The sequence below is a fragment of the Vipera ursinii genome (assembly GCF_947247035.1).
Source record: "Vipera ursinii genome assembly, chromosome: 1".
NCBI lineage: Eukaryota > Metazoa > Chordata > Lepidosauria > Squamata > Viperidae > Vipera > Vipera ursinii.
Window position 1 is genome coordinate 17,253,482 of NC_139512.1, and position 272,592 is coordinate 17,526,073.

General features: G+C 57.1%; 15 protein-coding genes, 1 long non-coding RNA gene and 1 pseudogene across 31 annotated transcripts in view; 7 read left to right on the forward strand and 10 right to left on the reverse strand.

Moving 5' to 3' along the window:
* Positions 1–16,422: 16,422 nt before the first annotated feature.
* GADD45B (growth arrest and DNA damage inducible beta) lies at positions 16,423–18,092 on the forward strand. Its single transcript, XM_083350835.1, has 4 exons — positions 16,423–16,640; positions 16,743–16,844; positions 16,971–17,190; positions 17,306–18,092. The coding sequence occupies exons 1-4, from the start codon at positions 16,597–16,599 to the stop codon at positions 17,417–17,419; spliced, it is 480 nt and encodes a 159-aa protein (XP_083206961.1). The 5' UTR covers positions 16,423–16,596; the 3' UTR covers positions 17,420–18,092.
* A 17,239-nt stretch (positions 18,093–35,331) lies between these two features.
* Positions 35,332–62,931, reverse strand: GNG7 (G protein subunit gamma 7). Its single transcript, XM_083348831.1, has 4 exons — positions 62,919–62,931; positions 55,346–55,398; positions 38,044–38,154; positions 35,332–37,182 (listed from the first exon to the last, which is right to left on the reverse strand). Exons 3-4 carry the CDS (start codon positions 38,122–38,124, stop codon positions 37,057–37,059), a joined length of 207 nt encoding a protein of 68 aa, XP_083204957.1. The 5' UTR covers positions 38,125–38,154; positions 55,346–55,398; positions 62,919–62,931; the 3' UTR covers positions 35,332–37,056.
* LOC310634181 lies at positions 39,276–41,174 on the forward strand (annotated as a pseudogene). Its single transcript has 4 exons — positions 39,276–39,667; positions 40,040–40,178; positions 40,389–40,447; positions 40,812–41,174. The product of its transcript is annotated as an uncharacterized misc_RNA (transcript).
* A 7,502-nt stretch (positions 62,932–70,433) lies between the features above and the next one.
* Positions 70,434–71,030, reverse strand: DIRAS1 (DIRAS family GTPase 1; the record flags this gene model as incomplete). Its single annotated transcript, XM_083354054.1, has 1 exon — positions 70,434–71,030. One exon carries the CDS (start codon positions 71,028–71,030, stop codon positions 70,434–70,436), a length of 597 nt encoding a protein of 198 aa, XP_083210180.1.
* A 33,524-nt stretch (positions 71,031–104,554) lies between these two features.
* Positions 104,555–108,040, reverse strand: SLC39A3 (solute carrier family 39 member 3). The gene is made up of 2 exons (XM_083348945.1): positions 107,759–108,040; positions 104,555–106,861 (listed from the first exon to the last, which is right to left on the reverse strand). The coding sequence occupies exons 1-2, from the start codon at positions 107,963–107,965 to the stop codon at positions 106,124–106,126; spliced, it is 945 nt and encodes a 314-aa protein (XP_083205071.1). The 5' UTR covers positions 107,966–108,040; the 3' UTR covers positions 104,555–106,123.
* An 897-nt stretch (positions 108,041–108,937) lies between these two features.
* On the reverse strand, positions 108,938–117,122 carry SGTA (small glutamine rich tetratricopeptide repeat co-chaperone alpha). Its single transcript, XM_083357754.1, has 12 exons — positions 117,063–117,122; positions 116,776–116,909; positions 116,485–116,588; positions 115,113–115,197; positions 114,277–114,376; positions 113,983–114,087; positions 112,881–113,019; positions 112,713–112,775; positions 112,310–112,347; positions 112,083–112,172; positions 110,387–110,512; positions 108,938–110,094 (listed from the first exon to the last, which is right to left on the reverse strand). The coding sequence occupies exons 2-11, from the start codon at positions 116,876–116,878 to the stop codon at positions 110,398–110,400; spliced, it is 942 nt and encodes a 313-aa protein (XP_083213880.1). The 5' UTR covers positions 116,879–116,909; positions 117,063–117,122; the 3' UTR covers positions 108,938–110,094; positions 110,387–110,397.
* A 40-nt stretch (positions 117,123–117,162) lies between these two features.
* Positions 117,163–125,979, forward strand: THOP1 (thimet oligopeptidase 1). Of its 3 annotated transcripts, none has more exons than XM_083357728.1 (13): positions 117,163–117,321; positions 117,635–117,832; positions 117,914–118,062; positions 118,411–118,518; positions 118,608–118,710; positions 119,554–119,714; positions 119,819–119,954; positions 120,374–120,740; positions 123,745–123,946; positions 124,048–124,234; positions 124,698–124,826; positions 125,445–125,581; positions 125,671–125,979. In XM_083357728.1, the coding sequence occupies exons 1-13, from the start codon at positions 117,303–117,305 to the stop codon at positions 125,827–125,829; spliced, it is 2,055 nt and encodes a 684-aa protein (XP_083213854.1). In that variant the 5' UTR covers positions 117,163–117,302; the 3' UTR covers positions 125,830–125,979. The 3 variants fall into 3 exon arrangements, with proteins under 3 accessions (XP_083213854.1, XP_083213856.1, XP_083213855.1); XM_083357729.1 differs by lacking the exon at positions 117,163–117,321 and adding an exon at positions 117,481–117,543; XM_083357730.1 differs by lacking the exon at positions 124,698–124,826.
* A 5,856-nt stretch (positions 125,980–131,835) lies between these two features.
* Positions 131,836–143,004, reverse strand: LOC310632018 (inactive serine/threonine-protein kinase PLK5-like). Of its 3 annotated transcripts, none has more exons than XM_083348863.1 (15): positions 142,863–143,004; positions 142,089–142,196; positions 141,147–141,263; positions 138,757–138,886; positions 138,116–138,203; positions 137,579–137,674; positions 137,069–137,267; positions 136,101–136,239; positions 135,833–135,906; positions 135,295–135,394; positions 135,131–135,208; positions 134,382–134,547; positions 134,018–134,147; positions 133,799–133,909; positions 131,836–133,051 (listed from the first exon to the last, which is right to left on the reverse strand). In XM_083348863.1, the coding sequence occupies exons 1-15, from the start codon at positions 142,971–142,973 to the stop codon at positions 132,863–132,865; spliced, it is 1,836 nt and encodes a 611-aa protein (XP_083204989.1). In that variant the 5' UTR covers positions 142,974–143,004; the 3' UTR covers positions 131,836–132,862. The 3 variants fall into 3 exon arrangements, with proteins under 3 accessions (XP_083204989.1, XP_083204990.1, XP_083204991.1); XM_083348864.1 differs by having other exon boundaries at positions 142,089–142,149; positions 142,863–143,003; XM_083348865.1 differs by lacking the exon at positions 134,018–134,147 and having other exon boundaries at positions 132,913–133,051.
* A 1,078-nt stretch (positions 143,005–144,082) lies between these two features.
* LMNB2 (lamin B2) lies at positions 144,083–153,621 on the reverse strand. Its single transcript, XM_083348905.1, has 12 exons — positions 153,381–153,621; positions 153,144–153,280; positions 152,104–152,260; positions 150,464–150,589; positions 150,177–150,347; positions 149,944–150,069; positions 149,459–149,679; positions 149,043–149,313; positions 148,824–148,931; positions 147,965–148,084; positions 147,246–147,365; positions 144,083–146,958 (listed from the first exon to the last, which is right to left on the reverse strand). The coding sequence occupies exons 1-12, from the start codon at positions 153,600–153,602 to the stop codon at positions 146,917–146,919; spliced, it is 1,821 nt and encodes a 606-aa protein (XP_083205031.1). The 5' UTR covers positions 153,603–153,621; the 3' UTR covers positions 144,083–146,916.
* Positions 153,622–155,927: 2,306 nt separating this feature from the next.
* Positions 155,928–176,486, reverse strand: LINGO3 (leucine rich repeat and Ig domain containing 3). The gene is made up of 2 exons (XM_083350418.1): positions 176,257–176,486; positions 155,928–158,221 (listed from the first exon to the last, which is right to left on the reverse strand). Exon 2 carries the CDS (start codon positions 158,185–158,187, stop codon positions 156,367–156,369), a length of 1,821 nt encoding a protein of 606 aa, XP_083206544.1. The 5' UTR covers positions 158,188–158,221; positions 176,257–176,486; the 3' UTR covers positions 155,928–156,366.
* An 11,747-nt stretch (positions 176,487–188,233) lies between these two features.
* On the forward strand, positions 188,234–189,011 carry TIMM13 (translocase of inner mitochondrial membrane 13). Its single transcript, XM_083350428.1, has 3 exons — positions 188,234–188,413; positions 188,667–188,735; positions 188,820–189,011. Exons 1-3 carry the CDS (start codon positions 188,300–188,302, stop codon positions 188,916–188,918), a joined length of 282 nt encoding a protein of 93 aa, XP_083206554.1. The 5' UTR covers positions 188,234–188,299; the 3' UTR covers positions 188,919–189,011.
* Positions 189,012–189,957: 946 nt separating this feature from the next.
* On the reverse strand, positions 189,958–199,724 carry TMPRSS9 (transmembrane serine protease 9; the record flags this gene model as incomplete). The annotated part of the gene is made up of 19 exons (XM_083350406.1): positions 189,958–190,184; positions 190,394–190,530; positions 190,662–190,927; positions 191,115–191,286; positions 191,763–191,879; positions 192,126–192,444; positions 193,477–193,613; positions 193,823–194,094; positions 194,420–194,591; positions 194,683–195,004; positions 195,087–195,226; positions 195,721–195,995; positions 196,468–196,639; positions 197,203–197,316; positions 197,660–197,701; positions 197,821–197,987; positions 198,082–198,149; positions 198,644–198,771; positions 199,580–199,724. 19 exons carry the CDS (start codon positions 199,722–199,724, stop codon positions 190,023–190,025), a joined length of 3,327 nt encoding a protein of 1,108 aa, XP_083206532.1. The 3' UTR covers positions 189,958–190,022.
* Positions 198,172–199,921, forward strand: LOC310632962. The gene is made up of 3 exons (XR_014490950.1): positions 198,172–198,284; positions 198,767–199,016; positions 199,802–199,921. It is a non-coding gene; the product is annotated as an uncharacterized lncRNA (long non-coding RNA).
* A 14,751-nt stretch (positions 199,922–214,672) lies between these two features.
* Positions 214,673–240,801, reverse strand: SPPL2B (signal peptide peptidase like 2B). Of its 11 annotated transcripts, XM_083350407.1 has the most exons (16): positions 240,583–240,801; positions 240,360–240,482; positions 240,065–240,247; positions 238,781–238,870; positions 225,024–225,163; positions 224,248–224,390; positions 222,983–223,079; positions 222,453–222,569; positions 221,915–221,996; positions 221,276–221,350; positions 220,722–220,784; positions 219,448–219,547; positions 219,132–219,209; positions 218,772–218,932; positions 216,165–216,489; positions 214,673–214,963 (listed from the first exon to the last, which is right to left on the reverse strand). In XM_083350407.1, the coding sequence occupies exons 1-16, from the start codon at positions 240,634–240,636 to the stop codon at positions 214,755–214,757; spliced, it is 2,040 nt and encodes a 679-aa protein (XP_083206533.1). In that variant the 5' UTR covers positions 240,637–240,801; the 3' UTR covers positions 214,673–214,754. The 11 variants fall into 11 exon arrangements, with proteins under 11 accessions (XP_083206533.1, XP_083206536.1, XP_083206541.1 ...); XM_083350410.1 differs by lacking the exon at positions 220,722–220,784; XM_083350409.1 differs by lacking the exon at positions 214,673–214,963 and having other exon boundaries at positions 216,287–217,094.
* An 80-nt stretch (positions 240,802–240,881) lies between these two features.
* LSM7 (LSM7 homolog, U6 small nuclear RNA and mRNA degradation associated) lies at positions 240,882–242,337 on the forward strand. The gene is made up of 4 exons (XM_083350427.1): positions 240,882–241,098; positions 241,188–241,278; positions 241,376–241,447; positions 241,664–242,337. Exons 1-4 carry the CDS (start codon positions 241,075–241,077, stop codon positions 241,804–241,806), a joined length of 330 nt encoding a protein of 109 aa, XP_083206553.1. The 5' UTR covers positions 240,882–241,074; the 3' UTR covers positions 241,807–242,337.
* Positions 242,338–243,282: 945 nt separating this feature from the next.
* Positions 243,283–250,495, forward strand: LOC310632957 (kelch-like protein 21). The gene is made up of 3 exons (XM_083350419.1): positions 243,283–244,424; positions 247,952–248,363; positions 248,769–250,495. Exons 1-3 carry the CDS (start codon positions 243,515–243,517, stop codon positions 249,088–249,090), a joined length of 1,644 nt encoding a protein of 547 aa, XP_083206545.1. The 5' UTR covers positions 243,283–243,514; the 3' UTR covers positions 249,091–250,495.
* A 680-nt stretch (positions 250,496–251,175) lies between these two features.
* ADAMTSL5 (ADAMTS like 5) overlaps positions 251,176–272,592 on the reverse strand; it is a gene marked incomplete at both ends in the record, with an annotated part of 28,594 nt that continues 7,177 nt past the window's right edge. Inside the window, 9 exons of the mRNA XM_083352438.1 lie at positions 251,176–251,489; positions 251,899–251,970; positions 255,383–255,644; positions 256,049–256,212; positions 257,389–257,472; positions 266,020–266,143; positions 266,867–266,994; positions 268,075–268,183; positions 269,880–269,940. Of these exons, the coding sequence (XP_083208564.1) occupies positions 251,176–251,489; positions 251,899–251,970; positions 255,383–255,644; positions 256,049–256,212; positions 257,389–257,472; positions 266,020–266,143; positions 266,867–266,994; positions 268,075–268,183; positions 269,880–269,940 (1,318 nt within the window). The remainder of the gene's footprint in view (positions 251,490–251,898; positions 251,971–255,382; positions 255,645–256,048; positions 256,213–257,388; positions 257,473–266,019; positions 266,144–266,866; positions 266,995–268,074; positions 268,184–269,879; positions 269,941–272,592) is intronic.

Sequence of the window (272,592 nt, forward strand, 5' to 3'; positions counted from 1 at the left end):
CCCACTTGTAAGCAAAGGGGGGGAGGGGTTGGCCAGGACAGCAACAGCAGCAAAAGAAAACCTGCCCATCTGGGTCAGGGGTCTTGAAACTTGGCCCTTTGACGACGTGTGGACTTCCACTCCCAGAATTCCTCAGCCGGCGATGCTGGGAGTTCAAGTCCACACATCATAACGGGGGGGCCAACGCTCCCCACCCCTGACCCAGATGAGCAGGTTTTCTCCGGACGCCGTTTTTTTTTAATCCCATTTATATCCCGCCCTTCTCCGAAGACTCAGGGCGGCTTACAATCTAAGAAGCACAAATCAATGTGCTTAGCAATAGCCTTCATTCTATGCATATGCCTGCTTATTAGGACATTTGGGGGGGGGGCAAGCGGCATTATTACAAAGTCAGCTTATTGCCCCCAACAATCTGGGTCCTCATTTCATTTATTTATTTAATTAATTAAATTTTTATACCGCCCTATTCCCGAAGGACTCAGGGCGGTTTACAGGGCAGCATAAAATACAATATAAAAATAGTATAAAATTAAAATAGATTAAATTAATTAAGCCCAACAATTAAAACAATATTAAAAGCTAAAAACCCCTTCAATCCAGGCCTCATAGATCAAAAAAACAGGTTTTCAGGTCCCGGCGAAATGAACGCAGATCGGGGGTGGTCCGAAGTTCCACCGGTAAATCATTCCAAAGGGCAGGCGCGCCCACAGAGAATGCCCTCCCCCTGGGGATCACCCGCCGGCACTCCTTAACCACCGGCACCCTGAGAAGGCCCTCCCTGTGGGAGCGCACAGGACGATGGGAAGTTCGGGGGCCCTGAGACTGGGGGCTGCGGCTGCCTAAACGCAACTGGAGGGGAAGAGACGCCAGCAAGACGCTTCAAGGGGCGCCCCGAACCTTTCAAGCTGGGGTTCCCCAGTTGCTCTTCAGAAAGCCTTATCGAGGGCCGGGTGCAAGTCCCTCCCTTCAGCACGGTCGTAACTTGGGTCACCAAACAAGCAGTTGTAACTGGAGGACTATACCTGTATTGTAGAAACAATCTCACTGAATGATCTTTATGTCATCTCAACAAATTACCATTATTAATTTTTGTTACTAATAGTAATAGACAATGCAAGTCCACGTATGATATGCCGTATGCTCAATAAATAAATAAACCGTGAGTAATTTCCAGGAATTTTCGATTTCCCTGGGAATACTTTGGGAGAGCAGTATTCATACTCTTGGTGGGGAGAATATATTGTAGGACACCTGGCCAGCCCGCTTAAGCATGCCAGTTGTGATGCGTAACGGAGCCATGTGTCATTACCCAAAGAAAATCCACTTTTACCCAATTTTGGATAATATTCCCAGGGTTGGGAAGAGCACTTTAAGAGGCTGGCAGAGAAAACGGATCGGGCTTTCCAGCCCCTGCCCCTGTTGCCTGGGGCCCCGAGAGTGTCTCTGTTCCCGACCTGGCCCGCCTTGCAGGGCTGATGGGAGGGGCCCAGGCTCCCAATTCTGCCACTCCACCTCCAGATCCCGCCGGGACCCCCCGTCTGCTGAGGAATGACTCCGCCTGTGGGACATTGGTGACCTCTCAGCCAGACGGCTCCGTGGCAGTAGAGACGGCCTTTGACGGATGCTACACCCAGGCGCAGGTAAGAGTTGGGCTCATGGCACGGGGGGAGGGGGGAGTAGGCTCCGCTGGCCCCCTCTTCCCACCCGGCTACACCCTGCGCTGTCCAGGGCGGGCAGAAGCCTTGGCAGGGCTGTCGTGCCCAAGTCTTCCGGCCTGCCGTGACGGCTCTTGCCCATTTGCCCAAGAAGCCCCGATGGCCCTCGCCTTCCCCACAGCCCAGAATCCCAGACAGTCCATCCAGGCAGCCCTGGCCCCTGCCCATTGGAGCTGCTGGCCAGGGGAGATTGAAGTGGCACCTTGGGCACTGGGGAGCTGTGGGCTGCATCAATTGCAAGAGGGATCTCAGAATCCCAGCAGACGATCCCTTGAATAGGAGCCAGCCGTGTGCGGCAGTCGCCAAAACAGCCAAGACAGTCCTGGGCTGGATGAACAGAGGGACATGTTCTGTTCCAGCCTACGACCGGCCCTGTTTGTGTGTCAGAGACAACCCCTTTTTCCTTTTTACAGTCAATAGGCTGGGAAAACCCAACCCAAATTTATTTACAGTTCAAACAAAAAAGGCAACAGAATATTTTCTTCAATAAATAAACCAAAATAGCAAACAAGAGTCAACAAACAAGAGTTAAAACAGAAGTAGCAAGAACAGACCAGGATTCTCTTAGAATGTCTCCAAACAGTTGCCTTCAGCAACCAGCCCCGCCCACACCTTCCCCTTTTATTATCAGTCCCAAGGTGTGGTTTCTCACTGACTCCTCCTCCTCTCACTGAGTTGCCTCGTTGATTTTCTCTGCTCTGCTCTGCTGGATTGCCTTCTGCTTCTAGCGTCTCTGAACAGATTCAGCTGTGACTCTTCTGAGTCCCACACCTCTTACTCACAAAGCTGAGCCTCATGAGGAACATGACTGGAGGGGCCAGGCTGAGAGTCCTGCAGTGCATCAGAACTCCCTCTCACACCAAAGGCTCTCCAAACCCCTCCTCCTCAGATTCATCAGACTCAGCTGCTGGGAGCACAGGCTGACACTGAATCACAACAGGACAGAATCAAGATCACGTGAAGTATTAATACCACTTTACAATGCCTTAGTAAGGCTAGATTGGAATACGGCATCCAGTTTTGGTCACCACGATATGAAAAAGATGTTGAAACACTAGAAAGAGTGCAGAGAAGAGCAACAAAGATGATCAGGGGACTGGAGGCTAAAACATATAAGGAATGGCTGCTGGAATTGGGTCTGTCTAGTTTAACAAAGTGAAGGACCAGGGGGGAACATGATAGCAGTCTTCCAATATCTCAGGGGCTGCCCCAAAGAAGAGGGAGTCATGCTATTCTCCAAAGCACCAGAGGGCAGGACAAGAAGCAACAGATGGAAACTAATCAAGGAGAGAAGATTCAAGGATAATTTTCCTGACAGTGAGGACAATTAACCAGTGGAACTACTTGCTGGGCTGCCCTTTGTCGCAACCTCTGCCTGGGGTGTGCAGGATGCATTGTGGACCCCCCCCCCGGAAAGGAGGTTTCAGGATCTGAAAGAACTCCGGGACATCCTTGGTGGGCAGAGTGAGGCACCCCATTGGCCCCAGGAAGCAGCCGTGGCTCCCCCAAGCCAGCACTTTGACCCCAAAGGCAGGGGGCCCAGGAGGGGCTTGCAGGTAGGCTGGGATGACTGCAGGCTCCTCCTCCCCCAGCAGGACGGGAGCTATCGGACCACCGTGCAGATCGAAGGCGTCAGGCCGGATGGACGGAAGACCACTTACCAGGAGGAGCTGAGGTGCCCAGAGCCACGTTTAGGTAGTTGGGGGGCTTTTCTCTGGGGACTGTGGGGTGGGGGTCCCCGTGGCTCCCCATCTTCAGGGCCACGTGCTGCTCCAGTGTATCAGCCACCAGCTGAAATGACAGCATTTGGGGTGGGGGCTGCTCCTGGGGTCTTCCTCCGCCTGAGGGGGCTGTGGGGTTTCTAACCCTGGCTGAGGAATTCTGGGAGTTGAAGTCCACAAGTCACAAAAGGGCCGTGTCTGAAGAGCCTTGCTCTAAGTGGAATCCTCTTATAATGCTTCAGAAATGGGGTTGCGTTCCCTTAAAGCCCAGACCGAAGCGGGAAGACCCCACATCTGCCCAGGTCACCCTCGGGGGGAGAGGAGGGGAAGGCTGCCTTCCTCACAGGCCAGGGCTGCTGACCACCACCCCCCTTGCCTTGTGGGGCGAGGCCAGGCTCCGGTGGGTGCAAGCCAGGGACGGCCCGCCTGCAGCCAGTGAGGGGAAGGGGACAGGAGCCCCCTCCGCCAGGTCCCCAGAGACTTCCTGCCCCGCTGCCCTTGAGCCCAAAGCTGCTGCAGGCCCGGAGGGGGAGATGAGGTCACAAAGAGGGGCTGTTGATGTGGGAGAAGCCCGCCCTGGCCCTGGCAACTGGAGGAGGCGCAGACCCCTCCCTGCCTCCTGCCAGGCAGATGCCGGCTGGCATGGCTTCCCTCGCACTCCTGGCGCTTCTGGTGGCTTCTGTGGCCAAGACGGCCCCCGCTGAGATGGGGTGGGAGCCTCAGGCTGCAGTGGGGCTGCCTGGAGGTGGGGGCTGAGGCAGCCGAGGGGGTGGGGTTGGGAGGATCAGCCGCCTCCAAGGAACCCCAAATTCACACCCACCATGGGAAGCGAGGTGCTGGACACAAACGGGGCAGCTCCCGAGAGGCTCAGCCTGGTTGCTCCTGGCCCAGCCGGTCTCCGCTGTGGGGTCTCCCTGCCGTGTCCCGCGGGCCGTGGGGCTGGGCTCTGGGGCCTCACTGGCCTAGCCTCTGTGTTCCCTTCAGCCAGGGGCCCTTTTTGGCTTTGAGCAAGGAAGCCCCTCGCAGGAAGGTTGGGGGCCCTGGGGGAGCCCCCGGCAGGGTCCCAGGGAAGCTGGGAGGGGCCCCCAGCAGCACAGCCTCCCCAAGGGGTGCAGCCATTGGGGCAGGCTCAGGAGTCTGCTGGGGAAGGCTACAAAAGGCCCACCGGCAACCGTCAGACGTGGGGTGCCAAGCGGGGGGGAGCCAGACTGCTTGGGGGTCCACAGGGGCCCGTTCTGAACTTGGGCCGGCCTTTGCAGAGAGGGCCCCGGGGCCTCCAGGCGAGAGCTTCCTGACGCCACTGCAGGAGAAGCGGCCAGGGCCTGAGCAGTTCTGGGTTTGCTGTGGGTGCTCCACGGCTGCCTTCTCTCCCCCCACCCAGTCCTGGACGCCCCCAGCCTCAGCCAGTGCTCAGCGGTGCAGCTGGCAGACCGCCTTCCCTGCAGCTCCCATCGGCTCAGCCACGGCCGCTGCTCCCACTTGGGCTGCTGCTTCGACCCCCAGGACAGGGTGACCCCCTGCTACTACGGCAAGGCGGGTGAGCTGGCAGATCCCCGGAGGGAAGGGGGCGGGGGGCTCGCCTGGCCAGAGAGGGGATCCTGGGAGTCTCTTCCTTTCTGTGCCCCCAAGTCCCTATGCGTACCCCCACCTCTATTTGGGAGGGGGCTTGGGGCGAGTCACGGCCGCCTGGTCTGAGTCACGTGGGAGCCGTTGCCGTTGGCGTTTCCATCTGGTACCTTTGGACCCGGCCGGCCGGCTCGGCTGCCCCACACGGCTGCTCCAAGGAGGGCGTGTTGGCAGCCCCAGTTTTTCTCCTCTACTGGGGTGGCACATCGAGGGTGTCACATGAGCCCCTGAGCCGCTCTGAGGCCCCCCAAAGGGTGGCTGGTGAACGGAAAGCAGAGCTGAATGGGCCCCCCTTGTGAAGGCGGGGGAGGGGCCGGGGGCTTCTTTCCTATTCCCTCCGCATCGTGGGGGGGGTGCTACCCCCCTGGGAGGGTGTCCTCTGCTGGCCCCCTGCCGCGCCCAGGACGAGGAGAGGGCTCCCAGGAGGCAAAGCCGCCCCGAGAGAAGCAGAGTGGGCGAGGGGGGGCTGACCCACCCAGGGGACTGGGGAGGGGGGGGAACCTGTGGCTGGCCTCCTGCTGGCTGGGCTGGTGGCCCTTCTGTCTTTCGGGGGGGCACCCCTGTCCTGCCCATGGCCTTCTAGGAGGAAAAGGGGCACCCTGAACTTTGACCCAGTGGACCCCTCCCTCCCTGCACAGTGACGGCTCGCTGCACCCCGGAGGGCTCCTTCTGCCTGGCTGTCTCCAGAGACGCCGTTGTGCCCCCCCTGCGCTTGGACTCTCTGCACCTGCTGGGCCCTCGGGGTGGGCCCTGTGGCCCCCTGCTCAGGAACGAAGCCTTTGCCGTGTTCCACTTTCCACTTTCTGCGTGTGGGACGACCTTCGAGGTCAGTGGGGAGGGTGTGACCCAACAACAACCCTGCGAGGTAGGGGGGCCTGGGAGAGGCTGCTCCCGGGGCTGAAAGAGGCCGGACCCCGGGGGTCTCGCAGCTTTTCCACGACAGGCTGGGCCTCGGTTTCTCTTTGAGCATTAAAATGGATGGGGTCAAAGAGAGAAGAATTACTGTAGTTTAAAATAGTCAGTCTGCGTCCCTCACAGGCCAGGGGAAACCCCCCCCCCTTAACGTTGCTCCAAAATGTTTAACCCTTTTCCACACCTCCAAATGTCTGCCTGAAAAGCCCCCCCCCCCCGCGTAAGAAACAGGCCGCATTGAGAGACGAAAGCAGAGGGTCCCTAGAGCAGACTCAGGCCAAGAAAGGCCCTGGGAAGGGAGGGAGGGAGGGAGGGGAGGGGGAGGGAGGGAAAGATGAGGGAGGGGAAGCATCCCCTCAGCCAGCCCTTTCTCTGCCAGGAGGCCGGAGGCCACCGGATTTACCAGAACGAGCTCTCGGCAGAGAGACGGACCCTCCACGCCCCTTCAGGCTCCGTCACCCGGGACGGCGGCGTCTTCAGGTGAAGGTCCCTGGGCAGCGGGCAGCTGGGAGGGGGGAAGGAAGGGGGGGCGAGGGCCGGGGCCGAGACCCCCCCACCCCTGAGATGGAAGGGGGAGTCCCGGTCTTTCACTTACGGAAGGTCTCCAGAGAGAGAGAGGGGTGGGGGGGAGGGAAACAAGCCCTCTGCAGCCCCACTGCAGCATCCTGCCTGCCTGGCCCTCGGAGTCCTCAGGGCCCTGCACTGGCACTCAGCCCCCTCCCAGGAGGGCAGGGGGGGGGGCCTCAGGCCAGCAGGCTGGGCAGCCCTGGGCCGCCTCTGCTTGCTGCCTCCTCCCAGGCAGAGAAGGCAGCTGCTCCTCCTTGCACGGAGCAGGGGTGGGCCTTGATGACCTCACTGGTGTCCCCCAGGGGACCTGGCAGCAGCAGCCACACAAGCCCCAGCCAAGGGAGGAGCTGAGAACAGCCCCCCCACACTCTCTTGCAGGCTGACCATCCGCTGCAGCTACTCTGCCCAGCAGCCCCTCCCTGTGAGTGTCCTGGTGGCGACCCCTCCCCCTCCGGCTGCCGTCGCCCGGTGGGGACCTCTCGCCGTGGACATGCGGGTCGCTCGAGGTGGGTCCCTTGGGGGACGGGGCGCCCAGGAGGAGAGCCTGCCTGCTTTGTCCCTCGGGGCAGCCCCACTTCAGAGGCCTCCTCCCTCCTCCACAGACGAGACCTACTCCTCCTTCTACGGCGCTCCGGACTTCCCCCTGGCGAAGCTCCTGCGTGACCCCATTCACCTTGAGGTCCGGCTCCTCGGAAGGAGGGACCCGGCGCTGGTTCTGCTCCTCCATGACTGTTGGGCCACCCCGAGCACCAGCCCCCTCCGCGCACCTCAGTGGCCCCTTCTGCAGAATGGGTCTGTGACTTGGGTCTGGGGGGGGAATGTGCCTCGGCCAAAAGGTTTACCTGCTGCCCATGGAGGCCTTGGCTGCCTCATCCGGTCTCCGGCCAGCGCTTGGCCAGGGAGAACTGCTGTGCCGCCCAGCCCCCTTGACTCTGTGGGGCCAGCACTTCTTTAGATTTATATGCCTCCCCCATCTCTCTCTCAAAGCGGGGCAGAAGCAGAGCTTCTAATTTCCTACCTTGCTGGGACGAGAATCGACCCAGTCTGGGAGTGGCAGCCTGCCCCCCCCCCCCATCTGCAGGTGGAGGAGTGGCCGTTTTACCCTGGTTCAGAAATCAAGGGTCCCACAGAGCCAGAACTGGCTGGTTGCCAGGCACTTCATGGCGGGGAGCAGCCCAAACCCCTCCCTGGCCTGCAAGCGGGAATTCCCGGTGGGGGAGGGGAGGGGCCGGCCCCGTGCCCGGTTCTCTCCCCAAGGCAGGGGCTGCCAGTGACGCCGGGCTCCCCGCTGTGTACTCCAGGTGCCCCACCCGAGGAGACAACTACCAGGCCCGGCTGGTGCCGCCCCAGGGGGATGCGGGGCTGCCCTTCCCCTCCCACCATCAGCGCTTCGTGGTCACGACCTTCGCCTTTGTGGGCGCGGACTCTCGGCGGATGCTCAGCGGCCCGGTAGGGTTGGGGGTCTGGCCTGGGCGGGGGCTGCCCGGCAGGGCTCCGATCCTGTTTCTCACACCAGAGCAGAGCGTGACGCGGTCTCCTCCTGTCCTGAGTTCTAATTCTGAACAGCCCATGCTGGACTCGGTGCCGCTGAGCCAAGGGAAGAGGTTTTCTGTACATTCTCAGAGGCACCGTCTCCCTCCCAGAGCCGTAATCCCCTCCGCCTGAAGGGAGATAGTTCATGCTTTGGGGGGACCATTTGCGTGTGGGGTGAGGCTCCCCAGGAGAGCGGAAGGCCCTCCCGCTGCTCCTGACCGCTGCGCCCTTCCCCACAGGTCTACTTCCACTGCAGTGCTTCCGCCTGCGCGCCCTCCGCCCAGGAGCCCTGCGGCACCCGCTGTGAGGCTGGCCTGCAGGGCAGACGTGAGTCAGTTGCTGTGGAGAGTCCCTCTGAGGGGGGGGAGCTGTGGGGACCCCACTGTGGTACTCGTGCCCCTTCTTCTCCACCAGGCCGGAGAGACGCCCGGGAAGGAGCTCCGTCGGAGGCGGGGCAGGCTCTGATGCTCGCTTCCGCTGGGCCGGTGGACTTCTTCAGCCTTCCCGTGCAGGCCTCCCGCCCGGAAGGTATTGAGGGGAGAGGCCTTGAGGGTGTGTGTGTGTGTGTGTGTGTGTGTGTGTGTCACCTCATGTGTTTGGCTGCATTGCGTGGTCTCGCGTCCCGGACATCTCTGCCACACGTGTCCCCACATGGAGCTCCATGAGGGGGGACCCCGTGGGCCCCAGGCCACGTGTTCTTCCACCCTCCACCGTGTGGGCTGCTGGCTAATGACCTTCAGCAGCGGCAGCACCACGTTCCTCCTATCCGGGACCCCTTTTGGAGGACAGATTGTGAAGATTGTGCCCCAAGGGTGAAGCTGCCCAGAGTGAAGACCCCCCCAACGCAACTTGGGCTAGCTGAAACCCCCTGCCGGCATGCTTTCCCCCCCCCCCAGGGTCCGGAGCGCTTGCCTCGGAGGGCTCCCTGCGCTGGGAGGACGGGCTGTGCCTGGCGGCAGGGCTGGTTGCGGCGCTGAGCCTGGGATCGCTGCTGCTGCTGCTGCTGCTCCGAAGGCACCGGGAACAGATGCCGCGGGGCCAAGAGCCCCCCTACGCCTGAAAGAGGAATAAACGCGCTCTTGTGAGCCCAGTGGCAAGGCTGGTTCTCTGGCTGGGAGAAGGGCAAGGGGCTTGGTCTCTGGCTGGGGTCTCCGCGGCTCTTCCCTTCAGGGGATGGGAGGGTGCCAGCCGCCTCCCGCTGGGTGCCTCCGCAGGGGAGACTTTTCCCCCCGTGGAAAGGCTGCTTAATTCCTCCCTTTCCCAACCAGCCACTTCCCCTGAAGGGGCTGTGCCCAAGTAAGGCCGGCCTCCCCTTGAAAGAGAAGCCGGAGGGGGCAGAAGCTGCGCCCTCCGTCTGCAAAGGTGGCAATCCAGGGTCGGGGGAAGAGCAGAGGTGCCCTCGCAGAGACCGTGGCTTGCCTCCAACTGAGAACAGAGACCTTCCTGGCATGCCAGGCCAAGGGCAGATGGCAGCTCAAGACACCCTGAAGCCTGAAACCGCCCCCCCCCCCACGTCCCCGGGGAGCTTCCCTTTGGCTGCCTCCTGCATTTTGTGCCCAGACTCCTTGTGGTCTCCTTTTCTCCCGCCTCCTGTAAACGGCACCTTAGGTGTTGGCAGGAGGCGTAGAGGGCCTTGCAAAGGCAAGAGGGGGGGTACTGCTTCCCGGGGGGCCAAGGGGGCTTCTCTGTGTTGGCAGCCTGAAAGGCTTGCTTTTGCTGTTTTCCAGAGCACAGATAACCCAGTTGGCTGTGTTCACACCACGCATGCACAAACACACACCAAAAAACCCATGTTACAAGCATGCAGTGACTTTTCTGCCTGGCCTCCTTGCAGGCAGCTGAGAGCAGCGGCCGCAAGCGTCCGCTGCTCTCGCACGTGGCTCTTACTGCAGCCTTGGGAAATTGCTGGGTTGTGTAACGGGCCCTGGTGCGGCACAGCTGGCACTTTGTTTGCAGAAATGCTGCTGGAAGAGGGTCCCGGCCCGGGAGGAGCCCCCTCGGCACTCTATACTGTAGATTCTATACAGGAATAGAATCGAGATATCACGCGAAGCATTTGTGCCGCTCTATAAGGCCCCACTTGGAATTCTGCGTCCAGCTTTGGTCTCCTTGATAGGAAAAGACGCTGAGACTCTGGAAAGGGTGCAGAGAAGAGCAACAAGGACAGTCGGGTCTGCAGGCTAAAAGATGCAAAGAGCAGGTGCAAGAATTTGGTATGTCTAGTTGTTTAATGGAAAGCAGGGCCAGGGGAGGCATGATAGCAGTCTTCCAGTATCTGAGGGGTTGCCCATAAAGAAGAGGGAGTCAAGCCCTTCTCCAAAGCTCCGGAAGGCAGGACGAGGAGCAACGGATGGAAACTAACCGAGGAGAGAAGCAACCTGGAACTCAGGAGGAACTTCCTGACGGTGAGAACAGTGCAAGGGCTTGCCTGCCTTCAGAAGTTGTGGGTGCTCCAACACTGCAGTTTGCAAAAAGAACCACTCGTCTGAAATGGTAGAGGGTTTACCTCTGAAGGAGGAGGTTGGACTGGAAGACCTCCAAGGCCCCTTCCAAATCTGTTATTCTGGCAGTGAAGCCAATAGCTCGGTGAGGGGAGGCCCTCCCCCGGGCTTTCTTGAGGGTGATAGAGGTCTGTGAGGCTGGCCAGTCTCTTATTGCAAGCCCTGGGTTCCAAAGTGGATCCCCAGCCCAGGCTCCTTTTGGGAGACAGCGGTGGCTGATGATGAGCTTTGCCGAGATCCCCCTGACTGCGTGCGGAGAACAACCAGCTGGGGCAGCTGAAGACCCCGAAGGAGGGATTCTTGGAGGGGCTGAATGTACCTCTCCTCCGTACGGCTGAACGGAGTTCCAGGAGCCAGACAAGAAGCAGCGGAAATCGGGAAGCGTTTTGCCGAAGGCTGTCAGGGAGACGGGCTCCGTGGAAAGAACAGGCTTCCTTCCAGGGCAGGGAAGTCCCTCGCCGGACGGAGTCGAAGGGAGGCTGGCTGCTTTGATTCCGGCATTAAGTGCCCAACTGAAGCAGTGGGATAGGAACCAACAGCGGGTGGAGAACAAAAGGGGGAACGAGGCGCGCTGCGAACAGCAACTAAACCAATCGAGTGGCCGTCCTCTTGGGGCCCTCTCCGGCCACCCCCGCCCACCAGGGAAGACCAGGGGAGGGAGCCGGGCCTCGACTGCCTTCCGGGAGGCCTGCGGAGCGGAGCCTTCCCTGCGCCAGCGAAGCGCGAGGGGCGGCGGTGCTGGGGGAGCGACTGCGCCCCGCTCCCACCCGCGAGAGCAGAACTGCGCCGATTCGCTCGGTTCCTCGTAGGCTGCCCGAGAAGGGCTCGCCCTTAAAGGCGGCTGGAAAACCCTTTCCGTCTTCGGAGGGGCGGGCGTGGCGCGGCCAGTCGCTCCGTGGGCGCCCTCCGGCCCTTCCTCGCGCGCCCTGCAGTCGCGCCGCCCCTCCGGAGCCCGGCGGCGGCGGAGGAGGAGAGGCGCGGGAGGAGGGCGGGCGCTGGCCGTGGTGCTGAAGCCGCTGCTCCCCCTCCCTCGGGCTCCGTGGAAAACGCGTGACTCGGGAGGGCCGCGGAGCTCGTCCTTGCCGGGAAACGAGACCCCCGTTTTCCCAGGGAGGGGGATCGCCGCCCCTCGGAAGCTACTAGACTGACTGCGAGGAGGAAGCTGGATAGCGGGAGGGGAGGCGCCACGGGACCCACGCGCAGCCAGGCTGCCCTCGACGGCCCTTCCGCCCCCATGAGTTGTAGGGCACCGCCATTGCAGCTTTAGCTTTGCAAAATCTCGCACCCGCGTGGATGAAGAAAGGGAGACGGGTGTGGGGGGGTCTGGAATCGGCCAGCTAAGCGAAAAGCAGCCCCCCCCGCGTCCCACCCGTACTGGAGTGCTGCGACTCCCAACTTTCAGAAAGGGCCAAGGGGGCTTTGGTGCCAAGCGGACTCGCCCCCCCCCTTTCGCAGGCGGCCTTGAGGCCGAGCTCCGGCGAGAGAGGGGGGAGGGGGAAGGTATGTGGGAGGGGGAGACACGAGAAGGAGCCGGGGCGGCACGCGCAAGCCGCTCCCCAGAGCCTGCACGCGCACGCGCACGCGCACACGCTCCCGACTTCAGCCAGGCTGGGCAAGGAAAGCAAGCGAGGTGGGGCGGGGAGGAAGCGCCCTTGTGAGTGTCCCGTGGAACCCTGGGAAACGTAGTTTGCCTTCTCTCGCCCCTCAAGCCTAGGAAAGCCAACAACCCCGAACCCAGAATGATAGAGTAGCGGGCAGAAGATCTACAGCCGGCTTTGGCACCGCCGCCCAGAGGCAGGGTCTGGCATTATAGCAGTGGGAAAACCGAAACAGAGCTGGGCATTGCGAAGCCGCCCCGGACTCCGAAGATCTCGCAGTTGGCAGACTTTGCTCCCGGCGCTGGAGAGGCTTTTTGGGGGAGGGGGGGGGGGCTGTGCCGTGACAACTGCCCCTCTGGCGCCCCCTTGTGGCGGACACCTGGGAGGGAGCGAAAGAATCGCCTGTTTGCCTGGAAGGGACGCCCAGAGGCTGCAGGGGGCGGTCAGTCGCTGCGGCCAAAGGGGGGCGTTGAAAGAGGGGGTGCAGCCCCGAGAACGAAGGAAGCCCAACCGCACCCCCTTCCAAAGACTGCCAATGGGTGCGTCCCCCCCCCTTGACCGAGCTTCACTTACTCCTGAGGAATTCTCTTCAAATGAGGAACAGCCGTTTTTATAGTTTTTAGTATGTTTATAATTGTATTCATGATCTTGATTTTACACATTTATTATTTTAGTTTTGTTCCCCAAAGTCATCTGCTTGTGAGATGGGCAGCTATAAATTAATTAGATAGATGGATAGATCAGACAGACAGATAGATGGATGCCCGTTTGTCCCCAATGAGCCTGGGCTGAGGTTTGGCTGTGGCCTTTGGGCCCTGGTGCCCATCTCCCCCTGGGGAAATGCTGCAGCCAACAGCCAGGATGCCGCCCTCCTGGGCTGGCTCCAGACACAGCCTGGCACCGTGACACCCTCGCTCTCCCCTGGGACGGCTCTCCTGCCAGCAGAGGCCCAAGGGGAGGGGGCTTCAGGCCACTGGAAACGCCACATGAATCAGCCAGAGGCACAAGAGGCCCATCTAGAAAGCGTCCTTGTTCCCTGGACGGTCCTGCCCAAACGGAGGACCACGGAGAGGAAGGGCCCCGCTTGAAAGGCTGCCGTCTAGCGACCCCCTGGCCAAACGAAGGAGCTCCGAGGGGCCCCGGGGCCAATTCAGAGCAAGGGGCACTCAGGGTGTCTGGCCGGGCTCTCCTGCCTTCTGCCACCCTGCTGGGCTCCTCAGCCGTGGAGGAGAAGTGCCACCAAACCTGGAAGGCCAGCGTGGTTGATGCCACGGCTCCTCCTCCTCCTCCTCCTCCTCCTCTTAGTAGACTTTAAAGTCCTCCCACAGGACCAGAAATAAAGATAAAGTGATCCTTCCACATAACACCATGACATCTGTGTATGTCAAAGACATTTCAGCAGAAAAACCATTGATAGACCTGGAGGATGGCCTGTTTTCAGTCAGGATCTGGAGGGGGAGCGTCTGAGGCAGAAAGAGCTGCCTCTCGCCCTTCCTCCACAGCCACCCCCTTCAGGAGCTGCTATGAGGGGCAGCTCAAAGGACAAAGCGGGGTAAGGAACTGCCCCCTGGTGGCTCACCACTCCCCCCCAAGTGTCCTTCAGCCGGGTGTCCGGGTGGAGAGCAAGAGCGAAGCCAGGTGCCCAGAGCAGAGGCCATTTTCTCCTTTGCTGCTCAGGCCACAGCTGGTGCCCCCCTCGGGTGTCTTGCTCTCCAGAGGAAGGGGCTACAGCGCAGTTAGGAGAGCTAGTGGCTTGGTTTGCTTGAGAGGACACTCCCACACACACACACAAACTCTTTGGACAGTGGTGGAGAAATCCTGCTCTGCTTCTTTTGCATTTCTTTCTCTGAGGGCAGCTGTGGTCACACGCACTAGAGGGCTGGAAGTGAGGAGGGCCCCCTTGGGAAGGGATAGGCTGGAGGGGTTACGACACTGGGGGGGGGGGAGAAATTAGCAGCAGGCAGGGTAGAACCCTGTATTCCTAGGAGTAGGGCAAGTATCCAGGAGGGTTGCGTCATTTAGTTTTCCAACAGAATACTAGAGTCTCTGTTCTGCGTTATTGTGGCAGACCTGTGTAGGTCTCCGCCTCAAGCACGGGGGGGGGGGGAGCGGGGCATCAGATGGGCTTGGGGGAAGTTCCAGAGGTAGCACAAGAGCCTCACGTGAGCAGTTTCCTTTGACATTTTGCAGGGGTGACCCTCGGAAATCCCCTGCTCTCTGGTGCCATCCAGATCTGGGCTGCAGGCGGCAGCAGCCAGCTGCTCTTTGCGTTGCTCTCCAGCTGTGAACGTAAACAACCTTTCAGAATCTGGCTGGCCTGCTTTCTCCCCAGCCAGCTCCGCCTCCCTCCTCCCATTTCTGTGGAATTGGGGCAGCTGCCTCCAAAACACTCGCAGACACAAACAAGGGCCCAAAGCGAATACTGCAGCAGGTTCAACAGAGAGGTGGCAGTGAGCTGTGCCAAGGAATGGCCGGAAGACAATGGCAACGCCTCCCCCCCCCCCCGCCAATTCCTCTCAGCTGATAGGAAGGGAGGAGCAGAGCAAAGGGCTCCCCCAGACTCAGGAGCAAGAGCCACTGCAAAAGGGGGGTGCTGAGCTCCAGGACGAGGCCTCGGTGGGCGCTGCCACCTGATTGACCCAGTCTGTGTGAAAGGAAAGGTGTTGGGGGGCACTGAAATGCCAGGGTTGTGGGCTCACTGATCACCCAGGACAGCGATGGGGGCAAAAGCTGCCCTGGGTGGATTTGCTCTCCTGAGAGAGGGGTCCCCGAGGAAAGGGAGCCAACTCGGGGGCAGAGAATTTTGCAGCGGGGGGGGGGAGCTGGGTCTTGCCTGCCCAGAGGCTGGGAAAGGCACAAGAGTCACAACAACAGCAGGCACCACCCATGTCTGGTTTTGGTAACCTTGTGACTTTTTCTCAGCACTCCAGGAGCCCTGAGCGGTTTCAGGCCTGGCCTTCGAAGGTATTTCTGGGACTGGAGCCCCAGAAGAGATGCTGGTTGCGGCCCCCTCACTTGTCCTCTCACTCCCCGTGAGAGCCTGTAATAGTCAAACGTCCGGATTCCTCCTCTCTGCCCTGGGATCACTTCGCCTCGGGGGGGGGGGGGGGGCTGAAGGAAGCGCTGGTGCTCGTCCAGTTCAAGGGTCGCTTTCCCGGTAGAGCTGAGAGGGTCTCCTGGCGCTGTGGCTACAGCATCGGCCTCTCTGCGCCCGGTTTTCCAGGACAAGCTGCGTGCGATCCCTCTGCAGAAGCCCGAATGGGTGTTATGGGCTTCCCCTCCTCCGGAGCGCCAGACCCCCCTGGGAAAAGGCCGGGCTGTCCACGCGCAGCACGGTGACTCAGTGGACGTCCTCGCCCACGGCGCGCGAGCCGGAGTCTCCCGGCGTGGCTCAGCCGGGAAGCCGGGACGTCTAGACCCGGAGGCGATGCGCCTCGGGAGCCCAGCGCTGGGAAGAAACGGCTCTCCTTCCTGTCCGGCGGCGCGTGAGTCGCAAGACCAAAGAAAGCGATGGTGCAACGCGCGTCGTGTGACCGGCCGCCCTGCAACAGGGTCGCTCGGCCGCCGCGACCTCTCGCCCACTGCGGGCGGGAGGCGGGTTCGCCGAGCTGGACATTTCTGCGCGGGAGGGGGGGCGGTGTGCCTGGGCAAAAGTGGAGAAAGGCCGAAGAAAGAGGGTGCCTGCAAGCAGAAGTCTCCCCCCCCAGCCTGTTGCGTTTCCCCCGTTTGCCCGAGTCTGCATGTGCATCTCCTCCCCCCCCACACACACACACACACGCGCGCTCCGCGCAGGCTTTTCACTCCTGCCAAGAACGTGGCCATCGGGGATTTCTAGCGGTTTATCATCCAGTGTAAAATCCCCTCCGGCTGCCTCGCCGCCCCGCCAAGAGCCGCCCAGCGACCTGATCGCCCGGGGACCGCGGGGAGGGGAGGGGGAACTGCGCTCCGTCCTCGCCCTCGCTTCCGAGGAACTCCTCCAGTTCTACAAAAACAGCCGCCCCCGCCGCGCGCTCCCCGGGCAGGAAATGCCGCTGCTGGGAAACCTCAGCCGAAACTCAGCCGCTTCTCCGCCCCGAAGGCAAACGCTCGCCTTTCCCCGTGGGAGTCCTTAGCGGACCAATGGCAAAGCTCGCGGGCCGGCCTGGTTTGCCGGCGGGCCAATGGCAGGCGGGAACGGAGGGACTAAGCCCGCCCCTCGGGTCAGGTATATGAGGCGCTGTCGACCGCGAGACCCCGCAGAGTTTCGGTCGCCGCCGCGGGGAAAGATCCGTGTCAGGAGCCCCGCTTCGAGCCGCGATTGCTTTCGCTTCCCCGCCTTTGGATTACCTGCCCGGTTCCGCTTCGCTCCGTCGGCCTGCCTTGCGCGAAGGCCGGAGCCGCGTCCCCGCTCTGCCCCGCGGGTGGACCGCAGCTCGCCCTCGACATGACGCTGGAGGAGCTGGTGCCTTGTGACAGCGCGGCCCACGGGTGAGCCCGGGCCCCTGGCCGCGTGGGGGGGGAGGACGGGGAGGGGCGCGCGGGCGCGGCAGCGGGGCCGCCTCTGACCCCCAGCTCGGCCTTTCCTTCCAGGATGGGGTCGGTGGGCGAGGCGCTGGAACGGCTCTTGGCGGCGGCGCAGCGGCAGGGCTGCCTGACTGTGGGCGTCTTCGAGGCTGCCAAGCTCATGAACGCGTGAGTGGAGGAGCCCCGCCGGGCCCCGGGAGCGCGGGGGAGAGGGAGGCGCCGGGCCCCGGCTGCCTGGAAGCCGAGCGAGCGAAGGCGGGCCACCGCCGTTGACCCCGCCGCCCTTCCCCGCAGCGACCCGGACAGCGTGGTGCTTTGCCTGCTGGCGGCGGACGAGGCGGACGGGGAGGACATCGCACTGCAGATCCACTTCACGCTCATCCAGGCCTTCTGCTGCGCCAACGACATCCACATCCTGCGCGCCTCCGGCCTGGAGCGCCTGGCGGCTGTGCTGGGCGAGGGGCCCCCGGGCGGCGGCGCGGAGCCGCGGGACCTCCACTGCTTGCTGGTGACGGTGAGCCGGCGGCGTGGGCGCGGGCGGTTCTTGCAGCGGGCTCTTGCAGGGGGGCACCGGGCGGGCGCGGAGGCCGGCCTGGAACTCAAGGGCGCCGCTGTCTGTCTTCCAGCAGAGTCCACACACGGACGCCTGGGGCAGCCAGGGCTTGGCAGAGGTGGCCAGATTCTGCCAGGAGAGCCGGTGCAACGACCAGTGGGTGCCCTACGTGGCTCTGCAGGCGCGCTGAGGCCCCTGCCGGTGTCTGGTGCGGAGCGTCATGTGTGCAGCAGTTGCGTCCGAAGGGAAGAACGTTGTTTCTGTAAAAATCACAATAGCGCCTGACTGTCGGCAGGCGATTGCGAGCGGTGGTTGAGTCATGCGAGAGAGAGCGAGCAGCGCCAGCAGAAGGTCTGGCTTGGCCCGGAGGAGGAGGAGGAGGAAGGCTGCGCTGCTGTTCCATCAGCTGACTGCTTCGAAGGAGGAGGAGGCTGGATGGTGGCTGGGGGACCGTGTGGGCGCCAGGCTCCTCGAGGGCGGAGACACTGCCCTGCCACAGTGCCAAGGGGGCTGCCTGCCCAGGAGAGGCGTGATCAGCTGGAAAGCCAAGCTGCTGGGAGGAGGTTAGGCCTTTGGGGGGGGGGCGAAGGGGGCGTGCGTGCTCCTCTCCAGAACTCTTCCCCAGGAAGAGCAGCAGTCAGGAGCCCAAAGTCACCTCCAGCTGGGGAGCTTGTGGGAAGAGCTCTCCAACCATCAGCTGAGGAGGATTTCTCTAGTTTTAAAAAAACTTCCTGGTTCTGATCTTTATCTACCTTGGAAGATTTGCATGTTTGCTTTCGACTTTTCTCTGAAAATGAAATTCTGAAGTTGCAGGAGCGAAATGCAAATTTATTCTTCAATTAAAAGGATAATAAACATATGTTCTGAAAGTAACACATCGGCAAATCTTGAGTCTGTCTTAGGGGCCGCTTTCATCATCAAGGGCCTGCCTCTTTGTGTTCCCTGCATGTCCCTGAAAGGGGGGGAGGGTCAAGCATGCCTTTTGCACAGGATCAGGCCCAGCTGTTGTACCAATTCTAGCAGCTGGAGTTGCCTTGTGGCATTTCCAAAGGGTTGGGGGTGGATGGATTTCCCTGCTCTACTTGGGATGCCTCCCTTAATTCTGCTCTCCTTTGGAGGATCTTGGTCCCAAAAGGCATCCGTACTCTCCCGTTTTACTGCTTGGTCCAGGGCCTCATTCGTGGAAAGCGTGTCTGAGTGTGAGCAGATGTTGCATAGTTGGAGCAGGTTCCAGATTGCAACAGACCTCTTGTAAAAAAAAAAAAAGTGTGTTCCAAAATGTTCCTAAACCTGTTCCTTCAGTTGGATGTGACGCGGAGGAGCCAACAGGAAGCCCAGCCAAGCAGAGCAGCGTGGCAGCTCCCATTTCCCGGAACAGCCAGGGGGCCTCTGAGTGTGCCGTTTCCCTGCTGGGATCCTGGGCTGGCTTGCTCAGGAATGCCATTCCACCACAAAGCTGTTTCTTAACTCTGCAGAGTTTTCCCAGAAAACGGGCTGCGTGCTGGGCAGATTCCCAGATGCTGGGCCGGGCCTCTCCGGAAAGATCCCCAGGAGGCAAGGGGATTACCCAAAACGGAGGGAATGTTCTCCCCAGATGCAGTGGGACCACATGGCACGTGGGCTCCTCACAGCTGAGGATCTGCCAGAGCTGCCCCCCTCCCCCAGATTTTCAGGGAGCAAAAAGTTCAATGACACGGAAATGGGCTGGCCTGGAGTCTGCCTGGTTCTCGCTGAAGGCCAGGCTGACCTTCCTTTCTCCAGCTGAGCCCTGCCTAGCTGGGACTTTGGCCAAGCCGCAGCGTCACAGGAGAGCGTGTCTTGTTCATACTGGCCTGTAAAACCTCCAACTGTCTTGCCCCCCCCCTCTGTGGCCAACTCCCCCCAGCGGTGGTCTGGGGGAGGGGCTGCTTGCAAGCAGAGGACGCCCCAGTGAAAAGCCCCATCAGACTTTGGGGGAAGGGGGGAGCCTGCCAGCAAAGAGGGAAAGCTGAGGGTCCCTTTTGTGGGGGAGAGGGCAAGACAGGGGCACCGCCTCTCCTTGCATCAGGAAATGGCCAAAGAGGGTTCAACAGGAGACCAGGCGGCCAGCTCTTCCTTTGGAGGCTTCTTTCAAAGTGGAATCTACATGCAACACACACACACGCACACACACGCACACACACACACACAACTGTCTCGAAGTGGACTCCATACCCTGGTAAGGCCACACTTCTAATAGTGCATCCGGTTTTGGTCGCCACAATATGAAAAAGACGTTGAGACTTTGGAAAGAGTGCAGAGAAGAACAGCAAAGATGATCAGGGGACAGGAGGCTAAAACGTATAAGGAACAGTTGCTGGATTTGGGTATGTGTAGTTTAACGAAGAGAAGGACGAGGGAGGACAGGATAGCGGTCTTCCAGTATCTCAGGGGCTGCCCCAAAGAAGCGGGAGTCAAGCTATTCTCCAAAGTGCCTGAAGGCAGGACAAGAAGCAACGGATGGAAACTCATCAAGCAGAGAAGCAACCTGGAACTAAGGAGAAATTTGGTGAGAACAATTAACCAGTGGAACAACCTGCCTCCAGAAGCGGTGAATGCTCCAACACTGGAGGCTTTTAAGAAGAGACTGGACAGCCATTTGTCTGAAATGGTACAGGGTTTCCTGCCCGAGCAGGGGGTTGGACTATAAGGCCTCTGAGGTCCCCTCCAACTCTTTGATTCTTTTATTCCAACACCCAGAGTCCTGGAGAGCCGGGCTCTGTTGCCCCTCCCCCTCCTGCCTGCAGGGACTTCCCTGGAAAGGCTCAGCATCTGCCCTGCCCCCCAACCCCCCCCTCCCAGCCTGATACACTCTGGGCAGACGCAGGCCTGCCTCCTCTGCCATCCCCAAGGTTGCTCCTGTCTGAGACTTCTCCAGATGTGGGGAACAACAGCCCGGCTTTCCCTGAGAGAAGTGAGGGAGGGGAGGGGATGCTAGAGGATCTGAGTGCGAAAGCCAAGAAGGAGCTGAGGAAGCCACAGTGGCCGCTTTTTGGCAGGCTATCCCAAACTTCTTAAACCAGAGGGCAAAATGGTACCTCCACAACCAGGTCCAGTCTATCCTGATCTCCGCTTACTGGAAGGGGGATCCTGATTCCAGCCCAGAATCCACTCACAGGATCTTCCACCAGAAGACGTTTCTCAGTGGCTGGGGGGAGGGGTGGAATCTTTAAACAAAGTTTTTTCTCCTAAATGGCCAACTTGGAGCAGTGGGATACAACAAATCCTTTCTCTTTAATCGTGTCTCAGCTGCACAATTGAACACCTGGAGCCCCTCCTCTTGCAGAGCAGCCACAGGCTGTTCCCCCCCTTCCCAAATTCTAGGGCCCTGCTGCCAACTCTCCCACCCCCACCTGCAGGATTGCAGTGTTGGGACTGGCTGTGCCCCTTTGGTCTCCTGGTCCCTTCCCGTCATCCTCCCGGCCGGCCCCTCGCTTCTCCTGAGACTCACCTCAGCCGGAAGCCACTTTGCCAAGAGCGGCACTGGCCCTGTGGCCTCAGAGGAAGCTCCCCCCCCCCCGCTGGGCACGGGCCTGGGTGGCCTCTCTGGCTTGTCTTGCTGAAGGAAGCTGGTGATTGGCGGCTGGCTCCTTGGCTGAGGGAGTGACCGGCATCCTGTGGGCCTGCTCAGCAGTGTAAGTGTGATTGTTGCCCTGAGTTGTTCCGATGGACATGAAGGTGTTTGTTGCCTTTCCTGGAACTGTAAAGAGGGCCTTTCCCCCCACCGACCCCGCCCTGCATTCCCCCCCCCCAAGTTGGCACTGCATTGACGGAGGTGCCAGGCCAGCGAGGCTCCTGGGGATTAGCCAGGAATTTGGGGACTCGCACAGCCCTCCCTCTTGCCCAAATTGAGGCTTCCTGGCTGTTCCTGCTCTCTGCTGGAGTGAAAAGACCCTCTCCGGAAAAGACCCCACACACACTTTTGCAAGGAGTGGTTGCCTAGGAACGACTGATTCCTAAACCGGCCTCTTTGGGTCTCCCGGCCTGCTGCTCCCGGCCAGGTTTTCCAGAAGCAGTTTGCCATTGACTCCTTCCCCGGGCTGAGCGGGAGGCTGGCCCAAGTCTCTCCGCTGGGTTCCTGCCTCAGGCAGGCCAGAATCCACCGTCCCTGGTTTCTAGCCCGGAGCCTTCACCACTACGCCACTTCGGTTCTCGGCCTCCGCCTTCGGCACCGCGGCAAAGCTTGACTCACACATAACCTCCTTTGCAACGCGAGAACAGTTGCCCGCTCGTCTGAATTCCTTCGGAAACCAGGAACAACCGGAGGCGCAAGAGCGGGCAGAAGCAGCCCGCCAGCTTTGCTTCGCTCGAACGGGGCCAATTCCAGGGCTGTGAAGATGGAATGGGCCTCCCCCTCCTCCTCCCCCCCCCCCGGCCCAGCCTCTAGGAAAAGGCCGCCGTCCAGCCGAGGGAAGGCGAGGGGCGCAGGACGCAATCGCGTCGCGTCGCCCCGGCCCGGCCGGTGGAAAGCCCCGACCTGGGCCGCGGAGGCTCTGCCGGGGGAGCCCCTTTGCGCCCTCCCCTGCAGGGGTGAAGCTCGGGACTCGAACTCAGCTCGCACAACCGGATCAGCAAAACGTCCGGCGCTCCTCGCAACAGTCGGCCCAAAGGGGCGTCTGCAGCGCTTGGTGGAGGGCAACTGTCCCACGTCCCGGGGCTGCCCCTTGCGGAGGCGGCGCCGCTCCCCTGGGCCGCCGGGGCGCTCGGCCAGGACAGGCCCTGCTCTTCTGCGCTCGGCCGCCCGCCGGCGTGGAGCGGAGCCACGCAGACGAGACTGGGCTTGGCCGGCGCCGAGAAACTCGCCGAGATCCCTCAGACCAAGCGAAGGGGAGCGGAAAAGAGCCGCCCCTCCCCTCCCTCCCCCCGAACTACGGCGGGAGCCTCCGTGCAGCGCAAGACCCCGACGCGCTTCTGCAGAAAGGCCCCCGTCCGGCCGACGCAGGGAACCCCGAAGCCCAGAAAGCGGGGGGGGGGGGGAGTTACGACTGGTTCAGCTGCCAGAACTCTTTGCCTCTCTTCAGCCACCCGAGGCAAACATCTGCAGGGCTCCCCCGCCTCCCTCGGGGTCTGACGGCCAGCTGAACCCCCCAACGCCGCCCCTGCAGGCACAGCTGACTCGCCAAGGGACTGCTGGCCGGAAGGCTGCCCAGCCCCAGGGAGGGAGAGGCCCTGGGGAGGCGCCAGAGGGGACCCCCCCACTCACCACAACCCTGGCCCCCTTCACTGCCAGACCACGGCGGGGGAGGCGCTTCCTGGGGCCCAGAAACTCCCAGGAGGCCACATTTGGAAGGAGAGACACCGGCAGGTGGGGTGGAATAATTCCGGGGGCCTCAAGCAGCCCCCCTCCCCTCCCCAGCCCCCCAGTTCTTCCTTCTCTGCCTTCTTCTGAAGCTCTCCCTCTTTGCCGGAAGCCCTTCCTAGCTGACGGGGCGATTGGGAACTTCCTAAATTTTAAGGGGGCCCCCGGGACCCAGAGAAGGGGAGCTCCCTGCATTAGAGGTGCCTTTTGGGGGTTCAGGGCATCTCCCCAGCTCCAGGACGACACTGGTTTCCACTGGGAGTCTGGAATTTGCACCCGGATCTAGACAGGAGGGCAAATCAGGACCTGGGAAGCTGGGAAGAGAGCCACGCGTGGACCAACCACTCCAGTAATGGAGGAAGCCTCCTCCAGGGCAGCTCAGCCTGGCTGGCATTTCCTTTCCCAGCCTTGCTTCCCCACTTCCGGTGTGTGGAGAGGAGCCGCAGCAGTTTTCCCAAGGGAGTTTTTCTCTCTCCCGGACAGGCCAGGGAGGAGGCGAGCCTGGGAAGCAGGGTTGATCACTTCCCAGGAAGCCCCAAGGATGACTTTGCCACCCCAAAGTGTGTGTGTGTGTGTGTGTGTGTGCCAGAGAAGGAGACACACAAAGCTCCAGAAGCCAGGAGGGTGGCTGAATAAGCCATGACTTTGTTCCTTGTCGCGAGGCAGGGCAAACTATCCGGAAAGGACGGGGCCTGTTTCAACCTGCATGCTGGGCACGGCTTGCCAAATGATTTTACATTTTCACATGCCTGATTTTCATTAACCAAATGAAAGAAGCCGTGCCCAGGCGGCACCATTGTGTTTGTTGCATGGGAAGGGGGGGGGAAATAAACTGGGTTAGTGCGATCAGATGCCAAGGCCAGCAGCCGGCTATAAATAACCTCTATTTTGCAACCAATTTCTTTGGGTGTGACTTTGTTCCGGCTTGCCTGTGACTCCCTCACTAGGATGAGAGAGGCTGGATGCAAATGTGTTTACTCCTTTGAGCCCTCCTGACTCAGCCCCTCCCCTCCTCTTCAGCCGCTCATTAATAAGCAAGCAATGGGATCTTCCTCATCGCCTGGGAGCAAGCCTCGCCTCAGCGGGCCCCCCCCCCGCGTGGCGAGAGGGGATGCGGCCCTTTGGGGCTCTGCCAGGTTGCCACAGAGGCGGCCACAGGTGGCACTGAGGCTGGTCCTGGGGGGGGGGCGAGCAGAAGATGCACAAGCCCTCCGGCCAGCCAGCTGGAAACCTGGGCTGGGGCCAAGGCCGGTCCCTCCGGGTTTGGGGCAGTCAGCCACTGGCTTCTCTGGGGCAAAAGCTGACGGCAAAAGCAACCGTGCCAGCGGCTGTGGCAACTTACCGGATTTCCTGCTGGGTGGGGTAAACGAGGGCTCCAGAAAAACAACACAGGGAAGGCCCCGAGGGTGGGGTATTCTCTGGCAGGTGCCACTCCCACACCTGCACAGTGCCGGGAACTGGATCTGCCTCTCTGGGCTGCAGAGGCCCCGCAGGCATCGCCTGGACCCCTGGGCACGCCTCTGCTGTGGCCCCTGCTCAGAGCAAGGACAAGAGGGGCCCCAAACAAGGGGCCGGATGCCAAAGAGGCTGGGGACAGACCCCCCACCAAGCTGGAAAGACCTCTCCCCCTCCCCTCCCCCTCTTGGCAAGCAGGCCGGGAGAAGACCCCCGCCTGGCCCCTCTTCCCACCTGCTGAGGAGTCCCCGAGGGTCCCAGCACCCGGGAGAGGATTTCTTCAGTGTGTCCCTTGCCCCTCCCTGCCAACCGGGGAAGAGGCTTTTGGAGCACCGCAGAGCCCCAGGATGGCCTGCCAGGCAGAGGTGTGTGCCAGGCAATCCTTAGCACACACCCACACACCCACACACACCGCTTTCTACTTGCAGGGGGTTCAAAGGGAGCAGCGAGGCCCCTCCAGGCAGCCAGTGAGGATCTCAGCCTGCAGAAAAGCTGCCCCCTCTCTCAATCTTGGTGGAGCCTTGGTGGAGCAGTGGGCTGATGCCTCCTTAAGTAACACCAGCTGCCTGCAATTAGTGCAGGTTCGCATCCCACCAGGCTCAAGGTTGACTCAGCCTTCCATCCTTCCCAGGTAGGTAAAATGAGGACCGAGATTGTTGGGGGCAATTAAGCCGACTTTGTAATAATGCCGCTTGGGGGGTGTGTGTGTGAAAGCCCTAACAAGCAGGCATATACATAGAATGAAGGCTATTGCTAAGCACATTGATTATTGTGCTTTAAATTGTAAGCCACCCTGAGTCTTCGGAGAAGGGCGGATATAAATGGGATTTTAAAAAAAATCTCCCCCCCCCCGTTTTCCTTGTGGTGTGTTTTTCTCTCTCCAGGGGGGGGGGAAGAGGGAAGGGGTTGGCAACTCAACTCACAACTCCTTCCTGGGAACCTTCCCAGCCAGCGCAAACTTCGTCAGCAACAACGCCGACCGGTCGGTTCCCACCGGGACCAAAAGGCCAAGCCCGCCCCTCCCCCAGAGAACCTTTTCCCCAGCAGCAGCAGCGGAGTCCCAGCGGGGAGGAGGGGTCCCTCCTGGGCAACCTCTTATCCTGGCTGCCCTGCCCCCCCCCTTTCAGTCTGCCCGCTCTCCGCTCTCACGGCCCCACTGTTGCTGGGGGGCTGCAAGCAGCGTGAGGGGCTTTGCTCACGGCCAGGAGGGTTCCGGCAGTGCCCCCTCCCCAAAAGACAGCCCCCCCACCCCAACCAGCAGGAGCCAATTGGCTAAGCGGGGGCGGGAGCACATTTGGAAGACGGGCCAGTTTGCACAAACAGGCTAACCCCCCCCGCCCGGAAAATCCATCCCGACCGCAGAGAGGCTTCCCCGGGGCCGCAGCCCAGAAGCTGCCCCACCCCCACGGCCGACCCGCGTATCCGCCGAGGCCGACCGTCTCCCCGGGACCCCTCAAACGCCACGGCCAGCCTCCCTCGTCCGTGCGTTGCGGGTCAGGGCCAGGGCCGGAGCGTCCCCCCCGCCGCCCCACCCGTGGCCAGCGGCCTTCCCCATCGGAAGTTCCCCCTGCTCAGCCCAGCTGGGCACCACAGAAGGGCGCTCCGGCAATGGCCCTGGCTTCCCCAGGGGAGGAGGAAGAGAGCCGGAAGGTGACTGCCCCTGATCATGGAGGGTCCATTTATGGCCATCCCTGATGATGGAGGATCCACGAGTTTGCTTGCAACCCAGAAGGGATGCCCAGGTGGGGCACCTCCTCACCAGCCCTGTCCTTCTCGGTGGAGCCCAAGTGGGAGGGGAAGGGGACCCTGCGGTGGGGCAGAAATCCCCGGGGGAGGGGGCCTGTCTGTCCTGGGGTGGAAGAGGGAGGGGCCCGGCTCAGAGACTGGCAGACTGGTGCCCCCTCCTGCTCCAGCCCCAGGGAGGGAGGGCCCAGCACGGGGAGGGGAAGGAGCTTCTGGCTCCAGCCCAGAGTCCATCTGTCCATCCCAGGAAGGCAGCGGCCACTCAGAGAATCATGAACAACCCACCCCCCAAAAAAGGGGGGACTCAGTCCAAGCTTGCTCGAGGAGAGGTCTGGAGGGGGGACTCTGGCCAGTGGCTCTTAAGAGGAGGAGATGTGTAGGGGGGGAAGAGTTCATGGGCTGCACTCACACGCCTGCCCTGCACCCCCCCTCCCCCCAGCCCCTCCCCGGAGACTGTCAGTAGTACCAACTGGGTCATCTAGAAAAGAAAGACTCTCCAATCCACGGTTAGTGAAAGGAGGTTTTTACTCAAGCCAAGCAGCTGCAGAGAAGCAAGGCTGGATCTGCAGTTTCATATCCAAAGCATCTGCTTCTCCCTCCTCCCCCCTCCCCCCTCCCCCCCTTCCTCCTGGTTATCCTGAACTGCCCAATTGCATCCAAAGGAATCGTTTTTGAGTAACAGTCCCTGAATTGGCAGGCTGGATGGTCTCCCATCCCTTCCGGGACCTTGGAACGGCCAGCGGTTCCCTTCTATCCCCCCCATCCCAGCCTCCCCCCCCTTGCCTATGGCAGGCTGGCATCTGGCCCAACCAGGCTGGTGAAGCGGGACGGAAGTCCTGACAGAGACCCGCTGCCAGCACCGTGTTGGGCTTGCCCAGCTCTGAGTGGCAGAACCGGGGAAGGCGGCCCATTGGTGACCTGCCTGCCTGAGCCGGCTGGCGGTCTGTGTCCCAGTTTGGGGGGGGGCTGTCTTTGGGCCTCCAAATCCCTTTCTAAACCTCAAAAGGGGGAGGGTGTCACAGCATGCAGTACTGTGTGTGGGGGGGGGCTATCTTGGGCCTGAATAGCACCGAGCTCCGCTTTTCTCCTGGCTGGGCTTCTCTCCCCCCCTCCCTGCAGCTGTTTGGCCCGGGGTCTCCTTGCGGTCTGCAACTGTCCCGTGACAGAGCTGGGCCTCCTGCTTTGGGCCAGCCAGACGGCTGAGGCTTCTGTCTTGGCTTCGCTTCAAAGCTGTTCCTGGTTTGAAACTTTTCTCCGCAATCCACATTCGGCATCCTGGCATTTGGTCAGATCCAGCCCAGGACTTGAAGAGGCAGGAACAGCTTCCTTGGGTTCAACCGGGGAGATTTTAGCCGCCCCGCCCCCCAGACACAAGATGCCCCAGTCTGACCCCTGAAAGCAGAGCCAAGCTGCCACTGGTGAGGACCTGGGCCGACGGCCCCTTCCCAGGCCTGCCAGGGTCTTCCTGGTGATGCCAGGCGCTGTTCTGCCTGGGCGTGGAGGGTTCCTCCCCAGGGGTCAGCCGAGGCTGCACAGGTCACCCTGTTTATTTAACTGACCTACGGAACAGGAGAGAGGCCGGCTGAAGGAAATGGCAATAAAATGGCTTGGGGGAATGCCAAGGACGAGGCCGCTGCTGGCTGTGGGACTCCAGGCCTGGCTCAGCCGGGCTGCACCTTCCCCCCTCCAGCCGCGTGGGCTCCCTCTGACTCAGCACGGGAAGTCCCAGCGAGGACCAGGACTTTCATCTTGAGCTGGAAAAGGCTGTTCAGCAAGGAGACGCCTGGGCAGCCGAGGAGGGGGGGATGCCCGCCAGCTCCTTTAAACTCATCTTCTCCTTCTCGCCCTCGCCACTGAGTCGTGCTGAACTACAGCCTGGCAGGGATGCCCAAGCTGGGAGCCTTTGAAGTTCCTCTCATTATGCCGGCAGGTTGCCCCCCCCTCACAGCTGCTCCAAACCGTCCCGGGGCAAAGCAGGAGGGCGAGCAGTTTGTACCCTGCCATGCACAGCCTTCAGCTTCTCCTCCTCCTGCTGCCTGTGGGAAGCCGAGCCGCGAGCTGGGCGAACCCTCACTAGCTTTAGGGCAGGGCAGCGTGCTGCCTCGGCCTCTGGACTCCCTTAAGGGCCCTTGCTTTGACCCCGATGCTGGCGGAGCTATCCCAGAGCCCCACCTCTGGCCTTTGGTGCATCTGGGAGTCCCAGCTGCTTAAAGGGACCCTCAGCGTTTTTTCCTTGCTGAAACGCTTCCTTGCGCCAAGTGGATGGTGCATCACGCACGGCTATTGTAGGTAAGGGATCTTACACTGCTGCTCAGTGTTCATCCCAACGTTAAGACCTATAGGCTTCAACTGCCAGCATTCGCCAGCCAGCCAGCCAGGCTTCGTTTTAGCTTTGAAAAGAAATTAATAAATTAATAAATACCTACACCATCAGGAGGTTATGACCCCAATCGGCTTTAATGGCTTCCAGAACTCAACCCACAAGGAAGGGGGGGAGGGGGGGGTTGGGGTAGGAATAATTAGCAAGGGAATTCAATGTATTTACATTCATTGGAGGGAAAGGGATTACAAGAGAGTAAGCAAACACACAGTGGGCTTGGGGAATGCAGGGGAAGGCCTTAGCCCCCGCTCTCAGCTCTTGGGATACAAAAGGAGGACTTTGAGGTGAAATTAATCATGCAGTTTAAGATAGCAGTGCAAGCTGGCCCTGGGTGCTAATTAATTAATCAAGGTTGGAGAGCTGAGCTAACTTGCAATTAGTACCTTTCAGGGAATCACAGTTTAGGAAGAGATAGGTTGTTCCAACACTCTCTCCCCTCTGCAAGGGGGGGGCAATTCTGTGAAGAGGGAAAAGCAGGAAAAACCCCCACAAGGCCCAGCAGTGCCAGGGTAGCCCTATTCAGGTTAGAAGTCACACACACACCCCCCGGAAGCCGGTCAGGGCTCTCTTTCCATGGAAGGAGTGCCAGAAATGCTGCTCTTGGTTGGGGTTAGGTTGACTAGCACAGACGGTGCCATCTAGTTTGGTAACCTCATCAGGGCTTGTGTTTAAATGCTTCATGGAACATCTGCAACAAAGCCAAGCTCAGAGACCACCAAGGACCCCACAGCTGTCATTGTCCCCCTCCTCCTCTGTTGCCCCCCCTTCTCTTCCACCTATGAGAATAGAATAGAAATAATATAGAATAGAATAGAATAGAATAGAATAGGATGGGATAGAATAGAATAGAATAGAATAGAATAGAATAGAATAGAATAGAATAGAATAGAATAGAATAGAATAGAATAGAATAGAATAGAATAGAATAGAATAGAATAGAATAGAATAGAATAGAATAGGAAGGGACCTTAGAGGTCTTCTAGTCCAGCCCCCTGCTAAACCATTTCAGACAAGAGACTGTCTAGCCTCTTCTTAAAAATCTCCAGTGATGGATCAGCCACAACTTCTGGTGCCAGGCTGTTTAATTGTCCTCCCTGTCAGGAAGTTTCTCCTTAATTCCAGGTTGCTTCTCTCTTTGATCAGTTTCCAACCGTTGTTTCTCGTCCTTCCCTCTGGTGCTTTGGTGAATAAGGTGACCCCCCCTCTTCTTTGTGGCAGCCCCTCAAATACTGGAAGATTGCTATCCTGTCTCCCCTATTTCTTCTTTTCTTTAGACTAGCCATGCCCAAGTCCCACAGCCGTTCTTTGTATGTTTTAGTCTCCAGGACATCTTTGTTGACCTTCTCTGAATTTTTTCCAACCTCTCAACATCTTTTTTGTGATGTGGTAACCAAAATTGGCTGCAGTATTCCAGATGTGGTCTCACTAGGGGTTTATAAAGCGGTACTAAGACTTCACGTCATTTTGATTCTATGCCTCTGTTTATACGACCCAGGATTATATTAACTTTTTTGGCGGCTGCTGCACACGGCTGGCTCACGGTCAAGCGATCGTCCACTAGGACTCCGAGGTCCCTCTCACAGGGGCTGTTTTTGAGCCAAGTCTCGCCCAGTCTGTACTTGCACCTTTGGTTTTTCCTGCCTAAATGTAAAACTTTGCTTTTCTCCACACTGAAACTCATTTTGTTGGACAGGGCCCATTGTTCAAGGTCGTTACCTAGTTGGGTCATAAACCATCTGCAATAAAAGAACCAAGATGGGGAAGCCTCCACGCCCCCACCCCGCTCATTTGCACTCCCTCCTCACATTCCCTCCCCCCCCCAGGTCACAGAAGGGCTGGCGGAGCATTTCCCCCCCCCCCCCCCCCCGTGTTTCAGGGGGCCCAGCCTGCGCCCAGCCTCTGGCGATGGCGTGTCTGCTGGTGCTTCCTGGCAGGGTGGCTGCAGCTTCACCCTGGCGCTGGCATCCCGCTCTGCCCACAGATGCTGACTCAGCAGCCTGCCAGGTTTCGGCCAAGCTGGATTGGCAGCATTTTCACCTCCTCCCCGTGATGGGACAGGCTTTGTGCCATTTGTGTCTAGCTAAGTCCACACAGCCTGGCACACACACACACACACACACACACACACTCCTGGGGAAGAAGGAAATGGAGGTGAGCTTTTTCAGTCCCAGAGCAGCAGCATAAAGGTTGGGGAATGTTTCCTTTCTGATGTTGCCAAGGGCATCGCCTGGGGCTGGCCATGCGCTTCCTCATCACCGTGTCCTCCTTGGCCACCCTGGCTGTGGATGATGCTCTCGGAGGCAGTGCCTGGGTCATGCGCAGGCACAACCGGCTCAGCCTTGGGCACCTGCCAACTCAGCCTCACGCGACCGGCGCCTCCCTTGGATTCCTTTGGCCCGGTGCGCGCATCCTGCTCTTGTCCCCGGCTGACCTGATGGGCGAGGCACCTCCTCCCACTGCAGAGGCCTCTGGCTGGCTCAGGTGGGACGGTGCCTGCCATTCTGCCAGCCGCCCAGCTGGCCCAGCAGGTGGAGGCAGGTGAGTTGGTCCCCATGATGTGGGATCCTTGCCAGCTGAACGGAGCACGCCGGCCATCTGCTCACCCCGCCGGCAGGGAAGGAAAACCCTGCAGAGCCAGGGGCCCATCAGTGGAACTTGTTTGCTCCATCAACACACCGCCCTGCTCGCACACAACACAGTTCATAGTTTTGCAATACAAAACCCATCTCCTGTGCTTTAAGATGATGCGTGCCCTGGAGAAGCTTCCTCCCCGATTCACCTGGGCTGCAAGGGGCGCCTTCATGCTAGCAGGAATTCTTGCCTCCCTCTTACGCACAACGCACAGGCCACCTGCGACACACCCTTGGGATGGCATAGGTGAAACCTGCTTTCTGGGTGCCCCACGCCCTGCAGCAGAATCAAGGGTGCAGCCTGGTATCTTGCAGCACAGCCAGCCCCCCCCCCCAGAAGGCCACAGGTGGCAAAAGGGAGTCTCCGCACGAGGCCCACTCGGCCTTGGTCCTGGGGGAGGCTCTCAGCAGTGCCCCTCAGCCTCCCGCCACTGGCCGTGGGCCTCCCCTGGCAGAACCAGCTGAGCCAAGAGGCAGCTGGGTGCCTCACCGCTGATCCCCGGAAATCAGTAGGGCGACGGCGGCCCTTTGCACTGGGAGGGCCCCTGTTCTCCCCCTGCATTGGGCAGCTCGGCCCTCCGCCTCAGTCGGGCTGCCCCTCCTTGGGGGTCCCCGGGGATGGCCCGCCCTGGCGTCCAACCGGCTCTTTCCAGGGACTAGCAAGAAGGCACCCCCTCCCCCCACTTACCGTAAAGTGGCCACTCGCCATCTTGGGGGGAAAGGCAGAGCCGGGGGAGAGGCGGCTGACAGCGGCCAGGGCCGTGGGGCACCCCCAGCCAGCCCACGGGAGCTCGGGGCAGTGGAGGGAGGACGAGTGTAGACCCAGGCCGGCAGGGGGGCTGCGAGGCTGAGCGCTGCTAAGCAGAAACTAGAGATTGTCGTAAGAAACCGGGCAGTTGTTATTTCTGTAAGGGGGCCCTGAAACGCGTCCCCACTTCCAGCTGCCGTGATTGGGCGAGTCAGAAGTTAGTGGCAGGTGAATTCCATCTCCGTTCCTGCAAATCCGGTTTCCCTGCAAAAGGATTCTTATTTTTATCTAGATTTATTTTACTCCAGTAACTTCTGGAACACACGGGGGCTTTTAGTTGCTTCCTCTCTGCTCCCCAGAAGTGAGTTAATTCAAATGGAATAAACGTTTGCTTTCCTCTTGAGCTGGAGGCCAAGCAGTCTCCAGCAGCAGCCTAGAACTGGCTGGGGAATTCTGGAAGTTGAACTCCACAAGTCTTAAAGTTGCCAAGTTTGGAGAGCCCTGTTCTAGACCACGGGTCTTCAAACTTGGCCCTTTTATGACTTGTGGACTTCAACTCCCAGAATTCCTCAGCCAGCATGCTTGGCTGAGGAATTCTAGGAGTTGAAGTCCACAAGACATAAAAAGCACGCTGGCTGAGGAATTCTGGGAGTTCAAGTCCACAAGTCATAAAAGGGCCAAGTTTGGAGAGCCCTGTTCTAGAGAGAGGAGAAATCTGCAGAGCCAAAGCGGTTTCCTCTGCCATATGAAGGGCCAGCTGTGCACATCTGGCCTTGTGGGATCCCAGCTGAGCCCTCTCTGAAAGGGCAGAAACCATCCAGGGTCCTCCAAGCCCTATCGACAAAGAACCTTTGAGCCGAATGGTCTAAAATTGCACACACAGGTATTTTAGACAAAGCCCACGCAGAATCCAGCAGTGGCCTCTTCCGTTCCTGAACAGCCTGCCCTCTGGGAAGGGGGGAGGGGAGGGCAAGCACTTTTCTCAGGTGGGGGAATACTCCCAACAGCCCCAACAGCTCATGCAGTTCTGTACGTACCACCACGCAAAAGCAAAAGGGATTTGTTGGCTTGGGGCTGGACATAAGGCGTGTTTCTCCACCAGGGCCTCCCTGGGGGCACCAGGGGGCGGTGCTTAAAGCTCTGGCCTGGATCCTGTAGCCCGGTCCTGGGTGCCCCTCACCCTGTCCCCTGGCACACCACCCTAGCCCATCCTGCCCACCCTCCGCTGCTGAAAGAGGCAGAGAGAAGAGGCCACAGCAGCTCGGGGAGACACACCCCCCCAAGCCGAGTCTGCCGCCTGCATCCTGGCTCAGTCAGGAATCCGGAGGAGGGAGGGAGCCCGCGGCGTCCCCAGCGGCTGCTTCTGCCTCAGTTGGCTTTGCTTAAGCCAGGACTGGCTGCCTCCCCAGGACCAGGGCTCTCGACCTGCCAGGCTCTTTCAGTGCCGGGTGGCCCAAGGAGGCAAGGCAGGGTCAGCTGGGTCCGAGAGGCGTCCTTCACACCAGGCTGCACGGCTGCCCAGCTCCCGTCCTCTGGGCCTCCCCCGGGCGAGTCCTTTGCTGGTGCCAGCCTCCTCAGGAAGGACCCTGGGCCTCGGGCAGGGAAGCCAGCGGCCGGGCTGATTCTGTGCCCAGCACGCAGGGAGATCCCCAGAGGCGCACAGACACCGCTGTGGCTTTGCACCCCATCCCTGGCCTGGTAGCGATGGGGCTGCAGGCATTGTGCAAGTCCAGCCGGCTGGTTGCTCTCCGGGTGCCGAGTGGCTAGAACAGAACTGTAGGGTGGTTAACCGGGATTAAATCAAAGGCAGAATTATTATTTGGGCTCAGCCTTTTCAGCAAACACCCCCCCCCCCCATTTGTGCCACCTGGCAAGTGCAAAGATCACTGCAGACCAAAGGACTGACACTTGCAAGGGGCACAAATAAGCTTCGGGAAAGCCTTGTCCTTCTGAATAAATTTAAATTTCCAGCGAATTTGTCAGTGGTCAAAACAAAGCCTTATGTCATGTCAGAGCATACAAAATAAATCCTGGAAAATTGGTAAAGGTCGATATGTCTGTGTGTGTGTGTGTGTGTGTGTGTGTGTGTGTGTTTCAAAAGAAGAAAAGATACTCTGATACTCCTATCTAGGAAAACTCCAAAGCAGAGCATGGACACCCTGACTCAGAAGCACCTAGAAAACCAGGCGGATTTGTCAAAATGTTGCCAACTCCTCTTATCTTTTCACAGGCAGCAGGCAAATATCTTCATTTCTGATTTTCTAAATACCAGGAACACTCTGGGAGGAATTACTAAGCAGCTGATTTGTGAGGCATTTGGAAAAGAACACACCTTTGGCCAAAGGCCAGCATCAGGAAGAAACGGTGCCAGCCACTGGCGAGTGATCAGGTGAGGTGAGCAATGGCAAAAGGTGCGTGTGTGTGTGTGTGGGGGGCAGCAGCTGTCTGGAGAGGCAATGCGGGCTCAACTCCGCTCCCTTCCCAACGTGGCCCAGGTGAGTATCGGTGGCCCAGCGCCAGGTCGGAAGGAAAGGGGGAGCAGAGCAGGGGGTGGGGTGTCATTCTTCTACACCCCACCGTGCTGCTCTGCTGGAGCGCAGAGGCCGAAAGCCCGACTATCTCCTGGGTGGAGATACAGGTGTCTGGGCATCTTCCCAGGGCAGACACGTGTCTGTCTCCCCGAGCCTTGAGAAAGGACTGCGAGGGCTTGTCCCTCTGGGCGAGCATCTTCCTCAGCGGCTGAGGCTGCAGAAGAGGCCTCCGTGGCGACGCCACCCTCTGCCCGCCCGCGGTCAGAGGGGGGGGGGACCCTGCCCACCCCCCCTGCCCACCCCAGCCGAGCTGCCCGAGACCGGCGCGGGCAGGAGCGAGGGCATTTGGGCCTCCCCCCCCCGCTCCGGAGGCTGCCAGGGCGGGCGGCGGCCCTTCTCCTGCCTGCTCCGCCCGGGACAAAGCTGCGGGACGCCTCCGGGACAAAGTTCAGAGACGCCGCTATAAATAGCCGCCCTTGTTGCTCCGCCGCTATTTTTAGCTCCCCGAGAGCTATAATTACCTTCTGCTGCCCCGGCTGCCTGGCGCTACCGCCGCTCGCCCAGGGAGGGGCCGGCAACGGCAGCCCGCTGTGTCCAGCCGGGGCGACGAGGGCCGGAGAGCGCAGGCAGGGCGTGGAGGGCACCGCCGGTGGGCAGCGGTGGGCGGCTGCAGAGGCTGCAAGAGCGCCGGGGCCGGCAGCGGGGATTTGGCTCCGGGGCACTTTGGAGGGGGGGGAAGCCTACGCACCCTCTGTCCTTGCTCCCCGTGGCCCTCCCCTGAGTGAGAGCACCCCAACCGCCGCATGCCCGTCCCCGGCCTTGGCACTTCTGCCCCCGCCCCCCCCCCGTTGGCCGATTCCAAGGATTGTAAGCCTTCGCCCCCCCCCGCTTGGCATTCATGTCCCGTTTGCCTTGCCCAGAAGATGCCTGTCCGAGCCTTCCTTTAGCACGCGCGGCCACCGTGGGCTCACCAAATTCTGCCGGAGGATGGGCGTGGTGGTGCAGCGTCTCCTGCCCCGGGTGAGCCCCTGTTGCGAGCAGCCCCCCCCCCCGAGGAATGGCGCCTTGGCGGCCCTTCAGAGGAAGCCAGGAGCCCGACAGGTGGGTGGCGGAAGGAAACACCACCCCACTTTACTCTGCTCTGCAGAAGCAGATTCCCCCCCCCCCCAGGAGGCTGTATCCGAAAGGCCCCAGCAAGGGCCCACCAGTGCCCCCCAAGGAGAGATTATGGAGCGGGGGGGCAAAGGGGAGCTGCCTCCCCCAGCCCAGAGAAAGTAGAGTTTCCAACAAAAGTGAGATTTTATTCATGTGATCAATTCACTTTTTTAAAACAGGAACCCCACAGCATGTTCAGTACTAGCAAGGAAGTCAGTCCAGCCACACTGGAGAGAAACCAATTTTACAAAAGGGAAGTTAGCGATGTCAGACCGGGCCTCTCCCTCCCCCCTTTTATAGACATCCCACCCTCTTTTTGGCAACAGGAAGAGAGTTTGGCAAACAAGAACGAGGCTCAGCAGCCTTTTTTGGAAAAACTAAATCAATGCATTTGTCACTTTGGTGAATTAAAAACCAAACCCTTGTTTGGCACAAGAGGAATACCCCCCCCCCGCGCCTGCGTGTGTGTCTGTGTGTTTGGAGGGGGGGGGGGAGGGAAACTGCCCTGTGCTGGATTTAAGCAGAAGACAAACAAGTTTAGGGCCTCACAAAATTTCACACTCTTTGTTGCCGTCCCCCAGTTTTGCGTGGCTTTCTGTGCGTGTCATCCTTTTTAAAATCTTGTGTAGCAAATTTTTATGTATAATTTTAAAAACACTTTAGGTGTAAGCGACACTTTTAAGGCCAAATGTTCTCAGCTTTACCATTGGACAGCCGATGCCCCACATCCTTTTGCGGTGACCGCGAGGGGGGGGGCTGCTTTGGATGCCCTTCCTTTGTGGGAGCGGGGGGGGGTAACTTTGGCACCAGAGGCCCAATGGTTGAGCCTTCCAGGAGAGCAGGGGGGCTTCTGGAAGCCGATGGAGGCCCTGCTGGGTGGGGGTCCCTGGAGCCGCCCCCTGACCACTTCCGGGCGAGGGAAAAAGGAGCACCAAACTGCTAGCAGCCCTGGAGCTTCACTGGCTTTGCACGGGGAGGGGCCTGGTGGGGGGGGGTTGCCAAACCCATCCTACCCCCAGTCTCAGAACCAAGACCTCTTTCGGCCCAGCCTGTCTTCCCATCTGGAGAGGAGTAGGTCTCAGTCCTCGGAGTGGGGAGCTCATTCCGGACAGCAGATTGTCCACTAAAGAAGCTGGCACAGCCGCCCCCCCACCTATTCCCACATCCAGCCTGCTGGCATCCCCAGGACTCCCCGGGGAACTCCGTCCTCTGCGTTTCTGCTTTTGTGCCACTGGTTCCTCTCTTGGGGAGAGCCAGGGCATAGCCCTCCCCCCCCCGGTCTTTGGCCTTGGCACGAGTAGGGCCCGGGGCACTCGGGGGTCCCTGCCCCTCAGGTGACCTCCTCTTTCTTGAGCAAAGTGGCCTTTGGGTCACTGGCCCTCCAGGAAGAACCCCTCACCCCTCCTGGCCTGGAGGAGGGTCTGCCTGCAAATGCCCCTGGCAAGCCCAAGTGGAGGGGGGGCACTGGGGAGGGGGGGAAGTCAGTTTAATAATGGGGAGGTGGTGGTTGAGAGACGGGTATGATGGAGAGCACCCCAAAGGAGAAGAGAAGGCATTTCTGCTTGGGAAGCCCCCTCCTCAAGAGGGTGGGACGGGCAGCTGCCGGAAGGGCCTCTGGCAGTGGACTTTGCCTGCCTGACCCCCTCCAGGTGTCCACCTGAGGGGCATCCTCAGCACTGGACAGACCAGCTTCCTATGGGGTCCCTGCCAGGATGACCCCTCAAGCCCCGCCTTGCGCCCTCCTTCCCCCCCGCCCGACCAATAATGTGGTCATCTGCTGACCAGACGAGAGGGCAGGGTGAGGCCGGCTCCCCCCTCCTTGGCTTGGCTGGAGATCAGGGCTGGGGGTGCCTGGCCCAGGGGGGGCGCTATAGGAGGGTGCAGGGCTTCTTGTCCTTGAAGGGGTTCTCCGAGGTGGGGAGGCCAACCAGCAAGGGGTCGTCCCTGGCCTGCTGCTCGCAGTAGTTCATCAGCTCCAGGGAGGCTTTGGAGACCTGGGGAGGGAAGCAGCCACGTCAGCCAGGAAATGACCGGGGGCCTTTAAAGCCCTGCCCGCTTGGCCACAACCCAGGAAACGGGAGAGACCCCAAATGAGTGCTGGGAGGCTCAGGCATGGGAGGGGGGGGTAGGCCCTGCTCCTTGGCGGGACCCAAGGGACAAATGTCAGCTGACACCCCCCCCCAGGGAACGGAGGACCCCCCCCAGGGCCAAGGCTCCCACTCATTCATTTCCCAACCTGCAGCTGGACCCCCTCCGGCCCCTGAAAGAGGGACCTAACATTCTTGGGGGGGGCAAGGACCAACCCTCTTCTCTTGCAAGGCTGTCCCTAGTTTCAATCCTGGCTCCCCCCCCCTTGGTGGAACCTCCTCACTCAAGAGAAGTGGGCCAGGACCGGACTCAGCCTTGGGGGGGGTCAGCTGCCACCACCACCACCCCCACACTGAAACTCTTCCCAGGACCAGGCTCTGTGTGGTGATTGCCAGAACTCCCCCTCCCTCGTAACCGAGCCAGAATTCGGCTGGCTTTCCGGAGGCATTAGAGCCCAGAAGCAGCAGCAGCAGCGAATTCATAGCCTCTGATCACGTGCAGAGGCGTTCTTGGGCCAAGGAACAACTGAAGCATGCAGGCCTCTGTGCTGAAAGATGCTCTCCCACTTTGGTGGGGCCAGAGACCCTCCCCCACCGTGGGGCCTTCCCCTCTTCCTTCCCCGCCTGCTCCTACCTCCGAAGCACCAGGACCCCACAGCTCAACCCTGGGCTGGAGGCTGCCTTCTATCTGCCCCCCTCCCCAATGGCCAGAGCACCCGCCACACCTTGTGTGCTGCCCCAGCATTCCCCCCCCTCACCAGGGCCCACCTTGATCCTCTCCATCCCGGCCTCGATCCGCAGCTGCTCCACTAGCTTCCTGGCCTGGGCGATGTTGTTAGTGGTCGACATCGTCTGCCACCCAGGGGGGTCCACCAGCACCTAGATGCGGGGAGAGAAACACCAAAGAGGGGGGACAGTTGCCTCCTGGCCCTGCTCTGCCCCTGTCCGGGGGTGGCACCGGGCAGAGTTGCCCCCTCCGTTCTTTGGAGACAGGCAAGGCTCACAGTGGCAGCACTACAAGGGGCCCCGAGGGGGGGTTTCAGCTGAGCGGGGGAGACGCCTTGCATCTTGAGCTGCCTGCATAACTGGGGGAAAGCCCCAAAGACCCCAGGGCAGCTTTCTAGGAGCTGTGGTGCCCTGTGCCCACTATCTCCTCCCTGGCCCTCCGTGGGTGCAGCTGCATCAGGGCCACAGATCTTCACCAGGTGAAGATGAGGAACCTGCTCAGGCAGAGGCTGTCTATCTCAAGAAACCAAAGGGTGAATGGGACTGAGAGGTATTCCCAGGCACCTGGCTGGCGCTTCCCCTCCCCCACCTCCCCGTGGGGGAGGGGAAGCTGGCTCCTCGCCGGAAAAGCCCTGGAGGGGCTGCTTCGGGGGTCCCACTTGACCTCAGAGTTAAAACACGGGCGAACGATCGGGCTCTCCGGCTGACACCCACTTCCTCCCGGGGCGGCCGAAGCGAGGGTCTTCCGTCCCTTCTGGGCGGGGCTGCGAGGGGAAAGTGGGGGGGGGGTCCAAAGCAAGGCTGGGAAGGCCCTGGCTCCGGCCCGGAGAGGAAGCCCTGGGGAGCGAAGGGCAGAGAAAGGAGGGACCCCCTGAGAAGCCCCCCCTCCAGCCCCCCCCCAAGGACGCAGGGAGCGAGGGGCCGCTGCCGCCGCCCTCCGGGCCTGGGTCCCACCGCAGGCGCGTCCCTGCCTGCGCCACTGCCGGGGGTGGGGTCCTCGGTTGCTTGCTTCCTTGCGCACCCCCCCCCCCACACACACACCCCGCGCGCCGTCCCCGCAAGTATCTGCCCGAAGGCCTCGCCCGTTGGAGGGCAGGTAGGCCGGGCGCTTGTTAGCGGCTCCCGGGCCGCCACCTGCAGCCCTCCGGCCGGCCAATCGCCTGCTGGCCGGCAGGGGAGCCGCGGCCGCCTTCCTCTTCCTCCCCCCCCCAATAAAGCGGGCCCAGGTGCGGCCCCTCCCGCGGAGAGCGTCGGCCGAGCGGGACGGCGCGGAGATGGCGGCTCGGGCAGGTAAGAGTCTGCTGGGCGAGCGCGGCGCGCCCTCCCCCGCTCAGCCCCATGGGAGCTGGAGTCCGCTCCCCGCCTCCCCCCAGCAGGCTCCCTCTCTCTCTCTCTCTGCCCCGCAGAGGCCTCGAGGGCAGCCGTCCCCTCCAAGTACCGCTACCCGCCCACGCTGACCATGGTCACCGAGGCCGTCAGCGCGCTCAACGAGCGGAAGGGCTCCTCCACCGCGGCCATCAAGCGTTACATCTGCCACAACTACCCCGGCGTGGACCCGATCCGGCTCAAGTATTACCTGCGGAAGGCGCTGCTCAAGGGGCTGGAGAAGGGCTACCTGGTGCGGCCCCTCAACTCCTCCGCCCAGGGGGCCACCGGCAGATTCAAGGTGGGGGGGCACCCTGACCTCCGGACCCGTAGCCAAAGGGCTCCGTTCACACGCTGCAGGGGGGCGTCTCTGCCCAAGACCCAGGGGCCTCCGAGCCCTTCTCATAGCCCTCGTGGCCTGTGCCCTGGTGCCCACGTGGCCTCCTGGGGGGACCCTAGAGGGCGCCTTCGCTAATGAGCAGCCAGAAATGCCCGGCCTTGCCAGGCCTAGACCATCCAGTGCCGTCCTGCGGGAGTAGGCCAGCGTCTCCTGCTTGGGTCCGGCAGAGTCCAACTGCAACTGCAAAGGCTTTGGAGAGGCAGGCAGGGGGGGGCAGCATCAGTGCACCTGAGTGCCCCCCTTGAAATTCTCCTTGTTGCTCCGATTCTGCAGTTGGCGGCCGTAAAGCCTGAGAAGGTAAAGCCCAAGAGGGCCCAGCCTGCCCAGGGGGAGGGCCCACCCCCCAAACCAGAGAAGAAGAAGAAGGCGGAGGGCAAGGCGAGGGCCGAGAACGCCAAAGGCAAAGGGAAGGGTAAGGGGTCCCCTTCTCCTGCACCGGCAGCCTCAGAGAGGGGACTGGAGAGGGCCAAGGGGGGGGGTCCCCTGGTGCCACTGCCAGAAGCTGCACCAATGGGCCTGGCAAGGGGGCAGCTGAGGGACTCGGGGGGGGCAGCTCTTCTGCCTCGATGGGGGTCAGCCCAGGGGAGAAGGCCCTCATCCAGCTTCTCTCCCACCCTTCCAGCGGATGCAGAGGGCAAGGAGAAAGCCGCCAGCAAGACGGCCAGGGCTGAATCTGACCCGGTAGGTCTTCCCGGGTCCTTTGGGAGGGCATTCCCCCCCCCCGGCCCCAAGCAGAGTGGGGAGCTCAGCCCTTCCCTCATCGCCCAGGCCTTGGGAGGGGGTCGGCCTCTGGGCAGGAGGGAGCAACGCCCCTGAAGTCCGAGGGTTGCAGCCCCTCCCAGCGGCCCCTTCTGGGGCTCTGCCCCCTGCCCAAAGCCCAGGTGGCATGTCTGACTCGGGGCAGCCTCTCCCTTGCCCATGCAAAGGCCCCAGATCATGACGGGGGGGGGTCATGTCTGCCTTCAGGGAGCTGAGCTGCCCCAGACCAAGAGGGTCAGGGTTGCCCCCAGCCCTGCACGAGGCCGAGCCATCCCTCTCCCCGCAGGCCCTGGCTGCAGAGCTGGTGAGGCGGAAGCCAAAGGAGAAGACGGCAGCCGAGGGAAAGGCCCCCAAGAAGCCGAGGGCCCCCAAGACCCTCCAGGTCAAACTGGCAAAGCCCCCCTCCAAAGCCCCCCCCAAGGGAGAAGCCAAGACGGCCACCAAGGGCAGAGGCCGCCCCAAGGCTGGAGCAGAAGGCGAGGCTGAGCCCCCCGGGGGTGAGGGAGTCAAGGAGGCAAAGGGGGGCCGAGCCAAGAGCCAGGCTGGGGCCCGCAAGGCCAGGGCCCCCAAGGCCGGGAAGAAGGTGGCAGCGGCGGCCAAAGGCAAGGAGAAGGAAGCCGAGGGGGGGGCGAGCCCAGAGGATGCCTGAGGCCCACAGTGGCCATTGCCAGTCTGCAGTGCGATGTGGCCGGGAACCCCAGCAACGCCCCCCCCCGCAAGGCCGGCAGCCCCAGTCACGGAAGGAGGCCGGTGGGGGTCTCGGGTGGAAGGCTGGGCGGTTTTAACAGCATTTTAAAGAATCGGAGATGTTTTTCAATAAAGGTAACACTTGGCAAGGTAGCAAATGAGTGGGGTGTTGGTGATTCTGAAAAGCAGCCCCACAGAAAGAAGCTGAAGGCATTCCGGGCTCCTGACTGGAGGGGGGAGGAAGCTCCCCACCCCCACAGCTCAGCATCAGACCTCGAACCTGCTCGGCCGTGGGTGGGCCATGCACACCAGAGGTTTGTTTTAGGGGCCCAGCTCAACCTTTCAATGCTCAGCTGGCTGTCTTGCTCCAATAGAGGCATTTTTGAGCAATACTTTTGTTTCCAAGTTACCTTCTCTTAAATTATACTTTAGCGTAACTTTTTCGCTAATAGGATTCTTAAATACAATTTTAGTTCCAAGAATGTTCTTAAAAACCTTGAGTCCCGAGAGTCTGCATCCAGTTCTGGTCACCACAATATAAAAAAAGGCATTGACACTTTGGAAAGAGTGCGGAGAAGGGCAGCCGAGACGATTAGGGGACATGAGGCTAAAATGATGAACTGTTGCAGGATCTGGGAATGGCCGGTCTCGAGAAAAGAAGGACTAGGGGGGTCAGGGCAGCAGTCTTCCAGTATTTGAGGGGCTGCCACAAAGAAAAGGGGGCCAACCTATTCTCCAAAGCGCCCAAAGGCAGGACAAGAAGCAACGGATGGAGAGAAACAACCCGGAACTAAGAATATTCCTGACCATGAGAACATTTGATCAGTGGAAGGGAAGTTGCCTCCAGGAGTTGTGGGTGCTCCATCTCTGGAGACTTTCAAAAAGACTGGACAGCCACTTGTCTGGAATGGTATACGGTCTCCTCGTTGAGCAGGGGGTTGGGCTAGATGATCTCAAAGGTCCCAACTCTGTTATTTTAGGCATAGATTCATAAAGTGTAAATGAAACAACCCCCATTTCCCAAAAGTTTCTACAAAGGGTTTGCAACTGAGCGGCAGGGCCACCCAGATTTGGGGGACTCTGAAGCACTGACCCCCCCAAGTGCTCAGGTCCCCTTTGGGAACCCCAGCTGGAGACGGGGGGGGGGGCAGAGGGGCACTCTTCGCTCTGCAGCCTTGTGGCTGGATTGATCTGGGCTTTGTCCACAGTCCTGCTGAGCAGAGATCTGGGGCGGCTTCTAGATCCCCTCACGGTCACAGGATCTGGTTGAGGCTGTCCTTGAAGCATCCCAGCCCCACAGAAGGCGCCCCCTCCCCACCTGCCTCCTGAGCGGGTGGGAGGCGCCTGGAATGATTGGCAGCTGGGAAATGCCAAGCCCATTCAACTTGTGATTGCAAGAAAGGCTGGAATTCCCAAAAGGGCTAAAAAAAAAAGTTGGACGGAACGTGGAAGTTAAACCTGTTGTATGTGTGTGGGGGGGGAAAGCTGGCAACCCTTGAATTACTTGAACGCAGCGATGGCCGTCAAATCCTGCACGGAGGCTTTTCCATCCAGCCTCCGATAGCCTTGCTTGTTCTCCTCCGCCTCCCCGCCCCGCCCCGTTTGCCAGGGTCCTTCCTATCACAGGGGTGAAAGCCCCCCGGGGCCCAATGAAGACCAGAGGGGAGCGCTAACCCTGGACATCCGCAGGTGCCGCCCAGGATGGCATCGGCTTCTTCTGAAGCAGCCTGGCACCACTGGCCGGGGGCAGCTTGTGATTCACCCAGATTCCCCCCCCCCTTTCTGTCCCTTGTTCTCAGCTGCTCCTGAGCCCCCGTGCTGCCCTCCAGGTGATCGCTGCCCCTCCGCCTCTGCCTCGGCTGCAGATCCGGCGCTCCTTCGGCCTGACACGGCGCCGCAGAGGCCGTAAATGGGAGAGCCGCTCCCGGGAGCTCCTCATTCCCCACGCCCGGGAGCCGCAGCCAGGCGGGATCAGCCGCGGGGGAAGAGAAGGCCGGGCGGCCGCTGTCCGCGGCTCCTTGCAACCCCCGGAGCTCCGGACTCCTCCCGGGGCCTTCCGGAAAATGCTGCAACAGCCCCCGACGCCGCTTTCTCACAACCCGGCCGACGCCAGCGAGCACGTCGAGCGGCTGCTCGCACCGGGCCGGCTTCCAACCTGGCCCCCGGGCACCTGCGCGCCTGGCCAGGCCTCCGCGCAAAGACGCAGCGCCGGCAGCTGCTCCCCCCGCGGCGCCTTTCCCACGGCCACGGCGCTGGCAGCCGCTTCAGACGCAGCTCCGACCGGGCCCATCGGCTGGCCTCACGGAGCCCGGTCTGGCCGGCCCTCCCGCCTGCTCAGGGGCGGCCTGGCCAAAGCTCCCGGGGCCAGTCAGATGGGCAGCTCTGCTGCAGAGGCGAGGCTCCTTCCTAAACGCTTCCATTTGGCAAAACAGCCCCCCCCCCCCCGCTAGGGTGCCCTTCCAGGAAAAGACTGGCCTCTGCCAGGACTCACGGCTGCCCCGGAAAGGGGTGGGGGGCGCAAAAGGGCAGAGATTCCAAGCAGCAAACTGGGGACAGCCCCCCCCCGCGCCTCCCAGCAAGCTTCACTCTCCGGCAGAATGGGACTGTGGCTGCCACACACCCGGCAAGCCCCATCCCCGGGGAGGGGGGGAGACAGAGCAGGCTGGGTGCTGCCCCCCCCCCCGCACAGGGCAGCTGCAGGGGGAAGCCTCTTTCCTCCACAAGGCCGGGGTGGGGGGCTGCAAGAAGCAGAGGATGTCAGGTCAGCACCCACAATCCCTCCCCGGGCCTTCTTAGTAACAGAGCCAAGCCTCTCTAGAGTCTGCCCTCAGACAAGGGGGGTGACCAGAGAGGCAGAAGAGGCCTCTTGTGTGGGGGGGAGGGGTACAACGTGCAAAACTGGTGTTGTGAGACATGAATCTGCACATGGCTCCTTCTGCAGGCCAAACACCAGCCCTGCGAGGCAGAACAGCCCAGTGGCTGAGGCCCAGGCCCCAAAACAGCGGCTTCCAATGGAAGCGAGGCATGCACAGATGGGTCTCCTGCCTCATGCCCATTGCCCCCTTGCTTGGCAGCGTCTTCGGGGCCAAAGCTCCCCACCAAAGCAAAGGAGGGTCCCAGCAATCAATGGGGCCAGGCCAGCCATGGGGGGAAAGGCACAGCGAGGGCCCAGAGGCTGCCTCTCAGCCTAAGCCCAGCCCAGAATAGGCCGTGTGACCTGGGTCTCCAACCTTGGCAAGTTTAAGACTTGTGGACTTCAACTCCCAGAATTCCCCAGCCACCTGAGAGAAGCCAGGTGCTGCTTCCTAGGGTGGAGAGAAGGGGGGCTTTGGAGGGGGCTGGGGGGGGACAGATTCCTGCCATGCTCGCTTCATCCAAAGCTGGGCATCACAGGGGCCGAGGAAGCCCCTCTCTCGGGCCAAAGGAGAGGCCCGGAGGGAGCACCCCAGCCCCAAGGACGAAGGGCCTGCCTCCCCTCCCCACATACTTGGTATGTGACCCACACTTGGAAACCAGGCGAGGGGGACTTCTTCAAAGGTGCTTTCTCAAAAGGCAGCTGAACCGAAAGCGCCTTCTGGGAATGTGGCTTTGCCCGTCAACTGGCTGCTCCTTCCAGCCCTCCCTGCTCCAAGCAGCCCGGACCCCCCTTTGCGCATCCCGAAGATTCTTCCTTCTGGCTCGACTTTGGGGGAGCCTCGCCCACGCCAAAGAAAGTCTGCTTCCAGCTCAACCGCGACCGCTTTGGCTGGCTCTGGCCCAGCTAGCGGAGGGCTGGTCCTTCGGCCTGGCGCTGCAGCCCCCTGGCAGAGATTCCCTAGGCGGGGAGCCTCCGGGCCCAGCAGGGTCTTAAGTTCACCTTCCCCGCCAAACAGCAGCCAGCTTTGCTGCCAGGGGGCAATCAAGTCGAAACTTGAAGGCTAAACTCAGCTCCTGGTGCCAACTACTTTAATCCCTAAATTAATCTATTTTTTAACGGCTGTTGGAAGACATCTCCCCGACTGACGCTGAATGGAAGCATAAAAGGAAGCCACCGAGAGAGACAGTCCGGCATCTTCTCACGGGTGTGTGTGTGTGTGTGTGTGTGCACATGGCAGCTTTCCAGGCTAATTACAGCCTCAGTGCAGAATTGCTGAACCAACTGGGCGCCAGAAGCCGGCAGAGGCAGAAACGGGGGTGCCTCGCCAGCTGCTCTTCCCAGAGCGGCCCCCACTTTTGGCCCTGCCCCCCCCACCCCTGGAGAGGCTTCCCCAGCAGCGGGCTGAGGACCAGCCCACCCCCACCTTTGGCTACTGGAGGGAAGCCCCATTACCTGGCTCTCCCCGTGCTGTGGGGGTGGGTTTCAGCAGGGAGGGGCTCCTCCTCCTCCCCCCCGGAAAGACTGAGCAGTCGAAGGCAGGGACCCCTCCCGCTGGACATAGGGCCTGCAAAAAGGGGCCAGCTGCCAGAGGGGGCTTCATTGGGATGTCACTTTCCACGAGAGGAGCCCCCCCATTGCCTCCCAGGGCTGCCTCTCAACCCTCCAGGCATGGGTCTCTGCCTGCCCAGGCCCAATGCGCCCCCTGGCCAGTCTCTTTGCTGAGGAGGGGGCTCCCAAGAGAGGGAGCACAGCCTGCCCAGTTTGTGGCCCAACCAAGGAAGGCTGCGGGCTGCAGCTCTCCTGCACCAGCAGCCTCAGGCCGTGCCCCCCACCTGTGTCAGTGAGCGGGGGGGGGGGAGGCTATTTGCAGCAGCCGCCAGGCTTCCAAGCAGCCCCCTGGGGGAGCCCAGGATAGGAGAATACTAGAAGGGACCTTCCAAGAACTAGGAGGAGGGGGCCAAGCCAGGGGCCCGCAGGCTTTGCACCCAGACCCCTCTGGGGGCTTTTGAAAAGAAATGAGCTTTCGCTGCCACGTTGCTCAGCCCCTCTGCCCCCCCCCCCGTGCAGAGGAAGGCCGGCGTGTGAGGCTGAGCTGCCGGCTTTGTCACGGAAGTGGGCACACGGCGTGCCACCTGGGCACAGGTCTTCGCCTTCCCTGCGGAGCTTCTCCCAGGCGCCTGGGCAGCTCCGTGCCAGCAGCCTCACACAGAGCGAAGGGCGGCCCCTCCCCGGGGCACCAAGGCTGAGCCCCTCGCCCGGCCCGCTCGACTGAATAAAGGCCTTTTAGTTTCCACCGAGACACAGCTGAAGGCCTGCGGAGCCTCAAACCCTCCCAGGCCAAGGAGAAGGGCGGCCAGGCTGAAGGGGAGGGCTGGCCAGGGCATCTCTGGATGACCAGTCCCGTGGCAAAGAGCCCTGTGGTCAAAGGCAGCTTTGCTAGGCAGAGGCCCTGGGTCCAAGAGGGCCCGGGCAAAGGGGGGCTTCCTGTCGCTTGCCCTCCCCCACAAGATCTATTCCACCAGGCGCCTCCCTTTGCCAGAACAAGTTGGCATCCTGGGGGTGCCCGGCGTCTGGCTCAGACAGCCAGGGTGGGGCAAAGGGGCTCTGCCCCCTGACCGGGAAGGACCGGGAGGCATGGACCCCTTAGCCGTCCCCCCTCCCCTCCCCCAGCCAGCAGCCTCTCCAGGGGAAAAGCACTCAGGCACCTCACCCCCCCCATCTCCCCGCCCTAGTCCCTGCCAGCAGCAGCAGCAGCAGCCTTGCTCCAGGCAGAGGAGGGGTAGCAAGGGGGGGCGTTGCAAGGGAGAGACCAGCGGCTGCTTCCCCAGGAACAGGAGACTTGCCTGGAGGACGCCTGGCCCAGGTACTGGGCGGGCGTGAGTAAGCCAGGCTGACTCCCTTCCCAGGAAGAGCAGAAGGCCCATCTGCTGAGCTTCTGCCTGGACACAGGGGTCAATGCGGGGGGGGGGGGAGGCATGAGATGTCCAGTGACTGCCCAGCCTCTGGAAGTCCGGTGGAGGGCCATCCTGGCAACCCACGCAGGGGGGGGCTCCGTCCACTGAGAGGGAGAAACACAGCTGAGCCCAGAAGGGGCTGCCCTCCCACCCCACACCCTGTTCTCTCCAAGGGGCAGCTGAAGGTTGAAATACTCGGAGGGAGGGAGGGAGGGAGGAAGGAAGGAGAAAAGAGAGGAAGGTCGGGAGGGCTTGATCCTGGCTCCGGCCAGTCAAGAGGCTTAGCCACAACAGAGGCCACATGAGCCCGGGCAGGCTGCTGCTGAGACCCAGCTGTGGGGAGACACCCCCCCCGGGAGCCCCAATCCTGCTGGGGGGAGGCCTGGGGGCAGAGAGAGAGATGAGTGGTGGTTATCGCTTGCCCCGTTGTTCCCTTCTCCCTCAGCCTGCACTGTGCAAACAGATGACGGGAAGCCTTTTTACAAGCAAGAAGCTGGGATGGAGGGCTGTCGGCTGGGGGGGGGCTGGGACCGCTCCATAGGCCGGCTGCTGGGAGGCCAGGGACCCTGCTCAGGCAGTGGGGGGCCACGGGCGGAGGAGGGCCCGGCTTCTGTTCAGGAGTTCTCGCGGTGAGTCACGGTGAAGCGGCTCCAATGGGGCTCTTTGGCCCCTGTTCTGCGCTGCCCCAGCTCCAGTACCCCCCCTGACTTCTATGGGGCAGCTCTTGCTCCCCAGAAGGCCAGGACTGGACGGAAGGCAACTTCCACACCACCCACACTGGAGCAGGCGGGGGAGGGGAAGGGGGCCTATTGGGGGGGCAGAGCTCCATCAAACGGGCCCCCACTTTCCCTAGAGCTATGCTGGCTGAGGAATTCTGGGAGCTGAAGTCTTACAAGTGGTCAAGGTTGCAGACCCCTGACCTAGAGGATGCCAAGCTACTGCATGCCAGTAATCCTGTCCATGCCTTGCATTTTCTCCCCCCCCCACACTACACTTGTGCGCCTCCCCCTCCCCAGCCGGACATGCGGGGGTGGGGGGGAAGCAGCTTGCAAGCAGAGTTTATTTTGCAGTCTCTTTAATCTGGGCAGTAAATACACCTAGGAGCTGCTGAACTCTGAGGAATGGGGAGCCTGCCCACTTTTGCATGTGGAGGAAGCAAAACTCCGAAAGCAGCAGAAAAATCCCAGAGGGCCATAAATCCAGAGCGTTAGGCAGATGCCAAAGGCTCCTCTTCAGAGAAGAAGCTGAGTGAGGGGACCAGCCCCTCCCCTCCCCTCCCCTCCCCACGGGCCTCCGTTCCCTGCATCAGAAGCTGCCGGATGCGAGTAAAAGTCTACACAGCCCGTCAGTTTCTTTATTTGGCGTATTTCCAACCCTGACCCTCTTATGTAATAGAAATAAGAGCAACAAAATATTTCCTAGATATTCCACTTATAAAAATAAGATGACGGTCTCTTTGCTGAGGGTTTAGATGACCTCTCTGGTTCCTCAAGGCCACCGTAGCCCTGCGGGAGGGGCAGGACTTGGAGGGGATGCTGAGCAGGCAGAAGCTCAGCCCCCTTGGGCAGGAGCGGCCCCCCAGGCCCACCTCTGCCCGGCCAGGCTGCGGGGGGGGGGAGGCAGGAAGCGGCAGGCTGGGCCAGGCGGTCCAGAGGGTGCCTGCCTGCCATCAGCGCCACCAGTTGGGGGGGCTCAGCGGCCTGGGATTGCTGCCTTTCAGCTCTCTCTCCCTGGGCTGCTGGGGGGGGGGGCTGGAGTTGGGAGTCTCCCCCTTCTGACAAACTCTCTGTGGGGGGGGAGGAAGGAACATCGCTAGTCCACACCTGAGCTTTGGGGCGAAATTCCTTCCTTTCCTTCGGCACAGGTGCAGAGGCCGAGGCCGAAGGAGCACCGGGCAAAGCCAGGCAACTCCAACCAGACAGACCATTAAAACGCTGCCTGGGGCTGCCAGCCTAAGGAGAAATCCTTCTGAGCGCTGGGCAAAGGGCCCGGATCAGGCTGTGCCCAGCCACAAGGGCGAGGGACGAAGCACGAAGCCTCCCGTGCCCGCTGCGTCCAGTAGCAGCTCTGCCCCGTCTCCTAGCCAGGCTGTGTCTTTATTTTACAGGCGGAGCTGGCTCCCCCTCCCCAACTCCGGGCAGCTAGCAATGTCAAAAAACGGCAGCCGGGAATTTCTAAAACAAGGATCAACGGTCATGCATCCCACCCCCAGCCTGCGCCAGTCCCAGGGCTGGAGGCAGCCGGGTCAAGTGGCAGGCGGGGGCCTCGCTGGATCACCAGGCCTGGCACTGTGACCCCCCCTCCTCTCCCACCTCCCCAGAGTCTGCCTGCTGAGAAAAAGGCCCCTCCAGGGATGCAGAAGCCAGCGGGGGGCCTGAAAGCCAGTCTCTGGGGGGGGTCCCGCTCCCTCCTTCCTAGGGGGAATATTACAGGGTGCCTGTTAATTTCACCCAATGCCCAGCCTGGCTCTAATTTAATGAAGAGAAGGACGAGGGGGGACATGAAAGCAGTCTTCCAATATCTGAGGGGTTGCCAATAAAGAAGAGGCAGTCAAGCCGTTCTCCAGAGCCCCCGAAGGCGGGACAAGAAGCAACGGATGGAAACTAATCAAGGGGAGAAGCAACCTCGAACTAAGCAGAAATTTCCCAACAGTGAGAACAATTAACCAGTGGAACAACCTGCCTCCAGAAGTTGTGAATGCTCCAACACTGGAGGTTTTTAAGAAGCGACTGGACATTTGCTTGTCTGAAATGGTGGTAGGGTCTCCTGCCTGAGCAAGGGGTTGGACTAGATGACCTCTAAGGTCATTTCTGTTATTGTTATTATTAAGCCTTGCCCCCCCCCCCCACCTCCTGCAGGACCCAGACTCCTCCCAGGAGGATCTGGGGGATCGGCCCAGGCTGTCTCCAGCCCCTGGCCTTCCCACCAGCAGCAGCGGTGCCCACCGGGGCCTCAGCAACACCAGGCCGGGCTCCCCGATCTCCAGGGGCCACGGTGGGGCCGTCCAAGAGGCAGGCAAGCTGCCCAGGGTGGCGGTTAGGGAGACCCAACCTGAAATAGCTCCACACCCAGCGAAGCTGCGGCTGCTGAACTCGTCTGACCCGGCCGCAGCAGACAGAGGCAGACCAGGCGGGGGGGGGTGAGAGAATGGGAGGAAGGCAGAGGGGGAGAAAGCGGCTCCCCAGAGAAGCAGCAGCAGCTGGGATCTCTCTCTCTCTCTCTCTCTCTCTCTCTCTCTCTCTCTCTCTCTCACACACACACACACACACACACACACACACACGCTGTCCCCGGATGACCGACCGGCTCCTCCGCTGCAGAGGCTGGAGGGGGGCCTTTGGCCAGCCCCAGAGCCACAAGGCTGTCTGAGCCACAGGGAGGCCCTCCATTCCCCCCCCCCCACCCTCCCCACCCCCAGACCTGAAAGCAGAAAGTAAACACCAGCCCTCCAGCCACCAGCCTGAATCAGAGGGTATTTTGGGCTCCAAAGTGAGGCTCCCGCCCAAAAAGGCAGGGCAACCGGCGGGCACAATGGGCCCCTCTCCCCTCTGAGCCAGGAGGAACGAGGCACGGGCAGAGCGGGGGGGAGGGGCTCAGGTCGGATTTCTGAGCTGTTTCCGGAGTTCAAAGCCGGGCGGCCCCCAAGAGCCGCTGCTTCAACCCAGGCTGTCCAGGTCGGTCAGGCAGAGAAGTGAGCTGCCCCCCCCCCCCCCGATCCCGGCTCTGGAGCCTCAAAGCAGGGCAAGGCAGGCCCTCCCTCCCCCCCCGCCTCTCTCCCTCCCTTCCCTCTGGAGCAGGGGGGAGTCCCAGGATAGGCCCCCTCCTAGCGAAGAATTGCCCCATCTCTGCCTGAATGGGCTGCCATTCAAACAGCCCCCCCATAAGGGCGCCACTCCCAGAGGACTGGCCCAAGTGAAGCCGGCCCTCTCTCGGGGCCTCACCCAGCGTGGGACGGTATGGGGGATCCTGCAAGGGCTGAGGAGAAGAGGAAATGGGGGGGGGCTGCTAGCCTGCTCAAGCCTCCCTTCCTGCCCCACTGCCCGAGGGGAGTGAAGCCGTGCCCTGGGCTGGCAAACAGGGAGAGCTCTCCAGGATGGGCCGTGCCAGCAGCAGCCTCTCCAGCCAGGGAGGAGCATTGGCAGTGCCAGCCCTTCCCAGGGATCTGCTGGGGAAGGAACGCCCCCCCCCACACAGACCCCCTCCCCAGAGCGACAGGAGGAATCAACTGCCAAGCAGTCCAGACTGGGGGCCCACCTGAGGCCACCAGGCGCTGCTGCCCCCTAGTGTCCAAAGGCTCTTCTGCAGGCAGCCAGGGGTGGAGGGTGGCGCTCACCCCTCCCTTCTTTTGGACCCCCAGGCGGCCGCTCTGCCCCACGAATGTTTCACTTGAAGGACTCTCCTATTTCCAGAACTGGGGAAATTGGGTGGATGTTCATTCTGCAGGGGGCAGGGAGGAGCGAAGGCTCCCCCCTCCCCAAAAGCGCCAAGAAAATCAGACACCCCCTCCCCCCAGATGGTTTTGCTCAAGAGGGGCTGGGGCCCAATTGCCCATCGGGGACCCTCGGGGCGCCTGCAGCTTCCAGGCTTTGTGGCCTTGGCACCTTCCCGCCATAAGCCTGGGAGCATCCTCCCCCCTCCCCCCTCCCAGAGAAGCAGAACCGAGAGCAGCTCATGGCCTGAGTCACTTTTTCCAGCTTCCTCAAAATCTGGCTGCGCTCATGGAAACATCCCCCCCCCAAAACACACACACACACCCCAATTCAAAGAAAAGAAGGGTTGTCCCGGGTATCCTGTACGAAGGTTGGCGTCACAATGCTGCGCTCTCGACAAGCCCTGGTTGAACGTGGCCCTGGGGGAGGGGGGGCTTAATGCAAGAACCCTGGGGTGCCTCTCCTGCACAGCCAGCCCAAGGAAAGTTGGCCCTAGGGCCGCCCCCTGCCCAGGAGGGGGAAACGGCCTGTGCCCAGACGGGCCCCGGCATCCATCCAACCGGGGTGCCACGAAGGGGCATCTTCCGAGAAAAGGGGGGCATTTAAAGGCCAGCCCAGCCCAGCCCAATCCTCCCCCCCCCAGCTTTATGCCTAGCTTAACACAGACCAAGACCGAAGCGGGTTCAGCAAAAGTTTCTGGCCACGGATCTCAGCAAAGGGCACCGTGGCTGCCCCACAAGACACACTAGGGAGCGGGGGAGGGTCTCTCCCCCCCCAAACTCCCGGCCTGAATCTCCATTTCACGAGAAGGCAGGCAGGGAGACAGGGGCTGCTCCTGCCCCCTCCAAGGCTCACAGTAGGTCAGGAGCCCCTCCTTGCCCAGGGGGAGCCAAGTGAGTCTGCTCTGTAGCTGGCAGAGAGGGGGGGGATCCCAAACACCCTCTGGGGCTCTGAGTAAGGGGGGGTTCCCAGAGCTGCCAAGGAGGGTCCTGCCTAGGGCGGCCATGAGCATCTCCAGCTGCAGGACACCCCCCCCAGGGAGAAGAAGGGGCTCCTTGCTAGGGAGCTCTGCCCCCCAGTCGAAAGGGACGAGGGGAACCGGCTCAGAACTGCTGCCCCCCCAGCCCGTAATGCAAGGAAGGCTCATCCTCTGAGGACCCACCAGGGGGACGAGGAAGTTCCCCTCCAGGCTGCACGTGGGGGGCCAAGAGCAGAGACAGCCCCTGCCTCCCCAGGGCAGGGATCTTCCGGTGAAACCCCTCTGAGCCCCCCCCAAGCACGAGGACCGTGCGGTGTTTCTGAACCAGCGGGCCCAGCCGATGGCCCCAGAGGCCCCGAGACCCCCTCGCGCCTGTGCAGGGCTTGGGGGGGGCTGGAGGTCAGCCGTGGAGCATCAGGGCAGCCTTGATCTTTCCTGCCTGGCAGGAGACAAATACTTGCACCCCCCCCAAACCCTAAAAGCGCAGGGGGCTTCCGTTGCAGGGGCTGCTCACAGCTCCAAAATTCACCTCCGCCTTCCACAGTCACGTCCCTCCAGTCTCCTTGCAGGCACAGAAATCTTCCTCCTGCGCTGCTGCTTCCCACAAACAAATTTAGTTTTCCCCAAATCAGCCAATTATTTCTTTCCCATTTTCTTTTCAAGCTTTGAATGCTGCTCTTCAGAATCCCCTGCAGACGGCCAAGTCCTCGAACGCGGCTGCTCTGAGAAATGCTCCTTTTAGTCTTGTGGGGGGGGGGAACAGGCTTAGAAATGGACGGGGACATTTTCCCCGTGCTCCTGCGCAGGGGTTGCCGCCACTTGGACATGCTTCTGTGGGAGAAGCGGTGAGGTCTGGCGTGGGGCTCAGAGGCGCATGGTGCACAGCCGGCCACGTCGCAGAACCACCGGGAGGGCAGGCACGGCCACCTGGCTGGAGAGGCACGGGAGCGCAGCACCCCCTGCTGGCACAGGTTTTACAGACACGCACAACTCTCTTGCGAGGGCCCCCAGTCTGGAACTGGCTCCTTCTGGGGGCTGAGATGGCCCCTGGAGGAGCCCCCCCCAAGGAAGACAACAGCTCCCAACTTCAAGAAGACAAGAGCCTGCCAGCCCTGCTCTGGTGGGATCCGTCTGAAGGGGCAAAGTGGCTTCTTCACAGCAGGAGAAGAAACGGAGGCAAAAGGGGAGATCGCAGAAGAGAACCTGGCACAAATCAAATAAGCACAAGCGAAGGCCCCAGGTGGGGCAGGCTGCAAAGGCCGGAGAGTGGGAAAGATGAGCCGGGGCCGAATCCCACCCCCCGCCCAGGATGTCACCCAACCCACTCGCCCCGTGGAAAGGCCCAGAGTCTTCTCCGCGGCTGGACACTCTCTGCCTGCCTCCAACCCACAGGCCCCAAAGAGAAGGAGACGCCCAGAGTCGTCCAGAGGGTCTGCTGGTCTCGGCAAAGTTTCTCCCGCCACCCTCCGAAAAGCAGCCCTGAGGTGGCCAAAAACATTTAGCTGTGTTTCAGGGCTCCTCTGTGACACACACACACACACACACACACACACACGTGCAAAAAGATGCTTCTTTAATTTCCAGGGAAGAACATCAGACGGACATGAGGAGACCGGCTGGGATAACAGAGGGCCAAGACGAAGCTGGCGAGGACTTTTACAAGGACGGCCAACACTTTGCAAGCACTGAAGCCCCCACTTGAATGGCTGTTTAAAGGCAGGAGACTGGGGGGGCGGGGGGGAGTGGCACGGAAGGGAAGCAAGACTCAGAATGACCTTGCTAAACAAACCCAGCAACCATTTTTTTTAGAAACACCAAATTGCCAGCCAAGAATGTGAGCCATCGCTGGTCAAGGCAAGCCCCAATGGCAAGCCCCAATTGGCAGCTCACAAAAAAAGTTGATTTTCCGCCATCTGCACTCACTTTCTCTCTCTCTCTCTCTCTCTCTCTCTCTCTCTCTCTCTCTCTCTCTCTCTCTCCCTCCCTCCCTCCCTCCCTCTCTCTCTCTCTCTCCCTCCCTCCCTCTCTCTCTCTCTCTCTCAGGAGCCATCTAGAACTCAGATACAAATTGGGATAAGGTGGAACCAGAGCAATAAAGGAAATAACAAGGGCCCTGGGGGGGTCAAACCCTTGCAAAAACTCTGCCCTCATCGGGATCGATACGGCAGATCAATACGGCTGCAGACTCCACGCCTCAAGGGGCCTCTTTTCTTAGCCCCAACTGTGGGGCAGAAAGTCTGGCCCAGTTTTAGAGGGAGCTTCACTTGCTTGCTTGCCATGAGGCTGGAGGCCAAGAGCAGCCTGTCAGCCCTGCGAGGTAGTCCAGACAGGAATCCAAAACCATGAGCTGCAACGCTGCCTTTATTATGAGGCTACAACAAAAGAATTCAGCAAGTCTGAAAGCGCTCTCCCGCCCCTTACTTTCCAGAGATTGAGGGAGGGTCCCCTCTGAGATGCTTCTTCATGCCCCCTGCCTCTCCTCCTCATCCTGCTAACCCCCAGAGTTATTCTCACGGCCTGTTAGGGCCCTCCAAGAGCCTCCGAGAGAGCAGCATTCCATCTTTTGGGAGTGAAGAGGTCCTTGGACGGTTGTCGTTGCCCCTGAACCAAGACACACACTCCTCTCCTTCCTCCCCATTCCTTATGCAAAGCAGCAGGCACCTGCTCAGACCAGGGGGACCCCCTGACCCTGGGACTGGCCCCACAGCCTCCCGATCGAGGCTCCTCCAGGCTGCTTCTGCTACTCTGGGCTGATCTTCACCTGGATCCATCCGCCGGGGTGGGGCGGGGTGTGAGGGCTGGCTGTCTCCTCTCCTCTCTTTGGCCACCTCCTTCTGCCCAGCCCCCTCGTTGCGCCATCGGGAGGGTGAACAAGGGGGGGGCATGCAATGGGGGGGACTGTCAGAGCCTTACCTGTCAAGGAAGCCCCTCCTTCGGACTCCGAGGGCACCGCAGAGGCTGCCTTCCTAAAGAAACGGAGCAAAACAAAGACACGAATCAATTTTTTTTGAGGGGGGGGGTTGTGCCTCCTGTTCCAAGAATCAACACACCTAGATGAGTGCAGGAGGGGGGTCTGCACTGTTTATACCCAATGCCATAACTTAGTGATTTGGCTCCATCTGTGGCTGAGGGGCTTTTACAGAGAAGCAGCCTCCAAATGTTTGGACTACAACTCCCAGCAAGGAGGCGGCAGCCCAAACACTGGACGATGCCTCCCTGTGCACGGGTCGCATCCTGCTGGCCCACATCCAGCCCAGGAGCTACCCAAGGAAACGGGGGGGGGGGGGGGGACAGAGGCCAGGCAGCCTGGAGGGCTCCTCTTAAGCAGAGGTGGAATCCGGATGGAAGGGGGGGTTCACAGGGGGGTCCCCCAGAAGCAGCCAAGGCTACCTGGGGCCACCTCAAGGGAGAAGCAGGGGGGCCGAAGGGGAACCTTCAAGGGGAATTTAAAGAGGCGAGCCATGAGCCCTTATCCAAGGACGGGGTGGCTGGACGCATAAGGCCGATTTCTAGAGCTGCCACTCACCAACAACTCTGGACAGAATTCAAGGATTAAAATAAACAAAAGTCACATTGGGACTGCAAAAAATGGACTCTTCACATTAAATAGCGGATCTTCCCAGAAGCCCCCAGGCAGGAGCAGACACAACGGGGTCCAGACCCATAAACAACTCAAATGCCTCTGCACGAATGCTCAAAGTTTAGGGAGAACAAGCAGGGTGAACTTGAAGTATATGAAGGCAGAGATGATGAAGTTGCCATTGCAGAAAGTTGGTGGGATGAAACTCATGACCGGAATGCACTGATGGAAGGATGCGAATTATTCAAAAGAAACAGGCCCAACAAAAGAGGAGGTGGAGTTGCATTATATACAAAAGATCACTACAGCTCTACAGAAATACACAAAACCAAGGATGAAAACCTGCCAGAATGCATGTGGTCAAGACATTGCCATAGGCGTATATTACAGGCCACCCAACCAAGCAGAAGAAATAGATGGACTCTTTGCCAACCAGTTAAACAAATGTACGTAGGAAAGATTTCACAGTAGCAATGGGAGACTTCAACTACCCTGATAGCAACTGGGAGACAAACTCAGCAGCGAACGGGAGATCGAACAGATTCCTAACCCACCTAGCCAACAACTTTGCCACCCAAAAGGTGGAGGAGGGAACTAGAGCAAAAGCTATCCTGGACCTAGTTCTTACTCACAGAGAAGAAGTGATAAAAGGGAGTTGGAGTTGCCCCAACCTTGGACCACACTGACCACGTCATGCTGGAATTCATTATAATGAAAACACAAGCAACAGAATATAATCCAACCGGTGTCTTAAACTTTAAAAGAGATGATTTTAACAAACTCAGAGAAAGCCTAAGAAAAAATTCACGGATAAAAATCCTAAAGGGGAAAACAAGAAACGTGGAAAACACTGAAAAATATGATTATAAAAGCCAAGTCCAACACAATACCACTGCAAAAAAAATCAAGAAATCTAACAAGAAACCAGCATGGCTGCACGAAGATCTCTCCGATAAAACTGAAAGACAAAAAGGATAAGTACAAAAAATGGAAAGAGGGACACATAACTAAGGCAGAAGAATATCAGCAGAGAGCCAGAATCTCCAAAGGTGAAGTCAGGAAAGCAAAGACTCAGAATGAACAAAGATTTGCAACAAAATTCAAAAATAATAAAAGAAGTTTCTTTCAACATATAAATAACAAGAAAACAGTCAAGGAAACAGTCGGTCCACTAAGGAGAGAAGATGGCAAGGAAGAGAAAGCAGAACTCCTTAACTCATTCTTTGCCTCTCTCTTCAGGCAAAAAGAAACTATAGCCCAACCTAACAAACTCATAACAGTAAAAGACAGACTAGAAATAAAAATTAAAATAAGCAAGGAAATGGGAAGAGAATGCCTGTCCTTGACGAATATAAATCACCGGGACCCGATGGATTACGTCCCAGACTTCTGAAGGAGCTGGCAGATGCTATCTCAGAACGGTTGCACCATATCTTTCACAGATCCTGGAGCACTGGGGAAGTGCCTGAGGATCGGAAAAGGGCTGACGGGGTTCCCATCTTCGAGAAAGAGGGGGAAACGGACCCAGGAAACTACAGACCAATCAGCCTGACATCAATACCTAGGAAGATTCTGGAAAAGATCATCAAAAAACAGATCTGTGAACATCTAGAAACAGATAAAGTTATAATCGGTAGCCAGCAGGGGTTTTCAGGCTAACCGCCCTGCCCTCTGTGGCCCCTTGAAGCCTCTGCACAGACGTGCTGCAAGGTCCCCCAATGGGCAAACGCTCGCCAGCCCCCCAGGTGTGCCCGGAAAGGTGCCCGGAACCGCTCAAACAGCGCAGGGAAAAAGGAGGGTCCGAAGCACTCCGCAGGAGCTCCGCCTGCCCTGGCAGAGAAACAGCCAGTGCCCGTTCCCATCACAAAGGCCAAAGCCCCCCCAAGAAGGCCCCCCGTGCAGCACAGAAGTGGGGAGGGGGGCACAGAGACGTCTTCCTTGTCTCTGGGAAAAAGGACCGGAGCCCATCAGTCCTCCGTGCAGGGGTCAGGCCCCGTGGCTGCCACCGTCCCCTTGGCTGGGCCCACAGAAGCCCTCGGCCCGTTCCTTTCTTGCCCTGGAGACCACCGGCCAGATTCCCAGGGGGTCCCAGGAGGAGGAGGAGGGGGAGGAGGAAGATGAGGGAGGCCTTTGAGACAAGGCCGGCCCCTGGAGCCCCCCCTCTCCCCACCCCCATCTCCCCCTCTGCCCTTTCCCAACAGGAACCAGTCAGGAGTCCCGCCCTTTCTGCTCCCATGGCAACCAGGTGCTTTGGGGGTTTCAGGAGGTGAGCCCGGATCAACTAATCGGATCGGATCAGAGACCCAAAGTAAGCCACTTCTCCGAAAGGGAACCAGCTGCGGATCTCACCTAATCTCCTTCGCCACCGCAGCAGCCAGCACCACCGTGCCCAGACCGCCAACCGTTTCTCAGGGGTCTTTTAACTGAGACGACGAGGTTCTTCAGCTCTGGCACGGGTCCAAAAGCGAAGCAAGCTTAGAAAGGGAAGGACTCCCCCCCCCATTCTTCCTTGGCAGAAAGGAGGCTGGGTTTTTTCCTGATCTGGATGACAGGTGAGCGATTAAAAAAAACACCCAAGGCTTTTCTGGTCAGGAAGGAAGAGGTTTGGGGAAAAACTGACCGCTAATTGGAAGCCGTCCTGAATGCTTCACAGCCACCCTGAGGCCGAGTCAGCGGCTCCAGAGAAGCCATGGAGCGAAAGGCTGCCAACGCCCCCCCCCCCCCCCAGTTCCTGAGGAGGGATCTGCCCCCAGAGACGGAGGAGAGACTGCGAGATATAGCCGAGGGCCGGCAGAATCAATCCACCCCAGGAAAGTACACTTTGATAAAAATACCCGACACAATAATATTTTACAGTTTGGGAGAGAAGTTGGCATTCTGTCAGGTGATCACGACCGTCTGCCAGAACAGAGCAGGACGGGCATGGAAAGGTGCCAGGCAAAACTCAAGACACAAACCACCGATCTCTGGCACGGCCTGGGTCGGCCCTCCGGGCAAGTGGGGCCAGAGCCTGCAACACATCTGGGCTGCAGTCCAGAGTGGGGGCCCAGGCGCCAGACCTGCCCGTGGCCCGTCCCACCGAGGGGGTGCAAGAGCAGCCTGGGCACCAAGGGGGCTGTCCTTGACCCGCTGGGCCAAATTAACGGAAACAGCCACGCAGCCACGAGAACGGCCCTTTCCGGCCAACCCACGGAAGACTCTCCCACATGCCAAGGTGGGTCCTTGGGCTCCATCTGACTTTGCTGGGGGTCAAGAGGCCGTTTCGGCAGCTCCTCCGCAGGCCTCGGCCATTGTGATGCTTTGATGCAATTAGTCTTCAGCATCTTCCCCTTATTTATAAGACTCCGGCCAGCTTGCGACCTTGACAACAGGAGACGTCAGCACACCAGAGGGCTGGGGAGACTGCCTCTCGGAGACAAGGGGTCCCTCGGGGAACCTGGCCCACGCCAGGAGGGGCTTAAGAGAGGCAAGCAGCACTCAGAGGCCAAGCGGAAGCCAGGGAAGTGCAGCTGCCGAGCAGCGGTGCGTTGGCTTCCAAGGGGCCTTGAAAGCCGGTCCCTGCAGAGGGCGCTGCCCCCGTCCACCTGTTGAGGGGACCATCCGGGGGTCTCCCTGATCCAGGAGCAGGTGCAGCAGGGGAGCCGGATAAAGGCAAAGGCCCTCTTGGCCGCAAGTGCCACCTGGCACTGCCGAGGGAGCCAAGACCACCCGTGGACCCAACCGCGGGCCGTTCCCTGGGCGGGTTTAGAATCAGAATGGAGCTGGAAGTGACCCATGAGGGACCTGGCCGAGTCCCCAGCCTGGAGGACCATCGGGCTCAAACCCATCCCAGACCATCCTCCGGCACGTCCGCTGGACTCGCCCAGCTCCAGGTGGAGCTCAGTGGCTCCTCTGCCAGGAAGCGGCAATATTCTTCGCAGGAGCTCTGCAGATGTTCCTGGGCCTGATCCTGTCCCAGCAAGGAGCAGGCCCCCACGAGGCCAACAGGGGAGAAATCCCCACTTTCTCGCTCTCATTAGGAGCGTAAAAAACAAGACAATGGCGGAAAAAGATCTCCTGGTCCATGGAGACCGCCTGCCTGTCCAGAACTGGGGCTCCGGATCAGATCCGCTCTTTGTCGTCCTCCGGCCGCTTCCACTGGCACTTCAGCTGCCAGGACCCCCGAGGGGAGCCTTGGGACTGGGACTCTGCCGCTGCCACGAAGGCCTCTGCCGGTTGCCCACCGGACCCTCAGGAAGAGCCTCCCCCTCTCTGGGACCCAGCAGGGGCCGTGCGTCCTCCACCCCTTCCGGATGGGGGGGACCCAGCAGGGACCGGTGGCCACGCTCTTCATGCCACCGGATCGCCTCATCGCTGCCCTGAGCCAAACAATCCTCCCTCCCTCCTTCCCCTCCCCTCCCCTCCCCTGGGCTCTTGGCCGATGCCAAACCTGGATCCAAGTGGGGACATTTCCAAGAGGGGAAACCCCCCCCCCCAGCACAGCCACAATACAGCCTCAATCCACAATACTGATATGCAGCTCTGTGTTGCCTCTTGGGAAACGGTGTAACGGAAATTGTTTTTCCGGGAGAAAGAGGAAAAGGGAATTTTGGATTGAAAGTTGAACACGGCGAATCTCCAAGGAGCCGGAATCCTCACCTGGGGCTCCTTTCTTGCACTGACCTGGCCCAGGCGCGCTTGGACTGACCCTCCACCGATGCTAAGTGTCACTTCCTGTGACCTACTGAGCACCCTGGAAACAATTATTTTGCCAAAAGAAGGGGCCGAATTCCACCCACCTGCGTGGGAGTTCTGAAACTGTGGAAAGGTGGCAACGCTGACCCTCTTGCCTACTTGTAATGGCCCAGTGGGGGGGGAGGAGGGGGGTCTCCGTTTGGCCCACCCTCCCCAAAGCACACCCCCCCACACTCATAAGAGCCACCACCTCTCCTCCCAGGGAGCCCCACCCTGGGAAGGAACCCAACGCTGCTCCTCCGGTGGCAGCCCCAGAACCCCCTTGCAAGAGGCCCCCTCCTTCCCACTCAACCGGGACAATCAGTGGCCCCCCATCTCTTGGGGGCAAGGGCGGGGGGGCATATCATCAAACTCTGCCTGGCAGCCTAAGGTCAGGGAGGAAAGCCGCCCCCCCCCCGCGGAAATCTTTCTTGAAAAGCCCTACCGGAATACACCTCCCTGGTATTCGAAGGCAGGGGTTGGCAGCCTGGTGGGAAAAGGAGGGACAGGCACCTTTATGCATGCATGTGCACACAAACGCAAATGTGGCTCTGTGTGTGTGTGTGTGCACGCATGTGAATGGGGCCGTGAGCACCTGCGCTCTGCAAACGGGGCTGCTAGCGCTGGCACACAGTTTTTGCAGCTTGGCTGGTGCCTGCTTGCGAACCAGCTAGTCCCAACTGGGGGAAAGTGCCCATCTTGGTGACAAACTTAATCGTAGGCAGGGATGAGCCCAAAATGAACAGGACTTTGGCCTCAAACTCACAACGACCCATTTCGCATTTCAAAAAAGACAGCTAAAGCCCTCCTTGACTAGATACTTGACCAGACCTGGAGGGGGGAAGCAACCCCCCCTGCCAAGCCAGCCCATTCCCCACCGTGAAAGCCAACTCAACGCACGAGTCCCAAGGGGCCCTTGAGGGCGCCTTGTTTCCCAAACACGGACCGGGAGATCCGGACTCTGAGATCCGATCCTGTGCGAAGGAGCAGCAGCAGCAGCAGCGTTGGGGGGAGAGCGGCCTTCAAGAGTGGGGAGAGAGCTGAGAAAACCTGGGCAGGAGCAGAGATCCAGGAGGGTTCGGCCTGAGTGTGGGTGTCGGGGCACGGGGGCATAAGGCTGGTGATGCAGTCAGACAAGCCTCATGGCCTTGGCACACCTAGCGGAGACCAGGACGGAGGCACCCAATTGTGGGGTTTGTATGAGGATAACATCACGCAGGTGTTGCCATTTTGACTGGCAGCATCAGCATCCCTGCCACTCAGAGCAGCTGAGGAAGGGGGGGGGATGTTGGCCCAGGCGGGAAGGACAGGAAGAGGGAGGGGAGGGAGCCTCTAGGCCCAGACAGGAGACACCAGAGCGCCTGGGAGGAACAGCTGGATGTCCCCAGGGAGCCCTTTTTTGTGAGAAACCAGGCAGGGCAGGCAAAGTCCTAGAGGATGGGAGCAAATAGGGGCACCTCCCCCCCCAGAGGGGGTCTGTTTAACTACCAAAACTACAGGAAGTAGTAGAAGTCACCCCCCCCTCCAGCCCCATCCTTTTGGACCTCCTTTGCGACCAGGGAGGCCCAGTCAAAAGTGGGTTCAGCAAGGCACTGGGGGGGGTCCTGCTAGAAAGGAAGGAAGGTGCCACCCAGAGGGGGATCCAAGCAGGAGCCGAGGACCCCCCCCCCGGGGGTGTGAGAGAAAGGCCAAAGAGGAGGGCAGACTGCTCAACAGGCTAAAGGGGGAGGCAGAAGGTGTCACTGAGCAATTAATTCTGCTTTTCAGGGCGGGGGGGCAGCAAACGCCTTCGGGGTCCCGCCTGGAGACTCAGGAGGATTGCGAGGGGGGGATTTTCACAGGGCAAATGGGAAAGGCGTAAGGGGAAGGGGGGGAGGGGGACGCAGCTCAGAGGGCGCAGAAGGGACCGGGGGTCTCGGGGAGTTCGGGGGGGCTCCGGCGTGGGACCAGGCTGTAGAAAAGGCGACGCCGCCCTGGGCTGCAGCATCGGGGCCGCCCCTCAATCCCGGGGGCCGGGGCAGGGCCAGACGGCCGGGCAAGTCGCAGCCGCTAAGCGGGTCCGCCCGCCTCGGGGATCGCCGCGCTGGGCCGGGAGCTGCCCACCCGCCCGGCCAGGAGGACCCCCACTCCACGGGGCCCGGGGACCCCTCCTCCCGGCCCCGCCGCCCTCCCGCAGCCCGCGGCCCGCCTCACCGGCTCCTCCTCCTCCGCCGCCGCCGCCGCCGCCGCTCGGCCGCCTCCCGCTCTGCCCGCGACGCAGCCCTGCCGAGCACCTGACCGACAGCTCGCCGGACCAATCCGCTCGAGCGCCTCCGAAGAGGGCGGGCTTCGGACAACGCCGCGGACCTGGGCGGTTGGGCAGGAGGGGCGGGGCGAGGATGCGAACGGCCAATTGGGGAGGCGCGGCAGGCTATGGGGGCGGTCCGTGGGAAGGGAGGGGCCTCGGAAAACCGCGCTTGGCCGGAGGGGGAATGGAGGAGCCCCTCCCCTTTCGCTACAACAGCCCTGCGAGGTGGGCCCCTCCCGACGTTCAGCGTCCCGAGGTTGCCTGCCCTCCCCCCATTAGGAAGGGGCGCCAGCAGGTGATGCCTGCCGAGCGCTGTCCGCACCTGCGGCCGCCTGGACCGAACGGGAGCTGAGGCCTCCCGGGGAACCGAACCGGCCTTGCGCTTCGTCGGCCGCCCGGCTCTGCGTTCCCGCAGTCCGTTTTCCCGTGCGAATTCCCAAATCCTTGGATGGCAGCCGAGGTGCTTTTCCCAGCTAGGAAGGAGCCGTGCTAGAGAGTTACCTAAGCGGGGACCCGCTGACGCTCCTCCCGATCTGCCCGTGTTCGTTTGTAGCATCGTAATTTCCACCCTCTTTATATGCCCTTAAAAAGATGTGGCCTTTTATCAAAGTCGTTGCAAATCTGAATATATGGAAATGTGACACCCCCCCTCCGTGCATGGACACCCCCCCCAAGGCTTCCTCCTGATCCGGGCATGCTTCCCCTGGAGCATTCTCACCACCCAGTAAGAGGAATGCAGATGCAGAATGGGGTGGGGTGGGGGTGGAGGTAGACAGCGGTGAGAACACCCATCACTGGGGGTGGGGAAAAGGGGAAGGTCCCAAAGAAGGGAGACCACCAGGAGGCCTTGGGTACCTGTGGAACTCAGGGATGGGTGCCAGGCCATCTCAGTGGAGGATGATTGACAGAATAACCGTGCCCCCGTCTCAGGCACGAAAGGCCAGGTTGACCCTTGAAGGGCCACTGGGAGGATAGATCGCTGGATAAGAGGGGGGGGATCTCATCCAGCAGGGCTGGGAGGTCCCAGGGTGTGCCCCCCAGTTCCCCGAGGGTTTGACACCAGGGCCAGAGTGGGGGACATGATCCGAGGCCTGGAGACTAAACGGCTGCGGGACTTGGGTCTGGCTAGTCTGAAGAAAAGAAGAAATAGGGGAGACACGATAGCAGCGTTCCACAAGCAAGAGGAGGGGGTCACGTTATTCACCAAAGCACAAGGGTTGGAAACTGACCAGAGAGAGAAGCAACCTGGAATTGAGGAGAAACTTCCTGACAGTGAGGACAATTCACCAGTGGAACAGAAGTTGCCTCCAGAAAGCGTGGGCGCTCCATCAGGGGAGGTTTTTAAGAAGAGACCAGACGGTCACTTGTCTGAGACGGTCTAGGTTCTCCTGCCTGAGCCGGGGGCTGGACTAGAAGGCCTCCAAGGTCCCTTCCGGCTCTATTCTATTCAGAGCAGAGCAGCTTAACTTGGGGAGCCCCTGTGGGGCATCTCTGAAGCTGGGCGAGATGCGTGGCTGGCGGAGGGAGGCGGGAGGGGGGGGTTGAGCAGCCACTTGCTGTTAGCGCTTGAAAGAAAGAGGATTCCTAAAGATGGGGGAGGGGCTGAAGTGAAGAAGAGGGAATGCAGTGGAGGAGAGGATCCATGCCTGGATAGTATCTGGGATGGGAGAGAGCTGGTCATTCAACCAGGAGACCACCTGCAGTGACCAAAGGATAGAGAGTAGCCAGCAGGGAGATGCAGTGGCCCAAATGGCCGTGCTCAGCTGGGAGGAAGGAGGAGCTTATGGGATATATGAGCCGTGGAACCGGTTGCCACAGGAACAGATGAGAGCTTAGATGCTGGAAGTCCTGAAGATCACCTTCTCGAGATGTTCTGAGCTGGGGGCTGGCCTGGGTCCCTCTGATTCCCACTCAGGATAATGGAGGGATCCACAGACACCTCAGGCATCCTTGGAGGTCGGTAGCCAGAAAAGGCAGGGAGGGCCAGGGGTGGCCTGCAGATCCTGGGAGGTGGGGGAGGGGAAGAGCAAGCCAAGCAGAGGGTCCTGCCTGCCCTGGGTGGGGGGTCCTGCTAGACCCCTTGGTGCTCCAGCAGGCTGGCTGCAGCACTTCACTTCTGCCTCCGGAGGCCCCGGTTCCTCTTGGAGACCCAGGATCATCACACCCCAGCACTGCACCGGCTCTGGTGCTGAGACTCCGGGGGGAGCACCAGAATGGACGGTCTGCTTTGGACCAGGCAAAGCGGGTTTTCAGGCCTTCCTTCAGCCTCAGGCAGGGCTCACCCTCGCCAAGCCCAGCGGGCTGTGTGGATGCGCAGGGACGCACAAGGACTCAACCTCGGCACAGCCGCCGGCTTGCAAGGGTTGGGGTGAAGGGGACACCAGGCTGGCTACACCTCGACAGGCCAAAGTGGCTGCCAGGCAGGGGAGCCGAGAGAGGCCTCTACGGGGGGAGGGGGGAGCAGTCCTTTGCAGCCCAGGATGAGCAGTGCAGGGCTCCGACTGGCTCTGGGACTGGCGGAGTCCCACTGGTGCTTGAGATTCAGAGCAGCTGTGATTTTATCAGGGGAGGGGGAATCAACCCCCCCTTTCAAGTAGCGGTGTTTGACTTACGGCCAGCCAAGGAGCGGAGCTGCTGCAGCAAATGCCTTGGGAGCCTTTGGGGGGGCCTCTGAGCCAGCCCACCGTAGCCCTGGAGGGTCTGTGAGGGGCTTGGGGGCTCACCCCCCCTTTGTGCAGAAATGAAGGGACCAGACTTGACTCCCTGGAGGAAAATGGGAAGGAGACCTTCAGGTGGAGGAGCCCCAGTGTTGCCCCCCCCCCCGGAGATATCCTGGTGGTGCCCTGTCCGAGGGCTGATCCGGCTAGGTGCCTGGGAGCCGCCCATTCCTCTTGAGTTGGGCTCATCTGGCTGGCAGGAGCCCCCTCTGGAGAGATTGGAGGGATGCTAGCCCCCGCCCCGGGAACCGACGTCACCCGCTCGCGCCATCTGCCGAGGGAGGGGCACACGTGCGTGCGTGATAGGGGGAGAGTTTCTCGCCCAGCGCCGCCGCTCTCCCCCTCCTCCCCCTCCTCCTCCTCGCCATTCATTGCACGTCCCAAGGAGCAGCTCTCAAACGCAGAGGAACGGCCGGTCTCCATGGCGACGGGGGTCGTGACGCACTTTGGGTCCACCAGACGCGTATCAGAGGCTGGATGGGCAGAGAAAACCGCAACTGAAGGGGGGGAGGACCCACCACCCACCCTCGGGAGCTTGGGCAGAATGCAGGTGCGGGAAGCTGCTTGCCAAGATCTCCCGTGCGCGGGAGGAGCGGCCCCCCTGCCGACGCAGCAGCCGAGGACCGAAGTTTGGGGGCAGGGTGGGCAGGGGCAACGATGCCCTTCGAAATGGCCTTATAGGTCAGGCAGAAATCCCAGGGTGCGGCTCAACCCACTGCCGGCGCCCGCCCCGCCCCCCCTCCCTCCCATTTCTCTCCTCGGGAGAGGGGCGGGCTCCCATCACCCCACCTGTCCTTACACCACGAAGAACCGTCCCCAGCCAGGGCTGCTTATGGGGCCGAAGTTCAGCCCCGGGACATCCCCGAGGGGATGGGCCCGAATTTGGGGGTGGCTGTCCCAAGTCTGGCGGGCGGTTCCAGTCCCGGGAAGAGCCTGGCCGAGCCAGATTCCCCACCCGCCACCCACCCGCCGCAAGGCCCGGAAGAATAAGACCAGCAATGGGGAGGCGGATGGGATAAATCCGTTTTTATTCATCCAAGGAAGACTATTTCTAAATAAAGGCTACATTGTACCGTTCGTTTGTTTCCGTTTTATTATTACATTGTCATTATAATATTATCGTTTTGTTTTATGTGTCGGTGTGCGAGTTTCTCGTCCGTTTTTTTTTAAAAAAAAACCCTTTTGCACAGTAGCTCGAATCGCCATGCGGGCCGCTGAGAGGAAAACTAACCGGGCGGGGGTCGTATTTACAAGGAAGGTCGCCCGGCTGGGAATTTCAGGAGCACCGTGGATGAGTCGAGGCCGCCGTCGGGGCTGGAAAAAGACTGCCGGCCCTCTGAACCGCCGGCCGGCCTGCCCAGCGGGAGCGGCGGGGGCGCCTGGCAAGGCGGCAAAGGCTCCGCGCGCGCCCGACCGCCGGGGGGCATTCACACGCACGGGAGGCCGGGAGCGGCGGAGGGAAGCAGGTGGTGGGAGAAGGAACGGCGGCCCCAACGGCCGCTGGAAACGGCTCCCGCGGCGGTCGCGGCGAATTCTGGTGCCCGCAAGCTCAGGAGAAGCTGCGGGAGGAGCGGCCGAGCGGGCCCGGAGGGCGCCCTCGGGGCTCGGATCGCGTTGCAAGTAGCGCGCGTACAGAACAGGGGGAGCCGATCCGTGCGCGGCCGGCCGGAGGGCGCCCCATCGTGGCCTGTCGGGCCCTGGATCCGTCGGGCTCGGGACCTCAGGAGGCGCCGGAGTTGCACCCGGGGCCGCCGCAGCTCGCTCGCTTCTGCCAGTGGCGAAGGGCTGCCAGGCCTGCCCCCGCCCCCGCCCCCGCCCCGCGGCAAACGGCCGGCATAGAGGGGGTGGCGATTCCCCCTGCAAAAGCGGCTCCCCACCGGATCCCACCAGCCGCTTCCCCCCTCCCACTAGAAGCCCCCAACAAGACTGGCCAGACGACTTTGCTAAGGGGACGTGCTGGAGACCGCGGATCCGAAGGACCCGTCCTCCTCTCCCCGACGAAGTTCGGCGCCCGGGCGAGAGGCCGCGGCAGACCTACCCAGGTCCCCATGACGACTCCGGAGGGCTGGGGCGGGAGCGCCGTCCTGCAGGGCAGCTCGGCGGGCGCGACAGAGGCCCCCTCCCTCCCCGAGTACCGCTCGGACTCGCCCGGCCCGGGGATTTCAGGAGACCAGGGGTTTGGGGGGGTGTCAAGCAGCCCCTCCCCCCTATGCCAAGATGCGACTGCTCTGAGTAGCCTGCAGGCGCCCCGTCTCGGTCCCTGCATGGCGGAAGGCTCAGCTTGGACCCGGTGGGGATGGGCGGCCCCAGACCTCCTCCCAGAGACGGGTTGGGGGGGCAGCTGGCAGCCAAAGTGGTCCAGGGCAGAAGTTCTCTGCAGTGTCCCGGGCTGCTTAATCCCTTTGGAAAGCACTAAGATGCACTTGACCCGAAGCCCGGAAGACGGGCAAGGGGCGTCAGGCCTTTCCCCTCCAAACGGAGGCCTCCCTTGCCCTGCCCAGCCAGGCGGAGCCCGGGGGACAGGAGGGCAGCCGCCCGCCAGCCTCCTCTTTCTGCGCCCCCCACAGGGAGGGAGGCAGCCTGTGGGCGGGGGAAGGGAGCATGCAGGGACGCAAAGGCAGAAGAGCCCCTGCGAGGGGTGGAGGGAGGGCGGGCAGCGCCAGAGACCTCCAGGCCCCCTTTCCCGCACAGCCAGGCCTTCTGCCCAGCCCACTTGCCCCCCACCCACTCCCTGGTGCTTTGAGAGCTTCCCTGCGTGGGTGGGGGAACCGCAGCCAGGAGAAAAGTCCTCCTGCCCAGCGCTGGGCTGGGCCTGCGCGGAGGGGCAGGCAGAGGAAGGAGTGCCCCCTGCCCTCCTGCAGTGGGTCTTGTCAGCTGGCATGTGTACAGTTCAGAAAATGCCCAGGGCCTTTCGCAACTGCTCCCCCAAAGGTCTTGCCAAATCCCTGCTGAGATTGCAAACAGAGAACTGACCTCTTGGGAGGAGCCCCCCCCCCCGGAGCTTCTTCCCCCCCCCCACCTGCCTTGCTGGCTGCTCAAAGCCACCAGGTGGAAGAAGGAGCTGGGGAGGAATGCCACACCAGTTAGACTGTCTGGGGAGAAGCAGAGGTCTCTCCCACCTGCCCACAGGCGCACACACCCTGTACACACCCTGTACACACACACTCACCCTTTTCATGGAGGACCTTGCCTGTGCTCCTTGAGTTCTGGTTTTACAACGGTGAAACACAACTGCTTCCGCTGCAATTTTTAAAAATAAAAGTGAAGCGCCGTATTGAAGGGCACCTACAGGGCACGGTTGGAACGGTTGGAACGAGGGGGGTGCCCTTCTCCTCCCTGCCAGGGGCAGCCCAGGGCCCCCCCTTCCTCTGGCTTCAGAGCGAGATGGGTGACAGGGTGCCTCCACCAGCCCAGGGGGGGAGGGGGGGCTCTGCTGATCCCGCAGGTGGTGAGGAGGAGAAGCACTTGCTATGGTGCCAGGGGTGCCCTAACCCCAGTTGGCGACTTCCATCCTTATTGGTAGGTGGGGTGCTGTGTTCAGGAGCCCACTGCTTGGGCAGTGTGTTGGGGGTTTCCAGCAGATGGAGGCTGGGATGCATAAGCCCCCCCCCGTCTCCTTTGCCCGAGAGGACCTGCTTCTGAACGGTCACCCAGCACACTGCCTCCTCCTCCTCCATCCCACGTCTTCAGCCTAGAGAGCGCCACGATGCCCTTCTTTGACAGGCATAGTCGGCTGGCTCTGCCGTGGCTCCCCAGCGCATTCAGGGCCGTCCTTTCCCCACTTTCCTGATTCGGACATGTGCTGCTGTGGCTCTTTTTGTTGCTTTGTTCCAGAAAAAAACACACCCATAAACTAAAAGTAAATAATGAGAGGAGTGTCTCACAATATGTTTGCGTGTTCACAGTCTGGCATGGCAGATGGGGGGGGGGAAGGGTGAGGGAGGGAGGGCCACCCGGGGCCCTGCTGTGGTGGACAGCTGTCGCTTCCATGGGGCGAGGGGTCCTGTAAGGTGCCCCCTTCTGGCCTGCAGGCTCTGGAGCACCAGGGCAGAGAGAGGCCTTTTGTGGAGAGGGGTGGGTGGGCTGTCCCCGTGGTCCCCTCCGTTGGGCCTGGGTGATGAAGCAAAGTTGGGCTGGGCTCTGGCGAGGGGGATGCGGTGGGATGGGGGAGCCAAGCAATCCCCCAGAGGAGTTTGTGCAGGCCTGGCAGGGCCGTTGTTACCCAAGGTCCCCGCTTGAACAAATCCAGAGTCCTCTGTAGCTCCCGGCCAATGGGCAGGCTGGACTGCTGGCTGGACCGCTGGCTCTCCGTCGTCAGGCCGAGGTCAGTCTGGGCACCTTCAGCCCATCCCATCCCAGGAACGTGGGCCTTGAGTGGAGGCAGATCCTCTCTCCTCTGTGCCTCCCGAGGTTGGCTTCAGGGGCGGGAGCCGAGGGGGCTGGCCATGGTCCGGCCGGAATGTCAGTTGGCAGGGAGGCCAGCCCCGGCTGAGCCCCAGAGTCCGAGTGGTTGGCTTCTGCAGGAGGGGGGGAGTCCAGGGCAGGGCCAGAGGGGCAGGCGGGCAGGCGGTAGGATCCGGGGAGCACCAAGAGAGCCAGGCCAGGAGGGGGCGCCAGTGGAGGAGGGGCAAGCGGAGGGCCGGAGGGAGACCAGACGGATGGATGGCGAGCTGTGGGGAGGGGCGGGGGGCGCCTGCTGGCCGCTCACATGAGGCTGCACTTGCCCTTGAGTTTCTCTGTCCGCTTCTGCTTGCTGGCGCGCTTCCCGTCGATGCTCAGGGTCATGTTCCGGCGCTTCTCCAGGTTCAGCAGCTCCTGGAACAGCTCCTTGACGTTGTAGTTCATCTTGGCCGAGGTCTCCATGAAGGCGCACTGCCACTCCTTGGCCACGGCCTCCCCCTCCCGCGTCTCCACCTCCCGCTGGGTCTCGTCGCACTTGTTGCCCACCAGCATGATGGGGAAGGCCTCCCCGCCGCCCTTCAGCTGCACGATCTGCTGGTGGATGGGCCGCAGCTCCTCCAGCGACTGCCGGCTGGTGACCGAGAAGACCAGGATGAAGGCGTGGCCCTTGGAGATGGACAGGCGCTGCATGGCCGGGAACTGGTGGCTGCCGGTGGTGTCGGTGATTTGCAGCGTGCAGACGCTCTTGTCGCAGCTGATGACCTGCCGGTAGGTGTCCTCGATGGTGGGGATGTAGGTGTCGCGGAAGGTGCCCTTGACGAAGCGCAGCACCAGCGAGCTCTTGCCCACGCCCCCGGCCCCGAAGACCACCACCCGGTAGTCGTTGCTCTGCTCCGGCATCTTGGACGGGCGGCTGGCAGGGAGGGGTCAGCGGCTGCCCACCTGGTTGGGGGAGGAGGAGGAGGAGGAGGAGGAGGAGGAGGAGGAGGAGGAGAAAGAAGAAGGACCGTCAACCCAGGCAGGCAGGCAGAGGCCATCCCCGCCCCACTGGCTTCAGGGAAGGATGCAGAGAAGGGCCCGGATCACCAATTTTCAGGCCCCCAAAATGCCCCCCACCCCCCCACCCTGCAGCCATCAGTGAGGTGAGCTTCTTCCCTCCCCCTCCCCCCCACCTGGGCTTGGTCAAGACTTAAGTCAAAGGCTTGATTTAGATCCTGCAGCGACTTTGCTGTGGATGATTGGCCTCCACCCCAGAGGCTATCCTGGGCTTAGCGTCCTCTCAGATGCCCTACAGAGCAGACAGATGCTCTAGGATCGTGTCCTGGGACCAAAGACTCAAGGTTGACTCAGCCTTCCATCCTTCCGAGGTAGGTAAAATGAGGACCCAGATTGTTGGGGGCAATAAGATGACTTTGTAATAATGCCACTTGGGGTGTGTGTGAAAGCCCCTAATAAGCAGGCATAGACATAGAATGAAGGCTACTGCTAAGCCTGTAAGCCGCCCTGAGTCTTCGGAGAAGGGCGGGATATAAATGGGATTAAAATAAAAAAAAGACCCCGAGGGAGAGGGAGGAACCCGGGTGGACAAGGCCCTGAGAAGATTGTACACGTGTGTGTGTGTGTGTGTGTGTGTGTGTGTGTGTGTGAGAGAGAGAGAGAGAGAGAGGGGGGGGGAGGGGAGAAGGGAGGGGAGGGGAGAAGGGAGGGGGAGGACAGGTTCCTCTCTGTCCCTCTGATGTTCCAGAATGCAGGAGACTCAATCACCCCTTGGAAATCTGGGACTCGGATATCTTATTATTTCCCTCTTCTTGACTTAGAGCAAATACAGAAAAAAAGGGGCACAGCCAGGCGTGAAGCCAGAGGGCTCCGGACAGGAGCTTTTCCAGGGCATTGTTGGGGCCGCAAAAGCCCCCCTTCCGGCAGGGTTGGTGAGAAAGGATTTGGGGAGCAAGAACAAGACACGCCCCTTCCCTTCCCCTCCCCCAGGTGGAAAGGCTGATCAAAAACGAGCAAAGCCAGACTGGGCAGCTGGGCTTTGGGGCCCCCTCCAGCCCCCACGTTCCCTGCAGCATCAGGTCTGGGCTTTGGGGGGGCACGGTGCATCCACTGACGGAGCTTCCCTGGGGCAGGAACAGACCCTCCGGTGCAGAAAGATCAGCTCCAAGGGCCCCCGGATCGGGAAGGAGGGGGGCGGAATCGTCCCATCTTTCAGGTGTGCAACATTGCCCCTCCCCCACCCCCGCCCTCTGGACAGGCACCGCCCACCCGCCTGGCGGCACGAAGGGCCCAGACCATCCTGACCGTTTCTCCCTCTCAGCATGTAGAAAAGTCACATGTCTAACATTTTTTGCTTTCTTCCTATTTTTCCTTTTTTTTTGCCAGAGGAGGGAGCAGGGAAAAGCGGGGGTGAGGTGGACCATCACCCAGCCACAGAGTTAATTTGTCTGAAATGTATCCTCTGGGTGGCATCACTGTCCCCTTTTGGGGGGCTCCATTTTGTCAAGTGATGCCCTTGAGGAGAGGCCCCCTCCAGCCACATGGCTGGGCTTTCTCATCACCTGGCCAGGGGCTCCCCCCCCTCAGGATTCTGCCCACACCCTCTTGGACCCCTTCACCCCCTCCCCTTCAGGATCCCTAAAGCACTTGGGAGGCAGAGGAGATTCAAACGGAAGCATGTGAAGGGAGCTTGAGGCCATCTAACCCAACCTTCTGCCCAGTGCAAAAGCCCACCATTACTGCCTCTCAGACAGAAGGTCCTCTGGTTCAAGCCTTGAGCAAGGGGGGAAGTGGGGGGGGCACCTCCCGGGAAAGCCAGTTTCCCTTGGAGCAACTTTTCAGAGATCCAGCTGAAATCCTGGCTTCTCGGAATTTTTTTGAAGATGGCAAGTCAACCGTATCTCTTTCCCAGGCTCAGCCTTCTCAAGCGCCTCCAGCCACTCCCCGGGAGATGGCATTTGCCTTTTTTGCAGCTGAGTCTTGCTGTTGGCTCAAATTTAGCTGGTGACCCACCGGCCACCTCCTGCGATGGTTCAGCCATCCTGGACTCGTGCCTCAGTTTCCCCCCCCATCAATATCAGATGTTGCCGTCTCAGTTTGCTGATTCCTGCCCTGTGGGGGAGATGGAGGCAACTTCTGCAAGGGCATCGTGGCGTCCTGGCAGCCTCGTTCCTGACCCTTTCCTGACGGTCCTGGCATGGCCTGGGCCCTTTTTACAGCTCTGACCTTCACCCCGAGATCTTTGGGCTTCAGGCATCTTGGACCCCATCATATAAGATGTGACGCCGAGAGCTTTTTCCCAACACCCATCAGTTGCTCAGTTAAGCCAGGAGCAAGTCCCAAGCCCCACCCCCACCCAGATCCTCCTGGGGGGCGACACTTACCCCTCCCCCAATTACGAAAGGTCTCTGTCCAAGGCTTTTAGAAATACAGCTGCCTGAGACATGCTAAGGATGCTCGGCCCTCCAGGGAGACCCCAGCATTTCCCTTGGTGAGATGCATCCAGATATTCCTCAAAAGGTTTGACCCTACGGTGGATTCGAGAACTTCAAGAACTTTTGAGAGGACATCCTCAAGATCTGGTGCTTTGTTCTTCTCTGGCTTCTAAACCACCCATCAGAGTTGTCCCACGCAAAATGCCGGCTTTCCAATAACAATTCGTATGCGTACAATAAAAACGTACACGGAAACAGAACTAAAGGATCAGTCTGGCCCAAAGGTCAACAGCGCTTGTAAGAGGTGTGCTTTAAAGCCTCTTTGTGTGTTGGGTGCCGTCGGCATCTGGCCCTGGGAAAGGAGCTCCCCAGGTGGGGCAGCCCCCCCTCCCCCCTGTGGTTGTTTTCAGCTTCTGGCTGCCGGCCAGGCCTGGCTGCTTGCAGGCCCCGCCCCCTGGGCTGTCCCTGTAGCGGGGAGGGGGCGTCTCAGGGGAGGGAGGAGACGGGCCCTGCCCCAGCCCTCTGGAGCGGCCTCTCTGCGCATGCTCTGAGCCAGGCCCTCCGCCTTTCCGAAAGCTGCGATGGGGCAGGCGGCCTTCGAAGCCGGCCGGCGTTATGGGTCTGGCTCTTCGACTGCTTCAGCAGGATGGTTTAGTCTTTTGTTACCGCTTAGGATGGATCCTTTTTTAGCGTTTTGTCGTTTTCATTGTGTGTCACCCCGAGTGGCTTCTGCGTGTTAATTGCGCAGCTCCAGGGCTGAAAAGAGCCAGGGAGAGGCAGAATTAAACTTCAGGGGCAGAAGGAGCTGCTGGAGAGGCAACCAGCTATTTCCGTGGCTTCTTCCTCACAGCCACGGAGGCGACTTAAGCCACGGAGGAAGCTGGGACCTCGGTGAGCTGTGAGTGGCCAGGAAATCCTCCGGGCCCTGTGCCGGCTGTCTGCGCGTCTGACGGGATCTTCCCTTCTGTCTTCGGAGCTGCTGCTGCTGCCTGCAGGTGAAGCGCCTCAGGAGGCTGATCCAAGCGGCAGAAGCATTCCACACCACCACAAGCCTGGCGTTGTCATTTGTTGGAGGGTACAGCTGAATTACTGAGGTTACAACAACCTTGCAGAGCAGTCCAGCCATCTGGTCATTGGCTTTCCTTTAGGGAGAAGTACTGAGGAAGGAGCTGAAGATGGCTGTCATTTATTAAGCCCCAGACGGGCCCATAACACAGGCAGGTGCAATTCTAGCGTAGCTCCAGCGTTCGCCTTCTGCTCTCCCCGGGGGTTCCCTGGTTGCAAAGGCCTCGGGGTCAAGGCACGGCCACTCCCCAGTCCGCCCACAGCCTTGGAGCAGCCCTGAGGTGGCACAAGATGGGGAAGACCATCAACAAACAAAATGGGTCTGGACAAATTAGGAAGCACTTACAATGACACTGAGCAGAAAAATGCAGGGACAGAGAAATCAGGTGGCCGAGTAATTAGAATAGAATAGAGCTGGAAGGGATCTTGGAGGTCTTCTAGTCCAGCCCCCCACTCAAGGAGAAGTACCTAGACCATCTCAGACAAGTGACCGTCTGGCCTCTTCTTAAAAACCTCCCGTGATGGAGCGCCCACGCTTTCTGGAGGCAACTTCTGTTCCCCTGGTTAATTGTCCTCACTGTCAGGAACTTTCTCCTTAATTCCAGGTTGCTTCTCTCTTTGATCCGTTTCCAACCCTTGTTTCTCGTCCTGCCCTCTGGTGGCTCTGGAGAATAACGTGACCCCCTCCTCTTGTTTGTGGCAGCCCCTCAAATACTGGAAGACTGCTATTGTGTCTCCCCTGTTTCTTCTTTGCTCTAGACTGGCCAAGCCCAAGTCCTGCAGCCGTTCTTTGTATGTTTTAGTCTCCAGGCCTTTGATCATGTTAGTTGACCTTCTCTGAATTTTTTCCAAACTCTCAACATCTTTTTTGTGATATGGTGACCAAAATTGACTGCAGTATTCCACGTGTGGCCTCGCTACGGTTTTATGATCTTGATTCTATACCTGTTTATACAACCCAAGATTGTATTAGCTTTTTTGGCTGCTGCTGCACACTACTGACTCATAATCAAGTGACCGTCCACTAGGACTCCGAGGTCCCTCTCACAGGGGCTGTTTTAAAGTCACGTCTTGGCCAATCTGTACTTGCACCTGATTTTTCCTGCCTAAATGTAAAACTTTGCTTTTCTCCACACTGAAACTGATTTTGTTGGAAAGGGCCCATTGTTCAAGTTTGTCAAGATCGTTTTGGATCCTGAGTTTGCCTTCCGGGGTGTTGGCTATTCCTGACAGTTTGGTGTCATCTGCAAATTTGATGAGTTCCCCTCCAATTCCCTCGTCTAAGTCATTGATGAAGATATTGAAGAGTCCTGGGCCAAAGACGGAGCCTTGTGGTACCCCACTGCTTACTTCTCTCCATGTGGATGTGGTGCCGTTGAGGACTACTCGTTTAGTATGGTTTGTCAGCCACCAACAGGTCCATCTGGTGGTGATGTTGTCTATTCCACCTTTTTTTTTTAGCTTACCAAGGAGTAGGTGTGGTCTACTTTATCAAATGCTTACTGAAATCTTAAGTATACTGTGTCCACAGCATTACGCTGGTCTACTATTTTAGTGACTTTATCAAAGAATGAAATAAGATTGGTTTGGCATGATCTGTTTTTGACGAACCGGTGCTGGCTACTAGTTATAACTTTGTTTACTTCTGGTTGTTTGCAGATCTGTGTTTTGATTATCTTTCCTAGGATTTTCCCAGGTATTCATGTTAGGCTGACTGGTCTGTAGTTTCCTGGCTCCATTTTTTCCCCACTTTCTTGAAGATGGGAACCACATCAGCCCTTTTCCAGTCCTCAGGTACTTCCCCGGTGCTCCAGGATTTGTGAAAGATGTGGTGCAACAGTTCTGAGATAACATCTGCCAGCTCCTTCAGAAGTCTGGGATGTAATCTGTCGGGTCCCGGTGATTTGTATTCGTCAGGATCAGATAGGTGTCCTCTTACCATTTTCTTGCTTATTTTAATTTATTTTATTTTAATTTTTGTTTCTAGTTTGTCTTTTGCTGTGGGGGTTTATTTGGTATGTTGGGCTCTAGAGTACCGGATGGGATTCCTGGCTTGGCAATAATAATGGCAAACAGATCTCTGAATAGGAGCTGATTGCAAGCTAAAAGGAGACGGCAGTATGATTTGGCTGCAAAAAACAAACAAACCGCAGAGGCAGTTTTCGCTTACATCAATGGAAGAGTAATTTCCAAACTACGGGCATTTGGTCATCCTGCAAAATCCAGAGGAAAGTGCCAAAGGTGAAGGTGGACTAGAAGCCAATCCTGGGAACAGAACGAGGAGCAGCTCTCTTCAAGCCCCTCAGCCCGGACCAAGACCCTTCCCCCACCCCTGGCTGGAGGGCAGAATCCGGTCTCCGGGCCACCAGAAGGCAGACTGGGAAGGAAGGAAGGACGGAAAAATGTTCCCAGCCATTTGGCAGGAGAACCAGCAACTGGAGATGTGCCAGGCGGCTTTCACCTGAATTCTGTCGCTGAGCAGAGGGTTGATCTGGATGTCCTCAAGCTGCCCTTCCCACTCCTTGGTTTTCCCATTCAGGGCTAAATATCCAACGGTCTCAGGGACTTCTGCAGGAATCCTTCTTGAACACCCCAAACTCCAGCCTGGGAGGGACGAAGTTGTGCGGAAAAGAATTTCCGCCTGGGAGGGTTTCACCTCCTTGTTACATGTTTTGTGCCAGCCATGGCAGTTCCCCAAATAGGTCATCAGATGGAGCAAAGAGGCTTCTTTGCTCCCCTGCAGCAGCCCCATTGGTGAGAGAGTTTTATGGCTAGGGAGGGGCCGAGACCCCCCATAAATACCTCTGCCCAGGGGCTGCTTCTTTTGTTCTAGCTCTGCTTCTCTTTCTATCTATCTTCTATCTTACAAGCATGGATGCTTCCATGCCATATAGCTCTTTTTATATAACCTGTCGATGAATAAAGCTTCATAATGACTGCATCTATGCATTCTGCCTATTTCACTTTGGAAGCACCTTAACGTTCCATCGATCTCTTGTGAAAGCTGCTTCACAAGTTGGTAGCAGAGAGGATGGTTAAAGGGAACGCTTCCAAAGCCTGCAGCTAATGCCTAGATTTGAAACTGAAATGGATGGCCGGAAATCGCAGATTGTGACCAGGAGTCTTCAATCAAGATTAACAGCTCTAGCCCCTGAAGCAAGCTCCGCTCCAGGTGAGAGCACAGATGGCCTCCTTCTGCACGCCACAGAGGGAAGCTTGGAAGTTTTACAGTCCGCCCAAGACTGTCAAGATGCAGCAGAAGCGCTCCGGGCCCAACGCAAGCAACGCGTGGATCAAATGTCTACACCAGAATGCAAGGAACTGCTTCTAAAACTCCTTGAAGTACAGGAGACCCCACAAGCCTCTCCACGGAGGACATCAGTGCAGAAGGACTGTGGATGCCGGGTAAGCCCCCCCTCAGCCACCACGAGGCCCCTCAATATGGCGCCTGCCACCCTGAGTAACCCCAGGACCCCAGGGCTTTCGGCGCGAAATCCCCTGCCTAACTGTGACCTCCAGCTTCCTGGGGCAACAGGAAACAAGATGGCTCCGCCCAGGGAGACCTCATGGCCCGGCACAGGAAGCAAGATGGCAGCCCCCTGTGCGCCCACATTTTCTAACAAAGAAAGGCCTCAACTTAGTCTGGAGGCCCAGCAACCCCTGGCATACGGCCGTAGCAACATGCAAACTCCTGGGCTCTCTCCAGCAGAAACCCTCGTGACCTATGATGGCTATAAGACTGCTCATTACCCCCCAAGGCCCCCGACCCTCTCTCCGGGGCCCCCAGCCTTCCCTTCGCCCCCGCCCAGGCACTCTCCTTACTTGGCCTTCGGGGGGGGGTTGGCCCCCTCCTCCAGCATCGGCTTTAGCCATCCCCAAGGTCTTCAGGAACAGCGATGGGCTTCTCAAGGCAATCCAGGGCCGGGGGGGCTCCAGGAAGGATTTCCAGAGCATTTTAAAAACCAAGTGCCGGCCGGCAATCTTGGGCTCCGCCCACCCCCTGATCACGTGTTTTCCGGACATGCCCAGTACGGGCTTTTTAACCCAGAAGGGGGGCCATCTGAAAATCAGAGAAATATACCACCAACGCCCACTAGAGGGGTACCTTTACCATTTTTTTCAATGTCAACCTCCCAAATGCTCCAAGAATGGGATAATACGTTTCTAATTGCCACCCCGTTGAATCCCAACTTTGAAAAATTGAAAATTGGGGGTGAGAACTATCACAGTTGGAATAGAAACTTGCAAGTATGTCTATTAAAGGATGGGATTCTTGAAATGGTCCTGAACCCACCACCTTTCCCGTGGAGCTCACGAGAAGAGTGGCTTCATAGACAGACTTTTTCCACTCTGATGGAGTCCATCGATGATAATATGTTCCCTAGCATTCCAGATGGACTCACAGCTTGTGCAGCCTTGCGCCTATTATACAATTTATTCAACAGCAAGAGCATGGGTTCTCTCACCAGACTCACAACTGAGTTTTACAACACAAGACTCAGGTTTGGGGCCAGCATGGCAGAACATCTTGGAAAATTAAAATCCCTCAGGGCGCAACTAATGTCCAAAAATTACCGAATACCTGAAGAGAACTTGGTCGCAGTTATTGTGGCTTCCCTGGACAAAAGTTGGAACAATTTTATTATTTCCCTGGAAGGGGGCAGGGATGGACCCATGCCTCTGTCCTACCTCGAGGGTAGACTCATTGACGAAGATAGCAGACGTAGACATACAGGAGAATACAACAGAGTCACCAGCCAGCCAGCCAACACACGACAACGCAACTCAGAGCGGGTTAATGCTCTACTCAAGTGTTTCACCTGTGGCTCTGAGGGGCACCTCAAGAAGGACTGCCCCCATTTTCAACAAGGCCCCAAGCGTGGTCCCAATCAAGGTAGGGGCAAGGGACAAGGAAGGGGCCGTGGCGGGGCCAAAAGTACTAACAATCTTGTGTCTACCTGTGCCCCCACCACAAGAGCTGATAGCTCCACTGACTTATGGTTGCTGGACTCTGGAGCTTCATCTCACATTACTAATGTGAGTCAAGGTTTTAAAAGGTTAAAGAAAATTAACTCATCTGTCAAGGTGGCCAACGGTGATAAAGCTTTGGTTATTGGGGAGGGCACGGTTTCTCTACCCGGGCTTGGAAAAATTGAAGGTGTCTTACACGCGCCCTCTATTGCCAACAACCTGTTGAGCATTATCAAGTTATGTGACGATGACGGGGTGGAAGTTTTATTTCGCAAAGGGGGAGGTCATGTCACCCGGGACCAGAGGGTCATTGGAAATATAGCCATCATAGATGATTTGCCATATTTCTCCCCCTTAGAAGGGGCCTCACAGACAACCCCAAGACTGCTTAACGACCGCAAGGGTGAAGCGGTTGCATCCAAGCCCCCACAGCAAGGCAGTGTGGATAAGAAATCCCAACCTCAGCTGTCACCTGAAGCACCGCTCAAGGCTACCAAAGCCAAGAGGGTGTCAGTCGGGAAGCCACTCCACGATAAGTGTGCCCATATTTTGCACCGAAGATTAGGTCATGCAAGCTTCCCTGTAGTTAAAAAGATGGGAGAGTTTGCTGAGGGAGTCCAGCTCAAAGATTGTGAGGTATTCCTGGACTGTGCAATCTGTAAGAAGTCAAAGAGGAAAGCTGCGCCTATCCCAAAAACATCACTGCGTAAGACCCAATTCCCATATCAACTAGTTCATGTTGATTTGGTCGGGCCTTTCACACCATCTCTAGGGAAAAGTCAGTATTTTCTCACTGCAGTTGATGATTTTTCAAGGTACGGCCATGTGTATATCCTCACAGAAAAATCTGGAGCTTTTGATGCCATAAAATCACTCTACAACCTTGTAGAGACCCAGTATAAAACCAAGATTGCACAACTGCAGAGCGACCGCGGGGCTGAGTTCATGTCCCGAAAATTCCAGGACTGGGTAAAGCGTAAGGGCATCCGCCATTTTCTTACCGCGCCTTTCACCCCCGCTCAGAATGGTGTGGCAGAGAAAAGAAATGGAGTCCTACAAACTATGATGCGTAGTCTGATTGCAGACGCAGGGGTCGCAGAATCATACTGGGCAGAAGCGGTAAAATACACCAATTATACCTTAAACCGCACTTGGAGCAGTGTTGTGAACCAGACCCCATATTTCCTAGTTCATGGTAGGAAACCAAATCTTGGACATTTACGTGTTTTTGGGTCCTATGCATGGGTTCACATCCCCAAGCAGCTGCGGAAGAAGGGGAGATCTGTCTCCCAGAGACTGAGGTTCTTGGGCTACGCTCCTGGCTCCAAGGCCTACCGTTTCCTGGGAGAAGGGGGCAAGATTGTGACTTCCCAATCTGCCTCCTTCGAAGAGGACTCCAATTGGACCCAGATACACTCCAATGATCTAAGCCCATATATCAACCGTCCCAACAAGGGCACACCGACTACAACATCACCTGAGACGTCCACATACCCTGCCACCGACGAAAGTGTGGAACAAGACGAAGATGTCATCCCACCTGGTTCAGATGGGGAGGATGAGCCGTCCAGTTCCCCAGCAACGCCTCAGAAACCCGCGGAAGAAAAAGGCGGTGAGTGGCAGAAGGTAAGGAGGTCAAAGCGGTCCAACAAAGGCATCCCGCCAAAGAGAATTGACATTGGGCACATCGCATCTGTTAACAGCGTTGTGGTCACCCCAAAATCCTTCTCTGACATCCAGGAGCTGCCCATCGAAGAACAGGAGAAATGGCAGCTCGCGATGGAGAAGGAAATGCAGAGCTTAAAACAACTCAAGGTCTTCACCCCCCAGCAACCTCCAAAGGAAAGGAAAGTCATTGGCACAAGGTGGGTTTACAAGGCAAAACCACTTGCCAATGGCCTCTACCTGTATAAGGCCCGTTTGGTAGCTCAGGGATTCGCCCAACGCTATATGGAAGACTATGGCGAGACATACTCTCCAACTGTCCGGGCAGAGAGCGTCAAGACCGCCCTCGTGACTGCAGCTGCTCTGGGGGAGGAAGTCTTCCAATTCGACATCCAGACGGCTTACCTCCACGCCAAATTGGACCGGCAGATCTACGTGAAGGCCCCTCCTGGCTACCAGCAAGAAGGGGAAAATACATGGTTACTCCACAAAGGGTTATATGGTCTCAAACAGTCAGGGAAACTATGGTATGACTGCCTTAGAAAAAGTTTAGAACGATTTGGTTTCACTGCATCCCGTGCAGATAAATGTGTTTTCACACGCAACTCAAAGGGTACCACAGAAAGGGTGTTAGTTTATGTGGATGACCTACTATATGTAGGACCTGACAAGGAAGGGTGTGATGAATTTGCCAAGGCCCTGGAAGAAAAGTTCACTTTGAAATCTTTGGGGCGGGTTGATAAGTACTTGGGTGTGCATATTTTGGCCACTAAGGGGGGGTTCGCTCTATCTCAAAAAGAAAAGATAGAGGAGTTATTGGCCAAATGCAAAATGGCAGAATCTAATCCTACGCACAGCCCAATGCAAAGCGACTTTTACAACCATACTCACAAGGACGGTCCTGAGTTCACAGATAACACGCTTTACAGATCTGTGATTGGCTCCTTGCTATACATCAGCAATTGGAGCAGGCCTGACATAGCTTTAGCTGTAAATCTATTGTCCAGGCATGTGGAACACCCAAAGGAATTCCACTGGACTGCTGTTAAGAGGGTACTTAGGTACCTCAGGGGCACGACCGATGCCCTCCTTGTGCTGGAACCAGAGAAGGGGGAGACGGCCCAGCTCTCTGCTTACTCAGACGCAGACTGGGCTGGCGACACCAAAAGTAGGCGGAGCACTTCTGGTATACTCATATTGCTAAATGGCTGCCCAATACATTGGCATGTTAGGCAGCAAAAATTTGTTTCTTGCTCCACGGCCGAGGCTGAATATGCCAGCCTGTCAGACACGGCCAATGATTTGACTTGGTTCAATGAGCTGATAACGAGCATCTGGGCAGCTCCTCCTCTGCCCATCCAAATTCTAGAGGACAACACAGCCGCCATTGCAATCTCGGAGGCTTATGCAGTAGGCTCTAGATCTCGCCACATAGACATACGCTATAAAAATGTCAGACAGCTTGTCAAAGAGGGTTTTATACGTGTAGAGCACTGTAATACAGCTGACCAGATAGCTGATCTGTTCACCAAACCTCTTCCCATTGACCGGCACAACCTTCTGTGTAAGCGTTTGTGTTTGGCCTTCTGAATGTTTTTATACATGTCTATGACACCCGCTTGCCCCTCACACACATTCACTGGTCCCTGTCATTGGCTGGCAAGAAGGGGAATTGTTACATGTTTTGTGCCAGCCATGGCAGTTCCCCAAATAGGTCATCAGATGGAGCAAAGAGGCTTCTTTGCTCCCCTGCAGCAGCCCCATTGGTGAGAGAGTTTTATGGCTAGGGAGGGGCCGAGACCCCCCATAAATACCTCTGCCCAGGGGCTGCTTCTTTTGTTCTAGCTCTGCTTCTCTTTCTATCTATCTTCTATCTTACAAGCATGGATGCTTCCATGCCATATAGCTCTTTTTATATAACCTGTCGATGAATAAAGCTTCATAATGACTGCATCTATGCATTCTGCCTATTTCACTTTGGAAGCACCTTAACGTTCCATCGATCTCTTGTGAAAGCTGCTTCACACTCCTCCCCCCAAATTACTGCCCAATTGCCCTCCACTTGCAACCCTGGTTCCCAAAGCGTCTGATGGGGCAGCTGGGCAGGGGTCGGGGTCACCTCCCTTCCTGCTGAGCGACCCGCCCCGGATTTGGGCCGTCCGGACAGGGCTGTCCACCACAAACTGACCACTCTTTAACCAGCATAACAGGTTAGTCCCTGCTCAACGACCGTCTCCCTGCTCCCGTCCACGACGATGGAGAACTGGAGGGTACCTACCTTTGATTGGGAGACACCCTGCCTTGACCCTCCAAGTCCCCCCTCCCCCCCTTGAACCTCCTTGTCTCAGAGGCAGCCCCATCTGGGCCCACTGATCACTGGCCTGACCCACCACAGAACGTGGGGGGGGGAGAGAAGGGGGTCTCCCTGGGGGAAGCCCAGAAGGATCTTTGGGATCCTGAAGCAGGATAGGCCCCTCCCTGCTTGCCCACCCAAGGATCCCTGTCAACCCCCAGGGGGCACCAAGGGTGTCGTGCTGGAGTAGTGCGGGGGGGGGGGGGGGAGAGGCAGCGGCCTCTGCCCTTCTGGTGGCCGAGAGCTCCACAGTGGAAGCCCATGAGAGCAGCAGCCCCCAGAGTGCCTGGCAAGGAGAAGCCAGCAGGGCCCCCCCACATGCCCAGGCTGGAACCCATCGGGAGAGCAGGTGGGGGGGGTGGGGCTGCTGCTGGAGGTCAGCAAATGGCTGGCCAGCCAGCCCTTCTCTCCAGTTTATCTGTTGGGTGCTTCCTGCAGGGGCCTTTCCCCTCCCCAGCACCTGAGCCCCCATCCCAGACAGGGTGAGTGCTCCTACATCCTGGGTTAACAGGAGCTCCCCCCCTGCCCCGGGCCTTCAGGGGAGGCCTTCTTCTTCAGGACAAATGGGTGGGGAAATTATTTGTTTGTTTGTTGATTGGTTGATATGTTTGTTTCATCTATCAAACTTCTTAAGTGCCCCTCTTTCCCACAGACGGGGGGGGGGCTCTGTGGGGCGCCAGAGAAGCCCAGGTCACGCTGATGGGCTGCTTGACAGGGATGTTGTGGGGAAACCCAGAAGGACGCCAAGTGTTCACCATCCACAGTTTGTGGAAGAATCTCCACACTGTTGTCAGTCTCCTCACTAGCGAATGGAAGCCCCCACCCCAGAAACCGTGGCAGAATAGGGAGGGGGAAAGTGCGCATTCAGCCGTGGCAACCAGACAGAACAGGATAACACCCCCTTCCCACGATACACACAGAAACGCTGCAGCCAGCCTCTTCCCAGGGAGCCAGTGGGGAACTAGGCTATCCCTTGTTGGAGCAGATGGCTGTGAGGTGTTGGGGGGCTGCTCCTGCCTGGGCAAAAACCCCAGAGGACCACCCCCCCACAAGACCTCTTCAGGCTGGCACTAGGCCACAATGCCCTCACTTCTTGCAAGCTCAACCAAGTCCCCCTTTCCCAGTTAGCCTTGGATGGGACTCGGTCCACTGTGACTGGGTGGGCTGGCCTGCCAGCTAAGGGTGTTTGTAAGAAGGCAGGAGGCACCCCCCGCCGAGTGGAAGCCTATAGTTTCCAGAGAGGTTCTGTTGTGTAACTAAGGGCTCCCTTAGGGATTTCCCTCTGCTCAGCAAAGCTCAGCCTCCTTGGGAGCAGGAGTGGGCCTGGAAGTGGGGAGCACAATCTCTGGAGGCTTCTGTGTGCTGGGGGGAGGGAGAGAAGCACCCTGCAGCCCACGCAAGCATCCGGCTGGCCTCCTGTTCAGCTGTTGCTCCCAAGGGAGAATCCGCTCTCACCGGCCAAGAGCACTGACGCAGAGGGGGGGGGGTTATGGGCACCCTGAAATTCTGTGAGCAAGACGGGGGAACGAAGAGAGCCAGGCATCCACATCCAAGCAAGGCTTTCCCCCCACCATCACAACTTGGTCTGAGGGAGGCCACCTCATCTCCCCACCTCTTGACACCAACCAGGGAGTGGGGTGGGGATTGCAGACTGGCGAAAAAGCAGGCATAGATAAGGTTGCTGACCCAGGGATGTTCCCAGAGGCTGGGGATGGGCGGAACAGGCTGGGTGGGGACCGGAGTGGCAGTTTTCTGGCTGGGGAGAGAAGTCTGGAAGTTGTAGTCCCAGCCCAGCGGAGTGGGGGGGGACACAGTGTGTGAGTGAATAGGCAAAACGGCCTCCCCCTCTTCGGCCGCCCAGCGGGTCACAGAGGGCGATGTCCCCGCAATGGTGGAACTCAACTAGTTCCGTCGCCCCCCCCCCGACTCAGATTGGCAGTAAGAGGACAAGATCGCGCCAGGGGCCGCGCCGCGTCGCTCCGGTCGGACTCTACCACGAAGCCACTGACGCAGGCCGGGCCCTACCTGGTTGCCGGTGAGCAGGCGACGACGGCAGCAACAAGGTGGCGGAAGGGCGCTACTTCCCGGGCTGGCGGAGGAGCGGAGGGTCGCGGCTCGGCCGGCAAAGTGCAGCGCGCAAGGACTGGCGGGGCGCTGGGCGCCGCGGCAAGGCGTCCCGGAGCGCCGCGCCTTGCCCCCCGCTTGCGACCTTCCCCCGGGAAGCCGGGGACGGAGTGCGGAGCAGCGGGAGGCCGAGCAGGGGAGGCGGCGGCTTTCGCGCTTCCCGAGGGGGACCACGGAGCCCGCTCCGCCCCTGCCCTGCTCTTCCTTCCCAGCGCTTCGCTCGTCTAAGTCAGGCCGTGCGGGGCGCGGGGAGGGGAGGGAGCCGACGGGAAGGCAGCGGGCCCGTCCCGGGTCCAGAACTGTCGCCGCAGTTTCCGGCTGGAGCTCCCGGCAGGAGAGGGTCCCGTGCGCTGATTCTCCCCCCGCCGCCGCCGCAGCGGAGGATCTGCGGCCCCTTGGGGGTCACGACGCCCAGCCTCTCCGCATCGCAGCCCCCTCCCCGCCGCGTCCCCCGTCATCTTCTCGGGTCTTACCTGGCGCGGGAAGGGGCTCAGCTTGTCCTGGGACCGCGGAGTCGACCGGGACGACAAGCAGCCATCCGGGGACCGCGCTCCGGGCGGGCGCGGGAAGACGGTCGCGGCGGCGGCAGGGATGCTGCTGCTGTGTCGGGGGGGGGGGCAGGAGGGGTGCGCGTCACGTCTGAATGTCGCTGACACACGGCAGAACGGGGAGGCGCTTGCTGGCGCGGCCGCGGCTTCTGCAGCGCTCCCTCGGCTGGCGAGTCCGCGGCGGTCCCTCTGCCCGCGCCCCGCTTTCTTCTGCCCCCCCCTCCTCGAAGGGGCTCTGGCGGCTCCACGCTGCGGCGGCCGGTTGGGAGCGAGGCGCGGGCGGGACTCCTTCCCGGCTAGGGCGAGATCTGGAGCAGCGGCGGTTGAACCGCGGAGAAACGCCTCCCTTGCCAAAAGCCCCTCCGGGGCCAGAGAGAAGCCGGGCAGAAACGGCTGACCCGCCCAACCGCCGGAGTGGCTGCCTCGATGGCTTGAGCTGTTTTACCCGGCAACTGAAGACTCCAGCCGCGTCTTTCCGGCTCCCCCTCCGTCCGCCCCTCGTCAGCCTCCCCCTCAGTCTGGCCAGAGTGGGGGGGGGTCAGCTGGGCCCTCCGCCCTTGAGAAAGGGAGCCACCCCTGCGGGGATGCTCTGCCCTGCGTGCCCTGAGAAGGCGGGGACTTTCCGATGACAGCAACCAGAGGCCCGCGATGCCCACCGGAAAGGCAGGTGGAAGAGAGCAGATGGTGGCCAGAAGACAGCGACCTCTCCCCGCGAAGCCTGGAGAAGCTGCTTCTCGCCAGACTGCCGGGCCTCCCTTTGCGGGGATTGCGGCGCAGATCCACCAGGCGCCCTTCGGAAGAGGCCGTCTGAGATCCCGTTGCGGGCGTCTGGTGAAAAGGGGGGGCTTCCTATTGACCCACAAGTACCGAACAACCTCTAGAATCTGGGGTGCGCCATAAGATTATCTCCCATTTAAAAGCCTAACAGCCCACGGATAAAAGCTATTTTTCAGCCTGTTGGTACGGCTGGCTATATTCCTATATCTCCTACCGGATGGTAGGAGAGTAAAGAGATACGTCCAGGGTGTGAGTCATCCCTGAGAATCTTCCTCACTCTTCCAAGGCAACGAGCCCTGGCGATGTCATCCAGTGGTGTCAGGGAACAGCCCACAATGTCTTGTGCTGTGCTCACCACCCTCTGTAATACTTTCTTGTCCGCGGCTGTCAGACCAGCATACGAAACCACAATACTGTGTGAGAGGACGCTCTCTATAGTAGACCGGTAAAAGAGGGTCATTAGCCGTTGTTCTACCCTGTTCTTCCGCAAGACCCTGAGAAAGTGAAGCCTCTGTTGGGCCTTTCTAGCCACCTGGGTTGTGTTAACTTTCCAGGTCAGATCTTCACAGAGGTAGACTCCCAGAAATTTAAAGGAGGAAACTCTCTCTACTCTCTATCCATCTTTGTGCAAAAAGAAAAAATAGCCTAACCTACCAAAAACAGAATCGTAAAAGACAGAATGCAAATTAAAATAGGCAGGTAAATGGTAAGAGAACACCTGTCCACCCTAGATGAGTTGAAATCACTGGGACGTGATAGATTACATCCGGAGGTCTGAAGAAGCTGACAGATGTGGAGCACTGGGGAACTACCTGAGGACTGGAAAAGAGCTGATGTGATTCCCATCTTTAAAAAAGGGGGAAAAAATGGATCCAGGAAACTACATACCAATCAGCCTGACCTCAGTACATGGGAAGATCCTGGAAAAGATAATCAAGCAACAGATTGATTGTTGTACAAGCAAACAAAGTTGCAATCAGAAGCCAACACGGGTTTGTCAAAAACAGATCATGCCAAACCAATCTTATTTCTTGACAAACCAATTCTTATTTCTAGAGCCTTGGTGGAGCAGTGGGCTAATGCCTCCTTAAGTAACACCAGCTGCCTGCAATTAGTGCAGGTTCGCATCCCACCAGGCTCAAGGTTGACTCAGCCTTCCATCCTTCCCAGGTAGATAAAATGAGGACCCAGATTGTTGGGGGCAATTAAGCTGACTTTGTAATAATGCCGCTTGGGGTGTGTGTGTGTGAAAGCCCTAATAAGCAGGCATATACATAGAGTGAAGGCTACTGCTAAGCTTGTAAGCCGCCCTGAGTCTTCGGAGAAGGGCAGGATATAAATGGAATTTTTTTATTTTTTTATTTTTATTACAATTTTATTTTATTTTTATTTTTATTACAATTAAAATAAAAAATAAAATAAAATAAAATGACTAAATCAGTGGATCAGCAGAGTGCTGTGGACATACCAGTAGTATACTCCGATTTCAATAAGGCATTTGACATAGACTGCAACCTTCTTCTTGGTAAACTAAAACATGGTATAGACAGCATCACCACTAGATGGATCTGTAGCTGACTGGCCAACCACGCTCAAAGTTTGGTCCTCAAAGGAGGGGAGTAAGCAGTGGGGTGCCGCAGGATTCCATTTTAGGTCCAGACCCTTCAGTATCTCCATAAATGAATTAGATAAGGGAATAGAAGGGGAATTCATCACATCTGCAGACAATGCCAAGCTGGCAGGAATAGCCAACACCCTGGATCAGGGGTAGGCAACCTCGGCTCTTTTATGACTCATGGACTTCAACTCCCAGAATTCCTGAGCTAGCTATGCTGGCTCAGGAATTCTGGGAGTTGAAGTCCATGAGTCATAAAAGAGCCGAGGTTGCCTACCCCTGCCCTGGATGATAGGCTGAAGATCCAGAAGGATCTCAACAGACCTGAACAACGGCCCCTATTTTTTAAAAAATGGAAATCAGTAGTAAGAAAAGTAAGGTTTAACACATAGGCAAGAAAAACCAAACATAGAGGTATAGAGTAGGTAACATCTGGGTCAACAGCAGGAACTGTGGAAGGAATTCTGGAGTCCTACTGGGCAATCACTTAAATACAAGCAACCAGAAAAGCCAATTCAATACTTGGGTACATTAATAGATAGACAGAATCAAGATCACGTGAGCTATTAGTATCACTTTTATCATATCTTGGTAACATCACACTTATTGCATCCAGTTTTGGCTACCGCAACATAAAAAAGACATTGAGTCTCCCCTCTTGGAAGTGGCCAATGCCCAGGCAGCTCTTCCCTGGGGGGAGGCTTCTGGGACAGGCAAACCGAGCAGGATGCCAGGAGAGCTGGAAAGATTTGACGCCAATCTCTCCATGTTTGGTTTCACCCCCAACCCAATGAGCAGGGAGACCCACTTCCTTCACCGGGTGGGCACAGATCTTGACCCTCCTCCTTTTCTCACCCCTGCCCCCCCACCCTGTCTCTTTGACTGATGGCCAGAGCACTCCCCCGGGGTCTCAGTGAAAAGGGCTTCCTTCCATTGCCCACTTTACACCTCCCCCCCTCACTGACTTGTCTGCAGCTCCACCCCCCACCTGGGGATGAGATCCACTGTCTTGTGCCTGGAGGGGATCCTGGCTTCTCCCAGTTGCCCCTGGAGAGCAGAACCTGGAGAATTCCTCCCCCTTCCTCCCCACCCAGGAGCAGAGCCAGGCAGGCAGCTCCATTATGGAGCCCTGAGGAAGTTCCCTGGCAGGATGATGGGTCCAGGGCAGGCAGGCTGCCTGCTGACCAGCCCCAGCACAGGGGGCAGGTGGAGGGACTGGGGAGAGGGCTTGTGCTGCCACCACGTGGCTGTTTTGGAGAAATTACAATGTGGGCAGTCAGACCCTCCTACCTTATGATGTATTGCCTCTTCCCTCCCCTTTCTGGGATGGACTTCCTCCTCTTTTGTCTCTGGAGAGAATCCCATCCTCCATTATTATTCAGCTAACATATGACAACAGCAGATGTGCAGTCGCTGGAAATATTACCATTTTCTGACCTTGGAGATACCTTGGAAATATCTTGGAAATGCTGTACAAACATCATCTTAATCTACATGCAATAAAGGTATTTCTATATGATAAAAGGTGTTTTCCATGAGTTCAACTATCTGAATAGAGCTGTTAATGCTAAGGAAATCTGCTTATCTAGACCATAGAGGTCTTATCAAGAGATTAATTAATACACAATGGCTTGGATTCAGAATAGTCAGAAAATGGTATTAAATTCCTCTTATCTGCATATTTCTGCAATCAAGCTTAGGCAGGAAATGTTATTGGAATTCCTTATATCTGCAATCTAAAGCATGCCTGTTTTTCTACAATCAAGTTTAAAACAGTTAGAAAATGTAATTTGAATTCCTTCTGTCTGTTTCTAAAGTGTGCATGATTCTCTGCAACTAAAGCTCAGTCAAAAAGTGCTTCTATAAACTTGCATGCCTACAATAAAAAGGAAAATGAGTAATTTGTTGTTCTCCAGCTGATTCTGCAAAGAGCAGAGCCCTGTTGTCAGGATTCTGTTCGTGTGGATTGATGTTTCTTCCTGTTTTCCTGAGGAGACCACTCAAAAGGCTTGTTAAAATTTTACTGCCTCCTTGCTTGAAATGCAATGAATGTCTCCTCAGATCTGCCTCCAACGTTTCTAATTACAAAGAGAGACTGTGTTTGTAAGCTTGAGTTTGTGAAATCAAGATGCAACATTAGAATTTCCTGTCTGTTTTCTCCCCAAAAAAATTTGCCTCTCACCTAAATTGTCTGAGAAAGTTCAGAGATTTACTGTTGCAAACAATTTGTTTCAGAGCTGAATCTTTACTCAAAGAGGAAAAAAGTTTTTTTTAGCTTGCTAACTCTTTGTTTTAAAGACTGATGAGAGAAACCATAAGGAGCAATAAAGCAATTAGTTGCCTTAGTAACCAGCTCTTGGTTGCTGCTCAAAGAGACCCCCACCCTTGGAATCCAGGAGACAAAAGGCCAGCTTGGTTTTATGCTAAGGCAGGCAGCAACCCCTGGTGGCCAAACTGAAACGCTTAAATTGTCTGCAAATTTGGAATGCATGTGAAAGAGAGACAGACTTTGATTCACACTTATGGCAAGCTATGCAAGCATTTATATGAATAAACAAGTGATTTATTGTACTCTAGCTATAAACTAGGAACAAAGAGCAAATTAACCTTCGTCAGACACAGTTTGCAGTCTATGGTTGGTACTCTTAATATGGACAGGAAGTCCCTCGAGAGTTTCAGACTGGCTCACGACTAGTGGTCATAAGAAGGAACAATTGCCTCATTTTGTGTCCAAATTCAAGCTAGAGACAATAACAGGCTTGCATCCAAACAGCGACCTCTAGTGGTCAAGGGGTGAACTTCATTGAAGTACTCACCTACACAAGCAGCATTCCAGTGGCTGCTCAGCAAGTAAAAGGCTTGTCCTCAAGCACGTTTAGAGTGCCCCCTAGTGGTCAAATGGCAAACTTTCCTGAAGTCCCTAACCATGCAGAAGGTGCCCCAAGTGGCCAAAAGGCAAACTTCCCCAAAGTCTCTGACCACACAGAAGGCGCCTCCTGGTGGTCAAAGAGCGAAGTTCACCAAATTTAGTCAAAAATACCTAGGAAGTTTTCTGTACATGTCCTAGCCATGGCAGAGTGTCCCATTGATTCAGAAGAGCTGGTTCAACCAGACAATCCTGATTTGCACCAAGAAGTTGTAAGACCCAAGCGTACAATAAAACCAACCCAGAAACTCAGAAAAAATTATGAGGTAACTAAGAATGAACTTTCCAATGAATTGTCAGTTATGGGACAGAACTGCACACGCTATGACAATTTTGCTGAGCCTTAATGATAATCCTGCTGCATTAAGAGACTCTATAGATCACCTATCTGCAGCTTACGAATATTACCTACGGCAGTATGCAAAATACATAGGTTTTTTGTATGACTCTAACATAGATGATTCCTCAGCAGAAATAACCAAAATTGAGGATCTGAACCAGCAAAGAGATCTCCTAGTGCAAGATGCAAAGAATAAGGCAAAAATCCGTATTGCAGACCTGCAAGACACCAGATCTCATAGGTCTACATCAAGTCTACATCGCTCCAGGGCTTCAACGATACATGACAAGCTACTAGAGGCTCGTGCGCTTGTAGAAGAAAAGGACACGCTTGCAACTTTTGCCAAGAAGGAAGCTGAAATAGAAGCCCAGATAAAGGCCTGCCAAGCACAGGAGACCCATCAAGCAGAGAAGGAAGCCCAGAGAAAGACCTGCCAAGCAGAGGAGAAAGCCCGTCAAGCAAAGGAGGAAGCCCAAATGAAAATTCTGCAAATAGATAAGGAACGAGCAGCTGCCCTGGCAAAACTGAAGGTCTATGAACAGGCAGCGAAGGAAAGCATCGAGGTAGATTGTTCCATCCCAATAGAAGTGGACGATCCGATGGAACGCACCAGTCAATACGTCTTAAAGCATAATGTTTGCAACGATGCAGAGCCGTCTTCCACACTGCCTACAAACATCACAGAGACCCCAGAACTGCAAAGGCCTATACTCCTTCAGCACCACAACACAAGTGCATCCTCTGCACTTCCCACTCACCACCCAGAGACCATAGAACTGGAAGGGCCTACACCTCTTCAACAACACAGCACAGGTGCGTCAGCTGTGCTTCCTATGAACAGCATAGAAGTCCCGCGCCTTCCAAAGCCTACACCTCCTCCACGCCTGCCAAGGCCTACACATTCTCCACGCCTGCCAAGGCCTATACCATGGGTCGGCAACCTGAAAAAGGAAAAGAGCCACTGGGAACCGGTTCCATCACACACACACAAAAAGTGGGAGCCGCGTGCATGGGTCCATGCACACGCATGTGCAAAAAATGTTTTCTTGTGCATGTGCGGAGGCGCGTGGTTGCCATTTTTTAATGTATGATGGAACCGTTTGCGTGACGGCAACAGCCCGTTTGCAGAGCTGGTTTGGAGAGGTGCGTGCGCACCTCCGCTCGTTCGGAGAGCTGCGCACGCACCTCTCGGAACGGGCAGCAGCGCCGTTTGTTGGGAAAGCTGCCGCGGCCCGTTTGCAGAGCTGCCACCTTCGGCAGCCTGCAAACGGGCCACCGCAGCTTTCCCAACAAGCGCCGCCGCTGCCCGTTCGAGCGGAGGTGCGCGTGCACCTCTCTGAATGGGCAGTGGCGCCGCTTGTTGGGAAAGCTGCCACGGTGCGTTTGCAGGCTGCCGCCTTCCTCTGAAGGCAGCAGCTGTTGAAAAGGGCCGCGGCAGCTTTCCCAACGAGCGGCGCCACTGCCTGTTCGGGCGGAGGTGCGCGCACACCTCTCCAAAGGTTTGGAGAGGTGCGCGCGCACCTCCACCCATTCGGAGAGGTGTGTGTGCACCTCTCCTAACGGGCGGTGCCACGCTCCATTTGGAGAGGTGCACGCACACCACTGCCCGTTCGAAGAGGTGCGCGCGCACTGGGCGGCTGGGAGCCGCAGGAGATGGCTCAAAGAGCTGCATGCGGCTCCGGAGCCACGGGTTGCCGACCCGTGGCCTATACCTTTTCCACGCCCACACCTGCCAAGGCCAGCACTTCTTCAATGCCCAGAAGCAGGTGTGTTAACACTTCAAACTGCACCACCTCTTGCCAACGACGACGTAACTTACAGCAATGATCAACGATTGAATCGACAACCAGCACAAATTTTAGAGACTACACCACAGCTGAACGCTTGTGCAACATCATTTCATCCTGGTATGCCTCACCCTAATTCACCAGAGAATTCTCCCACCCAAGGAGTCCTACAAGTTCCTTGGGCACCAAAGGAGAGAGAGATCAAACCATTCTGACTACTCCAGACATACGACTCATCGAGAGCTCCTCACCAATAGCCTCTCAAGATCTGACGACACTCCAGAAAACTACAGATCCTGGAAAGCAACCTTCAAAGCTGTTGTTGATGATCTCAACCTTACCGCCAGAGAAGAACTTGATTTACTCATAAAGGATCTGTAGATCGTGTTAAAAGACTGAGATCAGTGCATGCTAACTCACCAGACACAGGTCTCGCTGAAGCATGGGCACGGCTTGAACAAGCTTTCGGAAGCCCAGAAACATTAGTGAAATCTCTATTCAAAAAACTACAAAACTTTCCAAAGTTAGGCAACAATGACAATCACAAGCTCCAAGAACTAAGTGATCTCCTTAGGGAGATAGAATTGGCAAAGGCAAACCCACGCCTATCTGGTCTAAACTACTTGGACACCGCCCATGGTGTCAATCCAGTGGTGGCAAAACTGCCATACGACTTGCAACAGGAATGGAAAGAGCAAGGTGCAGACTACAAAGAATGTTGTTGTTGTTAGTTGCAAAGTCGTGTCCGACCCATCGCGACCCTATGGACAATGTTCCTCCAGGCCTTCCTGTCCTCTACCATCTTCTGGAGTCCATTTAAGCTCACGCCTACTGCTTCAGTGACTCCATCCAGCCACCTCATTCTCTGTCGTCCCCTTCTTCTATTGCCCTCAACCTTTCCCAGCATGAGGCTCTTCTCCAGTGAGTCCTTCCTTCTCATTAGGTGGCCAAAGTATTTGAGTTTTAGCTTCAGGATCTGGCCTTCTAAAGAGCAGTCAGGGTTGATCTCCTCTAGGACTGACCGGTTTGATCGCCTTGCAGTCCAAGGGACTCGCAGGAGTCTTCTCCAGCACCATAGTTCAAAGGCTTCAATTCTTTGGCGCTCAGCCTTTCTTATGGTCCAACTATCACTGCCATACATTGCAACTGGGAAGACCAGAGCCTTGACTATACACAGTTTTGTTGACAGGGTGACGTCTCTGCTTTTTAGTGTGCTGTCTAGATTTGCCATGGCTTTCCTCCCCAGGAGCAAGCGTCTTTTAATTTCTTGGCTACAGTCCCCATCTGCGGTGATCTTGGAGCCCAGGAAAATAAAATCTGTCACTACCTCCATTTCTTCCCCATCTATTTGCCAGGAATTGAGAGGGCCGGATGCCATGATCTTGGTTTTCTTAATGTTTAGTTTCAACCCAAGTTTTGCACTCTCCTTCTTCACTCGCAACAAGAGGCTCTTTAGTTCCTCTTCACTTTCTGCCATTAGAGTGGTATTATCTGCATATCTTAGGTTGTTGATGTTTCTTCTGGCAATCTTAATTCCAACTTTTGATTCATCTAGCCCTGCCTTTCTCATGATGTGCTCTGCATATAAGTTAAATAGGCAAGGCGACAGTATACAGCCTTGCCGGACTCCTTTCCCAATTTTGAACCAATCAGTGGTTCCGTGTCCAGTTCTCACTGTTGCTTCTTGGCCTGCATATAGATTTCTCAAGAGACAAATAAGATGGTCTGGTATGCACATCTCTTTAAGGACTTGCCAGAGTTTGTGATGATCCACACAATCAAAGGCTTTAGCATAGTCAATGAAGCAGAAGTAGATGTTTTTCTGGAACTCTCTAGCTTTCTCCATGATCCAGCGTATGTTAGCAATTTGATCTCTAGTTCCTCTGCCTGTTCGAAATCCTGCCTGTACTTCTGGTAGTTCTCGATCCACATACTGCAACAGATCCCTGGTCAAACCCAAATTCTTTGATATCTTTGGCATAGAAGGACATGCAACACCATACACGCTCAACACCTGTTCTGGTCGGGTGGAGACTTCTGGCAGAAGAGCTGAAGGGTTCATGATCTCTCATATCAAAGCAATTAAGGGCATACCATTACCATCATTGGTTGAGTGTGATCAAATACCAGACAACACGGAAGAGATTCCCACCCCAGAAGCTGCGTATCACCATCCCCACTTAAGGCACCTGGCTACGGAGATTCCACCAATGGACATGAGTGCTGACATCTTACTCCTGCTGGGAAGGGACATTTTCAGAGTTCATAGAATACGCCAGCAGTGCGAAGGACCTGACGATGCCCCATATGCACAAAGACTTGACCTAGGATGGGTAATAGTGGGAGATGTATGCTTAAATAGGATGCGCACACCGTCTGAGATCAACTCCTTTAAAACTAACATTTTAAGCAATGGGCATGCATCTCACTTCAGACAATGTCCTCACCACTATTATTTTATTTATTTTATTTTATTACATTTATATACCGCCCTTTCCCTGAGGACTCAGGGCGGTTTACAGGGAGTTAAAAAACCAGCAATACAAAAGTTAAAACCAATTTAAAAAAGATTAAACTAACCCTGTGCAATTAAAACCCCGATTAAAATAAATTACTCCTCAGCCTGGGCCCGAGAGCTCGAAGAGCCAGGTCTTCAGGCCCCGGCGGAATGACCGGAGGTCGGGGGCAGTCCTCAGCTCCACTGGCAGCTGGTTCCAGAGGGCAGGCGCCCCCACTGAGAAGGCCCTATCCCTGGGTGTCACCCACCGGCAATCTCTTACTGGTGGGACCCTGAGCAGACCCTCCCTGTGGGAGCGCACTGGGCGAAGGGCATTTGATGCCGGCAGCAGGTGTTTCCTCAAATACCCCGGACCCAGGCCATGTAGGGCTTTATAGGTGATAACCAGCACCTTGAATTTCACCCGGAGGGCAACCGGAAGCCAATGCAGCTCGCGGAGTAGAGGTGTTACATGGGAGTATCGGGAGACCCCCATTACAACTCGCGCGGCCGCATTCTGCACCAGTTGAAGCCTCCGAGTGGTCTTCAAGGGCAGCCCCATGTAGAGAGCGTTACAGTAGTCCAAACGGGTCACAAGCGCATGAGTAACTGTGCGTAGGGCGTCTCGGTCCAGATAGGGACGCAACTGGCGCACCAGGCGAACCTGTGCAAAAGCCCCCCTGGTCACGGCTCCTATGTGGTCTTCAAAACTGAGTCGTGAATCCAGGAGGACGCCCAAGTTGCGAGCCCTATCAACGGGGGGTAACACCTCACCCCCCATCGTTAGAGGTGGAATAGTCTGGTTAGCCCGAGATGCCGATATGCACAGCCACTCAGTCTTGGCGGGATTGAGACGAAGCCTGTTTCTCCCCATCCAGACCTGAACCGCCTCCAGGCACCGGGACATCACGGCGAGGGCATCACTGGGTTGGTTCGGGTTGGAAAGAAAAAGTTGGGTATCATCAGCGTACTGATGATACCCAACCACGAAACCATGAATGATCTCGCCCAGCGGCTTCATATAGATGTTGAACAGGAGAGGCGAGAGAACCGACCCTTGAGGGACTCCACAAATGAGAGGCCTCGGGGCGGATCTCTGCCCTCCCGTCAACACCGACTGCGAGCGGCCCTGGAGGTAGGAGGAGAACCACCGTAAAATGGTGCCTCCCACTCCCAACCCCCTCAGACGCCGCAGCAGGATACCATGGTCGATGGTATCGAAAGCCGCTGAGAGATCTAATAGGACCAGGACAGAGGAGCAACCCCTGTCCCTTGCCCTCCAGGGATCATTCACCAGTGCGACCAATGCCGTCTCCGTGCTGTGTCCGGGTCTGAAACCCGATTGGTACGGGTCCAGATAATCAGTTTCCTCCAGGAACAGAGGAAGCTGATGCGCCACCACACTCTCAACAACCTTCGCCAAAAAGCGAAGGTTGGAGACTGGACGATAGTTATTTAAAACAGCCGGGTCCAAAGCAGGCTTCTTGAGGAGGGGTCTCACCACCGCCTCCTTCAAGGCGGCAGGGAAGACACCCTCCTTCAAAGAAGCAGTTATTACTGCATGGAACCAGCCTCGTGTTCCCTCCCGAGCCACATAAGCTAGCCAGGAGGGGCACGGATCCAACAAACAGGTGGTGGTGCTCAGTCTCCCCATGATCCTGTCCACATCATCAGGGGAAACAGGGTCGAACTCAGTCCAGATAACGTGCTCAAGACCGCCCAATTCCTCCACATTAGACTCTGCCCAGTCAGAGTCCAGACCGGTCCGGATCTGAGCGATTTTGTCCGTCAGATGATGACTAAACTCCTCGGCTCGTCCCTGCAAGGGATCCTCTCTCACCTCCTGGTTAAGGAGGGAGCGAGTCACCCTAAACAGGGCGGCCGGGCGATTATCTGCGGACGCGATAAGGGTGGCAAAGTAGTTAGACTTCGCCGTCTTTATCGCCGCAAGATAAGACCTTATAAAGGTTCTTAACTGCAATCGGTCGGATTCGGATCGGCTGGACCTCCAACCGCTCTCTAGACCTCGTCTCCGACGCTTCATCTCCCGGAGCTCCACAGAGAACCATGGGGCCCAACGGGATCTGCGCCGGGTCAGAGGTCGCATGGGTACAACGCAGTCAAGTGCCCTGGCGGCAGCCGTTTCCCAGGCCTCCACCAGAGCATCGACTGGGCTGTGGGTAAGGGTGATAGGTATAGGCCCAAGCGCCCTCTGGAACCGATCCGGGTCCATTAGGCGCCTGGGGCGGAACCACCTGGTCGGTTCCGCCGCCCAGTGGCGGGGGGTGGCATAACGGAAAACCAGCCTCAGGAGGTAGTGATCTGACCATGACAGAGGGGTGATGGACGGGGAACCCCCTCCCAGATCATCCAACCATTGTCCAGATAGGAACACCAGGTCGAGAGTATGATCCCCCACATGAGTCGGGCCCTCAATAACTTGGGTCAGGCCCATGGCCGTCATGGAGGCCATGAACTCCCGAGCTAACTCCGACGACCCTCCCAGTGACAGCAGGTTGAAGTCACCCAGGACTTTAAGCCTGGGGAATTCCACTGCCAACCCTGAGAGTGTCGAGCAGCTCGGGCAGGGCTGTTGCCACACAGCCGGGCGCCAGGTATGTAAGCAACAAGCCCAACTGAGCCCGAGGACCACATCTCAAGAGGAGGGATTCACTCCCGGCCATCTGGACAATGGTGGCCTCCCGGGGACACAAAGTCTCCCGAATAACCACAGCCACCCCGCCACCCCTGCCCTGAGCCCGTGGCTGGTGCAGCACCCGGAAACCTGGAGGGCATAACTCGGTGAGAGGCACCCCTCCCTCCGAACCCAACCAAGTTTCCGTGATGCACGCTAGATCCGCACATTCCTCCTCGATCAGATCGGAGATAGCGGGGACGCGATCCCGGGTGTTGATATGGCACTATCTAGACTCAAATCACTACAACGAACATTAAAGAACAGGTCTGAAATGAAGGACCATTTCATTGCCTTTATGAAAAAGATCTTCGACAACGACCATGCTGAACCAGCCCCACCACTTCAAGAACACGATGAGTGCTGGTACTTGCCTTTCTTTGGCATGTATCACCTACGCAAGCCAAAGCAAATCAGGGTAGTGTTTGATTCCAGCACCAAGCATCAAGGTGTGTCCCTGAATGACGCTCTTCTCACTGGTCCAAACTTAACCAACAACCTTGTAGGTGTACTCATGAGGTTCAGAAAAGAAGCCGTCACCATAACCGCTGACATTGAGCAAATGTTTCACTGCTTTAAAGTAAGAGAAGACCATAGGAACTTCTTGAGGTTTCTGTGCCACCGTGATAACAACATGGACAATGAAGTCACCGAATACCGCATGAAAGTACATGTCTTTGGAAACAGTCCCTCACCTGCTGTTGCAACATATGGTGTGCAAAGGACTGCTCTTGAAGGTGAAAAGGACTATGGTACAGATGCTCAACATTTTGTCGAGAGGGACTTCTATGTGGACGATGGTCTCAAATCCTTACCCAGAGACAAAGAAGCCATAGACCTGCTCCAAAGGACACAAAGTATGCTCTCTGAAGCTAATCTTAGACTCCACAAATTTGCCTCAAACAGTGCAGCAGTTATGAAAGCCCTTCAGCCCAGTGATTATGCCAAAGGATTTAAAGACCTTAATCTGGGAGTGGACATGCCCCCTGAACAGAGAAGTTTGGGCCTACGGTGGAACCTATCTAAAGACACCTTTGGTTTTCATGTCAGCTCTATTGATAAACCATTCACCAAATGTGGTGTTTTGTCAGTAGTGAATAGCCTATATGATCCAATCGGCTTTGTGGCTCCCATTACCATACAAGGTAAATCCTTACTACGACAGCTTTCAGAGTCTACTAAAGACTGGAACGCACCACTACCAAGAGACAAGCTTCCGAAATGGGAGTCCTGGAAACAATCTCTACATGCCTTGGATGGAATTCACATACCACGCTGCTACACTCCAGTCTCCCTTACAGCAAGCCAGACCAGGGAAATTCACATTTTCTCTGACGCATCCACTGAGGCCATAGCAACTGCTGCCTACCTCAAGGTAAAGGATTTTACAAACCTCACCCACGTAGGGTTTTTGTTTGGCAAAGCCAAGTTGGCACCAAAGCCTGAGCATACAATCCCTAGGCTTGAACTTTGCGGGGCTGTACTGGCTGTAGAGATTGTAGACTTTATATTGCGTGAGCTGGACATTCACATACATGACATTAAATTTTACACAGACAGCAAGGTTTGTCTTGGGTTACATATACAATCAGACAAAACGCTTTTATGTCTACATCAGCAATTGCGTAGAAAGGATCAGGAAATCCTCAAAGCGAGAACAATGGCACTACATTCCATCAGAACTCAATCCTGCAGATCATGCTACAAGGCCATTATCGGCACGTGCCTTTGCAAGTTCTTCTTGGTTAACAAGTCCTAAGTTCCTGCTTGATCATACGGAAGGAAACACAGTTGAGGCCTTCGATCTTCAAGATCCTGACAACGATCCAGAGATTCATTCTGAAGTCAATACTCTTCTCACCATATCTGAGCAGAGAACCATCATAGACTGTCAACGCTTTGAACCGTTCTCCAAGTGGACAAGGCTTGTATGCACCATCGCAAGGTTAGTTCACGTTGCACAATGTTACCACACCAAGCCTAAGGACACTGAATGTCAAGGCTGGCACTTGTGTAAAAAAAACCTATCAGCTAAAGACATTGCTAGAAGTGAGCTGATCATTATACGCAGTGTACAACAGAATGTTTTTAGCACAGAAATCAAATGCATTCATGACAACCAGTACATTCCAAAAAACAGTCCAATCGCCAACCTGAACCCATTTATAGACAATCACTGCATGCTAAGGGTTGGTGGACATTTAAATAAGGCCAAATTGGGAGACCGAGAACAGCATCCTCTCATTATACCTGGTCGCCATCATCTCTCCACCTTGCTCATACGCTACCACCATGAAGAGGTTAAGCACCAAGGCAGACATTTCACAGAAGGTGCCATAAGAGCGGCAGGCCTCTGGATTGTGGGAGCAAAAAGACAGATTACAGCTGTACTCCACAGCTGTGTTCAATGCCGAAAATTAAGAGGAAAGCATCAACAACAACAAATGTCAGATTTGCCAGCCGACAAACTAAGCACTGACCCACCATTCACTCATGTTGGTATGGATGTTTTTGGCCCATGGTCGGTAACAGCGCGTAGAACACGTGGTGGCCAAGCACATAACAAACGTTGGGCAGTGCTGTTCACTTGTATGAGTGTGCGTGCAGTACACATTGAGGTTTTAGAATCCATGGATACTTCAGGTTTTATTAATGCTCTAAGGCGATTTCTTGCCATAAGAGGACCTGTAAAGTTATTAAGGTCTGACTGTGGAACTAACTTCATTGGAGCCTGCAGAGAATTAGAAATCAATTCTAAGTCAGTCCAGGACTTTTTAGCTGAAAAGGGCTGTACTTGGATCTTCAATCCTCCACACTCTTCCCACGTGGGCGGCTCATGGGAGAGAATGATAGGAATTACACGTAGGATATTGGACTCTATGTTAATGGACTTGAACTCCTCAAGGCTCACTCATGAGGTCTTAACCACCTTATTAGCAGAAGTGTCTGCTATAATCAACTCAAGGCCACTAGTTCCAGTGTCTATAGATCCAGACTTCCCAACCATCCTCACTCCAGCTACTCTTCTCACTCAAAAGCTCGGATCTGTTCCTGTTCCACCTGGAGATTTCGGAACAGGAACTCTGTATCATGATCAATTGAGGAGAGTACAATACCTCACCAACTGCTTTTGGAATCGATGGAAAATGGAATATCTTTCTCTTTTGCAAAGTCGCAGTAAATGGAAAAATCAGTAACCCAATCTCCAAGTTGGACACCTTGTTCTGCTCAAGGACCAACAAGTTCAAAGAATTGAGTGGCCCATGGGACTTATCGAGAAGGCCATTCTTAGTGATGATGGGAAGGTACGTAAGGTGGAAATAAGGGTTGCAAAGCAAGGCATCATAAAAACCTTCATCAGGCCCATCACAGAACTTGTCCTGCTTTTGCCTCTTGAAGACTGAACTCATTGCTTTCCCTGTTGAATCCTGACTTCAAGAAGAAAAGTGCCTTCAACTTGATCCAGACTATTGAGGCCTGAAAAGGAAATTGTTATTACTGCAATATATATGCACATTCTTTTATATCTTTCAGGTCTTGAACACAAGCAAAACCTCAGCCTGAAATGGCAGTTTTTATTATTGCAATATGTATGCATGTTATTTCTTATATTTCTCAGGTTTATACCTCATATATCTCATGCTGATTTTTATCTTTCAGGTTTTTTGCCTTATATGTATGCATTTTTATTTTATATTTCTCAAGTTTTATGTCTATCTCAGGTTTATTACCTATATCTCTCAGGTGTTTTATGACAACTAGCAAATTACAAACATGTATTTGCATTTGTATAACTACCATTATATCATTTTATATAGTGGTATTATGTAATACCAGACGGGGAGTGTGCTGCCACCACGTGGCTGTTTTGGGGAAATTACAATGTGGGCAGTCAGACCCTCCTACCTTATGATGTATTTCCTCTTCCCTCCCCTTTCTGGGATGGACTTCCTCCTCCTTTGTCTCTGGAGAGAATCCCATCCTTCATTATTATTCAGCTAACATGTGACAACAGCAGATGTGCAGTTGCTGGGAATATTACCATTTTTTGACCTTGAAGATACCTTGGAAATATCTTGGAAATGCTGTACAAACGTCATCTTAATCTACATGCAATAAAGGTATTTCTATATGATAAAAGGTGTTTTCCACAAGTTCAACTATCTGAAGAGAGCTGTTAATGTTAAGGAAATCTGCTTATCTAGACCATAGAGGTCTTATCAAGAGATTAATACACAATGGCTTGGATTCAGAATAGGGCTGCATTGTCAGGAATTGGGGAGCTCCCTTGTGCTACGGTGGTGGTGGTGGTGGTAGCAACAGCCCACCCCACCCCCCAGCTGACTTGTGTCAGCTCTCATCTACTGCTGGAGGAGAGAAACTGGACAACAGAAGCCCAGGGAAAAGGGCTGGTTAATGGGGCCCACAGAATTGAGCTGCCCTTCCCTTCCGTCCCTGACTCCCTGCAGCACCTTAAACTGTGCCCAGAAGCCAAAGGGCAACCGGTGCAGCGCTTGATGCAAAGGTGTTCCTGAGCACTTCACAGCTGGAGCCCATCTCTACCTGCACTGCAGATTCCAGACTGGCTACACCTTCCAAGTGGTCTTCAAGGCAGCCCCAAATACAACACCTGCAGTGGTCAAGTTGCAAGCTGAGTATTTTCTGATTGTGTGGAGGGCCTCCTGAGCCAGAAAGTGGCACAGCTGGCATATATGTTGGAGCTGTGCAAAGACCTTGCTGACCGCAGCTGCCACCAACAACCCCCAAATCAGGGCACAGCCTCGAATGGGGAAGTGCTACCATAGCTGGGACGCCGGTGCTAACCCTGGTCCAGAGGGCGCTTGGCTTTCTCCCTCACAGGGGTCTCCTGGCCCCCCCCCCGGGTTGTCCAAAACCCCTTTTGCTGCAGGCTCAAGGGCGGGTAGGCCTCTGGCAGAGACAGGAAGAGACTCAGATCAGGTCGGGCCAGCTAAGGCAGGGGAAGGGAAGGGAGGCCTCTGCAAGGAAACTCCACCATAGGCCCACACTACTCGGGGCCTCTTCAAGGAGGAGAGGTCAGCCAGGCCCTTGTCTACAGAATGCCCCCTCACTCCAAGCCTCGCCAGTTGCCAAGCGCAGAGGGCTGAATCCTCTCCCAACGCATCACACAGCCCAGGGAGACACTGGAAGAGACCCTGAAGCCTGGACATGGCCATTCAAAAAGGCCAGCAAAAGGCAGAGGGGCAGGAGGTGGGGGGGACACAGGAAGCAGCTCCCCAGAGAGAGCAAAGCTGCAAAGGGTGGCAATGCCAGGCAGGGAATTGAGCCCCCCTAAGTCTGGGCAGGGCTAGCCCACAGCTCCCTCCAGGAAGTGGGGAGGAGCAGGACCTCCACCTTAAGAATGAGGGACGAGGCAGGAAGCCCATCCAGGAGTCAGGAAGTGGAGGGCCAGGAAAGCAAGAGCCGCAGAGCAGCAAACTAGGCTGTTTCTCTCTGCCCGTCCCTCACAATCCATCGTCCACGTCTGGCCACCTCCTGCCCAGGCGAGAGGCTTCTTGTGAGGCTCCAGATGGCCTTTTGTCCACAGAAAAGGAGGGCAGTGGCTCCCCCAAAGTGGCTTGGTTTGCCTACAAATAGACGGAGTCACAAAAGGGGCAATAAAGGAGATTTATTTCAGCCCACAAAGGCTGGCCATCTTAGCACAATGGAGATTAATGTAAGGATAACAAAACAACCCACCGAGATGGTGGGTCTGATCCTGTCCCAGAGCAGAAATGCAATAAATAATGCGTGCACACACACAAGCCCACAGGCAGGACACACACACACACACATACACTGCCAGCTTCGAAGGCCCGAGGAAGACTTGCCAGCAGCCAGGTGATGCCACATGTGGGGAGGAATATCACCACTTGTTCCCAGCCAGCCAGTGGTGCTATTTTGGGTACCAGCTGCCTCCCCCCCCCCCCCGCAACTGCATCCTCTCAGCCAAATGATTGGCAGGAGAGTGGTGGGTGGTCTTCCATCACCCCCTCCCCCCATGCACATACAAGCTCCTGGTGCCAGGACCCTCTGTCTGGTGGGGCAGAAGGTCCAGCTCTGCTTTGCCTCGGTCAGGATGGGACCCGCTCTCTGGAGCCCAAGGGGAAGGGAGGGAGGCCCATCCTTGGGGTGACAATGGCTGGGGTGGGGCGTGAGAGGCAGTCCCTGAGCGGAGCCCCCGCAGGCAGGCGTCAGGAGTGCCTCTTCGCTGCGGAAGCAGGAGGGGCAGGCCAGGCACCCGTTCGGCCTTGCCTTGACAAAGAAGGCAACAGGGCCAACTTTCTGCCAGCAGAAGCTGCCACCCTGCCTGGCCTCGGCTGTCTGCCCGCACAGGAGACGGGCCCATCGAGGCAGGTGGTTCTTGTGGGCTCTGCTGCTGATGGGCCTGGGGCAGGGAGCAGCCACTCTGCCGGCAGGCGTTTCAGCCCTGCCACATCCCGAGGACCCCAAAGCTGCCCGGATGCACCTGGAAGTCTTCGCTCCTCAAGCAGCTTGCTCAGACCCGGCCCAGCGGAGGAGACTCTCTCAATCTCACCTTCACACGCAGCATCAGAGGAGGAGCTTCCGAGTCGCATAAAGGAAAAGTTCCTGGGGTGGATTAGCAGACGCCTGGCCTCTGGGCCGTCCCGGAGCCGAGGGCCTCCTTGGAAGAGCCGAGAGTAACGCTGAAGGGCAGGGCCTCTGCTTGGACACCTGGCCTGGGGGGCGGCAAGACGCACAGCCCCCTTCTGGATTCCCAGGGTTGGTCCAAACCAAAATCTCAAGAAAATCCCCCCACGGGGCGGCCGAAGCCTGGACATCTCCAAGTGCAAAATAACCTCCGGGCGGGAGGAGAGCAACTTTTAGGAAGCAAACCGGCAGCGCCTCCCCAAAGCAGAGCCAAGGCAGAGGCTTCCCCGAGAGGGATGTGGGGTGGGGGCCAGGAGACCTGCCCTATCCTCAGAGCCTCCCCCCAATCCACCGCTTGTGCCTGAGGGCAAGGTGGCTCCGCTCAGTGCGATGCTGGCTTGTCTTCCGTCTCTTGGGGGCTACCGCCTTCGCCCCCTAGACCCCCTCTTCCGCCCAGGAGTGTGGTGAGATGGGCGGGGAAGAGCCCGGCCCTCAGCGCAGTGGGCCTCCGGGTGCCACCGCCGCCTGGCTCTCCTCCTGCCCTGCGTGGGAGGGTCCCGGCCCATCCCTCACCACTTGAAGAAGACCAGCCCTGCCAGGAGCGCATAACCCAGGACCAGGAAGAGCACTTTGAGCAGGCGGTCGCTCTTGTCCTCCAGCTCCTTGGCCAGGATCTCAAAGAAGGTGACGAAGAGGAAGGTGCCCCCAGCCACTCCCTGCAGGATCACCGAGGCCACGCTGCTGGCCACGTTTTGGGCGCTCTCAATGCCCATGCCGATGCCGATGCCCATGGGGATCATCAGGCTGACAGCGGCAGCCAGCTTGGACGCCTCCTTGATCCTCAGCCCAGTTTTGGCCATGTTGACTCCCAGGGCCACGGCCACGAGCGTCTCGTGGATGGCCACCCCCAGGAAGAGGCTCAGGACCCTGTCGCCCTCCTCCTGCAGGCCCAGGGCCAGGCCCTCAAAAATGGAGTGGGCAGACAGCGCAAAGACCAGGCTGAAGAGCCGCAGGGGGCTGGAGCGCGAGAGCTCGCAGATGGGCAGCCCGTGGCTGTGCCGGCCGCGGTGGTCAGGCTGCTGGCCGTGGCCCCAGGAAGGCTCGATGAAGGGGCTCTCGTACTCGGAGTCGCTGCCCATGTCGGAGCCGGCATTGAAGGTCTCCAGGTCAATGAAGGAGGGCTTCTCCTTCCGGAAGGTCAAGACCACCTGCTCCACAAAGACGGTCAGGAAGAAGCCCACCATCATGATGGTCTCGGCCAGAGGGTAATCTGTGGTCACATTCCCAAGTTTCAAAACCTCCTGGAGCTGCAAGACAGAAGGAGCCGAGGATCCGAACTCTGCTCACCTGGCGAGACCTCCACAGCCCTCTTGGGGGGGGAGGGGTACGTGTGCGGGGGTGCCTGCATCCAGAACTGCTCCTGACCCCTCCCTCTCCACGCTTTGGGCTCTGCAGAAACCTTAAGGAGGGCGGGAGCACAGGAGGCCAACGGCCACTAAAAATGGCGTGCTTGGGAAACACAAAGAGTTGAAAGGGGTGGGTATGGGGAGCAGAAGGTGGGTGCTCGTAAAAGTCCCCCCAATTCATTCTCTACAAGGCTGAAGAAGGGGTCTGTTCACCTGGCTCTGATCTTAACCTGCTGGGATGTCCTGGTTGAAGGGGGAAACTCGGGGAGGGGGGGAGCCGGGTTGCAGGCCCCCAAGGGCCGACACAACGGAGGGGAGAAGCGCAGCGGGGGGGGGCACCAAGCGGAGAGGAGGGATCTCCTCGGGATCCCCGGAGCCAGGAACCCTTTGAAGGGAGCCTGGGGGGTTTCCCAGAACCGACGCCGGGGAGTCCCAACTGCGGCGAGGCGAGCGGAGGGGGGGCGTCCCCCGAGTACGAAGGGGGAGCGCGGGGGGGGGAGGAGGAGGAGGGAAGCCCCCAAAGGACGGGGGGGGGACCCGAGGAGCCCAACAGGCCCAGGCTGCCGGTGGGGTCCCGAGCCAGGCCGACCCGGGAGGGGAGACGCCCCCGGGGACGCTATCTGGGGGGCTGCGGGCGATGCCGGGCCACCCGCGGGCCAAGCCCGGCACAGCCGACGGGAGCGGAGCCGAGGCGCCCCCGCCTCCCTCCCTCCCTCCCTCCCCTGCCGGTGGGGGGAGGGGAAAGGCCAAGCGGGGGGGGGCGGAGGACCCCCCTCCCACCCCCTCCCCGGGCCCTACCTTCTCGCGCACGGCGGGGAGCAGCGCGTTGAAGCAGGTGGCCAGGAAGACGCCGCCGCCCAGGGCGTTGCAGAGGCCGAGGGCCCGCCGGGACCGCCGCGCCCGCTCGGGGTCCCCCTCCAGCACCTTCACCGGCAACAGGGCGCCCGCCAGCATCAGCACCAGCGCGCCCACCAGGCACAGCGCCTTCGCCGCCGCCGCCTCCATGGGGAAGGGAGGGAGGGAGGGAGGGAGGGCGGGCGAGGCCCCCCCAGGAGGCTCTGCCAAGGGGGTCGCGGGACGCCCCCCCGCCCGCCGACTCAGACCGGGCCCCGCCCACGGTGCGCGCCGGAAGAGGCTCCCGGGCGGAACTCGGGCCCCGCGCGGAGGTTCCGGGGGCCTCTCCCTCCCTCCCCCCCACCCCCCCCCCCCCGGGGCCGGCCTTCTGCGCGCGTGGGGAGGGGGGAAGGCCGCCCCCCCCCGTCGCTCAGCGGCCGCTTCTCCGCCCCGCCCCCCCCGCGGAAAACGCTCCTCCGGCCCCAGCGGAAGCTCTCCGATCGCCAAGGCCCAAAACAGAACCCCCCCCCCCACCACACACGCACCGCCCGCCGCGGAAGGTCACCCCAGCTGCCTGCCGTGAGCGCAGGTTCGAGTCCCAGCAGGCTCCAGGTTGACTCAGCCTCCCGTCCCTCCCAGGTAGGTCAAATGAGGAGCCAGATTCTTGGGGGCAATTAAGCTGACTTTGTAATAATGCCGCTTGGTGTGTGTGTGTGTGAAAGGCCTAGAAAGCAGGCATAGACATAGAACGAAGGCTACTGCTAAGCCTGTAAGCCGCCCTGAGTCTTCGGAGAAGGGCGGGATATAAATGGGATTAAAATAAAAAAGGGCGCCGAGGGCCGCTCCCATCCCCCCCTCCCCAGCTCTAGGGTAGACTTCCCTGCCCCGCCCCCGCTTTTGGCCTCCCACAGAGCAGAAGCCCCCACCCCCCTCACCGCAGGCAGCCGCTTGGGGGGGTCCCCACCCCACCCCCTTTGCCCTCCAGGCACCAGCCAGCCAGTGTCCAAAGAAGTTTTATTTCCTACATCAAAGAAAAGCCACTGCTGGAGACAAAACGGCGATTCCTCAGCGCCCCCCCCCCTTGCTTACTGGAAGCACCCCAGGTCCCCCCCACCCACCCCAAATTACTAGCCCGGCAGCTCCCCCCTCCTTGTGCCCCGCCATGCCGGAAGGGGCCACCCCACCCTCTACCTGCTTTGCTGCCCTAAAATCTCCATCTGCACCCCCCCCATCATTCCACTAGATGGCTTTTGCCCGGTGGCCCCGTCCAAGGCCAGGGTGAGAAAGGCACCCTGAAAGGTTCAGCCGTGGGGCAGGCGCACCCAGGCTGACCAAGGGGGCACGGGAAGGGCTCCTGGGCCTGTCGCTCCTCTGGCCAGCAAAGGGGCCCCCTGGCTAACACGGCTAACAGCTCCTTGGGCTGCCCTCCTGTCCATCCTACTGGCTGGAGGGGATCCGGGAGTTTCAACAGGTTCAACTAACCCTCGGGGGGGGGCACCTCAAAGGGCGAGAGCCGCCCTCTGGACACCAAAGGCCAAGGGGAGTCCCGGCCACAAGGAGGGCACTTTAAGGAAGGAGCTGCTTGGTGTGGCCCAATCCCAGGCGGGCAGGCAGCCAAGCCCCCCCCCCCCGGCACCCTTCATGCTGGGCACAGTGCCCTGTTAGCCAGCCCAGCCCCCTAGGCCCCAACCCAAAGAAAGCAAGCAAGCCCGCTCCCCCCCCCGAAAAGTCACATCAGACTAGCTACGATCCTTAGAAACGTCCTACTGAAAAGCACAGGAGACGTCTTCTTCCCCGGGCACCGGTGCCAGTCCCAGCAGCTGCCCCTCCCAGCCAGTCAACTGGGCCTCTCCCCAAGAGGGGGGCCATCCAGCCTCGGTCTGCCGGGATCCAGCAGTGGTAATGAGAAGGAAATCCCAGTCTGGAAAAGGTGACTCTCCCTGCTGGAGGAGGGCACAGTCTCAGGGTGTGTGTGTTCTTCTGAGCAACAGGAAAGGCATGGATGGCGTTGACGGCCCCAGCGCTTCCCCACAGCTTGCCTTGGAGGGTCCAGGGTGGGGGGAGATGCTGGTCTGCGGTCAGTAGCTCTCCGCTCCCTGGCAAAGTCCACGCAGGGGCGAGGCGGGGAGGAAGCGGGCGGGGAGGCTACAGTCTCTAACATGCAGATCGGACCAGTCCCCCCCCCCGTTCCTTGTGGGCTTTTCCAAGGCAGGAGTGGCCGGGAGTGGCAGCAGCCGGGAGGCTCTTCAGCTGGTCCTTCCCCTGGGGCAAAGGGGGTCTTCCTGGCCAGGAGCGGGGTCCTGAAAGATGGAGACGAACATAAGCCCTTCCCGGCCAGGAGTGGATGGCTCCCCTGCCCTGGTGTCTCTCCCGAGGAGGGGGGTGGGCTCCCCCACCTTGGAGAGGCTGCCATGCGCCAAGGAGGCTTCCCTTTGCGTTCCTGCCCTGAGGTTGGCCTTTAGCAGCCCATCTAAGCCCACCCCCGCAACCCTCCTGGCCTCCGTTCACTTGGCAGGAGCCATGCAAGGGGGCCCAGGAAGGTCATCCACACGGTCCCTCACAGAGAGACACAGGTGCCCCTCACCCCCTCACCGGTGGCTGCCTCATTCCTGCTGCTCTTCGTTGCTGGCGCTGGGGGTCCGGCTCCGGATCTGGCTGCGCAGCTGTTCTATGAGCTCCGGATTTTGCTGCTGCATCTGCTGAGCAAACTGTTGGCCCCTGGAGAGAAAACAGTCACGTTAACCATTGACTGTGGGTGTGATCCAGGGGACGTTCCTGTTGGACGGCACAGTAGCCAGGTGGGCACAGAGCCGGCTCAAAAGCTACTTAGAAGCTACTTTGCAAACACCCCTCTTTAAGCGGGCGGGAGACAGAGGGTGGGTGGGGGAGGCAGGCGAAGTAACAAAATCCAGTCCTTCCTAGATCTGCGGGTGAGATTCAAGGTGCTGGTGATGACCTATAAAGCCCTTAATGGCTTGGGTCCGGGTTATCCGAGGGAACACCTGCTGCCGCCATCAAGCTCCCTTCGTCCCGTGCGCTCCCACAGGGAGGGCCTTCTCAGGATACCGCCGGTTAAGGAATGCCGGCGGGTTATTCCTAGGGGAAGAGCGTTCTCTGTGGGCGCGCCTGCCCTCTGGAATGATTTACCCGTGGAACTTAGGACCGCTCCCGATCTGCGTTCATTTCGCCGGGACCTGAAAACCTGGTTTTTCGATCTATCAGGCCTGGACTGAAGAGGTTTTAGCTTTTTAAATATTGTTTTAATTGGGCTTAATTAATTTAATGTATTTTAATTCTATATTATTTTTATATTGTACTTTATGCTGCCCTGTAAACCACCCTGAGTCCTTCGGGAATAGGGCGGTATAGAAATTTAAATAAATAAATAAATGCGTGGACAGCTGCAGAAGGCAGGAATGAAATGCAAAGCTACCTCAATAGGCAAGATAAATCTGGCAAAAGGTAGAGAACCAAACGGATCAGGGACACAAGCGCAGCGTCCTCCACCTGAGAGACGGATCGGAGGTCTTGGGGCACATGACAAAGGGAGCTACTCCGATCACAAACGGCACAGGCGCCAGCAGAGTGATGTGGCCGTAAACGGGGCAGGCAGGGTGTCAGGCCACAGCTGCAGTGTAACTGCTAAGCCATCATCGCAGGAAGCCACCATTCCGCTGTACCGGTCCTTGCTCGGACCCCAGCTCAAGAACTGGGCCGCGTTCAGGATTCAAACAAACGAGAGGCCGGCTCAGCAAAGGGCAAGACCCAAGGCCCGGGGAGGGGAAACGAAGTCCTACGAGGAGCAGCGGAAGAGCTGGTTCAGCCTTGGGACCAGAAGACCCAGGGTGGCGGTGGGAGGGGGGGCATAACAGAAGATCTGCTCCTCCCGGAAAGCTGGACTGCAATTATGGGAAGGGTGAGGGGCCCACGAGAGTCCGAACAGAAGGACAGGGGAACCCGTGTCCCACCCGAGGGCTGGGGGGCTTCCCCAGCTTCTTCGGGACTTGCCAGGCAGGAAGGGCTCTGCTGTGCCGCCCCCCCCCCTTTTTAGGACACCAGCTAGGAGAGGAATGGGCTGAGGGGTCATTTGGAAAGGATGACCCGTACTGACCGTCAGGCCAGGAGTGGCCTGTGGGGAAATCTCCCGTGGGGCTTGGCGAGGAGGGGTCACAATGGGAAGGAGGCAAGGGGAGCAAGGAAGGGGGCCAAGCCGGCGGCTGCTTTCCTGCGCCTGAAGGAACGAAGGGGGGGGGTGTTGGGGGGGAAGGAAGCGGCCCCATCTACTCACGCTTGGATGAGGCTGGCCAGATCGTGGGGGGCAGCGCTGGCTCCTGGGGCGGCCATGGGGCTCTGGCTGCTGGAGATCATCCCGGACATCCTGCAAAAGGGAGGGGGAGATCCGTGACCCTCCGTGTGGGTCGCGTGGCCAGGGAGAGGCCGGCTGTTCAACCGCCCCTCCCCAGAGCAGATCCTTCCGGAAGGGCGGGGAGGCCCACCATCCCCCTGCACACTCACAGCTGCTGCACCTGTGGGTTGTTCATCAGGTTAGAGGCCTGTGGAGGGAGGGAAGGGATGTTGCTGACTCAGTGGAGCCGGACCATCCGGTCAGAGAGCAGCCCAGGAGCCTGGCCGGCCTTTCTGGGCTGTCCCCGAGACGAACCACCCTTCCCACAATCCTCTGCCAAGGCAAGAAGCACCTCGGAGAAGTGGCCCTTTGAGGCCACCGGTGCCACGGAGAGGCCGGTTGACTGACCCTCGCAGCCCCCCAAAATGTGGCCCACAGCGAGCACTGCCCCTTCTTCTGGGGCGCACACGGGCAGTTTCCCCGGCCTTCAGCCTCAGCCGAGCCCTCAGTTTGAAGCACCCGCCTCAGGCAGCTGAAGACCACCCAGCAGAGCCCCTCCGGCCCCGCGCTCACCATGCTCATGAAGCCGGGGTTGTTGAGCAACCCAGCCAGGTCAAACCCTCCAGCGCTGCCCGTCTGTGGGGAAACGTGGGAAGGTGGCATCAGCACAGCCCCCTGCCAGGCGTCTGAGGGCAGAGGCTTCCCCCCCACCGGGTCTCAGCCAGCCAGCCGGACACTCACCGGGCTCGGAGCCTCCCTCATCTTCTGCTCGGTGACTTTCAGGTTGGACTTGTAGGTCTCGTTCTCTGGGTCCAGCTCCAGTGCCTTCCGGTAGTAGAAGACGGCCTCCGAGAGCTTATTGAGGCTGGACAGGGCCAACCTGCAGAGGACACGGGCAGCGATGGGGGAGGCGGCCTCCTCCCCCCCCCCCGCTCTCCTGCAGGCAAGAGGCCCCCAGAAAGGGAGGGGCACCACCAGGCCCTGCACGGCCACCCAAGGGCGCTTTTTTCACGAGGCAGCACCTTCGGGAGAACTGCGACCCGGATGACAGGGACACATCCAGGCTGCCACCTCTGCGTGAGCGTTCAACCTGTGCCGTTCCCGAGGAAAGGGGCACGGAGCCAGACAACGCCCCTTCCGGGGAGGCAGAAATGCTTTGTGCCCAATTCATCCGGGTGAGATTCAAGGTGCTGGTGATGACCTATAAAGCCCTAAATGGCTTGGGTCCGGGATATCTGAGGGAACACCTGCTGCCGGCATCAAGTTCCCTTCGTCCAGTGCGCTCCCACAGGGAGGGACTTCTCAGGGTGCCGCCGGTAAGAGATTGCCGGCGGACGACACCCAGGGGGAGGGCCTTCTCAGAGGGCGCGCCTGCCCTCTGGAACCAGTTGCCCGTGGAGCTCAGGACTGCCCCCGACCTCCGTTCATTCCGCCTGGACCTGAAGACCTGGCTCTTCGAGCTCTCTAGCCCAGGCTGAGAATTTTAATTTTAATTTGGGGCTTTTACTTTTTCAGGGACTGTTGTAATTTTTTTTAAAATCATTTTTAACTTTTATATTTCTTGTTTTAATTACCCTGTAAACCGCCCTGAGTCCTTCGGGAAAGGGCGGTATACAAATCTAAATAAATAAATAAATAAATAAATCCTGGGTCGTCTTTGCTCTTTCGCCGGTGGAGCCACAAGCCACCCCCCATGCACGGCCAGCACGAAAGGAGGGGCTCCCCACGGCCTTTGAAGGAAGGGGGGGGTCTCCCGGGAGGGGCAGGCGCCTTTCTTCTTCCTCTGAAGCCCCAGGTTCTCCCCTCCCCCACCAGGCCCGAGGACAGCGCTGGAGCCACGCACCCCATCCGGCCGTAGGCTTTGCTGTACTTGGGGTCGATGTGGATGGCTTCCTCACAGTCCCTCACTGCCCCGGCGTAGTTTCCGAGCTTGCTGTAAGCGGCGGCCCTGAGGGGGGAGAGGGAGCTCCTTGGGAGGGGCTCTCCAGCTGGGCCCTAGGCGGCCCCCACTGCTTCGGCACCCACGAGCCAGGGTGGGGCTTTTTTTCTTTCTTCCCCGGGCGCCCTCCCCCCCTCCCCCTTTCCAGGCAGCCCTTCGCATCCGGCTGCTGGAGAAGGGAGGCAGAAGCCCTCTCACCGGTTGCAGTAATACACGGCGTTGGCCGGGTTGAGCTCGATGGCTCTTCCGTAGAAGGAGACGGCACTTTTGAAGTTCTCCACTTTCATCTGCTCGTTTCCTGGAAAGAAGAAACGGGGGGGGGGGGAGCTGCCTTAAATTTCGCCAGAGGGGAATCCTGACCCCCCACCCCCCACCCCAGCCGCACTCCCAACATCGCTCTGGGGATCCCCAGCCGGGTCTCGCCTGAAGGGTCACTGCTGGCAAGCCTGGGCGCCTCCTCCCGCCTGTGCCAGGGCTGCCAGCCCCTCAGCTTCCTAAGGGCCTTTTCCATTTGCGACCTTGCTTGTCTGGCTCGGCAGTCAGGGGCACCGCAGGAAAGGCCCCCTCCTCATTGCGGGAGGCCGGATGACAAGCCTCCCTCAGCGATGGTGGCTTCTCTTGGGCTACAGCCAATTAGAGGCCCATGGAGGCTCCTCCCCCCCATGCAGTTTTTAATGGGAGCACGACTGGGGCGGAATGCAGCCTGGATTCCCGGGAGGGGCCTTGCACTCCAAAGGGCAAAGCAGCAGCAAGGAGCTCAGAGAGGAAGTGAGGCGGAGGAGGGCCTCCCCCCCAGCCATGCAAACAGTCGCTGGAGTTGGGACAGGATTCTGCCTCTGGGCAAGGAGCAATACAGGGAACGGCTCTGAAGCAACTCGGCGTGTCTCTCCTGTTCTTTGGTGCACGACAACGCCGTCCTCCCAGCCTCCCCCCCCATGTTCCCTGTGCAGGTGCTGGGGATGCTCAGAGGGAGCGCCCTGCCGCCCGCACCACCCTCCCTGGGTGCCAAGGACCCCACCCACCCAAAGGCTCACCTTCAGTTTTCAATCTTTCAGCCTCAGCCGCATCTTCTTCGGAGGGAGGGGCAGGCTCAGCAACGGGGCAGCTCTGCAAGGACTCCTGTTGGGAAGAAGGGAAGGCACCTGTGTGTGTGTGTGTGTGTGTGTGTGACGGACACTCTGAATAGCCCAGGACTTGCAAGGTCAGAGTGGCTGTCCAGAACCTCTGGCCAGTAGGGCCTGGGATGGCCTCCCCTGTTGTCACCCCTGCTGCTGCTTCTCCTCCAAAGGTCTGTACGAGTCTCCTTCAAAGGCAACGCTGGCCGGGGATTATGGGAATGGCCGCCTGTTGCCCTGAAGGGCACCGAGTTAGGAAAGGGTGGGCCTAATCCAGCAGCTGCCGGTTGCCTAGCCCCCTCCAGAGGCCCCAGCCCTGCACCCTTCCCATCCTCTTCCTCCCCCCGGACGGTGGGAACCCAGCCCGCGTCTCGGCTGCCTTTCTAGAAAGAAATGGTCTTCAGTGCCCCGGAAGACGTTGCAAAGAGCAACCTGGCCCAGGTAAACGCTCTCTGAAGCGGCTTCATCTCAGTCCCTGCGAGAGACTTCAGAAGGCCAGCACAAGGAGAGACAGCCAGCGATTACAGCTCTCTAATCAAGAAGGCCGCCCGTGCACGTGATCTTCCAGGCCTTGAGTTTTGACCTGTTCTTCTCGAGTTTGTTTTCCAGATCCCCTCTGGCGCAACTTGAAAGTCAGTATAATTGCCGTTGGATCACGGGGGTGGTTCCAGGTTTACTCAAGAGGCAGCTGCTGTTCCTGCGCTAAAGCCTCAAGATCGATGGGGATCGTGCAGAGAAGGAAACTGGGATTTAATCCCTAGGTCTGTCGGAAAAGGACCCTCACGGCCAGTCTCTGTTTGAGAATTGCCAGTAAACGGTTTTGGGGCAAGCTGACAGGCGATAAAAGGGGAACCGGAGTGCCCTATTTTAGCCAACCAACAGCTTAAGGTTTTAAAGAATCCTAGACGGGCATCTTTTACGATGCGACTGCAGCGGATCCCGCAAAAGGCAGCAACCGTCCACTCCGGCCAGGCCAGGAGTCGACTTACAGGTCTCTGCTTCCTTACAGAACAGTGCTGGGAAGTAAAGCCGCCAGCCCCAAACTCCGAAACTAACAAGGAGCGAAAGGAGAGTTTCCTGCACGGGGAGAAAGGTGCGGATGCCGGCTTCACCCCCCTCCCCCCCCCCCGCTGGTGGTGCGTTTCGCCAAGCGCCCCTTTCCAGGGTCTGGCCCCGGAGTCAGCCCCGCCGCCCCCCGCCCCGCCCGGGCTCTTCCCTCGCTCAGCCGGGAGGGAGGGGCGCGAAGGGGTTTCCCCCTCCCGGACCCCAAGAGCCTCCCCAGGACGCTCACTTTGGCGGCCGCAGCTTCGAAAATATCCGGAAGCTTCTGCGAGATGGCCAGGCCCCGGTCCTCCACCGACACCCCGAAGGCCGTCTCCAGGCACTGGATGGCCACTGCGGGAGGGGGAAGGAGAGAGAGGGAGGGAGGGGAGGGGGCTGCGTCGCTGGCAGCAGCAGCGGCCCCCTCCCCCCCGGGCCCCTGCAGGGGAGGGGGAGGAGGAGGGGAGGGGGAAGGTGTGTGTGCGTGGGGGGGGTCGCCGCCCCCTCCCCTCCCTCCCTCCCTCCCCCCCTCCCCGCCCACCTTCCAGGCTCTCCTGGGCGTCCGGGGAGAGGCCGCCGTGCTGCAGCTGCTCCTGCAGGAACTCGATGATGGCGAAGGCCAGGCGCTTCTGCTGCTCCGCCATGCTGGCCCGGGGTCCCTCGCGGAGGCGCTTCCTGCGGGGGGGGGGGAGGGAGGGAGGGAGCGGGAGGCGTCCAGATGGGGGGGGTGGTCCGCGGGGAGGCCGCCCGGAAGGGCCCGCCCCTCCCCCTCCCCCCTCCCCTCCACCCCCACCCCCGGCGCCCTGCGCGGCTCCCGGCCCGGCTCACCCCCGGCGGCGGCGGCGGCGGCCCCAGCGTCGCAGCGGGCGTGCTCGGCCCCTTGTCCGCCCTCCGGCCGACTGCGCAGGCGCGAGCGGGGCAGGCCGGGTCAGGGCGCCGCGCCTGCGCGCCGGGCGAACTTCCGCCGGCCGCCGCTCTGCCGGTCCCCTTCGCCGGAGCTAGGAAAGCGCAGAGGGGCCGCCCCTGTCGGACGGAGCCCGTTTCCGAGTACCGCGCGCGGGGAGCGCCATGCGCTCGGCCCACCCAGGTCCGCTTCGCTCGTGGAGCGCGAACACGCGGGACCCGCCCGCAGGAGTGGAGGGGGGCTCTGGGACACGGGCGGAGCTCCCCTCCGAGCGCCGGGCCCACGGAACCCCCCCCCGCCACTGCGCTGGGGGCGGGGCGCAGGGGAGCTCCACCCTCCGGGGGGGCGGCCCCGCTCTTCCCCCCCCCCGGCGAGAGCGAGCGGGCGGCATGGCCCCCCCGACGGGTAACTGGGGGGCCGGGGTCTCCGTGGGGGGGGGGGTCGCGGGGCGGGGGGGCGGGGTCTGACGGCGCGGCGCTCTTCCTCCCCCGCCCAGGAAGCGCCCCGGAGAGCCCGGCGCCGCGCGGGAGCCGCCTGCCGTGGGACCTGGGCGCCCAGCAGATCCGCAGCGCCGCCGCCCAGCTGGTGGCCCGCACGCGGCGGGTGTACGACGCGGTGGGCGCCCTCGAGCGCCGGGAGGTCTCCTGCGAGAACACGCTGCGCGCCCTGGCCGCCGCCGAGCGCGAGTACACAGGTGGGCGGCGGGGGGGGCGGCGGGGGGGGCGGCGGGGGATCCCCCGACCCGGACTGAGCGCGCCCCCCCCCCGCCCCGCAGTGCAGCGGAACGCGCTGGATTTCCCGCAACACGTCTCCCCCAGCCGGGAGGTGCGCGCCGCCAGCACCGAGGCGGACAAGCAGCTCTCCGCCTTCGACGTGGAGACCAGCATGCGGCGGGACGTCTACCAGCGGATCACCTGGCTGCAGGTCAGTCGGCCGGCTCCGTTCCGCGCCCCGCCTGGCCCCGCCTGGCCCCTGGCAGAGTCAGGGAGGAGCCGAGGCTCTGGCGGTAGAGCCCGCCTGGCACCCACACCTGCAGGAGCCTCGGAGGGCACCTCTGCTCCGAACTCCGCCCCCCAGCGCCCCCCCCCCCCAAGTCTGGCTCCTGTGACTGGCTTGGCTGCTTCCTACTCGGACTTTTTCACGCCCAGAGCGACAGCGGGCGCTGCGGCCCCGGGCACCTTGGGGCCAGAGTGGCCGCCGCTCAGAAGAGTCCCAGGCAGCCCTGGGCGGGTGAGGCCACCTGCTCTCTCAGAGACCCCTTTCCTTCCCCAGGAGAAGCTGGACGGCGCTTCCCTAAAGCCGGAAGCCAAGCGCTACTTGGAAAGGCTGGTCAAGCTGGGCCAACGGAGCGGCCTCCACTTGGCCCCGGAGGCGCAGGAGGTGAGCGGGCAGACCGAGGCACAGGAGTCCGGGGGGGGATCTCTGCTGGGCGTCCCCGGGCTGCTCACATCGTTTCCTCGCTTTCTCAGGAAATCAAGGAGATTAAGAAGAAGCTGAGCGTGCTCTGCATCGACTTCAACAAAAACCTCAACGAAGACGCCACTTTCCTGGCTTTTAGCAGGGAGGAGCTGGGTGAGGCCTGGCTGCCATGGTGGGGAGGAGTCTGGCCCTCGGCCGTAGCTTCTGGGGTGCCACGTTTTCCCCTCAAAGAGGGCTGGGAGCCACGTCGCGGCCCTGTCGAGGAGAATTAGTCCAAGGAAGGCTTCTCGCAGGCTTAGCATAACGTGTCTTGTCGGTACAGCCGGCAACGTCAGCTGAGCATCTTGTCTCGCACTGCTGATGTTCCCTGGTTTGGTAATGAAACATTGTCAAGAAGCAGCTGAGAGAGCACCAAGGACACCCACCCAGTTGAACCCTGAGCTACAGAGATTCTCTTCTGTCAGAACTTCAGTAATCCTTCCTCTCCCTCCCTTCTCCCTCTGGCTTCCGGTGGAGGTTGGCCCTGCTTCCTGGCCTGCAATCTCTTCTTCCTCTCCCCCCCTCCCTCCCTGCTGCTTTTCCCTGCTCAAGCAGCCAAAGGCGAAGGGCCTCCGTGCCAGGCCTCTGGCTGGCCCTGAGAGAGCGCAGGAGGGCCAGGAGGTTGCCTCATCCCCTCTGCCTGTGAGCCCCTCCGGGGACGCTTAGGGCAGTGCAGCTGGGCTGCCTCTCTGGGTCCTCCAGCCCTGTTCGGTGCGCTTCTCCTGGCCCAGCTGTAACGGGTCGGGACCCAAAGTCACACGGCTGGGGGGCTGGAGGTGGGGGACTTACAGAAGAACTGCGCCCACGGCCTTCAGCGGGCCTGGTGAGAAAAGGCCGGTCCTCGCCATGAATCACGGAGGCGTGCCAGGGCCCGGCTCTGGGCTGTCTCTGGGCCCGGCCTGGAGGCGCTGCGCAGCGCTTAGCCCGCCTAGCAGGGTCCCCTCTTCTCCCCTCCAGGGGGTCTCCCCGAGGATTTCCTGACCTCCCTGGAGAAGGCGGAGGACGGCAAGCTGAAGGTCAGCCTCAAGTACCCCCATTACTTTCCCTTGATGAAGAAGTGCCACGTGCCCGAGACCCGTAGGCGGATGGAGGAGCGCTTCAACTCCCGGTGCAAAGAGGTATGGGGGAGGGGGCGGCGGGTCCCCTTCCCTGCACGCGCACTGGCGGGGCAGAGTTCCACCACCTGGAGGCTGAGCTTGCTCCCCACCCCCGAACGACATAGGAGAACTGCCGCATCCTCCAGCAGCTGGTGGAGCTGCGGGCCCAGAAGTCGGCGCTCCTGGGGTTCGAGACGCACGCGGCCTTCGTGCTGGAGATGAACATGGCCAAGGACTGCAAGACTGTGGCAGCCTTCCTGGGTAAGGCGAGGGTGAGGACGGCGAGGGCTGCAAGGGGCCAGCGAGGAGTGGTCAGCAGAGAGACGGGGGGGCGAGGCAACGAGGCACCATGCCTACCTCGGCATCTTCTGGCTGCTCAGGGATTGAGGACTCCTTTCTCCTGGGATGCGTGGAGCTCTTACAGCAACGCCGGGGGTCGTGTCTGCTGGGCGAGGGAGAATAAAAGGGAAACAGCTTATAGATTGAAATTCGGAAGGGCCCGTCACTGCGGGTCGGAGGGTCCTCTGAGCAGAAAGGAGACTTGGCTGCAGTGGCCAGAAAGGCCCCCCCAGGCCCTGGCAGGGGGTCCCCTATGCCAGGCTGGAGGGTTAGGGAGGGGGCAAGCCTGGGCACCCGCGGGCGATCAGGCAGTCCCTGCTCACTTCCTGGGCACCCTACAGATGACCTGGCAGCCAAGCTGAAGCCGCTGGGCGAGAAGGAGCGGGCGGTGGTCCTGAGCCTGAAGCAGAGGGAGTGCGAGCAGCGGGCGCTGCCCTTTGACGGGCGCATCAACGCCTGGGACATGCGCTACTACATGAACCAGGTGGAGGAGACCCAGTACAGCGTGGACCAGAACCTGCTGAAGGAGTTCTTCCCCATGCAAGTGGTGACGGCCGGCCTGCTGGGCATCTACCAGGAGCTGCTGGGGCTGGCCTTCCACCAGGAGGAGGACGCCCAGGCCTGGCACGAGGACGTCCAGCTCTACAGCGTGCAGGACCTGGCCTCCGGAGAGACCCTCGGCCAGTTCTACCTGGACCTTTACCCGCGGTGAGCCTGGTGGGCAGTAGGACGTGGGCTGTCCCGGGAAGGCCGGGCTGCTGGGCTTCCCTCCATGCAGAGGGGGGTCCCTGCAGAGCTCTGGCTGCCCCTTTCCAAATTCACGGCACTGGCACGGCTGAGGCCCTGCTCTGGGGAGGGAGAAATGCGTAGTGAGGCGATGTCTGAAGCCATTTTCCTGAAATACAGAAGCTGGGAAGCAGGGGTTGGGGGGCATAGTGGCCACATGGAGCAGAGGTTCCCTGATTCTTTCGATTTGTGTCACCCCCAACATCTCAGCCATCGTGTCGTGGCACGTCTAGGCTGGTGGTTTGCGTGGAATTTGGCAGACGGTGAATGTTGTCACGTTTCTCTTGTGAGTTTATAATATCCCGCAGAGCCTCTGTGAGTTTGCTGCAGCGCTCCTGGGTTCAAACGTAAAATGAAAGAGAAAAATAGAGAAATTGACAAAATCGTCAGTCTTGCTCGACCACATGGATTTTTTTTCCGTGAGGGCCAGACCCCGCCTTGATCTTTCAGGTCTCCCGACGGAGCCTCCGTTGCCCCCGTGGCCAAGTCTTCCCTGTGGCTGTTGCTCATCCTCCTCTCCTTCCTCCTTTCCCAGCAGAGCCGGGCCTTGGCCTGAGGCGGCCGCAGGAGGACACTTGGGGTGGGGTCCTTGGTGCCCCCAGGGGGAACTCCGGGCGGCTGGTGCAGGGACCCCCCGGCTTCCTCTGGCCCCAGCGTCCAGGGCCACCGGTCCCCTTCCTCCCCTGCAGGGTCCCACCTTCGCCCCCTTGGAGGGTCAGAGGGGAGCCCCCCGGCTTCCCCCATCAAACCCTCTTCGTAGGGAGAGCGGCCCCCGGGCCTCTCCAAGGCCCCCGTGGCTGCTTTGCCTTCAGCCTTTGGCGTGTGTCTTGACGGTCGATTCCTCCCCGGCTGGCGGTAGAAGTGACCCCGGATAACCTCCTGGTGGGTCATCCTGAGGCTGCTGACCCCGGTTTGGCCTTCACCTGCCCCCCATCTCTCCGGCCCTTCGGCCCCTCTCCTCAGAGCTGGCAGGCTGCCAAGGGTCCGCCCTCCGCCTTTCAGGCCCTGCCCCTCCTCTGCCAGCCCAGGGTCCCTGATACCCATTCCGCGCACAGGTTGAATAAATAAAGGGAGGGGGTGTCTCACCTTGTTCCCCCCCTCCCCCTTGGCCAGCCTGGACCCCTCCTGCTTCGCCGCCTTCCTGGCCTGCCTGTCAGGTTCTCACGACCGCCTGGAATTCCCGTTTTTTTGACAACATCCCACTGCTTCGTCTGATCAGCACAGAGGCCTTTCTAGAATCGGTGGAGCTGATTCTGATTTCTTTCCGATATTCCCTGGCTTTCTCAATTAGCCAGCAGGCATCAGCAGGGATGCCCCCCCACCCCACCCCCGGGCTTTTCTAAAGCCAGCTTGAGCACCTGGCATCACTTTCTTCCGTGTCAGGATCTAATCTGTGCTGCCTGATCCTAAGCGTCATTTTGCCAACGTGGGAAACGTAGGGTCGTTCTCTTGAATTTCCTTTTGTGAGCGTCGGAGTGTAGATTTAAATCGTGCAATGGGTTTTGGCCACTGTGTTGTTCTCCAGGTTTGCTGGCCTAGGAACTTCGTCTGTTGCTTGAGCCACCATCACTTTCTGCAGCCTGGTGAGGGCGGATAATCTTTGCCTTCTAGATCCCCGGCAGGAACCTCATCGAAGTTCTGGCTTCATCTTCCCCTTGCACAAGGGTGGATCGGGCCCCCAGGGGGGAATCACTTCCTGCCTCAACAGACAGAGCAGCACCTGTTCTTACTTAAAAGCAGGAGCCTGAAAACGGTCTGAGCAAAATATGCAGATGCCAAATTTAGAACAGAATAATTTAGAACAGAATATTTATTTATTTATTTATTTAAATTTTTATACCGCCCTTCTCCCGAAGGACTCAGGGCGGTGAATAGAATAGAGCTGGAAGGGATCTTGGAGGTCTTCTAGTCCAGCCCCCCACTCAAGGAGAGGTACCATCTCAGACAGGTGACTGTCTAGCCTCTTCTTGAAAATCTCCAGTGATGGAGCGCCCATGATTTCTGGAGGCAACTTCTGTTCCACTGGTTAATTCTCCTCACTGTCAGGAAGTTTCTCCTTAATTCCAGGTTGCTTCTCTCCTTGGTCAGTTTCCAACCCTTGTTTCTCGTCCTGCCCTCTGGTGCTTTGGAGAATAACGTGACCCCCCTCTTCTTTGGGGCAGCCCCTAAAATACTGGAATGCTGCTTTCATGTCACCCGTTTCTTCTTTTCTTTAGACCAGCCAAACCCCAGTCCTGCAGCCGTTCTTGCAGATTTTTTTATAGCGCCCCTGTAAGTTTCCATGAAGTTTATAAGAAATAACAAAACAATATTATTCAAGGCCTCTGTTTATTTTTCGAAATAACCACTAAGCTTTTCAAAGGTTGTGTATGGGGAATAGCCTGCTTTTTGTGGAGATCAGCACACTGCAATTACTGTATATCCAAACAACAGAATATCAGTAGCATTTAGACTTTGCAGCCCTCTCTAAGCGGTTCACAGAGTCGGCCTGTTTGCCCTCCCCCCAAGAATTGGGGTCCTCATTTTACCGACCTCCGAAGGACGGAAGGCCGAGCCAACCTTGAGCCGGTGAGATTTGAACTGCCGAACTGCAGGTAGCTGGCAGTCAGCAGAAGTAGCCTGCAGCACTGCACTCTTAACCACTGCACCACTAGGCTGATAAGAAACTATCAGAGCTGGAAGGGACCTTGGAGGTCTTCTAGTCCAACCCCCTGCTCAGGCAGGAGGCCCTACTACTCCGTTCCAGACGAGGGGCTGTCCAGCCTCTTGAAAGGTTTCCTGCCTCTGGGCTCTTTGCCGGAGGGCAGCCAGTCGGTCTGGAGCACACGGGGGCCAAAGGGGCCGCCGCTCTGAGCCTTTGGAAATGACCATTGCCCGCTCTGGGCTGCCCTGACCCCCCCCCCTTCGACTCCCGTCTCTGCTCCAGGGAGGGCAAGTACGGGCACGCGGCCTGCTTCGGTCTGCAGCCTGGCTGCCTGTTGCCGGACGGCAGCCGCCAGATGGCCGTGGCTGCCATGGTCGCCAACTTCACCAAGCCGACGCAGGAGGCACCTTCCCTACTGCAGCACGACGAGGTGGAGACCTACTTCCACGAGTTCGGCCACGTCATGCACCAGCTGTGCTCCCAGGTGAGGCGGGGGCCAGAGGGGAGCCCCCCCCGGCCCCAAGGAAGGGGAGGGGGCAGGGAGTGCCCTCCAAGAGGGGCCGTCCTGACCCCCTCCCCCCACAGGCCGACTTCGCCATGTTCAGCGGGACCCACGTGGAGCGAGACTTCGTGGAGGCCCCCTCTCAGATGCTGGAGAACTGGGTGTGGGAGAAGGGGCCGCTGCAGCGCATGTCCAGCCACTACAAGACGGGTGAGCGGATCCCCTCCGAGCTGCTGGAGAAGCTGATCCACTCCCGCCAGGCCAACACAGGTGAGCAGCGCCCTGGCAGCCGGAGGGAGGGGAGACGAGGGGGTCTCCGGGGCAAGGAGCCCACCCTCACGGGGGAGCCGCACTCTGCTTGGGCAGCTCTCCACCTTGGCCGAGGGGCCACGGGCGGTGCTGCTTTGGAGGGAGGGACAGATAGCAGGGGGGCTGAATTTGGCCCCCACCCCTCCCAGGCCCCTGGGCCCTGCTTGAGAGACCCTGATGGTCAGTGTCCCGTCCAGCCAATACACCGCCTGAGAGGGTCCGCGAAGACCCCTCCTCCCCAGCCATCCTGCAGGGATGGTTCTCCCAGGGTCCCCGTGGGGTCTGCCTGTCCCACGGTGCACGGCCTCCTCCCTGGCAGGGACCAAACCCACCCCTGCTGGCCCAGGGCGGTGCAGGGACCGGCTGGGGAGCCTCGGAGGGGAGCCCTGTGGCCCACGCCCGTCTCTTCCCCTGGGCTCCTCAGGGCTCTTCAACCTGCGCCAGATCGTTTTGGCCAAGCTCGACCAGGCGCTGCACACGCAGACGAAAGCGGATCCTGCGCAGGAATACGCCCGGCTCAGCGAGGAGATCCTGGGCATCCCAGCCACCCCAGGTAGCAGGCAGGGAGGCCGCGGGCAGCCTGGCATGCTGAGAGCGTCCCCCCTCCCCTCATCCTCTCGACCCTCGCTTTGGGGGCTTGGGAAGTAGAGCGGCTGGCAGGCAGTTGCCAGCACGGAGCATCGGCCACATCCAAGAGGAGAGTTTGACCTTGGGAAGCAAAGCGCCTGCTTGAAGCCTGGCCAACTTCAGCAGCAGCTCTGCCAGCCAAGGCCTTGCCAGCCTCTAAGAACTGGAGATGGAAGACGGGGCGCTCGTCGGGGTACCCCAAAGTCCACGCCGGGAGCAGCCACCTTCCTTTGTGGACCGGGCCAGTTTTCTGGGGACGGCCCGTCCTCACGGAGGCACAGCAGAAGCTTATCCATGGGGGGGGGGCATTTTCGGCCAGGAGGTCCAGTTTGTGAGGGACCTCACTGGGTGCCCCCCAACACCAAATCCAGCCCCTTGGGTTCCCAGGGGAGAGCCAGGCGGAGGAAGTTGCTCAGAGCCGGCCCTGGAAGGGCTTTAAGAGACCCCCCCAAGTGCGCAGCCTCAGGTGGAGGGGTCGGCCGCCTCCCCCCCAAGCCGCAGCGGGCCCTGATGCTGCCCTCTCCTGATGCCTCCTCTCCCTCAGGCACCAACATGCCAGCCACGTTCGGCCACTTAGCAGGAGGCTACGACGCCCAGTACTACGGCTACCTCTGGAGCGAGGTCTACTCCATGGACATGTTCTACACCCGCTTCAAGCAGGAGGGGGTCATGAGCTCCAAGGTACGGACCCTCCCCCCACAGCAATGGGCCCCATTTGCCGAGGGGCAGGAACCCCCCTCCCCTGAAAGAACCTGTCTGGCTCTTTGCAGGTGGGGCTGGACTACCGGAACTGCATCCTTCGGCCCGGCGGCTCGCTGGACGCTGTGGAGATGCTGCTGCGGTTCCTGGGAAGGGCCCCCAACCAGGACGCCTTCCTGGAGAGCAAGGGGCTGGCCGTGGCCCCCGGCCCCCTGCCCTCGGCATGCTGAGCCGCTGCTGCCCCTCCGCGAGACTGCCGTGGGCGTGGCCCTCTCCCGTGGTGCTGCCGTGGTAGATCTAGTGGTGTTCTTGGATTGAAGCTGGCCCCCACTCGTTTACAGGGTGGGGGGCAACATTATTAAACTGCTTGCTCACCTTCATTCTGTGCTGGCAGTGCTGGGGAGGGCGAGGGGGGGTGAGGCGTGGACGGAAGCACCTTCTGGGGAAAGTATCTGCTCTATCCGGGGGAGACCCCAGGTGGGGGAAGGTTAGGGCAGCATTTGCGGTACCCGGGGATCGTGCCCCTCTGAGCCGGGGGTCTGCCCCCACCCCGACACAGCTGCAGCTTGGCTTCCCGAGGAGGCTCTGTGGGTCCACGGGTTGGAGGGAGCCTCTCCCGAGGGGCAGAGAGCTTCCGGGAGCCGGGGGTGGCCCCCAAAGCCTGTGTTGCTGGCCTGGGAATGGCCAAGGTGGGCAGGGGGAGCCTGCAGGGCTGGCATCTTCCTTCTGCCCAGAGCTCCTCTGGCTGAGTCCAGCAGTTCCCACCTGTCCATTGGCCGCAGGGCAGATTCTGGCCAGGGCGCCCGGCGTGAGGCCGTTGTCCAGCTTCTGGGCTTCCCTTATTAGGACCGAATGGTCCCCGGGGCTTCTGCCTCGTACATGCTGGGTTTCCTCCTGCTGGGCCTGGGGGGGAGGGGGGTCCCTCTTGGGGGACGGACGGTCATCGGTGCCTCAGCGCTGTTGCAGGAGCCAGTCCTGTGTGTTTGTGTGTGTGTGTGTGTGTGTGTGTGTGTGACACTAATATCGAAGAAACAGTGGAATAGAATCATTAAAGAAAGGATGCTAAAGGAGGGACAGAATGAAATGTGAATGACGAAAAATAATGTTTTAGTTACTTAAAATGATTAAATAGGTTGGCTGAATTCTCCCATCCCGGGCAGAGATGCTTGTCTGGTCAGGCCGGAGGCCTAGAGAGGCTCCAGCGCCAGGCCTGTCCTGGGCCTCCCTCCCGGACCCTCTCGCCCGCCCGGGGCAGAGCTGGCCTCTTCCTGTTCAAGCGGCCTGCCACGCAGACACCAAGCTCGGCTGGTCCTGGGCTGTCCGCTCCCCCCCCCTTCGGGCTCAGGACAGGAGGGTCCCCGGCCAGCGGGGGGCTTCCCAAGGGATGGGGCCTGCCTGGGGGCAGCTCAGCTGCCAGGAGAGGGATGGGCCACCTGCCGGGACCCTCGGGGGGGGGGCAGGGCTGCTGGGCTCGTCTGCCCTTCCTCTTCATCCCAAAACGGGTCACATTCCCGGGAGGAGGAGAGAAAAGCCCAGCACGAGTCCTTGTTTCGTGCGGCTGTTTTGGGGAGAGGCAGGGAAGAATGGGAAGCGGAGGCAGCCGGTCCCTGTGAGCGATCCAGACTGGATCCTGCAGAATGGGAAGGGGCTGTCGGCCTGGAGTGCCACGGGGACACGGCGCCTGCTGTGTTAACTGGCACTGCGGGGGGGGGGGCTCTGCCTGGTTTTCCCTGGGTCACGCGAGGGCCTGCGCTCAGTCGGCCCCCACAAGTGCAGGTCAGCTTCCCACCCACCATCATGAGGACTGGATCACCCGATTTCCCACAAGACCCAGTGGCTCCCCAACCACCACTTCCTGCGTCCAGTACAGGATGGTGACCTCACCCAGGGCGGCCATCGGACTCGGATGTGGGGCAGAGGGCTGGATTTGGGGCAGAGGTGCTCAAAGCTTGCCCGAGCTACATCTTGCCTTAGATGGCATCTCAGCGGCTAGGAGGGGGGGGTAAACATCTGGCAAGGGATCCAGTGGGTTCACACAGCCTGCCATTTTGTGAATGGGATTCTGGGTGGCTGACACAATGGAAACATCAATCCCAGAGAATGACAACGTACACAAACTGGCCCTGAGGGTGGACAGATCAGCAAATCCATTCAAACACCAACACACACACACACACACACACACACACACACACACACACACACACACACACAATGCTCGAGGCAACTATCCGGTCTTTAAAGCTTTGCAGAGCTTTCCCCCCACCCTTGCAGGAGGGGCACAGGGCCCTCTGGTTAATCCAGCTGGTGCTCCAGAGGGCCGAAGGGGCTCCTGGGGGCAGCTCCCGCCAGCTGACCCCTGGGGTGTTTGTGTCTGCTAAGGCGCAAAACCAAATAAGATTCTGTGTGGGGAGCGTGCCCCCCCTCATTTCACAGGCAATGCTTGCCAGGTGGCTGTGCCGAGGCCACGTGCAGCTAATAGGATTGTAAGGCAGCCAAATTACTTTCACAAAGTGTCAGATTTCCAACAGCATCAACACTCAGTGTTCTGTCCTGCCAGTTCCAGATGTCCTAAATGGCAACGTGGTTATTTTGAGAAAATCCAGGCTGGCTTCCCTGGGAAGTACACGCAGTTGTTATTGTTCCCACATTAATCCCAGCCAACTGGACTTTTGTGGAGTCCACCCCTGAACTGGTGGGGAATCTGCCAGGAGGTCACCCCCACCCCCAGCCTCTTCCGTGCTGGCTTCACGGGGAACACCTACGAGGCCAGGAAGGAGGGCCGGTCCACTCCGTGACCTCTCTTGGACCCCCGGCTGAGGTGCAGGCTTTGGGGTCCTTGAGTCCCAACGTCTTCCAGGTTGAGCAAGCGATTAACCATTGGAACTGCTTGCCACCAGAAGTTGTGGGTGGTTGTGGGTGCTCCAACCCTGGAGTCTTTTTAAGAAAGAGGCTGGACAGCCACTCGTCTGGGGTGGTACAGGGTCTCCCACTTGAGCAGGGGGTTGGACTAGAAGACCTCCGAGGTCCCTTCCCACTCTTGTCGTTCTGTTAAATGATGCGCCTGCACAGTAGGCTGCCATGTGAAGCAGTGAGCACTTTTGGGGCCAAGGTATTCAAGCGGATGATGTTTGGGCCTCACTCAGAGTTCCTACACTATGCAGAGAGTAGGTCTAGATGTCCTCTAGAGAGCCTTCTGGCTCCATACGTGATCCTTGCATCTGGTTTTGCACTACAAAGGTATTGTAACACACAACGGGTGTAACCTGCCACATTGCAGGGACTGACATAAAATGTTGCCTTCAAGGCTCCCAAGGCCTCCCCCGGGATCCCTCTTTGCAAGCCACATGCGCCCCAGACGTTTGTGGATCTGCACTGTGGAAATCGACACGATTCGGGTAACGCATGTGCGGAATCAGTTGTGCTGCGGCAGATGTGCCTCTAAGGTTGTGAGTGCCCCACAGAGCAGCAAGGAGGAAAATTAAGGTACCAAGATCAGGTGAAGAGTTTATGCTGTTTTATACTGCACTGACAAGTCCACGCTTGGAACTCTGCGTGCAGTTTTGGTCACCACGACACAGAAAAGAGATTGCGGCTTTAGGAAGAGTGCTGAGAAGAGGCTAAAACACATGAGGAACAATTGCAGGAACTGGGTACGTCTAACACAGAGAAGGACCAGGGGAGAAATGACAGCAACGCTCCAGTATTTGAGGAGCTGTCATGGGGGGGAGGGGGGGGGAGACAATCAAGGAAAAAAGCAACCTGGAACTAAGGACAAATTTCCGGCCAGGGAGATCAAGTAATCATTTGGCTTCCCTCCAGAAGTTGCAGGTGCTCCATTATTGGAAGGTTTTAAGAAGAGGCTGGACAACCATTTGTCCCGAATGACACAGGGTTCTCTGCTTGGGCAGGGGGTTGGAATAGAAGACCCCCAAGGTCCCTTCCAACTGTGCTGTACTGTAATAGATCCCATCCAACAGCTGTGTGTTTGGGGGGCATTCATGGGACAACTCACTGGGCATATTTTGGGGGGACCTCACGTAAATGTGGGTCAGAGGAACGAGTCTGCAGCCTGGTGACCCCCAGCAGCCACTTGTGGTCGTGAGAGCAGCAGGGCTGTGATGTGGGTCCCCTGTGAAGGAAGCCAATCGGGAACACTCATGCTGAGATCCCGTTTCACTGCAATACTATTGGTGTTTTCAGAGCGATCCTACATAAAGGGCCCACGGGATCAGGAAGATTTCCAGCACCCGGCGCCTTTTGTGCAAGGCTTGCTTCGAGGGGCGGAGGGGGTCTGCGGGCCTCCGCTGGGACCGGCTCCTCCCCACCGCCGGCCCCTCCGGGGGGATCCGGGAGCCGCCATTGCAGGGCGAGAGGCCGGGCTAATTTTAGCTCGGGCTAAATCCAGGTCGTTTATTTTCGGGGTGCATCGACGCTGATTAAGTTCGGTTTGGGCTGCAGCGTCCCGTCTGGTCTTCGGGGCCCGAAGGACGTCGCATCCTCGGCCGTCGGCAGCCCCGGAGCAGCCAGGCGCGGCTCCGTCGTCGGCGCTTGAAGCGCAACTTGGCGCGGGCCCGGCCTGGAGAGCGACGGCGCCGTCGAGGGGGGAGGGCAGTCTCCGAAACCAGGGCCGGCCACCCCCTCGCCCTGCTGCCCGGGAATCTCTGTAGCCGAAGGAAGGGCTGAGCCTCGGGCTAGCGAGGCGTCTGGGCCGGGGACAGCCCAGCGCCTCCCCGTCCTGCGGGGACCAAGCCTCGCCCCCCGGGTCCGGCGAAGGCAGGCAGGCAGCTACGATCCACAGCCGCGCCCCGGGCTTTCCTCTCCCTGCTGCGACGGTGCGCTGCGCAGTTCTGGGGGAGGATGGATCCTGACCCGCCGGACGCAAGACTACATGTCCCATCTGCGTGCCAGCCCAGGATGAGGACGGCCGGGGCAGGAGGTTGGGCGATCTAGCGGGAACTCCGGCATTCCCTGCCTGGTCTGGAAGAGCGCGGGGAGGGGGCTGCTCTAACCGACTGCGAGCCCCCTCCCCCCACCGCCCGAGCAGCATTTAGCACGCCGGGCCCGCTCCTCCCGTCTCGCTTCGGACTGTCTGCGATTTAAATAGCAGCGTCCAAATTAGCAGCGCTCTGCTGGGGCTCCGACGGGGGCTCGGGCACCTGCTGCCCCCCCGCCGCCCTGGGGAGAGGGGGCAGCAGCTGCTTTGCTCGCGGTCCGCGTAGAAGCCTCGCAGCCGAGGCCCCTCAAAAGCGGCGGGGAAGCCCGAGGCGGCGCTGGGAAGTTCCTGCCCGGGTTGCCCTCCCCACACCCGAAGACGAAGGCGGCGCTGGGCGTCCCTTAATGACCTCCGGAGGGCCTAGGACAGCTGGGGCTGGCGGGGGGGGCTCCGTGGAGTCCTTTGGGCCAGCGGAGGGGGGTCTCCTTCGCCATCATCCGGGGAAGCCACGCAGGAGCCAAGCAGCCAGCACGGCCTTTAGCTGCTCTGGCTGTGGACAGTTATGCTCCTCAAGGAAATGAGGCAGGGGTGGAGGGGGGGCTTGGAAAATATCTGATGGATTTTAAATAAAGCACCAGCCGTTTGTCATCTTTCCCACCAAAGTGCAAAATAGGCCAGTTACTTTATCTGGTGAAGAGAACTAAAATAGGGGTAGGGGGCTCAGAGCGTCCTGGTGGTTCTGTCTCCAGATGAGGGGCGGAAACAGAGCCTGTCCAATGGAGGGGGGGGACCTGCAGTTTGCCTTTTAAATCTTAGCGGCTGAGCTGAGTCCAGGCGAGAGGAGCTGTGCCCCCCCCCGCCTCTGCATCCCGGCTGGCCCGTCTTCCCCGCCAAGGAGGTCTCTCCAGGCATGGCCTCCTCTGCGGGGACCCTCCCAGCGCCCAGGCCGCTTTCTGAGACCCTGCTTGGCCTCTGCCAGTCCCAACCGCTGGCAGTTCGGGTCAGGGTGAGGCCGCTTGCCAGAGGGCGGTGCGGGCTTTTCCCCAGCCCCCAAAGGCTCCCCACAGGGCTCCAGGAGGAGCCACAGCTGGGACACGAGGCCGGAAGCCTGGCCTCTCTGCTGGGTCAGAGACTTGAGGGATGCAGGGAGGGATCACACCCTGCGGACGCTTTGTGTATTTGTGTATTGCTGTTGTTTGGGGTTTGTTTGTTTTGGTTGTGTCATAATGCCACTTGACTTCAGGTTGCTTCTAATCATATTGTGTTGTAAGCTGCCGTGAGACTGAAAAGATGTGGCAGACACGCATTTAATAGATAACAATCATGTTGGCACTGTGGAGAAAAGGGGGGGCCCTGTCCTGGGCCCCCTGGGGTGACAACTTCCAGGGAGGCTTCAAAAGAGGTGCTGCCCAGCTGGTTTTGCTCTGCCCAGCTGCCTCTCTCGCCCCACTAGTGCCAGGTCGGCCGGGGGGGGGAGGGCTTCCATACCTCACGGGACCCCTTAATGGCTGCTCCAAGCCAACCCTGAGAACATAACCCCCGCTTGGCTTGGCCGAGGGGAGCCACCTCGCCTGAAGTATCCCCACCGTGGGGCAAGCAGCAGAGACTGTCTGCACGCAGCCTCACAGCCAGACGGTCCCTGCCACCCCGCCCTGCCCACAAAACCCTCCCTCCCTCCCTCCCTGCGCCTGCCCTGCCCTGCCCTCTCTGCAGGGCTCCCAGGCTCCCCCCACTTGCCTGCAACGCCCCCACTCCTCCTCTCTCCAACACATCCCCCTGCTTTCCTGCCCTTCTGTAGCCCCCCCGTCCTGTAAACCTGCAACTATATAAACCCTCCCCCTTCTGCCGCCCTCTGTGCACCTCAGCCAAGCGCCCACCTCTGACACCCACCCACCCCCCGCTGGGACTCTGCCCTGCAACAGCCACAGAGTCTGACCCGGATGGCCAAGGGCTTCCCCACCCCACTGTGCTTGCAAAGCCTCCCCACAACACCCAAAGAGACCACCGGGTTGCACCTCCCCACACCAGCCTGACCCGGGGTCAAGGCACCGACCCCACCCGGAGAGCCTTGCGGTGAAGATGCTGAGCTAGGAGAGGGAGACCCAGTCTCTGCCCCCCTTTTGCCCACAGACCTTGCCGGGGAATGGGGGGGCTCCTCTGGCTGGCTGCCCCCCAGCAGGGTGGTGGTGGGAGGCCTGCGTGTGCCCTTTGGGTCCCTGGAAGGAAGACGAGCCATGGAGGCCCGGACACCCAGGCCTTCCAGCGGAGGCCGTGGCCAGAAGGGATGGGATCTAGCTGGCACACTGGGCCGAGGGAGGAGGTGGGTGCTAGAGGCAGTGCAGCAACCGCAGGGCATAGTGCACCCGCTCGTGCAGGGGCAGCGTCCAGCCCCGCCGTGCCAGGGTGGCCAGAGGGAAGGTGGTGCTGCCACGCTGGCGGTCCACGAAGGTCAAAAGCTCCTCCCCCTTGTCCGAGCAGCTGAGCACAATCTTGGTGTGGTCATGGTAGAAATTCACCTGGGAGAGACAAGGGGAGGAGGTCTGTCAGCAGAATTGGGCAAGGGGAAGCCGGCACCACCCTTATTAAGGGGGAGACCCCGACTCCGTACGGAGGCTGAAGTTTATCCAGCTTTTGAAGGGGGGGGGGAAGGCTGCCTCCTTTGGCTCTGTTCTGCTGCCATCCCGGCTTCTCACGAAGACTGAATCCCGGGAATTGTGAGCAGGTTGGGATTGACACAAAGCGGCCTCAAGAAGCCGAAACCAACACTGTCCCCCCTCCCACATAACCCAGCAGCCCTTTCCCCTTCTGGGAATCCAGCAGAGCCTCCGAGGAAGAAAGCCGGAGGGGGGGGGCTGGAGACGGTGCAGGCGCCAAGAGGCTGCAAAGATGCAGAGAAGCCAGCTCCCCTCGGCCCTCCATCGCTTCTGCCTTCAGCCGCAGCTGCAAACCCTCCCATGCTCTGATTCTCCTTTGAACAATTGCCGCATTTCTGTTTTTAACCTGTTTTGTGGCTGCTGGCTGTGTCCAGCCACTAGAGTGGCGCCGGCCGCTGCCTGAGGCCCTTCACTCGTTCCAATGTTTGTGCCCGCCTTGTATTGTTCCAGCCAGCTGACCCTCTGGAGGGGCCAGGATGGGCCTCCGGCGTACTTTGCTCGGTCTTTGCAGAGCCCAACCTACCTCTCTTCGGGTGGTTTGACCTCAGGGTTGACCCACGGCCTCCTCCACCCACAGGCGGCCCACTCCGGCTGGGGCCAGGCTCCTACCTGCAGGGTGCCGTCACTGAAGAGCATCAGGAGCGCTTCGTTGGATTTTGCAAAATGCAGGAGGGAGAGGTCCCACGCTGGTCTGCAGGGGTGGGTCTGCCGTGGGGCCCCCTGGCAAAAGAGGCAGGGTCGGCAGGGGCCCAGCCTACAGTGGGGGTGTCCCACAGCCCCCCTCTCTCTGCTGCCCCATACTCTGCCCCTTCCCTCCCGGCTTCTCACCTCCTGCAGCCACCGCTGCATGTACTGGGAAAAGAAGCGAAGGACGCTCCTCTTAGTGGCCAGCCAGGGGGGCACCTCTCGCCACCCAAAGGACACGGCCTTCTCCGCCTCGCTGCGGTAGCAGATGCGCCTGAGGGGGAAGCCAGAGGGGGCGCTGCCGCAATGCAGGCCCTCGCTGGAGCAGCTGCAGTCCCAGGCAGGAGAGGCCAGGCCAGCTGCCTTGAGCACCTGGGGGGTACCCCTCTCTCCAGGACCCCGACCTGGTCCACCCTGCCCCCCCTCACCCAGGGGGCTTGGGCCTCCGTTGCCCTCACCCAAAGCAGGGACCGTGCGATGGTGCCTGACTCACAAGGGGGAAACTCACTGGCGCTGAGGGCAAAAGGCCATGTGGGTCCCATCGGGCAGCAGCACCGCGGTCGACCCGTTGGACAGGAGGTAGCCGAACCCGAACTTATTGGAGTAGTCCACCCACTTGGTGGCCATGTGGGCAGGACTGGCACCGGGTGGCAGGCCTTCGGGCAGCTCTTCCACTGCAGAGGGAGGGAGGGAGGGAGAGAGAGACGCCCTGCTCAGCTTAAACTGGAGGGAGGCCCAGCACCACCTGCTCCCCACCCCCCGGCCCTGTCAAGTTTCCAGTCCTCCAAGATTTGGTGCGGGTCTTTTCTAGAAAATTCCCATGGAGGTTCTGTGCCAAGGAGAGCACCGGAGCTCCTCACCTGGCACGCTGCCCAGTCGCCCCTTCCCAGATGCGCAGGATTTACTTCTTTATCTATGCAATATAAAATGGCTATCGAAAAATAACAGGACAAAAACCGTACAGCCTCCCATGCCACTCAGGTCTTCGGGTCCTGGAAAGGGAGGGGGCTGGGGGCAGCTCCAGAGAGGTCTCTCCCCCCCCCCTTCAGGGCTGCCAGGTGACAACACGGAAGGGAGGGGAGCTGGCACAATACGGCCAGAGGGGTCGAAACCCCCAGGCGGGAGGCTCCCAGCCTTTGGCCGGTCCCTTCGAGTCAGAAGGAGCAGCAGCCGAGGGTCCGGCCGGCCGAAGAGGGGACAAAGCCCCCAGGAGAAGGCAAGACAGACCCCAGGGAGACTGGGGGGCAGCAGCCTCACCGAGTGGGATGGTCTGCAAGCAGCGACACAGCCGTCGGTCTACTCTCTCCAGCACTCCGCCGGGGCCCCAGCTGGCATCTGTCAGGGGGGAAGTAGACGGACGGAGGGAGGGAGGGAGGGAACAGGGGCGGCATGCCCACCGCCCTCCCTGCGCCTCCACTCACCTTCGGGCAGATGGCTGCGCAGGGAGCCTCTTTGCAGCAAGAGGGGTGGCGGAAGGCAGCTGGGCTCCTGCACAGGCTCCGGGCTCCCCCCTGCGGCTTCCTTCAGGACCGGGGCGGGGGGGGCAATGCAAAAGCAACCCATGAATCCCACAAAGCAGCGATGCCAAAGCTAGAAGCCCCCCCACAACTGCCCTGCAGCTGTGACCTTTGGGAGCAGCCTGTCCCCCTCCACCGTGGCCAGGCCAGTGGGGGACCCAGAGAAGACGCTCTCGAGAGACCGCCCGGCAAAGGCAGTTCGGTGGGGCCCCAATTTAAACAGAGGTGGTGGGAGCGAACCACGATCCCAGCAAAGTGGGAAGGACTGGTTTTCACTGGGAAAGGGACTCAGCCACCAGCACCCACCTGCATGGCTCCCGGGCTCTCAGTTAGTCCCCAATCAGAGGGTCGTCTAAATAATCACGGCGATAACGTGATCATGAGCTCCAGAAAGCTGCTGAAGTTTGGCGGGACCCCTAACGCAGCCGGGGGGCTTTCTTACCCACTGGGGAGGGGCAGCAGGTCCCAATCCTTGTAGCCGTGGGGCTTCCTCCTGTTCTTGGGGCGCAGGGCTCACTGGGGGGAGGGCAGCAGTAGAGGGACACAATTAGATAATAAGCCTGCTTTCTGTAGTACACTGAGGACTAGAAACCTAGTTTGTTAGCTGCAAAGGGACTGAGAGGAGAGCAGGAGACTGGTCTCCCCTCTCCACTTCCCTCCCCTCCTTCTGCCAAATTCCCCCCTCCCCCCTTCCTCCCAAGAGCACTCACCCGCCTGGGGGTCCTGGCAAGGGGAGCCCCGGAAAAGGAACATGGCTGCTTTCTGGAAGAATTTTCCAAGCGGGTTTGCGAAAGGGAAAATGGGGGCAGAGTGACAAGCGCGGGAGGAGAGCCTGGCGGGGGTGAAGTGCTGGGGAGAGAGAGAGGCAGAACGGAAGCCGAATTACTACGCTCCTGCCCAGGACCCTCCAGAGGGAGGCTGGGCTCTGCCCCAGTGACAGCTGGGGAGGGGCGGCTCTCCAGACCCCTTTTCAGGGAGGGGGGGCAGACTCCGAGGGGGAGGCTGGGAGGGGATGGCCATGCCCGTCAGGACGGATCCCTGCCACGACCGCAGCAGCAGCTCACCCGCGGGAGGCCCTTGGGGGCTCTGACCCACCCGGCGCCTCCGAGGCCAGCCCCAGAATCCGCTGGCCAGAAAGACACCCCCCCTCCGCTCTGGAAGGGACCCAACGCAGCGCTCCGGCCCGGGACGGCTGCCTTGCGAGGGGAGGGGGCAGCAGACCAGAGGGAGCCCCTCCCTGGCTCAAGCTTCCTCCGGGCTCTAAATTTTAGGAGAGCCGTTTAGGCGCTTCTGTTGCGCATTTGGGCTTTGAATTCTGTGCGGACTTTCGTGTTCGCCCTGCTTTAATCCTGCTGGTTTTGACCGATTGAAAGTTGCTTAATAGGGGTCCAGAGACGGTTTTGTTAAGATGTAGTATTATTGTTGCATATTCCCCTCTCCGGAGTTCCTTGGTTTCCCCTTGAGGGCTCACAGCTTTGCCAACTCAGGGGTGCTTCTAGAGAAGGAGCAAAGGGGTCTCTGTGAAGGAGGAGCCCCCCGTCCCCTGAGGAGAAGCCGGTCTTCAGAGCAGCCCCACATCCTCCCTGGGGGAGCTGGCTGCATTCGGGGGACACACACACACACTGGCCTCCCCCTCCCCCCCGCTTTGGCCTTTAATCCCAAGGACAGCTGCACACACCTGGGTGAAGAAGGGGTGGCGGATCACTTCTTCCGGGCTGGGGCGGGCGGCTGGGGTGGGGGCCAGCAGCCTCCCAATCAGGCTGCGGGCGGCTGGGGAGAGGCGGTCAGGAAGGGTGTAGCGGCCCTCTCGGATCCTCTGGAACAGCTCCTGCTTGTGCGTGATCTCGAAGGGGGGGAAGCCGGCAAGGGTGGTGTACCTGGGGAGAAAAGGGACAGGCAGACCTGCCCTGAGTGCCCCCCCCATGAGCATTGCCCAGTCTTCCCCCAGAGGAGCGAAAGGAACGCGCTTCCTTTACCGTGGGGATCACTTACATCAGGGATCCCCAACCCCCGGTCCGTGGACCAGTAACAGGCCGTGGCATGCCAGCAACAGGGCCGCACAAACAAGCAAAGCCCCATCCGTAGGATGCAGGCAGCACACAAAACCACGCACTCTCCCGTCCACGGGAAAACCTCTCTCCAAGGAACCGGTCCCTGGTGCCCAAAAGGTGGGGGACCTCTGACTTACATGATGCAGCCCAGGGCCCAAATGTCTGACTTGCAGGAGTGCCCCTTCTTAGCGATGACTTCGGGGGCCAGGTAATTGGGGGTCCCACAGACCACTCTGTGGAGAAGAAAGGTGAACTCAGAAACATGCATGTAGCTGCTGGTGGAGGGGGGGTCAGGTTCTCTATGACAGCATCCCTTGCATCGAGCATGTGCGGGTTTTGCAGGAGGAGGAGGAGGAGGAGGGGAGGAAGTTTCAATCTGGGGGGGCAAAATGCAGGTCTGCAGGGCAGGTGGGGCTTGTCTATTCTGGCACGTGGGAACCGCCCTCCCTCTCCTCTCGGGCTCCCAACCGGCACGGCTGTGCAGTGGCTTCCCAGGCAGCTCCTTCATTGGCCAGGGATGAATCCGGGCAGGGACGCCAGGCGGGAGAGGCTGCCCTGCCCACTGAGGCCGGCCTAAGGCTGCCATCCTGCCAGGCCTGATCTGCTTCAGCCAACCACCCCTCCCCCTTCCCCCAGGGGTCCTGGCCTGCCCTCCCCCCCAATCTAGCACTCACCCTCTCCTCCAGCACGGCTGCTCCTCCCGCCTGGCCAGGCCCAGGTCGCCAATCTTCACCTGCATGCGCTTGGTGATGAACACGTTGCCTGGAAAGGGAGGGTGCGGGGCACGCGGCGGTCTGAGGGCGGGTCCCGACTGTGCCTGCACTGACCCTCCTGCCTGCCCTAGGGCTTCCCTGGCCCCCAGCAGCCCCGGGGGCTCCCAGCACCCTCATCCGCCAAGCGGGGTGGGGTCACCCTGGAAGGCACCCGCCCCCTTGCGTCCTGATCTCCTCCTGCCAGCCCAGAGGGAGGGCCCCGGGGAGCGAGCAGAGTGGCCCCACCCTGGGTGACGGGTGGACGAGGCTCTTGGGCCGGTAGCCAGGCTCTTGGGCAGGGCTGGAGGTTCTTGGCCGGATTCCTTTTTATTCTGTCGTGTCCTTCCTTGCCTGTCTTTTCCCCCCATCTTTTTTATGTTTTTGGTTGTTGTCTCTGTGCTGGGCATACAAACGCGACTGATAAATAAAGGAACATTGGCTTCAAGCCACACCAGGAATTTCCCAGGAAGAAGCCCCTTGGTGCCTGGGGCAGACTGTGGGTCACTGCCTAGCACTTGACACACACCCCTCTGCCCCACCGCACCCCGGTCTTTGCCACCTACTCAGTTTGAGGTCACGGTGGATGATCCCTTGCTGATGGAGGTACTGCAGGCCACTCGTAATTTGCTTCAGATAGAATCTCACTTCTGGCTCCGTCAGGGTTCTCCGGACCTTCAGAATGTGGGCCAGGGACTAGGAGGAAGAGACAGGCTGAGGAGGAGGAGATGACGAGGGGGAGGGGGAGGAGGAGGGAGAGGAAGAGGAGGCTCACGCAACAGAAAGAACAGCATGCCTGTGCCTGGAGCTGCCTTTCACAGGCCCGTGCCTTTGGCCCACCCTGTTCTATTAAGCTTCTGACTACATCAAGCTTAACTCATATTTTGCGTCAGAAACTATAGCTAAACATACCAAAAAAACCACTGCAAAAGACAAACTTGAAACAAAAATTAAAATAAGCAAGAAAATGGTAAGAGGACACCTATCTGATCCTGACGAATACAAATCACCGGTACCCGACAGATTACATCCCAGACTTCTGAAGGACCTGGCAGATGTTATCTCAGAACTGTTGCACCACATCTTTCACAAATCCTGGAGCACTGGGGAAGTACCTGAGGACTGGAAAAGGGCTGATGTGGTTCCCATCTTCAAAAAAGGGGAAAAAACGAATCCAGAAAACTACAGACCAATCAGCCTAACATCAATACCTGGCAAAATCCTAGGAGAGATAATCAAAACACAGATCTGCGAACAACTAGAAGTAAACAAAGTTATAACTAGTAGCCAGCACTGGTTTGTCAAAAACAGATCATGCCAAACCAATCTTATTTCATTCTTTGATAAAGTCACTAAAATAGTAGACCAGCGTAATGCTGTGGACACAGTATACTTAAGATTTCAGTAAGCATTTGATAAAGTAGACCACACCTACTCCTTGGTAAGCTAAAAAAAAAGGTGGAATAGACAACATCACCACCAGATGGATCTGTTGGTGGCTGACAAACCATACTAAACGAGTAGTCCTCAACGGCACCACATCCACATGGAGAGAAGTAAGCAGTGGGGTACCACAAGGCTCCGTCTTTGGCCCAGGACTCTTCAATATCTTCATCAATGACTTAGACGAGAGAATTGGAGGGGAACTCATCAAATTTGCAGATGACACCAAACTGTCAGGAATAGCCAACACCCCGGAAGGCAAACTCAGGATCCAAAACGATCTTGACAAACCTGAACAATGGGCCCTTTCCAACAAAATCAGTTTCAGTGTGGAGAAAAGCAAAGTTTTACATTTAGGCAGGAAAAATCAGGTGCAAGTACAGATTGGCCAAGACATGACTTTAAAACAGCCCCTGTGAGAGGGACCTCGGAGTCCTAGTGGACGGTCACTTAACCATGAGCCGGCAATGTGCAGCAGCAGCCAAAAAAGCTAATACAATCCTGGGTTGTATAAACAGAGGCATAGAATCAAGATCATGCGAGGTATTAGTACTGCTTTATAAAACCCTAGTGAGGCCACACCTGGAATAATGAAGCCAATTTTGGTCACTATACCACAAAAAAGATGTTGAGAGTTTGGAAAAAATTTAGAGATGAGCAACTAAGATGATGCTAGGCCTGGAGACCAAAACATACGAAGAATGCCTGCGGGACTTGGGTCTGGCTAGTCTAAAGAAAAGAAGAAATACGGGAGACATGATAGAAGTATTCCAGTCTCTGAGGGGCTGCCAGAAAGATGAGGGGGTCACATTATTCTCCAAAGCAGCAGAGGGCAGGACAAGAAACAACGGTTGGAAACTGATCGAAGAGAGAAGCAACCTGGAATTAAGGAGAAACTTCCTGATAGTAAGGACAATTAACCAGTGGAAAAGCTTGCCACCAGAAATCGTGGGTGCTCTATCACTGGAGGTTTTTCAAAAGAGGCTAGACAGTCACTTGTCTAAGGCGGTATAGGTTCACCTGCTTGATGAGGGGGCTGGACTAGAAGACCTCCAAGGTCCCTTCCGGCTCCATTCCCACTTTTGAACGGGATATAATTTTATAAACTTTATGCATGATTGACTTGCGAGGCCGGTGTGTTGTGCAATTAGCTCACACGGTGTAATAAGATGGAGGGTTTGTGTCACTGTAAGTTGGGGGTGGGGGCACGGAGGGAGGCTCAGCCTATCTCAGTGTACACATGGTTGTACTTTGACAATGAAGGTTCATTCATTCATTCATTCTGCTCTGCTCTGTTCTAAGCTCCCCTGACCCCAGGCCCTGCTCTGCTTCCAAGCTGCCCGAGTGCTTCCTTATGCTGACCTCTCTGCGGGCTTCTTGCAAGGACATAAAACAGAGCGGGCAAACCCTCTAGAAACTGCCCAGGTTGTCAGTCTGCTCCTGACTTCTGATTAGCTTCCCCATTAAATATTCCTCAGAGAGAGAGAGAGAGAGAGAATGGCTCCCCCCCAACCTTCCTACTGCAGTATTCCAGCACCATGTAGATGTTCTCCTGGTCAACGAAATGTCGGTGGAAGCCCACCACGTTCCTGTGCTGAAGCTGGCTGTGCAGCTCGATCTCGCGTTGAACCTGCAAAGAGTTAAGCCGAGTCACAAGGATAAGACGCTTCAGGCACAGGTGCGCATGCAAGAGAGAGCAGAAGTGCTAGAATCAGCTGAAACCCCCGCACACCTGGGGAGGAGACCCAAAGAAGACGTCCAAAGCCGATACTTGGAGGAAGGAAGGAAGGAAGCTGCGGGACGAGGGAGGGGAAGCAGAGACCCACTGAACCGAGATGCTCCCTCTCAACTCAGCAGACATCTTCATCTCCCTCCCACCCCACCCCCTTCCTAAAAGGAAGCTGGCTCTATGGGAGCCCTTCTCTGCATCTTCAGACTCGGCTGTCTGCGGGACCCTGTCCCGTCCCCATCCCTTCGTCCCAGAGGCTTGTCCATCCGGGAAGGCTTGTGGGGCTGCCTCCCACTTCTGATCTGCAACCCCTCCAGAACTTTTACTGCCCTGATCTTCAAGAAAATGGTCAGCCAACAGAAGGCCGCATCATCCCTGGAGTGCAAATGAATTGGCTGGAAAAGGGGGAAGGAGTTGTGTGGACAGGCCTGGCCTGCAGGAGACAGTCCAGGTGGGCAGCTGGCGCCTGACCTCTTGGTCAGTAGGCTTCAGCTCCTGCCTGGGCACCCTAATTCTGCTGGCCCCCAGTCCAGAGACAGGACAGCCCAGGGAGCTTGCAGCCATTCGTTCATCTATTTATTCCATTAAATGTTCATGCCGCCCCTCTCCCCTGTCAGTTGACTCCAATAAGGCAGGCCTGGCGCTCCCTTTGTGGGAGCTGATCTCCCAGGAGAGCAATCTGGCAGAAGAACACAAATCCCCCCCCCCCCCCGCAATCCCACTTACCTTTCCTTGGTTGCCCAGCCTTGCCACTCGCTGTTGAGAGAGCACCTTCACAGCGTAGACTCTGTTGGTGGACGTGTTGGTAAATTTGTAGCATTGTCCGAATGCTCCCTGGTGGTGGGGGGGGAAGGTGTGTGTGGGGGTGTCACTCAGACGCAACCTCCTTCCCAGAACACTTGGCTTGTTCTGGGTCTGAAAAGAAGACCTTTGCTCCGAGGAAGGAAGGGACGGCCAGTCTGTGCCGGCCCCTGCCCGAAGGACGGCGGCCCTTCTGCCACCAGGGCCCCCTCTGAAGGCGGGACTCGCCCTGACATCCCGCCCAGGGTTTCAGTCTTCGCGCTCTGCAGAAGAGCAGCCGATATTTGGGCAGCTTTTCGGGAGGGGGAAAGACGCTCTTTCAAAGCGGGCTGCGAGAGGCGACCCCCCCCCACCGGACCTGCGGCTGCGATAGCAAGCAGGACTTGGCGCTCCGGACTCCCGGGGCGCGCAGGAAAGGCGGGCCGAGCGGAGGAGCCGAGCGGCTCCAGTCTGTCTCCAGGCTGCCGCCCGTGACCTTGGCTCGCTCGGCGCCTCGGGACTTGGAAGAGGAGACCGGCGGCTGCCCCGCCCGCCCCGCCGCCCCTTCCCCGCCGCCGCCGTCGCGGGGCAAAACGTTGAAAACACGCGGTGCGCTTCGCGGCGGCCGCTCCGGTCACCTTGCCGGGAATCCGGCGCAACCCTCGGAAGAGCCGCGACCGCCCTGCGCCCCGCGCAGCCTTCAGGGCGAAGGCGGGTTACCTGTCCCAAAAGCTGCCCCCGCTTGTACAGCGTCCCGGTGCCCGGATCCTCCACGAAGTATTTCAAGGCGTCCCCCTCGGCTCTCCTCCGGGAGGCGGCAGTCAGACCCATTCCGGCCTCGGCCCCGCAGCCTACGGCCAGCTGCCCCGACCCACCCTCCCCCCAGCTGCTCCCCGAGCGTCTGGCCAGCCAGGCGCCCCGGCTGGAGCTCTTATACGGGGCTGGGGGGGCAGAAGGGAGGTGCCGCCGCCGCCCGGGCCTCTGGCCAGTTGGAAAGACCTGCCCGAAGCGCCTGGGGGTCCCCGGGGGGAGGGAGGGGCCCTCGGTCTCCCGCTCCCTTTGTGTCGGGCGGGGTGGCGGAGGCGGCTAGATTTGGAAGAGGACTTTTGCTCCGACGTCCGTCCCGCCGTCCCAAGAATCCCCCTCTCGCTCAGCCCAGGCTTGCAAGGGGGCGCCCCGGGTCCCAGTCCAAAGCTACTTTCGGCTCGGGGGGTGGGGGGGGCTCCTGCTCGATCTCCGCCGGCGCGCGCTGGCCTCTTCCTAAGGCAGACCGTGGCTCTCTGGGAAGGGGGGGAGCGGCAGGGGCAGAGGCCCATCACCCCCCCCCCCCGCCCCGTCCCAGGGGAAAGAGAGCTGCCTTGGCGTCCGGTTTCGGTCCAAGCAGGGCTTAGGCGGGCCAGTTGGATAACGGAGCGCCGCCCAGGGCAGAGGCACGCGGCGGGCTTCAGACTACGTAAGTCTGCCGTTTCTGCGGTATCGGAGCTCCAGAGTTTAAATCCCCCGGGAAGGACTGGGGGAGGGGCAGCTGCAGGGCTCAACCTGCCCGGAGGTGCCATCCACTCGGGGGGGTGGGGAGCATGCGCGGGGAGGGTGTGGGAGAGGATGCACAGGCACCCTTGTCTTCCAAGCCAGAATTTGCCCCAGTCCCATCTGCGGCACTCCTTACCCTGCCCAACCCTCGGGCTTCCCATATGGACCTTGGGCAAGTCTTCCTGTGGCCGTTCGCCACACACAGAGAAAGACACCAGTGGCCGGAGTGGACAGCATAAATGGCTGCCCAAAGGCTTGAAAGCAGCCCAGGAGAAAAATCCTCTTCCCCCTCCCAGCTCAGAGGATTTTGCACCCCCCCAGAACCAACGGGGGGGGGAAAGGGGGGAGCTTCCACCATCCCAGGACAGGCACTCTGAACTGCTGTTCACCAATTGTCACGAGAGTCCAGATAAAAATGCAAAACATTTATTTGAGTTGTACAAAATGCTTCCAGTCCAAAAAAATGTATTACAAATTGCTGAAAGACACTGAGCATGCATATCCATAAGAACACAATAACAACACAAGAGCATCCAGGTCGGCTTCCTCCCGAAGACACTATGAATGCACTGGCCAACATTAGGTGCCCCCCCCACCAACACCTCCAGCGACTCCTTTCAGCTGTTCCCATTTTGGAAAATGAAACTCTCCAGAAAACAAAAAAAAAAACAAAACAGAACACTGCTACAAAAATAGACTTCTAATAACAAAGAAATGGGCTTTGTATCAAGTCAATGCTCACCTCTCCACAGGGGGTGTCAGAAAGGCATTGCTTGCAAAATGTAGTGTACTCCTGCAGGGCTGGCCCAGCGCCCCCAACACTCCCCCTGCAGGGAAGGTGCCCCGGGGTCAGGGCAGCGGAGAGAGGCGGCCGGAGAGTCCAGTCCAGTCGATGGGGTGCCTGCCGGCCGTGGGTTTTGCTGAGGAAAGCTGCGGCTGTCAGCAGTGAAACTCAGGGGGGTCCAGAGAGCCCCCCCATATCCAGTGTTCTGTAATCCTTTTCACAATGATTCACTAAACTTTTAGTATTTCAACAGGGTGTTAAGACTTATTATGTGTAAACATGGGCTTAAAATACACTTAAAGTCACATTTTGTTTAAAGTACAAAGCAAGGCGTATTTCCAGAGCAAACCAACCAGACCGCGTCACAACCAAATGCAGATCAGGGGCTAAATGGATTTCCCAGTTAACCCTGATTGCCCCCCCCCCAGGCCCCCAGCCAGAAAGGCCTTCCGGGGAGCAGAGCGAGAGGAGGGAAATCAAGGCAGGCAAAGGCCTCTGGAGGTTCTCAGTCCCCCCCCCCTCCAGGTCCGGGTTGTCTCCAAAGGAGCTTTTCCCAAGAGGCAACTGGAGTTTCTTTGTTTTTCTCTCTGAAGACATTTCGCTTCTGGCCCGAGAAGCTTCTTCAGCTCTGACTGGATGGTGGGGAACGGAAGGACCGTCTTCAAGGAACAGAAATCCTTCAGAGAGAAAAACGAAGCAACTCCAGTTGCCTCTTGGGAAAAGCACCTTTGGGACAGTCAAGGCAGTCCAAATATTCCCCCACCGCAAGAATCTGCACCTCGATGTGTCCACTATTAGCTTCCATAAACTGTGGGGAAGGGTACGGACGTCTGTGGGTGAAGAAAGGCAGGCAGGACTATCGGAGGGGGGTGCCCTTGAAAGTCCCCCCCCCACTTCCTGTGGACAGATCAATGGGGAAACCTGCCCAGCCTCTTATGTCGGGGGGCCGGCCCCCATTAAGCGTCTGGGCGGGTGAAGGGGGGGGAATCCTGGGTGGCAGCTGATGCGCTGCAAGGCCAGAGGGCCCACAGCCCAGGCATCACAAGGATGGACTCGAGCAGACACCCCCACCCCCCAATTCTGAGCCACACAGGAAGCGTGGCTGTGGCCCATCCTGCCTCCCTCCTGCAAACGGAAGGGGAGGATTATTTGGGGGGAGGGGATCGACAAGAATTGATGCGACCTTAGCCCACCTCAAGTCCCCCTTCCAGCTGCAACACTCGGGGCTCCACAGAAAGCGGGCCAGACCTCCTACTTCTAAAACACACTTACGTTAATTCACACGGATCAGCAGCACATGCTGCAGCATTGAAGCATCCCTGGAGCGCTGCTGCTTAAAGGTTGTTCTTGCGCTGCTGCTGACTTCCTATTCAAATCCTGCTACAAGCCGAGCACTGCCCGAGACGGAGATATCCACTCTTTTCCTTTTTAAAATATCTTCCCTGATACCACTTCTTCCCGCTGCCAAAATGTCCTCACGCTGGAGCTAAAGCCACAAGGACATCACTGAAATTGGGGGCGGGGGGAATTCAGGTCAGAAGCCCCTTTGGGGGATCGTCCCAAAGGCCCTTCCGAGCTTCTTTTCGATTTCAGAGCAAGCGGGTTGCCCGGCGGCCCAAAGGGAAGGTCAGTCCAGTCCCCAGGACGGGTGCCAAGGGTAAGAGCGGGCAGCCCAGCCCGTCCATCTGGCTGCCCTTGGAAATGCAGCCCACTGAAATTTTCAAGACTCTTTTTTCATTAAAATTTTGTTGAATTTTTTAAAAATAAATAAAAAGAAGAACCGAGGCAGCGTGTTTCGAGCCCAGTGTTTGAGGAGGGAGATCGGAGCTGAACACAAACATCACATAATTGTTAGGGTTCCGTGTTTGGGCCACGAGAGCAAGCCAGCATTAGGGCGTGTTTTGTCCGAAGGGCGAGGAATCCCGGCTGAAACGGCCTCAAAACACTAATCTGGAGTCCCATCGCCCCACATAAAAGGTTGGCGAGACCCAATTCCACAGGTATTTCTCTGACCTTCCAGCAAAGAGCTGGTGGCGGGAGGGTCCTTCACAGCACCCAGGGCAGGACAGGCCCAGGTAAGAGGGGGGGGGCGATGCCGGACCTCCTCCTGACTCAACCTTATCCCGAGCGGTGGAGCAGGCGTGTCCCGGCGTCACCAGGGGCTCCTGGGGGGGGGGCTCCGGAGCCCAACCGGTCCTTTGCTGCCCCTCCCAGAGGAGGCTCAGGGAGAGCCCCCGCCTGTGCCCCTGCCACGGCTGGGGGCTAAAAAAGCGGCCGCAGGGGCAGGAGGGGCAACCGGGCCCAGTTCGGACCAACCCACTTCCTGCTTTTTAAAACTCAGTTCGGCTCAAAGTAAAAATAAACCACAGAAGGCTTAGAAAAATAATTTCCCATAAACGTAGGCAAAAGAAAAAAAAGGGGGGGGGGAGTGGGAGGCAAAAGACGACGGTTTCCTTCCTTTCACATGAGGGCGCATCCTCTGGAGGTGGTCCTGGGGTCCCCCTAGGACAAAAGGAAACGCAGCCTGAAGGGGGGGCTCCCTCCGCCCCGCTCTGGGGGAGGAGAGCGCCAGGGCTCCCCCACACGAAGGGGGGGGCTGTGTGTGGTTCTGAGGTCCTCTTGCCAAGGGCCCCTGGGGCCCCTCCAGGCGAGGACGGTCCCCCCTAGGGAGCAGAAGGGGGGCCTGGGGGGGACACCTCCCACCCAGGAGTGGCTCGGCCTCGCTCTTCCCGCTGCCCCCCTCAGCCGAGAGGAAAGAGGGCCGGGGAGAAGCCGCTTTCGGAAGCTACCTGCTGGTGGAAGAGATCTTCCTCCCCAAACTCAGCAGCCTCTTCCTCCTCCTCCTCCTCCTCCTCCCCGTTCTCCTGCAGCCCGGCCGTCATCTGGGTCAGACTCCGCACAGCCACTTCCTAGCAGGGAGAGGAAGGAGAGCAGCCTCAGGAGGGGGACACCTAGGACCAGGGAACGCCCCCCCCCAAACACAGGAAGCAGCATTTTCAGCCAGCCCTCTCCCCCCCCGAGTCTCCCCCCCCCCGGCAGACCTCTCTCTTTCTGCCAGTACAAGCAACCCGAGGAGTCCAGTAGGGCTCCCTTCAGCGGAGGCTCACTACACACACACACCCCACACACCCCACCTCTCCCTCTCCCCCAGCCCAGTTCCTGCACCCCTTTCTGCTGAAGACCAGAGGCGGAAGGCCGGAGTGCAACCGTGGGTGGCAAAAAACGCTAGGACGGCTTCCCACGACCCAGAATCTCCCCTTCTTCTGGATAACACAATGCGAGACACCTCTGGGCACGGAGTTTGGGAGGGCCCGGGTGGGTTACTACTTCTCCCAGCACCTGGTGTGGGGAGGGCGCCTCCCAGTTCAGATCAGACCATCTCCGAGAGCTTTCCTTCCCTGGCGTCGTGGCGACGCTTTTGATGTATTTACTGGCAGTTTTTTGGGCGTCTCCTTCCTTTCGCTGCCCCCCCTTCCTCCACCCCCTCCGTGCCCCTCCCCCAACGTACCTCTCCCTCGGCATTCACCAGGCACGTGTGGATGTGGTCCCCGGTGCCCCAGCTGCCCTGGTTCTTCCAGACCAGCACTGAGGGGGGGCTGTGTGCCACCCCAGCCTCCGTGGCCCAGATCTAGGAAGACAGACAGGTTGGCACTTGCCCAACTCTCCCATCCTGGCCAGCCAGAGCCCACCCGCAGCCTGGCATTGGGCACCTCTCGGCAGTGTGTATGTGTGTGTGCGCTCACGCTCACAAGGGGTGTTTAGGAGCAGAACTCCCATCTAGTGGAGGGGCTGAAGAAACCCTAAGGGCTGACCTGACCGCTAGGAGGCAGGTGTTCTGAACCAGCCTGCTACCGGCCTTGCAATAAGGCAAACCCCTGTTCAAACAGTAGAGACTGGAGAGCGTCTGAGGCTGAAAAGCGTCTGCCAAGATTTATTACACGAACAACAGAACAAGAAACAAAACACTGGAACTTGAATCCTCAAACGGAAGGGTTGCTTTCAGCAACCAGCCCTTCCCCAAACACTCCTTTTATTTAGAGTTCAGGGCGTGGTCTCCCTCTGCCTCCTCCCGAGGAGTCCCACAGCCTTCCTCTGCTTGTTCCTGCTCGACTGCCTCCTGCGTCAGGCATCCTTAAACAGGGCCAGCTGTGGGTCATCATCCTCCGCACTATCGGGCTCACGCAGCTGAGAAGAGGGCCCCGGCTGGGGGCTCTGCAAAGCCTCCAAGCCATCATCAGCCAGTTCGTCTTCCACACCCACCTCCTCCCCCTCATCTGAGTCATCCGAGACATCTGAGCCGGCTGCCGGACCCACAGACTGGCCCTGAGTCACAACAGCAGGGCAGGGCAGGCTGCTCCGGGACTTACCGTCACCGTCTGCCCGGCCCGGAGGACGTACTTCGGAGTAAACTTGTACGCAATCTCCTCTCCCTCCCCAACCTTCCTCTTCAGCCTCCAGTTTCCGAGCGACTGGTCCTGTGGAGGGAGGCGGGGGGGGGGGTTAGCCCTTGCCCAAGCAGCAGAGCCACGGGCGGGAGGCGCAGAAGGCAGCCCGGCGGGAGTTTCTCCGGGTTCAGGGGAGCCTACCTTGTCAGAATGGTTCTTCAGCTGAACAAACTTCCCCTCGGGGTCCACCTCCTCGATGCTGACGCTGCCCTTGGCCGAGGCCTGCTGGCTGACCCGGAGGCTGCTGCCGACGCTGCCCCTCCTGCTTGCGACCCCGGGGGGCGTGCGCCCCAACAGCTCCTCCGCCTCCGCCCGCTTCCGCTTCCCCCGCAAGGAGCGAGCGCCCGCGGCGCTGGAGGAGGTGGCCCGGGAGACAGTGATGCGGGACGGAGGGCTAGGGGACAGCTTGAGCCTGGCGGGGAAGCAAGGGGGAGCCATGTCCTCCTCCTGGCGGGCAGAGCCACGCCTGGGACCCCTGGCCCTTCTCCCCCCTACCCACACGGGGGGCTGCTGCTGCCGGCCGCCTTCCCTGGGCCCATCCAGCCAGGAGCGCCCACCTCTCCTCTTCTCCTTCCAGCAGCTTCCGGTAAGCGCTGATCTCCATGTCTAGAGCCAGCTTGACGTCCAGCAGCTCCTGGTACTCCATCAGCTGCTGCTGCATCTGCTCCCGCAGGTCCGCCATCTCCCGCTCTTTGGTGTCCAGCATCTTCCGCAGCTTCTCCTGCTCCCCAGCCATCAGCTCCTCCAGGTCCCGCATCCGCTCTTCTGCTGTGCTCACCTGAGGGGCGGGGGAGGGGCTGTTAGGGCCCCCCAGTTTCCTTCCCTAGGATGTCCTCAAGGCAGAGGCCCGGCTCTGGAGCTTGCTCCTCTCCAGGGGCCCTGGGGCCCCTCATCAGAGGCGAGGCCGTTCTGGAGGGTCCCTCTGGACTGGCGGGACTGCAGCAGGCGGGCCGGCCCCACCCGAGGCAACTCCCCCAGGCAAACCCGAGCCTGGAACCGGCAAAGGGGAGGGGGGAGAGAGACAGACCCCCGCATGCCTCACCTGCTTCTGCAGCCCGGAGAGCTGGTAGCTGAGAGCCTCGATCCGCAGGCGGGCCTCGTTCAGCTCCTCCCGAGCGGCGCTGGCTGCCCGTTCGTTCTGGTCTGAGCAGAGCTTGGCGTTCTCCAACTGAGGAAAGGGCACAGCACCCGTTGCCTGCTGTGTTTGTGGGCTTCTTGGCGAGAGGCCACGGCCCCCCCTCCTACTGCCTCCCCCTCCCCTGGGAAGGGCCTCACCTTGGCCTGGTAGGTCTGCTCCAATTCCAGCTTGTAGAGCTGCACCTGGTGGTCGTGCTGCCTGCGCAGATCTTCCAGAGCTTGGGCAATTTTGGACTCGTACTCCTTCTGGCAGCTGCTGTCCACCTCCACCAGGTGGCGCTCGTGCCACTTCTGCGTCTCCCTCACTTCCTGGGAGGGGGGGCTGGGTCAGCACCAGGGTTCCCCTCGCAGGGGGAGGTCTCCAAGGAGCAGCCCCCTCCCTGGGGGGGCTGGAGGCCTAGCCCGGAGCCCCTCGCCCAGCCCACCTCTTCGAAGATGCTCTTCCTGAAGTCCAGCTCCTCTTGCAGGCTCTGGCAGCGGTTCTCCAGGTCCACCCGCAGGAGGGTCTCCTTCTCCAGCTGCTGCTTGGCCACGGCGTGGGCGTCCTCCGACTAGGGGGAGGCCAGAGGACAGCGTCAGCCGGGCGTTTCAGACTCTCGCGGAGGAGGAGAGCTGCTCCTTTGCCAGACAGGCTAAGCTCACTTGGGCAGGCAGGAGAGACTGACTCCCCCACCCCAGCCAGGGAACACCTCCAATGCTGGAGAGGCCTTCCTTGGCCCGTCCAAACCTCTCCCCCTCCCCAAGCGCAGAGCTCCCGATGCTCCCTCCAGGCGGCCATTGGAGGCAGCGGGGAACAGGCCCACGGCAGCTGCCCATCGCCCAGAGAAACACCCTCCCCCCCCCGTCCGAGCAGCAGCTCTCCCCTCCCTGCCCCTCTGGCTGTCCTGCAGGGGAGGGCACAAAGTGGGGGGGCAGCCACATCACAAACCCCGGGTTCAGATGAGCCAGTGAGCCTCAGATGAGAAAGGGGAGCCCTCCTCCCGGGTGGCACCACAGGTGCTCCCCGGCCCCCTATGGGGGAAAGAGCTCAGCGCAGCTCTGCTCCACAGACCTCCCCCACGCCAGCTCAGCAAACCGGGGGGGGGGGGGGGGAGCAGGAGGCCGCAGGAAGCTCTGGGGCCGAGGCCTCTGGATAAAGGGTGGTTCCAGGCCAGTGGGGCGAGAGAAAGCCTGTCAATCCCTCCAAAGTCCCTGTAGCTCCACCCAATCACAGGAGAGAAGGGACCTCAGAGGCCATCTAGTCTCAACCTGCTCCGTGCAGGATCCACTATGCATCTGGTCACCCCAGGCAACACTTGAAGACCTATATTCCGAAGGAAAATCCACCCACCGTGGCCCCGTTCTTTCAGCTCCCTTGACAATCCAGACCCCTCTCCAATCTCCCACCCTGTTTGACTTGAGCCCCCCTGAACACCCCCCCCCCGGAGTTTGCCCCAGGGCTCCCAATGGGGCCTGCCACCCGATGAGCCGCTGGGCTGCCCAGGAACCCTGGGTGGCAGCTTGAGCCTTTGGGGGGCACCTGGGGCATTCCCCACAGGGACCAGGCCCCAAGGGGGAGGGGGTCTTGCCATCCTTCGCTCTTGACCGCTCAGAGAACTGCAGCCGGGCCTCGGCAGCAACTCTCCTCATCTCCTTGTCTGCTCCCTGCGTGGTCAGGGACCGCCGGAGGCCAAAGGGCTTGGCAGCTCTGCGCCCCGTTTCTCCTTGTAGGCCGCTGTGCTATCTTTTTCCTCAAGGTCCACGGCACAGAGGTAGCTTTCCACGAGGGAGATTCACTTGCAGAAACCCTTCGCATAGACTCCGATGACATGGCCACAAAAACTCACACCCAACTGTCATCTCATTTGCGGAAGCAACCGATTCACCAAAATCTCTCGCTGCTGCCCGGCCTCACTGGGCACGTGTGTGGTGGTCTGTGATTTCTGAGGCTGCCCAGAGGAAAGGAGCCACCCACAGGGACCATTCTGGCTCCTCTCTAAGCTGCTGGACCGTTAGAAGGAACCCCCCCCCAATCCCCTGCCACTTCCTCACTCGGCAGTTGCCCTGCGGCCTGCCACGCCTGTACCTTCGCCAGCTGGGCCCGGGCGTCAGCCACCTCAGCCTCCAGGCTCTGCTTCTCGCTCAGAGTGGCCGTGAGCTCTGCTTCGCTCCGATGGAAAAGCACCTCCAGCTCCCTGATGCGGCCCTGGGACGTGGAGCACTCGCCCTCCTTCTTTTTGTAGCTAAGGAGAGAAGCAAGAGGGCTGAGCTCAGGGAGGAGGCAGAAGAGAGCCCCGGCGACCCCCCTCCCCCAGTGCTTCCAAGCAGCCAAGACGGGGCAACCCCTGGGTGCTTCTGAGCTCAGGCCGGCCCGTTCCCTGGGCGGAGGGCAGAGCGAGCGGCGGGAGGCCCACGGGAGAGAAGCCTGGGGGGGCAGAAAGAGCGCAGGGATGAGTTCAAGCAGAGGCATTTCCCTCGGGTGTTTAATTTGGAAATACTCCTGGCTCCTCAGGAGTGAAGGGGCTCCAGGCTTTCGGCTGTCTGCAGGGGCCAGGACGCGTGCGTCCCTGGGCTGCCCAGGCTCAGGTGGCACCTCCGCTACGGGCAGCAGCATATGGGCACAGAGGAGGCTGGCAGAGCGCCACGCTCCAACTCAGCTGCTGCCCTTCTGTGGCTCCCCAGGCTGAAGGCGAGCAACCGGCGGCCAACCTCCCTGCAGCTGCTGTGGCAGCCGGAGAGCTCCAGGCGCTTCTTGCAAGCAGGGAGAGGGGCTGAAAGATCTCCCCAGCAGGCGCAGGGCGGACAGGGCAAAGCAGCAGCCTCTCCCACCCCCAAATGGGGACGGGAAGAGGGCAACGGGCTTCCACAGCTGCACCCCGATCAAGTGGGGCGATCCAGGGGTTACGCTGGACTCTGCGGGGGGTGTGAGAGAGAGAGAGACCCCAAGGGAGAGGAAGGGGGTCCGAAGGCAAAGCGCCAAGAGGCAAAACCCCCCTCCCCCTCCCCCAATCCGGCCGCTGAGCGCCAGGCCAAGAGCCGCCGCCGACCCTCTCCCTCCCGAAGGGAAGCCGGGCCCGGGAGCCGCGCGTCCCCCGACGGGCCTTTCCCCGAGGGAGCCGGGCCCACCTCCGCCGCAGCTCCTCGAACTCGGCGCGCAGCTTCCCGGCCTCGATCTGCAGCCTGGCCCGCTCCCGCGCCGTCTCGTCCAGCGCCCGCCGGGTGTCACCCAGCTCGGCCTCGTAGAGCGCCTTCAGGCCGGTCACCTGCCCGGGGGGGGAGAGGAGGGGAGGGGGTGAGAGGGGGGGCGGGGGGAGGGGGAGCCGCCGCCGTGACGCCCCCCCTCCCTCCCTCCCCCCCGCTGACCTCGCGCGTGACCACCTCCTCCTTCTCGGAGACGCGCAGCTGCAGCCGGTCGTTCTCCAGCTCCAGGGCGCGCGCGCGCTCGATGTAGAGGGCCAGCCGGTCGTTCAGCCGCCGCAGCTCCTCCTTCTCCTGCAGCCGCGAGAGCCGCGCGGGGGGGGAGGGGGGCGTCCCCGCGGGGGAGGGGGGCGGCGGGGGGGCGGCGGCGGCGGCCGAGGCGGACATGGCGCGAGCGGACGGCGCCGGTCATTCAATCGCACAAAATGGCGGCGCGCGCCCACGGCCGGCCGAAGGCGACGCCCCTCGGGAAACGGGCCGCGTCCAATCGGAGGGGGGCAGGCCGCGCCCGACGCCTGCTGGGGGATGTAGTGCGGCGCGCGGCCCTCGAAGCCGGCGGCCTCCGCCCGACCCGACGGGGCTTCCCCTCCCTGGGAGGAGGCGGCGCTCGCTCGTCCGCAGAGCCCTCGCCCCTCCCCCCGCTCGCCGCGGTGCCTCGGAGGGGGCCGAGCGGGACTCCGGGGAGCCGAAGCGTCGTTGCTCGGAGCGGGTCAGGCTGGATGGCCTCTGGAGCGCCTGGCCGGAAGGGGGGGGATCCCGGTTCCCCTTTGCTCTGGCAGGAGGGCGGCGCCCCTTCTTCCTAGGAACTGGGGCTTCGGCGCCACGCGTGTCGGGTCCGCGTTCCTACGGGCTCCCCGTAGAACCTTTGCGTGTCGTCCGTGCGCGTGGGAACGGGGCGCAGGAAAGAGTAGAAAGAGGAGGAGGCGCGGAGCTCGTGTGGAAGGGCTTCTTTATTAACTCACAGGGACACGAGAGCGAGGCGCGCTGGGGGGGGGGCTGCGACGGGCTCTGCTTCCCGGGGAGGGGGGCGCTCCGGAAGGAAAGAAGGAAAAGAGACCCCCCCACACGCAGGACTCCCCTTCTCCCAGCTGTGCCCTCCCCCCCCCCGCTCGGGAGAAGGTGATTTTTATGGCGGGGGGGCTGGCAGAGCAGACTCCGAGCCAGAAGGGAGGGCAGGAATCCGCGCCGACCGACCGAGAGCCCGGAGGACCCCTCCTCCTTGGCCGGGGCCTGCCTCGGATTGCTGGTCTGGGGAGGGCGAGGGGATCTTGCCAGAGGTAATGCCAGCGAAGACTTGTGTTCCTTTGGGTCTATACTGGCCCGTTTCGCACAACAGCCCTGCAAGGTAGGCTGGGGGCAAGATCACCCGGGAGGTCCCGCGGCTGAAGGCCGACGTGAACCCGGGCCGTCCCAGTCCCAGCATCCCCGCCCCGTCCCCACGCTCTTGGGCTGGGTTCGCGCTAGACTGGAGAAAGCGCAGGTGGCTGGCTCGGCTCCCGCGGTGCGGCCCGTGTCCCGCCGTTGGGTGGGGGCTGCTTCCCACGATGGAGCCAGGTGGGGAGAGGGCGGGGGGGGGAAGCGGGAAAAGGCCCTTCCCGGCGGGGGCTTGCAGTCTGAAAGCTCTTCCCCAACGGGGGAGGGGGGTTGGCGTATCGTTTCGGTCGGAAGAATCAGATGAAAAAAGGCGTGCCGGCCCCCGCGTCTGTTCTCCGCCCTCCTCCCCGTGGGAGAGGAGCGACAGAAGAAGGCCTCTCCCTCCGCGCCTTCTCCTTCCAGGCCGGGTGCCCCCCTGCCCGGAAGGCCGACCCCCCCCCCCGGGACGCCCTCTCGGTCCGGCCGAGGGAAGCGGCTCAGCGGAGGCCGGCTGCCCACGGCCAAAGGAGGCGCCGGCGCCAGCTTCCCACGGCCCGCTGCGGAAAGGAGGCTCGGCGGCCAGGAGGAGGAGGACGGCTGGGGACGCGGGCAGACGCAGAAACACGCGCAGGCGCACACGTGCATGCAAACTGGGCTCAGCGGCACGCTCAGCAATTCCTATGGCTTGTCGACGAAGCCTTCGTTGGCGTGGTTCAGGCCGCTTGCTCAGCCGAGACCGAAGACAGTATGGCTAATTGCGATGTGTGAAAACTGCCCTTAGCTGCCGGGGGAGAGATGGGGCGCTAGGTCAGCAAGCGGGGGGGCGGGGGGGTTACGGAAGCCCCGTCTAGCCTGGCACGCTCAGCCTTCCCCCGCCCCAGCCATGCAAGCAGGCGGGGGATGGCCGGCCGTGGCTCCGCAGCGGAAGCACCTGTCTCGCTCGCGGCCAGGTTTTGTCCTCTGCCACCCCCGTCTCCTGGGAGGGGAGGGGGGGCTCCCGGTCAGCCCCGCGGACCCCCTGCCGACCTGCGCCTGGAAAGGCTTCAAGGCCGGCCGAGGCTGCCGGTGCTCGGCTCTGCTTGGACGGGCCGAGGGAGGCGGAGCTGTCCCCCCTTGCAGCCCCACCGCCTAGGAAGACGCTGAACGTGCGTATAAAACAGTTTAAAAATGAACCCGTTGACTAAACCAGGGTTTTTTCAAAATTGTTGCTAAAAAAAGAGGGGCCTCCGGGCCCGAACGGAATGTTCTCAGTGGTTGAAAAATGCATAGTTGAGATAGAAAACACTGACTCGGCTGTGGGGGGGGGAATTCTCCTCCCCCCTCGCTTGTGTTCCCCACCTGGCCACAGGAGGAGGGGAGATGGAAGCACAGTGAGGGGGAGTCGGGTGGGGGGGTGCAGGTGATGTCCTGAGGGGGACAAAGGCCGGCCAGCCCAGCAGAAGCTGCTCCTCCGGCCATCTGCCACAGGCAGTGGGAGGGAGGGGACTGGCCACTTGCTTGCCAAACCAGCGTTGGCAGCCCCGCAGGATGAGGGTCTGGAGCAGCCCAACCCCTCTGCCCAGACCCCAGAGGGGGAGGAGTGCAGAAGTGCCGTGGCAGTGGGTCCTCTGGAGCGGGAAACGTGTCCGGTCTCACAGGGGGCCACAAGCCCTTGATCTTGACGCTGCCCTACCCCGCCCCCCGGCCGTGCAGCTGATCTGATGTGGGGCAGGGCAGTGGCGGCTGTTCTGGGTGCCGGCGGGTTGCTGTTCACAGGGGGTGGGCCTTGCCCCACGGAGCCCCCTCCGGCAACGGGCTTTCAGATCATTTTCATATTGAACTTCCTGGCCCCGCCCTGCCCAGAGGCCGAGGTGGGGCCGTCCACCTTGCGGAAGGAGTACTCCCCGGCAAAGTTGTTCTTGTGCTGCCCCCGACCCCGACTCCAGACAAAGAGGAGGAGGAAGCAGAAGAGGACCACGCCCAGGAAGGTGATGCAGCCCATGGCTGTGGACACCAGGATGGTCTTGAGGTCCAGGGTGAACTTGATGAAGACCCGGCTGCCGTTGTGGAAAGTGTCGTTGAACTCGCCCAGCACCGAGGTCCGGTTGGCATCCGGGGTGCCGTCGACAGGGGCCCCTTGGACGGTCAGGGTGGCAAAGTAGGTGTCGTTGCCGGCAGGGTTGGCGGCAAGGCAAATGTAGGTCCCGCTGTCCCTGGCCTGGGCGTAGCGGATCTCCAGCGTCCCGCTGGACGAGACAGTGAGCCGGCCCAAACTCTTGGAGGTGATCATCCGGTGCTGAGGGGAGACCCAGCTGATGGAGGGCACGGGCTCCCCCTCTGCCTGGCACTGGAAGGACACCGTCTGCCCCTCGTGAGCCGCCACGTGCTGCAGGTGGCGGTTCCGGATTTTGGGCTTCTGGCAGGTGAAGTACTCGAAGAGGACGGAGTCCGGGAAGTCGTGCAGGGCGTTGCCCTGGATCTCGAGGGGTGAGGAGCACGTGGGCGGCTGCCCACCGAAGTTCAACGTCTTCCGGCGCTGGAGCATCCAAAGCAGGCGGCAGTCGCAGACCAGCGGGTTCTGGTCCACCCGGAGCGTCTCCAGGGTGTTGACGGAGTGGAAGGTGCTCTCCTCCAGAGTGGACAGGAGATTGTTGGAGAGGTTGAGGAGACGGATCTGCCTCAGCCCAGAGAGCGCCTGGGGCTCCATGGAGACCAGCAGGGTGCCCACCATGTGGAGCTCCCTCAGCCGGGTGAGGTCCCGGAAGGACCCCCTGGGCACGGTGCCGATGGGGTTGTAGGAGAGGTTGAGGTACACGAGGTGCCCCAGGCTCCTCAGGGCCGCGGTGGGCACGGCCGTGATGTTGGTGAAGGTGATGAACAGGGAGGTGAGGTTCAGGCCCTGGAAGGCGTTGGGCGAAACCTCCTCCAGCAACGGCCAATTGTCGACTTCCAGGAGCCGCAGAGAGCCGAGCTTCCGGAAGTTCTCGTCTTCCAGCAGGGCGATGCTGAGGTGCCTGAGCCGGAGGAGCTCCAGGCTTTGCAGGCGGGAGAGGGACTCGGCTGAGAGGTCCGTCAGGTTGCACTTCTCGAGGGTCAGCTCCTGCAGGCTGAGCAGGCCGGAGAAGGCCTTTCGGGAGATGTAGACCAGGTCGTTGTCCCCGACCTCGAGGTGCTTCAGGCTCCTCAGGTCTTGGAACATGAAGTCCAGAAGGACGACAATTTTGTTCTCGCTGATGTCCAGCAGGGTGAGGTTGGCCAGTTTGTGGAAGACGCCCGGAGGGATCAGCTTGAGCTGGTTGTGTCGAAGCCGCAAGACCCGCAGGTAGAAGAGGTTGCCGAAGGCCCCGGGCTCCACGCTGGCGAGGATGTTCTCGCTGAGGTCCAGCTCTTCCAGCCTGGGGAAGGAGGAGAGCTCGCCTGAGTTCAAGCAGCGGATGCGGTTCTTGCTCAGCTCCAGGATCCTGGTCTCGGTGGGGATTCCCTCCGGGAGGGACGTGAGGCGTTTACGATGGCAGCTGACGGACTTGAGCTGAGGGAGGCACTCGCAGCGCGCCGGGCAGGCCCACCCCGGGGCCAGGCTCAGGAGGGAGCAGCAGCAGAAGGCCAGGAGGAGGAAGCCAGGTTGCATTGTGTGGGGCATGGTCCTACAGACCTCTTACCATCGTCCCACGCACCTGGGAGAGGGAGGGAGAGAGAGAAAGAAGAGGTTACTCGGACCCTGGCAGGGTTTGTGGCGTTCCCTTACAGGCCTCCCTTGGAGCCTTGAATTTGCTCTCCGCTTGGCCCAAGAGCCGGTCTGGGCCGCCCTCCAAAGCGTGTAGACAAAAGTGAACCCTGAAAGGACTCTGTGTTTGTGTTTCTGTGTACACACCCTTTTTGAGCACCTCCCTCCCTCCTGCTCCCCCCCATTCCAAAGCCGCGTCCTGATGCAGAGCACCAAGTGGCTTTTCGCGGCTTTGCGGATCACAAGCATCCAAGGCAGCATTCCAGGATCCATCCTTTGTAGATTAGTCCATAAATAGCTACAGTCACAAAATAATCCCAAACCGGCTTTATTGAGTTTTCACTACTGCAGACTGAATCAGAGGTGGCGGTGGGGCTTTGCATCTCAGGGAGAGAGTGCAGAAGCTCAGAAACCCCCCCCCACACACACACACAGCGGGATGGGGGAGGTCCCTTCTTATCTCCCGGGAGGGGGCCTTCACCAAATGGAGCCTGGGAACCCCCCTGGCTGCTGGCGGGTTTCCCTGAAGGTGGGAAGACTCCAGAGTGGCGCTTCCCCCACTCTCTGGCCGATTCCCCAGGCAGAGCGTTGTGTGTGTGGGGGGGTTTCAGCCCTTTCTTTCTGCCTCCTGGCTTGCAGGCGACCCCAAAGGGACCAGCAAGAGCTGCTGCAGGGCGATTTGTCCTGCCTGCCCCCTCCCTTGCTGGCCACTCAGCCCCCCCCCCCGCCCTGTGGATGGGCCCACTGCCTCTCCATTGCCCAGCTGCCGATTCCGGGGCAGGGCATCCACACCCCGCAGAGTTTGCCCTGAAACCCTTTTAGGCCCTTACAGGATCAACAGGGGGCCGGGGGGGTGTGTGGAGTGCATGCCAGAGGCTTTGTGCCGCTGAGGTGAGCAGGAGAGAGAGCTGGCTCCACGGGCCCCTGCGGGCATCAGGGCAGGACAGAAGCCGGCAGGGAAAGGGGGCCACCCGGTCTAAACCGGACTTAGGGCAAGAGAGGCGGAGAGCGGGTGCTTCCTAAGCTTTGAAAGGGCCCCTGGACTCTCCAGAGGCTGGTGGACAGCAAAGCCCGTCTGCGGTAGACGGAGCCAGACCAGACTCCATCCGAAAGCTGCCCAGGCGGCCGCTGGTGCCCAGTTCTGGCCCAGGCAATTGCTTTCCTCCCCACACCGTGCAAGACCTGGACCGTATTTCTCCTTCATCCCGTCTGCGTGATTTGGTGAATTCACTGTGCACGATGCTTTTGGTCTGATGAACATTTGGTCTGAATTGTAGCTGCTACTCTCGGCCTCGCGTGACAGGAAATAAACTCCCACCAGAAGGCTGAAGGTGCTTTTGCTGAAGCTAAAACCGCCCCTGCATTGCTGGCTTCAGCTTTAAGGGCAGAACTTTGCCAATCTGCCTGTGCCCAGCCTCCTCCTCCTCCTCCTCCTGCTGCTGCAGTGAATGAGGGAGGCACCCGTCTGAGCCTCTTCCGAATGCCGCCTCCCTGCTCCGGGCTGAGAGATACTTTCGCCTGGGAACGGCTCCCGAGGACCTCCGTCTGTGTCGCCTTCCTATCTCTGCAGCCACGGACCTTGTGGAATGGGTGGCTGAGGAAAGAAAGAAAGACCGCTCCGGTGGCCTGCTTAGTGTTGCCGTGCCAGTCCGTCAGCCCCGGGGCCTCCCTTCCCACGGAGGGCCAGGCTGGAGCTCCTCAGAAGCCTCGGGAAACGACTGCCGGCCGGGCCCCCGCTTGCTGATGACCTACTTGAGGCAGCTTCAGGGAAAATCCACGGCAGAGCAGGCTCCCCTGGGACTCGGCCCACTGAGCCAGCCACGAACGAGAGCTGGAAGGGGGGGGTGCTTTTGCTCTCGCCTGTGGCTCGCCAGCCGAAGATGGTGCCGGCGGAGGTGCTCGTGGGAGCTGCGAGGGCTGTGCCAAGGGCTGGTCGCTGCCCGTAAAGCCCCACGCGGCACAGAGCCCGATTACTGGCAGGACCACGTCTCTCCCTCGGTATCTATCCAACTGAAGAGACCCTGCAGGGTGAGCGTGCTTCCGCTTCCTTTGATCGAAGAACGGCCTCTCTCGGGACCCTGGGAGAGCAGGGCCCGTTCTCCCGAAGGAGGACCCTCCTGAGCTCTGGATGCCCCCCTCGCTCAGCTGAAGGAGGAAGAGCTGGCCGTTCAGCCACGCCCTTGGTGGGGAGACAGAGACCCTCACTCAAGTGATCAAGCACTTCGAAGTGGAGGCAGGGCCCAGATAAACCAGAAACAGAACCAGTTTATCTAAATCTTCCTTATGGCAAAGCTGCATTAACAGAGTCTTTTGGATCCGGAAGGGCAGAACTTCCCTCCGGCCACTTTGAACTGCTTGACCCATCAGGGCAGGTCCTCCCTCACTTCCTTTCCGTGGTTGATAAGAGACTGGGGGCTCCTGCCCCTCTTGTCAGATTATTTCCTAGGCAGCCTCCCCTCCCCTTGTTCCCCAAACACCCCCTTCCACTTTTGCAGTTGACTGGTGGTGATCTGGCCAACGCTGAGGGTGTTCCAGTGTCCAGATGTTTGCCCCTAAGGCTCCTAGGGCGTTTGGTCTGTGGTTACGGCTTGCCTTTGGCCACAGTGGTTCTGTCTGCAGGTCTTCACATTTGGCGATTTTGTCCAGTTCTTCTAGAAAGGGACCTGGGATAAGCAGCTGTTGTTACTTTGCAATATTAATGGTATCGTTGCAGGATGTAAGCTGTGCCAAGTAAAGCTTATTATTAGTCTAATACGCACGTCTGTGAAATCACAGCTGCCAGTTCCTGAGTTTTGGCCTCCGTGCGCGCTGAGGTTTCCCAAGTGCCAAAGATGTTGTAACGTATCAGCCTTGTATCTGTGCGGCTCCAAGCAGGATGGCCTTTTGCAACTGACAGAGGGGGATTTTGTAAACACACGGATTGTGCAGTCCAAGGCTTTTGGGTTTGGCGCCCATTGTGCTGACAAGCACTGGGACCACCTGAGCTGGTTTATGCCCTCGTCTTTCAGTTCGGATTTTCGTCTCTTGATATCTGTGATCTCCAATTATTTGCCTTCTACCATCCCCCACATCAGTTGCCCACACTTCGTCTTAACCACCGTTAAACCTGGTCTGTTATGAGCCAAGACTATCGGTTTGTATTTGGAAATCCCACAGTGTTTTAGCCTATTATTATTCCTGGAGACCAGAAGCATCAGATGAGCTGTCAGTGCAGGCTGATTGTCCTCTGGGAAAAGAAACAGAAAAGATTTCCTGGACAGCTTCTTGAAGGCCCAGCAAAAGCGCCAGATTTGGGGTGTCTGTGTGTGTGTGGGGCCCAGCCTGCACCACCCGCCTCCTGATGCTTCTGGGCTCCCTGATCTAGAATCTGAAGGATGGTCAGGGGGGAGGAGGAAGAGAAGGAAGGATGGGTGGGCGGGGGGGGGAGGTTGGAGATTCCCCCAAAGACTGCTGGAACCACCCATCAGCCTATGCTGAGAGATGGGCTCCCCCCCAACTCTTAATGACCACTGACCATTCCTTCCTCCTGTTGCTTGTGGGAATGGATGTGGCAGCCCCCCCCCAGGACCCTGCCAAGGAGGAGGTGACCCCTCTACAGGAGTGGACAAATCACAGCCCAGTGCACTGGGCGGAGGAGATGGTGGCCTGCGATGCCCTTTGTCCTGCTGAAAGGACAAAGTACTGGATGATGGTTGTCCCTTTCATCAAAAAAGTGGGGGTCCGGCAAACTACAAAAAAGTCTGTTTCTGGACAGACTGTATTGAGACCAGGCTGTGAGAATTTGGAAAGCACGGTGGGAGGTTACTGGAAGCCGAACTGAGCCTTGCCAAATTAAGCGGCCGATCCCAGCTGGGTCACCCAAGGCGTGACGGTCATCTCACCGGCCCACTAAAGCCAGCAGGCCCCTCTTTGGGCAGCAGCAAGACAGGAGGAGGCTGGAGGTGGGACTCGCTCAGTGGCGATGGGAAAGGGAGGGGAGGCCACGGGAAGCCCAAGACCCCACCCTGCACAGAGAAGGGGAGCTGATGGCGGAGAGGGTGCCGGACGACGAATGGACCCTCGGATCAGAAGGGCTGAGGAGCTTTCTGAGTCCTAGTAGCATTTACAACTCGGGTAGGTTCAGGACATCTGGTGGCCCAGGTCGCCATTTGAGGAAAGAAAGCCAAAGTTGCAAAGGCAGAATTGCAGCAGGAACACGGAAGGCGAGAAGCACGGGCGGGCGGCAGAGAAAGCTCCACGCAGCCAAAGAGAGAACGAAAGCAGGAGCAGGAGAGGGTCGTGGTGTTACGCATCAGCGAGCTGAGATGGGTTTGGGTGCCTTCGGCCAGAGGATCGCAGCGCTAACTGCCCAGGATGTGGAAGGGGGAGGGGAAGGGAACCGCTGCCGTAGGAAGGACATGGATGCGGTTGAAGATCCAGTCCAATGATTCTTAAGTTGCCGATACATTCTTCAAACCACCAAAAGGATGCGTATATACCTGGACATTACTGGATGATGTGCCCTCAATTTTCAAGGAAGGTACCAGGAATTGCTCTGAAGTTCTGAATCTCATTGATAAGGAATGGGGAGCCATGAAATGAAATCCACCAGGGACAGAAGATGCCAGAACAAACCCTTACCCGATGCCAAGAAGAGACGTCAAAGACATAGAACTCAGGATCTTGAAGTATTTCAGAGAGCAGTTAGAGGAGACGTGTAGGAGTGTTACAGCCAAATCTGTCAGCAGCGGAAATGAAAACAGAAACCCAAGGAAAGTCTTCCAAAATGAGGAGGTGCACCTGGGGAAGTGTGTGTGTGTGTGTGTGAGAGAGAGAGAGAGACAGAGAGGGAGGGAGGGAGGGAGGGTTGGGTTAAGCCCAGATTAAGAGATCGGAGGAGACCCCAGCTAAGGGGGGGGAGGAGACAGAGAGGAAGGGGTTCACTCCTCTAGACTCTCTCAGAATGTGCCTATCCAAGGCAGAGGGTTACAGCTTTAGTTGGGGGGGGGGAATTGTCCATTCCAGCCATCCTGTCACAACCCATCCCATCCCATTTCTATCTATCCCCTCTGACCCAGAATCAAATCTCGCCTCTCAAGGGGGAGGGGGGATGTGCCCAAGGGGTTATGGCCTCTGCTTCCTCTATCCGCTACAATGTAACATTTTGCTTTCCCACGTTTCTCTCCCTAAACTGTCAGCTAGAACAAGGGAGGGAATAAGGAATGCAACCTCCGTGCCTGGTTTGTTTCTACGCGCTCAGAGGAAGGTGTGAAGAAGCCGCCCACCAGACCATCGCTGTCTGTGAACCGGAGACGGGCCGATGTTATCTCCCCTTTTCCCACGATGGACCTAACACCTGGGGATTGGCTGTCCCACACTGGCCGGATGGACTATGGGGTGGGGTCTTGCTTGGGGATACCTTCTGGGCAGGAAATGCCTGCTATCAATTACTCTTCATAAAAGTTCCTATTGGAAGAAATCGTTTCCAAGAGTTCTGCTTTCTTAAGATGTGGAACTGAAGTGGGTCCTGACACATCCCTCAACTTAAGACTTGGTCACTTAGTGGCCATTCAAAGTTACAACCGACCCTCCCAAAAGCTACCTATGGCCTGGTTCCAAATTCTGAGAGACAGCTGACCCCACAGTCAACTGACCGCATTTTGGGCCTGGCGCAAAGAGGTCCCAACCTCAGGCGGGTCTGCTAAAGGAGCCCGACAGGCGGAGAGAAAGGGGTGGAAGAAGTGCACGAAGACTCTGCCCTGTGGAGATGTCAGCACATCTGCACAAAAAACCTATGGGACGACGCCGGCAAGAGCGCTTAGGGTCATCAGAGGCAGCTTAGAGTCCAGATATGGAAAAGCCGGTGGGCGGCAGATGCTCCGGCCAGTTTTAGGAAAGGTTGAGGAGCAATGCGGCTAATGCATTCTGGGTAATCGAGGGGGCCAAAGGCTGACCCGGCTCCGTCTCATCGATCACAGAAAGGCCTCCCACTGGGTTGACCGTATCGAACTCTAGCACCGCCAACACTTCGTCCTGCCCCATCTGCACTGTAGCAACAGCACTAAGACTCACATACTGCTTCACAGCCCTTCACAGCCCTCTTTAAGCGGTTCACAGAGTCAGCCTGTTGCCCCCTCCCAGCAATCTGGGTCCTCCTTTTACCGACCTCGGAAGGGTGGAAGGCTGTCAAGCTTGAACCGGTCAGGATTGAACTGCTGGCAGTGGGCAGAGTTAGCCTGCAATACTGCAGTCTAACCACTGTGCCACCACTGCTCCATATAGTTTCGTGTGAGGACAATGAGATGTCTTGGAATTACACACACGCACGCACACACCTTTCTCAGAGGGGGGAATTAAGTCCCTAATTTTTCAAAGCCAAGAACCAAGAAAAGAAGGGGGCTAGCAGGGGGCTGTTGAGCTCTCCAGGGTCAAGTGCTGGGGAGAGGGGTGTCAGAAGGCTTCCAGGCAGCAGGGAAATTGGGGGAGCCAACCTAGACATCTTGAGTCTGCCTCCTTGACACTGGCCAACAGGCATCTGGCAGATAGGGCGTAGGATTTTGGCTGTTCTTCATCCATTATGCAGGTTGCAGAACTCAGTAGTTGCCAGGAGGGGAAGCAGCAGTACAACCCTCACCCCCCCTCCAATTACGCACTCTTTGGCTGGCAGGGTGGCTGTGGGGGGTGGGAGCACTTTCTCGGAGAAGGCTGGGTGGGGGGAAGGTGGCCACGCCATCCAAGCGGCCCAGCTCAGGAGGGCTCCTGGGCGGCCGGCCGATGCCCTCTGGGGAAAGCCCCTCCGATTCCCGGCTTGTGTGTCTAGGAGCCCTTCCGCGCTTCCCCTGGAGACCTCCCGCGGCAGGGTCCCGCGTGGGCCAGCCAGCGCCCCGCTCCCTAGCCTGACGGCTCGTCCCCCGCCCTTCGAAGTACCCGGTGGGGGCTGGAAGGAAGACGCTCCGGCCTTCCCCGCCGCCCGGAAACGAGCAGGGAGCTGCCCCGCTCGTCCTCGGCTGCAGCCGTCGGCCCCTCGGGGAGACAGGGCGGAGAAGCTCCGGGTCACTCGGGGGGGCAAAATGCCGCCGGGGCTGGCGGCCGTCTTCAGTCTCCCGGCCGACGCTCTCCACTCCCGGGCCAAGGACGAGGGCGGGCGCGCAGGGCGGCGGGGACGCGCCGCTAAATGGGTCTCTCTATCCCGGCCGGCCTTCCACAATCGAGGCGAGGCCCCGGGAGCCTCTTGGCCCGGATAGCAGCGCCGAGATCTGGCACACGCTCTCCCCCGGGGCTCTCGCCTCTCCCTGCCGCGAGGAAGGCATTCACGCTCCCTCCGAAGGCGCGCCTTCTCTTGGCCCTCGGCTGGGGAGCAGCCCAGCCTGAAGGGGCTTCACGCGAGGTCGCCCCCCTTTCCCCAACCCGTCCTGGCCGTTCTGAGACTGCCAGCAACTAAGCGCAGCCCCGCCCAAACCGAGAGACCCCCCCCCCTTCAGATGCCTCCAGGTACGACCCAAGGCTCCCTGCCTGCGACTGAGAGGCCCCTCCCCGGGCTGCCACCCCTGCACCGAACTCCCCTGAAACAGCTGGAGCCCCCCCCCGCCGCTCCTTGGTTGGCCGTAATGTTGGCCTCGGCAGCGGCTCCCTGGTGGGGAAGCGGGGGGAGGGGCTGGGCACGTGCTTCAGAGCTTTCTCTCCCCCCCCACCCCAGGGGTCCCCGGATCAACAAAGGGGCCGGAGTGGTTGCAGTGCTGCAGAGGCACATCCCCACCTGCCTTTCAAGGAGGAGGAGAAGAGGAGGCATTAAATTACCTTGGTCATGGTTGCCTAGCAACGGGCCAGCACCTTGCAGGTGAGGGAGCCCCCGGGTGGATTGTCTGCTTGGCAAAAGAAAGGCCGCTGCTGCCGGCTCCGCAGGTGGATCCCATCTCGGTGCTCGGAAGGGCCCCCCCCCTTAGGCCGAGTGCCGCAATTCGGTGCTGTGGCCAGATGTAGAGGCAGCCTTTCGGTCCAGACACAATCCAAACACAGCTTGTGCGGACACCCCCCCTTCCCCACCACAAGGATTGAGCCTTGCTTTGAGTTGGTCAGAGGAGGTCCAGCTCCCTCCCGGTCAGATCAGGAGGAGATCTAGCTCATCCCAGCGTTTCCAAAGCAGAAACCACAAAGCAAGGGATTCCCACTCTTGCTGGCAGTGATCCAAACACACAACTGCGTGCGTGGGGGGGGGGGGGGACACAGGACATGCAACATCTAAAAGGTCACTAAAAACAGCAGGTTTTGGGGGGGAGGGAGAAGCTTGGGAGGAACTGAATGTATTGGTGTAGCAGGTCCTTGCTCGGTTCTCTCTCAACCTGTCATGAGAAGCGGCCAGGATCCTGGCTTGTCGGCTTTCAGATTCACAGGCAGACCCCTGGAGGCTGTCTCTGGGCAGCTGATGGGCCGTGGGGAGAACAGGCAGCTGGACTAGACAGGCCAGGGTCCCCTCCGGCACTGCCCGGCTTCTCTTCCGATGCTCAGGAAAACATGCAGCAAACACACAGCTCTGAGGATGCAAGGCAGAGCCGGGGACCTGATCCTTTCTCCCGCCTGCCTCCTGGGACCCGCCTCCCCTCCGCCTCCCCCCATGAAGGAGGGGTGCCAAAGAGCAAGGCCCATTCCAGAGCCAAGGCCCATTCCAGAGCCGACCTCTGTGCAGCTGCCACCCCCCCCCAGCAGCCGAGAAGCCGGCTCCCCCCCCACTCCTCTGCTCCAGAGAGCCAGGCAGGAGGGGGCCTGTGCGGGCAGAGAGGCTCAGGGCCTGCGTCCTCCTGGGCTGGGGGGGGGGGAAAGGTGCTTCCTGCGGGGGCAGGGAAATCACAGGAAGAGGCCACTCAGGAGAAGAAAGGCCAAGCTGCCCAGCTGGCAGAGGGAGGCTGGTGACCTGCCACCCGAAGCAGCAGGGATTTTCGGCTCCGGTTGCATCCAGGGCGGCAGAGCCCGACTGCCTGGGAAAGGCCGGCAACATTGCAGGGTTGCTGGAGGGGGACGGAGGGTGTGTTTTCCACCCGAGCAGGGACAGCTCTGGGCTGGCAGCCTCATCCTGCCTGGGCAGAAGCCACCCGATCGTTTCACTCAGGCTTGCAAGCGGCTCGCCTGGAAGCTGCCTCTGCGCAGCCTGGTTCTCCTCTCCAGTCTAAAGACCAGCCGGAGGGGCTGCCAGCCTTTAGGCCTTTTGCAAGTTGACTGGGCTGAGCGGTCAAATTAACCTGACACTCCTCTGGGGCTTTCAGAGAGGGCGGGCCCTTGGCCGGAGCCCCTGGAACCTCCAGGCCTCTCTGTGTTTTCAGCAGAGATTTGCCCTCCTGTCTGCCCACCAGGAAGATACGCAGATGATACCACTCTAATGGCAGAAAGTGAAGAGGAACTAAAGAGCCTCTTGCTGCGAGTGAAGAAGGAGAGTGCAAAACTTGGGTTGAAACTAAACATTAAGAAAACCAAGATCGTGGCATCCGGCCCTCTCAATTCCTGGCAAATTTTTATTTTATTTTTATTTTATTTTAATCCCATTTATATCCCGCCCTTCTCCGAAGACTCAGGGTGGCTTACAATCTAAGCACAAATCAATGTGCTTAGCAATAGCCTTCATTCTATGTATATGCCTGCTTATTAGGGCTTTCGGGGGGCCCCAAGCGGCTTTATTACAAAGTCAGCTTATTGCCCCCAACAATCTGGGTCCTCATTTTACCTACCTCGGAAGGATGGAAGGCTGAGTCAACCTTGAGCCTGGTGGGATGCGAACCTGCACTAATTGCAGGCAGCTGGTGTTACTTAAGGAGGCATTAGCCCACTGCTCCACCAAGGCTTCAATTATTCTCCAAATAGGTGGAGAAGAAATGGAGGTAGTGACAGATTTTATTTTCCTGGGCTCCAAGATCACTGCAGATGGGGACTGTAGCCAAGAAATTAAAAGACGCTTGCTCCTGGGAAGGAAAGCCATGGCAAATCTAGACAGCACACTAAAAAGCAGAGACATCACCCTGCCAACAAAAGTGTGTATAGTCAAGGCTGTGGTCTTCCCAGTTGCAATGTATGGCTGTGAAAATTGGACCGCAAGAAAGGCTGAGTGCCAAAGAATCGAGGCCTTTGAACTCTGGTGCTGGAGAAGACTCCTGCGAGTCCCTTGGACTGCAAGGCGATCAAACCGGTCAGTCCTAGAGGAGATCAACCCTAACTGCTCTTTAGAAGGCCAGATCCTGAAGCTGAACCTCAAATACTTTGGCCACCTAATGAGAAGGAAGGACTCACTGGAGAAGAGCCTCATGCTGGGAAAGGTGGATGGCAAGAGAATAAGGGGACGACAGAGAATGAGGTGGCTGGATGGAGTCACTGAAGCAGGAGGTGTGAGCCTAAATGGACTCCAGAAGATGGTAGAGGACAGGAAGGCCTGGAGGAACGTTGTCCATGGGGGTCGCGATGGGTTGGACACGACTTTGCAACTAATAACAACAACTGCCCACTGGGGAAGCTTTAAAGGGTTGCAGCCTAAGAGTTTATTCTAGCAAACAGAAATCCATTGTGGAAAGCAAGATGGGGCCTTCTTCCCTGCTGCCCCCCCCCTCTTCAACAGTAGTTGAAATCAGCCGCTGTCTGTGGCGGGGGTGGGGGGCAGAGGTTAGTCGAAAGGGCCAAGCTCTTCTTGCCAGCTGCTAAGTGGGGGGGTTGCTCTCCACCTTCCATGGGGGGGGAGCCTTTGCAGAGGACTTGTGTGATGCGTAGAAAGTACCATTTGCATCTGGCCTGACATAGCAGGTGGTGCAGAGGGCACCCCTGGAGAATCTATGGGGTGCTTCGGGCTCCCAGAGCTGGGTTGTTTTCTTGCAGACATTTCATTACCCAACTAGATAACATCATTAGTGTTAGAAGGGAGTAGAGTTTGGTCTTAGGTTAGAATAGAATAGAATAGAATAGAATAGAATAGAATAGAATAGAATAGAATAGAATAGAATAGAATAGAATAGAATAGAATAGAATAGAATGGGACCTTGGAGGTCTTCTAGTCCAGCCCCCTGCTCAAGCAGGAGAACCTATACCATCTCAGACAAGTGACTGTCTAGCCTCTTCTTAAAAATTTACAGTGATGGAGCACCCACGATTTCTGAAGGAAAGCTGTTCCACTAGTTAATTGTCCTTACTGTCAGGACGTTTCTCCTTAATTCCAGGTTGCATCTCTCTTTCATGAGTTCCCTACCATTGTTTCTCGTCCTTCCCTCTGGTGCTTTGGAGAATAGTTTGACCCCCTTTTCTTCTTTGGGGCAGCCCCTCAAATACTGGAACGCTGCTATCATGTCTCCCCTATTTCTTCTTTTCTTTAGACTGGCCAAACCCGAGTCCCGCAGCCGTTCTTCCTATGTTTTAGTCTCCAGGCCTTTGATCATCTCAGTTGCTCTTCTCTGAATTTTTTGGTAACTCTCAACATCTTTTTTGTGATATGGTGACCAAAGTTGGCTGCAGTATTCCAGGTGTGGCCTCACTAGGGTTTTATAAAGCGGTACTAATGCCTCGCCTAAGACGGAACCTTGGGGTATCCCACTGCTTACTTCTCTCCATGTGGCTGTAGTGCCATTGAGGACTACTCATTAAGTACAGTTTGCCTGCCAGCTAAAGATCCATCTGGTGGTGATGTTACCTATTCCATCTTTTTCTAGCTTACCAAGGAGTAGGTTGTGGTCTACTTTATCAAATGCTTACTGAAGTCTAAGTATGCTGCGTCCATAGTATTTTGCTGGTCTGTTAGTTTAGTCACTTTATCAAAGAATGAAATAAGATTGTTTTGGCATGATCTGTTTTTAACAAACCTGTGCTGGCTGCTAGTTATAAATTTGTTTGCTTCTAGTTGTTCGCAGATCTGTGTTTTGATTATCTTTTCTAGGATTTTGCCAGGTATTGATGTTAGGCTGATTGGTCTGTAGTTTCCTAAATTCGTTTTTTCCCCTTTTTTGAAGATGGGAACCACATCAGCCCTTTTCCAGTCCTCAAGTACTTCCCCAGTGCTCCAGGATTTGTAAAAGATGTGGTGCAATGGTTCTGAGATAACATCTGCCAGGTCCTTCAGAAGTCTGGGATGTAATCTGTCGGGTCCCGGTGATTTGTATTCCTCAAGGTCGGATAGGTGTCCTCTTACCATTTTCTTGCTTATTTTAATTTTTGTTTCAAGTTTGTCTTTTGCAGTGGTTTTTTTGGTATGTTGGGCTATCGTTTCTTTTTGTGTGAAGACTGATGCGAAGTATGAGTTAAGCAGCTCTGCTTTCTCCCTGTTGCCTGTTATTTCCTTGCCATCTTCTCTCTTTAGGGGACCTACAGTCTCCTTGACTTTTTTCTTGTTGTTAATGTGTTTTATTATCTGTGGTTTCTGTTGCAAGTCTTTGTTCTGAGCCTTTCCTTTCCTGACTTTGCATGTTCTCGCTGTCTGCTGATAATCCGCCTTAGTTATGTGCCCCTCTTTCCAATTTTTGTATTTGTCCTTTTTGTCTTTCAGTTTGTCAGAGAGATCTTTGTGCAGCCAAGCTGGTTTATTCTTGAATTTCTTGTTTTTCTTTTTCAGTGGTATTGTGCTGGTCTGGGCTTACATGATTGCATTTTTCAGAGTTTCCCACGCTTCTTGGGTTGTTTTCCCCTTTAGGATTTTCATCCATGGGATCTTTCCTAGGTTCTCTCTCAGTTTGTTAAAGTCAGTTCTTTTGAAGTTTAGGATGTTGGTTGGATTGTTTTCTATTGCTATTGTTTGCGTTATATTAAATTCCAGTATGACGTGGTCGACGTGGTCACTTTTACCCAAGGTTCTGGCAACTTCAACTCCCTCTATCACTTCTTCTCTGGTGTCTCACCCTGTCAGTGTTGTCGGAGGATGGTCTCAGAGGTTCTCTGGTTGGATTGTTTACTGTTGGCTTGTTTGGCCATTCCTGGATTGGGGCATTGTTTACTTCTTGCTTGTGGGTCTGATGTTAATTTGGAGTTCGTCTAGCAGGGTGTTTAGGCTTGTGTTGGTGGTGCTATATTGGGCTGAGTGGTATACAGCACAACCAACACAAGCCATAAAAAGGATCACACTGCCATACATCAAGAAACCACCAACAGACTATTACAGCCACATGGAATCAACAAGGCTCGCACTCTGACTGATTGGCCATCAAAAGGACACACAAACCAGATCTACATATTGTGCAAAGAAAACACTCAACAAGCCAAAAAGGGAACAACTTCCCCACCAGCAATCAAGGCCCAGATGAGCATAGAGTAACTCCAAGATTTAACATCAGATCAAAAACAGTGAACAGTGAGAAACTGCCAAACCAGCCCAAGGAGAGCAGCTCCGAGACCACCCCCACCGACGCCAGCAGGGCGAGACTCTAGAACATCAGCTGAGAGCAAGACACCCCCCCTCCTTTCTGGCACTGACGTTGCCTAGTTTGGGTAATGAAGGCTCTGCAAGAAGACTGCCCAGCTCAGAGAGCACCAGGGACCCCCGAGCTACGAATATCCTCCTTTATCCCCACCTGGAAAGTCTACCTACGGAGACATCTGGAACACGCAGCTCCTGGAACGCGCAGCTCCCCTTCCTGAAATCCTTCCAGTGGATAAAACAGCTGCCAGCCTTGAGGGGAAGCTGCTCCGTTTGTCTCACTAAGGCCAGAGCTATTTTTAAAAAATCCTAGTTGCGGCCAGCCGGGAGCAGGGAGGGAAGTCCAGGCAGCTTCCAAAAGGGGAGCAGGGCGAGGGAGGGAGCAGCTGGCTGGAATGAGGAATTGCCCTCCTGCCATTCTTGGCCCCATCCAGCCCAGGACCAGGTGTGGGGGAGGGGGGGGTGTCTCTGAGCCCCTGGCTCTTGCTGTCTTGGAGGCTTAACAGCCATCTGCCTGCCTGCTGGGGGTGGGGATGCTCAGCAGACTGGAGGGGGAGCAAGGGGTGGTGGTGGTGGTGAAGGAGCAGAAGGGGCAGCTGGGGATTGCAAGGAAGGACTGGAAAAAGATGGATTACAGTCCGGCCTTTGGTCAGCCGATGCTGAGGGAGGCCTGGGTCCAAAGCAGGGGCTCCCTCCCAGCTCTGGGGCCATCTGCACAGAGGAGTTCTCCTCGCTGCTGGCACCCGTAAATCCCTGGGGGTGGAGGAGGCCTGAGTTTCAGCATCCCTCACCACCTACCTGGCCATCACTTTTGCGGGGTCATCTCAGCATAAGGACTCTCGCCTGAGGTTGCCGAGACTCCTCTGCCAGTTGCAAAGGTTCACAAAGCCTCCCACATTCAAGGAGGGGCGTGGGGGGTGCTGCAACCCTAAGCTCAGTGAAGAAAGGCCTTCGTTGAGGGACCCCTCCCCCGGCCGGAGAGTCTGGATGGGCCGCCCAGAACAGGAGGAAGGAAGAGCTGCAAAGGGGGGAGGATGGCCATCGGAGTCTGGGACGGAGCTGTAAGGAGCACGTCTCCTGCAATACAAATGAGGGCCCCCACATCCACACACATCCAAGGTAGACTGGCTCTGATACTGGAGGTTCAGCATGATATGTTTTCTCCATTTACCCTGAATTTCTTGCCTTAAAAGCTGGTAAGCTCCTTGGGAGCCTCCATCCACTCCTCGGGGCCAAAGGGATTTGAGGGCAGGAACCTGACCTTACCTCGTGCACACCTCAGTGCCCTCTGGCCTTCCAGCAGCCTTTGACCTCTTGCTAAGGCAGGATAAATGCTTGGGAGAGCCGTGGGGGGGAGGGGAGGCCCCTCTGGGAAGGTCACTGGAGAATCTGAGAGGTTGCTGGGTCCTGCTGTGCCCCATGGGCCTTTTGTGTCCATCTGCAGCCCCTCCTCTTACAGGACAACCCTGCCTAGACCAGCCACCACCCAGAAAAGGGGCCAGATTGACAGCCCAAGGGGTTTTGATGGGAAATTCTCTCCCTTAAGGTAACATGGGGGGATGGCAGCCTCTTGCAAAGGTGGGGATGCCCACCCAGGAAATGGGTGCCCTCGGGGCCATCTTTCCTTGGTCCAGCTTTAGGCTGAAAGGTATACACCTAGCCAGGCAGCCCTGCTTATCCCTGCATCCTCCCATTGACCCCTGACCAGGACCGGGCAGGTAGCAAGCCGGATGAATCAAGGTATTCAGATCCATCTGAGAAATGTTCCTTGGCCACGTGGGATCTCCTACCCCGCAGTGGCAATAATAATAATAATAAACATTTATTGTCAAAGTACAACATGTGTACATTGAGATTAGCTGAGCCTCCCCCCCCACCGTGCTCTCTCCCCCCAACACACAGTGACAACAAACCCTCCATCCTACCACACCATGTGAACCAACTACACACACCGGCCTCCCAAGTCAATTCTGCATACGTTCACAGAGATTATGTTCCATTTAAAAGCCTAACAGCCCACGGATAAAAGCTATTTTTCAGCCTGTTGGTACGGCTGGCTATATTCCTATATCTATATGCCGTCAAAGGAGCGCATCGCACAAGGTGCAGGTACAATTTGAGGGCTGCAGTGGGGCTGATTTGGAAAAGCGAAGGGGAGGGGCGCCCAGGGACTGTCTCGTGGGACCACTGCCATCGTTAAGGCTGGCATTCCTTGAAGCCCAAGAGGCCACGGAAAAATGCGGATGTGGCTGTCTCTGCCCTGCCTCTTGCCCCAAGAAATAGTCACCCCCCCCCCACACACACTGCTTGATCGTCTCTGAGGGACCCTTCCTGTTCCGAGATAGGTTGCCTGTCCTCGGCATCCATGGAGGAAGAGCCCCCCCCCCGGAGCCCTGACTGAGGCAGGCAGCTGACTGCAGCCTACTCTCCCCCCTTAGTTCCCCTCCATCGCCAGCTGGCACAGAGGCAGGAATCAGAGGGGCACAAAGTGTGTGTGGACCTGCCTCCATGGGCTGAGGAACACATGGCGACCCTCCCCCACCTTAGACAGGGAGGGGCAGCCTAAAGGATCCTGCATGACACGCCAGAGATAAGACCCCTCCGAGGCGGAAAGAGAGGCAAAGGCTATGGCAGGACTGGGGGACGCCGAGAAGCTCCACAGCACCCTAAGAATGGCAGCCCAGATGTTCTCTTAAGAAATGTAAACCAGATGTGCACAGACCAGTCCCTGATCTTAATTTCCCCTCACTTGAACACCACTTACTTTGCTCTGCCCGCCCCTGTCAGTTTCCCCATTAAAAAGGTCTATCACGTCATGGTGTGTGTGGGGGGGGGAGCCCAGGAGAGGAAAAGGCCCCAGCAGGAGCAGGGAGACCAGGAGGGATCCACAAGGAGTCCAGGGGCTCCACCCTCTGCAGGCTAAGCAGAAGGGGGTCCCCTGGGACAGGCCCGGTTCTCTCAGGGCCAGAGAGAGGCAGGCAGTCTGACTGCTCCGCCTTCGGATCGCCTTGGCCCAGTCGCTGTCCCCTCTGGAGCAGTTTTAGGCAATTTCCACTTGGAGGCATGTAAAGCCCCCCCCCCACTCGGAGGAGTGCTGGGCCTTTTCCATCTCCTGGGGAGGCCAAGCTTTGACCCAGGATCAGGCATCCCTCTAGGCAGGGAAAGTGGGGAGGAGGGGCCAAGCGCCCCCTCTGTCCCGGCCAGCCCGGTCTGCAGGGTGCCTGGAGGAGCCGCAGGAGGGTCCCATGCAAATGTGCAGCCGGATCAGCCCTTCCCGGGACTGGACAGCTCTGGGCAATTGGACATGACTGGCCGGTCAACAGGAGCACCAGAAGACAGATTTGGGCCACAACTGGCTCAAAGCGGGCGGAGACAATTGGGTGTCAAACCTCACGGGCCAGATGAACCTGCAAAGATGGCAGCTTGCCAGAAAACAGAGACTGCACCAGGGAAGCGCCCCGGAATGATTTGCAGCCCGGACGGGAGAAAACCACACGGGAACCCTCAGCCAGGGCAGCCCCAGGTTGGCCTGGGATTCTGCTCTGTGCCCGGCTTTCCATTGGGGTGGGATCTGTCCCTTGCAGAGGCTCCCCTCCTCCGTCCTTCAGATCCACGCCACCCTCAAACCCCCCCCCTTGTGCAGTGAGCGATCTGAAAGGGGGGGGGCCTGGTGGTTCAGGGGAGGCAGAAGAGCCTTGGAGGCCTCAGATCCGCTCTGCCTGGCGTTGCCTCCCTCTCTGGGGTCGGTGGGCACTGGAAGGCAGAGGTGCCACACCCGGAAGGGGCTCAGAGAGGAAATGGGGGGGGGCAGAAGTTTAAAGAGGAGGGGAGAATGGGAGGCAGCGTGCACAGCTAGAAGTCCCCGGTGGTTTGCAGGGAAAGAAGCCTCAGGGACTGGGCGCATTTTGGGAGAGAAAAGAGGGAGGGGGGACCAACGCCGCCGCAGAGCAGCTAGAGAGGCACCCAGGAGGGAACAAGAGCCGAGATTTCTGAATTTCTCGCGCGCTTCACCGGCCCGCAGCCTCTTCTGGGGGGGGAATAAGCGGGGCTCTCGGCAAAGAACTCCCCCTCCCACGCGCTGCCCCTTGCCTGGGGGGCGGGGAAGGAGAGGCTTGGGATCGGAAGCAGCCCCTGGGCCGCCCAGCCGGGGGACTTGGCAGCGCTGGGCCCTCAGCCCTGCAGGATCACCCCCGACCAGCAGCCCGCTTTTCTAGAGGCCCGGCCGGGACCCGACGCCGACCAGCTCTGCCCTCGCCGCCTCCACAGCCACCTCCTCCCGCTCCGGGGCCCTTTGCTCCGCGGAGGGGGTCTGGTTCGCCCGCGCCGAAAGCCCCTTTCCGGGGGGCAGCCGCTGGCCTCTTCGTCGCTGGCGCAGCAGGAGGCCGGGCAGAAACGCCCCCCCCCTCCGAGCCGAAAGTTCCGGGCAGCCGCGGCAGGAAAGAAGCTTGCTAAGGGTCGGCGGCGGACAATCGCAACTGCCGCCGCCCGCCCGCCTGCTGACCCAGCCCCGGCCGGCTGCGGTCCTCGGCGAGTCTGTTCATCGGCGCCGAGCGCCGCGGTTCCTGCCCCCGCCCGCCCGTCCCTCTTCCCCGCAGGGACTCCGCCGCTCCGAAGCCGAGCGGGAGCCGGCGGACACCTACCGGGCAGGGCGAGGAGCTGGGCTTCGGCGGGCAAAGGAAGGGAGCCGAGGCGAGCAGCTTAGGGCCGCGGGGGGCGAGCGGGACGGCGGCCGCGCAGCAGCGGCGCTGCGCACCGGGAGGAAGAGCGGCGGCGGCGGCTCTCGGCTGGATGAGCGGCAGGGTGACCCGCGCCAGCCGCCCTCTTCCCCGGCTGGGCTCCGTGGCGCATCGGGGGCGGCGATCTCTGCCCGCTCGCCCCGCTGGCTCTCTCCTCCCCGCCGGCCGGCTACCGTGTGGCTCGGGCGGGGCGTGCGGCGCGCCTGGGATGCTGCTCTGCCCCGCGAGCGCCTCTGGGGCTGGAGCCCCCCCCCCCGCCGGCGCCCGCCTGCTCGCTCCCGCGGCCGCCGCGCCGTGCGTGGGCCCGCGCCGCGTCCGACAGGGCGCCCTCCTGGACGGACGGGGCTGCGGGGAGACGTTTCGCGCGGCGCGCTCCGTTCCGGGCTCGGTGTGGGGCTTCGGGCGCCGCCTCCGGTAAGCGAGCCTCGGTGGGCAGGGGCGCCCCGACGTGGAGCCAGACGGGCGGCGAACGGCCTGGTGTCCTGTCAGACTGGTAGCGCCGGTCTTGGAGCCGCGCCGGCGGAGGCAAACTAATGGGGCACCCGGCTCCCTGTCGCTGGCCTTGAGCCGAAGGCGCCCAGCCCAGCCCCCGGCTCCTCGAAGAAGCGAAGGGCCGCTGCCAAGGCCAAAGCGCCACCCGCGCGTCCAAGGGGGCTGCGGTCCGGTGTGGCCGGGGCCCGCGAGAGCCCTGCGTGGCTGGGAAAGGAGCAGACTCGTCCGCCGCCCGCCTCAGCCTAGCCCGCCATTCGCAACGCCCAAACCCGAGCAAAAGGAGGGCACGGGGCTGGAGCTTGGGGGGGGGGAGGTGCTGATCGCTCCGGGTGGCGAAAGAGGCGTCCCCGTTTGGAGACGGTAGCCCTCACCTTCGCCCTCCGGGACTGCCCTGGGGTAGCCACCTAGTGCGGCCATCTTCCGCCTCCTGGCTATCGCGAGCGCCCCTTCCCTGCCGAAGGGGAGCCCAGAAGCGGGCCGGGCCGGGTTTCCTGGGCCAGACCCGTGAAGAAGTGCGCGAAGTACCTCGGCCGGACTCGGGAACTTCGAGCGGCCGCGTGCTGTGGAGGGGGAAGGGAAGGGGGCGGACGGCAGACCCTGGCTTGAGGCTTCTCCGGCGCCTTCCCCCTCTTCCAGCCTCTGATGGACCCTTCCCTGGGCCCATTTCCCAGGAGGTGGGCAGCGGGGCATGGGGCTCCCCTTCCCCGATTGGAGTGATCCGAAAGGGTCGCTTTGTGGATGTCGCCTTGGCCCTTCCTGTAGCCCCCCCCCCCAACTGACTGGGCAGGGAAGGGTCCTTCCAAGCTGACCTGGCAGGCGGCTCCCCTCCCCTCCGCCCCCTCCAGATTGCTTTGGCCTTCCTTTTGGTCTTCTGGGATATCGGGCAGCCCCTCCTCCGTTTTATGTCATCTGCATTAACTGTATTTTAGGGATATTTTGGGATTCATCGTTTCCCCCCCTTTCGAGTTTTAGTTTCCTCCTTTCAAAGGCAAAATGACAAAACAGTGGAATCTGTTTGTCAAATACACACAGTGGGTGCCAAACAGCTCCCAGAACAGGATATTTGCTTGTCATTGTGAACGTGCTCTTCCCTTCTGCTCAGCCTGCGCTTCGCTCGACAGGCTGCCGTCAAGGGCCTCCCCAGGACTGATTCTCTTGGGGAGGGGGTTCCCTTCAGATGCTGCACCTCAGGAATGGAATGTCTGGGACCCCTGTTGGGACCCTCGTGCAGCCTGCCCAGCCTCCTCTATTCAAAGTTTACCTCCTAGCCCAGAGGTCACCCACCTTTTGGGCACCAGGGACCGGTTCCGTGGAGAGAGGTTTTTCCCTGGACTGGAGAGTGCGTGGTTTTGAGTGCTGCCTGCATCTGAGGATGGGGTGTTGCTTGTTTGTGCGGACCGGTTGCTGGCATGCCGGGGCCCGATACTGGTCCAGGGATCGGGGGTCGGGAACCCGTCCTAGCCAATTCTTCTGCTCTGCAGAGGTGCAAAGGGCCGACAATTTCCATGCTGACCTAACCCTAATCGATGCCCGGCAGGGAGAGCCAGGAGCTGCGGAGGGGCTATTGTTGGGCCGTAGGGTTGTCTTCCCAGTAGCAGCAGCAGCCCTCACCAAGCTCTCAGCTGTGGAGCAGGGCATCCGGTAAGGGCTGGGATCGCTTGAGGGCGGCCTGCTTGTCTGCTGTGCTTGGAAGCCAAATCTGGGCTGCAGAGTGACAGATGGATAAGCCTAAGACGGCCACCGTGGCAGTTTCAGGAAACGGTTCCTGCTCAGTGCACAGGGCCAGCTGGAGGCCTGTTGTATCAAGTCACATCAATTCCAACCTGACCCTCTTTTGCAACAGAGGGACCAGCTCAGTTGAAAACACAGTAGTGTGAAAATAGTGTGGCTGGATGTCAGCAATGTACACAAACAAAATGTGGGGTGGTCCTAGATCAAAATGTGAGGCGATCCTTAGACAGCATCATCACCAGATGGATTCGTAGCCGGCTGACCGGCTGTACTCAGCGTGTAGTCCTCAGTGGAACTGCATCTAAATTCAAAGCTTTTCTGAAGGAATATTTAAACTAAACAACGGGGACAGTGAGTTAATTGATACAGAACATCACTGTCCCCGGCAATCTAAGAAAATAGGGGAACTTAGGCACCACACAAGTTATTATTATTTTTATTATTTATCAAACTTATATACCGCCCTTCTCCTGCAGGACCCAGGGCGGTTCACAAGGCAATTAAAACAACATCACAATACAAAAATTAATAACAATTAAAATAGATTAAATTATCCTTAATTAAAATCTAAAACCCCTATAACTCTGATTAAAAACCCAATTACAATAAGTTAAAAAGTTAAAAAATCCTCAGTCCTGGCCGGAAAGCTCAAAGAGCCAGGTCTTCAGGTCCCGGCGGAACGAACGAAAATCAGGGGCAGTCCTAAGCTCTACGGGTAACTGGTTCCAGAGGGCAGGTGCGCCCACAGAGAAGGCCCTCCCCCTGGGCGTTGCCCGCTGGCAATCCTTTGCCGGCAGCACCCTGAGAAGGCCCTCCCTGTGGGAGCGCACAGGACGAAGGGAACTTGATGCCGGCAGCAGGTGTTCCCTCAGATATCCCGGACCCAAGCCATTTAGGTCTTTATAGGTCATCACTAGCAAGTAAAGTTATGTAGCAAGTAAACACAGGGTCAGTCATAAAGGACTCAAATGTCTGTACACCAATGCACAGAGTATGAACAGTAAGCAGGGTGAACTAGAAATTCAGGTAAATGAGGGCGGATATGATATTGTTGCCATTACAGAAACATGGAGGGACAAAACCCACAAATGGAACACACAGCTAGAGGGATTTAAATTATTTAAAAGAAATAGACTAAACAAAAGAGGAGGTGGAGTTGCTCTATATATAAGAAATAACTTTATCTCTACAGAAATAGAGCACAACAATGATGAAAACTGTAAACCTGAATGTATTTGGGTCAACATAAAAGGGGAAAAATGACATTGCCATACGTGTATACTATAGGCCGCCCAACCAAACAGAGGAAATAGATGAACTTTTTGCTAGTCAGTTAACTAAGGTATGTAGGAAGCGCATCACAATAGTAATGGGGGACTTTAATTACCCTGACATCAACTGGGAGACAAATTCTGCACCAAGTGGAAGATCTAACAGATTCCTGACAAACCTAGCAGACACCTTTCTCTCCCAAAAAGTAGAGAAGGGAATTAGGGGATTAGCCATATTGGATTTAATTTTCACTAACAGAGATGAAATGATAGAAAGTGTCAAAGCCACAGGAACCTTGGGGGGAAGTGATCATGCAATATTGGAATTCAACATTATGGAAGCACAAGCAATAGAACACAGCCAAACTAGAGTCTTGGACTTTAAAAGAGCTAATTTCAATAAACTTAGAGAGACCTTGGGAAGAATTCCATGGATGAGAATCCTAAAGGGGAAAACAACTCAAGAAGCTTGGGAAATTTTGAAAAGTGAGATAATAAAGGCCCAGTCTAGCACAATACCAACAAAGAAGAAAAATAACAGCTCTCAAAAGAAACCAGCATGGCTGCATAAAGAACTCTCTGATAAACTGAAAGATAAAAAGGACAAGTATAAGAATTGGAAAGAGGGGCACATAACTAAGGCAGAATATCAGCAAACAGCCCGTGCCTGCAAAGATGGAGTGAGGGAAGCTAAGGCTCCAAATGAACTAAGGCTTGCGACCAAAGTCAAAAATAACAAAAAAAGCTTCTTTCAACATATAAGAAACAAAAAAAGTTAAGGAAATGATTGGTCCATTAGTGGGGGAAAGTGGCAAGAAGGTGACAAGCAACAGGGAGAAAGCAGAACTATTTAACTCGTTTTTTGCATCTGTCTTTACACAAAGGGAAATAACAGACCAACCTACCAAAACCAGTGCCATAAAAAACAGAATAGAAACGCAAGTAAGATAGGCAAGAAAATGGTAAGTGAGCACCTGTCCAGCCTAGACGAGTTCAAATCACCAGGACCAGATGGATTACACCCCAAGGTTCTCAAGGAACTGGCAAACGTGATCTCAGAACCACTGAACTATATTTTTCAAAGATCCTGGAGCACTGGGGAACTACCAGAGGACTGGAAGAGAGCTGATGTAGTTCCCATCTTCAAAAAAGGGAAAAAAAATAGATCCAGGAAACTACAGACCTATCAGCCTGACCTCAATACATGGGAAGATTCTGGAAAAGATAATCAAACTATTGTGTAGTGGGTCCGACGCAAGAGAGACGCCAGCCGGTGTGTGAGTTCAGCTCTTTATTGGAAGGGGAAGTGAACTGGGGAATGAGGGCTACCTGGCCTCCTTATATACCTGGCCAGGTAAGCTAACAGCCAATGGGGTTGGCCCTAGGTTTCCCGCCGAAACTGTCCAGGCCAACGCCCCCTGAGGGCTGTTGCTATGCAGATGCCTGCATACATAACACCCCTCCCCCCTTAGAGAAGACCCACATAACAACAACAACATGCAACTACTATAACTATGAGTATATATATTTAAAAAAACAGTGGTGTCCTTGTGTGAGGGTCACTTGTACACATAGTCCGACAGGTAGGCTGGTGTCCTGTGTGGACGGGTGGATCATCTGGGTGTGCTTGGCCCCTGGGCTTGGACAGTGGGTTCCTGAGGCCTTTGTGCAGGGCTGCAAGGAGCCGGCATCAGGAAGTCCTCCTCCTCTGGTCCCTGCCCTGTGACGTCCTCAGCTGTGTTGACCCCTCCTGGAGTGTGGTCCTCCTGTTGATCGTGTGCGTTGAGTTCAGGGACGTGTGTGATGCGCTCAGGGGCGTGTGTGACGTGCTCAGGGACTCTTCCTCTGAGCTGATCGATGTGTCGCCTTATGCGTCTGTCCCCCTCCACCCCTACAATGTACGAAAGGGGTCCTGTTTTCCCGACCACTGTCCCCGGAACCCAAGGATGTCCAGCCCCATAGTTCCTTGCCCAGACCAGGTCCCCCAGGTTGAGGACCCTGTGTGTGGATGATGATGGCAATGGTGATGGTAGTGATGATGGTGATGATGGTGATGATGGTGATGTTGCCCTACCGGTTTCGGCTGCTACCCGGTCTGGGTGTAGGCGGTCCAGCTTGGTGATGAGGTGCCATCCCCATCGCAGTTCTGCTGGGCTCTTGCCGGTAGCCACGCATGGTGTTGTGTGTTGGGCTAGTAAAAATTTGGCCAGTCTGTGGTGCCAGTCCCCGCTGATGATGCGCCGGAGTGCGTCTTTGGTCGTCCTTACCATCCGTTCGGTCTGCCCGTTGGTAGATGGATGGAAAGGCGCGGAGGTGGCGTGCCTAATCCAGTTCGCCTTCAAGAACGCCTGGAAGTCAGCAGCAGTAAACTGAGGCCCATTATCAGACACAATTACGTCGGGGAGGCCGTGTGTGGCAAAGAGAGCTCTGAGCACCTGGATTGTCCTCCCCGAGGTCATGTTGGGGACAGGGACTACCTCTAACCACTTGGAGTGACTGTCCACCACTACTAAAAATAGTTGACCCTGGAATGGCCCCGCATAGTCAATGTGAATGCGGGACCATGGCGTGTGTGTGGCCTCCCACCGGTGTACTGGTGCATGTGGCACTTCTGGCCTAGATCTCTGGCACGTATAACAGGCCTTGACCCGATCCTCAACCTCCTTGTCCAACCCGGGCCACCAGAGGTAGCTCCTAGCCAGTGCCTTCATCCTGACCACCCCCGGGTGCCCTTCGTGTAAGGAGTCCAATACCCTGGCGCGTAGTGCGGGTGGAATGATGACCCTGCTACCCCAAAGGAGGCACCCTTTGTGTGTGGAGATTTCATCGCGTCTAATGAAATAGGCCTGAAACTCTGGTCCCGGGGATTTGTCCTGCCACCCTGTGCAAACCCATGAGTGCACCCTGCCCATGATGTTGTCTGTGGCTGTGTGGCTGGCAATGTCCTTGGCAAGAACTGGGCACTCGGGTAGTTCCTGCAGGGCTAGGATCTGTGTGGCTGGTGCTGGGTCTGGGTCGTGTGTGTCTAGGGGGAGCCTACTTAGACCGTCTGCGTGGCCCATCTCCTTCCCTGGCTTGTGTACCAGCTTGCAATTGTATGCTGCAAGGAAGATGGACCACCAGAGCATCCTGGGGGACAGAATCTGGGGGGTTTGCCTGTCTGTGGTGAACAGGCCCAGGAGTGGTTTGTGGTCCGTGAAGACAGTGAACTCCCTGCCATATAAGTAATCGTGGAATTTCTTGATTCCTGCCACGATTGCCAGGGCTTCTTTGTCTATTTGGGCGTAGTTTCTTTCTGCTCCAGACAGTGTCCTAGAATAGTATGCTATGGGGACTTGTGCCCCGTTGGGCTCAAGGTGGCTTAGGACAGCGCCCACACCATAAGGGGATGCATCGCAGGCGATACAAATGGGCTTGGACTCGATGAAATGGGTTACTGTGGACTTGTCCGACAGCAATGCCTTCAGGGCCTTGAAGCTCTGATCATGGGTGGCCGTCCAGGCCCATGTTGCCTGTTTGTCTAGCAGCCTGTGGAGCAGTTCAGCGATGGCTGCCTTGTGTGGGAGGAATGTATGGTAGAAATTCAGCAGACCCAGGAATGCCTGAAGCTCTGCTTTGTTCTTGGGTGTGGCTGCTAGTTTGATGGCCCTCACCTTGGATTCTGTGGGGTGGATTCCCCTGGCGTCTACTCTGAACCCCAAAAATTCTGTGGAAGGAACGCCTATGCTGCATTTTTCCTTTTTGAGTTTGAGGCCAGCTGTGCGCAGCCTTGCCAGCACTTCCCTAAGCCTCCCTGCCAGTTCCTCTGCTGATGCTCCTGCGATCAGGATGTCATCAAAATAGGGGCAGACTCCTGGAATGCCCTTGAGTGTCTTTTCCATAACCTCCTGGAAAATGCCGGGAGCAACGCTGACTCCAAACTGCAGCCTGTTCACCCGGAACGCCCCCCTATGGGTTACTATGGTTTGGATGTCAGCTGTTTCCCTAGTGACCGTGAGTTTCTGGTACGCCTGTGCAAGATCGAGCCTTGCAAAAATGGCGCCGCCTTGGAGGGAAGCAAGAACGTGGCTGACCGCGGGAACCGGGTAAGCGTGCGGGTTTAGGGCGCGGTTCACCGAGCACTTATAGTCAGCGCAGATCCTTATTTCCCCGTTGGATTTGAGGGGGGTCACGATGGGGGTTTCCCACTCCCCTCCATCTACAGGCTCTAAGATTCCCTGGGCCACCAACTTGTCTAGTTCGCGCTCGATTTTGTGTTTGAGCGCAAACGGGACTCGCCGCGGCCGGACCCTAACAGGGGAGACGTTCGAGTTAAGCTTGAACGATATGGGGGCCCCGGTGTACTTGCCTAATGACCCGTCGAAGACGTCGGCGAACTCCCGGCAAACGGCCTCAACGGAGTCCCCCTGGATCCGATGGATCCCGGATACTGAGATTCCCAGGGCCTCAAACCAGTCCAGCCTGACCAGGCTGGCTCTGCGGCCCTCTACCACTACAACGTCCAGGTGCCCTTCGCGACCCTTAAACCCCACTGAAATGGTGGCCTCCCCCTTCACCTTGACCGGCGAATTCTGAAAATCGGTCAGGGTTAATTTAGTAGGCCGTAGTTTAATCCGTTGCTTGCTCCGGCTAATTATGTGGTTAAGGGTCTCATCCGAAATAATCGAGACCGCTGATCTGGAGTCAAGCTCCATGCTGCAAGGGACACCTTGCAAACGGATTGTTAATCTAATTTTGGGTTTGAGCAGCCGGCGGCTACCCGTGTGGTTAATGGCCAGCCGGCTCTCGACATAGCCAATTTTTGTTTTGGTGCGGGCCCCAGTACCTTCGAACGGCGGTTCCTCCGGCTGCAGCTCGTGGATCTCCTCTCGGGGGCGGCGGCTACGGCAGACGGCGGCTATGTGGCCTGTTTTCTTGCAGGCCCGGCACGTGGCGGACCGGAACTTGCAGAGGCTGCGCATGTGGTTCCCACCACACCCTGCGCACCTCTGGGGAACGGCAGTGTTGCTGGGAGGCCTGGGCCTGTCTGGGCGTCTGACTCGCTGGTCGGGGGTCGACTTCCGCTGGAGGAGGTCGATGCTCAGGTCGTCCTCCTCTGTGGCCCCTTGCTGGTGGACGCTGGTTGCCTGGTTGCCGGGCCGGGTTCCCTGGCAGGCTTGGACGGCCCTGCAGGCCGCTTCGTGGGCTAGGATGGCGTCCTCGGCTTCCTGGAGAGAGACCTCCTCTCTTTCGAATAGGCGCTCCTGCAACCGCCTGTCGCGTAGGCCGCAAATCATCCGGTCCCGTAGTCGCTCCTCCAAATTTGTGAACCTGCAAGCGACGGCAGCTTCCCGTAGGGCGGCGAGGAAGTCGGCGCCGGTCTCGTCGGGGCGCTGGTCCCTTTTCTCGAATTGTGACCGTGCGGCCACCTTGGAGCGCCGGGGCCTGAAATGTGCGTTGAGCCTGGCAACGAGGTCTCGGTACGCGACGGTGTTGATGGCCTCCTGGGGGAACAGGTTCGTGGCGACTTCCAGCAGCGCTGATCCCCCAAGGCAGAGCAGGGCGGCTGCCTTTGCACCGTCCTCCGATATCTGATTGAACCGCATGTACAGTTCAACGTGAGCCAGGTAACGGGTCCAGGTTTCGGGGCGGCGGGTCTCAAATTCGCGGGGTTGTCCGGCTCTAGCCATGGCGGCAGTTGGTTGTGGATGTGGCGCTTGGCATTGCCGGTTCGGCTGGCGGTTGTGGGGGGAAGAAGGAAAAATGCCTTTCCCTTCAGCTCGCGGAGCGTTTCCCCAGTGACTTCAGCTCTTGGTCGGCAGCAATCCCACCTTCGTCGCCACTATTGTGTAGTGGGTCCGACGCAAGAGAGACGCCAGCCGGTGTGTGAGTTCAGCTCTTTATTGGAAGGGGAAGTGAACTGGGGAATGAGGGCTACCTGGCCTCCTTATATACCTGGCCAGGTAAGCTAACAGCCAATGGGGTTGGCCCTAGGTTTCCCAGCGAAACTGTCCAAGCCAACGCCCCCTGAGGGCTGTTGCTATGCAGATGCCTGCATACATAACACAAACAACAAATCAGCGAACACCTTGATGCGAACAAAGTTATCACTAAAAGCCAACATGGGTTTGTCAAAAACAGATCGTGCCAAACAAACCTTATTGCATTCTTTGACCAAATGACAAAACTAGTGGACCAGAGGAATGCTGTAGATATAATTTACTTGGATTTCAGTAAGGCATTTGATAAAGTAGATCACAACCTACTACTTGATAAGATAGAAAAATGTGGGTTAGATAGCATCACCACCAGATGGATTTGTAGCTGGCTGACAGGCCGTACTCAGCGTGTGGTCCTCAATGGAACTGCATCTACATGGAAGGAAGTGTGTAGTGGGGTGCCCCAGGGCTCTGTTCTGGGCCCAGTGCTCTTCAACATCTTCATCAACTATTTGGATGAGGGGATAGATGGGGAACTCATCAAATTTGCAGATGACACCAAGCTGGCAGGAATAGCCAATACTCCAGAAGATAGGCTTAAGATACAGACTCGAACACTGGGCACTATCTAACAAAATGAAATTCAATTGTGAAAAAAGTAAGGTTCTACATTTAGGCAAGAAAACCCAAATACACAAGTACGTATAGGTGGTACCTTGCTCGATAGTAGTAACTGTGAGAGAGATCTCGGAGTCCTAGTGGACAATCACTTAAATATGAGCCAGCAGTGTGCTGCAGCTGCCAAAAAAGCCAACACAGTGCTAGGCTGCATTAACAGAGGAATAGAATCAAGATCACATGAAGTACTAATACCACTTTACAATGCCTTGGTAAGGCCACACCTGGAATACTGCACCCAGTTTTGGTCACCACGATGTAAAAAAGATGTCGAGACTCTAGAAAGAGTACAGAGAAGAGCAACAAAGATGATTGGGGGACTGGAGGCTAAAACATATAGGGAACGGTTGCTGGAATTGGGTATGTCTAGTTTAATGAAGAGAAGGGTGAGGGGTGACATGATAGCAGTGTTCCAATATCTCAGGGGCTGCCCCAAAGAAGAGGGAGTCAAGCTATTCTCCAAAGCACCTGAAAGCAGGACAAGAAGCAACGGATGGAAACTAGTCAAGGAGAGAAGCAACCTAGAACTAAGGAGAAACTTCCTGACTGTTAGAACAACTAACCAGTGGAACAACCTGCCTCCAGAAGTGGTGAATGCTCCAACACTGGAAGTTTTTAAGAAGAGACTGGACAGCCATTTGTCTGAAATGGTATAGGGATTCCTGCCTTAGCAGGGGGTTGGACTAGATGACCTCCAAGGTCCCTTCCAACTAATTATTATTATTATTACATGGAGGGAAGTGTGCAGTGGAGTGCCCCAGGGCTCTGTCCTGAGCCCAGTGCTGTTCAACCTTTTCCATCAATGATCTGGACGAGGGGATAGATGGGGAACTCATCAAATTTGCAGATGACACCATGCTGGCAGGAATAGCCAATACTCCAGAAGACAGGCTTAAGATACAGGAGGATCTGGACAGACTCGAACACTGGGCACTATCTTAACAAAATGAAATTCACATCCGCTCCTCCTTCCTTAGGAGATGGCAGAATCGGGGGGGGGGGGATAATGTTTTAAACATACATTTATGAATGTGATATAAATGGATTCTGACAGTTAGTTCTGGATGGGGCTGTCCTTCCCCAGGTGGAGAGGTTGGGGGACCCTCCTAAACTCTTGGCTCCAGCTTGGAGAGAGGGAGATCTGGAGAGATCTGGTTCCTCCCTCAGGCGCTGGGGCTCCTCTCTCATTCAGGTTTATTGAATTAGTGCCCATTCTCATCTGAAAGGTATCCTTAATTTTTTGTAATTATCTTAAATTGTCCTGCCAATTGGGCTGTTCTCAAGTTCTTTGCACCAGTTACACTTTCTTGTCTTTTCTCTGCCACTCGGCACTGAACTGTGCAAATTTTCTTCTGTCTCAATTAAATTTTGCTTTTTTCAGCTACTTAAACATAGCAGGCAGGCGTTTCTCGGGTGGTTTTTTTCCATTTTGGCCTATTTTTGACTGCTCTGTCTTGAATTATGCCATGAATTCCACTGCAGAGATATTACCAAATTGCATCAGATCCGATCCTTTATAGGCTTTCTCAGCTTCACACAGAATATTGCTGAGGACGCATCTCGAGGAAGTCGCCCAGCTGGGCCGCGGAGCGTCTGCAGGGAAGCGGCCGAGCTCAGAGGGAGCACCCGGCACCCCGCGGTCGAACCCCCGCTTGGAAACGTCCCCCCTCCTTGCAGCCCGGGCGCAGCCAACGGGCGGCCGAGGTCACCGGGACCTTGCCGGCCTCCCGCCCTCCCGCCGCTGGGGGCGCCCGAGGCCTCCGCGAGCCGGGCAGCGCGGCCGGAAGCAGGGCTTCGGGAGGGGCGGGGCTCCCCGGGACCGGAAGCGGCGGCGCGCGGGCTGCCGGGAGGCGCGGGATGGCGGCGGGCGACGAGTTCGGCTCCGGGGCGTCGGGCCGGCTGGACCCGGGGGCGCTGATGGAGCAGGTCAAGGTGCAGATCGCGGTGGCCAACGCGCAGGAGCTGCTGCAGGTGAGCGCGCCGCCCGGGGCCCTCGTGCGGCGGGGGGGGAGGGGCGCCCAGGCTGCCCCGGGGGCTCCGAGGGCGAAGACCCCCCCCGAGTGGGGGAGGGGGCGGATCGCCTCTCTCCCCGGGTGCATTCCCCCCCCCACGCACGCCTTTTCCGGATAGCCCCTCCCTCCCTCCCTCCGTCCAGGGGGCTGCTGGCCTTCCTCCTCCCTCCCCCCTGATCGCGCCTCTCTTCTCCCCCCCCCCCAAAACAAAGAGGATGACGGACAAGTGTTTCAGGAAATGCATCGGGAAGCCCGGAAGCTCCCTGGACAACTCGGAGCAGGTGAGCCACGTGGGGCCGAGGGGGGCGAGGTGCCCCCCCCCGCTCCTCACCCGCCCTCCCCCTCCCCCTCTCTCCCCCCTGCAGAAGTGCATCGCCATGTGCATGGACCGCTACATGGACGCCTGGAACACCGTTTCCCGCGCCTACAACTCCCGTCTGCAGAGGGAGCGGGCCAACATGTGAGGGGCGGAGCGGAGGAGCCTGGCCAGGACCCTCGCAGAGAGACGAGAACTGTTAACCGGTCAGCCTGATAGCCATTAAAATGCTGGCCCAGCCGCCCCTTTGTCGTCCTCTCGCCTTGTGCCCGTCAGAGGTCCTGGCTGCAACCCCCGGAGGCAAGGCTGGCCTGCCTCGGGGGGGGGGCTGGTGTTGCTCGGAAAGGGGGTCCTCAGCCTCCTCTTTCGGAGGTGTGTCTGAATTGGGGGGGGGCTGCCCAGAGTGCTCTTGCAGCCTGTGTTGCTGAGGCCCAGTCTTCCCTCCCTCCCTCCTCGAGGCTGGCAGAAGCAAGGCCTGCCCCCTCCCTTCTCTGCTGCTGGGCTTCTTTCACGGCCAAAGGCCGCCCTCCCCTTCTCAGCTTGGGTTTAGGCTGCTGGTCTTCCGGACCCTCGGTCTTGGGGAGGCCTTGTAGAAGTGCAGCTGCCCTCTGCCTTGTGGGAGTGCACAGGAGCTTCGGGCCCGACGCCAAGAGGGACCTGGTCACTGAGCCTTGTTCCTCTGGCCAGCGCCAGCATCTCTCCTTGGATAAAGTGAGGCGGGGGAGGCTGGGCTCAGTGGGTGGCGGGCGGTCCACTGATTGTCCCCGAGGCCGAGAGAGAAGGTGGAATATTAGTTCAGGCTTACAGGTTGTGTGAACGGTGGGAGTGTGTTAATCCTTCTTGAGCACGTTGTGTGCCCATCCTGCCGCTTGGGGGTTGGAGAGAGGAAGCGGCAGATGGGCCGATGCAGGGAAGAGGGCCCTCGTTACCCTTCCTTGGGCCACCCGCGTTTCTGAAGCGGCTGCACTTTCTTGGCGTGGTGGGAGGAGGGAAGACGTCCCGCTCTCCAGCCTTGTGTCAGCATTGCAGGGGCTGTGGAGGCTGGGGGTGCTAGGAAAGAAACAGCCCCTCCCAGCAGGCCCAGGGAAACCTCTTGGAAATTCACAAGTGGGGTATTTTCATTTAATGTACCTGCAGCCGGAACAGAGTCCCGTCTGGTAGAATCCTCCTTTTCGAGAAAGGGCTCTGGCAGGATCGGGACCACGAGGGATCAGTCCTCCTGGGCTCCCCGCTATCCCCAGTGGGCAGGGGCTTACGCCTTGAGATTCTGCGCAATCCAGCCCCGGAATGCGGTCACCTTGGCATAGACCCCGGGGAAGGAAGGCCGGGCACAGCCGTAGCCCCAGCTGGTGATGCCTGCCAGGAACCAGCGGCCAGACGGCTCTCTGCAGGCCAAGGGTCCACCTGCGTCTCCCTACGGAGCGAGAGGGGAGCGAGATGGCTCTGCAGCCCAGACCAAGGAGGTGGGGGGGGACTTTGAAGGCTTGCCTCCCCCATCCCCTGCAGAGCAGTGGGCTCGTTCACATTCCTGGCAGCCATAGGGGCGCTGGTGCTGCTGCTGCCACCTCCCAGGCCAGGCACAAACTCGCCCTTCACCCTTGTGGGGACCTCGCGTGGGCTCACCGAGCAGCTGTCAACGGCCCCCTGCGGGAAGCCAGCACAGAGCATCCGGCTGCTGATCTGGACGGGGTAGAAGCTCCGGCAGTCCTGCTCCCGGATCACTTGAACAACAGCCTTTTGTAGACGTGTGGTCACCAGGCCTGCGGGTATCAAGACACCCCCCCCCCCCAGACCCCTGTCACATTTCCACCCTGAGCTGGAGAATAGTCGGATAGTCCCGTGGCCTCAGATTGAGCCGTGCCTCACGGGGACGGGTCGGGAACACGCGTACCCCCCTCTCTGGTGGAGCCCCAGCCGGTGATGACGCAGGGCCTGCCCTCGCCGAAGACGTGGGTGCGGTCTGGGAGGCAGATGGGCCGGATGGTGCTGGTGTAGCGCAGGGGGGTGGCCAGCTCCAGCAGAGCCACGTCGTAATCCAGCATGTAGCCGTTGTAGAAGGGGTGCCTGTGGATCCGGGCGATCTTTTCTGCTCGCCCATCAAGGCCGCTCAGGAAAGGTGTCCCCATGACAGCCACCCACATCTTGGGGTTGCTGTAGCTACAAAAGAGGCAAGCCTGTCAGCCTTTGAGAGGCCGCCTCAGGAGAGCCCCCACCCCAGCCAGCACCCATGCTCTGGCCCGGCCAGGGCAACTTTCAGCTGTGGGGCTTGGGGGTGGGGAGGAATTGGGAATAGAAGGGGGAGGTTTGGAGGGGTCTGGGCCGTCCTCCAGTCTCCCCCACTCACATGTCAAAGCAGTGGGCAGCCGAGAGCAGCCACCGCTCGGCGATCACCACAGCTCCGCACGAGTGCTGCCTTTGCTGCAACCACAGGCTCGCCTGCCATGGCCACTCGCCCTGCGCTGCGCCGCTGCCCCCCACGATCTTGCTGAAGGCTGCAGCGGGGGCCAAGCCGCAGTCTGGAAAAGGACAGAGCAGGGCCTGAAGGGTGGGTAGGGCAGCCCAGCAACGCCCCCCCCCCCGTCTGCTGGGATGGGTGTCACAGGGAGCCCCAGCCACGTGCCGTGTGTCCAGCCACTGATGGCTGCAGCCAAAGCACTCGCAGAGCAGCTTTGACCCAAGGCTTGCCTCCTCCTCCTCTGCACCCCACGTGTTACCAAAGGGTCCCCCCTTCCCTTTTCAGGTGCAGCTGGGCCCAGGCCATTCTTGGAGATGATGTGGACAAGGTGGGGGTCACTGGGGAAGTGGCTGGCAGCCTCTCCATCACACAGGGCCTCTTCCCACCACTCTACTGGGAGACACACACCCCGTTTGACATCTTCATGTCCCTCCCATTTTCAAACACCCCCTTCATCTCAGCCTCAGGTCAGGCTGGATTAACCGCTGCCCCTGTGGGAAGGGGGGGCAGAGAGAGGGGAGGATGGGAGGTACGCACTGCAGCCGGTCTCATCCCATCCGTTACTGCAGTCAACGGTGCCGTCACACTCTGGGTTTGCTTTCCCGATGCAGACCTTGCTGGAGCACTTGAATGTGGACGGGGTGCATGGCACAGCTGGGGGGGGGGAAGAGGGTGAGTCCAGCTGGGAGGCCTGGCTCCTCTCCCCAACGGGAACCAGAATTCTCTTCCATGGCAACTGGTTAAACGGGGCAGGACCGACAGCCCTGCTCAGAGGGGCATTCCCGTCACAAACAATGGTGGCAGAGGAGAGGAAAGAGAACTGCTTCTGGGCCCGCTCTCTGCCATGCTGGCTTGCACACCCTGCCAACTTACAAACAGCCTTTTCTTTCTGCCCTGTACCTGGCGGCTGGGTGGCCTTGGGGGTGCTGACTGCCAGCCCAGGTGTGGTCAAGATGGCAGGGCCAGCGCTTGGGCCAAGTCCTGTAGGCCTTTGCTGCAGGCCAGAGGCGGTGGAGGCAGAGGTGGTCCTGGGTCTGAAGGGCCCTGCGGTGCTGAGACAGGGCAAAGTGATGCCCAGGATCCAGTTCTTGAGCTTGGTGATCCGGGCGTAGACCCCCGGCTTCTTGGCCTGCCCACAGCCCGCGCCCCAGCTCAGAAGCCCAGCCAAGTAGAAGGTTCCTGGGGTCTCCTCGCAGGCCAGGGGCCCCCCTGAGTCCCCCTGGAGAAAAAGCGGGAGGAAGCACCTCTTGGCAAGTGCCGGTGGCTTAATGCAGATCCTTGGATGCCCCTCCGGTTGTGGCTGAGGAAATTCCTCTGTGAACAGAGGAGGCTGGAAGAGTTCTGGAACTGGGAGCGAGAGTGCCCAATGCTCGGTGGGGAGGCCACAAGAGCCCCTCAACCTCCCTGCCCCCAGCAGTCACCCGGAGAGCTATCGGCAAATTCCCAGCTTGCCAAAAATTGGCAAGTGGGCAGCGTGGGAAAAGGAAGCAGGTCTGAAGGCCGAGGAGCTCCCTGGGAAGGAACGTGGGGCACAGACAAAAAGCGAATGCCAGGAGCAGGACCCCAGAAAGGGTGGGGTGTGGAGAAGGCTCCCCTCGCCGCCCTGGCATCTGGCCTGGTGGAACCGGTGAGCTTCTCCAGCAGTAACAGCACAAAGAAGCCACGGTCACCGGGGGGGGCTCTGTCTCCCACCTACTCGGGGAGGGATAAGAGAGGAGCCTTCGCACGACACCCACCGTGGGGCCTTTGAACTGCATGGGGAAGGAAGGGGAGCTGTCCAGGAAAAGTGGCAGCAGCCTGAGGCATCTGAGTAGCAGCAGCAGCAGGGCTGGGGTGATGTGGTGAGGTCAGGCCTGGGAGAAGCTGCTGCGAGGGTCCACGCAACACAGCAGAAGAGGGTTGAACTGCAGGTCCTTGGTGCTTTCTGAGCTTGGTGGTTTTCGTGCAGGCGTTTTCATGACCCAACTAGGGAACATCTGCAGTGCTAGACACCCTGCTCCCTTTTATGAGACCTAGTTGGGCCACGAAACGTCTGCAAGAAAAGCACCGGGCTCAGAGAGCACCAAGGATCCTGCAGTGGTGTATCCTTTAGACTCCCACTACTGAAAATGGATCCGAACTCAAACACTGTCCGACAACTGATCTTTCCAGAATACACGTTCAGCTTTTACGCCCCTCCTGTCCTTTGGTGGTGTGTGGGGGGGAGCTCCACTCTGAAAGGGCCGGGCTGGGGAAGGGGTGCTCCTGGTACCTGGCAGGCGTCCAGCTGCCCCTCCAAGAACCCCGCGCAGATCATCTGCTCCGAGAGGGAGACGTTGTACAGTCCCTCGCAGGTCTTCTGCTCGAGGATCCCGACTGCGGCCCAGTGCAGGTTCTCAGGCTGAGAAGCTGGAAGCCGAAAAGGAGGAGGAGGAGACCCCACATGGACCAGCCCAAAGTGCTGGGCCCCATTTCTAACCACCCCAGACCTTGGGCACTCTTGCTCAGTATGGCACATATCCACAGACAGACTACTCTTGCCTGAGGGTGCTCAGTATGCAAGAGGGGCAGTCTTCTGATGCCTGGTTTCCTGACTGCTCTAAGGAAGCTGTTCCTACCGTTGCCATCCTGGAGGCTGCCCCAGCCCGAGACCAGGCACTTTCTGCCCACGGGGAACTTGTGGACGGCCAGTGGGAGGCAGATGGGCTGGATGTATTTGCCAAAGCGCAGCGGCCTGGCCAGTTCCAGCAGTGCTATGTCGAAGTCCAGCAGGGCAGGATTGTAAGAAGGGTGGAGCACCACCTGTTGGATGCCGACCTTCACAGAAGAGCTGTCCGTGGCTGAGAGTGAGGTGGTGCCCGCGAAGGCAGTGAGATGTCCCACCTTGATGCTGTCGATACAGGAACGGTGCCCTGTTTGTCCAGAGGCAGAGCAGGCCCTTTGCACCTTCCCTGCACCTTGGAACCCCCCCCCCCGTTGAGGCTGGATGGAGCGGGACCCCCCCCCTTGGGGGAGGCAGACGTGACACAGAATGGCAGGCAACTTCCTGGGGTGCCTCAGCCCCAATGGGGCACCAATCCTTCTGGGATTCCTCGCCCCCTCCTGCTGAACAGTCCCCCCCCACAAGAGCAGCTACTAAATTACTCCCCCTCCCTGGAGAAGCCCAGAGATGAGCCTTCCAGAAGAGAGCCCAGCCCCCACTGGCTGACGCTTACTGGTTGAAACAATGTGCAGCTGAAAGCAGCCATCGCTCCCCAATGATGGCGGCTCCACAGAAATGCTGGAGACCCTCCTTCAGGGTGACTTGCCAAGGGACCTCCCCATGGGACGCTTCCAGGCCACCCACAATTTTCATGGGCTTGGAGAAAGCAGGCCGCCGACCGCACTCTGCACATGAACAGGGAACGGCTGTGGTGGGTGCAGGAGGAGGCCAACACATCTCCCCTCTCTTCCTGCCGGCCGCATGCTAAAGCCCTACCTGAGGGTTGGGGGCCTGGGGCTGCCGGCCCGCTTGGGGCCCGGGAGGCAGAGTTGGGGGTGGAGCTGGGATGCTGCAGGTTGGCTGCACTTGCGCCCAAGGTTGGGTCTGGATGATGAAGCCCAGGGCCCAGCGGGATGGTTGAGGTGGTGGGGCTCCTGGATGCAGCCGTGGTCTCGAGGATCCAGTCCCGGAGCCGGATGACACGGGTGTAAACACCTGGGCGCCTGGCCTCTGCACAGCCGATGCCCCAGCTGACTATGCCCGTGAGGAAGAAGCGCCCGGAAGTCCCTTGGCAGACCAGCGGGCCCCCGGAGTCCCCCTGAGGAAGGAAATGGCCAAGATGGGGTGGACATCAAGCAGGAAGGTCCACCCAAAGCCTGCTGATGGCTGGGTGCCCCTACCTGGCAAGAGTCGACCTTGCCCTCCAGGTAGCCAGCACACATCATCCGATCGGTGAGCATGCTGCTGCCGTACAGGCTGCTGCACACAGCCTGGTCCAGCAGCTCCACTGTGGCTTTCTGCAGCACTTCCGGCTTCACCACTGGGGGGGGAGGGGAGGAGGATGAATGCTAAGCGGGTCCTGGCCTTGCTCTCAGGGCAGCCCAGTGGGGTTGGGGGCTGAGGGCAGAGCCTGGGGGCAGAGTATATGCCTGCAGCAGCAGCAGCTATGGGCTGGTCTGGGGGCTAAATGACTGGATTGCTCTCCTGCTCACAAGGCCAACAGGCACACCAGCAGCTTTGCAGGACTGCACACAACGGTTGAGTAGTCACTCTGGCCTCACTCAGGAGTTTCCCATCTACCACACCTGACAGTTGTTGCAGCAACGGGAGTCTCCCTTCTGCGCCTACGGGAACAGTGGTGGCCTCTTGGTGTTTCTGAGCAGCCACAGGCCTCCTCACATGAGGAGGCAGAGTTGACAAGTTCAATCTCCCCTCGTGAACCCTGGCCCCAACAACCCTTTGAGGTAGGCCAGGGGATTCCCTCTGTGCCTAACCCACCCCATTTTCCACCTGACTGCCAGGGACCTTACTTACAGAAGTCTTCCTTCAGGTACCCCCAGCCAGAGATGAGGCACTTCCTGCCAGGGGGGAAGCGGTGGGAGGGGGCTGGCAGGCACACGGGCTGGACGTATTTGCTGAAGGCGAGGGGCTCTGCCAATTCCAGCAGGGCTGCATCGTAGTCGGCGCTCTCTGCATTGTAGGAAGGGTGCCGGAGGATGCGTAGCACCTTGGCCTGTGCCCGGTTGCCCTCACTGCCACTCATCCAGATGCTGCCCACCTGCGCCATCCAGGTGCGGGGATCCTGGAACCTGTGATAGGACAGATTCAGTCTCCCCTAGCTTCCCCCCCCCTCCAGGAGGCCTCAGGAAAATGCAAGTCTTGCTTTATTGAGACTGCCTGTCTGTGGTGAGGGCTGTGTTTCATTTGTGACCTCAAACCCTGTTGTGGCTGTCCTTTTGACATTTTTTATCTGACTTGTCACTCCGGCCCTTCATCCCTTTTTCTTCTTGCTGTTTTGGAGAAGCTATCTGAGCTTGGGGGTTCCTTCTGCTCCTCCCCCTGCCTCCCCCTTCTCCCCCCTCCCCATGCCGTAGCTCCACACCCACTGCATGCTTCCACCTGCTAACCCAGCCCAAGGAAGGGACGTGTGGCAGAGTCCCCACTGCTTGCCTCCTTTCACTCTTGAGCTGCCCCTTCCGGGCCACATCCCCCTCCCCAGCCTTGATGCCAACCCACCCGCTGCAGACGGTGCCAGCCGTGGCAGAGGGTTCCCGAGCTTACTCATTGAAGCAGTGTGCAGCAGAGAGCAGCCAGCGGGCCGTCAGGATGGCTGCCCCACAGAAGTGTTCATTGCTCTCTCTCAGGCTGACCTGCCATGGGAACTCGCCCAGTAGCGCCTCTGATCCCCCCACGATCCGGGTGGCGGACCGCATGGCTGGCCGGGTCCCACAGTCTGCAAAGGAGCATGAGGGGCTGGTGGTGAGTAGGGGAGGCTGGGCGATTTCCCCCCCCCCAACACACACAAACACACACTTTCAGCCCTGAAAGCCTACAAAGGGAGGAAATGTGTCACAAACACGTTGGCTTTGATTTGGAGGTTCAGAGCCTCTCGCAAATTAGGAATGCCCCAAACACATTTGCCCCGCCCAGCCTGGCTGGTTTTATTCCAAGTTTGCAGTTTGAAATTGGTCGGAGGGGAGGACTTGCTGTCTTTTTATTGTCCTACTTGTGGTTACTCCGGCTTGACTGGTCACTCTCTGAGCGGGGATTAGCTCCAAAGGCACATTGCCCACCTTCCCTCATAAACAGGCAGCACCCCTTTCCTAACAGCCCCCTTCCGTTTCCTAAGGCCTGGCTCCCCTCTTCACGCTCCTCCCTCTGAGGCGGATCTCTGCAAAGGATCCTGCACTCCGTGCGGCTCAGCCCCCTATGCAGGGAGGTGTCCACGGCCTCCGCCCATCCTCCGAGGGAGACTGGGGGCAGGATGGCCCAGCAGCCCCAGCACAAAAGACCCACCACACTCGGCCTCGTCAGAGCCATCCGGGCAGTCTCTCCGCCCGTCGCACTGGACGTTTCCCGGGGCCGCACACTGGCCGTTGTGGCAGGCAAAGGACTCCCCCGGACAGCTTCCTGCGAACACAGCAGGGACAGAATTGAGTTCTTCCCCCCAGCACAGACACCGAGGGGGGGATGCATTTGGGGGGGAGTTCAGACCTCAGTGGGTGCAGCCGTGGTGCTCAGGAACTCCTGTAATTGAGGCGGGAAATCTCTGCCCTCTGGCAGCCTGGGCTTTTGGGGTAGCAGTTTGGCTGCGCTTTTCCACCCTCCCACTCCTGCCCCCCAAATGCTCCTGTGCCACGCTGGCCAAATGGACACCCGGTCCTCAGTGCTGCCCTCCAGAGGAAGGGATGGGGCTGGGCCCCCAAAAATCAGGGTCCCGGACCGGAGGCAGTTCCACAGGTGACCGGCCTACCTGACTTGAGCTCCGTGCCTGAGAAGCTGAAGTCCCGTGTCCCTGCGAGAAAGGGGGGGATCAGAACGGGGGGTGCAGGTGAACAGCAGAGGAGGAACCAGGCTAATCAGGGGCACGCCAGCCAGCCCCGGGCCAAAGGGCCAGAAGAAATGCAGGGATACCCAAGAGGGAGGCAGCCGAGATGGTGCCTTGGGCGGGCACCCTGATGCCCTTGATGCCCACGGCCGCTGCCAGTCCCCGCCTCAGGAGGTCCTCTTCCATGCCAGGGCTGGGTGGTGGTGCAGAGAAGCAGAGGTGGAAGCGGACAATGAGGCTGCCATTGGCCTCCCTGCCAAGCAGAAGCAAGAAGTCATCACCCTTTCTTTCTGGCAGGCGAGCGGAGGAGCTTCTCCCCACGGGCCAGCCCTCCTGCCCCTGCCCACCTGTATTGCAGGATGGTACACCTGGAGCAGGTGCCGTCCAGGGGCGAGTTCTGAAAGCTGCTTTTGAACTGAACAGTCAGACAGGAGAATAAGAGAGCACGTTGGCCTCCCTGCTGGGCCCATCAGAGTCACCGTCAAACGGGGGGGGGCAGTTTCACAGCAGCCTCACCCCAAGAAAAAATCTGGACCACCTGCTCACTCAAGCAAGTAGCCAAAGGGGTGCTTAGCCTGGGGCTTAGAGGAGCCATTGCACACCCCAAGCTGGCTGGCGGGAGGCATCCCCTCAGCCTTCCCCTCCCTTCTCCTCCAGCCCCTCCCTTCCTTTCTGCCTTTCAGGGAACCAGGTTGCCTCACCTGGAAACAGCCCTGCCAGCCTGGGAGGGTCTGAGCAGTCTTGTGCACGGCCACCCTGCTGGGGTGGGGCTTGTCTGTCCTGGAGAGCTGCAAACCTGGGGACCGCTGAATGGGGGCCCCTGCCTCAGCGCTGGAGCAGCATCCTGTGGCCCTTCCTGGTGGCTCATCTGCAGCTCGCCCTCTTGAGGAGGGGGCAGGGGATCCTTACCAGCTGCTCCAGAATGGGGGTCAGCAAGCGGGAGTAGTCAGAACTGGGCTGCTGCAAACTGCTCCGGTAGGGGATCCCTCGCAGCTCTGCCAGGTGCTCAAAGTGGGTTTCTTCCTTCCCCAGGAAATCTGCAGTGGGAGAGAGATGCATCAATGATCTGGTGGTTGCCAAACCCCTCTCCAAACACTGCCAGGTGCCTGGCCTGCCCAGCTCCTGCCCCCTGCCAGCCATCCCAGCTGCTTGGCTGCCAGGGCCCTGCCAAGCTTTGGGGCTGTCTGTGATCTCTCCCGCAGGAGAGCCACGGCTGAAAGGATGGGCTGGCTGGCTGCCAGTGTCCCCTTGGCACAGATGCCCCAGAAGGTCCTGGCACAAGGTGAGCACCAAAGTCAGACTCTCCTTGTCTACCACTGAAGAGGTTCTCTGGCCCTGCCCTTTCCTTTGCCAATTTGCAGCCATCCCCAGAGGACACAAATTCCCCCCCTCTCCCCCCCCCACCCCGGACATCTTTGCAATTTTTGCAAAGAGCATGCTGCAAGTTCCCCACCCCACCCACATTTCCTTCAAGGCAAGTGGCGAGGTTGCTCCCTGCCCCCTTTCCTGGAGGGTGCCAGGCCCACCAGATCGGGTAGGGTGGGCCCACTCCAGGTCCCTCTCCTTAAACATGCTCAGCTGGCAGAGCCCAGGGGGGGCAAATCTTCTCCATTTCGCTAGTTCTGCCCCCAAGTGCCCCCGGTCTAGGGAAAAAGGAGCTCAGCTGAGGTACGGGAGGGGATGCTTGGGGCTGCTCTGTTGGGTGAGAGCCGACAGGGACGGGGGTCCCTGGTCCCACCACCAAAGGGTTCTTTCTCTGTCAGTGCAATGGTGCATACATTTTGTAGGTTTAAGCTACATTGGGGACCCCAGGTTGACCCCCAAACCCGTTTCCCATCAACTCACACAAAAGGATGCCCACACCCAGGGCTGTTAGAGTGCTCGTGAGGACGGTGGCCACGACAGCCCGGCTGCAGATTCCACCACCGGCCACAGGCCGTGCTGTCTGTCCGTCCAGGGACAGCTTTGAGGTGATGCCCGGTGGTGCCATAGCAACCATAGAAAGCAGGACGGACCTGGAGATGGAGAGAGAGCAGGACTGAAATATCCCCTCTTTTTGCTTTCTAGGCCCGGAGCCATGAGGACCAGCACGGCCTCCCCCAACGGTTCCTCCGGTGATTAGTTCATTATTTATTTCTTCAGTCCCCAGCTTTGCAAAGCCCCACTGAGGACCTTTACAAACCCAATGAGGACAGTGACAGCCGATTTGGTATAGTGTTACGGCATCAGGCTAGAGTTCTAGTCCTGCCTAAGGACCGAGCCAGCAGGGGGACCTTGGGCCAGCCGTTCTCTTTCAGTTCTAAGAAGGAGATAACGGCAGAAGCCTTGCCAGGAAGTCTCTGGGAAGGCGACAGAAGTCAAAGAGGTGCACATACACTCACGAAATAAAAACCCAATAACAATGCAAAAATAAGATTTCAGGCTCCCCATTCTCAGTTATCTGCCCCACTCTGTTAAAAATGATCTGTTTGTTAAAAACAGATCATGCCAAACCAATCTTATTTCATTCTTTGAGAAAGTGACTAAATTATTAGTAGACCAGTGAAATGTCCTGGACATGTTGTTGTTGTTGTTAGTTGCGAAGTCGTGTCCGACACATCGCGACCCTATGGACAATGTTCCTCCAGGCCTTCCTGTCCTCTACCATCTTCTGGAGTCCATTTAGGCTCACGCCTACTGCTTCAGTGACTCCATCCAGCCACCTCATTCTCTGTCGTCCCCTTCTTCTCTTGCCCTCAACCTTTCCCAGCATGAGGCTCTTCTCCAGTGAGTCCTTCCTTCTCATTAGGTGGCCAAAGTATTTGAGTTTTAGCTTCAGGATCTGGCCTTCTAAAGAGCAGTCAGGGTTGATCTCCTCTAGGACTGACCGGTTGGATCGCCTTGCGGTCCAAGGGACTCGCAGGAGTCTTCTCCAGCACCAGAGTTCAAAGGCTTCAATTCTTTGGCGCTCAGCCTTTCTTATGGTCCAGCTTTCACTGACATACATTGCAACTGGGAAGACCATCGCCTTGACTATACGCACTTTTGTTGACAGGGTGATGTCTCTGCTTTTTAGTGTGCTGTCTAGATTTGCCATGGCTTTCCTCCCCAGGAGCAAGCGTCTTTTAATTACTTGGCTACAGTCCCCATCTGCGGTGATCTTGGAGCCCAGGAAAATAAAATCTGTCACTACCTCCATTTCTTCCCCATCTATTTGCCAGGAATTGAGAGGGCCGGATGCCATGATCTTGGTTTTCTTAATGTTTAGTTTCAACCCAAGTTTTGCACTCTCCTTCTTCACTCGCAACAAAAGGCTCTTTAGTTCCTCTTCACTTTCTGCCATTAGAGTGGTATCATCTGCATATCTTAGGTTGTTGATGTTTCTTCCGGCAATCTTAATTCCAACTTTTGATTCATCTAGCCCTGCCTTTCTCATGATGTGCTCTGCATATAAGTTAAATAGGCAAGGTGACAGTATACAGCCTTGCTGGACTCCTTTCCCAATTTTGAACCAATCAGTGGTTCTGTGTCCAGTTCTCACTGTTGCTTCTTGGCCCGCATATAGGTTTCTCAAGAGACAAATAAGATGGTCTGGTATGCACATCTCTTTAAGGACTTGCCACAGCTTGTTATGATCCACACAATCAAAGGCTTTAGCATAGTCAATGAAGCAGAAGTAGATGTTTTTCTGGAACTCTCTAGCTTTCTCCATGATCCAGCGTATGTTAGCAATTTGATCTCTAGTTCCTCTGCCTGTTCGAAATCCTGCCTGTACTTCTGGTAGTTCTTGATCCACATACTGCTGGAGTCTAGCTTGTAGAATTTTAAGCATAACTTTACTAGCATGAGAAATGAGTGCAATGGTGCGATAGTTTGAACATTCTTTGGCACTGCCTTTCTTTGGAATTGGAATGTAAACTGATCTTTTCCAATCCTGTGGCCACTGTTGAGTTTTCCAAATTTGCTGGCAAATTGAGTGTAGCACTTTTACTGCATGGTATTTTAAGATTTTGAATAGCTCAGCTGGAATACCGTCACCTCCACTAGCTTTGTTGTTGCTCAGCTTTTCTAAGGCCCACTTCACTTCACATTCTAGGATGTCTGGCTCGAGGTCAGTGACCACCTCATTGTGATTATCAGGGACGTTAAGCTCATTCTTGTATAGTTCTTCTGTGTAATTTTGCCACCTCTTCTTGATCTCTTCTGCCTCTGTTAGGTCCCTGCCATTTTGGTCCTTTATCATGCCCATTTTTGCATTAAACATTCCCTTCATCTCTCCAATTTTCTTGAAAAGATCTCTGGTCCTCCCTATTCAATTCTTTTCTTCTATTTCTTTGCACTGTTCATTTAAGAAGGCATTCTTATCTCTTCTAGCTATTCTCTGGAATTCTGCATTCAATTGGGTGTATCTTTCTTTTTCTCCCTTGCCTTTCGCTTCCCTCCTTTCCTCAGCTATTTGCAAAGCTTCCTCAGACAGCCATTTTGCTTTCTTGCATTTCTTTTTCTTTGGGATGGTTTTGGTTGCTACCTCTTGTACAATGTTGCGAACCTCTGTCCATAGTTCTTCAGGCACTCTGTCTATCAGATCTAATTCCTTAAATCTATTTGTCACCTCTACTGTATATTCAACAGGGATATGATTTAATTCATACCTGACTGGCCTAGCGCTTTTCCCTACTTTCTTTAATTTAAGCCTAAACTTTGCAACAAGAAGCTCATGGTCTGAGCCACAGTCAGCTCCTGGTCTTGTTTTTACTGACTGTATAGAGCTTCTCCATCTTTGGCTGCAGAGCATATAGTCAATCTGATTTCTGTGTTGACCATCTGGTGATGTCCATGTGTAGAGCCGTCTCTTGGGTTGTTGGAAAAGAGTGTTTGCTATGACCATCATATTCTCTTGACAAAATTCTATCAGCCTGTGCCCTGCTTCATTTTGTACTCCAAGGTCAAACTTGCCTGTTATTCCAGTTATCTTTTGGCTTCCTACTTTAGCATTCCAATCCCCCATGATGATAAGGACATCATTTTTGGGTGTTAGTTATATAAGGTGCTGTAGAGCTTCATAGAACCGGTCAATTTCATCCTCTTCAGCACCGGTGGTTGGGGCATAGACTTGGACTACTGTGATATTGAATGGTTTGCCTTGGATTCGAACTGAGATCATTCTGTCATTTTGAGGATTGTATCCTACTATTGCTTTTCCTACTTTTTTATTGACTATGAAGGCTACTCCATTTCTTCTGAGGGATTCTTGCCCGCAGTAGTATACCTGATGGTCATCTGAATTAAATTCACCCATTCCTGTCCATTTTAGTTCGCTGATACCTAAGATGTCAATGTTTAGTCTTGTCATCTCTTGTTTGACCACGTCCAGCTTTCCTTGATTCATGGATCTTACATTCCAGGTTCCTATGGAGAAAAAATCTTTACAGCATCGGACTTTCCTTTCACCACCAGACATATCCACAGCTGAGCGTCCTTTCGGCTTTGGCCCAGTCGCTTCATTCTTTCTGGCGCTACTAGTACTAGCCCTCTGCTCTTCCCCAGTAGCATATTGGACGCCTTCCGACCTGAGGGGCTCATCTTCCAGCATCATATCGTTTTGCCTTTTGGTACTGTCCATAGGGTTTTCATGGCAAAGATACTGGAGTGGGTTGCCATTTCCTTCTCCAGTGGATCATGTTTTGTCAGAACTCTCTGCTATGACCTTTCCGTCTTGGGTGGCCCTGCACGGCATAGCTCATAGCTTCATTGAATTACGCAAGCCCCTTCGCCACGACAAGGCAGTAATCCATGAAGGGGACATAGTATACTTAATTTTCAGCAAGGCGTTCGACAAAGTAGACCACAGCCTACTCATGGGTAAGCTAGAAAAAGGTGGCATAGACAACATCACCACCAGATGGATCTGTTGGTGGCTGACAAACCGTACTCAACGAGTAGTCCTCAACGGCACCACATCCACATGGAGAGAAGTAAGCAGTGGGGCACCACAAGGCCCCGTCTTAGGCCCAGGACTCTTCAATATCTTCATCAATGACTTAGACGAGGGAATTGGAGGGATCAAATTTGCAGATGACCCTAAACGGGCAGGAATAGCCAACACTCTGGAAGACAAGCTCAGGATTCAAAAAGATCTTGACAAACTTGAATAATGGGCCCTATGCAACAAAATGAAATTTAATGTGGAGGAAAGCAAGATTTTACACCTGGGCAGGAAAAACCAAAGGTACAAGTGCAGATTAAGTGAAACCTGGCTCAAAAACAGTAACTGTGAGGGGGACCTTGGAATCCTAGTGGACGATCATTTAAATATGAGGCAGCCGTGTGCGGCAGCAGCCAAAAAAGCTAATACGATCCTTTGGTTATAAACAGAGGCATAGAATCAAAATCACGTGAAATATTAGTGCCACTTTATAAAACCTTAGGGCATCCAATTTTGGGCACATTACAAAAAGATTTTGAGACTTTGGGAAAAATGCAAAGCAGAGCAACTAAGATGGTTAAAGGCCTGGAGACTAAAACATATGAAGAACAGTTGCAGGATTTGGGTATGGCCAATCTAGAGAAAAAAACGACTAGTGGGGGGACCTGATAGCAGTCTTCCAGTATTTGAGGGGCTGCCACAAAGAAGGGGAGGGGGTCGACTTATTTTCCAAAGCACCAGAAGGCAAGATAGGAAACGGTGGTTGGAAACTAATCAAGGAGAGAAGCAACCTGGAATTAAGGAGAAACTTCCTAACAGCGAGGACAATTAACCAATGGAACAGCTTGCCACCAGATGTTGTGGGCGCTCCATCACTGGAGGCTTTTAAGAAGAGACTGGACAGTCTGAAATGATATAGGGTCTCCTGCTTGAGCAGGGGGCTGGACTAGAGGACCTCCAAGGTCCCTTCCAGCTCTATTCTGATTCTGATTGTCTATGTTCCCAGAGGGGCTTCAGAGTGGGGCCTTCCCCACAAGGGAAGGGCTTGCCCCCCAGGGCTTCCCTTGGTGCTCAGCACTTGGCCGCAAAGGCTGGGGCAGGCTGGCAACCAGGGCAGGCTTGCAAGGGCTTGGTCACAGATGCCAGTCTGAGAGGTAAGTTGCTCTGAAGAATTTGGTGGTGCCCGTCCTGGGCAGGGGAGAAAGCTCCCCCCCTCCTCCCCCCCAGTGCCTTCTGATACGCCAGTTTTGGTTTCCTTCTGGCCTGGCTGCCCATGCTGGGGGCTTTTCTCTCGCCAGGGCAGCTGAGAAGCCTCTCCATTGGGGGAGTCCTGCAGCGCAGCAGCCAAGCCAAGAGTTGGAAAAGGCACCTTCTCTTCATGCCACATAAACAACCTTTGAGGGCTACTAAGGTGTGTGTGTGGGGGAGAAATCCAATGCAGCAGGTGGCTCCTCCCTACCCCCCACCCATGGGGGGTGGTGTCTGCAAGGCAGTGGGAAAGGGCAGCCTGCCTTTGTGTGCCTGCGAGGGAGGGGGGGCTGCTGCCCGCCAGGCATCCCTGCCCACCTGTGAAAGGGAGGCATCCAGGCAGCAGACAATGCCAGTCTTGATGGGGGCCTCTCCACACCCCCCTCCTGGCCTGCTTGCATGTCAATGAGCCGCCCAGGGACAATGCAGGGCAGGTGAGGCAACTTGGAGCCAAAATCCTGGGAGCAGCAACCTAGCCTGCTCCTCTCCAGCCCAGAGGCAGATCCTGGGCATCCCAGAAGAGGGCGGGTGGGGGGGGGACTAAATTAGGCTAGCTCTCTGTATTATTTCCCAAGTCTACACTCCCCCCCCCCCCGGTTCCCCCTCCCAATCAATCAGGATGTTGACCCATCATTTGGGCTTGTTGCTAGAACAGAGACTGGCCCAAAGTCTCCCAGGTGGGACTAGAACTCATCGTCTCCTGGTTTAGACGGGTGCCTTAACCATTAGACCAAGCTGGATCTCTTTTTCCCTGTTGGTAATTGAAGCATGTTGGAAGAGATCATGGGCTTTCGAGAGGAGGAAGGAGAACAAGCGGCTGGGGGGTCAGGTTCACACCACACCAGCTAACAAGTCTGGGAAAGGGGGCAGTCAGGTCGGGGGGAGGGTCCCAGCAGAGGGGACAGCCTGGGGCTGCTAGTCCCCATGTGGCAGGCTCAAAAAGACTGGGGCTGATTTCCAATCAGTTCCCCCAAGACTTACTAAAGGGGGGGCCAAAAGGGCCCCCAGACACAGCCCACCTCCCACCTGCCCTTTTGAGAAGTGGGAAGATTCTACCCCAAGTCAGCTCCACGCTTTGACCAGGAACTCCCCCCACTCCCAATCTACCAGGAAGGGGTCGATGCAAGAGCTGGGGATGGGTCAGAAATTCAGTTCATGGCCCATGCTGCCCTGGGGGGCTCGCAGCTGAGGGCACCCGTTGGGCTCCCTTGTCCCTTCTCTGGGCATTGCCAGACCTGGAGCTCATTGCTGCCAGCCAGCAGCCCCCCCTCACCATTTGGCATGGTCTGGAGACCCCTGGCATTCTCTTGGCTAATTACCCCTTGTTTGCCCAGGCTGGGCCCGCAAGTGGCTTTCAACTTGCTGGGCAGTGCAGCCGCTCTCTAGGTTGCCCTTGGCCCGGGCCCTGCCTGAGCTCTGGGCTGGGCCGCTGCCCCCCTCCCGCCCAGGATGGACTCACCTCCCGAGCAGGCACTCCTAGGCAGAGCTCTGCTCCCCGTCTGCTGTGCCCTGCATCCCCACCACACCTCCAGGGCTCTCAGCTTGGCTGGCGGAGGGGGGTGGGTGGGGGAGGGGGGAATCCCTTAAAGGGGCAGGAGCCGCCCGGGACTGCCGGGACAGGGGTGGAGCTCAGCCAGAGCCATTCCAAAAGAGTGGCAGGCTGATAGAGATGGTTGTCCCAAAGGGGCTTTTCCCAAAAGGCAGCTGGACTTTGTTTTTTTCCTTTGAAAATGTTTCACTTCTCATCCAAGAAGCTTCTTCAGTTGAAGAAGCTTCTTGGATGAGAAGTGAAACATTTTCAAAGAAAAAAAACAAGAAAATTCCCAGTTGCCCTCTGGAAAAAGTACTTTTGAGACATCTTCCTTGCTTATTTATACAACTGTCCCGTTTATGTTTTTTCTGCACCGTACACCCTTCGTTAGAGCCTTCTAGAACAGTGAAAGCTTGATTGAGGTTAATGCTTGCTAAGAAGAGCAAGAAGCAAAAATATAAAAGCAAAACCTAAAAGTGCACCCCACCCGAGGACCCCTACCTGTCTACCCAGTGAGTCCCCTCAGGGGCTGCCAGGTCATCCAGGTCTTGGGACGCTGGGCAGGGGATCGGCGGAAACTGCCCCACGGCAGAAGGCCTGGCTCCTGAGCCCCACCAGGGGGCGCTGCTTGACAAAGGGACCCACTGGGCTTCGTGGGGACGGGCTGAGTTAATCAGAGACCTGTGGCTCTGCAGGCAAGTCAGCCCTGGGCCCCAAAGGATCTGGCCGGCAACAAACAGCACCTTGACCCACAGGGAGGGGGTCTCAGTGAGGAATGGAAGAACGCGGCTGGCCACACCTCAATTTAACTGATATACCCCCACCCCCCACCCCCAATTGGCCAGTGGAACAGCTTGCCTTCAGAAATCGTGGGCGCTCCATCACTGAAGATTTCCAAGAGACTAGACAGTCACCTGTCTGAGATGGTGTAGGTTCTCCTGATTGAGCAGGGGGCTGGACTAGAAGACCTCCAAGGTCCCTTCCAACTCTACTCTATTCTAGGCCCTTTCACTAATGGTTATAATATAAAAGGCTGTGGGATGCACAGTGCAGAAAGCAGTTTCACACGGCTGAGAGTTGTTGCCCACAACACGGGGAGGGGGGGCAGCGAGAGTCCACTCCGCCACAGGGGAGGAAGGACAGAAGGAGCGGCGAGCACCCACCTGCCCATCAGCCTTCCTGGCTAGCAGGGGCCAAGCACAGGGCCTCCACGAGCCCTTTTCCCGGAAGGCCACGCACAGCACCGTTTCTGTTAGATGTTTTGTGCCAGCCCATGGCAGTTCCCCAAAAAGGTCATCAGATGGAGGCAAAGAGGCTTCTTTGCTTCCACTGATGAGCCAAGGGTCTCGGACCCGACAGCCCCATTGGTGAGAGAGTTTTATGGTCAGGGAGGGACCAAGACCCCCCATAAATACCTCTGCACGAGGGGCTGCTCTTTGTTCTACTTCTAGTTTCTAGCTTCTAGTTCCAGTTCTCCTCTCCTAGCTCTTAGTCCTTCTTTTAGTCATGTAATGCTAGCTTGTTTTATTTTATTTCTCTCTCACATGCAGGCATGAATGTTTTCATGCCAAGTATTTCTTTCTCTTTGATCTATCATTGAATAAAGCTAATATGATTGCATCTCTGTGTGATGCCTTTGCTTGGAAGCTCCTTTAACGATTCATCGTGAGATCACCTCACAAGTTGGTAGCCAGAGGATGGTTTAAAGGAATGCTTCCAAGCCAGCCAAGATCTATCCAACAAGATGTCTGGAAGACCCGGCTCAAATCCATTTATAACAGATGGCAGGATTTCTCCTATCGTGACCAGAAGTCATCGATCGCAGACGGCATCCCTGCCTACATCCAAGTCTTCAGTTCCTGAAACAACCTCAGCTGCAGATGAAAGCACAAATGGCCTTCATCCCGTCAGAGGATCCAGCAGAGCGTCTAGGACCCCTTCACATGCCTCTTTACAACTGAACGCCACAGAGGAGAGCATAGAAGGTTTGCAGACTGCCCAAGACTGCTCAGATGCTGCAGAGACGGACCTGGCTGAAACCAAACGCCGCGTGAGTAAGCTGACTGCACAGGAACGTGAAGAGCTGCTTAAAGAGATCTTTGCAATGCAGGGGAGGGGGGAGGCAGCCCAGGAAACCGCGCAGGAAGCCTCCAAACACGCGGTGAGTCTTTCTCTAGCGACCACGAGGCCTCCAAATATGGCACCCGCCTCCCTTAGTGACCCCGGGACCCCAGGGCTTTTGGCGTGAACCCCCCCCCCCAGCTGTGAGCTACAGCTTCCTGGGGCAAGCGGAAACAAAATGGCTCCGCCCACGTGGTCTGGCACAGGAAACAAGATGGCGGCCCCCACTAAGCCCACACGGTCTAACAAAGACAACCCTTTTTTAAGCCTGGAAAGCCAGCAGTCCCTGGCATCCAGCAGAAATGGCATGCAATCCTTGGCATCCGGCCAAAACGGCATGCAAATTCCTGGGCTCTCCCCACCACAAAGCCTAAAGTCCTATGATGGCGATGAGATCTGCCCAGCCGATACTAATACAAATACAAATGCAATTAAAACGGCCATCCAAGTCCTGACTACGGCCCTCCCCCGGATCACATGGTTTCCGGGCACGCCCATCTGGAGTTACTAAATAGTCAAGAAAGGATTCCCTCCTCGACCACTAGAGGGACCCCTTTCACTGTAGGAACCACTTTCCCTCTCCCTTTTATGTCAATGGACATTTCAGATTTTTTTGAATATGGGTCTGAGTTTCCAGCCACAAATCTTCCTAGCGATTTTAAAAAACTACAACTGGGAGGGGAAAATTACAGCAGTTGGAGTAAAGATATACAGCTATATCTCTTAAAGAATGGGACTCTACAAATGGTTCAGAAACTACCCCCTCCCCCATGGGGACGTCAAGAAGAGCAGCGACACTTGCAGGCTTATTCTGCTCTGCTCAGTTCTCTGGATAATAACCTGTTCTCCAGCATCCCAGCTGGTCTCAGAGCTGCTCAGGTCTGGCAATTATTATACAATTTATTCAACAGCGATACCATTGGTTCCATCACCAGATATACAACTGAGCTTTATACAACCAAACTGAAGTTTGGTGCCAGCATGCCTGAACATCTTGCAAAATTAAAGGCACTCAGGGCAGAATTGATTTCCAGATATTTTCCTGTGACTGATGTGAACATGGTCGTGATCATTTTCGCTTCCCTAGACAGGAGTTGGAGCAATTTCATTGTTTCACTCGAAGCGGTCAAGAGGGAAGACATAAATCTGTCCTACCTCACAGGAAGGCTGATCGAGGAGGATAGAAGGAGACGAGATGCCGGAGAATACGCCAGAGTCACCACTCAGCAAGCCAGAAGGGGGCGCCACAACTCAGAGCAAATTAATGCTCTGCTTAAATGTTTCATCTGTGGCTCTGAGGAGCACCTCAAGAAAGACTGCCCCCATCAACATCAAGCCCCTAAACATGGTCCCAATCAAGTAAGGGGCAAGGGGCAAGGAAGGGGGCATGGCAGGGGCAAAGGAAATTTTCTGCCTACTTGTTCCCTCACCCCCAGAACAAAGGCTGATAGCTCCACTGACTTATGGTTACTGGACTCTGGAGCTTCTTCTCACATTACTAATATGAGTCAAGGTTTTAAAAGGTTAAAGAAAATTAACTCATCTGTCAAGGTTGCAAACGGTGATACTGCTTCAATTGTTGGTGAGGGGTTTGTTTCTGTACCTGGTCTTGGGAAAGTTGAAGGTGTCCTGCACGCCCCTTCCATAGCCAACAACCTATTAAGCATTACCAAATTGTGTGACGATGACAAAGTGGAAGTTTTATTTCGCAAGGGGGGAGGTCATGTCACCCGGAACCAGGTCATTGGAAATATAGCCATAATAAATGGCTTACCATATTTTTCTCCCAAGCCACCACAGCCTGCCCCAAGGCTTTCCAAGGGCAGTGTGGGCAAGGAGCCTGAATCTCAGCAGGCACCTACAGCACCACTCAAAGCAACTAGAGCCAAGAGGGTGTCAATGGGGAAGCCAATTCACAATAAGTGCGTCCACCTCATGCACAGAAAGCTAGGACATGCAAGCTTCCCTGTAGTTAAAAAGATGGGAGAATTTGCTGAGGGAGTCCAGCTCAAGGACTGTGACGTGTTTCTGGCCTGTGCCATTTGCAAGAAAACAAAGAGGAAGGCTGCCCCTATACCAAAGGTGTCATCCCGTAAGGCTCAGTACCCATACCAACTAGTACATGTTGATTTGGTTGGGCCTTTTACACCATCCCTAGGAAAGAAAAGGTATTTTCTCACTGCCGTTGATGATTTTTCACGATACGGTCATGTGTATACTCTCACAGAAAAATCTGAAGCCTTTGACGCCATAAAGTCACTGTACAACTTCGTAGAGACCCAGTACAAGACCAAGATCGCACAATTGCAGAGCGATCGCGGGGCTGAGTTCATGTCTCAGAAGTTCCAGGACTGGGTAAGGCGTAAGGGCATCCGCCATTTTCTAACTGCACCATTCACCCCTTTGCAAAATGGTGTAGCTGAGAAAAGGAATGGAATCCTGCAAACCATGATGCGTAGTCTGATTGCAGATGCAGGTGTCGCAGAATCATACTGGGGAGAGGCGGTCCATTACGCCAATTACACCTTAAACCGCACCTGGAGCAGTGTTGTGAACCAGACCCCATACTTCCTGGTTCACGGTAGGAAACCAAATCTGGCACATTTGCGTGTGTTTGGTTCCTATGCATGGGTGCACATCCCCAAGCAGCTGCGGAAGAAGGGGAGATCTGTTTCTCAGAGACTAAGGTTCTTGGGCTATGCTCCTGGCTCCAAGGCCTATCGTTTCCTGGGAGAAGGGGGCAGGCCTGTGACTTCCCAATCTGCCTCTTTCGAAGAGGATTCCAATTGGACCCAGATCCACTCAAATGATCTGAGCCCATATGCCAACCGACCCAGCAAGGACACACCGACCACGACATCACCAGAGGCGACCTCGTACCCTGCCACCGACGGAAGTGAGGAACAAGACGAAGATGTGTCCAGTCCCATGGAGGAAGACACACCATCTTCACCCCCAGCGACACCTCAGAGACCCGCGGAAGAAAAGAGCGGTGAGTGGCAGAAGGTAAGGAGGTCAAAGTGGTCCAACAAAGAGGTCCCGCAAAAGAGAATTGACATTGGCCACATCGCGTCTGTCAACAGCGTTATGGTCACCCCAAAATCCTTCTTTGACATCCAGGAGCTGCCCATCGAAGAGCAAGAGAAATGGCAGCTCGCGATGAAGAAGGAAATGCAGAGCTTAAAACAACTTAAGGTCTTCACCCCCCAGCAACCACCAAAGGAGAGGAAAGTCATTGGCACAAGGTGGGTTTACAAAGCCAAACCACTTGCCAATGGCCTCTACCTGTATAAGACCCGTTTGGTAGCCCAGGGCTTCGCTCAGCGTTATATGGAAGACTACTCGGAGACTTACTCTCCAACCGTCCGGGCAGAGAGCATCAAGGCCGCCCTCGGGACTGCAGCCGCTCTGGGAGAAGAAGTCTTCCAATTCGACATCCAGACGGCTTACCTCCACGCCAACTTGGACCGGCAGATCTACGTGAGGGCTCCTCCTGGCTACCAGCAAGAAGGGGGAAATACATGGTTGCTCCACAAAGGGTTATATGGACTCAAGCAGTCAGGGAAATTATGGTATGACTGTCTTAGAAAGAGTTTAGAACAAGTTGGTTTCGCCACATCTCGTGCAGATGAATGTGTTTTCACACGCAATTCCAAGTGAACCACAGAACGGGTGTTAGTTTATATGTAGGGCCTAACAAGAAAGGGTGTGATGAATTTGCCAAGGCCCTGGAAGAAAAGTTTACTCTGAAGTCTTTGGGGCGGGTTGACAAGTACTTGGGTGTGCATATTTTGGCCACTAAGGGGGGGTTCGCTCTATCTCAAAAAGAAAAGATAGAGGAATTACTGGCCAAATGCAAAATGACAGAATCTAATCCTACGCATAGCCCAATGCAAACCGACTTTTACAACCACACCCATAAGGACGGTCCTGAGTTCACAGATAACACGCTTTACATATCTGTGATTGGCTCCTTGCTATACATCAGCAATTGGAGCAGACCTGACATAGCTTTAGCTGTGAATCTATTGTCCAGGCATGTGGAACACCCAAAGGAATTCCACTGGACTGCTGTTAAAAGGGTGCTTAGATACCTAAAGGGCACGGCTGATGCTCTCCTTATGCTAGAACCAGAGAAGGGGAAGACGGCCCAGCTCTCCGCTTACTCAGACGCAGACTGGGCTGGCGACACCAAAACTAGACGGAGCACTTCCGGTTTCCTCATATTGCTAAATGGCTGCCCAGTACATTGGAATGTTAGGCAGCAAAAATTTATTTCTTGCTCCACGGCCGAGGCTGAATTTGCCAGCCTGTCAGACACGGCCAATGATTTGACTTGGTTCAATGAGCTGATAACAAGCATCTGGGCATCTCCCCCTCTGCCCATCCAAATTCTAGAGGACAACACAGCCGCCATTGCAATCTCGGAGGCTTATGCAGTAGGCTCTAGATCTCACCATATAGACATACGCTATAAAAATGTCAGGCAGCTTACCAAAAGGGGTTTTATACATGTTGAGCACTGTAATACAGCTGACCAGATAGCTGATCTGTTTACCAAGCCTGTTCCCATTGACTGGCACAACCTTCTGTGTAAGCGTTTGTGTTTGGCCTTCTGAATGTTTTTATGCATGTCTATGACACCTGCTCGCCCCTCACACACATTCACTGGTCCCTGTCATTGGCTGGCAAGAAGGGGAATTGTTAGATGTTTTGTGCCAGCCATTGGCAGTTCCCCAAAAGGGTCATCAGATGGAGGCAAAGAGGCTTCTTTGCTTCCACTGATGAGCCAAGGGTCTCAGACCCGACAGCCCCATTGGTGAGAGAGTTTTATGGTCAGGGAGGGACCAAGACCCCCCCATCAATACCTCTGCACGAGGGGCTGCTCTTTGTTCTAGCTTCTAGTTTCTAGCTTCTAGTTCCAGTTCTCCTCTCCTAGCTCTTAGTCCTTCTTTTAGTCATGTAATGCTAGCTTGTTTTATTTTATTTCTCTCTCACATGCAGGCATGAATGTTTTCATGCCAAGTATTTCTTTCTCTTTGATCTATCATTGAATAAAGCTAATATGATTGCATCTCTGCGTGATGCCTTTGCTTGGAAGCTCCTTTAACGATTCATCGTGAGATCACCTCACAGTTTCTTCTCAGAGAACTGGCTCCCTCGTGCCAAGCTTGAAGTGCAACAGACAAGCAGACAAGGGCATCGGCCGTGCTTGTCGAGGGTCGAGGGTCTCTGGCGAGAGCAGGATGAGGGCTCTCCTTGGCCTCTCAGCAGCGTAGTAGGGAGGGAGAGGTCCAGCCCCCCCATCTTGTGCTGCGTGCCGCAGAGATCGGAGTTCTCTCCACCCCACTTTAATATTCACGTGAAGCCGCTGGGCGAGATGAGCCATCACTGTGGGTCAAGGTACCCGCAGGTGATACCTACAGTGGTGCTGTGGCCACCCACAACTTGGGGCTCTCCTGGACCCACGACTCCTGCTTGAGGAGCAGGTAGCAGCCGTGCCTAGGAGACCCCGTGTGCAATTTCCTCTCCTGGATCAGGACTCCCTGCACTCGGTCGTTCAAGCCCTTGTCATCTTACGGCTGGACTACTGGAACACACTCTACACAGGGCTACCCTTGAAGAGCATTCGGGAGCTACAGCTAACGCCGAGCGGGGTGGCCTGGGTACCACAGGACCAAAGAATGGCACCACAGCTCCGCTGCATTAGTTTGTGGTCTGCTTCCAGGTGCAATTCAAGGTGTTGCTGGTCACCTTTAAATGGGCCCAGGTTACTTGAGGGACCATCTCAACCACTGGGATAGGCCCGCCCCACCTGACAAGTGGCTGTCCAGTCTCTTCCCAAAAGCCTCCAGCGATGGGGCACCCACGGCTTCCAGAGGCGCCCCCTGGTTGGTTGTTCTCACTGCGAGTTTCTCCTTGGTTGTAGGTTAAGATAAGCATGGAGCACGACGGTGAACGCAGCAAATGGCCCCAATCGGGGTCAAACTCTAGCGAGCCCTAATCCCACAGCCCCCCCTGGCCCTGCCCTGGGGAAGAACCCCCAAGCAGGTCTTCTCCCTCCCTCGATGGACCCTCATTCCATAACGGCCAGGCCAAAAGAACTGAGACACAACGTTTGGGCGTGAGCAGCTCAAGTTTCATCAAGTTTATTGTTTAACCTGCTTTGGAGTAAAACAAAAGTTCCGTGTACATTATTTATAAAATGGCTTAAATTAAGGCAAAATCCTGTAGTGTCTAAACAAGTGCCCGTCGTTCTGCACGAGAGCCAGGCCCACTGCCCCCCCCTCCGTTGCCCCAAAGGAATCGGGGCGAGCCCCTCTGAAACAAGGTTGTTGTGTCCCCAACCGAGGGCCAACTGCACAGGGACCGGCCAGCGACTCAGCAGAAGCCGGGAGGACTTTCAATACGCAGGGTTGTAAAGCTACATCGTACAGTCCAGAGAACAAAAAAAATGCAAACACACCACACTGAAACATGAGGACAAGACAGGCCCAGCTGAAGGGGGACTCGGAGGAGGCTCCCCGTGTTAAGACCCTGCAAGTCTTCCGGTTCTTCCCCCCTCCCGTCAAGGCCTCTGCTGCTTCACAGGGAGTGGGCAGGCACACCCACCCGCCCCCCTCGGCCTCCTGGGGGTGGGGTGGGAGCTGCAGCCACTGCCTTTCCCAAGCGGCTGAGGACACGATCCGCAGGTCAGGGACCTCCTCCTCGGGTCCCAGCTGGTGCTCCCCATTCAGCCCCACTAACCCTCGCCCGCTGCCTCCAGCCCCCACCCCCACCCCCCACAAGCTAAAACCCAGGGTTGCAGTGCCTAATCGGGGCTCCGGCTGTTGCTTTGGAGGAAGACTTGCCTCTGGCACGGCCTTGTTCCCTGGAAGTGGCCTCCAGGCAGCCCCAGGAGCCACTTCCACAAAGAGCCACAGGCGTGCGTGGAAAATCGATCCCTGCCTGCCTGGTCTGGCCGGTCTGAACCGACGGCCCCGAGAGCTGGGAAGGGCACCCCACCTCCTCCTGAGCTCAGAGGCCAGCAATTTGGGGTGCTGTGCCCCAAGGCACAGCGGGCCCCGACACCCCTTCCTGCCAGCGCAGGAGCCCCCGGAAAAGAAAAACAGCGCTAGAAGCCTGCAGAGACAGATTGGACACGTTTCATTTTGAGACCGGCTCGTTCCTTGAGGACAGGACGTGGGCGGCGCCGTGGCAGGGCGAGTGCAGGAGGGCCGTCCACGGAAAGATGGGTTTTAAAAAGAGGAAACCGTGGCGGAGAAGAGCTCCTTCCTGCACAGCCCTAGTGAGGCTAAAGCGATTATCACGGCCACGCAAGTGCAAATGCTGCCTACGGTTTTTTTAAAAAGGTCTTAATGCTAACCAGCAGACTGAAACAGGGAAAGGAAAGGCATCCACTTGCCGATCTGTCTTTTAAATAGTTGCTGAAATTCTACTCGAACCTCCGTAAAGCACCATATTCAAGATGGGAGGGGGATTTGGTATGAAACCTGGGAGTCTCCTAATGGTCCAGGAATCCACGTGGCCTCTCGGAGCGAAGCGCAAAGGTGAACTAATCAGTCCTCAGCTGCACTGGGGGGGGGAGGGGGGACGGGGGGGAGAGGGAGTCTAGCCAGACTGACTGTGTTCGGCCGGGGGGCTCGGCTGTCCCCGAGCATCGTCCTTCAGAGGGTCTTCGGGCGCCTCTCCCTCCTGCGGCTGGTCGGGCTGGGGCTCAGCAGCGTCAGGCTCCTCTTCCTTCGCCTCCTTCTCCACCTCCAGGAAAGGGGCGCGTGGCTCCTCCTCCTCCTCAGGGCCCAAGGGGGGGCTGGCAGGCTCCCTGGGGGGGGCAGTGGAGGCGGCTGCTTCTCCATCGGCCTCTGGGTGGGATGCTGGAGGACCCCCCCCTTTTGGGGGAGCAGAGCAGCCGACGGGGGAGACGACTAAGGGAGGATGAGGTAGCTCTTTCTGCGTATAGAAAAGCAGAGGTCACGATCCTAGGGCAGAGACAGAGAGAACGGGCCCCCAGCAGCCCCAGGACAGGCTCTCGAGAGGCCCCAGCCCTGAATCCAAGCCCCTGGGGAGCAAGGAGGAGGAGGAGGAGGAGGGACGGCTGAGATTGCCCAGCCCAACCGGGCCTCTCTGCTTGAAAGCGCCTCCCTGGCTGCTTCCCCACCCCACCCCACCCCGCTCTGGTTCAGCAAGGATGCCAAAAGCAGCCCCGGATTGGGCGGCACCCGTCCCGGTCTGTCAGGGACACCAGCCGAAGGACCCGGGTCGGTTTTTAGGCTTCTCGTGCCATTCCCTGGTGGCGAAAAGCAAAGGGAGCGAGAGGGGAGCTCAGCTCTGAGTGCCGGCTACGGGGTGAGGGCCAAGCCTCCCACCTGGAAGGGGTGTGTGGGGGGGTCTGGGCTGCTTTTCACCACGGCATGTGCCATCCTCCCCCCAACAATAACTTTCCGGGCTGCTAAATACACCAGCTTCGGCCAGTTCAGCTCTGCTGCTCTCAGCTCCCCTGCAACCACCGGTGGTCTTGCCAGGAAACACGGGACTTTTCAAAGAATCTCACCTTCCTGCAGTTTGGGGAACAGGAGGGGCTCTCACCTGCCAGCCAAGCCCTTTAACCTTTGGCCTGAAGGCTCGCCTCTCAATTCAAGGAGTAGCTCGGCCCGGTGAACTCTCCGCTCATCTCCAAAAGGGAGAAACTGACCAAGCTTTGCTGTGCTAAAGCCCACCACCGCCGCCAGTCTATGGCAGTACCAACCCGTCTGTGTTTGTGTGTGTGTGTGTGTGTGCGTGTGTGTGTATGTGTGTGTGTGAGAGAGAGAGAGAGAGGGAGGGAGGGAGGGAGGAAAAGGGCAGCCACAAGAGCAGCACCTGAAACGGTACAAGGCTGGAGAGGGGATCCTGGAGTCCAGGCTGCCTTGGTGGAGCAGTGGGCTAATGCCTCCTTAAGGAACACCAGCTGCCTGCAATTAGTGCAGGTTCGAGTCCCACCAGGCTCAAGGTTGACTCAGCCTTCCATCCTTCCGAGGTAGGTAAAATGAGGACCCAGATTGTTGGGGGCAAGAAGCTGACTTTGTAATAATGCCGCTTGGGTGTGTGTGTGAAAGCCCTAATAAGCAGGCATATACATAGAATGAAGGCTACTGCTAAGCTTGTAAGCCGCCCTGAGTCTTCGGAGATGGGCGGGATATAAATGGAATTAAAATAAAAATAAAAAAATAAAATATTAGGAAATAGCAAATCTAGTTACAGCTCTTCACCCAGGGCCCCCCTGGGGGGGAGGGGAGAGCGCCCTCGCTTCATCACGCTTTTGTTTTTGCTTATTGATTTTATTGTTCGATTGTTGTTGAGTTATGCAACATACAAGTTTAGTCAGTAACAGTTAATAGGTGGGTGAAAATCCCAAATACCTCGCAGACGATGGAACCCATAAACCATAAAACTCCACTGCACGCACACACCCCACAACAGGGCCGCAGTGGATCAAGGCGTCCCCAGGGAATCCTCCCAGGTTGGGGGGTGGCTGAGACGCACCAAGCCCCCCCCCTTGGACGGGAGCCTCACAGCACCACTAGGTTGACTCCCCCCCCCGGCCGCTCACTTCCACAATGCATAAGCGCCCCCCCCATCAGCAGAGCAGAGTCGGCCACTTTTTCCCATGTTCCCCAGCAAGTGGCCTGAAGCAGGATGCCAGGGAGGGAGGGTCCCTGCCCTGCAGGGTCAGAGGGCGAGGGGGCTTGCAGACGCCCCCCCCCCACCCTCCAGCCGCTGTTTAAGCTCCACCACCCGAGGACGACTCTTGGGAAAACCTTTCTGAGATCCAACTGAGCTCTCTTCTGCCTCCTCCTTTCTCACCCTACCCTCTAGGGCCGGGGTTCTCGGGGGGGGGGGCCGAGACCCTCCTGGAGGTCCACAGAATCAAAACTACTGGCCAGCATATGTCAAAAGATAAGCGGTATTAGAAGAAGCAGTCGTTCCAGCGAATGTCTCTGGGGTCCTCCGTTATTTCTAAAAGCGGGAAGGGATCCCAAAAGGAGGCTTGGAAGCAGAGCTGCTTGCTCCCCCCCCCCCGCCTCCGAGCCGAAGCTCCGGCTGTGAAGAGGCCAAGCCCAGAAAAGCTGAAGGGGAAGGGAGAAAGAAGAGGCAAAACCTCCCTCGTCTGGAGGGGAGCAGCGGTACGAGAGTTCTACTCAACTTTAATTCTAGTTAGGGGCTCGCTAGATTCATATCAAACTGGTATTCACCGCAAAGCCGCTGCCCGTCCAGAAGGTGGCCAGCTCCTGGCGCCACAGGGCCACGAGGAGGCTGGTGAGGAGCGTGCAGGGCACCAGGTAGAGGAGCGCCGGCTGGCCCTTCCGCATCCAGGCCAGGGCCGCAAAGGTCGCCAGGAGGCCCACGCCGTAACCTGCAGGGGGGGAGGAGGAGGAGGAGGAGGCGGCGGCAGGGACCCCTCTCGCCCGGCCAGGCCCCGGCCGGAATGCCAGGAACCGGGACGGGGAGCCCAGACCCGTGTGCCGAAAGAAAAACAGAGGGAAGCTCCCGGGAAGGCCTCCTGGGCCTCCGTTTCCCTCTGAGCCAGACGGAGGGGGAGGCAGCAAACGTACCTATGGTGCAAGCTACGAAATACACTCGGGACGACTGGACTTGAATATCAAACCTGTGGCAATAGGCCACAAGCAGACCTGCGGGGAGGGAGGGAGGGAGAGGAATCGGCTTCCTGTCCCAAACCGAGTCAAGGCCATCTGCACAGCAGCCGGCGTCACAGGGGTGCCCTCCCACCCCTCACGACCCCGCCCTAGGCCCAGGGGAGAGCCCGAGAAGGGGGCAGCCAGGGGTGGTGGGGACCTCATCCAGGCCCCCCTGGCCAAGCAGGGAGGGAGGGAGGGAGGGAGGGGGCAGAAGGGGGTGGGAAGCTTCTACCTGGTACCAAGATGTCCCCAAATCCCAGGAGAGAGAAGGGCCTGTCGCAGAGGGCCAGTGGGGAGAAGTTGAGACGGGGGACCTTCAGCACCATCGGGAGCTTTGGAAACGAAAAAGGCATCACAGCTCTCCTCGCCCCTGTCCTGCCTGGGCTGCAGGGCTTCCCCCTCCCCCACCCTCTGCCTGGCCAAAGGGGCAAGAGGGTCACCCCCACCGGGAGCCCAGGACAGGGCCCAACGCCACAGGGAGGCCGAAGGCATTTTCTTCACGGCGGCTGTCGACACCCCAGGCCTCGCAGGCCTCTCTGCCTGGGCCTTTCCTAAAGGTGACCTGTCTCGTTTCCCGGGGCTGAAAGGGGCTCCGGCCGCCAGGCACTCGGGTACCAGGGGATTCTGCCTGTCAGCTCGTAGGCCCCTCTCTCTGCCCCAACGGCCCTGTCCCCTGCTCTGAGCGGAGGATGGAAGGGCCACGACTGACGGGGCGACGCTTGGGAGGTGGGCCTCTCCCCGGAAGGGTCTGCCTGCAGCCCGCCAAGGGGGAGCACTCTGGTCTGGGGCACCTTAGCTGACTTTTCATCTGGCCCCTCTTTGTGTCCTGCCCCCTGCCATCTTCCAGGGCACACCCCTCTCCCCCCCCACCGGTACCTCTGATGGCCAAGAGTTGCTCGCCATCGCCCCTCGGTGGCTAAATGCATGTGGACCCTGCACGCCACAGGCGAGCACGAGAACCGTGGCAGCCAAGGGAAGGGGTGGCAAGCCTGGCCAAGGGGCCCCTGACGCCCCCTAACGGAAGCCGAGGGCCTCTGATGCCTGAAAGCCACCTGGCAGACCCAGGCCATAGATCAGCTCTGCAGCGATGCCCTTGGCGGCTCAACAGCCCCCCCCCAGCAAGCCAGCTCTTCCCACCCTGGCAGCTGCTCACAGAGGAGGACGGGCGTCTCCCTCCCTCCCTGAGAAACACTCCTCCCCACCCAGAGATCTTCCTGGAAAGGAAAGCCCCTCCCCCCCACCTGCCTCGCCCCCCCCCCCAATGGTTCCAGAGCAGGCTGGGCTGCTGGGCAAGTCACAAAATCCCAGGGGGGTGGGAGGGGCCCCCAAGGGCCTTTTGGGTGGGCAAACAGATCCAGCTGTGCTGCCAGCATCCAACTCTCTTCTTTCCTCCTGTTGTGACTGGGGCATTCTTGGGGAGCCCCCCCCAGGCCCTTTTTCCCTTCCTGTGGTTGAGCCACGATTCCCTTCCCCCCCACTTGCCCTGGGGCGGCAGCATCTACTCACCTTTTCGCGAGTGGAGGAGTCAGTAGGCCCAGCAGCCACTTCCACCATGATGCTCTCCCCTGTCTGAAGGGACCAGGAAGGAGGACTCAGCGTGCCCCCAGGCCTCCTGGGGACCTAGGGAGCGCCCCAGCCCCACGGCCAACAGCACCGTGCCCTTCTTCTCCCTGGGGACCGAGCTCCCCTCCGCCTCAACCTCTGAGCAACGGAGCAGAGCTGCTGGACGAAGCAGAACGGGGACCCCCTGCCCTGGCCAGGCCCTCTTGGCATCCTCGCTGGGAAGTCCTCTCAACCAGCTGCCCTTCAGACGTCTTCGATTCCCAATCCTGGCTAGTTCCGGCTTGCAGGGATGGATTCCATAGGGGGCGATGGGACAAGTAGTCCAAGCAGCCAGAGGACACCTGCCACGCTTCCTTCCTTCTCCCCCCCAGGTCGGGAGACCTTCCGGGGTGAGGCTGCCCAGCCGGCCAGGCGTGTGAAAGGGGGGAGGGGGGGACCCTTCTCCAAGGCAGGGCGGGCCCTGGAAGGGAGCCCGCAGGGGGCAGCAGGGGACGCACCTTGGTTAGATACGGAGTTATGAAGACGAAAAAGACGTCGTACACGAAGAGGACCAGAAGGAGCAAAGTGCAGCCCTGGCGAAGAAAAAAGTCCAGAGTCAAAACAGCCACAGCGCCCCCTGCAGGCTGGCCAGGCCCTGCCTCTTCTGAGGGGAGGGTCTACTCCAGGCCCCCTGGGGAACTCTGCGGTTGGGGGGTGGGCTAGATGAGCCGGCTTGGACAACTTCGTCTGACGAGACAGGTTTCCTATATCTCCGTTTAAACTAGCAGCTGGAGCGTCCGGCTTGCAAGCACCGCCCTCTTGCCCCAGAGCAGCCGAGAGAGGCCCCACAAGTCGTGGGGTCCCCCTCCGTGCCTCAGCCTCATCTCCCAGGGCCAACCGGTAACCGTTTCCGAGCTCCCCTCCCCCCCCCCGGCACGTCTGTTGGCTTGCCCTGCTCCGGCCGGGAAGGCCAAAGCTCCCAGCCCTGTCCTGGGCTCTGGTGGCCCCACATGGCTGCTGGGAGGGAAGGGGGGGGGGGAAAGAGGGGCCCCCACCGCAGGCGGTTCTCAGCAGGCTTCAGCCGGAGCTCTGACGCCACACGGCGGGGCAGTGTGCGTGTGAGCGTGCGTGTGTGCACGCTGTCACGGCTGTCTCACCTTGAAGGTTGGCAAGCGGATGGTTTTCAGCATGTAGAGGCAGAAGGCAATCCCCAGAGCGTCTTGGAGGACCCAGGCCCACCTGGGGGAAGAGCCACCACACGCGGCTGATCCTTCCTGCCCTGCGGAGGCCTTGCGCCACCACCCCTCGGCTCATCCAAGGATGGTGACACCACTCCCCCGCAAGACTCCTGGGCAAAACGGGCCTCTCTGGCTCTGACCCGATCGGAGTCTCCGCCTGGACGGCAAATCCCCGGTGGAACCGGAATCTCTCCGGTTTTGCCTCCTGCGCGGCCTCTGCTGCTGTGCCAAGGGGGCCGACCGCAGGGGTCGTGCCCCAGGGAGAGAGGCCGGGCAGGTGCTGGAGGCCCCGGAGCCCCGCAGAGACCAACACCGCCGCCTGGGGCCATCCCAGGCCCTCTCCCCCGCCCCCTTTCTCCGGAGAGGAGGAGACGCCCTGCAGGACCTTCCGAAAGGCCAGCGTCGGCCATCCCCGTTTCAGGAGACCGGGGAGCGGAAGCCAGGAAGAGGGACTTACTGGTCCTCATTTCGGAAGAGGCCCCAGACCAGGCTGACGGCGACGCAGAAGGCGGCGAGGAGCAGCATCCGGACTTGGGGCCGTTTGTGGAAATAAGGCCAGTTGTTGCTGGGAACGCTGAAAGGCAGAGTGGCAGAGTGGCTCAGAGGCAGCGCCAGCGGGCACGGAGGACGGGGAGGAAGCAAGCTGTGCGGCAGGAGCGTGTCAGCGTGTGCAACACTCTCCAAGCACCTCCCTTCCCAAGGGAGTGGGTGGGTTCCTGAGGGTCCCCCCCCCACCTTCCTTCGGCCCTCACGCGCCTTTAATGCATCCGGGGAAGCTGAGCGTGGGTTGGAGAAACACCACTGAGAAAGAGGCGGGCGCTCCGTTCCCAGCAGCCACGAGCCACGCCGTCCTCGCCTGAACGTGGCCCGGAACGGAGCCGCCCGGGCCAGCCTGGCAGCAGAGAGGCCAGAACCTGCAGAGGGTCCCTGCCGCCCAAGAGCCCCTTCCCCAGGCGAAGACACCGGAGCCAGCAGCGGTCCACCTACCGGCACTTCCCGAGGGGGAACCTTCGGACAAACGGGGAAAGGCAACTGTAGAGGCCGATGGAAGCGGCCAGGCAGAATATCCCGATGATGGCGTACACTGAAGGGAAAGGGAGGAGGGAAAATCCTTAGGGAGGAGGAGGAGGAGGGGGCCCGGGAGCCCCCCCCCAAGAGCCAAACAAGCCAGGAATTAGAAGAAAAATTCTATGCATAACATTTATAGCAGGATGGGAGTCCAGCTGTCCTGGTTCTCCCCCCCCCCCAAACCCATCCCCGCCCCCCAGGAGCCGGCATCCTGTGGCTAGCAAAGAGGCCGGGAATTCGTTCAAATGGACAGGCAAAATATCTCTCCCCGCTCCCCTTCGCCATGAAGCCAAAGCAACATCCTGCAAGCAGAAGAGCCTCCGTTGCGGGCCTTGGTTCTGCCGTAGGCTGAAGGTTTGGCCAGAGCTGCCCTACTGGGTAACTGGGTGAAGCCGCAGCGCCCCCTCCCCCCCGTGTCTTTAAAGAAAGCCTCGTCAGCCCAGGAAACGGGGCTCACCTTCCAGGCAGGGGGAAGGAAGGCAGAATAGAAATAGAACAGAAATAGAAATAGAATCTGGAAGGGACCTTGGAGGTCTTCTAGTCCAGCCCACCGCTCAAGCAGGAGAACCTATACCATCTCAAACAAGAGACTGTCCAGTCTCTTCTTAAAAACCTCCAGTGGTGGAACGCCCAGGATTTCTGGAAGGGGCAGTTTCCATCATCCATGACAGGGCAGGGAGGAAAGGAAACAGACATTTTGGCCAGAATGATATTGGCCTATTTTTAGGGGGGGAATCAAAGCTCAACCGGAGGAGCAGGAAGCCCCCCTGCCAGTTCCTAGAAGCGCCTGCAGCTTCCAAGGGATGCCCCTTGTCAGGCATGGGGGGGGAATGGATGGGAAACCCGCCCCCCCACTGCAGATCCTTAGGCCCTCCACTCCTTTGAGGGGCTCTGCTCTGACGTGCAGGGAGTCGGCCTCAGTCCCTGCAGGGCAGGGCAGAAATCCGGAGGGAGGGCCAGGGTGGGACTCCGCGTGGGGAAGCCCCTGCAGGTCTGAACCAGGGTCCCAGCAGCAAACAAAGCCCAGGCTGCCTCCCCTTCTTTTAGCCCCTGGGGGACCTGGAGAGGTGGGTGTTCTGGCCGAAGAATCCCAGCCTCCCCCCCCCCCGCAGAAGCAGAGCCGAAGTAGACCCCAGAGACGCCAGGGGGCAAAGGCCGTAGAGACCGCCGCCCCCAGTCGGTACCTAGCTGGTCATAGAAGTAATAGAGGAGGACCAGCATAGAGCAACACATGACCACAAAGACTCCGATCATGACCGGGGTGACGTCCACCGTCTCGTCCTCCTGCTTCTCGGCCCCATCATCCCGCTTGTGCTTCATGTAGCGCCTGAGAGAGAGAGAGGGGGGTCCTCAGCGGAGGCTGCCCCCGCTCCACCTGCCCTTCTCCTCCTCCCCCCACCCCTCCAGGCCCTTCAGCTGCTGCCCTGTCTTGGGGGGTCAGGGGGCCTTCGGGACAGTCCCGGCCGCTTCCTCGCTGGCTGCAGTGGAACGGCTTTGCTGCTGCCGCGCTTGGTCGTGCCCAGGCAGCGGCTCCCTCTGATCCACACAGCCGGGCTGGGTGGGGGCTCCACAGGGCTGCCTCTCCTCCACTGCCTCGTCTTCCAAGCAGACGTGGGGGGTGCCGTGAGTGGACATTTTTGGCAGTTATATAAATGCAAATAAATAAATGAAATTACTAAGTCCTTTACAGATTCCTTTCCGGAAGATGAGCTGGTGAACTGTGGCTCAGCAAACCCTCCCCACTCAGAGGCAAGACTCCCCCAGCTGAGGGACAGGAAGGGGGGGCCATTAGAAGTGTGTGTGAGGAGAGAGAGCAGACCGTGGGGCGGGGGGGGGGCAGAGCAGCTGCCTTGTGCGGATATCCCAACAGAGGCCTTTAGAAAGGGCAGGAGATCAAGCTCCCCCACCCCCACCCCCCAATTCCTCCCATCCTTCAGGGCCACGTCGTCCCTGCACTTACTTCTTCACATCTCTGCTCCCAGCCCAGTATCCACCGATGGCCACCGTGCCCACCGCCATGACAAAGATGATCACCATGTTGTAGTCCAGAACAGGCTCGCCGGGTGCATACATGGCCACCTTGGCTGAGTGACCAAAGCTCTGCAGGGGAGGGGGTGGGGAGGGCGGAGAGAGAAAAAAAGAGAGTAAACGAGTGCAATGCAGAGCCAATGTTGTTTTCTCCGGGAATTGATCCTAGAGAGCTTGGGGGGCTTCCCATCCCACCCCTTTTCCAGGGCAGGAATCTTCTGACTGTCCCAGACCGATGGCTCTCCAGCCTCCCTCCACAACCCCCAGCGATGGGGCCCCCACAGCCTTAGGACACAGGCTGCTACTCTCTGGCTTCGGAGCTCTAAGGAAATTCCTCTTTAGCTCAAATGAGGGTCTCAAAGTCCCACCTGGTCCAAGCTTGGGGCCAGGGAGAACTGCTGTCCTGTGTGTGTACTTGGTATACACACACACACACACACAGTATACGCACACTACAGCAGCCTATGAGGGGAGGTGGGATCCAGCCGTGGTGCACCAGCCACTCCACTGAGGCCCCAGGCCAACTGGCAAAGGCCGGTCTTCGGGCTCTTACGGAAGGCCAAGCGAGTGGGGGCAGATCTGACCCCGGGGAGGGAAGGGGGGGCTAGATGTTCCAAAGGCCCAAGGGCCTGGCAGAGGGCCCCCACCAGCTGAAGATCCTTGACCGACGGGGGCCCACAGCAGGCCTCCTCTGCCGGCAGAAGTGTGCGGGGGGGGGGCGCCCCAATGGGGTGCAGCGGTCCCTCGAGTAGCCCAGACCCCACAGCACCCAGGGCTTTAAAGGTGATCTCCAACACCTTGAGACTTGCACCCGGAAGCAGACCGGCAGCCAGCGCAGCTTGCAGGAGGGCAGTGTAACACGGGGCCCCAAAGGCTGCCCGTGCCGCCCCATCCTGCACCGGCGGAAGCCTCCGAACGCTCTTCGTGGGTAGCCCCGCGTACAGCCCACTGCAGCAGTCCAGCCACGAGATGGCCAGGGCTCGAAGGACAGAGCGCAGGGACTCCTCCCTGCACGCTTCCCAACTCCTCAGCATCCTTTGCACATCGGGATGAGCAAACCCACGCCAAGGGGGACGGGGGGGGGGGCTGGCTACAGCAGCATGCGTGGCACCACCACCGTGTCTCCTGGCCTTGACGCTCTCTTAGTAATACTGGCCAAAGCAGCGCTGGCGTTTTTGGCAAAGGCAGCACACCATGGGGTGTGTTGACCGCCCCCCCCCCGAGTCTTTCTCGAGAGATCTTTCTACTGCTAAGCCGGGTGTCAGCCGATTTTCCCTGCCTAGTGCAGGGACTCCTGTGGCGCCAGACCCTCCGGAGACCCTTGGGGGGAGGGGAGGGGGACTCTCGGGGGGGAGGGGGGTCAGGTACACCCCGTGGCTTTGTCTCACCCGCTGGTTCTGGGGGAGTGCCCGCTTCGTCTCCTATCCAAGCCCAAATGTTGAGCGTTCATCCTCTGATAGTGACGTTTCCCCCCCCTTTTTGCCATTTCGGCGGCTCTCGTCACCATCCACACGGGGGCTGCCATTTTTGTTTACCTCCCTCCCTCACAATACTCGTCGTCATTTCCTTCTTGGAAATTGCCTCCTCTGGCCTGTAGCCAGAAAGTTGCCTGTGGCCCGTTACCGCTTCCCGCGGTCCTTGACGTACGACCACCGGGACGGAAACCTCTTGATTCCCTATTTTATGGCCTCTTTCCCACGGTCAAGCAAATCACAGGGTCAAGTGACCCCGCCCTCCCGCCCCCCTTGTCACAAGCCCCCCCTGGGGAAGGTCATAAATGGCGGTCAGTGACCCCAGGATGCTGTAACTGTTGCAAATACATGTTGGTTAACCAAGTGCCCAAATTTTGATCGCGTGACCCCCAGAATGTTGTGATGGTCATAAGTGTGAGGACCGGTCATAACGTTTCAGCACTCTTATAATTTCAAATGATTGTTAAATAAATGGCCATAGGATGAGGACTACCCGTGTCTCCCTCTGCTCTCTTATCTTCGCTAAGCGGCCAATCTAACACAACAGTTCAAACAATCCACTTTCCCACAAATATATTTGACTCCTTTGTTGCCTTTTTAAATTTCTCCAAAAAGCCAGTTTTGACTGGTTGCCTTAATCTATTTAAATCTTTAAATAGAAATTTAGCTCTCTGTTAGTTTATTCTTATCTTACTACAAAATGGATATCCACACAACCTTATCAAAAAGTGCCTGACCACTCACCCCAATACAGCACAATCAACCCAAGCCCTAAAACGGATCACACTGCCATACGTACATCGAGAAGATCTCAGAAACAGACTATATTACAACCACAGGGACTCAGCACAGCACACAAGCCAACCAAAGCCCCACCCCACACACAAACACCCTAAGTAAAGCAAAAGACCCAGAAGCCCCAGAAGAAAAAAGGAACAGGCGCCATCCACAACACACAACGCAGTGAGTGCAACAGCCACTGTGCGGGGCAAACAGGCAGACGGCCGGCAGAGCTCATCCAGGAACACCAGTGAGCAGTCAGAAGACAAGATAAAAACTCCTTAACGTCACAACATGTGGACAGGTTTGACCGTAGCGTCAGCTGGGAAACTGTGACCATCCTAGGCCAAGCCAAGCCCAAAGCACCGGGGGGGGGGGATTTCTAGAAGGCCTGTCACTCTGACTGACAGGCCATCCACAGATCTACATAAACCAGATCTACATATTGTGCAAAGACAACACTCAACAAGCCAAAAAAGGGAATAACAACAACAACAACAACTTTTCAAAATACATCAAGAAATTGCAGCTTCCTGCAATAACTCCAGCAAAGCTACAAAAAACTGCGCTACTCGGAACATCTTACATTTTAAGGAGATGCCTGGTTGATACCTAGGATGCTGGCAGCAACCCGTGTCAACCATTAGTGCCAGTCAGTTTGAGTGTTCAGTTGACTGAGTTTCATGTTTTATGAATAAAAAATTTATATAATCATCATCATCAAAAATTGGTCAGCACCAGGTGAAGATGAACTGCATGGGTTTTGGTTGAAATATCTGTTATATACCCACTCATTGCCAAGCAGTTCAAACAATATACTACAAGGAGGAGAAATTGAAAAGTGGCTAACAACTTGGGAAGGCTGCACCAGAAAAGTAGCTAGGGCCCTGATTGGATTGCATTGTATTTGAACTGCATTTGGGGCCCTGATTGGATCTGCATCGCCTTTGGGCAGTATTTCAACTGCTCAGAGCTGCTGGGAAGTGCTACATTCTGTAAATTTTGGGAAGGCTGCACCAGAAAAGTAGCGGCCCACACGCCTAACGGCACGGGAATTATATAACTAAAAGTCAAAAACAGCAGCGGTACATTCAGGGAAAGTGCGTCTGAGATTCCTTGTATCTCAGAACGTCTGACTTAGTTCAGTGCAACACTTGTTTTGCAGCTGTCTTTCCCAGTACCCTTTTCAAACTTGGAAACTGTCCTATCTGTAAACAAATCACTAGTCTACAAGGACAGATTATTTATCTAGGGTCTGTAATCTGTGCCCTTCAGGCAGAAATTAGGCGTCCACTTCAGCCCTTCTGCCCTATTAAGCCTCCGTGCTATCTGCCCCCTCTACCACAAAGATCCTGCAGGAGAAGGGCAGTGTGGACAACCGCAGGATATGGCAGGGTGAGAGCTGTGAACCATAAACACAAAGCTTTCGCTGTGTCCCTGCACAACAGATACAGTGCCCTTTCTGACCTTAATAGGGATATTAAGGAGACGGGTAAAGGTATCTGTGATAATAACTCAAATAAGCAGGGGATCGTGGTCCAAGATGAAAAACTTGTTTTCAACAGGGAAAAGTGCGAATCTGGTATTACACACCAGTCACGCAAGAAGAGAAAGGCATCCAAAAAGAGAAGCCACCTTCTGGTTGGTGATTCAATTATAAGGGATGTAAATTTAGGAAAGGACACAGAGGTTTCGAAAGGGGTCAGGTGTCTTCCAGGTGCTAACTGCCAGTAGGGACAAGAAGCGTATTTCTAAAATAACCAAGAATGCCAGCAAAGACTGTGATGTGGAGGCTATTGTACATCTTGACACTAACGATCTGTCCCAAAAAGATGTACTCTCTGTGCAGAATGATTTCCAGGGCTTGGGGCAGGAACTTAGCAGAATAGGCTGTAGGCTTACTTTTTCAGAGGTTTTACCAGTGTATAAGGAGCAAAATGGAAAAGGCCAGCGTATAGCACAATTCAATATGTGGATAAAGGAGTGGTGTAAAGGGGAAGGCTTTGTATATATTAGTCACGATTTCTGTAGCTGGTCCAATGAAAAAATGTACAAAAATGATGGTATGCATCCTTCAAAGAAAGGGACGGAGTTGCTCGGCTATAAATTCACAGACTTTCTGGAGGAATATTTAAACTAAACAGCGGGGACAGTGAGTTAATTGATATAGAACATCCCTATCCCTGCCAATGTAAAAATTATAGGGCTATCAATGCATGTAACATAGATGTGTGTGTGGATAAGAATATCAACCCTGCTGTCAAGCAAAATCAAGCTTCTATTAGCGAGTGCCACACAAAGTGTGCCACTCGCTAATAGAATATAATAAACTATAAACTATGAAGTGCACTAACCAAATAGGTGGTAAGACAATAGGGGAACTCAGGCACCACACAGGTTATGTAGAAAGTAAACACAGGGTCAGACATAAAGGACTCAAATGTCTATACACCAATGCACAGAGTATGAACAGCAAACAGGGTGAACTGGAAATTCAGTTAATGAGGGCAGATATGATATTGTTGCCATTATGGAAACATGGTGGGATGAAATCCACAAATGGAACACACAGCTAGAGGGATTTAAATTATTTAAAAGAAACAGGCCAAATAAAAGAGGTGGAGTTGCCCTCTATATAAGGAATAACTACATCTCTACAGAAATAGAGCACAAAAATAATGAAAACTGTAAACTTGAATGCATTTGGGTCAATATAAAAAGGGGGGGAGGAAATGACATTGCCATAGGTGTATACTATAGGCCACCCAACCAAACAGAGGAAATAGATGAACTTTTTGCTAGTCAGCTAACTAAGGTATGTAGGAAGCACATCACAATAGTAATGGGGGACTTTAACTACCCTGACATCAACTGGGAGACAAACTCCGCACCAAGTGGAAGATCAAACAGATTCCTGACAAACCTAGCAGACAGCTTTGTTACCCAAAAAGTAGAGAAGGGAACTAGGGGATTAGCCATATTGGATTTAATTTTCACTAACAGAGATGAAATTATAGAAAGTGTCAAAGCCACAGGAACCTTGGGGGGAAGTGATCATGCAATATTGGAATTCAACATTATGGAAGCACAAGCAATAGAATACAGCCAAACTAGAGTCTTGGACTTTAAAAGAGCTAATTTCAATAAACTTAGAGAGACCTTGGGAAGAATTCCATGGATGAGAATCCTAAAGGCGAAAACAACTCAAGAAGCTTGGGAAATTTTGAAAAGTGAGATAATAAAGGCCCAGTCTAGCACAATACCAACAAAGAAGAAAAATAACAGCTTTCAAAAGAAACCAGCATGGCTGCATAAAGAACTCTCTGATAAACTGAAAGATAAAAAGGACAAGTATAGGAAGTGGAAAGAGGGGCACATAACTAAGGCAGAATATCAGCAAACAGCTCGTGCCTGCAAAGATGAAGTGAGGGAAGCTAAGGCTCCAAATGAACTAAGGCTTGCGACCAAAGTAAAAAATAACAAAAAATGCTTCTTTCAACATATAAAAAACAAGAAAAAAGTAAATGATTGGTCCATTAGTGGGTGAAAGTGGCAAGGTGACAAGCAACAGGGAGAAAGCAGAACTATTTAACTCGTTTTTTGCATCTGTCTTTACACAAAGGGAAAAAACAGACCAACCTATCAAAAATAGTGCCATAAAAGACAGAATAGAAACACAAGTTAAGATAGGCAAGAAAATGGTAAGTGAGCACCTGTCCAGCCTAGACGAGTTCAAATCACCAGGACCAGATGGATTACACCCTAAGGTTCTCAAGGAACTGGCAGACATGATCTCAGAACCACTGAACTATATTTTTCAAAGATCCTGGAGCACTGGGGAACTACCAGAGGATTGGAAAAGAGCTGATATAGTTCCCATCTTCAAAAAAGGAAAAAAATGGATCCAGAAAATTACAGACCTATCAGCCTGACCTCAATGCCTGGGAAAAGACTGGAAAAGATAATCAACAACGAATCAGTGACCACCTAGAGGCAAACAAAGTCATTACCAAAAGCCAACATGGGTTTGTCAAAAACAGATCATGCCAGATAAATCTTACTGCATTCTTTGACCAAGTGACAAAATTAGTGGATCAGAGGAAAGCTGTGGATATAATTTACTTAGACTTCAGTAAGACATTTGATAAAGTAGATCACAACCTTCTACTTGGATAGGGCGCGCAACTTGGGAGTCCTCCTAGATTCACGGCTTACCTTAGAAGATCATATAGTAGCCGTGACTAGGGGGGCTTTCGCTCAGGTTCGCCTGGTGCGTCAGTTGCGGCCCTATCTAGACCGGGATGCCCTGTGTACGGTCACTCATGCGCTCGTGACCTCTCGCCTTGACTACTGCAATGCTCTCTACATGGGGCTTCCCTTGAAGACCACTCGGAGGCTCCAACTGGTACAGAATGCGGCCGCGAGAGTTGTCTTGGGAGTTTCCCGGTACTCCCATGTTACACCTTTGCTCCACGAGCTGCATTGGTTACCAGTAGTCTTCCGGGTGAGGTTCAAGGTTTTAGTGATGGTTTTTAAGTCCTTACATGGCATGGGTCCGGAATACCTCGGGGACCACCTGCTGCCGGCGTCAACACCCCTCCGCCCTGTGCGTTCCCACAGAGAGGGCCTCCTCAGGGTGCCTCCGGTCAGAGAATGCCAACTGGTGGCCCCCAGGGGGAGGGCCTTCTCTGTGGGCGCTCCGGCCCTGTGGAATCAACTGCCGGTTGAGCTCCGGATGGCACCGGATCTCCGCTCCTTCCGGCGCGGGTTAAAGACCCACTTATTCGAACAAGCTGGCCTGGCCTGATGGGGAGTCAATTTAGGGTTTTAATTATTTGTATATTCCTATTGTTTTACTTTGGGCATTAATTTAATTCTTTTTTTAACTTTTGTACTTTTGTATTTTTATTATATGCCCTGTTCACCGCCCTGAGTCCTTCGGGAGAAGGGCGGTATAAAAATCCAATAAAACTGAAACTGAAACTGAAACTACTTGATAAGATAGAAAAATTTAGGTTAGACAGAATCACCACCAGATGGATTTGTAGCTGGCTGACAGGCCGTACTCAGCGTGGGGTCCTCAATGGAACCGCATCTACATGGAAGGAAGTGTGTAGTGGGGTGCCCCAGGGCTCTGTTCTGGGCCCAGTGCTCTTCAACATCTTCATCAACGATTTGGATGAGGGGTTAGATGGGGAACTCATCAAATTTGCAGATGACACCAAGCTGGCAGGAATAGCCAATACTCCAGAAGATAGGCTTAAGATACAGGAGGATCTGGACAGACTCGAACACTGGGCGCTATCTAACAAAATGAAATTCAATGGTGAAAAAAGTAAGGTTCTGCATTTAGGCAGGAAAAATCAAATGCACAGGTATAGTATAGGTGGTACCTTGCTCGATAGTAGTAACTGTGAGAGGGATCTCGGAGTCCTAGTGGACAATCACTTCAATATGAGCCAGCAGTGTGTTGCGGCTGCCAAAAAAGCCAACACAGTGCTAGGCTGCATTAACAGAGGGACAGAATCAAGATCACGTGAAGTACTAATACCACTTTACAAGGCTTTGGAAAGGCCACACCTGGAATACTGCATCCAGTTTTGGTCACCACGATGTAAAAAAGATGTCGAGACTCTAGAAAGAGTACAGAGAAGAGCAACAAAGATGATTGGGGGACTGGAGGCTAAAACATATAGGGAATGGTTGCTGGAATTGGGTATGTGTAGTTTAACGAAGAGAAGGGTGAGGGGTGACATGATAGCAGTGTTCCAATATCTCAGGGGCTGTCCCAAAGAAGAGGGAGCCAAGCCATTCTCCAAAGCGCCCAAAGGCAGGACAAGAAGCAACGGATGGAAACTAGTCAAGGAGAGAAGCAACCTAGAACAAAGGAGAAACTTCCTGACAGTTAGAACAATTAATCAGTGGAACAACCTACCTCCAGAGGTGGTGAATGCTCCAACACTGGAAGTTTTTAAGAAGAGACTGGACAGCCTTTTGTCCGAAATGGTATAGGCTCTACTCGGAACATCTTACATTTTAAGGAGATACCTGGTTGATACCTAGTATGCTGGCAGCAACCCGTGCCAACCATTAGTGCCAAGTCATTTTGAGTGTTCAGTTGACTGAGTTTCATGTTTTATGAATAAAAGTTTTATATAATAATAATAATAATAATAATAATAATAATAAGAAGAAGAAGAAGAAGAAGAAGAGAAGAAGAAGAAGAAGAAGAAGAAGAAGAAGAAGAAGAAGAAGAAGAAGAAGAAGGAGGAAGGGACCTTGGAGGTCATCTAGTCCAGGGGTCAGCAACCTGAAACAGTGAAAGAGCCACTCGGAACCGGTTCCCTCACAAAAGGATAAACTGGGAGCTGCAAAAAAATGTGTGTGCATGCACGTACATGCGCGCATGCGCAGTAGTTGGAAGGGATCTCGGAAGTCATCCGGTCCAACCTGATGCTCAGGCAGGAAACCCTATCTAGATAAGTTATCTGGGGTTAAATACCAATGATACATCACCTTATAAAAATTTTCTTTGAAATTATAATTTAGTGCGAATTTTAAGCCTTTCGTCCACTTATTCTCCCATTGTTCAAGCATCAGATTATACCCAAAGTTCCTTGCCACTGAATCATACAGTGTTTTTTACACGTTCACTTTCCAAATTCAATTTCAATAACATTTTATAAACCTTAGGAATAATATCACTACCACGTAGTAAAATTTCCAATTCATTTTTAACAAAATCGAACCCATAACTATTTTTATCTAGTTTAAATTTTTCTTTCCACTGTACGTATGTAAACCATTGGCAGACATGAACTTCTGATTCTAATTCTTCCTTAGACTTGAGGGTGGGGTCACCAAATTAAAAGATATTATTTTACCGTAAGTCCACCAGTCTGCCTTCACAATTTCTTTTCTAAAAAAGCTTCTTGGGAGGGGGGGGGGGGAAACACCCAAAGTGGCAACTTCATAAAGAGCCTTATTTCGTATTTATTCCAAACTCTTAGTATGGCACGTCTAACAAAATGATTGTTGAAATCAACATTTTATCATACCATAAACAACTGTACCATCTAAAACTTAATTCATGAGCTTCTAAATCAAGTAGCCTCTTGCTCTGGAGGTTCGCTCACTCTTTTAGCCAGACCAAACAACAAGCATCTAAATACAATTTCAAATCTGGTAAACCCAAACCCCCCTCTTTCCTCAGCATCTTGCAATAACTTATGTCTATTTCTTGGTTTCTTCCCTTGCCATATAAACTTGGAAATGTGATATCCCTCTTGTCATTGTTTAAATGGAATATCAGTTGCAAGTATTGGTAATGTCTGAAACAGGAAGGGCATCTTTGGTAAAACATTCATCTTAATTGCAGAAATTCTACCCAGTAGAGATAAATGTAATTTGTCCTATCTTTGTAAATCTTTTTAGTAACATTCCAGAGGGGCACATAATTACTTCCAAACAGTTTTGTATTTGTGTTTGTCAACATAACCCTCAAATATTTCACCTTTTTCTTGACCTTAAAACCAGGCCTTTGTAATCAATATATCACAATCCTGAGGACATATACTTAATTAACATTGTTGATTAAATCTGGAGTTTACTTTATAGACTTTGTCTATACCCATATCGAGAACTTTTCTTCCCAATTAATCAACTGAGCCAAACGCTTTAACCATCCTTAGTCTAATATCTTCTCCTGACTGTTCAAGAATTGCTCAAAAGCTTAACTGAGATTCCAAAATTGCACTCTCGTCAGGTCAGCTTCAAACAAAATATTTTGTCTTCTCCATTTTATGCTCCGTAACGTCCACTGTCCTTCTTCGCCTGTTTGATGTCTCCAGTTAAATGTTGGATTTCCTCCCAGAGTTCCTTTGCAAGTGTATCAAGTTTGGACTCAAGCTTCGTTCCCAATGCCTGAATTAATTCATGTGTTTTAGCTGCATGTTCATCCAAACAAGGTGTTAAAAATTCTGTATCTCCTAATAATCTATTTTTAATAATGTGTGGTTGAAACTTAAGATTTTAAAGTTAAAAGTTATAGTGTCAACACTGCTATCATCAGATGTTCTTGCTTTGACAACAGATGGGAATGGAGCCATTTTCTGCTTTCAGAATTAGTTGGTGCTGGGAGGAGGAATGTGGATGATAGTCCAGCTAGTCATAACAATAATAACTCGGCCGTGGGAATCCAAGGTTATTTATTGCGCCCAGAGTTGCTAAAGATTTGGCGGGCTGGAGAGCTGGAGAGAAGGCCCGAGCTTCACACTAATTGGGGAATGTGATTTATGACTGTTAATTGGAGGAGGGAATTGTGCTTTGCTACTTTGTGCCGAGGGGAAGGAAATTCAGTTTTTGGCTTTAACTATGTAGTGCCGATACCTTGTTTCTCAAAAAAAGGATTTCTTAAGGTAAACAATGCCTCGAAGTTCTTTTGAAGAGTTTCATCTATCGGAACCACGACATATAGATTTATAGCATAAAATCCAACGGGTTTGGCAATGCTAGTGGAAAGTTAAAAAGAGTAGCAATAGTACAGTCTTTAGGCTTCCTCTTGTGGTCAAACGTTACTATAAGAGAGAGAGAGAGAGAGGGAGGGAGGGAGGGAGGGAGGGAGGGAGGGAGAGAGACTGACTCTGCCTCTTTGTTTAGGTACCCACAGGTCTAGTCCAATCAAAAGCAGTTAAAATCGAAACTATTTCACCCTCTCCTCATGGCAAACTCAAAACATCATTCAGGCAGTCATTTGTTTTAAAAACAAACACAAAGAATTCTACAGAGTCAATTAGCAGTATAAAAACCTCTAGAAAGTTTTAATCCAAAAGTTTCCAGACTGACTTCCAGCTTTTTTATTTTGGCTCAGACAGACCAGCTCCTCCCCTCCTCACCACCTTAAAGCCACCGAGCTTCAGAAACGACGATAGTTCTATAAAAAGGAAACGACAGGCTGCAGCCAGAGGAAGCCTCTTTTAGCGTGAAAGGTAAATGTGCTGAAAAAGTGGTATCTAAGAAATTGTGGCACCCTTTATCGTCCCTTTTTAACGGTTGGTTTTTCCACAGTGAACTTGCAGGGTTGCCCTGCCTCAGCCAGGGACTCACCCGATTACTTCTTACTTACTTCTTCAAGAAGCAGTCTGAACGCGTCCAACTACTCAGGGGAACAAAAAGGTTGATTTCCAAAACCTCCTCTTTCCCAGGGAAGTTTCTTCTAGCTTAGAAAACATTCTAAGCCTAAAACCGTGGAGAATCTGTAGCAGATCGAGAGAGATTTGCTACCACCCGGAGGCCTCTTCTGGCAATCAGCACCCAGACGAGCACAGAAGAACTCCCAAGATTAACATCGAGGTTTGTCCTATCTATTATTGAGGAAGGTTTTCCCACTTCCTTATCAGATATTCCCTCATTCAAGTTACCCACCCACACATCCCCCTGCTCAGCTCTTAAATTACAGACAAGTATATTTTAATGAAATACATAAACGTGGAGCCCTTCCTCCCCAGAAACAAATGAGGTTTTTTTCCCCTTCAAACAGAGCATACAATCCTGCCCCCATCCCAGTGAACCAGCCAGCAGTGTTTGTATACTGCGCCATTTAGTTTTTCTTTTTGCCAGAAACTAACCCAGGATCAATTCCGCTCCACCTTTGTGAAGGTGGCTACGGAGTCCATTAAGAAACTCTGCAAGAGGCCCAACTGTCTTTTTGTCACTTAAAGGGACCGAGGAGCATAGGTTCACTGGAGAAAGGAAGGGGCGTAACCCTCTCCTTGGCCACCTGTCCAGAGGAGGTGTGCGTGTGTGGGGGGGGGGCAGGTCAAACGGTTACAAAGCATCGAATGGCTGAGATATGCAGTTACATCTCAGTAGTAAAACAGCCCACAATTTCTGTGGATTGCAGCTATGCTGACTGGCAACTGGTCCTCTCCAGGGGTGCAGGGGGGTCATTTCCCTCAGGTTTACAGGGTGACACTATTAGAATCAAACCAGGAATATTTTGCGTGGAATAACTGGAGTGGAAGAAGCTCTGGTGGTCTCTCTCAGCAGGGCCAGGGAAGTTCCCCGTGGAGGACTTGCAGAAATGATCTGAGGAAAACTCAGATTGGCAATTCTCGACAATTCCTGGAGGGTTGATAAGACCCCAGAAAACTAGAGGAGGCAAAGGCAGAACACTCTGCTGTGTGAAGTAGTGAGATCGCCTTCAAAGGGGGGACTGGATGGTCATCTTTCCAATTCAACACTTTAGGGCAGTGGTGGCGAACCTGTGGCACACGTGCCAGAATTAATAATAATAATAATAATAATAATTTAATTTCTATACCGCCCTTATCCCGAAGGACTCAGGGCAGTGTACAGGGCAATACAATAAAAAATACAATGTACAAAATTTAAGAAGGAATTAAATAGCGTAGCCCAAAATTACAATAAAAATTAATAAAATTAATATTAAAATGCCCCACTCCCATCAGACCAGGCCGGCTTGTTCAAATAAGTAAGTTTTTAGGCGGCGTGCCACTGCCGCCAGCAGCAGGTCCAAAAGGCCGCCCCCACTGCCTGGAGCAGGAGCCCCACCCAGCACAAAGGAGGCAAAGCAGCCAACTTGCAAGCTCGAGCAGAGGTGGTAGAGCAGAGGTCACCAACCACTGTCGACTGATGGACTGGAAGAAAAGGGAGGGGGAAGCATTTTACACGGAGGTGCGCATGGGGCTGCGAACACGCCCACGCTGCAAATGGGGTGGGGTTAGTGCCTGTGTGATACTAACCCTGCCCCGTTCTTCCATGGTGCAGTGTCTTGTATCTGCACCCCGCAGTGCTGTGGCAGCTGTTTTTGCGCCTTGCAGCACAGTGGCCCATTTTTGTGCCCCCAGGTTTTGCGTGCCTGAGGCGGCACTCAGAGGTGCCTCCCTGCCCCCCCCCCCGAGGGCACCACAATGTTGATGCGGCCCTGACACTTTGCGATAAATACGTGGGGTTTGGGTTGCGGTTTGGGCACTCGGTCCCTAAAAGGTTTGCCATCACTGCTTTAGGGCCCCCAGGTCTGCAAGGCAAGAGCCCACCAGTAAAAAAGAAGATATGCTATTTCTTCAGGAAACACTAGTCTTTCCGGGGGGGGGGGAGGTATATTGTTCCACAATTTACTACCGTTTATCAGTTAAATGGCGAATGTTACTTTCATTTTTAAAAAATGAACATTTTATCTAGAGCCGAGGTCCCCTATCCCCCAGTCCGTGGACAGGTACCAGGCTGCAGCGTGCCAGCAACCGGTTCACACAAACAAGCACAGCATGCAGCACACAAAACCATGCACACTGCGGTCCGCGGAAAAACCTTTCACCACGGAACCAGTCCCTGGTGCCCAAAAGGCTGGGGACCTCTGATCTAGAGGCACCTCACGTCTGACTATGTTGAAGACCAGACAAACACGGAGGAGGCTCACCTGTCCTATGTCCAGCATATCCGCATAGCTGAGCAGGGCCACTGGGATATCAATTTCCTCATACTGAGTCCGGTTACCAGCGGGCGGCACCTGAGAGGAGCAGAAAGGAAAGCAGCACCTAAATACACCACCTAGGAAGCATCAACTCAATTTCAGTGCCCCCGAAATCTGAACTCACAGCATCTATTTAACAAGTACCAGAGCCCACACATTCAACCCACATGCACTGGAGGGAGACTTGAAGATGCTCAAATTGTTACAGGATGCGTGTGCTTAGGAACACAAGGCCACGGTATAACCAAAGGAAAGGGCAAGAGAGGATCTTTTGCTATTGCCACAGGACAGAATCACCTTAAACCTTGGTGGATGGGTTGTGAAGGTGGCAGAACTTGCAGAAAGGGCCGAATCAATGTCTGACTAAGGAGGAAACAACTACTTTTATAAAAGACTTTTATGGACTTTATGTGGATAAAAATTTTCACTTTATGGATAAAAACGAAGTGATGACTTCTGGATGTACTGATTATTCAGGGCTGAACAGGGGAGAAGGGAACTACGTGATGCAACTTAGAAAGGGGGGAACGGTTCCAAGGACGTTTACTTCAATCAGAATAGAGCTGGAAGGAACCTTGGAGGTCTCCTGGACCAGCCCCCCTCTCAAACAGGAGACCCTATGCCGTTTCAGACAAGTGACCGTCCAGTCTCTTTTTAAAAATCTCTAGCGACGAAGCATCGACAGTTTCCGAAGGCTCCACCCGTTGATTGTCCTCACTGTCAGGAAGTTTCTTCACGCCAGGTTGCTCCTCTCCTTGATTAGTTTCCACCTGACGTTTCTTGTCCTGCCTTCAGATGCTCTGGAGGGCAGGTTGGCCCCCTTCTCTTCTTTGGGGCAGCCCCTCAAATACCGGAAGGCTGCTATCTCGTCCCCCCTGGTCCTAGCCAAGCCCAAATCCTGCAACCGTTCTTCACACGTTCTCGCCTCCAGGCCTACAATCATCTTAGTTGCTCTTCTTTGCACTTTTTGAAATGGGGTGACCAAAACCGGATGCAGGATTCCAGTATTCCGTGTATAAATAAGGATGTGCAAGCGAGATTCAAAGGCAGTCTTTCAATATCTTTTGTCTGTCTTCCTATCCCCTTCCGTCTTCTCCTCAACCAAGGCTATAAGAGGGAAGAGGAAACGGGGGGACCGGGGAACCCTTCCCTCCCTCCCTCCCTCCCTCCCCCCCCCGGGGCGCCCAAGGACGGGGGTCCCCACCCACCCCCCAACCCCCGCGGACTCACCAGCCTCTCCTTGCTGACGATGAGCAGCCCGCGGGCGCCGTTCACCTGGGCCAGGCGGACCTTCTCGTAGAAGGTGCAGTTGCCCCGCATCACCATGGGCACCGCGTTGCCGAAGCCTCCCTCGGGCACCTCGGAGGCCGCGCACAAGGCCGACGCCGTCTGGTCCTGCAGCGCCAGCGGAGACTGGAGGGAGGCACCGGGCGGGGGGGCGGAGGGGGAGGGGGGCCCGTCTCCGTCAGCCGCTCCAGCGCCCCCCCTCCCCTCCCCTCCCCTCCCCTCCCCCCGCGGCACTCACCGCCTTGCCCAGGTCGTGGGGCAGGTGGGCCCACTGGGAGTTGAAGAGGATGCAGTAGTCCTTCCCGCCGCCGCCGCCGCCCTTCTCCGGGAAGACGCGCGCCACGCCGAACTCGCCGGAGACCTGGCCGGGGGGGGAGGGGAGGGCAGAGCCAGCTCCGGGAACCCCCCCTCCCCCCTCCGCCCCCCTCCGCCCCTCCCCCCGCCCCTCCCCCCAGGCTCACCTGCGCCACCAGCAGCGCCAGCACCCAACTCCCGCGCGGCCCGCCAGCCGCCATGGCCGCCTCCCTCGCCTCTCGCCTCTCCCCGCGGGCACCGGAGGCGGCGGCGGGGGGGGGGCCACCGGCGCCAGGCAGGAAGCGAGCGCCCGTTGCTTAGCAACCCCGGAAGTTCCTCCCCGGCCGGCCGGGGAGCGCCGCCTCTTCCCGTCCGGAGGGGGCTCCCCGGGGAGCGGAAAGGCGCGCCTGCCTCGCGGGGCCGCGGCCGGAGACCGTTGCGGAGCCCGGCGGCGGCGGCGGCGGCCCGGGAGCCGCGGTCGAGACGAGCCTCGGTGCCGCAGCGGACCCGAAGAGCCTCGCGCCACAGCCCCGGAAGCCCCGGCCGCTCTCGGAGGCGCCACGTGACCGCGGTCCCGGCCGCTGACTGGAGAAGGGGGCCAGAGGGCGGTCCCGGCAGGCCCGCGGGCGGAAGTGACGCCAGCAGGGTCCGGGCGCGGGATGCCCGGCGAGAGCAAGATGGCGGTGAGCGCGGGCGGGGGGGCGCGCGGGGTTCGCGCGTGGGGGTGGGCGCGGGCGCGGGCGCGTCTGACGGCCTCCCGGCGTCCCCGCAGGACAAGGAGAAGAAGAAGAAGGAGAGCATCTTGGACCTCTCCAAGTACATCGACAAGACCATCCGCGTGAAGTTCCAGGGCGGCCGGGAAGGTGAGGAGGGGGCGGGGCTGGTGGGGGGGGCTGGTGGGGGGGCGCTCTCCGGGGCCGCCGGTCTGACGGGGGTTGCCGGGCGTCTCTCTCCCGACAGCCAGCGGCGTCCTGAAGGGCTTCGACCCGCTGCTCAACCTGGTGCTGGACGGCACCGTCGAGTACATGAGAGGTGCGTCTCTCCCCCTCCCTCCCGGGGGGCCCTCCCTCCTCCGGGTAAGGCAGGGGCGGGGTGCGTGTCCCGGCCGCTCTCTGGGGCTTGGGCGGTTTCCTCGCAGACGTTTCAGGGCTTCCCGCCGCCCCTTTGGAGCCTTTTTCCGCAGAGGGAAGGGGAGACACACCCGCCCACCCTGCCTGCCTGCCTAATTGCCCTCCCCTCCCCCCCCAGATCCGGATGACCAGTACAAGCTCACGGAAGACACCCGCCAGCTGGGCCTGGTGGTCTGCAGAGGGACCTCTGTTGTCCTCATCTGCCCGCAGGACGGGATGGAAGCCATCCCCAACCCCTTCATTCAACAGCAAGACGGCTGAACCGTTCTGCGGACTTTAGGAGGAGCGGAATGCGGTCTCTGGAAAGGAGCCTCGTTTGCGAGAGAAAATATTTTTTTATGCTCTTTTTGTATAGGATTTTTCCCCCCTTTATTTTGTGTGACACTGTACGCGGGCCGGGACGTGGTCTTTCAGCGAGGGGATGTCTTTTGTCTGCAGCTGGTTCGGAACAACTTTCTGCTGTAAACAATTGAAAGCAAATTGGAAGGTTCGGTAAAATACGCCCGACTATTCTTGTTGGTTCTTTGTTCCTTTAATCGCTGCGTAAATAATGCAGTTTCCTCCTTGGTTTGGTCCTGTGTCCTCCGGCCGTCGTCTTTGCTGATAACTCTGTGCTGTTTTCTCAGGAAGGCATCCAAGGCAACTGAATAGCAGCCACGTGAACATTTAGTTTTAAAGAAAAGGTGGCAAAATTTGTGTAATTTGTCAGCATTCGTCTTCCTGTTCATTCCGCACTGAAGGAGGAGAGTTTTCGAGTTGACAAATAATAAAACCTCCTGAATCTTCTCACAAGTTGGAGAATGTGAAAACTCATTGAGAAAAAAATTATAAACAGTGTCAATTTAAATGGTATTCTGGGCTTGAGGCACAACAGCTATTTTCTTCAAAACGATTCCTGGGCTACAATCTTAAACCTAGACTGGATATGGTTGCTTGGTTACAAACTATCCAGCTTTGCTTGTTGGGCTAGAATTTGATCCAATGCAAGAGATCGGTAAAATGAGGACCCAGATTCTTGGGGGCAATATACTGACTGTAAACCGCTTAGGGCTAGAAAAGCACTGTGAAGCGGTATATAAGTCTAAGGGCTGATTATTCCATTTGCATCCTAGGCCAAATAAGTAACGTCTGAGCTTCCATTTCCAACTTTCTGTCTCCTTTCTATGTTAGAGACAAGTTGGCCAAGCTGCAGTGCTGCGCAAAAGATTAATAATTTTAGGAATTTTATAATAGAGGGCAAACTTGTAACACCACAAAGATAAGGATGATAAAAAGAGGAGAGCGCTACGCCAGTCAGTCAGAGATGGTTCTTTGGGCCGTGGATGGGCAGTTTGGTCTGCTCTATGTCCAATTTGTTTCTCCACGGGGAGATGCAGCCTCCCAGGCACAGTCCAGTCCGTCATTTCTCTTAGGATCAAGTCTTTTGAAATGCCGTCTGTTGCGATGTTCAGACAAGGGTCAAAGACTTTGGGCAGCTGAGCAGTTATATTTTATCCTACTGTTTTACTAGGCAACTCAGAATGGCAAACATTCTTAACACTCCTCTTTTCCCCACAACAATCCTGTGAGGTAGGCTGTGCTGTCAGAGAGAGAGAGACTAGCGCAAAGTCATCCAGCTGGATTTCATACCTCAGGCGAGACTCCCAGCCTGCACCTTGGCCCCTGTACCAATCTGGCTTCCCGCTAGTTACCTTGTGTCGCCAGTATCGGTGTGCCTCTTCCTTTAGTATTGAAGCAGTCGTGCTTGCCCGAGGCGAACAGGCAAAAGAGGCAGCATGTAGGCAGGAGGGGTTGTGACATGGGTCCCTGGGTAAAGGAGGCCGGTCTCTATTTTTAGGATCGGAGTTGTGTCTATATTGGGCCTAGCAACTGCTACGCTGGACTTTCACCAGGGTTTGAGCGGGAGCCAAGGTCGCAGGACAGGAGGGCATTTTATTCTGGGCTCGGCTCCTCAGGTCGGCTGGCCGGCATGGATCCGTCCCCGTCCGTGACAGTTCAGGCCAATCCTGAGTGTGACGCAGTCTTGGAAGTGGAGGGAAAGTGCTTCCCGGTCAACCGGTGGGCCCTGGCCTGCCACAGCAGCTATTTTGAAGCCATGTTCTTTGGTGGCACCCGGGAGCACGCAGAGCGACGCATCCGGATCCAGGGGGTTGAGGCGGAGCCCTTCCGGGCACTCCTGGACTTCACCCGGACAGGCAGCCTCAGCCTCACCCCTGCCAACGTCGCCAGCCTTCTGCAGACGGCCGACTTCCTGCAGCTGGAGGTGGCCAAGAGGCGCTGCGAGGCCTTTCTGGAAAGAGAGTTGCACGTCTCCAACTGCCTCGGCCTCAGGGCCTACGCTCAGCACTTTGCCTGCCCGGCGCTCAAGTCTGCTGCCCTCAACGTAGCCCTCAGCCACTGGGCTGATGTGGTGACCCACGGCGAGGTGGAGGAGCTGCCCAAGGCGACTCTGAGGGAGCTGCTGCAGAGCGACGAGCTCTTCGTGGCCTCTGAGGACGTGGTCTTCGACACAGTGATGCAGTGGGTAGTGGCAGACCTGCCCCAGCGGGCCAAGGATTTCCTGGAGCTGGTGGGCCTGGTGCGGGTCCCCTTCCTCAGCCTCCCCTTCCTCAGCCTCCTGGTGAAGCGCAGCAAGCGCCCCGGGCCGGACCCTCTGGCTCAGCTGCTGAAAGAGCTGGACCGCTTCCCGCCCCCCAGCTGGCAGGAGGCCACCCAGGCCCCCTGCGCCAGCCGGAGCTACGAGACCCTCTTCGTGGTGGCTGGGAAACGTGACCAGGAGCAGCAGGAGCTCTTCCACTTCCTGCCCAAGACTGGCGCCTGGCAGGCCTGCTCGCCGCTCAAGCGCAAAAACCTCACCCAGTACGCCGTGGCTGCCGTGGGTAATGCTCCGTCCCTTGGGGGGTGGGGGGCTCTGGGCTGCAGCCCTACCACGAGGAGGGCCAAGAAGAACCGCCAGAGCAGCTCCTGGCTCCCCAAATCAGAATGGAGCTGACGTAGGGACCTTGGAGGCCTTCTGGTCCAGCCCCAAGCTCCAGCAGGAGAGACCCCGTACTCTGCTGCGGCGTCTCAGGGGATTGGGAGTGGGAGGCACAGTTCTTCGGTGGTTCTCCTCCTATCTCCTGGGACGTTCGCAGTCGGTGTTGGCAGGGGGGCAGAGATCGGCCCCTAGGTCTCTCGTTTGTGGAGTTCCTCAGGGGTCGGTTCTCTCGCCTCTCCTGTTCAACATCTACATGAAACCGCTGGGTGAGATCATTCGTGGTTTTGGAGTTGGGTATCATCAATATGCTGATGATACCCAACTTTTCTTTTCGACCCCAAACCACCCCAGTGATGCCCTCGCTGTGATGTCCCTGGAGGCGGTTCGGGTCTGGATGGGGAGGAACAGACTTCAACTCAACCCTGACAAGACTGAGTGGCTGTACATTCCGGCATCCCGGGACATTCAAAATGTTCCATCTCTTTCTATGGGGGGTGAGTCTTTACCCCCCGTGGATAGGGCTCGCAACTTGGGAGTCCTCCTAGATTCACGACTTACCCTGGAAGATCATGTAGCAGCTGTGACTAGGGGGGCTTTCGCTCAGGTTCGCCTGGTGCGTCAGTTGCGGCCCTATCTGGACCGGGATGCCCTGTGTACAGTCACTCATGCGCTCGTGACCTCTCGTCTTGACTATTGCAATGCTCTCTACATGGGGCTTCCCTTGAAGATCACTCGGAGGCTCCAACTGGTACAGAATGCGGCCGCGAGAGTTGTCTTGGGAGTTTCCCGGTTCTCCCATGTTACACCTTTGCTCCGCGAGCTGCATTGGTTACCAGTTGTCTTCCGGGTGAGGTTCAAGGTCTTGGTTATGATCTTTAAGTCCTTACATGGCATGGGTCCGGAATACCTCGGGGACCACCTGCTGCCGGCGTCAACACCCCTCCGCCCAGTACGTGCCCACAGAGAGGGCCTCCTCAGGGTGCCTCCAGTCAGAGAATGCCGGCTGGTGGCCCCCAGGGGGAGATCCTTCTCTGTGGGCGCTCCAGCATTATGGAATCAACTGCCGGTTGAGCTCCGGATGGCACCGGATCTCCGCTCCTTCCGGCGCGGGTTAAAGACCCACTTATTTGAACAAGCTGGCCTGGCCTGATGGGGAGTCAATTTAGGGTTTTAATTATTTGTATATTCCTATTGTTTTATTTTGGGCATTAATTTAATTCTTTTTTTAACTTTTGTACTTTTGTATTTTTATTATATGCCCTGTTCACCGCCCTGAGTCCTTCGGGAGAAGGGCGGTATAAAAATCCAATAAAACTAAACTAAACTAAACCCGTCTCGGACGGGTGGCAGTCCAGCCTCTTCTCAAAAGCCTCCAGCGATGGGAGCCCCCACGACTTCTGTTCTGCTGGTTCAGCTTCATTGCAGCTTCTCTCCTTGATCCGTTTCCACCCGTTCTTTCTTCTCTTGCCCTCTGGTGCTTTGGAGAAGAGGTTTGACCCCACCTCAAATACTGGAATACTGCTATCATGTCCCCCCCCCCCCCCGGTCCTTCTTTTCCCCAGGCGGGCCATACCCAGATCCTGCAACCGTTCTTCCTATTTTTTTCCTCCAAGCCCTTTAATCATCTTAGTTGCTTTTCCTTGTACCTTTTCCATAGTCTCAATGTCTTTTTGTGATGTTCCTTCAGAACTCTGGGACGTAATCCATCGGGTCCTGATGATTTATATTCATCCAGGTTGCATAGGCGTTCTCTTCCCATTTCCTTGCTTATTTTAATTTTTATTTCAAGTCTGTCTTTTACTGTTATGAGTTTGTTAGGTTGGGCTATAGTTTCTTTTTGCCTGAAGAGAGAGGCAAAGAATGAGTTAAGGAGTTCTGCTTTCTCTTCCTTGCCATCTTCTCTCCTTAGTGGACCGACTGTTTCCTTGACTGTTTTCTTGTTATTTATATGTTGAAAGAAACTTCTTTTATTATTTTTGAATTTTGTTGCAAGTCTTTATTCATTCGAGCTTTTGTTCATTCTGAGCCTTTTCCCCTTTAGGATTTTTATCCGTGAATTTTTTCTTAGGCTTTCTCTGAGTTTGTTAAAATCATCTCTTTTAAAGTTTAAGACACCGGTTGGATTATATTCTGTTGCTTGTGTTTTCATTATAATGAATTCCAGTATGACCTGGTCAGTGTGGTCCAAGGTTGGGGCAACTCCAACTCCCTTTTATCACTTCTTCTCTGTGAGTAAGAACTAGGTCCAGGATAGCTTTTGCTCTAGTTCCCTCCTCCACCTTTTGGGTGGCAAAGTTGTTGGCTAGGTGGGTTAGGAATCTGTTCGATCTCCCGCTCGCTTCTGAGTTTGTCTCCCAGTTGCTATCAGGGTAGTTGAAGTCTCCCATTGCTACTGTGAAATCTTTCCTACGTACATTTGTTAATTGATTAGCCTGTAATGTATGCCTACGACAATGTCGCTTTTTCCTTTTATATTGACCCACATGCATTCTGGCAGGTTTTCATCCTTGGTTTTGTGTATTTCTGTAGAGCTGTAGTGATCTTTTTATATATAATGCAACTCCACCTCTTCTTTTGTTGGGTTGTATCCTTTCCATCATTCTCTACTTCATTATGTTTTCCTTTTTTTATTTCTTCTTTGTCCTTCCTCCCTGGGTGATTGGTTATCTACTGGTTTTGCTTGGAACTAGGTGCTAAAGGTCGGGAAGATTGCCCCCCCCTGCTCCCCCCCTCAATCTTAGTTTAAAAGCCCTTCTGATAAGATGAGCCAAACAAGATACGCTTCCCTCTAGGAGCCCCCTTGCCAGAGCTCCCCCATAACCAGAGGGGCTCCTCGGCTCTCTGCCCTGGGGCCGGTTCCTGGCTTTGCGGCTGCTGGGCCTTCGGCCCCCCTTCCCGAACTGGAAGAAAGTGGGAGCTGGGATTTGAATCCGGGGCTCAGCTTCACATCTGGATGGGCTGCAAGCTAGAAAGTGCACTTGGGTGGCAGCCTTCCGAATGCCCTCCGGGCAGAGGCAGAAACGGGAGGAGAGTTGCTCCACTTCTGGGTGGGCGGGAGCCCACTCACCTCCGAGCCCCCGCTGGCTGGCCAGGGTGGGGCCTGGAGGAATCAGGTGGGGCAGAGTGAGAGAGTTTGGGAGGCCACTCGGTGGGGTGGCCAAAGAGGCAGCCTACCTGGAAACGCCAGTCCTTGGGGAAGAGCTGCCTCTGGGGCTCACCTGGGACCCTTGGCTCCAGCAGGGGCTCCCGCTCCTCCCCCCACCCCCGCGGGTGGCAGTCAGCCTGCCCCACTTTAGGATGCTCCACAGGGCGCTGCTGTGAGTCTGCCTGGTGCTGTGCTCTTCCCGAGGGTCCCGCTCTCCAGCCCTTTTCTTTTCCCGCCCTTCTCCGGCCACAGCGCTTCCTCCTTTCCCTGTGCGCTCTCTGCAGGCAACCTCCTCTTCGTCACGGGGGGGAACTTCCGGGAGGAGTTCCTCTGGGCCCCCGTGGACCGGGTGTGGATCTACAACAGCTGGGACGACAGCTGGCTGGAGGGGCCGGCCATGAAGGAGGCACGCGACAGCCACTGCGCCGTGGGGGTTGGCTTCCACCTGTACGTGATGGGGGGCAGCACCCCGGAGGGCATCACCCCCAGCGTCGAGCGCCTTGCCCTGGCGGACTCCTCCTGGGAACCCGCCAGTCCCCTGATCCACCCCGTGGAACGAGCCGGAGCCACTGGTGTGGGGACGCGGATCTACGTGGTCTGTGGCCTGGATGAGAACGGGGACGTCTGCCGGGCGGTTCAGCGGCTGGACATAGAGACAGACTCGTGGGATGTTGTTTCTTTCTCACCGCTGCCAAGGTGAGGCTGCGGCTGGCTTTCCTGGGGTGGGTTGCAGAGAGTGGAGGACTTGAAGTTTCCCTGGTGTCCTGTGTGGCCACAGGTGAGAAGAGGCCGGGCCAAAAGGTGGGCTCGGGGGCCATTTCTGCCCTTCGTCAGACGTGCCTTTTGGGGGGAAAGACTCATGCGGGCTTCGGAAAGGTGAAGCTACTGTATGAAAGCCCACCCCAATGGGTGCCCCAGATGTGGCGCACCCGAATACTGCTTCTCAACAGGATTGAGCTCTTTGGCTGCTGGCAGTTCAGGCCCAGGGGGGAGCTCCTCGTGGGGCAGGGAAGCTCCTGTCCGTGGGTCCAACTAGTTCCAAAGAACAGTGTCTTTTGTGGGTGCCTGCCTGCCTCCCTGCCCTGCTTCTCTTCCCTCCAGGTATGACCTCTGTGTGGCAGCCTTGAACGGGGCCCTCTACACCGTCGGAGGGGGGGCCTTCCGCCTCGACGTCTGCACTGACGAGTGGACCCCCGTGGAGGAGGACGGCCCGGCTCAGAAGTTCTTTGAAGGATGCAGCTCAGCCAACGGACGCATCTATCTGCTGGCGGAGAGGCGGGGGAACACCGCTGTCCCAAACATGGTGATTCTGGACCCCTACAAGGAGACATGGCAGGAAGTGAGCCACAGTCTCCCCTGCCCGCTCCCCATCCACGGAGTGGCCTCCGTGCGCAGGTTCAACACCTGGGGGTGCAAGGCGTAGCCAGCGGTGCTGCCTCCTCCCTTCAGAAGAGATCCCCATGGCAGGGAGCAGCCTCCATGGAGGGTGCATCTGAGCCTCCCCGTCCTGCTGACATTGGCCCTGAGGTACGGGGGGGGGATTCCTCTCACAGATCCACAGGGTGCGAGCAACCTTGGAGACCACCGGGCTCTGTCCCTGGTGCCAGTGCGGGGATCCCCGGCCGAAGGCCCTCCAGCCCCCATGTAGCCGGCCTCTGCATTCAGCCACCCCAGTGCATCCCTCAGGCTAAACACCCCCAAGGCCCCCAACCACTGCTCTTTGGGCCCCATCTCACCTTGCTTGCTCTCCCCTGGAGAGACCCCTCCCCCTTTCTCTATATCCTTCTTAAAATGTGCCCAGGGACTGAACCATGCTGAAACAGAGGCCTCTTTTGGTCTCGGTTTGACCCGTTGATGCAGCCTCGGAGGTCATTGCTAAAATTGGGGAGGTGCCATCTGGCCCCAGGAATTAGTCTAATTTTACCAACGTGGCTGATCACTTTATTTAGTCAATTTATACGGCCACGCACCCCACATACAATGCAGGGCGGCATACAGTTCAACCAACATACAGTAAAATCAAAATATACAATATACAATGACATAAGAGTTAACGCAGATTACTCCACGGGCCCTTCAGATCTGTCGGGCTGAACAAGGTTACTGTCCCATCAGCGATCGACGCTCCTTTCCAGACTCCTCAGCGGGGGAGCCTAGCGGTGCCCCTGGCAGATCGCCTGATCCGGATAGAGTTTTCTTCGTTTGGCTTCTCGCCAGGTGTTCCTTGCAGCGTTTCTCGGAGCACAGAGCTGTTCCTTTGGGCTTTCGCCTCCTCTAGGTTTCGAAAGGGGTCTCTGGCCCGCCCTGGGGACCTTTCCAGAGCAACTCCCCCGGCCTGAGCTTTGTGTTCCGGCTGGGATTCTTTTACTGCGCTTTGGAATCCCCCCTCCCCGGTTTCCTCTTCTCCCCGTTGGCTCTCCCGAAGCCATTGTGGGACTGTTGGACTTTCCACAGCAGCAACCCACCTGCCCTGACGATTACAGCACTAGGGTCGCTGTGAGGTAGTTCCCCTTTTTAAAAAAACAGACCGACGCTATTTGGAGGAGTTTATCTGGCAGGAGGACAGACCCCGCCCGCACGAGCTGCTTCTACGCTTCCTTTAAGCCCAACGTTCCGCTGGATTTCCTTTCTGGGTCTGGGTCGGCTTCCGTCGCCCCCTGCCGGCCTTTGCCGCAAGTGCGAGCAGGAGGAGGGATGCGGAGGAGCTGATCTTGTTCTCCGCGGAATCGTCGTTTTTGCAAATTCATTTGTAATTTAATCTTTTTTTATTAGTCTTTTTAAAATTTAGGCTTATAAATACAAGAGAATATTTGTAGTTCAGGACTGAACTTCTGGGTTCTTGGTTCTCTCTGAACTTGGTTGTGGTTTTTTTTTCCCGTTATCCAACGAGGTAACATCAGTTTTAGGCTTACGTGTTGTTGCTTTTAAGTCACTGGCTTCATTACCTCTTTAAATTTGTGTTCACGTATCATAAACCTACAAATCTTTAACAGTAACATTTAAGCTGGCTTATGCTTACATTTATTCTACACTTAAAATTCCATCTGAAGGTTAAGGATACCCAGTTGGGATGTGAAAGGTATGCAAGAATAAGGGGGCTGAAGGCTGCTTTCGTGGCGGCAGGAGAAACACCCGGGGCGATCTCCTGAGGCTGACAGAGAACGGGGCGGCTGGCGCGGTCCGTCCGCCCGCCCGGGAACAGCATCGCCCGAGGGAGCCAGAGGCGAGTGGGCGCCCGGGACCTGGAGGCTCTTCCCGGGGACAATCTCGGGGCTGATTGAACAGACGCCCTTCCGCTCGGTCCTGGGGAGGCGAGAGAGCCTCCCGGACGCGGCGCGATCTGCGGGCGCGGCCGGCCGGCTCAGAGACCCAGCGCGCCGGCGGGGGCGGCGTAGTCCGGCGTCCGGGCGCCGAAGCGCGCGCTCCCCTGCCCGGTGGGGCGGAGGTGGCGCGCTCAGCAGTCGGGGTGGGGGGGGCTCTCGCGGCTTCCTCGCGCAGGCGGAGGCTCTCAGGCGGGCGGGCCGGGCTGGCAACGCGGGGCAGCGTCGCGCAGCTGCAGGTCCTCGCGGGGCGACCAGGGCCGGGCGTAGTCGCCGCGCTGCAACAGGAGTCGGTTGAGGGTCTGCTCGAAGTTGACGTGGTTCCGCGCCATGAGCAGATACTCGCGCCGCTCCAGCAGATGGGGGCAGTCGCAGGTGTTGGGCACCCAGACGTACTCGCGCGAGCGCAGCGGGAAGCGGTTGCGGTAGGTCTGCTGCACCTGCACGTCGTAGCGCGTTTCGGAGCCGACGTAGCGCTTCGAGAGGATCCGGGCTCGGAAGACTGCCGGGAAGAAGCCAGCCCGCCGGTCGGTCGGTGAGAAGAGCCTCGGTCCCCCATCCCCGGGGTGCCCTGCAGCCCGCCCTCGTCCCCGGGACACGGACTCCGCGCCTTCCTCCTGGCGCGCCACCGCCGCAGTCCCGGGCCGTCTGCCTGCAGCTCCTGTGGTGCGCGAACGAGGCACAGCCGGAGAGCCGCTTTAAGCGCCGGCGTCATTTTCTTCCTGGGCCGTCCAAGCGGCGGCAACAACAAGCCGCATAACGTCAATTTGTGTGCAGCCTGAATGGACGGACGGAAGGGAGGAACCGGCGCCGCGGGAGACCCGAGTTCTGTGCAGGTGTGCTGCAGACGCTCCCCGCAGCGCAGCCGGTCTCTCCCTCAGCCCAGCCCGGCAAGAGGGAAGAATACCTACCGAAGTCGCTGTTGCAGTAGTGGTGAAGGCGTTGCGACTTCCCTCTCGGCGGGTCGCACTTCCCACACCGTCCTGCAAGGGGGGGAGGGGAGGGGAGGGGAGGGGAGGGGAGAGAGAGAGAGAGAGAGAGAGAGAGAGAGAGAGAGAGAGAGAGAGAGAGAGAGAGAGAGAGAGAGAGAGAGAGAGAGAGAGAGAGAGAGAGAGAGAGTTAGGGCCGCCTGGGCGGCTGCTGCCGCTACTAACAAGGAAAGCTTTGGCCGCCTCCTGCTGAATTAAAGGCAGCGTCCCATGGGGAAATTGGGCGGGGGGAAGCAGTCTGCTTTTCTAACGGCCCAGAGACCCACCAGTTGTTCCTGGTCAAGCTGCCACCCCTCCGACCTGCAGGAGTCTGTGTGTGTGTGTTTGGGGGGCTTTTAGGGGCTGATGATGCCAGCTGGTTTGGTGGAGGGGAGGGGCACTTCCACTACACATCTCAGTTGAATGCAGATAGCTGAAGGACCAGCACAATGGCACCTGCAGGCTGCCCTCTTGGTTTATGCAACGGGGAAAGCAACTCCCAGTCAATTACCCTATTTCGGCAGGACCAGTCAAAGGGGCAGCGGAAGATGTGGAGGGAACGGCTGTGATTGGTCAAGGGTCTGTGCCCGTGTTTAGGGCTTCCTGTGGCAGCGACTCTGACGTCCAAAAGTCTTGTTGGGCTGCCTGCTCCTTGCTGGGAGAAATGGGCCCCCGGGAGCCTTGGGAGAGGCGGTCTTTGGTGCCCCCGGAAGGCAGGGGCACAGCCGGGCATTTGGAGCTGTGGGGAAGCAGACCCGGTTCTGCCTGGCAGAAGGCGAAACCCTCCCAAGAGGGAGGGAGCAGCTTGTAAGCAACCGAGGGAGACATTGCTGGAGGCCCGGCGCTCGTCAACAGGGATCTGCAGGGCTGCCCCACAGGTGATGGGGCAGAACTGGACAGACTTGCTCCAGAAGGCAGAAGAGGAGACGGCGGGTGTCCATTGCAAGCAGGTTCTGGCTAGACGTGAAGTTCCACAGTGGGAGCAGCTGACTCAGGAAGCCAGGTGGGTCATCTGTTCCTTTAAACAGAGGGCCAAGAAGCCCCTACTGGGGTAATGTACGGGTGGCTTTCTATTCTGGGCAGGGGGTTGGACTGGGTGATCTCGAAAGCGGCTTTCACCCTTAAGCTCCGTGAGGAAAGCCCATTCCCCAATGCGGCTGATCTGAGGCTGGTTCTGTCACCTAAGGTGCCGCCTTGCGTCAGTCGTTTCTTCACTACCGTGACGGCTTCAGTTGTTGGGACGCAAGTGAAGAGGGAAGTCACATCGCGGGAATCCACGGTCTCATCTCAGTCAGTTTTAATTTCCAAACCCTGCTGGCGAAGTCGTGTGACTCGTTGATGTGATGGGTGCTGTTACCAACTAACGGAGCTAATAAGGCAGTTAAATGTTCTGCAGTGTTGTAGGTGACAAGAGTTGATGCACCTTAGGTGACAGAACCAACCTCAGCCCAGACCACATAAGTGCCATGCTGGACCTCTGCCTGACCACCACCTATTTTAGACACAGCGAAGGCGTCTACAGATTGAAACACGGCTGCGCCATGGGCTCACCTGTGTCCCCCATTGTGGCCAATCTCTACATGGAAGAGGTAGAAGCCAAAGCCCTGAACTCCTTCACAGGAACCTCACCCACTCACTGGAATGGGTAATGTGGACAAGATACTTGGGTCAAGATCAAAACACAGGAATTGGAAGCATTCACCAAACATGTCAGCTCGGTGGACGGATACGTCAAATTCACACAGGGAGATGTTAAGGAAAAGAGTCTAGCCTTCCTGGACTGTGCAGTATACATTAAGGAAGACAGAAGCTTTAACATCAAAATTTACAGGAACACCGCCCCCCCCACACAGATCACTATTTACATTTTGATTCCCAGCACCCACTAGAGCAGGGGTCCCCCAACCCCGGTCCGTGGACCAGTACTGGGCTGTGGCATGCTAGCAATTGGGCTGCACAAACAAAGCCCCATCCGTGGGATGCAGGCAGCACAAAAAACCACACCCCCTCCGGTCCGCAGAAAAATCAATCTCCACATAACCGCTCCCTGGTGCCCCAAAGGTTGGGGACCTCTGCACCAGAGCACAAAATGGGAGCCATCACAACGCTACGCACCACTGGGCCGAAGGCCTGCCTACCAGCAAAGGACTAAAGCACATGAAGGGAGCCCTCAGGACGTGTGGCTGTCCCCGGTGGGCCTTCATCCAATCCCCCAAAAGACCCAGCAGGAGCTCCTCCGTGACAGACAAAGAAGAAGCAACACAGTCGTTCCACACGTTGCAGGAATATTAGAAAAGGTCGGGAGGACCTTTAGCCAACACGACATATGTGCAAACCTCAAACCCAAGAACACACTAAGGCAGAAGCCGGTCAACCCCAAGAATAAAACACCAGAAGATGCAGAAGCGAAGTGGATGGTAAGCTGGAAAGGGGCCAGCAAAAGGTGAAGGCAGCTGTGGTCTGCTCTGGCTGGAGGGATCAGAGGCCGCCCCCCCCTTGCGCCCTGCTTCCCCATCTAGGCACGCTCCCCCCCCCCCGCCTTAAGGAGGATTTAGAGAAGCCAAAGGAGCCCCTTCAGAGAAGGCCGGTGTGTGTGTGTGTGGGGGGGGGTTGGCAGAAGCCCAGCTGCGCAGGGAGAGTGAAGGAGCTGGGGATGCTTTGGCTTGAGAAGGAGGAAGATGGTTCCCTTGACCCTCCCAACCAGTCTCGGCGAGGGTCACGTTCTTCCACGATCCAAAGTGCACAAGGGGGATTTAAGTTGCAGGAAGGCTGTTTCTGATTCAGCCTAGGGAAAGCCTCCTAACGGCAGTAGCCCAGTAGCCGTTTGATCACGGAAGGTGTGACAGACGTCCCTTTGCTGGATGGATCTGGCTGGAGGGCTTGTTTGAGCAGGGTGCAAGTGGATGACCTCAAGCCCCCCCCACACACACACTCTCTCAGGGTTTGGGCTTGCCAGCTAAGGCGTCTCTGCCTCACAGGGATCTCTGCCTGCCAAGGCATGAGCATCCCTTACTACAGCCTCCTTCCCTGGGAGCGTGTGGCCTAGAGAGCCGGTGCCCACCCCACCCCCGCAAGGAAACCTGACCCCTCTCTCTCTCTCTCTCTCTCTCTCTCTCTCTCTCTCTCTCTCTCTCTCTCTCGGGAGAGAGCCCTTTCCAAAGGACTGCCAGCTTGGTTTCTTATGAACTGCATTAACAAAGAATAAAGTAGCCTTTGGGGAGTTGGGGTGGCATCACTCAGCGAGAGGGTGCTACTCTATGTCTATGGGCCTTTGGGGCCACAGCTGGGGCACGGGGCCAGCTGTTCTGCCGAGAAATCTATCATGCCTCCCCTGCCCATCGCTTCTCTTCCTACGTCTGCCGGAGAAATTGAAACAGACGGTCCAGTGAATTGGGGGCTCCCCCCTCTGCGCCTGCCCCAGAGCTACCTGGTGCCGTTGGAGTCCTCAGGGGTGCTGGGGTGACCTTCTTCTGTGGCGCCTCCTTGGCCACCTCTTGGGCCTTGGTGAAACGTCGCGTCACTGCTATGGCTTCAGGAAAGTCCGCAGGCTCTTCTGGGTGCTGGGCCTCTATCTCTCTGGCCTGGGGCTGGCGCAGAGCATGGCCCTCCCCCTGTGCACGGTGGGGGATCTGCTTCCTTGGCCCCCAGTACTGGTAGTCTATGCTGAGGTTCTCCTCCTGAAAAAGGACCTGGCAGTGGGATTGGGGGGGCGCGTTAGCAGAGTCAAGGCATACTTGCAAGTAGGGGCAGCCCCTCTCCAGCTGCCTCCCCTTGCAAAACTGCTCCTGGCCCCATACAATTCTCTTCCTTGCATACCAGTCGAGAGAACCAGCGGAAGCCAAAGAGACATGTTCTGTGTGCTGTTTTCCATGTCTCTAGGGTGAGGACCACAGATCAGAGGGTGGCCTGTCCCTCCCACCCAGCATTTAGTGTCCAGAGGTGGCCATCTTTCAAGGGGCTAAAAACAGTGATCTGTGCTATCTCTTTTTTTGCGAGGGCAGGCTGGCTCAGGAATTCTGGAATTTGAAGTCCACGAGTCATAAAAGAGCCAAGGTTGCCTACCCCTGTGCTAGGGGATCCCCTCTCTTCTCACCATGATAAACAGATCCTCGCTTGTGGGTCCTGCCGCCTCAAGGGTCTCGTGCCCGTTATCCGTGCGAGTGTAATGCCACCAGGTGCCTGCGGCCTCGAATGCACCTGGCTGATCCACAGCCCACTCCCCATTGAGGACATAATGCTGGTTTGCTTCCATCAGGGCTGCAGAGGGAGGGAGCACAGGAAGGGTTTGGGGTGGATGTGGGGCTCCGGAGAGAGAAAGCGGCAGAACTGGGGGGTGGGTGGGGAGGGCGACGGCTTTGGTTTGGAAGGCTTGGAGAATCGGCCATCTGGGCTGCTGTGCCAAGGGCTGGACTGGTCAGCAGAGAATGTGGGGGCTGCTCTTTTGCCTCAGCTTGAATGTGAGTGAAAACAGCCACGACTATGTCTGTGTGTCCAGCGTGGAGCAGAAAGCTGACGGCTGAACTCCCAGATTGTGTGGGGGAGGGGGGAGTGCCTATGGTTCCCCACTTTCTTACTTTGGGATGCACAGAAGTGAAAAGGCCCCAAAGCAGGAAGCAATTGGGGGGGGGGTTTGCAGAAGGGTGCGACAGAAGAAGTGCTGTCCCTCTGCTTTGGACAATCATTTAACTGAAATGGAATAGGGTTAGGGTCTCCTGCTCAAGCAGCGGGCTGGACTAGAAGACCTTGAAGCTCCCTTCCAGTTCTATTATTCTATGTTCCGTGCTCTTTCAAGGAGCCCGGGGGGGGTGGGTGGGGAACAGCACCCGCAGCTGCAGTGCTCTCTGAGGAGGGGAAGGCTGTCCCGGATCTGGCCAGGAGACGGAATCAGCCACGCCCTGCCCTTCTCTGGGGCCGAGGCGCCCACAAGTGGGCCCTGCTGAATGTGGAGGTGGCTTTTTGTTCCCATGCCCGCAGGCCCTGGTGGCACTCCTTGTCTGCTTTGGGGCATTTTCCTTCCTTTGGAGCCTTCTGAGTGGGAAGCCCTCCTGCACTCACGCCCAGCGGAGGAGGGGGTCACTTCTCTGGGGTGGCACACTAGGCCCACCCTCCAGAAATGGACCACAGCCAGCTGAAATTCAAGCGGTCCAGTGGCCTCCTCCCCTGAGGCCATTAAGTCCACGGCTGCGGCTGGCTTGCTTAGTCCAGCTCCTCTCCTAGCACGCTGAGCCTCCTCCTGGGGTGGGCTGGGGCTCCAGGCTGTGCATTGGGGAAAACTAGGGCTTGGCAGGACTGGATGCCTGTTGCCCCTCCCTCTCCTTAACCTCCAGCTGCCTGCTGGGATCCCTCCCCCTCCCCCCCATGGCTCTGGCAAGAGAGGCCTACTGGGGCCAAGGAGGAAGCGCTGGGGCCGATCCGAGGGAAGGACAGACCTACCGAGGTAGTTGGGGGTGTGGTCGATCACCCTGATCTGTCTGGCTCCGGCTGGGATCCGGGTCACATTCCTGTACCCAAAGAAACCTGTTGGGAAGAATCAGAGGAGAGCCAGTCAGAGAGAGGCAGAGGCCCGAGGGGTGGGGCCCCAGGGGAAGTGGGACTTCTGCTGGGGGGGGGACTCCTGGGTGGCTTCCCAGGGCTGCTGCTCCCCCCCCCCACCGCCTTTGCAGCTGCTCCCCGACTCCCTGCTTTTGGAGGATTGGGACCTCGGCGATGGAGCTCACCCAGAAGAGGTCTTGGCCCTGATCCTGGATGGCCGAGACAGCTCGGTGCCTCCTCCAGGGCGCCTCCCAGGACCTTGCTGTTCCTGCAAACCTTCCCTCATTTCCACCCCTTCCATGTTGTGATTAAGTGCCATCAAGTCATCTTCTACTCCTAGTGAGCACTTCCTTCCTCTTCCCCTCTCCTTCCTTCCTTCCTTCCCTTCGCCTTCTCTGAACCTCTCCCGTCTTTCAGCTTCTTACCAACCATCAGCCTGGCCCTCAAAGGACGCTCACGCTCCTCCTGCCTGTCATTGGTAGCTTCCTCTACTTTGTTTCCTTGTGAATTTTCATGATGCAGACACCTCAGCGTGCTTCTCCCGTTCGTTTTTGTATTCATCTTTCAGCACTGTTTTCTTCTTGATCCTCCTCGTCACCCGCTCTCCTTCATAAGCTCCTGGCTTCTAGTTTTCGTTCAGTTTCTGTCACTGCACGTTTTTTTATGTTCGTCAGAAAAGTTCATTTCTAACTGTACATTTCCCCTGTTCTCTGCACCTGTTGTGATAACTTATCTGGTAACCATAGTGAATCCCATATGACTAGCTATGTTATGGTTTCAGTCTGTTTAGTGCGCATGTCTAGAAGAAGTTCCCAGAGTTATTATCTGTATTGTTCTTTTTTCACTTTGCTGTTACTGTCTGTTACGTTAGGATGAAGCTAGCTAGCTCTGTATAATATATATTTAGTTTTTATATTTTTGTAAGTAAAAGGTATTTAGTAAGATTATGCGTCGTGTTTTTCTTGCCTTCCTGCAAGTGTAACATGCATTCTCTGAAGCACGGTCCGTCGCCCTCTACAAAGGTGATTTTTACCTTGACATTTTGGTATCGAGGATGGTTTGATTTATGTTTTTGGAGAAGCATGTTTCTGCGGCTGTTATCAGTTAGTTAGTGCTAGTGGGGCAGCGGTGATTAACTGCTGAAACATGTCAGGAAGGAAGCCACGGCTGGAAAGGAGTCTTTCTGTTGGGCATCTCCCTTCGACCTTAAGAACTCCGATAGCTTCGGCCACACGCCTTGGAGAAGACGCGCCTGCTCCTGTCCACGATGCAAGGTCAGTCACTCCTTTTTCTACTTTTCCAAGCTCCCTGGCAGCTGCTTTTGAAAATGTTCACACTCCAGGGGCTCAGGATGAATTTCAAAGGCTTGGAGTGAAACTTAAAGTTCAGCCGAAGAAAATTCCTTCTGCTCCTTCAAGCCCCAAGCAAACTATGCGAGATAGGGCTATGCAAGGCTACTGTGAACAAATTGGGGTTTTTGAAAGGCGTTTGCAGCAGGCAAAGAAATATGTGTCAATGGTTCAGCAATATGAAAGGAATTATGAGCATGAACCGGCCATATTGCCACACCCACAAGGAGAAGCCATATTGCCTCCTTCTTCCCCAAAGCTAAAGTCACGCCCATCATTGAGTGTCATGCAAGACGAATGGGAACCGGAGGCTCCTGTGTCACATGATTATGGGCTGTCCCAAAGGACATACAGAGCCACAGTGATGCCTGAAGCAAATGTTATAGCACCATCTACTGGTGAAGCTGCATTAAGACATGAATTGGAGCTCTCACTCTCGCAATTGTCTATGGAGGAGTCTTTGCTCAGAGATACAAGATTTCTGCCATCATCTGAGGCTCCAGTCCCTGATGGTGCTAGGATTCCTGTTACTATTGCTTCTCCTGTTAATATTGCTTCTATGCAAGCCCCTCTACCTGGCAGAACACAGCCATATTTAACCCACATGCAATTGCCACCGGGTTCTTATATGCGAAGGCCAGTGTCATCTGCAGGTTATGCTACTGCACCAGCCCCAGCACCAGCGCCTCCTGCTGGCCAGGGTGGAATAGCAGCTCAAAGACAGTCACAGCCAGCACCGAGACTACCGGCAGCTTCAATGCAACTGCCGCATGTCCAGGCACAGACGCCACTGGTGCCCCCTGCAGGTTATGGTCGGATTGCACAACCTGCACAGCCAGTACCTCAATTGTATTTTCCTCATCAAACACCTTCCATTGTACCACTGGCTGGTGACTCAAAATTAAAGAAGTCAGGACAGAATTACAGGGCATGGGTCAGTGAGGTTGGACTTTTGTTACGCAGAGAAGGTACTCACATGATGGTGTTTAATCCTCCTGCCCAGCCATGGACTCCTGACATATGGGACTTGGATAATAGAGCATGCACAACATTATTGATGTCAATGGACACTGAATTGCAGCTCACGTTTTCACAAGATGCAACTGCCCAACAAATTTGGACTCAGTTAGAGGCATGTTATCGGCCTACATCAATTGAGTCTACCTGTTTACTTTTGTCTGAGTTCCATGGTTCCAGATTAAAATCTGGTGAACATATTGGAGCACATTTGACTAAAATGAAAGGTATTAGAAAAGAACTGGGTGAAAAAGGCTATCCTATTGATGATTTTCAAATGATCAGCATTATCATCAATTCTTTGAATCATGAGTGGAAAGATGCTATTTCCAAGATTAATCAAGTGCCTATTGCTCAACGCACAGTGGATCATGTATGCAGAATCTTAGCTGAAGAAGAGGCAGTTATGCAAGCTGCGCCACATTTAAGGGAACCACCTGCATCAAGAGCTTCAGCGAGGCGTGCCTTCCGTGGAAGGACCTACGTTCCAAGAATGGCAAGATGCTACATCTGCAATCGTGTGGGACATGCCACCCGGGATTGTCCCCAACGAGTTCCAGCGCCCGTCACATACCAGCCCAGAGGAACAGATTCCAGAGGAGGCAGAGGTAGAGGCGGACGACAAGGTCGTGGTCGTGGTTCCAGGCGTGATCCACAAGCTCCACTTGCCACATTGGTTGTGACCAACGATCCACAGCCTCAACCAGAGTACGACAGACGACTTCTTTGGACTTTGGACAGTGGAGCAGCATTACATGTTACCTACAGAAAAGAGCTTTTCACAGAGATGCACGAGCCTGAACCTGAACTTCGTGAACTTTACTCTTTTTCCAATCATCCTGTTCAGGTCATGGGAAAAGGAACTGTTTACATTGAAGAGCTTGATGCTCTCATTCCAAATGTTTACTATGTTCCATCTGCCAGTAGTAATTTGCTTAGTCAGAGTCATTTGTCTAGGTTTTCTCATTTTCAGGTCCACCATCTTGAAAAAGCAAGTTATATAGTCAAAGACGGAGATATTGTTGCTGAAACCATGTTGATTGGTGGTGTTTATTACTTAAAACCAAAGCCTAAGCAGCAAGAGCAGGCAAGTATACACGTTCCAAAGAGCACAGGCCCAGAGAGAGACGTCTCAGAGAGAGATCCTGTTGCTACTCCAAAGGTTCCTAATAATGATAAAAATACAAAAAAGACACAGGTTGCTCACAGCAAGCCTGGGGTTCCTAATAAAAATGCTAAAGTTGAGAATTCACTAACAGGTAAACCTTTGCATTCCAGGTGTATCCATAGGTGGCACAGAAGATTGGGTCATGCCAGTTTCCGTGTCCTGAAGAAGATGCCAGAGTTCGCAAGAGGTTTGGATCTAAAGGGGTGTAAGGTGTTTTTGGACTGTGCTGTCTGCAAGAAAGCCAAATCCAAGGCAGCAGCAATTCCAAAACGCGCTACACGCCTGTCAACACGCATTTTTGATTTGGTACACACTGACATAGTTGGTCCTTTTGCACCAACACTTGGTGGTAAAAGATATTTCTTGACAATCGTTGACAATTATTCTAGATATGGATATGTATATCCTATGAAAGAAAAATCTGAGACCTTTCAGATCTTTAAAGACTTTGCTAGTCTTGTCTATACCCAATTCGAGGTCAACATTGCCAGAATCCAGAGTGATCGCGGTGCTGAATTCATGTCTCAGCGTTTCCAGGACTGGATGCGTGAGAATGGGATAGTACATCAGACATCTGCTCCTTATACTCCAGCTGAAAATGGGGTGGCAGAACGCAGAAATGGGGTTTTGCAAACCATGATGCGTTGCCTCCTTGAAGATGCTAACCTCAGTCTTCCATACTGGGGTGAAGCTATCAAATATGCTAACCATATCGTCAACCGTACTTGGAGTAGTGTGATAAATCAGACCCCTTATTTCATGTTGTATGGACACAAGCCTGATCTCTCACATCTCCATATTTTTGGTTCCTATGCTATGGTGAATATTCCTTTAGCCCAAAGAAAGAAAGGGGGTCCTGCAGCAAAAAGGATGAGATTTATGGGCATTGATGATAATTCAAAATGGAGCAAATACATTGACTCTCATCATGTTATTGTGGTTTCACAATCTGCTACTTTTGAGGAAGATGCGGACTGGTCCAGGATTCATTCTAACGATCCTGGAGTTTATTTTCCTAGAGATGATGTTGCTGATGCCACGCAACCTGATCAAGAATCACAGGAGAATGTTCCTTCCACGACTTCTTCTCAACCTACTGTTCTGTCTTCGCAAGCCGCTGATGTTGCTGCTGGCGACGATGATGAAGACGAGGACGACACAGAAGAAGAATGGACGGTTGGCCCGAGACGTTCCAAGAGGTCCACAAAGGGAATCCCTCCAAAACGGTATTCGTGGCAAGTAACAAAAACACCTGTACCTTTGATTTGTAATGTTACACTTCCACCTGAGAAGTTCACACAGATCAAACATCTTCCTGAATCAGAACAGGATAAATGGTTTGAGGCAATGCAGGCTGAAATGGACAGTCTAAAGAAACTTCAAGTGTTTACGCCTGCGAGCCCTCCAGCAAACAAGAAAGTTATTGGTACTCGATGGGTCTACAGGATCAAAAAGAAGCCGAATGGTGAGTCGTTGTACAAGGCCAGACTCGTAGCCCAGGGTTTTGCTCAACGTTATCCTGAGGACTATACAAATACATACTCACCCACAGTGCGGACTGAAAGTGTGAAAATTGCTTTAGCCACTGCAACTATCCTTGGCCTGGAAGTTTTTCAGTTCGATGTTGAAACGGCTTATCTTCACGCTGATCTTGATGAAGACATCTACGTCAAAGGTCCTCCAGGTTTCAGACAGCAAGAAGGGGATACCTGGTTTCTACACAAAAGTCTTTATGGTCTGAAACAGTCTGGTTTAATGTGGTACTTATGTCTTTCTGACAAACTAAAGTCAATGGGCTTTATTAAGTCCGAAACAGATGAATGCGTGTTTACCAAAAGATCCGGTAATAGGTATGAGATAATTCTTGTTTATGTCGATGATATTGTTTATATTGGTCCAAATAAGCAGATGAGTGAGGTTTTTGCTAAAGCTTTACAAAAGTTTTTCACGTTGAAGTGTTTAGGATGTATTAACACTTATTTAGGTGTTCAAATTGCCAAAACTCAGAAGGGGTTTAGTCTCACACAAGGAGAGAAGATTGAACAACTGTTACATCACTGTAACATGGAGGACGCTAAGCCTGTGAGTATACCCATGCAAACTGATTTTCACATTTTGGCACATGAACCAAGTCCTGAGTTCGAAGATCAAACACTATATCGCTCAGTCATTGGGTCGCTTCTATATATTAGTAGTTGGACTAGACCCGACATTGCACTTAGTGTTAATCTTTTATCACGACACGTAGGCAAGGCAAAACAGTTTCATTGGACATGTGTTAAAAAGTTATTGAGGTATCTAAAACACACCAAAGACATGAAGTTGTTGTTGGAACCCACACATACTGACTATGCAGAGTTATGTTGTTTTGCAGATTCAGATTGGGCGAGTGATAAGAAGTCACGGAAAAGTACATCAGGTTACATGATGTTTTTAAATGGATGTCCTGTTTACTGGCATGTGCGTAAACAGAATTTTGTTTCTTGTTCCTCTACAGAAGCTGAGTATGCTTGTGTGTCTGATGCATGCAATTCTTTAACCTGGTTTGATGCTTTAGTCACAGATATCTGGACACATCCGATTCGACCGATCACAGTGATGGAGGATAATGAATCTGTGGTTTATATTTCTGAAACACGTTTTACAGGTTCAAGGTCCAGACACATTGACATCCGATATCAAAACATAAGGCAACTGGTTAAACAAGGTTTTGTGACGTTACAGTATGTGCCTACACGTGATCAAATTGCTGACATGCTGAACAAACCACTTCCTACAGCCCAGCATGAGTATCTGCGTGAGAAGATGTGCCTTACTTGAGTCTTCACTTTGCTGACGAAAGAAGGGGAATGTCACTGCACGTTTTTTTATGTTCGTCAGAAAAGTTCATTTCTAACTGTACATTTCCCCTGTTCTCTGCACCTGTTGTGATAACTTATCTGGTAACCATAGTGAATCCCATATGACTAGCTATGTTATGGTTTCAGTCTGTTTAGTGCGCATGTCTAGAAGAAGTTCCCAGAGTTATTATCTGTATTGTTCTTTTTTCACTTTGCTGTTACTGTCTGTTACGTTAGGATGAAGCTAGCTAGCTCTGTATAATATATATTTAGTTTTTATATTTTTGTAAGTAAAAGGTATTTAGTAAGATTATGCGTCGTGTTTTTCTTGCCTTCCTGCAAGTGTAACATGCATTCTCTGAAGCACGGTCCGTCGCCCTCTACAAAGGTGATTTTTACCTTGACAGTTTCTCCTGATGGCACCCTAACCCCTCCTCTTTTTCTTGACTCCCAATTATGTCATTCCATCCACTTCTAGACCCATCCTCACATGGTGGCAGGAATGGCGACATGAAAATGCCCGACACTTTTGAGGACCCCCTGGGCCACGCCAGGGTCTCCATGCCAATTCAAGGACTGGAGGGGTGCCCATGAATGCAGCTCCGAGGAAGGGCCCATTTTCTATCTATTTCTTCTGGAAGATTAATCGAAGGCTGCCTCTTTCTCCTCCTTCACCCTCTTTCCTTTCTCCCCCCCCCAGCCCCTCCCAGGGCCCAGAAGACAGCCTGCCTCCTCACGGCCTGGGCAGCCACTCTCAAAAGAGTTCAGCCTGAGTCACCTCATCAAGCCTGCTCTTAGATTTAGGGGCATTTCTTTGCCGAGTGGGCCCAGCTCGCCTGTCGTTCTCTGCGCTTCCAGCCTCCCCCTCCCCCACTTCCTTCACGCATCCCTGGCTCTCCTGTTGTCAGAATCCACTGCAGCAGCTTCCCTGCATCACCCACGGGCACCCCCCCTTTCAGGGGCAGACCTGCAACCTCCCAGTGTTGCACACCCTTTATTTCCTGGTGTGCACTTGTCAGCTCCGGTCCATGAGATTGGACAAGTGTGCAGGAGGTGGGATGGGACAAGTGGGCACAATCTGCAACTGTGTCGTTTGCACAGTGGTGCGTGTGTTGTCCTTAGAATGGTGTGATGCAGTTTGAAAAAAGTTCAAAGAAGAGCAGCTAAGATGATCAGGGGCCTGGAGACTAAAAGATAGGAAGAACGGCTGCGGGATTTGAGTCTGACTAGTCTAAGGAAAAGAAGAAATAGGGGAGACATGTGTCTGAGGGGCTGCCACAAGGCAGAGGGGGCCAGGTTGTTCACCAAAGCACCAGAGGGCAGGACGAGAAACAAGGGTTGGAAACTGACCAAAGAGAGAAGCAACCTGGAATTAAGGAGAAATTTCCTGACAGTGAGGACAATCAACCAGTGGAACAGCTTGCCTCCAGAAATGATGGGTGCTTCATCACTGGAGGTTTTTAAGAAGAGACTGGACAGTCACTTGTCTGAGACGGTATAGGTTCCCCTGCTTGAGAGGGGGGCTGGACTAGAAGACCTCCAAGGTCCCTTCCAGTTCTATTCTATTCTGATGCCATCCAGGGCCCCTTCCCCAACCTTGCTGTGCTTGCAAATTCCCCCTCGTTTCCACCACTTCCATGTTGGGATTATGTATCCAGGACAGATGTGCCTAGATACGCTTCATTGAGACTAATTCCACACTTGCCCTCTTGGTAAATTTCACAAACTCACAATGCGTCTTCACACATTCTTAACCCTTTACGTCCTGCTTTTGGCCTCCAAGCAGGCTCAGGGGTACCTGCCCATTGCCTAGGAGTACTTTTGTGTTGCTCTCGCGTGCGAGACTCTGGTGCCCATCAAGGAGCGCTTGGTGCCCCCCCCCCGTGGGCAGGAATCAGTTGCAAAGGGCTTCAGCTGGTTAGAAGGACAGTGCCAGGTGCTCGGCCTGCAAGCCTGGAGATGAGGCTCCTAGAGGGCACCAGGCATCACCAGGCGTGGCAGATGGGCGAAACCCGCCTTCAGGACAGCCCCGGCCAGCCAGCAGAGCAGCAGCAGGGGAAGAAGGGAGGCGTGTAGGTTGGGGAGAGGGGGAGGAGGAGAGGCAGGGGGCTGGGTTGACAAAAGCCAAAGCTTCACCCACGTCAGCGCATTCAATCACCAGAGGCAGGAATCGCCGCCCGGAAGGCTTCCTGGACGAAGACGCAGGACTCGCTCCTGCCCCCACAGACGCCACAGGCATCGGCCAGCGCCCCGGAGCCCAGGATCCCATCACAACCGGCTCTCTGAGGGATTGTAGAAAGGGTGGCAATTAGAGGTGCCCGGAAGGGACGCCCCTTGTTATGGGGGGATGGAGAAAGCCCACTGCCCCTCGGTGTTGCAAGGCTGCCCTACATCCCTTGGCCACTAGAGCGGCTGCCCGGGGACCTCCTGGGATGGGGCAGGGAAACCCTCCCCAGAGAAAGTGCTTCTCCTCTTCCTCCCCCTCCCCCATAAAGGCAAGCGCTTGTTTTGTGGGTGGGCTGCTCTTCCTCCTGAGCTCTGCACAACACCTGCAACTCATTGAACAATGAGGCAGCAGCGCCTCCTCGGTTTGCGATACGCCTCACTTGTGTGGACTTTTGTCTTTTTTTCTTGCTGCGTTTGGAGAATGACGGCCGAGGACAGCCCAATGCTGGAGAATAGGAGGATCTGGGCCCTGTATCCTTCCGGTGGCCAAAAGCGGGGAGGGCCAGACCTAGCCCAAGAACAACATTGAACAATCCAGCCAAAGTTAGTTCTTTATTTACTCACACCAGACAGACAGAATCTTGCCGGACTAACCTTTACCGCCCTTAGCTGAACGGAGTTTCTAGGGGGGGCTCTCCTCAATCTCTTTCTCTACCTCCATCCTGCTCTGGGCTGGGCTGCCACTTCTCCGCCCCCCCCGCCCTGGAAATTCTCTGGCGCTTCCATCACACCCCTCCCCAACAGGCACAACCCGTCATATCCGATGCCAGCGGACTCACCAAGCACCGGCCACTGATGCAGAGGTCTGGCGATGCTGGGCTGCAGAGGGTTCCATCCAGGACTCGGCCAAAGCTGTAGTAAAAATTGTGTCCCACCGCCAGGCAGTTTAGGTCACAGAGGTTGGCAGCTGGGGGGGTGAAGGAGGCAGAGGGGGCATGAGAGCCAGGCCTGTCCATTTGATTGGGGGCAGGGGGGTTGGCCTAAAGGTCACAGTGCTAGACCAGGACGGAAGTTTTTCAGTCCCTCTCACTGCCTTTGCTCCAGGGGGCTGACCAGATTGTGCGCCCCCCCCAACTGACTTGCCTCTGGGCCTGGACAGCCAGAGTCAGGGATCCTGGTTCACTTTCCCCTCAGGTTGAAGGAAATGTTTTAAAACACTTTGTCCCCTTTCAGCAAATCCCCACCCAGGCAATTGTAGGGTTGTGTGTGTGTGTGAAGCATGCAACACACACAGATCTAGCGTTCCCGGCAGTGTCCCGATTTCTGGGGACACTCTGGGAGTTCAGCATTTGTTTTGGCCCCACTGATGCTCTGCTACCTATTTGTGCCCCCTTCTCACAACACACCTCTTGGGGGGGTTGTGACCGTGCTGAGCTGGTCTGTTATTCAGAGGTCACTGACTGTCCATGCTTGTCCCAATAAACGGAGTCCCACATCATTTGGGGTTTGGGATCCCAGCACAGGATGAACCAAGCAGAAGCAGAAGGCAGAAGATGTGGGCTGAATCCTCCCCTCTTCTCCCCCAGCCCTTCCCTCTCCCAGGCCAGAATGCAGCTTCTCAAAAAGGGTCTGTGTGAGGCAAGGTGGGGTTCTACCCCACCTCCCCCCTATTCACAAGGCTCTGAGGCTCCATCAACTGATGTCACTCTATTGGATCTTACAGGAGAAACGACCCTGGCAGATACCTTATCCTAAGCCCTGTAAGATGTGAAGTGGGTCCAATGTCAAAAACCACCCCTCAGCTGGGGCTAGTCTAGCCTATATAATCTTTTAGCCCCCTCCCTCTGCCAATCTCGATCTCTAGAGGATGAAGCTCGGTGGCCATTTGCAAGAGCAAAAAATTTAACTCCTCCTGCTCAGGTCACTGGCTAATCTGCCTCTTCCTGGGATTTCCACTCTGATGAAAGTGAGGCCGGAAAGAAACCCATGGCCAAGGGCCCCCCCCAAAAGATCTTGAGGGCTTGGCTCCCCTCCCCGATGCTCTCACCTCCATGGAAGGGGACCCACTGGTACTGGGCCTGCCCCCCTGGGATGGGCCTGCTGTTGTAGAGAGCGCACTGCATCGCCCTGAAGGGGACGGAGCCAGCTGGGCAGGCCTGCGAGAGAGGGAGGGGGAGGGGGGGGAGGGAGGAGGAGGGGAGACAGAAAGAAAGACAGAGACAGACAGACAGAGACAGAGAGGGGAGGGGAAGGGGAGGGAGAGGACCACTGTTAGAACATGTCTGCAGGATGGAAAGAAAAAACACACCCAGGACGACTTCCTTCCTTTCCTCATTCATTCGTTTGTTCGTTTATATATGGCAGGCCCCAGACTAGGCTGCCCAGAAGAGTCAACAATTCCAAAGATGAACATCCACACTATATTCCAGAATCACAGAATAATAGCATTGTAATAAAACTTAGAAAACTTCAAAAGCACCACATAAAAGTTCATAAATAACAGCAGGGCCTCTACCACTATAGATAGTCCTTGATTTATGACTGCAATAGGGAATGAAAAATTCATCTTTAAGTGGTCGGGTCATTAAGCGCCTGTTCCTACGAGCTTTTTTTTGCTACGGTCGAGTGAATCACCCATGATTGTTAAATTTGACATCAGGTGACCGCAACTTGCAACTGACTTTCCTGTTGACTTTGGGGATGCTGCTGAGGGTGATCATGCAGCTGCAGGATGCTCTGAATGTCGCAAATGTCCACCAGTTGCCAAACTCCCAAATCATAATCACATTGTGGGGATGCTGCAATGGTCGTAAGTGTGAGGACTGATTCATTGCTTTTTTCAGTACCACTGTTACTGCAAATGAATGATTGTTATGCAAGGACTACTTGTACAACAATAAAATCAACAACTAGCTTCACACGTCAACATATCACCTATGTTGATTCCTAACAGTGAGAACAATCAACCTGTTGAACAGAAATTGCCTCCAGAAGTTGTGGGTGCTCCATCACTGGAGGCTTTTAAGAAGAAACTGGACAGCCATTTGTGCAAAATGGGCATAGAGTCTCCTGCTTGAACAGGGGTTGGACTAGAAGACCTCTAATGTCTCTTCCAACTCTTATTATTCTGTTATTGTGTTAACTATGATCTGTTTACAAAAGTCCTAGAATACAAGGCTGGATGTTAACCATGCATCCTGAATGTAAGCACAAACCCACAGGGCCCCCAGTGCTGTTGTGCCTACCAGAAACTTTGGGCAGAAATTGGCCCCTGCATTCTGGACCCACTCTGAGTGACCTGGTGGCCTAGTGGTGAAGACGCTCGCCTCCCACTCAGGAAGTTGAAAGCTCAGTGCTAGGTAGTGGCAGATGTTTCTCGCAAAGAGAAAGGATCGGCTGGGAACTCAGGAAGGGCATCCGGCCAGTAAATCTCAGCTCCATTCATTCTGTCACGCCAACTCTACCCCAGACTAAGGGATTACAGGGTCATAAAAAGGGGGGGGGGAATCCAGACCCATAATAATCTGGAGGGGTTCCCCATTTATGAGGAGGAGGCCCAGGCAGCACTCAGCTGACCTGTCTCTCCCTACCTTGGATGTGCACTTATGTGCTGCACGTTTCTGGTGACCACGAAGGCCACGCAGAGACCACGGGACTGTTGGATTTCCCCCCAGACCACGCCAGCAAAGGTTCCCTTGGGCATCCGAGGACTGTGGTTAAACCGGGACCCCCAAGTGCCTCTTTCCTTGCACCCCCCCCCCCCACCCATGACTGACGTTTGCAAGAGGCTTCCAGCCTCTTGGCTAAGCTCCCTGTCAAGACAGGCTGAGTAGGGGAGAGAAGGGTACTCACTTCCCGCTCACAGACGCGATACTGCCTGGCCTCCGCTCTGCAAGGGTCTTCTCCAGGAAGCCTGTGGCCCAAGAAAAACAAAACAACAGAATAACAGAAGAGTTGGAAGGGATCTTGGAGATCTTCTAGTCCAACCCCCTCCTCTGGCAGGAAGCCTTGCACCATCACAACTTCTGGAGGCAAGGCACTGATTAACTGTCCTCTCTGTCAGGACGTTCCTCCTTAGTTCCAGGTTGCTTCTCTCCTTGATGAGTTTCCATCCTTGCTTCTTCTCCTGCCCTTCAGGCGCTTTGGAGGACAGGCTGACCCCCTCTTCCCTATGATAGCCCCTGAGGCATTAGAAAACTGCTATCTTGTCGTCCCTGGTCCTTCTTTTCACTAGACTAGACATACTCAATTCCTGCCACTGTTCTTCGTATGTTTTAGCTTTGAGCCCCCTAATCATGTTTGCTGCTCATCTCTGCACTCTTTCCAGAATCACAACATCTTTTTATATTGTGGTGACCAAAACTGTGTGCAGTATTACCAAGCCATTATAAAGTGGTATCTTTATAATAACTTCACTTCTGTCGCTCTGTTAATACAGGCTAGGATTGTATTGGCATTTTTGGCAGCTGCAGCACATTGCTGGAGTCCAAGATGCCTCTCACAGTTACTGATGTTGAGCCAAGTTTCACCTAATCTGTACCTGGGCATCTGATTTTTCTTGCTTCAGTGTAAAACCTTACTTTATTTAATTTTCTCAGATAGGGCCCAGTGTTCAAGTCTGTCAATATCCATTTGGTTCTTGAGCCTGTCTTCTGGGGTGTTGGTTATTCCTGCCAGCTTAGAGTCACCCGCAAATTTGATTCTATTCCCTCGTCTAAGTCAGGTATGAAGATGTTGAAGAGTCCTGGGCCCAAGACAGAACCTTGTGGTATCGCACTGCTCACCTCCCTCCATGTAGACTACTTGTTGAGTATGGTTAAGGAGTACTTGTTGAGTATGGTTAAGGACTACTTGTTGAGTATGGTTAAGGACTACTTGTTGAGTATGGTTAAGGACTACTTGTTGAGTATGGTTAAGGACTACTTGTTGAGTATGGTTTGTCAGCTAGTTACAAATCCATCTGGTGGTGATATTGTCTATCCCACATTTTTCTAGCTTACCAAGAAATAGGTTGTGGTCTACTTTGTCAAATGCCTTGCTGAAATCCAAATAGTGTATACTATGCATTTTGCTGGCCCATTAATTTTGTCACTTTGTCAAAGAATGAAATAAGATTAGTTTGGCATGATCAGTTTTTAGCAAACTTGTTCTGGCTACTAATTATACGTTTATTTGCTTCTAGATGTTCACAGATCTGGCTTTTGATTATTTTTCCCAGTATCTTCCCAGGCATTGATGTTAGGCCAATTATTCTGTAGTTTTCTGGGTCCGTTTCCCCCCCTTTTCTGAAGATGGGAACCGCATCAGGTGTGTTTCCAAACCTCTGGTAGTTCCCTGGTGCTCCAGGATTTTTGAAAGATATGGTGAAATGGATCTGAAATAACATCTCCCAGCTCCTTCAGAACTCTGGGATGGTCCCAGTGATTTATATTCATCAAAGTCAGACAAAGTCAGATATTCTTGCTTATTTTAATTTTTATTTCTAGTCTTTTACAGCTATGTGTTTGATAGGTTGGGCTATAGTTTTTTTGCGTGAAAACTGATGCAAAGAATGAGTGAAGCAGCTCTGCTTTCCCTCTGCTGCCTGTTATTTCCTTGCCATCTTCTCTCTTTCGTGGACCGACTGTTTCCTTGACATTTTTCTTATTTATATGTTGAAAGAAACTTTTTTTATCATCCTTGACTTTGGTTGCAAGTCTTTGTTTATTCTGAGCCTTTGCTTTCCTGTCTTCATCTTTGGAGATTCAGGCTCTCTGCTGATATTCTGCCTTAGTTATGTGTCCCTCTTTCCATTTTTAGTACTTGCCCTTTTCGTCTTTCAGTATATCAGAGAGATCTTTGTGCCGCCATGCTGGTTTCTTTTTGAATTTCTTGATTTTCTTTTTTGATGGTATCATGCTGGATTAGGCTTTCATGAACTTTTTTTTCAGTTTCCCACGCTTCTTGAGCTGTTTTCCCCTTTAGGATTTTTATCCATGAAATTTTGCTTAGGCTCGCTCTGAGTTTGTTAATATCCTCTCTTTTAAAGTTTAAGACACTGGTTGGATTATATTCGGGAGAAGGGCGGTATACAAATTAAATTATTAAATTAAATTAAATTAAATATTCTACTGCTTATGTTTGCATTATATTGAATTCCAGTATGACGTGGTCAGTGTGGTCCAAGGTTGGGGCAACTCCAACTCCCTTTTATCACTTCTTCTCTGTGAGTAAGAACTAGGTCCAGGATAGCTTTTCCTCTAGTTCCCTCCTCCACCTTTTGGGTGGCAAAGTTGTTGGCTAGGTTGGTTAGGAATCTGTTCGATCTCCCACTCGCTGCTGAGTTTGTCTCCCAGTTGATATCTGGACAGTTAAAGTCTCCCATTGCTACCGCTGGGTGAGATCATCTTTGGCTTTGGGGTGAGGTATCACCAATATGCCGATGATACCCAGTTGTTTACCTCCACCCCGAGCCAACCCAGTGATGCCCTTGACGTCATGTCCCGGTGCCTGGAGGTGGTGCAGGTCTGGATGGGAAGGAACAGGCTCACGCTGAACCCCTCCAAGACCGAGTGGCTGTGGATAC

Bases quoted from the DNA above. Each gene is read 5' to 3' on its own strand.
- LSM7 (XM_083350427.1), top strand. From the start codon at position 241,075: ATGCCCGGCGAGAGCAAGATGGCG. The intron at 241,279-241,375 runs GTGAGGAGGGGG...CTCTCCCGACAG, and splicing joins GTTCCAGGGCGGCCGGGAAG to CCAGCGGCGTCCTGAAGGGC. The intron at 241,448-241,663 runs GTGCGTCTCTCC...CTCCCCCCCCAG, and splicing joins CACCGTCGAGTACATGAGAG to ATCCGGATGACCAGTACAAG.
- THOP1 (XM_083357728.1), top strand. The intron at 117,833-117,913 runs GTGGGCGGCGGG...CCCGCCCCGCAG, and splicing joins CGCCGAGCGCGAGTACACAG to TGCAGCGGAACGCGCTGGAT. The intron at 123,947-124,047 runs GTGAGGCGGGGG...CTCCCCCCACAG, and splicing joins TGCACCAGCTGTGCTCCCAG to GCCGACTTCGCCATGTTCAG.
- GNG7 (XM_083348831.1), bottom strand. From the start codon at position 38,124: ATGTCGACCACTAACAACATCGCCCAGGCCAGGAAGCTAGTGGAGCAG. The intron at 37,183-38,043 runs GTGGGCCCTGGT...TTCCCTCCCCAG, and splicing joins CCGGGATGGAGAGGATCAAG to GTCTCCAAAGCCTCCCTGGA.
- LMNB2 (XM_083348905.1), bottom strand. From the start codon at position 153,602: ATGTCCGCCTCGGCCGCCGCCGCCGCCCCCCCGCCGCCCCCCTCCCCC. The intron at 152,261-153,143 runs GTGGGCCCGGCT...TTCTCTCCTTAG, and splicing joins TTCGAGGAGCTGCGGCGGAG to CTACAAAAAGAAGGAGGGCG. The intron at 147,366-147,964 runs GTACGTTGGGGG...TCTCCCTGCTAG, and splicing joins TGGTGAATGCCGAGGGAGAG to GAAGTGGCTGTGCGGAGTCT.
- SLC39A3 (XM_083348945.1), bottom strand. From the start codon at position 107,965: ATGGAGGCGGCGGCGGCGAAGGCGCTGTGCCTGGTGGGCGCGCTGGTG. The intron at 106,862-107,758 runs GTAGGGCCCGGG...TCTGTCTTGCAG, and splicing joins TCCCCGCCGTGCGCGAGAAG to CTCCAGGAGGTTTTGAAACT.
- LOC310632957 (XM_083350419.1), top strand. From the start codon at position 243,515: ATGGATCCGTCCCCGTCCGTGACAGTTCAGGCCAATCCTGAGTGTGAC. The intron at 244,425-247,951 runs GTAATGCTCCGT...CGCTCTCTGCAG, and splicing joins GTACGCCGTGGCTGCCGTGG to GCAACCTCCTCTTCGTCACG. The intron at 248,364-248,768 runs GTGAGGCTGCGG...TCTTCCCTCCAG, and splicing joins TCTTTCTCACCGCTGCCAAG to GTATGACCTCTGTGTGGCAG.
- LINGO3 (XM_083350418.1), bottom strand. From the start codon at position 158,187: ATGCCCCACACAATGCAACCTGGCTTCCTCCTCCTGGCCTTCTGCTGC.
- TIMM13 (XM_083350428.1), top strand. From the start codon at position 188,300: ATGGCGGCGGGCGACGAGTTCGGCTCCGGGGCGTCGGGCCGGCTGGAC. The intron at 188,414-188,666 runs GTGAGCGCGCCG...CCCAAAACAAAG, and splicing joins ACGCGCAGGAGCTGCTGCAG to AGGATGACGGACAAGTGTTT. The intron at 188,736-188,819 runs GTGAGCCACGTG...TCCCCCCTGCAG, and splicing joins CCCTGGACAACTCGGAGCAG to AAGTGCATCGCCATGTGCAT.
- SGTA (XM_083357754.1), bottom strand. From the start codon at position 116,878: ATGGCGGAGCAGCAGAAGCGCCTGGCCTTCGCCATCATCGAGTTCCTG. The intron at 116,589-116,775 runs GTGGGCGGGGAG...CCCCTCCCGCAG, and splicing joins CGCCCAGGAGAGCCTGGAAG to TGGCCATCCAGTGCCTGGAG. The intron at 112,173-112,309 runs GTGAGTGTGCAG...TCCCTTTTGCAG, and splicing joins AACCCACAGGTGCAGCAGCT to GATGTCCGGGATGATCTCCA.
- GADD45B (XM_083350835.1), top strand. From the start codon at position 16,597: ATGACGCTGGAGGAGCTGGTGCCTTGTGACAGCGCGGCCCACGG. The intron at 16,845-16,970 runs GTGAGTGGAGGA...CCTTCCCCGCAG, and splicing joins GCTGCCAAGCTCATGAACGC to CGACCCGGACAGCGTGGTGC. The intron at 17,191-17,305 runs GTGAGCCGGCGG...GTCTTCCAGCAG, and splicing joins TCCACTGCTTGCTGGTGACG to AGTCCACACACGGACGCCTG.
- LOC310632018 (XM_083348863.1), bottom strand. From the start codon at position 142,973: ATGGGTCTGACTGCCGCCTCCCGGAGGAGAGCCGAGGGGGACGCCTTG. The intron at 136,240-137,068 runs GTGTGTGCAGCT...CTCTCTCCCCAG, and splicing joins GCCACCCCTTCTTCACCCAG to CACTTCACCCCCGCCAGGCT. The intron at 133,052-133,798 runs GTAGGAGCCTGG...TGTCTCTCCCAG, and splicing joins TCAGTGACGGCACCCTGCAG to GTGAATTTCTACCATGACCA.
- SPPL2B (XM_083350407.1), bottom strand. From the start codon at position 240,636: ATGGCGGCTGGCGGGCCGCGCGGGAGTTGGGTGCTGGCGCTGCTGGTG. The intron at 240,483-240,582 runs GTGAGCCTGGGG...CCCCCCGGCCAG, and splicing joins TGGCGCTGCTGGTGGCGCAG to GTCTCCGGCGAGTTCGGCGT. The intron at 225,164-238,780 runs GTGAGCCTCCTC...CCTCCCCTGCAG, and splicing joins ATATGCTGGACATAGGACAG to AGCTTTGGTCACTCAGCCAA.